At 45.4% G+C, this 288358-nt stretch overlaps 3 protein-coding genes, 3 long non-coding RNA genes and 1 pseudogene across 13 annotated transcripts; 5 read left to right on the top strand and 2 right to left on the bottom strand.

Annotated features, from left to right (window-relative positions):
* Positions 1-24419: 24419 nt before the first annotated feature.
* LOC123587025 lies at positions 24420-36124 on the bottom strand. The gene is made up of 3 exons (XR_006707099.1): positions 35931-36124; positions 29723-29808; positions 24420-24452 (listed from the first exon to the last, which is right to left on the bottom strand). It is a non-coding gene; the product is annotated as an uncharacterized LOC123587025 (long non-coding RNA).
* On the top strand, positions 36125-55979 carry BNIP3L (BCL2 interacting protein 3 like). 2 transcript variants are annotated; one of them, XM_045456751.1, is made up of 6 exons: positions 36125-36339; positions 43517-43700; positions 48274-48346; positions 53140-53243; positions 53375-53524; positions 55401-55979. In XM_045456751.1, the coding sequence occupies exons 1-6, from the start codon at positions 36240-36242 to the stop codon at positions 55447-55449; spliced, it is 660 nt and encodes a 219-aa protein (XP_045312707.1). In that variant the 5' UTR covers positions 36125-36239; the 3' UTR covers positions 55450-55979. The 2 variants fall into 2 exon arrangements, with proteins under 2 accessions (XP_045312707.1, XP_045312710.1); XM_045456754.1 differs by lacking the exon at positions 36125-36339 and adding an exon at positions 42448-42546.
* Positions 55980-58695: 2716 nt separating this feature from the next.
* On the top strand, positions 58696-67564 carry LOC123587010. Its single transcript, XR_006707069.1, has 2 exons — positions 58696-59503; positions 61389-67564. It is a non-coding gene; the product is annotated as an uncharacterized LOC123587010 (long non-coding RNA).
* A 25190-nt stretch (positions 67565-92754) lies between these two features.
* Positions 92755-101554, top strand: LOC123587001. Of its 6 annotated transcripts, none has more exons than XR_006707064.1 (6): positions 92755-93931; positions 95405-95535; positions 95832-95992; positions 98192-98573; positions 100677-100730; positions 101313-101554. It is a non-coding gene; the product is annotated as an uncharacterized LOC123587001 (long non-coding RNA). The 6 variants fall into 6 exon arrangements; XR_006707062.1 differs by having other exon boundaries at positions 95405-95992; positions 98192-98287; positions 98391-98573; XR_006707065.1 differs by lacking the exon at positions 95405-95535.
* Positions 101555-108073: 6519 nt separating this feature from the next.
* Positions 108074-128781, top strand: LOC123596340 (annotated as a pseudogene).
* Positions 128782-146471: 17690 nt separating this feature from the next.
* On the bottom strand, positions 146472-152825 carry PNMA2 (PNMA family member 2). Its single transcript, XM_045456701.1, has 4 exons — positions 152690-152825; positions 150879-150914; positions 149827-149959; positions 146472-149531 (listed from the first exon to the last, which is right to left on the bottom strand). The coding sequence occupies exon 4, from the start codon at positions 149101-149103 to the stop codon at positions 148009-148011; it is 1095 nt and encodes a 364-aa protein (XP_045312657.1). The 5' UTR covers positions 149104-149531; positions 149827-149959; positions 150879-150914; positions 152690-152825; the 3' UTR covers positions 146472-148008.
* Positions 152826-153039: 214 nt separating this feature from the next.
* Positions 153040-287803, top strand: DPYSL2 (dihydropyrimidinase like 2). Of its 2 annotated transcripts, none has more exons than XM_045456686.1 (14): positions 153040-153552; positions 218037-218125; positions 219876-220060; positions 256057-256221; positions 259133-259194; positions 259707-259787; positions 260317-260385; positions 264645-264765; positions 273522-273678; positions 274145-274286; positions 277005-277175; positions 281945-282124; positions 282947-283112; positions 284704-287803. In XM_045456686.1, the coding sequence occupies exons 1-14, from the start codon at positions 153199-153201 to the stop codon at positions 284793-284795; spliced, it is 2034 nt and encodes a 677-aa protein (XP_045312642.1). In that variant the 5' UTR covers positions 153040-153198; the 3' UTR covers positions 284796-287803. The 2 variants fall into 2 exon arrangements, with proteins under 2 accessions (XP_045312642.1, XP_045312646.1); XM_045456690.1 differs by lacking the exon at positions 153040-153552 and adding an exon at positions 213382-214617.
* Positions 287804-288358: the final 555 nt, after the last annotated feature.

The following is a 288358-nucleotide window of genomic DNA, read 5'->3' as shown; positions in this document are numbered from 1 at the left end:
TCGCTCCCTCAACTGGTGGCCAAGTGCTGACCTGTCTTGCGGATAAGTTTATGTGGTCATCAGATGAGAATGGCATCCAACACGCACTCTTTCATTCATTCCACTAACGTCTAGTTACTTCCCTTCCTTCTGTAATTCTTTGAGTTTGCACCTCACCTGCGTTAGAATTACTTATAATTGCGTATGATACTAAGTCAACACTCAATATAATAATAAAATACTTTGCAGGGTATATCGTGGCTTCTTTAGTCCTCTTAAAAATTCTCACTTGATCCCAACTACGTTTCTGAAATGGCGAAAGAGTATTACTCTCCCCATTTGGCCCTTGAAATCAGGCTCAGAGGATGTGACTTGCACAAAATCTCACCACTGGTCAGCTTGGGCTCAGACCCAGTTTTTCTTACTCCCGGTCCCCTGTGTTTTTTGTTTTGTCTTGTTTTGTTTGTGTAATGCACACACTGCCTCTTTGATAGGCTCCACACTGTCCCCACAGGGCCCGAAGCGGGGCTTGAGCTCACCCAATGCAGGGCTTGAATTCACCAGCCATGAGATCATGACCTGAGCCGAAGTCAGATGCTTAACCGACTGAGCCACCCAGGCGCCCCGTGCTAAAGATGTTACATAACTTAACTCATCCAATTTTCGTAAAGTAACTTGCCTGGGGCCACACAATTAAACTGGGGCCACTACTTTAAACTGCCAGAAAAGTTGTAGCCAAATCTTTGTCAGAAAGTAAACAAGCTTAAGGTCCTAATTTAGATATCAGCGTTCAGGTGCCAAAGCAGTTCCCAAAATTTTGGATCAAAATGTCCATTTCCTTTCCAATTTATATTAAGTTTGGCCCTTATTTTTTCCCGCGGGCAGAAGTACAAGGTTCTAGAACTGGATGAAATTTCAGAGATCAAGGTAAAACGTTTTCTGCGCGATATAATTGTGGCTCTTACCTTTCTCTTGACAGGAGAAATTTGAGAGAGCATTCCTTGGATGACCACACAAACAGCCAGCACTTTTTTTTTTTTTTTTTGAGCACTTGAAAGGAAACCTTTTTTCCTACAAGAGAAACGTTAAATAATTGAACCTCACAGATTGCCCTTGGCATGAGCCCCAAAATCAAGTGGTAAGTCTGATAACGAGAGATTCTGGAGGAAGTGAACATGGCGGCACAAATGGTAAAAGAGAACTCAACTTGGGTCCAGGTGGGATCTCTGTGAATCTGGGTAAAGAAGAGTGTGGCCCAATCAGAGCCATTTTTGTCGACAGTGCCTTGGAAGCAGAGAAGCTAGACTACGAGTCGAACGCACGAGCCGCTTTATCCACGTTTGTGTTAAAATGCAAGGGGAGCCCAGGAGCTGTGGGTCTGTGCGTTGCGGTCAAGTGGTCTGGATTCAAGTCCATGTCTGTCACTGCCATCTTGTGTGCGGTACTCTGCACGTGTATCAGTTTTCTTCCCTATAAAATAATAGAGACGCCTAACTCATGAGATAATTACATAGAACATCAACTGTATGAAGTCCTTACAAAGTCTGGCGTATATTAAGGGCACAGGGACTTCAGCCGCTATTATAAATGTCTGACCCCCCCCCCCCTTCTACCTGATTTATTATCTTATTCGTTTTGAATAAAGGCACTGGGGGAAATAACATGTAATGTAGTACATACAAACTCTCTAACGTCCAGACCCAGTGTAACTCAATATGTAAATCGCAAATTTCCCCTCAGGAGAACACACTTTACAGACTCCGGCTCAGGCCTTCCTCCAAAGTGGGGCCAGCCAGACCACGTGTTTTGCCCCTCACTAGGATCTCCCCTGCATGTGGCTTATGTCATTAGGATAAACCTGGGAGGGGCGCCTGGGTGGCTCGCTCGGTTAAGCGTCCGACTTCGGCTCGGGTCATGATCTCGCGGTTCATGGGTTCGAGCCCCGCATCGGTCTCTGTGCTGACAGCTCGGAGCCCGGAGCCTGATTCGGATTCTGTGTCTCCCTCTCTCTCTGGCCCTTCCCTCTCGAGCTCTGCCTCTCTCTCTCTCTCTCTCTCTCTCTCTAAAAAATAAATAAACATTAAAAAAAAAAAAAAAAAAGGATAAACCTAGGAAAGGGACATTTACCAAGTCTGTTGGGAGAAAGCCAGGCTTTACCCGGTAATTCAGTTGGCCTTCACTGAAATCTGCTTCTGTCCACCAAGGAAAGCCTGCTGTTGTTTACAGACCCCTAAATGGGAGGTCATTGTCTCCTGCTCCTTTTTCATCCTTCTCAACTCTGCCCTTGGGCCCTCTGTCCCTGTCCGTGGGCCTGCCAAGGTTCTCTTGCCACAAGAATAAAGGGCGTTACACAAGGACATGCCTCCTGCATGTCTCAGTTCAGTGTCTGCTTCTCGAGCTTTCTCCAGACTAACTCCTAGTTGGCTCCCGCTCAGTGAGCCTTGGTCACCAATCCCCAGGCCTCCGCTTTTCTCCATGGCACTGGTTACCCTCTGGAATTGCCATTCCCTTGATCATTCTCTGTCTCGCTGGTGAGACAGGCAGCCACAAAACAGAGGCCTTGTCTGACTTCTTAACTGTCATAACCTGGACCTCAAATGCCTGGTAGTTAACAAACACTCAGAGTATTTATTGAATGGCTGAATGAATACATCGTCGCCTTTTTATTTGTCCTCTATAACCTTGCCCAAGCTACCCCGCGGATGTGAGTTTTAGATCCCTCATTGGTTAAGTGATGCTAATAATGAGGATCAATTGAGGTAAATATACGTAAAGTAGCCAGCATAGGCCATGGCACTAAACAGTAGCTATATTGATGTTGGCATTTCCAGTGATTAAGTGGTGTTTGGTAACATATTTATCGAGGGAAATTTTCACCGGATATAGCTTCTAGGTTGACTTTTATACACTCTCAGCACTTTGAAGAGATTCCAGTGTTTTCTGTGTTCCATAATTTCCAGTGAGAAGTCTGTTATATCCTCCTCTTTGTCTCCCTGTAAGTTAGGTGTCTTTTTTTTGTTTTTTTTTTTTTTGCTGCTCCTTTTAAGATTTTCTCTTTGTCAGTGTTTTGTTGTTGTTGTTGTTGTTGTTGTTGTGTTTTTTGTTTTGTTTGCCATGGGATTGTGATGTGCTTTGGTAGGACTTTCTTCATGTTTTACCTGCTGGGGGTTGTTGAGGATTTTGTAAGCATGAGACCATAGTTTGTGTCACGTTGGGAAATTTTTCTTCAAAGAAATAATTTCTTTAAATTTTTTTTTTTTCAACGTTTATTTATTTTTGGGACAGAGAGAGACAGAGCATGAACGGGGGAGGGGCAGAGAGAGAGGGAGACACAGAATCGGAAACAGGCTCCAGGCTCTGAGCCATCAGCCCAGAGCCTGACGCGGGGCTCGAACTCCCGGACCGCGAGATCGTGACCTGGCTGAAGTCGGACGCTCAACCGACTGCGCCACCCAGGCGCCCTGAGAAATAATTTCTTTAATGGTTTCCTCTGTCCTTCTCTCTGCTCTCCTTCTAGGACTCCAATTATGCACATGTCAGACTTTCTGATAAAATCCCTTAAGTCACTGTTCATTTCCTTTCCCCATCCTTATTCTCTGGATTAAAAAAAAAGGGGGGGATTCTATTGCTTTCTTCAAGTTTATGTCATTTCTTCTGCAATATATGATTGGCCTTAATACCTATCCAATGTATTTGTTATTTAAGATAATTTTATTTTTTCATCCCTAAGGGTCCTATTGGTTTTTCATGTTTCTCCTCAGTATGTTAATGGTTTTCCTTAAAATCTCTGGATATATTTATAGCAATTATTTTGACATCTGTGTCTACTCATTCCATCATCTTTGTCCCTTGTGGATCTGTTTCTATTGATTGATTTTCCTCCTAGTTATGGCTCACATTTTTTCTACTTCTTGGCATAGCTACTAATTGTTTTCATCAGTTTTTGGATGTTTTGAATACTTGTTGGACATTCACATTTTGTTTTCTTCTCTTAAAGAGTGTTGAGATTTATTCTGGCAAGCAGTTATTTGCAGTTCAATTTCGTCTCCTCAAGACTTATCTTTATGAAGGTTCATGAGGTTGGCCATGGAACTTCACTGTCCAATATGATAGTCCCTAGGCACATGTGACTATTTAAGTTTCAATGTAAATTATTTAAATGAATTAAAATTAAGTAAAACTACAAATTCAGTTCCCTAGCCCCACTAGACACATTTCAAGTACTCAACAGCCACATATAGCTAATAGCAACTGTATTGGAAATTGCTGGCCTGGAATATTTTTACTCTAGAGGTAACTTAGATCTACTCTAAGGCATGACCTTTCTAGGGTCTTTACTGAGTGTTCCATGAGAACTCTTCAGTCTGTCTTATCAGAACCTAAATACATCCTATTCCTGAGTAATTTACATTCCTGGAAATTGTTCAGCTTACAGTTTCCCATACATTCTTAGCTTATAGAGTATCACTCTCTGCTTCCATGGCTTGGTATTAGGCAAAGAATAAAAGGGATCAATGCAGGGGCGCCTGGGTGGCGCAGTCGGTTAAGCGTCCGACTTCAGCTCAGGTCACGATCTCGCGGTCCGTGAGTTCGAGCCCCGCGTCGGGCTCTGGGCTGACGGCTCACAGAGCCTGGAGCCTGCTTCCGATTCTGTGTCTCCCTCTCTCTCTGCCCCTCCCCCGTTCATGCTCTGTCTCTCTCTGTCTCAAAAATAAATAAACGTTAAAAAAAAATTTAAAAAAAAAAGGGATCAATGCACAGATTTCTTTTTCATGCGTTGGTCCTTTCTCTCTCAGAACTCTGCCCAGCTCTGCCAGTTATTTTACCTCCCCGGACTCAGCTGTCTCTGTTAACATCACCATCACCTCATCAAGTCTTCTTTGCTCTGCTTTCGATTCTCTTTCCTGTTGTAGTTCTCCCTTCAAGTGGGAAGCCAAGGTAATAACAGGACTTACTTGTTTCCTGTCTCTCATGTTTCAAAGTCCTATACAATTGTGCAATAGGACTTTAAGCAATGTCTGAAAATTATTGTTCTGTATATTTGATCCAGTTTATTAGTTGTGTATTGTCAGAAGATAGGTCTAGTCCCTGCTACTCTGTGATAGCTGGGAGTGGAAGTCCTTGATTCATAAAAATTTTTTAAATTTTATACCCTGTCCTAGTGACTACTCCAAAATATAACAGATTTAATTGATTAACTGAATAAGCCAAATTAATTTGTGTGTCTGCCACTGTTGCACAGAGTGATGAAATTATACAGTTGTGTAATTTTGGCAACTTATTCTTAACTAGTTCTACCCAGGTTCTTACTTTGTCTAGAAGTTTTTTATACACCCCTTCAGTCAGTGATGCAGTTTCTACTTGTGTCTTTCGTAGTTACACAAATTTTGCTGTATAATTCCTTTCTATTTAGATACTTAAATACAAAGTCTTATTCATAAAGAAAATCAAGGGGATGACCACATATTTTAGTGGAAATTCTGAATAACAATAAAATTTGTAATATGTTACCACTAGCATATAAAGGAAAAGATATATAGTAAGAGGGATTAGTTCAAAAGTTTCAAATTCATTCATTTCTTATTTTAATGTATCAGTTTTGATCTCTTCATTTTAAAATAAATCATATTAAGGCATGATGTAGAATAAATTCTTTTTCTATTGCTTCCAAGCACATCACCACAATCTTAGGGGGTTAAAACAACACAAACTTATCATCTCACAGTTGTGCAGGTCAGAAATCCACGTGGCCTTGGCTAATTTCTCTGCTCCAAATCTCACAAGGATGAAATCATCGTGTTGGCTGGCTGGGGTCTTCTCAGGAGGTTCTCGGAAGAATCTTTGAAATACACTGAGATTACTGGGAGAATCCAGGTCCTTGTTTGCTTGTGCAACTTAGGCCTTCCTAAGCTCCTCGAGGACTCTCCCCATATGGATGCCTAGATCTTAGCACCAAAATAGCAAGTTGAATCCTGAAATGTTTGGAATCTCTCTAACTTACTTTTTTGATTCATCCCTTTTTAGAGACATAATTCTCTACTCTTGAGTGCTCATGTGATCCGATTGAGCCCACCCAGCTCAGCTCATCCAGGATAATATCCCTGTTTGTGCATCTAGAGACTTAATTACATTTACAGTGTCCCTTTTGCCATGTAATATAACACAGGCACAGGTTCGAGCGATTAGGACCTGGACATCTTTGGGGCGGGGGAGGGTTCTGCCTGTAATATAAAATATACAGAGGAAAAGAAGTATGATGTTTAGAGAGAAAAAGAGCAAAATGATCAGAAAATGATAGATACTAAAGATAGGCATCACAGAAAAAGGATCATGAAGATGTATAGGAATGCAAAAATATCTAGCACTAACTATGGCAAAAATCACAGTGTCTGAAATCCAGTCAAAGAAGACCAGGAGTGCAATGTTGAAAAAACACAATCCATAATGAGGAGAAAAACCAACCGATGTCAACAAAGAACAGTCACAGGAGATACAAGTGCATTAAAATAATTTTTAAACGTGTATTTAATTCATTTTTTAAGTAATTTTTACACCCAAGGTGGAGCTCAAACTCATGACGCCGAGATCAAGAGTCACACGTTCTTTTCACTGAACCAGCCAGGCACCCATGAATCTGTATTTTATATGTTAAAAAGAGGGGCACCTGGGTGGCTCAGCTGGTTAAGTGTCCAACTTTGGCTCAGGTCATGATCTTTGTGGGTTCGAGCCCCACATCGGGCTCTGTGCTAACAGCTCAGAGCCTGGAGCCTGCTTCTGATTCTGTGTCTCCCTCTCTCTCTGCCCCTCCCCTGCTCATGCTGTGACTCTCTCTCTCTCTCTCTCAAAAATAAACATTAAAAACAATTTTTTTTAATTAAGGGAAGATACAACACAGATTCAAATCATATTTCTAGGGATTAGAAACTACAAGGTCTGAAATGAAAATACACCAGATGAGATTAATGGTAGATTAAATATTGCAAAAGAAAAGTTTAGTGAACTTGAAATAATACCAATAGAAATTATTCTAAAGGAAAGATAAAAAAATAATGAAAAGACACCAGTGAGCTATAAGACAACATTAATATATGGATATTGGACATATATGGACAACCTAATATATGGATAAATAGCATCCACAAGGAAAGGAGAGAGAGCAGGAGACCAAAAAAAGATTTTTTTAGGAAATCATGGCTGAAATTTTTCCAAATTTGATGAAAATTATAAATACAGCATTCCAAAATGTTTAATAAGCCCCACACATATGAAATATAAAGGAAATATAAAGGAAGCTAAATCAAAGTGCCTCATAATCAAATGGCTGAAAATCATTAATAAAGAGAAAATATTAAAGGCAGTGAAAAAAAAAGACAACATTATACAGAGAAATAAAGAAAAGGATGATATCAGATTTCTGATTGGAAATAATGCAAACAAGAAGACACCAGAGCAACATTTAAAAAAAACTGAAATGAAAGGGGGGAAAAACTTGTAAACCTTGAATTCTATACCCAGCAAAAATAGCTTTCAGAAACAATGGAAAACCAACTAAAAACTGTCAGAATCAAAATTTCCAGGACTCTGGATAATAATAAATATTCAGCATTCAAAGGAATACCAAATTAGAAAAAGGCAACCAAAACATGGCAATAAAGCTTTGTGGCATTTCTACTCACCCTGGCCCCATGCATCCCTGGCACGGAAGTGATCTTGTTGGTGGCAGAGCCTGCATTCCCACTGTGAGAGCCTGGTCCTCGGTTTTAGAGAGAGAGAAGCACACAGTATTTTCGAAAAAATATGTTTGTCTGTTTTAACCTGTGTGGGGGTTACCTGAAAGTGCCTTTGTTTCCCCTGACTTGGAAATCATTCAGGGCAGAAAGATGGCTATATAGAGGGAATTAACTTATAATCGTTGCAAGGCAAATGAACTGCTGCTGCCTGGACAAAAGATTACAGCTGCAGCAAGCAACAGATGTGCCAAAAGTGGGAAGAGGGCTTTTTTTTTTTTTAATTGGGGCATTCAAAAGTGACTACATATACTGAGGAACTAAAAAAGCCATGTATATGCCCAAGACAGGATGTGTGCCTAGAAAAGACATGAAGGGACGCCTGGGTGGCTCAGCCGGTTAAGCGTCTGACTCCGGCTCAGGTCACAATCTCACAGCTCGTGAGTTCCAGCCCCACACTGGGCTCTGTGCTGCCAGCTCAGAGCCTGGAGCCTGCTTCAGATTCTGTGTCTCCCTCTCCCTACCTCTCACCACTCGCACTCTGTCTCTCTCTATCTCAGAAACAAACATTTAAAAAAAATTTTTTTTAAATAAAAGAATGAGAATGACTCTCCACTTTTAGAAAAGACTTAGACACTACACTGTCACCCCTGGCTAATCTCTAGGCCCAGCAGAAGCAAGAAATAGAGGCTCCGAGTTGTAAATGGGCTGTCAAAGCACTGAAGGAATGTCCCCCAACACACACTGAGAGTGTTTTTCCCATTTCTTCTTTTTCATTTTTTCTTTTTCATTGGTTCTAGACATTCAAAGAAATCGCTGTCAAAACACCAACTGATCTCAAGCTAAAGGAACAGAGGCTTCAGAAATTTCACATGACAGAGAATATGGACTTAGCAGAAATAGTTTTTAAAGGCCACTAAAAAACTAAACAGCTAGAGTCCACAACTAACAACAAAACAAACCCTAAAATGGGAGGGAAATCTGACTTCCAGAGTTGCCATATCATATTCAAAATGTTCGGTTTTCAACAAAAGTTAGGAAGCATATAAAGAAATGAAAATGTATGGCCCATTCACAGAAGAAATTAACAAAAACTGTCTGAGGAAGCACAGACATCGAATGTATTAGATGAAGATTTTAAATAAACTGTTTTCCATATGCTCAGAGAGCTAAAGAAAACCATAGATGAAGAGCTAAAGGGAACAAGGAGAATATCTCAATGAATAGCGAATATCAATAAAGACACAAATTAGGACCCCCTGGGTGGCTCAGTATCCGACTTGACTTCGGCTCAGGTCAAGATCTCGCAGTTCTTGAGTTCGAGCCCCTTGTCAGGCTATCTGCTGTCAGGGCAAAGCCTGCTTGGGATCCTCTGCCTCCCTCTTTCTCTGCGCCTCTACCATTTACACACGCTCTCCCTCTCTCAGAAATTGATAAACATTAAAATAATAATAATCATAAAGAGGCACAAATTATAAAAAGGAACAAAACAAAAGTCCCGGAACTAGAGAGTACAATACTTGAAATGAAAGAATCATCAGATTTGAGCAGGTGGAAGAAATAATCAGCACACTTGAAAATAGGTCAACTGAAATCCGACCTGAGGAACAGAAAGAAAAAAACAATTTAAAAAAACCCACAGCTTATGGTTTGTGGTCAGTACATAAGAACCTTGGAAGTTATCACTCCATACGTATCATAAAGCCAAAGCTGAACAAATTGAAAAATCAACAATTCTTAAATCCACAAGAGAAGTGACGACACTGAGCAAACCGCTGCCCCCCAAATTGGAGAGAGTGGCAGGCAAATACAGAGAATAATAGTTTTCTGGAGTAGAAACGGATGAGCTAAAACTTTCCCAGGAACCAATGCTGGGGGTAGGAAAACCTGACCATAATTGATGAAATGCTGAAGGCTCAGTGTGGACCAGTCTGAGAGTTTAAACCCCAGGGAAACCAATCACTAGGAGGTCCTCACACATGTGAGTTTTACCTCCTGGATTTCTACCGTGTTCTCACAGTGAATATGGGAGAAAAATCCACTTGTGCCTACCTAGCAAGGGGGTTGGGGCAGGAGGAACCATTTTAGAATATGCCTGACCATTCTGTTCTTAACAAGGTCTGCCTTCTGGAGAAACTATTTAACCAAACCTATATCTGTCTTTTTTTTTTTTTTTTTTTTTTTTTTTTTAAATCAGAGCCTAATTGACCTCAGGGAAGGAAACTACCCGATCCCGGATGACTCTAGTCTTCTACATGGAGGCTAGAGGGAAGGGAGGGGGGGATGGGAACTACTCAAGCCCCTTCTGGACTTACACATGAGAGAAGGAAAATACCCAATTTCAGCCCACTCTAGCCATCCTGTCTCACCTACGGGGAGTGGGGATTGAAAATCACGTGTGAAGCTTACAGTCTAAAAGCACAGCCTCACTGAGACTGAGACCTAATCATGGGACTATAGAATATTTCCCCTTGCCTACACTTTACCAGCACATTACTAAAGGCTTATTTACAGCAAATCCTTTTGCTGAGTGCATCATGCTCAGTTAAAAAAAAAAAAAATTACAGAGGCGCCTGGGTGGCGCAGTCGGTTAAGCATCCGACTTCAGCCAGGTCACGATCTCGCGGTCCGTGAGTTCGAGCCCCGCGTCGGGCTCTGGGCTGATGGCTCGGAGCCTGGAGCCTGTTTCCGATTCTGTGTCTCCCTCTCTCTCTGCCCCTCCCCCGTTCATGCTCTGTCTCTCTCTGTCCCAAAAATAAATAAACGTTGAAAAAAAATTAAAAAAAAAAATTACAAGACATACTAAAAGGCAAAAAACATGGTTTGAAGACTAATGCAAACATCAGAACCAACCTCAGATATGGCAGGGATATTGGAAATTTCAGGCTGGGAATTTAAAACAATTATGATTGATATGCTAAAGGCTCTAATAGATAAAGTAGACAGCACGCAAGCAATATAAGCAGAGAGATGGAAATGCTCATAAAGAACCAAAAAGAAATGCTTGAGACCAAAAACACTGTAACAGGAATGGAGAATGCCTTCAATGGCTTTATTAATAGACTGGACGTAGCTGAGGGAAAAAAACCTCTGAGCTTGAGAAGATCTTAATAGAAACCACCAAAACTGCAAAGCCAACAGACAAAAGACTGAAAAAAGCAGAACACAATATCCAAGAACTGTGGGGACAACTATAAAAAGTGTAAAACATACAGCTTATAACAAGATTATAATAAGGAATAAGAATAAGAAGGAAGAGAAAAAGGAATAAAAGAAATATTTGAAACAATAATGACTGAGAGTTTCTCCAAATTAATACTAAACACCAAACCACTGATACAAGAAGTTCAGAGAATACCAAGTATGATAAATACCAAAGAACTATAGCTGAGTATGGGGAGCCTGTGTGGCTCAGTCAGTTAAGCATTGGACTTCAGCTCAGGTCATGATTTCATGGTTTATGAGTTCAAGCCCTGCGACCGGCTCTGTGCTGACAGCCCGGAGCCCAGAGCCCACTTTGGATTCTGTGTCTCCCTCACTCTCTGCCCCTCCCCCACTCGTGCTCTCTCTCTCTCTCTCTCTCTCTCTCTCTCTCTCTCTCAAATAATAAATAAATAATTAAAAAAAACTGTATCTGGGTACATCATTTTCAAAAAACAGTAAATAAAAGAAAATCCTGAAGAAAGCTGGAGGAGGGGGGAACTTACATATAGAGGAACAAAGATACATCTAAACACAAAACTTCTCCTCAGAAACCATGCAAGCATGAGAGTGACGTGAAATATTTCAAAGATTCAGAGAAAAACCCCAGCAACCTAGAATTCTGTATCCTGTGAAACTATCCTTCAAAAGTGAAAAGGAGGGGCGCCTGGGTGGCTCAGTCGGTTAAGCATCCGACTTCAGCTCAGGTCATGATCTCATGGTCCGTGAGTTCGAGCCCCGCGTCGGGCTCTGGGCTGACAGCTCAGAGCCTGGAGCCCGTTTCAGATTCTGTGTCTCCCTCTCTCTCTGCCCCTCCCCTGTTCATGCTCTGTCTCTCTCTGTCTCAAAAAATAAATAAACATTAAAAAAAAAAGTGAAAAGGAAATAAAAACTTTCTCAAACAAAAATTGAGGGCATTTGTTCCCGGTAGACCTGCCTTGCAAGAAATATGTCTCTTGAGAGAAAAGGAAGATGATGTGAGTCAAAAATTCAGATCTAGGGGCGCCTGGGTGGCGCAGTCGGTTAAGCGTCCGACTTCAGCCAGGTCACGATCTCGCGGTCCATGAGTTCGAGCCCCGCGTCAGGCTCTGGGCTGATGGCTCAGAGCCTGGAGCCTGTTTCCGATTCTGTGTCTCCCTCTCTCTCTGCCCCTCCCCCATTCATGCTCTGTCTCTCTCTGTCCCAAAAATAAATAAAAACGTTGAAAAAAAAATTAAAAAAAAAAATTCAGATCTACTAAAAGACAAAAAGAGCATTGGAGAAGGAATAATTGAAGGTAAAATAAAAAGTTACTGTTTTTACGTTTAATTGATCTAACAGATAAGAGTTTGTTCGAAATAATAATAAAAGCAACGATGTATATATATGCTTCTACATAAAGAAAATGAATTATAACAATGATATTAGGGAAGAGATGAAGGAATTAGCATTATTTTGGTATTGTAAGGTGCTTACACTACCTGGGAAATAGCATAGTAGGCTGAATACCTGAAAGTAGGCTCAAGTTAGTTGTATGTGTACATTGCAAACTCCAGGGCAATCACTGAATAAAGGGGAGAAAAGTATAAGTGATATGCTAAAAAAAGGAGAGAAAATGGAATGACATTAAATGCATAATTAAAATGACATAAAGCAGAGGAGAGCCTAGGTGGCTCAGTCAGTTAAGTGTCTGACTCTTGATTTCGGCTCAGGTCATGGCCTCACAGTTCATGAGTTCAAGCCGCGTGTCAGGCTCTGTGCTGACAGTGCAGAGCCTGCTTGAGATTCTCTCTGTCTCCATCTCCTGCCTCTCTCCTGCTCTCTCTCTCTCAAAATAAATAAATAAACAAAAAAATGTTAACGACATAAGGCAGAAAAAGATTGGAAGAAAAAATAAGAACAAAGACAACAAATAGAAAAAGGGAACAGATATGGTAAATATTTATCCAACTATATTAATAAGCACTTTGATGTGTATTTATTTTTGAGAGAGAGAGACAGAATGCGAGTGGGGGAGACACAGAACCTGAAGCAGGCTCTGGGCTCTGAGCTGTCAGCACAGAGCCCAATGCGGGGCTTGAACTCACGAACCACAAGATCATGACCTGAGTTGAAGTCAGACACTTAACCAACTGAGCCACCCAGGCACCCCTCAATAATCACTTTGAATATAAATGGTCTAAATGTGCCATCTGTCAGAGTGGATTAAAAAACAAGACCCAACTACATGTTGTCTAAAAAAATAAAAACCATGGGGCGCCTGGGTGGCGCAGTCGGTTAAGTGTCCGACTTCAGCCAGGTCACGATCTCGCGGTCCGTGAGTTCGAGCCCCGCGTCGGGCTCTGGGCTGATGGCGCAGAGCCTGGAGCCTGCTTCCAATTCTGTGTCTCCCTCTCTCTCTGCCCCTCCCCCGTTCATGCTCTGTCTCTCTCTGTCTCAAAAATGAATAAAACATTAAAAAAAATTTTATAAAAAAATAAAAACCTTATTTTAGGAGCATGTGGGTGGCTCAGTCAGTTAAGAGACTGACTCTTGATCTCAGTCAGGTCATGATCTCACAGGTTGTGAGTTTGAATCACACATCGGACTTTGCACTGATGGCGTGGAGCCTGCTTGGGATTCTGTCTCTCCTTCTCTCTGCCCCTCACCTGCTTGTGCTCTCTCTCTCTCTCTCAAAATAAATAAATAAACTTTTTTTAAAAAAGGATTTTTAAAACCTTATTTTAAATATAAAAACAAAGATAGATTAGAAATAAAGGGATGGAGAAAAATATACCGTGCTAACTCTAAATCAAAGAAAGTGGGAATAGCCACATTAATTTCGGACAGAGAAGACTTCATAAAAAGGGAGGTTTTAAGAGATAGAGAGGGACATTACACAGTAAGTATTAGAGGAATTGATTCTCTAAGAAGACATAACAATCTTTAACATATATGCACCAAACAACATCAGACAAAAACAGAGCTTCAGGGAGAAACAGATGTATCCATTATTATAGTTGAAGACTTCAACACACCTGTGTCAGAAATGGACAGATCCAGTTGGCAGAAAACCATTGAATACATAGTAGAAATCAACAACACCATTGATCAACTGGCTATAATGGACATCTATAGATTACTTCATCCAACAACAGAATACACATTATTCTCAAATTCCTATGGAACATTCACCAGGATAGGCCACATTCTAGGCCATAAAACATACTTTAACAAATTTCACAGAATAGAAATCATATAATGACTGCTCTTGGACCAGAGTGGAATTAAACTAGAATTTAATAACAAAGATAGCTGAAATATCCTAAAATACTTGAAGGTTAAACAACACACTTCTAAATGACACATGGGTCAAAGAGGAAATCTCGAGAGAAACTTAAAAATATTTGACCTAAATGAAAATGAAAATACAAGTTCTCAAAATCTGTGGTATATAGTGAAAGCAGAGCTTGAAGGGAAATTTATAGTATTGAGTGCACATATTAGAAAAGAAGATTAAAAATAATCTAAGTTTCTACCCTTGGAAACTAGAAAAAGAAGCACAAATTAAACCCAAATTATACCAAAAGAATAATAATAAAAATTAGAAATCAATGAAATTGAAAACAGGAAATTAAGAGAAAATCAATGAAACAAATAGCTGGTTCGTTGAAAAAAATCAATAAAATCAATAAGCCTCTAGCCAGATAATTAAGGAAAACAAGAGAGGACACAAATTACTAATATCAAAAATGAAAGAGAGTACATTAACACAGGGCCCATGGACATCAAATGGACAATATGAACAATTCTCTGCCCACATTTGAGAATCTAGATGAAATGGATGAATTTCTTGAATGATGCAATCTGCCAAAACTCACACAAGAAAAGATAAAGCATCTGAATAGGCCTATGTCTATTAAAGAAATTGAATCTAAAATTAAAAGCCTTCCCTTCAACAAATGGTATTGGGAAAACTGGACAGCAAAATACAGAAGAATGAACCTGGACCACTTTATTACACCATACACAAAAATAAATTCAAAATGGATGAAAGACCTAAATGTGAGACAGGAAACCACCAAAATCCTAGAGAACGCAGGCAGCTACCTCTTTGACCTCAGCTGCAGCAACTTCTTACTAGATATGTAAGTGGAGGCAAGGGAAACAAAAGCAAAAATGAACTATTGGGACTTCATCAGGATAAAAAGCTTCTGCACAGCAAAGGAAACAACAAAACTAAAAGGCAGCCTACAAAATGGGAGACAATATTTGCAAATGACATATCTGATAAAGGGTTAGTATCCAAAATCTATAAAGAACTTATCAAACTCAACACCCCAAAAAACAAATAACCCAGTTAAGAAATAGGCAAAAGACGTGAATAGACATTTTCCCAAAGAAGACATCCAGATGGCTACAAGACACATGAAAAGATGTCTAACATCACTCATCACCAGGGAAACACAAATCAAAATCATGATGAGATAACACCTCATACCTGTCAGAATGGCTGAAATTAACAACACAAGAAACAATAAGTGTTAGCAAGGATGCAGAGAAAGCAGAACACTCTTGCACTGCTGATGGGAAGGCAAACTGGTGCACCATTTTGGAAAACGGTATGGAGGTTCCTCAAAAAGTTAAAAGTAGAACTACCCTATGATCCAGCAATTGCACTGCTAGGTATTTACCCACAGGATACAAAAAATACAGATTTGAAGGGGTACATGTACCCGATGTATATAGCAGCATTATCAACAGTAGCCAAGTTATGGAAAGAGCTCAAATGCCATCAACTGATGAATGGATAAAGAAGAGGTGGTTTGTGTGTGTGTGTGTGTGTGTGTGTGCGCGCGCGCGTACAGACGCGCGCGATGGAATACTACTCATCCATCAAAAGGAATGAAATTTTGCCATTTGCAACAATGTTGACGGAGCTAGAGTGGATTATGCTAAGCGAAATAAGTCAGTCAGAGAAAGACAAAAACCGTATGATTTCACTCATTTGTGGAATTTAAGAAACAAAATAGATGGACATATGGTAAAGGGAAAAAGAGAGAGAGAGGGAAACAAACCATACGAGACTCTTTATTATACAGAACAACCTGAGGGTTGATGGAGGAAGGGAGGTGTTGAGCACTGGCTGTTATAGGTAAGTGATGAATCACTAAATTCTACTCCTGAAAAAAAAAATAAGTAAATAAATAAACTGTAAATAAAAAATAAAACAAAACAAAACAATATTAAATTAAATTAAGCCTTCCAAAGGAGAAAGTCCAGGCCAAGAAGGGTTCACTCGTAAACTATATGAAGCATTTAAAACATATCAATTCTCTAGAATCTCTATAAGAACATAAAAGCAGAGAGAATTGTTCCTAACTCGTTCTATGAGCCAGCATGACTTAAAACCAAACGCCAAATACCAAAACTGGACAAAAACATTAGAAACAATTGCAAACCAATAATTCTTATGAACATAGACACAAGAGTCTTAAAAAAGAAATTAGCAAAGCAAAGCCAACAATGTATAAAAAGGGTTATATACCATAAACCAGTGGGATTTATCCCAGGAATGCAAGGCTGTCCACATTAGAAAATCAATTAATGTAACCCATAAGATCAACAAGCTAAAGAAGAAAAATAACATGCTCATATCAATAAATGTAGGAAAAGCATTTGACCAAATCTAACACCGACGCGTGATAAAAACTCAGTAAACTAAGAAAAGAGGGAAACATCCTCAGCTCCATAAAGAATATCTGCACAAACCCTACAACTAATATCATACTTAATGGTGAGAAATTTGCAGCTTTTCTTCTGAGATCAGGTATAAGGCAATATTGTACTGAAAGTTCTAGCTAATGACATCAGGCAAGAAAAGGAAATAAGAGGTATATAAACTGGGAAGGAAAAAATAAAATTGTCTTTGTTCATAGATGGTATAACCATCTACGCAGATAATCCAAAATAACCACACAAAAAATTCCTGGAACTAAGTTATAGCAAGACTGCAAGATACAAGGTTAATATACAAAAGGCCATCACTGTCTATATACCAGCAGTGAGCAAGAAGAATTTGAAATTTAAAACCACAACACCCTTTCTTAGCACCTCAAAATAATGAAACATTTAGGTATCAATCTAGCAAAATATGTGCAAGATCTATATGAAGAAAACTGCAAAACTCTGATGAAAGAAACTAAACAAGAACAAATTAAATGAAGAGATATTCGATGTTGACGGATGGGAAGACAGTATTGTCAAGAATACAGTGCTTCCCAACTTGATCTATACATTCAATATATAGAATAAATATAATCCTAATCAAAATCCCAGCAAGTTATTTTGTGAATATCGACAAACTCATTTTAGTATTTATATGGAGCCATAAAAACCCCAGAATAGCCAACACAACATTGAGCATGAGACCAAAACTGGAAGACTGTCACCGGCCAACTTCAATATTACTGAAAATCAAAAATAATCAAGACTGTGGAATTGGTGAGAGAATAGATAGATCAATGGAACAGAATAGCAAGCCTAGAAATAGACACATATAAATGTGGTTAACTAACCTTTGACAAGGAACAAAGGCAATCCAATGGAGAAAAGATAGTCCTTCCAACAAATGGTTCCAGAACAACTGGATGTCCACGTGGAAAAAACTGATTCTAGACACAGACTTTATATCCTCCACAAGAGTTAACTCAAAATGGATCATGGACCTAAATCTAAAACACAACATTGTAAAACTAGAAAATGACATGGGAAAAAATATAAATGCCTTGCATTTGGCAACGACTTTTTAGCTACAACACCAAAGGCTCAACCCATGAAAGAATTAACTGCTAAGCTGGACTTCATTTAAAAAAAAAAAAAAAAAAATCCTGTTCTTTGAAGTACATTGTCAAGGAAATGAAAAGACAATCCACAGACTGGGGAAAAGATATTTCAAAAGGCATATCTAATAAAGGGAAGTTTGGCCAAATATAAAAAAGAACTTTTTAAAACTCAAGTAAGAAAATAAGCAATCCGATTTTTTTTTAAAAAAATTTTTAACCTTTATTTTTTTGAGACAGAGAAAGAGCATGAACGGGGAGGGTCAGAGAGAGGGAGACACAGAATCCGAAACAGGCTCCAGGCTCTGAGCTGTCAGCACAGAGCCCGACGCGGGGCTCGAACTCACAGACCATGAGATCATGACCTGAGCCGAAGTCGGACGTTCAACCGACTGAGCCACCCAGGCGCCCCTTTCTTGTTTTTTTTAATTAAAAGAAAAAAATTTTTTTAACCTTGCAATCTGATTTTTTAAAAATTAGCTAAAGACCTTAACAGATACCTCACCAAAAAAGATACACAGATGGCAAAGAAGCATAGGAAAAGATGCGCCATATCATATGTCATCAGGAAAATGCAAATTAAAACAACGAGATACCACCACATACCTATTTGAATGGCCAAAATCTCAAACGCTGACAAATGGTAGCAATGATGTGGAACTCATCAACAGGAAATGTCCATGCAAATGGCCAAAATCTCAAACGCTGACAAATGGTAGCAATGATGTGGAACTCATCAACAGGAAATGTCCATGCAAATGGTACAGCCACTTTGCACGGGAAGTTGGGCAGTTTCTCACAAAACTAAATACTTTTGGCATATGATCTAGCAATTGTACTTCTTGGCGTTTAATCAAAGGAGTTGAAAACTTATGCCCACACAAAATCCACACAGATGTTTATAGCAGCTTTATACATAACTGCCAAAACTTGGAAGCAACTAAGAGGTCCTTTGGTAGGTGAACTGATAAGTAAACTGTAGTGCATCCACACAATGAAATATTATTCAGTGATTTAAAAAAAAAAAAGAGTTTTGGGGCGCCTGGGTGGCGCAGTCGGTTAAGCGTCCGACTTCAGCCAGGTCACGATCTCGCGGTCCGTGAGTTCGAGCCCCGCGTCAGGCTCTGGGCTGATGGCTCGGAGCCTGGAGCCTGTTTCCGATTCTGTGTCTCCCTCTCTCTCTGCCCCTCCCCCGTTCATGCTCTGTCTCTCTCTGTCCCAAAAATAAAATAAACGTTGAAAAAAAAAAATTAAAAAAAAAAGAGTTTTGAAGCCATGAAATGACGTGGAGGAACCCTCCATATTACTAAGTCCATATTACTAAGTGGAAAAAAAAAAAAACAATCTGAAGGGCTACATACTGTTTGATTCCAATTATATGACATTTCAGGAAAGGCAAAACTATAGAAACAGAAAAAAAAATCAGTGGTGATGTCAGGGGTTAGGGGTGAGCAGGCTGAATAAGAAGAACGCAGAGGATTTTTAGGACAGTAAAAATACTCCATGTGATACCATAATGATGGATACATGTCATTTTACATTTGCCAAAACCCATAGAATGTACACAAAGACTCATTCCTGATGTAAGCTATGGGCTTCGGTGCTAATGATGTGTCAGTATAGGTTCCTCAATTGTAGCAAAGGTACCACTCCGGTGGGGAAGGCTGATAATGGGCAAGGCTATGCATCTGTGAGCCCAGGGTTACATGGAAAATCTCTGTCCCTGCTAGATATTGCTGTGAACCCAAATCTGGTATAAAGTCTATTAAAAAAAGGATAAGAAAAATGAACAGGGCGTAAAATACCATCTTGTGCATGATGGGAGTCCTAGAGAATACTTGAAGAAATAATGGCCAAAAACTTTCCAAATTTGATAAAAGGAACAAATGTACCCGCCAAAGAAGTCAATGAACTCCAAAATGACAAAGCCAAAGAAATCTACATTGCAACACCTTATATTCAAATTGTCAAAAGCCAAACACAAAGAGAATATAAATCTAGACAAAAGTTGATTTCTGATCAAAAACCATGGAGACAAGAGGACAGCAGGATAACATTTTTATGGGATGCAGCAAAAGCAGTGCTCAGGGAAAAATTTACTACTGTAAATCTCTACATTAAAAAAGAAGAAAGGGTCCCCTGGGTGGCTCAGTTGGTTAGACGTCTGACTTTGGGTCAGGTCATGATCTCACAGTCTAGGAGTTCAAGCCCCATGTAGGGCTCTGTGCTGACAGCTAAGAGCCTGAAGCCTGCTTCAGATTCTGTGTCTCCCTCTCTCTCTGCCCCTCCCCTGCTCACTCTCTGTCTCAAAAATAAATAAACATTAAAAAAAAATTTTTAAGGGGCGCCTGGGTGGCGCAGTCGGTTAAGCGTCCGACTTCAGCCAGGTCACGATCTCGCGGTCCGTGAGTTCGAGCCCCGCGTCGGGCTCTGGGCTGATGGCTCGGAGCCTGGAGCCTGTTTCCGATTCTGTGTCTCCCTCTCTCTCTGCCCCTCCCCCGTTCATGCTCTGTCTCTCTCTGTCCCAAAAATAAATAAACGTTGAAAAAAAAAATTTATAAAAAAAAAAAAAAAATTTTAAGAAGAAAGACTGCAAGCCCATAGCTTAACTTTATGACTTAAGGAATTGGAAAAAGAAGACCAAACTAAACCAAAAGCTAGCAGAAGAGAAAAATAATAATGATTAGAGAGAAATGTGATAGACAACTAGTAAAATCACAGAGAGAATGAATGAAACCAAAAGTTGGTGCTTTGAAAAGATCAACAGAATTGAGAAACCTTTAGCTAAACTAAGGAGAAAAAAGCAAATAACTAAAATCAGAAATAAAAGTAGGGATATTACTACTGGCTTTACAGAAATAAAAAGAATAGTAAAAGAATACTAAGAACAATTATATGCCAACAGATTATAAGACCTACATGAAAATGGACACATTCCCAGAAAGACACAAATTACCAAAACACACTCAAGAAGAAATAGAAAATCCAGGTAGGCCTATAGCAAGTACAGAGAATCGTAAACCTCTAGACATGAAAAACCCAGGACCAGAAGCCTCACTGGTGAATTCTTTCAAACATTTATTGATTTTTTTTTTTTAATTTTCATTTATTTTTCAGAGAAAGAGTGGTGGGGCGGGGGGGGGGGGGGGAAGAGCGATGGGAACAGAGGATCTGAAGCGGGCTCTGTGCTGACAGCCAAGAGCCTGATGCATGCCTCAAACTCACAAACCGTGAGCTCATGACCTGAGCTGAAGTCGGACGCTTAATCGACTGAGCCACCCAGGTACCCAATCCTCCCAAACATTTAAAGAAAAATTAACAATAATCCTTCTCAAACTCTTCCAAAAAGTAGAAGAAGGAAGACTTCCTACCTCATTCTATAAAGCAAGTATTACCCCAACCCCAAAGGCTGACAAAGACACCACAAAAAAACTATAGACCAGTATCCTTTATGAATGTAGATACAAAAATTCTTAACATTAAGTTCAGTCACAAAACAAGGAGTCCTACTTCCACCAAAGCTATTCAACATTGTACTGGAGGTTCTGACTGGAGCAATTAGGCAAGAAAAAAAGGAAAGGCATTCACTTAGAAAGGAAGGCATACAACTATCTCACTGTCACATGATATGATTTTATACACAGGAAATCTCAGAGAATTAAAGGAAAATTACTAGAGCTAATAAATGAATTCAGTCAAGTTTGCAGGGTACAAGACCAACATACAAAAATCCACTGTCTTATTATATATAAACAATAAATAACCTGAAAAGAAAATTAACAAAATAATTCATTTACAATTGCACACAAAAGAATAAAATAGGTACAAATTTAATCAAGGAGGTGAGAAATCTGTACACTGAAAAATATAAAACATTGCTGAAAGTGATGAAAGGATATTTAAATAAATGAAAAGACAACCCATGTTCATGATTGGAAGACTACTGTTAAAATGCTAATACTACCCAAGGCATTCTATATGTTCACTGCAATTGTATCAAAATCCTAGAAGAAAACATACTAGAAAATCTTTGTTACCTTGAATTGGGAGATATGACATCAAAAGCACAATACATAAAAGAACAAATTGGTTAACTAGATGTTATCAAAACTGAAAACTTCTGTTCCTCAAAAGACAGTGTTGGGGTGCCTGGGTGGTTCAGTCAGTTAAGTGTATGACTTTGGCTCAGGTCATGATCTCATGGTTCTTGGGTTAAAGTCCCGCATCGGACTCTGTGCTGACATCTCACAGCCTGGAGCCTGCTTCGGATTCTGTGTCTCCCTCTCTCTCTGCCCCTCCTCTGCTCTCACTCTGTCTGTCTGTCTCTCTCAAAAATAAATAAACATTTAAAAATTTAAAAAAAGGGGCGCCTGGGTGGCTCAGTCGGTTAAGCGTCCGACGTCAGCTCAGGTCATGATCTCACGGTCCGTGAGTTCCAGCCCCGCGTCAGGCTCTGTGCTGACAGCTCAGAGCCTGGAGCCTGCTTCAGATTCTGTGTCTCCCTCTCTCTGACCCTCCCCTGTTCATGCTCTGTCTCTCTCTGTCTCAAAAATAAATAAAACATTTAAAAAAATTTTTTTAAAAAAATTAAAAAAAGACACTGTTAAGAGAAACACCAGACAAGTGTATGTAATGGGGGCGGGGGGAGGGGAAGCGGGAATCTTTACAAATCATAGGCCTGAAAAAATATTTGTATTGTGAACATATAAAGAACTCTCATAACTCAAAAATAAGAAAACAACTCAATTTTAAAAGTGGGCAAATGATTTGAACAGACACTTCATCAACTAAGATATATGGATAACAAACATATGAAAAGTTGTTCAATGGCTTTATCATTAGAGAAATGCAAATTAAATCCACCATGAAACATTACACCCTTATGAGAATAACTAAAGTTAAATTAAAATTAACACAATACCAGGTGTTAATAAGGTTATTGAGCAAACAGAACTGTCAAATGCTGCTTGCGGAACTATAAAACTACTCTTGAAAATATTTTAGCAGTTCCTCAAGATATTAAACATACTCCTACCATATGATGCATTCATTTACCTCCTAGGTATTTCCCCAAGAGAAAAGGAACTATATGTCCATACAAGGAATTGTACATAAATGTTCATAGTGGCCATATTTGTAATAGCCCCAAATTGGAAACAACCTAAATGTGCCTTCAATGCATGAATGGAGAAACAAATTACATATATCCATTCAAAGGAATGCTATTTAGCAATAAAAAGCAACAAACCATTAATATACACAACTACATAAATGAATCTCAAGATAAGTATTTTGAAAGAAGCCAGCCAAAAAAGTACATCATATATGATTTCATTTATATAAAAACTCTGGACAATGAAAATTATAGTGACAGAAAGCAGATCATTGATCACCTGGGAGTGAAAGGACGGGAAGGGCAGGAGGCACAGATTAAAAGGGGCACTAGAGGGCTGCCTGGGTGGCTCAGTCAGTTTAGTGTCCAACTTCGGCTCAGGTCATGATCTCACGGTCTGTGAGTTCGAGCCCCGCGTGGGGCTCTGTGCTGACAGGTTGGAGCCTGGAGCCTGCTTTGGATTCTGTGTCTCCCTCTCTCTCTGTGCCCTCCCTGCTCACACTCTGTCTCTCAAAAATGAATAAACGTTAAAAAAAATTTTTTTTAATAAAAATAAATTTAAAAAAAAGGGGGGCACTAGGAAAAGCGTTGAGGATGATGGATATATCCACTCTCTTGACTGTGGTGATGGTTTCACAGTGTAAACATAAGTCCAAAGATATCAAATTGTGTACTTACAAACATGTGCTTCGTTGTGTTTCAACTGTTGTGCAAAAAAAAAGTTGTTTCAAGAGAAAAAATTCACGGACAACAGGCCAACCTTTTAGAATATGCATTCTTAGGGGACACTATTCTCAGGGAGAAAACTTCAGCAAGCCAGAGATAACTGCATAAATTGCGGCAATAGGATCTATAATGAGCAATGAAACTGTAACTATAGAATTGAGACTAAAATAAATATGGGAATTATGCTAACATATTTTTGTAGTCTCCTAGAATCCATTCCCTTCCCAGTGTGACTTTGCAGCTGGTTCTCTGACTTGCTTTGGCCAATGGAATGTGCAAGGAATGATAGTTTGGAGTTGCTTCTGCTCATTATTCTTGAATTTCTTCCATCATCATGAGGGGAATATGATCTGGCCAACCCACAGTCCAAGGAAGATTACAGAGCAGGACCAACTTTCACCTTGAAACCAAATCCACCTAAACTGAGTCTATATGAATTATCCTTCAAATACATGACAGAGAATAAATGTTTCTTCCGTAAGCCAGTGAGTTTGGGGTGGTTCATTATGCAATATGATTACAGTAATAGCTATTGGATACGTACAAATATATAGTACGATGTATTAACTCTATATTGAAATGAGTAATTAACATATGTTTGTTGTGGCGGAGAAAAGGGAGAAAAGTAAAAGATAGGGAAGGTATGCAACCTTATTTTTACTCATCAAAATTTATCAGATTAAGTTGACAAATCAAGTGATAGATGTTCAACTATATCTAAAACTACAAAGATAAATATGAAGAGAATATGACTGGGGCTCCTGGGTGGCTCAGTCGGTTAAGCGTCTGGCTTCAGCTCAGGTCAATTTTCACAGTTCGTGAGTTTGAGCCCCGTGTCGGGCTCTGTGCTGACAGCTCAGAGCATGGAGCCTGCTCCGGATTCTGGGTCTCCCTCTTTAGAAGAAACTGAAGAAAGAAGAAATGGGGGACTAAAGAAATTATACAAACGTATAGTTATAAGAGTAACTAACTGAACAAAAATAAAATTCCTAAATTATAAAATGAAATCTATTATAAAACAAAGAGCACTATAGTGAAAGATATTTTGAGATATCAAACAGAAAGCATGATATATAACAATATTAAATCCAAATACATATATATTATTAATGTATATAAATGTGTTAAACAGGGGGCCGGGGTGGCTCAGTCATCTAAGCCACTGGTTTGGGCTCAGATCATGATCTCACAATTCATGGGATTGAGTCCTGCGTTGGGCTCTATGCTGACAGCATGGCACCCACTTAGGATTCTCTCTCTCTCCATCTCTCTCTGCCCCCTACCGCCTCTCTCTCAAAATAAATAAATAAACTTTAAAAAATAAATGTGTTAAACTATTGTAGTAAAAGAAAAAAAAATCTGATTATATCCTAAAGCAAAGACTAGTTTTTGCTGTAATCCTATGACACACCTAATAGAATGTAATTCAGAGAGGTGGAAAATTAAAAGGGTAAGTAAAGGTACACTATGATGTTACAACTAAACAAAAACCACTATCACAACAAAAACCAGGATCGTGATGTCAGTATCAGGATAATTTGAACTGAGGACAAAGTGATGACCACTTCATTATGATAAAGAGACAACCATGAATATCTGTGAATCAAATAATGAAGTATCAACTATAAAAGAAGGAGATAGAAGAAATAAAATCATAGTTAGGGGTGGGAAATGTTAACTGACCTCTTGAAACCCATGACACATAAAGAGGAGGAAAATAGAAAAACTTAAGTGACACTACTATTTTTTTTTAAACATTTATTTATTAGGGGTGCCTGGGTGGCTCAGTCGGTTAAGCGGCTGACTTCGGCTCAGGTCACGGTGTCGCGGTCCGTGAGTTCGAGCCCCGCGTCGGGCTCTGTGCTGATGGCTCAGAGCCTGGAGCCTGTTTCGGATTCTGTGTCTCCCTCTCTCTGACCCTCCCCCGTTCATGATCTGTCTCTCTCTGTCTCAAAAATAAATAAACGTTAAAAAAAATTTTTTTTAACGTTTATTTATTATTGAGAGACAGACAGAGACAAAGCATGAGCAGGGGAGGGGCCGAGAGACAAGGAGACACAGAATCCGAAACAGGCTCCAGGCTCCGAGCTGTCAGCACAGAGCCCGACGCGGGGCTCGAACTCAAACCACGAGATGGTGACCTGAGCTGAAGTTGGACGCTCAACGGATGGAGCCACCCAGGCGCCCCATTAAATGACATTACTATTAAGGTGGTTCCAATAGATCCATTAACCCTGATATTATGAACACAGAAACTATACCTTCTTTTTAAATACTCGTGGAACATTCTCTAAAGGAAACCATATAGTAGATTTCAAAGAAAACCTAAAAAATAATCTCCAAATGAGAAACAATGCAAAAACATACTCTGATCTGGAAAAAGTCTTAAATACCCAAGTTCAGAAAAAAGAATAAAATAAGTATCAAACATAACAAGTTAGGAAAAGATGAAGAGGGCGGCTAATGAGTATAGGATGACAAAAGTCCAAAATTAGATTGTGGTGATGGTTACATGACCCTGTGAACATAATAAAAACACTGAATTGTGAACTTTAAAGGGATTAATTGTAGAGTATGTGAATTATATCTCAATTAAGCTGTTAAAAGAAGGATTTAAGAATAATACAATTGGGTAGGAAGAAATGAGATTTAAAAGTCAATAAAATAGATAAACTATTAGGTAATATAATCAAGAAAAAATTGAGGACATTTAACACAAAATAAGATATAAAGGGAATATCCTATGGCAACAAAGCTAACCTCCCTAAAAACACTGGATGTTTCTTCCCTTAGTGGAATTGTACCAACCCCTTAAAGAAAGGTAATTTCAGTTTTATCTACTTAAGACCATAGAAAAGGAAACTTTCTTTTTTTTTTTTTTGAAAAAGAAACTTTCTAATTAATTTTGTATAAAGTGATTATGCCCAAACTCAGAAAAGACTAAGAAATGTTCAAGACTTTTTTGAAGAAGCACTTTTACAAAATAATAATAATAATAATAATAATAATAATAATAAATAGAATAAGGAGGGATATTATAGTGTGAAACTGAATAAAGAAAACCTAATTCAAAGTGGAGTCACGAAGCAATGAAGGAAGGGTTCTCATGTCTGTGCCACTGGTCATAGCTGACTTTACATACACCAGAAGATTTTCTCCTCACCCAGCAACAACCCAGCCAATGAGAAATCGGCACAACCCTGAACTCTTGCTCTCCTCTGATATATTTTTGTTCAAAGCAACCCCTCCAAACTTTCTCCTTTCCTCTATAAAAGGATGATCTCCTCCCTTGTTCTTTGGACTTGCCTAGGGATCCCCAAGATTTGCTCCTCCTCAATTCTTCAGCTATTCCCAAATAAGGTTGATTTTGTTGGTTCAACTGCTCACCTTCTTCTTTTAATGGTTGACATTTCTTGGTGTTACCAACGGGATCCAAAGGAGATAAACTCTTGAGAACTACCCGCAGGACCCACCTGAGCCCCTTGTGTTCTTCACAAAGTGCAGGGGCGCCTGGGTGGCGCAGTCGGTTAAGCGTCCGGCTTCAGCCAGGTCACGATCTCGCGGTCCGTGAGTTCGAGCCCCGCGTCAGGCTCTGGGCTGATGGCTCAGAGCCTGGAGCCTGTTTCTGATTCTGTGTCTCCCTCTCTCTCTGCCCCTCCCCCGTTCATGCTCTGTCTCTCTCTGTCCCAAAAATGAATAAACGTTGAAAAAAAAAATTTAAAAAAAAAACAAAAAAAAACAAAGTGCAGTCTTCTTCCCTTTGGGTTTGGTTAAGTCTCCTCTTGGATTCAAGCTCTCCCCTTTTGGTCAAGCTTTTGGACTTTATTTGGGACCTCTTTTCATGAAAGTACCACCCTTCCTGCTGATTTTCTTTTTGTTTTCTAAATTTCTGTCTTCCTCCTCTTCTTCTTCTTCTTCTTCTTCTTCTTCTTCTTCTTCTTCTTCTGTTTATTTGTTTATCTTGAGAGGTGAGAGAAGGGGCAGGGAGCGAGGGAGAGAGAATCCCAAGCAGGCTCTGTGCTGTCAGCATGGAGCCTGATGCGGGGATTTGATCTCAAGAACTGTGAGATCATGACCTGAGCTGAAACCGAGAATTGGGTGCATAACCAACTGAGCCACCCAGGTACCTCTGTTTTTGTTGTTGTTCTGGTTGCATTCTGAGCTCTCCAAGTTTACTGTGCATACTTGGTCTCTATTTCTGTTTATTCCCTTCTGTTTCTGTTTCTATTTGTTGAAGTTTCTTAGCAAGTCACCCATCCTATTCAAAAGGGGTGGGAAAACACATAATTCCTGGTGTTGTTAAACAGCTGTTGGAAAACAGGGCCCCTTGTGGTATATTTTAGAGAATCCAAAGGCCAGATAGGCTCCACCTAATCCTTGGACCAGGTTCTTGTGCCTTTCTGAAAAATGGGTAAAGTTTTGGATACTTTGGAATTTTATTTTATTTTATTATTATTATTTTTAATGTTTTATTTATTTTTGAGACAGAAAGAGACAGAGCATGAGCAGGGGAGGGGCAGAGATAGAGGGGAGACACAGAATCAGAAGCACGCTCCAGGCTCTGAGCTGTCAGCACAGAGCCCAATGCAGGGCTTGAACTCACAAACTGTGAGATCAGGACCTGAGCCGAAGTTGGCTGCTCAACCGACTGAGCCACCCAGGCGCCCCGCTTTGGAATTTTAATGGCCATTCTGGGGAAACTTTCTTTTAGATAAATCCACCATTTAAGGTGATATATGAAAAGAGAAGATCCTACATATTTCGGCAACAATGAAATGCATTCCTAGATCGGTAGCAGAAGGTCTAAAAGACAAAATGACTCCAAAAACAGCTCTAACAGGAACCTTGTAGCATACAAATGCAAAATCTTTAGTAAAAAACATTGGCCATCTAAGGAGGTAAACTTAACTTAGGCCATCTGCCAGAAACATAATTTGGATCCAACTATTCTTTTGAGTTTTGTACCTGAGATATAACTAAAAATTTTAAAACAAAAGTTATAAGATTTCCATGTCTGCCTATATATTATGCATGTCTATGTATGTATATTATAGATATGTGATATTTTCCTACCTCTGGATGGTATTGCCAAAATTAATTTGTAAATGACTCCTTTTTATTGGCTTCAAAACAATAAGTACTTATATAAATGAAGTAGACTAACCCAAATGTTTTTTGAGTTCACGTGGTCTGAGATAAACTAAAAGCTGGTTTAAGTTTGTCGGTTTCGTAAAAACAAGCATGTCTTCTACCCTACGACCCAGCAGTAGCACTGCTAGGAATTTACCCAACGGATACGGGAGTGCTGATGTATAGGGCCACATGTACCCCAATGTTTATAGCAGCACTTTCTTTTTTTTTTTTTTAATTTTTTTTTTCAACGTTTATTTATTTTTGGGACAGACAGAGACAGAGCATGAACGGGGGAGGGGCAGAGAGAGAGGGAGACACAGAATCGGAAACAGGCTCCAGGCTCTGAGCCGTCAGCACAGAGCCCGACGTGGGGCTCGAACTCACGGACCGCGAGATCGTGACCTGGCTGAAGTCGGACACTTAACCGACTGCGCCACCCAGGCGCCCCTATAGCAGCACTTTCAACAGTAGCCAAATTATGCAAAGAGCCTAAATGTCCGTCAACTGATGAATGGATAAAGAAGTTGTGGTTTATATATACAATGGAATACCACTTGGCAATGAGAAAGAATGAAATCTGGCCATTTGCAGCAACGTGGATGGACCTGGAGGGTATTATGCTAAGTGAAATAAGTCAGGCAGAGAAAGACAGATACCATATATTTTCAGTCTTATGTGGATCCAGAGAAACTTAACAGAAGACCATGGGGGAGAGGAAGGGGGAAAAAAAAAGTTAGAGATGGAGAGAGCCAAACCATAAGAGACTCTTAAAAACTGAGACTAAACTGAGCGTTGATGGGGGGTGGGAGGGAGGGGAGGGTGGGTGATGGGCATTGAGGAGGACACCTGTTGGGATGAGCACTGGGTGTTGTATGGAAACCAATTTGACAATAAATTTCATATTAAAAAAAACAATTTGATATTTTTCTACCTCTGGATGGTATTGCCAAAATTAACTCTTCAGAGTCATCAACATTAAATATAATGCAAATGAACAACTATAATTCTACTTGGGTTTATTAAGTCAAATAAGTTCATCTTACCTCAATTGCAAAGTTTGTCAGCAGGAAAATTCCCTGGAAATGATGGCTGATCTTGTCTAATGTCTCGTTAAGCTTTTGTGAGTAATCTAAACATAATTTGGGGGAACAAAGGATTTAGATAGATGAAATGGAATAAGAATTTTTTAAGTTGCAATAATTCTGTTTTATGGTATGCGTGCTTAAAAAATACCTTCCCCAAATATTTTTGGTAACTTGAAACTTTTAGAACTTTGCTAAGTTAAATCAAATGATGGAACTTCATTGAGTATCTGGATCATTTTCCAAACAAGATAAAACACTAAAGCATTAATTACTGAACATAGGTTTCTCTACTATTGATTTTCTATTTCAGAGAAACTAAAGGTAAATTTGGGTCTGTAAGTAATGATGTCTCGTGCCACATTGAAAGAGTATACTAGTTAAAAGAGCATATGCTTCCAGAACTGTATTTATAAATGAAATACGTGAAATGTATAAATACGTGAGATGTATTTATAAATTTGTCAGTCCATTATTGCTTACTTCTTAGTCTTCAGAAAGAAATTTTTTGCATGGTTAAGACTGAAATGGATTTATTTAAGTTTAAAAAAAGAGAAAGAATTTTAGTATCAAAAGTATATGGGTACAGAATTAAAATTTGTCTTTTCTATTAAAAGGACAAAGTTTTCTTAGATTATTTTTTTGCTATTAATAAGAAATTATAAACAAAGTTTCTGTACCTTCAATGTAATCTCCCTAGGAAACAAAGAATCTGTGTTTTATCTTTATCAGGTCTTTGATTACCTAGGGAAAGAGTCTTTTCTATTAAAAGGAGCTAAGGCTTTCTGCAACTTGGTAACCTTCTGTGTTTGCCTTTAAAATGTTTTTGTCACTTTGGTCAAATGGATAATTATGTCTTGCTTCATAATTTTCTGTGGTCCTATTTGGTCAAGTGTTAAGGTCTTTTTATATTTTTTTTTTTAATTTTTTTTTTTCAACGTTTATTTATTTTTGGGACAGAGAGAGACAGAGCATGAACGGGGGAGGGGCAGAGAGAGAGGGAGACACAGAATCGGAAACAGGCTCCAGGCTCTGAGCCATCAGCCCAGAGCCTGACGCGGGGCTCGAACTCATGGACCACGAGATCGTGACCTGGCTGAAGTCGGACGCTTAACCGACTGCGCCACCCAGGCGCCCCAAGGTCTTTTTATATTTTTGACAAACTTCCCAAAATTCTGGTTGAAATCTTTTTGACCTTGAACTATCTTGTGTGTTTCCAGAGGGTTCCTAGAACATCTCAAAGGATTTGTTTTCTCTCCCTACAAAAAAGGGAAATGTTAAACTGATTAGGCTTATTTAATATGTTAAATTACATGAGAAGCTTGTCAAATAAGAAGTAATACTAAACCTTATTTACCTTATATTTGTATATGTATATGTAATTTTGTGCTCCAAAGTTTATATGAAATCCTTAAAATTCTGATATGTCCTGACATATTATCAGTCATAATTTAAAAATATACGTCACAGGGGCGCCTGGGTGGCGCAGTCGGTTAAGCGTCCGACTTCAGCCAGGTCATGATCTCGCGGTCCGTGAGTTCGAGCCCCGCATCAGGCTCTGGGCTGATGGCTCAGAGCCTGGAGCCTGTTTCCGATTCTGTGTCTCCCTCTCTCTCTCTCTGCCCCTCCCCCGTTCATGCTCTGTCTCTCTCTGTCCCAAAAATAAATAAACGTTAAAAAAAAATATATATATATATATATATATATATATATATATATGTCACAGAAATAAGCAAGTTTTCTTGTCAATTCCATCGTAATGAACTGTTCGTCAGATCTTCAATAATGGGCACTTTTAAGTCTTTTGTCATTTATACCCAGTTATTGTTTTACTCTGATGCTTTTGCAAATGTATTTCATCTAAGGAGAAATTCATGAAAAGGACTCTGACAAGTACTGTAGAATATAGGTCTCTGAAAGCTTTAGGATCATATAACTAGGTTGAAGAAAACGTTTTCTCTTAAGCGATCTATGACTTACAACAATTATGTGAAATCTTTGTGAACAAAGATGAAATGATTTTTTTTCTTCCTAACTGATCCCTCCAGAATTCAGACACTTGAGTACTTTTTCTCATGGCAATATAGTTATTTGCAGAAGTTCAATAAGAATCTGTTCTCCTTGCGAACAGGCCACGGCTACCTCCGTGGCTAAGATCCTATTAGAAAGGATCATTCCTACTAGGGGAACCCCTCTTCCCCCCACCTTTGAACTTCCTAGTGATCGGGGAACCCACTTTACCAGTCAGGTGCTTCAACAAATTTGCGCTGTTTGGCCAGTTTCACAACACGTTCACGGTGCCTACCACCCTCAATTTTCAAAACTAGTTGAATTACTAATCCATCATTAAGACTCAATTAGCAAAATTTGTAGAAACCCTTCAAATTCCCTGGACAAAAGCACTGTCACTGGTTTTTCTGAATCTCAGATCCGCCCCTTTTGAAACTGGTAAACTCCATTTTTTGAGATAATCACAGGATGCCCAATGCACTTAACTAGTTCCTGCTTTTTTTGATCCACAGCTGACAAAAGGGGATATACTTCAGTTTTGCCAAGGTCCAATAAAATCCTTAAAGAATGATCATACTTAGTAGAACAATCTTTCCACAGTGAGCTCCCAGGAGACAAAGCCATTAGACCTCATAATCTGCAGCCTGGAGATTTCATCTCCTAGGAAAGAAGCCTTCAGAAAGATTCCCTCCAATCAGGCTGCCTGGAAGGGACTTTACCAGGAATTTAAGCAAATGGCAGCTGAGCCAGACAGCTTTCCCAAAATGATAGGACTAGGCCTGTTTACTTTTTCTTGCTATTCTCACCTTACTTTCCTTCTCTCCTCCTTGGAAAGGCAATGCTCTTATCCACACTTCCCAATCTATTTCAAAAGGGGCAAATCTTTCTGACTGTTGGATCTGTCACCAGAAACTCCAATCTATTCACGATGTCAGAGACCCCTTGCTTTTACAAGTAACCGATTTCTCCTTAGTCTCAAATGTCATTCCTGAGTACACGCACAAGCCTTTGGATGTTACCTATGGGGTTAGGCTACTACGGCCAGGTGTTCCCCTACTTTATTTCAACCTTTCCCCAGTAATAACCACATTAGCTCAAATAGACACCTCCACCTTTGCCAATCATACAACCTTTGCTTCCTCCCAACCCGTGTCTTTTCCTTGCTTAAATATGATCTATTCCCCGTATCCAAAGGAAATACAGATGGACTAACTCCTCTTTGCAAGGTTTCTTTAGAATGGGATGGTACCTCACAGAATGTCATCCTAATTCCCCTGACCCCTGGCTTGAAAAGTTCAATCAGGAAATTCCAGCTAATGAATCTATCAACAACCAGGTCTTAGCTGAAGTCCTCTGTGCTCCATCTGGTTTCATTTTTGTCTGCAGTGGATAGCATTTTCATGGGTGTATGAATGTTTAGATAGCTGGTGAACTGGACGCCAACGCTTATTGGGACATTTAACCATCCTTGTTGAGATGCATAACAAACCAAAAGCCTTCCATTGGTTCAGCCATTGAACCACCATGGCTGCCTTGAATGGGAACTTCAAGAGGCATTCACGACTCCATAGGGAAAGCTTTTCTTCTTTGGGTTGCGGTAAATACCAATGAGCACCTGATCAGAAATCTCTCCCTAACATTAGAAGAGCTAGCCAATTCCACACCAAAGCAGTAGCAGGCCAACAATGATCATTTGAATCATTGGCTAATTGCTTCGCCCTTGATTACTTGCTGAACAAGGAGGCATTTGCGCAATGGCAAACACCATCTGTTGCACCTTATAAATGCCTCTAGAGAGGTAGAAACTCAATTACACAAGATCAGGGAACAACTGCACTGGTTACAACAAATTTCACCTGACTTCCCTGGTCCTTTGGTTTGTTCAGTTGGCTACCTTCAAATTTGGGTCATGGTTTAGAACCATTATACAAATTGGATTTGTCATGCTACTTTTAATTCTGTTTTGCATAATTATTTTTAAACTTGTTGTTTGTCAAATCTCCCCAGAGGTGATGCATCAAATGGAATGATGTTAGCTCAACATTTTGAGATGATTTCAAAGCTTAAAATCTAGACAAGATACGACCTTAAGAGGGGAAAATGCCTGACAGCCCCTCCTTCTACCTTCTTTCTTGTTCAAATGTGGTTTCTATGGTTTTTATCACCACCTGCTCTCCCTGCAACATGGGACACGACTCCAAGGAAAAGTCCTTCCTGGCACTAAGTGACACTGATAGACAAAAAATGTTTAATTAAGTAAATAAGTAACCAAATGCTTGAGCAGCAATTGTCTCAAGGAAAGATCTTGGTCAAAAGAGGGAAATGTGAAAATGAATAAAGGAAACCTAATGCAAAATGGAGAAGGGAATCAACGAAGAGGGTGTTCACAGGTACCACTCTTGGCAGCCTACCTTACATACTTCAGCAGGACGAAGCTCCCTTTACATACCCCAGCAGGAAGGAAGATTTTCCTCTTGCTTGGCAACTACTCAGCCAATGAGAAGTTGCCACAACCTCAAACTCTTGCTCTCCTTAATGAACTTTGGCTCAAGACAACCCCTTCCAACCTCTTCCTTTCCTCTTAAAGGACGCTTTCTTCTTTCTTCTTCAGACCTGCCTGTGGTTCACCGTCGTTTGCAACTCCTCTGCTATTCCTGAATAAACTCAATTTTTCTGGCTATTCGCTTACCTTTTTCTTTTAATGACTGACAATAGTCTTGAATGGGAAGGCAGTTTTGTAAATATGTCAACTATCTTCCCAATTAATCTTTTAATTGAATACATTTATGACCAAAATCTTAAAAGAATTTGCAATGCAATTTGACAAATCCTTAAAAAACATTTTTAGTGTGGAATTTGTCAAATATATTGAAAACTGGAATAATAGTTTAATGTATCCATCGCCTAGCTTCAATAACTACTAATACATGGTCGATCCTGGAGAGTCAACTTTTAAGTTCATCTAAAGAGTTATTAAACAGTCATGAAGTTTTAAAAAGACCACAGAGGGGACAAACTTCTCTTATTTTTAGTTAATGGAGCTATTGTAGAGAGGCCTTAAACAGATTCATGTTTTTGAGGAAATTTAGAACATGAGAAAGGTACGGTTTCACAGACCGGGTTGCGCAGTCCGTTGGGCATTCAACTCTTGATTTCTGCTCAGGTTATGATCCCAGGGTCGTGGGATCGAGCCCTGCGTCAGGCTCAGTGCTGAGCATGGAGCCTTCTTAAGATTCTCTCTCTCTGTCTCTCTCTCTTTTCTATCTCCCTCTGCCTCTCTCCCCTGCTCAATCACCCTTCCTTCCTCCCTCTCTCTCTCTCAGATAGTAATAATAAAAAAGGTACAGTTTCAAATCAGTGTGGAAAGGAGGACTTAAAAATTAATAAATATCATTGACTCAATTGACTACTCAGTTGGAAAGAACTGAAGTTAATTCATGTACAACAAATCAAAAATAAATTTCATATAGATTAAGGGTCTCAATATAAAAAAGTAAGGCTATAAGAAAATTAGAAACAATTATAAGGAATGGATTTAAAATCTTGGTGTCAAATATGGCACCCAAACCATATGAAAGTAATAGATTTGATCGCATGAAAATTTTGAACATTTGCAGAGTGACACAAAGTTAAAAGATGACAGACTGAGAGAAATATATGCCACACAGACCAAGGAAAGGCAAAGACATGGATATGTGAAATAGGTGGAGTGTTTAGGAATCTAAAGAAGTTTAGCGCCACCCAAGCAGAAGGAACATGGCTTCCCATGTCCAGTCCCAGAAATAGGTTCAGTGATGGAATCTGGGTGGTTATTTCCTTCCGTATGTCTTCCTGGAATTTTCCACTTTTTACAACGATGGAATAGTACATTTGAAATTTAAATTTTTTAAAAATCTGTAACAACTAAAATTCTGGCGTGCCTTACATTGTTCCCTATTTAGGGTGTTAATATATCGCCAACTTTGTTTTAGGTTTTAAGACAGGGAGGCACCTGGGTTTTTGCTTCCTTTGTGTCACCATGATACCTATTACAGAAGTGAGCCTTTATACTGAAATGTTCGGGGGACTGGCTAAAACAATGTCGATCCTGGAGGTGTGGGTGATTTGGGTGCCAGCACATGAGCACCTCACACTTCCTCATTACACATTTCTCTCTAACCTCTATCTCGGTTCCAGCCGCATCAGTCACTCCACCAGGCCAGTACAAATGACACGCAAGAATTCATTCCAGGGGCGCGAGTCAGCGTGACTCCCGCGTCTCCAGATCCGGAGCTCGCCTAGGAACGCCCCCTCCCCGCCCCTTCGCTTGTTGTGTTGTCATCACGTGGCCCTAGCGGACCCTGACGTCAGGGGCGGGGGAGGGGCTGCGCAGGCGCAGAAAAGGGGGCGGGGGACTCGGCTTGTTGTGTTGCTGCCCGAGAACCAGAGACGGTCCTGCTTCGGCCCCGGGTCTTCCAGCCGCCCGACAATGTCGTCTCATTTAGTAGAACAGCCGCCGCCCCCCCACAACAACAACAACAACTGCGAAGAGGGTGAACAGCCGTTGGCCCCGACAGCCGGCCTCAACAGTGAGTGCTGGGCCGGCGGGCTCGGTGAAGAGGATGGGGGAGGAGGAGCTGCTCTGGTCGCGGCCGCCAGCTCCGCGCGGAGGGCGGGAGGAGAAGGCAGCCCATTGGCCCCGGCTGAGGATGTGCGGGTGACTGACAGCTCCTGTCACCTGTCAGGGCGAGTTGCTCCTGTCTTCCTCTAGCCCTGTCTCCCCTCCCTCCTGGGGTCTTGGGTGGGGAGCTGCTTGGGTTCGCAGTTGGGAAGGGCCGATGGGTGGGAGGAGAAGGGGGGCGAGCCGATCCCACCTGTGGTGGGCCCCCGAGCGGAGCCAATCGGGGCGCGGGGGGCGGGTCTTGGGGCGCGGTGAGGGCGGGGTGGGCGGAGCGGGCGGCGGAGGGGACGTGGGCAGGGATGGGGACGTGCAGCGGGGACGCCGGGGGATGGACGCGGGCGGCGGGCCGAGGGGAGGGGGCGGCCGGCAGACGCGTGGGAGGTCAGGTGTGCGGCGGGGCTCGGGCCTGGCCCGGCGGACTTCCCCTCTCTGGGTCGGCCTTCCCCCAAGGCTTGGAATGTGAGCCCCTTGGTTCCCTTCCTTTGTTACCACAGGCTGGCCAGGAAAATTATTTGGCAATTTAGTGGTTACTTGTATCGCGCGTGTTGGGGAGTGAGGGGTGTGAGGAGGCTATGCTACTTTTTTTTTTTTTTTCCGAGATTTTTTTTTTTTCTTTTAGAGTTGGCCCAAGTGAGTTTTTTGTTTTGTTTTTGAAACGATGGAGTTGTGTGCCCTGAAAACCTCTTGTGACCAGCCTCTTTAAACCACCCAAGATTGCATAAATCTTGGAGTCTGGGGCAATAAATGTTCAGAAACGGGCTTAAAACCACACTGATGCAGTCGGGCGCTTGGAAGTCCATGTGCAGTACTGAGTTAGGACCAACTACAGTTGCTTATCCAGACATTGCGGTGCTCAGACATCTTGTCCTAAGATTGTTCCTAGCTGTCTTTAAAGCTTAGAGTCTTGGAAAGGTTCTTGCCTAACCTTTCTTTCCACAATTGATCTCATAAAAGAGGTAGTTGGGACAGTTAGCATATGGCCTGATGAAATCATTTAAAAATCATTTGGATGCTTAAATGACACTTCAAGGCATTGCCATCTCTTTCATAAGAGGGAGGTGTTCCAACATGGCCTGAAAATTATTTTAGGGAAAAGAATTCCTGTCCCCGCAAGATGGGGATAGAATTTTCGTATTTTAAGATGTTTTCATTGCTTATTGCTCCTGTTCCATCTTTTGATGGATGAATTTCTGAAAGGTTGAGTTTTTAAAACTTACAAGTGTCTTATGTTCTGGACTGTAAGATTATATATTATTTCCCACAGTAAGGATTAATTTATGTGGCTTTAAACGTTATTCGTTTCATGTGTTAATGTGCATTTTAAACACTACTTAACTTGTTTTTAGCATACTCTTAGAAGCATGGGATTTCAGAATAGGAAGACTTTAGAGGTAACTGCCTCTCTTTACTGGTAAAGGAGTAAAAGTGTGTTGTCCAAATTCACAGCAGGCTAGGACTTAGAGCTGAGATTTCTACTTTCAAATGATCTAGTGCTCCTTTCAGGACACGTCAGTGGCCCAGAATGCCCTGGTTAATGTGTGTTTACTATTCTCTCAGTATGTTATCCTGCCTTCTGAGCAGAAGTGACCTGCCTAGCCAGCTAGCTCTTTTTGGTGTACTCTTTCTTCATTGTACTCCCTCTTATCCTGCAGCGCTTACGACTTGGCCAGTTGGTTAGTATGCATGCATGATTTCACAGAAAAAAAGAAATTTTAGTTTTCCTTTGACCAGCTAGCAAAAACAACAAAGGGGGTTGAGTTGTATGTGATGGTTTATCTCTGTGTCTGGAAGACCCTATGCGGTATTTGATGTTTTGGGACAGTCCGTTGCTGCTGCGTTCGTATTAGCTCTTAACAGAAGTAGAACTTTCAGTCTGTGTGTGATATCCAAATGGTGCTTTGGGAAATCTGCTAGATAGCAAGTATTTTATTTGGGGTAGGGTGAGCTTTGAAAAGTTACTGAAAAGCTTTTAGGTAGTGCCATATTTAATGACTCCCCTCTTGCCTTTTATTCTGTTTGTTTTTTCAGTTCATTATACAACAGTGGTTCAAACCAAACAAGAAGCCTTCCTGATTCCTTCAAATGATTTTTGGGCACTGGGCAAAACAACTTATTCAGACATCTAATACCACCCAAATTGTTGATAAGTTGAAGTTCTTTGTTGGGTAAAGTTGCACCACTGTGAAACACAGAAGATGAACTCGTTGTACAGATTATCTGTGGTTTGTGATTTTTATCTTAAGTTCAGGAATCAAAACAGAGTTTTAACAGCAAATTATGGAAATATTTGAAGTAATGAAAGCTTTCTCTGACTTTAGTTTACCATTGTAGGGGAACAGTTCACCTTCCTTACAAATTAATGGACAAATATACAGAATACTGGCAGAGTTAAAATGATGTTTTTCCAGTTTCCAGTCTCAGTTCTAGTCTTAAGAAAACTGTCAAGTTACTTAATATTTGTACAGGACACTTATGTTATATAATAATTCTTGTTGTTTAATGTAGGAAGTACAGCCTTTTTTTTTTTTCTTTTTAAACATCTTCAACCATGATGTACTTGTTTCCCCAGTATGGCCAGAGAGCTTTTGAGTCTATGGCATGTGAAACTTCACTGCTTCATGATACTATTCTTGAATATATTAGTAACTGGTGTGTAAGTACTCCTTCGTGCAAAATGATTTTTTTTTTTTTTTAGAAGAATATCAGTGACTGTTCTTGGTCTGCATTCCAGCATCAAGTGCTTGAAATAAAATAAAGGCTTGGAGGAAAGAACAGAAGACATGATGAAATGTATCTCTGCTGGTTAGGATGACAGTTACACATGGGACCTTGGAAAGTTGGGGGGAAAAATGAGAAATACTCTTCCTCCTTCTCTCCCTTCCTGTGCCCTGCAGCTCTCCCACTCCCCTTCTTGCAAGAGGATTGAACTAGTAATTATAAAACTAGAAAGAGTATATACAGCATACAGTCATGAATATAATCACAATTACTGAACCAGCCTTCAGGATGTACTAGATTAGAAAATATAGAAGCATGAATCTCTTAGCAATTCTGAATCTCTTAGCAGTTCTCAAAGATTTGAGAAAATATCTCATGTATGGTGTATATGTACAGTCTGGCATAAGAACACTTTTCAGTTTGTAAGTAGACTTAATATAACAGAGAGAGCCTGCCAGTTTTTTTTTTTTTTTTTTTTTTTTTTTTTTTTAAAGCTTGATTTTTAGGAAGAGAATTCACTGAGATTTTTTTTCTACTTTGTATTGCTCGGACAGCACAATCCTCATATCTTGTTTCCTTTCCAAGTAGAAAGGGACTTTATGAGGATTGTCAGAGTTAGAACATCAAGAAATTCTGAAGCTGTAAATCAAGAATGAACGAGGTAATGAAAAGCATGTGTAGTCCATCTATTGAGAAAGACAGGTTTACTTTTTTCCCATTTTACTCAAAAAATAAAGCTGATAGGTAGCCTTTTAATATCTGTATGCATAGGTGTTTCTGCAGTACAGTTTATTTCCATAGATGATATATCTGGAGAATTGTTGAGTTAGGGAAAGTCTACCTTTTTAGGTGTCTTAATGCATATTGTCAAATTACACTCTATTGAGGACCTGATTGCAATAACATCATATTAGAAACAATTTTGGTTATCATTAACCATCAACATTGGATAATGGCTAAAGTATGGTATATCTTTATGAGATGCAAAGCAGTTTAAAAGAATGAGGTAAGGTAATATGCATTGATGGTGAAAGATATCTACAAACTGTTAGGTAAAAAACACTTTTTACAGAAAAATATGTATAGTATGATTCAATTTTTTTGTAAAGACAAAAGCAAAAAGCACAACTATCGAAAAAGCTCTGGAAGTTTACATTATGAACTTTTTAAAAGTGGTTTTATTTGGGAGTAGGAATAGGAGATTGGGAAGAAAGGTATTTTTACTTTATGTATGTTTATTTTCAAGAAACACATTTTTGCATTAAGAAATGTTTCTTAAAAGATACAGAGTATAATTACAATAATAGCTAACACATACCATGTACTAGTGATTTTCCTTATTTTTCTCAGTACTTTATTCATGTTGTCTTCGTGCACCCCTCTGAGGTAGATATAATTTTTATCCCCATTTTACAGGTGAGAAAACTAGTAAGGGATTAAGTAACCTGTTTGGGGTGTAACAGCTGTTAAGTGTTAGAACGGGAGTCTGGCTTCAGTCTGTGCTCTCAACCACGGATATTAATATATGCCCCAAATTTTTGTCTGCCTTAAGTGGAAATGCCTTCAGTTATGCTGGGTGTGAAGCCAGTTACAGAAATCACTTTTACCAAGCTTTTCCAGGTGTGTCTTCTCAAGTTCGTAGATTATGATTGCTTACATATTTTTAATGCTGGAAGTAGAACCTAGATATTGGTTTGGAAGTCCTTCAAAAAGGTGAGGTGTGGAAAACCTGATATTGTTACAGCTGGTTTTCTCTTTGATCAGCTACTTGAAGTGAACATTAATTGTATTTTAGGGAAGACTGGCTTCCACAGAGATCCATCGGGAACGCCTGGTTCCTTACTTCTACCAGAGCAGCTCAGGTCTTTTGTTTGTGTTGTTTATACATTAGGCTTCTGTACAAGAAGAACTGATTCTGTTGGTTTAAAGTTAAGTTTGAAATTGTAGAAAACAATAGGAGTAGGAAAAAAACTTATCATATACCTCTTTCTTTTTCTGTCTCTCCAGTTAAAATACTTTGCAGAGCTCTAAATTTAGGGATGCTTTTGGCATGTTTCTTCTACACTCCAGAGGCACTCCAAGGATTTAGTTAAATTACCTTTAGTGTTCAGTCTGTCTTAGCTTTGTTAGTTGAATTTGCTAATCCATTTTGAACTCTACCTAGTCTGTCCATTTTTGTTTCTGTATAGAATGAGGTCGCGAGGACGTCCTGCAACCGTGTTGTTTGGCAGTAGAGTCCCAAAGATTTGGTTTTGGTTATTGGGCTGTGACCCCCACTGGGACTGCCGTGGAGGGAAAGGGAGGAAAGGGTAACTTCATTTTTATTCAGCAAACACGGTTCTAAGTACTGGACAAGGACAAACTCGTTTATCTAGCAGATAGCTGAATATCTCCCACTTACTAGGCACTTCACCCGTGTTCCTCTAGTTAATCCTCAGAGCAGCTCTGAGGTAGGGTCTGTGCTTTTATATCTGTTTTACAAATGAGAATACTGAAGCTGAGAAATACGGGCAGAGAGCAGGCGGTGGAGTCTGATTTCCAGGCAGGTCGCCTTTGAGCTGTTCCTTCATAGAAGGATGATGTGTTCACTTTGGATCTAGAATAGTCCTCACTTCATTAATAGTCCATTTGAGGGTTTGAGCCTGTTTTGGTGATTACTTGTGATTTACTGATGGAAGACTGTTCAGCCACAGAACGCTTAACACTTATGCTGGGAGTTTAGAGAGATGGCCCTACCAGCCTGCTTCATTATATTTTCTAAAACAAAATATGTGGGGCACCTGGGTGGCTCAGTCGGTTAAGTGTCCGTCTTTAAAAAAATTTTTTTTTTTTAATGTTTATTTATTTTGGGGACAGAGAGAGACAGAGCATGAACGGGGGAGGGGCAGAGAGAGAGGGAGACACAGAATCGGAAACAGGCTCCAGGCTCTGAGCCATCAGCCCAGAGCCCGATGCGGGGCTCGAACTCACGGACCGCGAGATCGTGACCTGGCTGAAGTCGGACGCTTAACCGACTGCGCCACCCAGGCGCCCCAAATTTTAAAAATAAATAAATAAAATAAATAAAAAAAAAATATGCAAAGTATGAAGCAAATCCATCACTATCTCTTTTTGTTGTGAAGTTGGCCTGTTGGCTACTGCTGCCAATTCTTATTAAAATTAAGGCATCTTAATGTGTCCGCAAACTCATGGAGCCAGTAAATATTTTCAAGAGCTGTCCAGATTACCGAGGCCACATCCCCTTTCCCGTGGCTCCACCCCCTTTGACTGTTTGCCTGAGAAAACCTCAGTGTCTCCTGTGCAGATGCACAGTAGTTTCTCCCCTAAAACCAACAAGGCTTAATGAAACCCTAGAAAGTAGGAGCTCGTGGGAGAGAAGAAAAGTCAAGTCCACAAGGTACGGTTAGTACATAGAGAAAGGGAATAGAAAGGGGTGAGGTACAGAGGAAAGGAAGAAACTAATCGGTCGCATGGAGACAAGAGCTTTTTCAGAATTCTTAGCGTTACCACCTGATTTAATTAAGAGCTGGATGCGTTCATTTATTTTGCACATGTGTACACAAATTGAAACTTACGATTGGAGTTAAGTTCTCTGGGAGCTTCTCAACGTTTATTTATTTTTGGGACAGAGAGAGACAGAGCATGAACGGGGGAGGGGCAGAGAGAGAGGGAGACACAGAACCGGAAACAGGCTCCAGGCTCTGAGCCATCAGCCCAGAGCCTGACGCGGGGCTCGAACTCCCGGACCGCGAGATCGTGACGTGGCTGAAGTCGGACGCTTAACCAACTGCGCCACCCAGGCGCCCCTCTGGGAGCTTCTCAATTGTTTATACTAATTAAGACAGTTGTTGACTTATTTAGATGACTTTCATGAAGTTTCTAAGCCATGTGTTTATTTTATCTGTGGGGAGGGCACAACTAAACAGCTGAAGTAGACTTTGGGGGAAAATCTGTGTTACATTAAATACATCTATAACTAAAATATTGAAGATAAGTAGGCTGTCTTGTAATAAAGTAGCCATTTATTTTTTGGAAAGCAATCTCAGAGTTTTCAGAGGAGTGCTTATTGTATATAAACTAAGCTTTAACTAGAGAGAAAATTGGCCGAAAAACACATTTTCTAAGATACTAGTGGTTAGAGTTCCAGCTTCTTCTAAATTGGTTGATTGCATGAGCTACTTCAGGAACAAGAACTATACACATTTTTAGACTTCTGTTGCTCCTTATTTATTGTCTTCAGAGTACTTCTACGTTTGCTTTAAGGCAAGACCGAATTCTTATCGGAATTCACCACATTCGCATCTGTGTGCACATGACAGAGTTTGGTTCTGCTGTGGTTAACTTAAGCTATCTGACTCGTCCAACAGGTTCCTGGGTGGAGCTCCCTATGAACAGCAGCAATGGCAATGATAATGGCAATGGGAAAAATGGGGGGCTAGAACACGTACCTTCCTCATCCTCTATCCACAATGGAGACATGGAAAAGATTCTTTTGGACGCACAACACGAATCAGGACAGAGTAGTTCAAGAGCCAGTTCTCACTGTGACAGGTAAGTGAGATCCATGATTTGGTAGAATTCGGAAAACAGGCGGGTTACAAGGTTAATTCCCATTAGAAGAAATAAATTTGCTTTCGTCTTCATTTGACAAAATATGACTCCTGATTTATTGCAGCATGTGAATTTAAATCAGAGAGCCAATTGACAAATAGTTGAGTCCCTAGTGTTTTCGCCTAGATTAAATCAGTTTCTTTACTCAGAGTGTATCATTTTTTTGATATTTATCGGTTTAAAAGTCAAGGGCATAAATGTTTACTTGTAGAATGAATCCAACTTTTTCCCATTTTCCTTTGTGTCCCTGTTTCAGAGATCACATTCTGCCAGTCACCTCTTCTGTGTCTGTCCCCCCTTGTAGCTTGTGAGTCTCCAAAGAGCAGGGGTCATGTTTCATCTCCGTAGTACCCTTGATAGTCATGGTGCTGGTGTGTAGTAACACTCAGTACATGTTTCTGAGTCCTAGGAACTGCAGGTTGATGCAAGTTACGGCAGAATTTGCAGGGTGGAAACACTGACCACCGGCTATCAAGATAGTTAATTTGGGAGGCCTTTCTGTTTCTTCAGAGGAACTTTTATTTTAGACCTCATATTTCTATATTTAACTCGGGAAAAGTAATTCCACTGATTAAGAACTGCTTATGGTGAAAGAGTAAGGGCACGGTGATTGAGTTGAATGAAACCAAGTTGTTTGTTTGCTTTTCAGTGTAAGCGTCATTTTTTTTTCCCCCGGGGACGCGGTATTAAATGACATGGTGATCTACCTAACACCTTCTGGTCTGTGACGGCCATACGTTAGCATTACGGGATACTGGATGATGTGGTTAACTAAGAGTTAACTGATATTATCCATGGAGAAAATGCAAACGCACGAGGAAAAGGCTAAGGAAACACTTAAAAATGGGTACTAAAAATAAAAGTGATTATCTCTAAGGGATGGAATTATGGATATTTTTCTTCTTCTGAACATTTTTGTACTTTGTGTAAAATGTACATATAGCACATTTTATATATCAGAAAAAGTTTAAAAGGAGAAACAGGAGTTCAGTCACGTTTGAAGTTCCTGCCTGTCTTATGATCCACCGATGTCACCAAGGTAGCAGAGGACTGGGTTGCTGGCTCTGGCCCACCGCGCACCCCCGCCTCTGCCTCTGCCCCTGTACTTCCCAGGAGCCTCGTTAGAAGCAGAGCAGATGGCTCTTTGCTGAGCAGCTTGCCACTGATTCCAGTAGCAACAGCATTCGTCTGTCTTTCAGAATGAAGTTTCTATTACGCTGCATTTATATTATGGGACTCGTTATGCGTTTCTGAAGTTTTCTGCTTGTTCTAGGCTTGTTTCTAAGGCTTTTCTGCATTCAAGTACATGACCCTTGATGATTGGCATCAATGTGTCCCTTAACCTGTTCACTTGCTGTGGTCATTGAGCAGAGAAGAAGTCCCTTGCTTGCTTTTCTGGTCAACTTCTTTCACTTGTGGTTGTAGTTATACTTGTGATTGGACGTGAATTTACTTTCTCACGATCATGTTCAAGTTAGGTCTTTAAACATGTGAAGTGAGGCGTGGCGCATGCCTTCCAGCACTTTCCTGTCCCTCAGCTTGTGTGCCTTTACGCGCTGGGTTCCTGGTCATCTTTCAGAGAAGGCCTACAGCTCGAGCTCAGTAATACTCTCCCCTGCTATATAACACATTTTAACATTCAGAAATGTCTTCAAAATTCATTTCATTTGAATTGCCATGCATCCCTATATTTGAAGTCATTGAGAAGTGTTTCTTATAGATGGAGAAGTTCTAGGATTCTTGGATATTAGTCTCAAAGCTAATTTATGAATACAGTGACCCTTGAACAACGTGAGTCTGAACTGCACAGTCATGTGAATGCTTTTCGATACAGTCCAATACTGTAAATGTTTTTTTCTTCCTTATGATTATCTTTAACATGTTTTTCCTCTAGCTTAGTTTATTGTAGAAATACACTAGACAATACATATAACATACAGGATATGTGTCAGTTGACTATGTTATCCGTAAGGCTTCTGGTCAAAAGTAGGTTATTAGCAATTAAGTTTTGGGGGAGTCAAAAGTTATACACAGGTTTTTAACTTTGTGGGGTGGCCTCAGCACCCTGTATTGTTCAAGGACCAACCGAACTTGGAATTTAAAAATTATCCCACAGATACATTTTTGTCACTGTGGCGGTTGTAAGAAGATAACCCCCCTGTGTTTTATATCGCGTTTCACCCTATTGCGGGAGTTCTCAGCCTACACACCAGACATGCCTAGGGAGCTTTTAAAAATACCAGTGCACAGACCCCATCCCTAGAGATTCTCATTCCGTTGTGAGGGGTAGGGTAGAGACAGGATATTTTAAAAGCTCCCCAGCTAATTCTATCATGAGCCAGAATTGAAGCTCTAATGCATTTCACATTGTTAGGAGGAGTAAACCATTGACCAGTGAAACATTGAGTATTTTCCTGAGTGGGATTGGTGCCAACGATAAAGAAGAGTGTAGAAGGAGAGAAGTGCTCCTGTAGGGTTCTTGACTGTGTCATTCTACTGCGTTGACCTGCTTATGGCTACGGAAGGCTCGCCCTTAACTGGATCTCTGGCTGTGAACTCAATGGTGTTGGAGCGTAAGGACAGTAAACTGAGGACAAGAGTGCCTCCTACCTGGTTCCTGTGCTGTAGCCTGAGATTTCTAGTTTAAGACCAAAATTTTCTAAATACACTAAAATGTTTGTGCGGTACAGAATCAGCTTTTCTCTCTTGCCGTCCCTATTTAGGACTCTCTTGTGTCAATGATAATAGTCTGAGGCTCCTAGGCTGAATCAGTCTGACAGATTTCAGGTGAACTTATTTTTGAGTGTGTCTCACCATCATTTCTATATGTTAACATTCTACACGTGCTCTTGGTATGTTGAACAGTTAATATCTAGTTCTTTGAACAAGTCAGGCCTGAGCGTTTTCATCCATACTTCAGTTTAGATTTGGGAGGTGGGGGCGGGGTGTATAGTGGAAAATCTAGTGACCTGTTGTGTTATACTTGATCTTAGCCAAAAGGCCGAGAAGCAACAACCTGCCGTGGTTACGCAAGGAATCGCTGATAAAACTAAGAATAGAACTTAGCATGTTGTGTTCATCTATTGTATCAAGATAGTTTGCAATCACGTGTTTTGTCGAAAAGTTTATCTGTAAATTTTTGTTTTGGGGAATATTATCTTGTACTTTTCATTAAAGTTCCATATTCATATATAAGCTTCAGTAATTCATTCTGAGATATCTCAAAGCAAATATTTCTGAAACAAGTAGAATAGTGGTTCTGAAACTCTTTGGTCTCGGTACTCCTTTACAGCCCTAAAAATTATTAGGATCCCCAAAAGTCTTTTGATTATGTGGGTTATATATTTCAACATTTAACTATATTAGAAATTAAAACAGAAAGTTTCAAAATACACACTCATTCAACAATAATAAACCCTTTACATTTCAATATAAGTAGCTTTTTAAAATGAAAAGAAACTTTTTCATAACCAAAAAAATTAGTAAGAATTAGTAGCATTGTTTTACATTTTTGCAAATCTCTTTAATATCTGGCTTTAATAGAAAACAGCTGGATTCTCATCTGCTTTTGCACTGGGTCTGTTGTTATAAAACACATCATGTAGCCTTTGGAAAGTTTCACGATACATGGAGTAAGAATGACAGACATGACAGAATAAGAATGACAAAGGCAAATAAATCGTAATAGTATCGCGAACACAATTTTAAACTTGAAGACCCTTTGAAAGAGTGCCAGAGGAGGTGTTCGAGAAGATGTGACCGCAGATTGACCCTGAAGCTGGACTTGGGCAACTGGAGGCTCCCCAGCCCCTCTCCTGACCTTGGAATGTGCCTACCTTCCCAGCTCTCAGAAGCTGCCTGAGGAATACAGCTTTGAGACAGAAATGTGGTGTTGAGACTGTTTGAACGGCATATGTGACTAGACCCAGTTAAGGCCTCTGTATGAACTTTTAAGATTTGGCAGGCTGATGGCGATCTGATGTGCTTGACTTACTGTCACCCCAAGACAAGCCTCATCTGTAAGTTCGCTCTCTCTTTAAACCTGTCACCTACCGATGTGGGGTGGCCTGCCTCTTTTGCTCTCCTCGCCCTCCCATTTGGGGGCCGGTTTCAGATTATACCCAGGAAGCTCCTCAGGAGGCTGGGAACCAACTAGGCTCTGAAAACTGCTTTCACATGTTGAGACTTGCTGGTGATGAATTATTTAATGAGGAAAGAGCTTTGAGCAAAAGAATCCCAAACCAGCTTCCTGAATTTGTAGATCATCGTACCTTTATTGGAAAAAGAGTAAAAATAAGGAAATTTATCATTGCAAAGAAATTCATCACCACCACAAAATTCCAGAACATTTTGGAAACAAGAGTGCTTGATTTCAGAAAAGATAATACTTTTTGATTTGTGGCTTTTTCAAAGCCAATTCTACTGTAACTTTCAGTTTTCTAATTTCCAGTGGAGGTTAATTTACTTGGCAAAATGAGAACTAAAATTAATGGCTAAATTCTTTCTCTTCTAGCCCTTCCCCACAAGAAGATGGGCAGATTATGTTTGATGTGGAGATGCACACCAGCAGGGACCATAGCTCTCAGGTGTGTGTGCGTGTGTTCGTTGTTCTGATGTACAGTAAACAATTAGGAAAAATGCGAACCTCTAGATAAGTGTGTTTTGCTAAAATATATTGAAGAATAAGAAGACTTTAAAAAGTACTTGGAAGCTGTTTTAAGTTATTCAGTTTCTGGTTGTATAATTTACTTAAGATGATACAGCCCTTGTACTTCTCTACAGCTGAGAATTTGGGGTCCTATCACCCTAAAAGAATTGGAAAATTCTTTTTTTTTTTTAAGTGTCTATTTATTTTTGAAGGAGAGAGAGAGACAAAGTGTGAGTGGGGGAGGGGCAGAGAGAGAGGGAGACACAAAATCCGAAGCAGGCTCCAGGCTCTGAGCTGTCAGCACAGAGCTCGACACGGGGCTCAAACTCACAGACTGCGAGATCATGACCCGAGCCGAAGTCAGACGCTCAACCGACTGAGCCAGCCAGGTACCCCTAGAATTGGAAAATTCTTATCTATGATGTATCATTCTGTATTCTGGGCTAGTTTCTTGAGTTTATAAATGGAAAACTGAGGAGTTTTATGCAAGGTCACAAAATGAATGAAAAGGAAAGCTGTAGAACCAGGTATGAAAACTTTTTCTGCATCTGAAATCAAAGCAGTGACTTTTGAAGTGAATACAACAGCTAGAGAGAGAATTCATCTAAATTTTGCAGGGTTCATTAAATTAAAGAAGATAAGAATAGTTCACTAGGAATTGATGTTTTAGTAAAATCAACGGATATAGTATTGAAAGCTTACAAGGGTTTATATTATAAAACTTACGATGAGTAAATACTTGTTGTTCGTGATTTAGAATGTTCATAGCCAGCCCTTAACTTTCACCAAAAAGGGTCAGTGCAAATTCGTGAGGACAGGAACCGTTGTCTTGCTCTCCTGTGTTAGGTGCTTGCAGAGTGTTTGCTGGAGGTTTGTTTAAATGGATTCTGACAGAAACTTTGTTTTGTGGGGTTATCACTTTACAATGTCCTAAACCCCTTTGCACTAGAAACATTTTACATGGTATGTTGGATACACCCAGTATTTTCTGTTTCCGAAGGCTGCACAATTTCTCCCTGCTTTGCCTATATTCTATTTGTGCTGTCCTGAAACCTCGCAGATCTGTGGATTGAATACAAATTTATATTATGATGAGCTTTATCTTATAGAGAAGGTTATAGTAGCAAGGCTCTCACGTAGGAAGCTGTTCTGACTGTAGTTGTTGAATTGCTGGCTTACTTATGTCCAGTTTGCCATGTGGATGTGCTATAACTAATGAAGAAGAAAATACATAGTTTCCATGGCAAGGTGGACTAAGGAATCCCAAGACAGAGAAGTGAAATTAATTATTTGTTGTAGTCTTTCCTGAGGAAGATATCCTCAGTGCATATTGTCTTTCGTACGGACAAATTGAAAATCTAGATTAGCCTTTTCCAGAATGTGTTTCGAGAAACAGTTGCACAATGGGAAGCTCCATAAAATAATCCTGAAGGCAAGTTAAGTGGAAATAATACAGCCCCTGTGCTCCCTCCCCCTCCCATCCCAGTATTTACAGCACACAGTAGTAGCTTAAAGGCTCTGGCAACTCCTGCAGTAAAAGAATCTGTTTATTTAAACCAAGTGTTTTCCAAGTTAATTTGATCTTAGACCTCCCTCCCCCTTCACACCTACTCCCCCCCCCCCCCCCCCGAATAAGCTCCCTAACCACCTAATGAAACACTTTGATAGGTGCTCTCCTGGTTCATGGAGTGGCAGTGTACAATTAGCCTTCACTGTTAATTGAATTCAAATGGAATTCTAGAGCTGACTGCATCCATCCTAGAATTCCAAAGGAATTTGTGAAATTTAGGAAAGATAATGAAAATCTTTTGGCTTCTGTGTCGGATTATGGTCGTATTGCTAGTGTGGTTCCTATTCAGAAACAGGTACCTAAAGGAACATTGAAGTAAGACTTTTAATAAGACATCGGTAGGTATGATTTACTTAAGCTTTCAAAAAGCCTTTTTCATTGCTTTTTTAAAATTGAAGAAACGATCATTTAAAAATGAGTAACTTTAGGGCTTGGGAGGACGCATTTTATATTTGTGAATGAGAAGCAAGTTTAGGGTTAGCGTACAGAAGCAGTTACCACAGGACTGTTATGGTACTTGATTTTATTGAACATTTTTATATATGTCTATACGAGGAATGTTTGACATTTTCAGCCTTTTCTAGGAGGAAGGAAAGACACTGATAGATATATTCTTGGTGCTAAATTTATTCCTAAAAAAAGTTTTTCCCACTTTTGATGTTCTCAGTCCAGTGAAAGAGGTGATATTAGCCCTGAGAACAAATAGGGAAAGTGAGACTTCGTCTTCGAGAAGTTACTTATCTAAGATCACAAAGCCAATACACAATAGAGCCAGGATTGAAACCAGGGCTGTCTGGGCCTGCTCCTTCTACTGTAATAAGTCCTTGCAGGGGATTGATTTCAGGAGAGCTCATAAGGTCATGAGAATGAACTAAAACATGCCTGCTAAGTTATGCTGTGAAGAAGCCTAAGGGGTAATGCATTTAAGAAAAGGATCATTCAGACTATACTTTTATGACCATAGTCCTCAAGAGTCTTGTTTTATAGTAGAAAATTGACTGTAGATGGTCTCTTGAAGTCATGATGCAGACTGAAGATGTCCTCCCTTCCCCCTCTTGTAAAACTGTGGTTTATCTGCCCATGGACCCCACTGTATGCAGTTTAATAGTCACATGTAGAGAACTTGAGTGGCCTAGGAAAGGAAAATGTAAGTGATTTGAAGGTAAGGGACTTCCGCATGAGAACAGGCTAAAATGATGAGAATTTTTTTAGATGTGGGTGTAGAGAGAGGATAATTCAGTTTAAAAGCACAAATCGTATTAATTAGATTAAGTACATTTTTACCATATTCCGGAATTCCAAGGATTAGAAGGTAATTTAAAACCTGAAACTGGCAAATTTAACATGAATAAAAGGGAAGCACACGGCGGTAGTAAGCGAGGATAGCGTGAGATTCTTGGTTCTTAAGGTAAGCAGTCTAAACTGATTTGCGCAATTTGTATTTTGTTGTTGTTTATTTGTTTTTTACTAGTAGTCTAAAAACTTTGCTTCACTCAACTGAGAGAAAATGACATCAGCTTCGAAAAAATTAGAGCGTAAAATCTTACCACACTTTCATTCTCTTGGAAAGTAGGAAATACTGATCTGTTCACAAATTTAGATGTAAATCTTCGAGCAGTTTTAAGGAGAGACATGGGAGACCAGAGTCGGAAACTGGAAGCAGAATGTTGTGTGGTGTTGCATATAGCCAGATATTGTGTGTACACAAACTGGTCTCTAAGTAAATTGTAACAGTTTATTGTTTTTGATTTAGGATGTTTTCAGATTTATTTCACAAAGAGCCAACTCATGATTCTGAGTAATCTCAACACCCAGTGGAAAAAGCTTAATCCTAAAGGCTACATTGTGTCATTCAGCGGAATTTGCTAAATCCAGCAGAACTAAATAAGAAGGGTACTACCAGAGTAGCAGAAATCCACAGGGATTTTACTTTCGGTTCGATCGTCTCTAGATGCAGGTAGCCCATTGTATTCTGAAACCACCTTACTGGGGCACCTGTTTCAAAAAGAAGTAGCCTGGCAGAGAGAATCATGTTGATCTATTAAGTTCTGCAATTCACTGCTGTCTGCGAAAAGAATGAAAGCTTTGGTCAAAGAATGAATCCTATTCAAGCAAAGTAACAAATCAAAATAGTTCACTCTGAGACCCTTTGGTTTGAGGTCCTAGCATCCATTCTGTAAAGCTGAGTGAACATTGCTGTTCATTTTTAGGAATATCTCCTAAAAATTCCTGTGGCTGCTTTTGCATGTTCTTGGCCTGAAACTATAGGTTATAGTTAGCAAGAGCAAAGACTTCTTTCTCATTTATCTGATGGAAAAATGTCAAATTCTAAGTCAGTAGCAAATAAATGAGTCCAAGAAACTTTTGGCATAAGTACTTTTGAATAAACCTTGGGAAATGTGTAGTGATTTGTCTAAAAAGTATATAATCTCCTTCCAGGAAGTAAAACCTAATGCTTATGAGTGGGGGCTGTAGAAGACCGTTTGCCCAGGTTGAAATACTGGCCCCGCCTCTTACTGATTGCGGAACCTTAGCCAGTTACTGAATTTATGTCTTCATTTCCTCATCTGTAAAATGGAATGTCAGTAATTCCTGTTTTTGTAGGGTTGTTGCAAGGTAAAGATTAATGCATGTGAAGCGCTTAGAATGATGCTTGTATTTTGATGAATGATTAATAAATATTATTTTTTACTTCTTCATCACATCTCCCACTGATTTCTTCCCTCATCACTTTAATTGGTTTGTATATACATTTGGGTATGTTGTCTTTTAGTTTTAATAATGACAAATTTTAAGTGCGTACAAAAGTGAAGAGAATGTTGCAGTGGGCCTGTGAAGAAACATTGCCCAGATTCAACAGTTATTAATGCTTTCTGCACTGTACCTAGCATGATAGCCCCAAGTGCGCTTTTTTGAGGTTCACATCCTCTGCTTAGATAGAACCGCAGTGAGGCCCGCTCAGGTTCTTTTTAAGATCTTGAATGCTGTGATCTCAGATCATTTTGTCAGCTTGTTTAGAAAGCTGTCACGTTTCTTCCATGAAAATTGCCCAGGCACAACCTTAGGATCTTCATATATTTGCTGCCTAGATTTGTCTTTTGTGGTAGGAAGAATTGGTCTTCCTTTGTTTTTCTTTTTAAAGTTGTAATTCTTCTTTACAGTCAGAAGAAGAGGTTGCAGAAGGAGAGAAAGAAGTTGATGCTTTGAAGAAAAGTGTAGACTGGGTGTCTGACTGGTCCAGTAGACCCGAAAACATTCCACCTAAGTGAGTTCTTGCCGGTGTCTCCTCTGTACACGGGGGAGGTGTGAACTACCAGCGTGCGGTGGACCTACTCATTTCCAAGATGTTCTCAGCAAGTGCATTTCTGACCCCTTCCTCTGCCTTTCTTTCCCCAGGGAGTTCCACTTCAGACACCCCAAACGCTCCGTTTCCTTAAGCATGAGGAAAAGCGGGGCCATGAAGAAAGGGGGTATCTTCTCCGCAGAATTTCTTAAAGTGTTCATTCCGTCTCTCTTCCTCTCTCATGTTTTGGCTTTGGGGCTAGGGTAAGTACTGGTGAACTCCCAGCGTGTTTTCCATTTATTTTACCCTCCGATTTTATTTCCAGATGTAAGAAACACGGTTGAGACCGTTTGTATTGTTTCCCTTTTAATGTTTGAGTGCAGATAGGGTGAGCTTAAAAGAACTGTTGAAGCCGATACGTTATTGGTACATTGGTAAGCATTTTTAATAGCGGAGTTTTGTTTTTCTTATTTGAAAGTAAGTTGTTCATGTTAGTCCTGTAGTGATCATTTTTAAGTGGGCTCTTCTGTGTCTGATTTTTCCTTTTGGGTTTTGTCGTTTATAAATTATTCAAGATTAGCTAAGCTTTAAAGTAAACTAACCTTTAGTGTATAAATTTGGGGCTGAGGTGAACATTTTTTTTTCCCCCAGATGGGAAAATACACCGTTTTATTGAATAGTCTTTGAGTGAAACTGGTAGGTTGGTGGGGGTCTGTATTTTTCTTCCTGTAGCATTTTCATTGACTCTTCTAAAATTGATCCCACGTTTACCTGTAGCTGATTGATTTTTCAGTCTTTTAAATTCTTTTTTTTTTTTTTTTTTTTGATCAAACAGTTGAGGAAATCTATTTTTTTGGAGGATTTTAGGAGTTAAACACTAGCTGTTAGTTTCTTTCTTTTTTTAAGGTCTGTTATTCTCTTCAAGCATGTACAAGGAGTCATTTTCTCTATATAATATGCAAAAGAGATATCCCTTATCTTCCCTTTAAGGAGCTCAGCATATGGGAGAGTATTTACAGTCACAAACATGGAAACATATACGTGACTTTCCCATAGACTCCTTTTGTCTTTCTGGGTGCTTGATCTGTTTTTGTGATGGCAGACAGCGGAATGGAAGGGGTTTGTGCGGAAGGAAGTGTGTGAGTGTCGTATGGGGTTGCTGTGAGGGCAGACTGGGTAGGACTTTAAATTCCCTTTCAGTATAGGGGCATGTGGGTGGCCCAGTCGGTTAAGCTTCCGACATCGGCTTGGGTCATGATTTCGCGGTTTGTGAGTTCGAGTCCCGCATCGGGCTCTGTGCTGACAGCTCAGAGCCTGGAACCCACTTTGGATTCTGTGTCTCCGTTTCTCTCTGCTCCCCTGTTCACGCTCTGCCTCTCTCTCTCTCTTTCAAAAATATAAACATTCAAAAAAAAAATTTTTTTTAATTCCCTTTTAGTATTGACTGCAGAGTAGTTCATTTGCCCTCAGGGAGTTGGTTTTTGTACCTTGTGCGGGCTCTTTCTTTCATGAGTCTTCAGATTCTCTCTCTTGCTGGAATAAGTGTGTTATTATCGATGAATGCAGAAAAAAGGATTTGAGAAAGTTGGTTGGTTTTGTTACACTGGGAGGGGTGGGACTAAATTCTTATTTTCCTTAACTTCCTTTCCACTTATGTTACTTCATGGTAAAATGCTTGCTTGGCATGGGAAAGCAATGTTAGGCCTGATCCTGAAGAGTTAAATGGTTCGTAAGAGCCCACTGTAAGGCACTGGCAGCTTTGTGATTTGGCTCATTACCGTATGTCGTATCTCAAATATCAATAGACCTCTGTCCGCTGTAAGGGAACATCTCAGAGGAAGTTTGTGCTTTGTTCTTTGGGGAATCTGTTCTCTCTGGTTTTACTTTTGTCTGATCGCTGCCCCTGTGCTGTCCAGTCCTGCCTAATGAGTAAACATAATTATATAAAACCAGTTTGGCTGGCTGCTGACTAGTTTTAAGTAAGTCAGCAGTGATTTCAGGGTAGGGAACTGTGCACTGACACCTTTTAGCCTTCTACGAGAATTGAAACATTTAGTTTGTAAGTACAGTTCAGCCTGTGGAAAGCTGGTATACACCTGTTGAAGCCGATGAAACGTGACGCACTCTGTTTCCTTTCAGCATCTATATTGGAAAGCGACTGAGCACACCTTCTGCCAGCACCTACTGAAGGAAAGAAAAGCCCCTGGACAAGCGTGTGACCTGTGAAGTGGTGTATTGTCACAATAGTTTATTTGAACTTGAGACCATTGTAAGCATGACCCAACCTACCACCCTATTTTTACATATCCAAGTTCCAGTAACTCTCAAATCCAGTATTTTATTCAAACTCTGTTGAGGCATTTTACTAACCTCATTCCCTTTTTGGCCTGTAAGACACTTTAGAATTTCCTAACAGAGTTTACTGTTATTTAGAAATTTGCAAGGGCTTCTTTTCCGCAAATGCCACCAGCAGATTATAATTTTGTCAACAATGCTATCGTCTCCTTTTAGTGCTACCAGACTTAGACCTGCATCATTCGTGGTATAAATTTTGCTCTTGCAAGATAACTACCATCTCTCTCTTCAAATGAGATCAGGTTAGCAAATGATATGACAGCTTTGTTGTTTTGTTTTTTTCAAGACAAAGGCAAGCTTCCCTAAGCTTGAATTTATAGTTATTAAAAAAGAAAACAAACAAACAAAAAAAACCAAGACACACAAAAAAAAATATCCTGGGCAATAAAAAATTATTTTAAACAAGCTTTGGAGCCACTTTTTGTCTAAACAGCCTCCTTAATGGCGCCTTTTAATTTGGAGGAGGCCAGCTACATAAACGATGGGTATGACGTAGAATCAGAACTAAAGCACATGAGCGTATTTTAATACTAGGATGTTGTAATGCTGTCTTTTCTATGGTGTAGAATCTCTATTACTCATAAGGAACGTCTCAGGCCTACCTAGAAATAGATGAAATTGCTTTGGGGATTTGTGTGTGTTTGGTATTTTTATGTTTATTAGCTTTAGCTGCATGTGAATTTTTCATGACTTTTAAGTTTTTCTGTTGTTGTTGTTGTTTTTTTCCTAAGAGGAGGCTTTGGAACGAGTTCCAATTTGTGGTACAAATACGGGCTTCTTGTTTTAGGAAGCACCACTTACACTCTGAAGCCTCTAAACTGTGAAGGTAATTGTTTCGGAGTGATTCCAAGCACTCGCACAGCTTTGAAAACCAGACGTGGGTTGTGGGGACAGTTGACAAAGTTCTAAAAAGATGGTGTTTGTTTTCTTTGGATCTTTCCCTCTCACCTGTCCAGCCTTCCCACGGTGGTCCCTGCGATTGGGCAGGCGCTGGCGGTTTTCTCCTCCCGTAGCCATCTTCAGTTGTGAACTCCTGAAGTTCCAGGGCACTCGGCAACAGTGATCGGCTTGTGTGTGTTTGTGCATTTGGGTTTGTTTGTTTCTAAAATGTGAAGCTTTAGGACCAAATTGTTAGGAAGCATCAGGACCCCCAGTTATTGCAAGTAGATTTCTTGGATTTTTGGAACACCTGGCATGACTCTGAAGGATACTATTATATGTTTTATATATAAATTGCTGTTTATGATGTAGACATGACTATTGACTACTTAGAGGACCATTGGTAATCTTAAAACTGGCGATCTCTTCATTAAATCAAGTGCATCAGATTGCCTCGGATAAGAGCAGTGACAATAATAGATTTGCCAGTCTGCAGAAACTATCTAACTCTGTTCTCTTTCACATCAGATTTTGTAAACTGGATGTGTTGTAGTGGAAAATAACCTACAGATTAAACAAAACAATAATAATTTCTGACTATCTTCTTTTCAAGAACATAGCAGGTTATCTTTGAGAAAGATGATATATCCAAAATAGTTTTCTGAATTATTTTATGTTTTCTTTCGAGCGGTTGATGTCTGAATAATTTTGGATATCTTTTTATTATACTTTGTTTCTAGCTTATTCTTAAACCTGGTAACACTTGATTTGCCTTCTATAACCTATTTATTTCAAGTGTTCATATTTGAATTTGTTTGGAAAGTGAATCTGACGGCCCACTGATTTTGAAAAGCCTGCCTAAAACTGGAAAGGCCGATCAAGTTGCAAGAACTAAAGAGTTGGACCGCTGTAATATACAGCTTGTATTACAATCCGTATCATGGGAGGGAAAAGTAAAATTATACAAAAAGTAAGAGCAACTTTTTTATAGGCAACACATTGCCCTCTTTTGAAACTCAGTAGCAATCCTATCAGTAGTGTGGTTGAACTTGGGTATGTTTATGATTTTCTTCAACATCGGACATAAATTTAGTTCTTTTTTCTTAAACTATCTGTGAAATTTTGGACTATGACTTAAAACATGAATACATGATCACAGTAGAACTTATCATAAGATACAGTCATGCAGTATTTATTGACAGCCCTAACATATGGAATACATGTTGATGCTCCCACCCAGATTTATGTCAAACAGAAACAGATTGCGTGATTAGAAAGGAGACTTCAACACGTAACAGTTGACGTTTTAAGAATAATGTTTTAAAAGCTTTACGCCTGTTTACAGTTTGGGGGACGAAAAGGCAGGCTTCATTTTTCTTGATTGATGAAAGCTGGCTAAAAATATTCGTAGATGGAATCACGAGCAAAACTGCACAAACTTGCACATTAAAAAGTGCAACAAGTTACTTTGCAGCAAAAGTATTTACTGTTGTAAAAAGTGAAAACTGAACACTTAGCCAGTGGGATGAATTTTTAAGTGAACCAGTTGTTGAAATTATTGGAATTAACTGAGCCAAAGTGATTATGCATTCTTCATCTATTTAGTTAGCACTTTGTATCATTATATACAGTTTACAATACATGTATAACTTGTAGCTATAAACATTTCGTGCCATTAAAGCTCTCACAAAACTTCTTCTGTCAGCATATCGTTTTATGTCATGTGTGTTGCCTGGGAGTTCAGAGAGGAGGCCTTCTGTGTCCACAGAAGTTTTCCACCACTGAGCTCCTTGAATACTAGGGTGCCGAGTTCACAGGGACGAATGCTCTTCCTGCCCTCCTGAGTTCCCTCCTCTTGGGGGGACCGTCACCACACAGATGAAATTATGTATCAGAGATGTGTATAAGAAGTAGAAGGGGACCAAAGCAATTTAGAACTTTTGTTCTGCCAGAGAGCATCAGGATATTATTCACAGAAGAGGTGATATATTGAAAGATGAGTGAGTGTTCAGTGCAAAAGAGAATCAAGAGCATGCCTATAAAGGAATGGCAGAAACTGACGTGTGAAAATCTATCCTAGGGACACTTGGGTGGCTCAGTCGGTTAAGCGTCCAGCTCTTGGCTTTGGCTCAGGTCATGATCTCACAGTTTCAGGAGTTCAAGCCCCACATCAGACCCTGCATTGACCGTGTGGGGCCTGCTTGGGATTCTCTGTCTCCATCTCTTTCTGCCCCTCCCTTCCTTGCTATCTCTTGCTCAAAATAAATAAAAACAAACTTAAAGAAAATCGATTCTAGAAATAACAGGAAGTTCGTTGTGGCTGGAAAACGGGATGGGTAGAGAGGAAATTCAAAGTATAGTTTAGTGCTGAACCAAACAGATTATATGCTCTTCTGGGAGTTGAACTCATGTGTGTAGTCGATGGGATACCTTGGAAGGGTTAAATGCAGGGAAATGATTGAAGACTGAAGTTTTGGATGGTCATCAAAACGTGAGGAGAGGAGTACCAGAGGCCAGAAGATCAGTTGATTCTCTAGGTAAGGAATAGGGCCTGCCCTGGGTAACCCCCAGGATGGGAAGGGTGGGCCAGGGTGTGTACGAAGATCTGAGAGAAACCTGAAGTCTATGGTGAGAAGATTTAGAGAGGAAGAAGGCATATGTGTCTCCCCTTCCCTACCATTTTTTTGTGTTTTTTTTTTTTTGTTGTTGTTTGTTTTTTGCTCTGAATATCTGTTGGTGCCATTAACTGAGAAAGTGAGGACAGGCGGAGGAATTGGGGGGGGGGGATGGGTAGGGGAGAAAGAGGACTCAGTTTTGAATACATTGAACCTGGTTGGAACTTAACCTAGCACTAGAACTCAGGAGAAAGGTCTGGAATGGAAACGAAATACACTGAGACACACACATATGTGTGTTATGTACTTACCACTTGCAGATTTGACCATGAGGAAAGGAGAAAGCAGTGAAGTCCAACATTTGAAGATTGAGCAGAAGAGAAGCTCAAAAAGGTGACTGATGTAAATAGTAGGGTAGGAGAAGGCCTGCAGAAGGGGAGGAGGGGGCCAATGCTGTCAAGAGTTCATGGTTAAGGAAGTGATGAGAATCTTTTGATTTTGGCAGTTGAGTCACTGCTGGGCCTTCCAAGAGCATTTTCTGTAGGAGCAAAAGAGAGGTCTCAGATGAGATCGCATGGGGTCAGTGAAAGCCTAGCGAGTAAGGAAGTGGTGCTGGCTTTTCTCGGTAAGTCTGGAGATGAAGAAAGGGGAAGATTTCTAAGAGGAGACAAGCTGATAGGATTGTCTCTGCAGGTCAGGTGTAGAGGTGGGAGTAGGTTTGTAGGCTAAGGAAAGAGCACAAAGGGCAATATTAAAGACACGGGGGAGAGAAATACTGGAGCAAGACCCCGAAGGCAGTAAGTGGGATTACATTAAGGACTCAGAGGGGAGATTAACCTTGGAAAGGGGGAGAAGGACTCTTGGAGCCATTGAAAGTTTACAAACCCGAACATCCATGAGAGGAAGTGGAGAGGCAGGTGAGAAAGGGTCAGGAGAGGTCTGTCAGGAGCAAAAGAGTGACAAGTTGGGGAAATCCACGTCTGATGGACTCTGTTCTCTCCATAAAGACAAACGTGGTGTAGATGCTGAGCGGGGGTGGGGCTGTTCTCCATCAGTATCTCCTGATCTGAAAGGAGACCAGAACTGAATCTGGGATTCTTGAACCCCTATAGTTGACCGTGCCATTATTCTCCGGCATAACCAAACGCATCAGTCCCATCGACCCAGACTAGGCCTCCCCCTTTTCAGCCTAGTCGATGCTTTTGAGCTTCAGCGGTCTTAGATTGGACTAAATGATCTCTTGGGACCTTTTAATTCTCTCATTGCTATTAGTAAGTGACAGTTCATTCTAAAAAGCAGGGTTGAGAATGGCCGAATTAGGTGTAGACATGGAATCTTAGAACTGATACTTTATATTTGGTAGTGGAACAAGAATGTGTTTGCTTATTCTAAATATCTCTTTTATGCCTCTTGGTAAATGGACCAAGATAACCACAATTCAGGGGGGAAAACTATGAATTCTAGGTTTAGGTGATGAAGATTCCAAATCACAAGTGTTTAGTCTTCAATAAAGTAGTAAGCCCCATTTGTGACATTTTAACTTCCATGTGTTTTAGCCCTGGAATGATTTATTGTACCTCTGCCTCACAAGGGGTCGAAGTTCAAAGTATTAACCACTTTTTTAGACCAATTATAAAATTTAGTGAAATACTTATTCAGAGTGTAGAGAACAGTTTTTAAAGATTGCCATGTCCTCTGCTTCATTTATTATTTCTTCAGAATGGTAGAAATACAAATACAAAGGTCATGAAATTAGCCCGTGTATGAATTTAAATCAAGGGAAAACAGTTTTCAAAAAGGTTTTATTTCTGCAGCCGAGAAGACAGAGCTTGTCAGAAGTTAATAGATGATAGCCAGTTTTATGAGTAACTGAAAAGAGCATTTGGGTGTGTTTCAGGGGGTTTTGAATAAGTGCTAATGGGTGGTTAAGCTGCTGGTCAATTCTTAGACTTTGAAATGCAAATCTGAAGTTTGCCCAAGTGGAATGGGGTTGGAAACTTAGGGTGAAGGAAGGACTACAAATCATATTGAAATTATTTGGTTAGCACTTAGTAAAAGATATGCCTCTTCTGCAGTTTGTATCATTTTTTGAAATGCTCAGGAAAGGAGAACTGAAAGCTTTATTTCCTCAACCTCTGCGAATCCCCCCCCCCCCCCCCCCCCCCCGCCCCATTGAAGCAATGTCCTGCCTTCTACTTCCCGCTCCCAGGACGAGGACTGAAAAATTGTGGATATATGTAATCAAAGGAAACAAATGATGTTTTCTTTTTTTTTGAAGTGTTCCAAAAGTGAGTCTGCTGCACAGCCAAGGGGTGTCCATCACTGACCCACAAGTATGTGGCAGTGGTGCCCGCAGTTACAATGCAGCCAGGTATGTGCTGGGCTCCAGACCCTTCTGTCTGACTTACCCGTTCCACACGGCCATTTCGAGTTTCCCGTGTCCCGAACTGGTCTTCCCCTCCTTCCTTCCATGCACCCCTCTTCTCGTGTCGTCTGTCTGTGAATAGCACAAGTATCCCTTCAGGTGCCCAAAGCAGACACTTGCCAGCCGCCCACCCTCAACTCGTGCATCCCGTCAGCAGGCCTGTTCATTCCACCTTTGAAACATCTCCCCTCCACCTGCTTCCTCCCACCTTCCGCTGCCTTGATCCCAGCCACCGCCTACCTTTGTTGGGTCACTACGGGAGCTTCCCAGCTGGTCTCTAGGTCTGTACCGCTCTGTACTTTCAGCAGCCACAGTAACTGTTCTAAACTTCGAATCTGATCGTATCACTGTCACTTGAAACCATTAAATGCTTCCCCGTCGTCCTGAGGACAAAGTTCCTAAAGCTGCTGTCAGGCCCTCCCTCATCGGGCCCTGCTCTTCTCCGCCCCCCGCCCCCCTCCCCACGGTTGTCCTCCTCACGGCCTCCCCCACTCATGAACCTGTCTTCACCCTCATCTAGCACACGGCCTCTGTAAGTGCTGTTCGGGCTCTGCCAAGGCTGTCCCTTCCCCCACCCCTCATCGTCCACTTCTCAGGGCTTGGCTCCTGGTTCACTTCCTCTGGGAAACCTTCTTGACAACCATCGCACACACCCCCACACCCAGCTGGCTTAGGTGCCTCTCCTGTAATCGCCCAGAGCATCTGGCATTTGCCCTGAATCCTGAGTCGTTTCCACTTGCCTGTCTTCCACATAGACTGTGAGGTCCCTCTCCCACCCGTCCCAGAACTGACCCACTGCCTGTCATATGATGCCTGCTCACGATATTGAAAATTACGGAATTTTATTTGCAACACACACACACACACACACACACACACACACACACAACCAAACAAACTCGTTTGGGGCTAGTTTTTTTTTTCTTTTTTTTTTTCTTTTAATTTACCTGAAGTGGAATAGCAAGATAGAGCATTTTGAAATAACCCAGGATGTCAGGAAGGATTGCACTCTTAGGTTGTGTAGAATGGCACCAGACTTTTGAAGGTTCATTTTTGAGACAGAAGAGGAAAATGTTTAAGAAGCGCTGAAGGAAAGGGGGCCCCCTGGGTGGCTCAGCTGGTTAAGCGTCTGACTCCGCATTTTGGCTCCCGTCATGATCTCACGGTTGTTGGTTGTGGGATCGAGCCCTGCTTGGGATTCTTTCTCTCTCTCCCTCTGCCCCTCTCTACCCCACCCCCTCAAAAACAAATAGACATTAAAAAAAAGAAACAAAGAAAGAAACACTTAAGGAAAAGAATGGAGTGCTTGGAAACCTGACATCTCTTCAAGTGACACAGATCATACTGATTGGCTCCTTAAGATTCTGGTTAAACCGAGAATCTTCCTTCACCCTAGCTCGGTGTCCCGTGTGTTTTGTACTAGAATTGTCACATACGAAAGCAGCTCTGGGTGGCCATGTGTTTTAATAATGGGATTAGGTGCACTGCAGGTTTTGCATGACATTAAACATGGAACTGACTGATTCATTCTTGCCATGTAACCTTGTTAATGGGGTGGGATTGGATTAAATGGCTTGAAATGAGATGGCTGGACATTAGAGGTGTTTGGACTAAAATTCAGCCTACAGAGAAAGGTGGGGCGAGTTTCCTGCAAGTTATCTCCGCTGCCTGTGAGAAAAACTCCCATCTGTTAAGGATTTTTTGTTTGTTTGTTTCTGCTGAGCATCGGGGTGGCTGTTGGTTAATAGAGTCCCGTAGGTAATTTTATTGCGGAAGGAACCAGGGTTCAGAGGTGTTAAATAATTAGCCCGTATCCCACCATTAATGAATGACCGAGCCAGGATGCCATTTCAAAGAAAAATCACTTTCCAGGGCCCCAGGCTCTCTTTAGATCAAGCATCTGGGATGACTTAGTTTTCTCAAAATAATTCTGAAATCCCAATTTATATCCTGAAAAATCACAGCTTCTAACCAAAACATTAGACTTCTACAAAAATTAATACACTTGAAAGAAACTTGTCAACGGTCGTACCAGCAGATGTGGGAACAGGATGGGATCAGGCACCGGGCAGTGCTGTCCCCACGACACATTTTGTTGACGTTTGGTAGCACCAGCGGCCCTTGTGCAGAGGAGGATTCTGAGCTTCAGGCTCCCCATCTGGGCATCACTAGGTTCAGCATCAGGAGTAAACCCGAAAAAGGAAATTCCTACACAATTTAACCGTTTCTGAAAGCTCATCTCCGTATCACCTGCGCTCTTATAAATGCTATCATGTTCCTGCCAAAGAATCCATGTTTGGGGGGATGTAACTCAGGGTGAGAATAGCACGACAGACCGTCGGTATCACTGGTCTCTCAAACGGTGCTGTGCTTGCTGTATGATTGAATAAACCAGATCGATGTTTGGGGGGAAGGGAGGGGAGGGAGGAGGAGAAGAAGAGGAAGGAAATACGGAAACGCCAAGGGAGTGCTAAGCGCCAGACGGGGGCTTCAGAGCCCTTAACATTCTCTCATTTGAACCTCACAACAATCCATTCGTGGTAGTTGCTCTTTCGGTTTCACAGAAGAGAAAACCTAGGTTCAGTGAATGAACCAGGTCTCTGCCCTGCATTCTTTGTCAAAGAACGGCTCCTGAATCCCTTTGGGTTTTGGTCTATAGCTAGGTGACTTGCCTCCGAGTGAACTGTCCCTCACATAATGCACACTCCCTGGTTACTGGGCCAAGTCTGTTCTTTGGTGGATGTGACCTTTTCCCCCGGGAAAAGAAATCATACGGTATGCCGTGGGTGCCGTCTTTAAGGAACTTTCAATATCAACCGATGCAGTGTTTTCCAAACTGGTTTAATATTTGTTATCTTTGCCATTTAAATGTAAGGAGGATGGGAGTTTTAAAAATTAATCTGTTTCGGGGTCCCTCCGTGGCTCAGTCGGTTAAGCGTCCAACTCTTGGTTTCAGCTCAGGTCATGATCTCATGGTTCGTGAGGTAGAGCCCTGTGTCGTACTCTGTGCCTGTTTGGGAGTATCTCTGTCCCTCTCTCTCTGCTTCTCCTCTCTCTCCCTCTCTCTGTCTTTCTCAAAATAAATTAATTTTGAAAAATATAAAAGCCTCTGAGGACAGGACTTAAAAAAAATTATTCTGTGTAAGAATAAGGGATCCTTAGTCCACAGAGGCACATATGACCCTTCTGTTTCAGGCATTCTTTAAAACCAGTAAACATTCATTGTCTACATGCGACATGCCAGAGACTCTTCTGGAACACCAGATTTATAGCTGTTGTATTAGCTCCGACTGGTAGATTCTGGTATAGTCTCAGTCTGGTGCACATGATGTTGATTACAAGTGACAGAAGCGTTGAGAAGACTGGAGAGCCACCCCCACAGAACTGGTGGTAACCGCTGAGCACAAGGGGCAGTGTTTTTAAGTTCTAGTCCCATGATCTCGTTCGGTAGCCACTGCTGCTGCCATCACAAAAGCCGCTTCTGCCCCATAAGCCACCACACCACTGCTTCCGTCTGAAGGAGAGAAGTGAGTTCCCCTTTCGGTCTACATTATCAGCTCCTGGGCCAAAATCCTCTAAGGATGTGCCCACTGGGGGAGTGTTTGTGTCCAACCCCCAGGAGGGGCTGGGAAACTGAGCGAGTGGTGCGGTGGATGGTCTTTTGCGCGCCTGTCCCCTTCCACCGAGATTCATAAAGCGGTTGATTGTTCCAACATAGAAAGATCAGGTGCAGCGTCCCCACAAGGAAAGACAAAGGTCATCTACAACTGAACAGAACAGACCTCACAGATGTGGAACTTTCCGTCTAGCAGGAAGAGTGAACGGGTAAAGAATTGCACAATTTAAAAAAAAAATTTTTTTTAACATTTATTTTTGAGAGACAGAGCATGAGCGGGGGAGGGGCAGAGAGAGAGAGAAGGAGACACAGAATCTGAAACAGGGTGCGGGCTCTGAGCAAGCTGTCAGCACAGAGCCTGATGTGGGGCTCGAACCCACAAACTGTGAGATCATGACCTGAGCCAAAGTCGGATGCTCAACCGACTGAGCCACCCAGGCGCCCCTGGAATTGCACAAATTATTATGATAAGTGTTGAGAAGTAAAGAACACTTTGAAAACCTGTCACCCAGGGACTTGGACAAATGGGACTTGGAGCAGAGGGGGTAGCCTTAGAACACGCCCTGGATGCCGAGCTGCAGCCACTGGGGGAAATGGCAGAGAAGGACAGTTCTGGGCAGAGGAAGCAACATACGCTATTAAGGTAAAAGAACACGTGTGAGTGACTGGCAGAAGGTCAGTGATGAGACAGGTCAGGCAGAGAGGCGGACAGCAAACAGTAGGCGGGACCTCGGAGGCCAAGCTTCTGACAGTGGCTGTCATTCCAAGAGCTTGGGGAAGAGACGGATTTCAAGCACAGGACCAACAGGCATAGATTTGCATTATTAAAAGACCACCCTTTCAAGCTTAGAGAATGAATCTGAGAAGAACAGGAATGGATGTGGGATGACTGGTTAGGATGAAGAGGTTATCATGGTTTAAAACTAAATTTGTTGTTGTGGAGTGTGGGGAAGAAGTTTAGGAATTTCCTGAGCTTGCACCAATGGGTTAACAAGACTTAGAACAGAAAGTGGCCAAAGGGCGAAAATCGCCCCCAGTGTGCAACGAAGCGTAGATTGGGAAGCCACAGGACCAAAGCCTCCTAGAATAGGTAAACAGGTAAACTGGACCAAAGACCACTGGAGCAGGGTGAAATTGCCCGGAGCTAATTAGCAAAAAAAGTGCCATGTTGATCCTGAGGTAGCATGCTCTGTCTTATCCCCTAGGCAAGTTAAGATAAACGGACACAGCCCCTGGTGCCTGCCGCAAACAGCCATCTGCTCAGTGCCGGATTTTGTGTTGCATTGACCCAAACCCCTAACCCCGAAAATCTTTGAAACCGCTTTTCTCTCACACACGAGTTAATGATCACTGTTTCATTGTCTCTTTCGGCACGTCCATCACGTTTGTAAGTCTTCTGATCCTAATAAATACGAGCAAGGACCCTTACTCAGGGCCCTGGTCTCCTGGACATTAGCCTCTCCCGTATTCAATTCTGCGGCTTCTTTCTCGCTGGACAAGAGAGAATTCCAGACTCAAAGTCTGTGACAGTGGAGATGGGGCAAAAAAAATAGATTTGAGAAATATCCAGGAAGTAAGATCAGTAGGATGATCGGTGAAAAGGTTATTTCGATGCTGCTGCTGGATGATGGCTCCGTGTCCCCAAGGACAACCAGCCCAGTGGTCCCTAAGGATCAAGGGTTCATCAGAGAGCCTAGTACGGGAGTGTCGTCTATCACTGGAACCCCAAGGAAGGAGCTGGACTGCAGATGCAGATTTTGGTCTTAATCAGCACAATGGTAGTCAAAGAAGGCATAGCATGGATGATAGAGTCCAGGGGAGAGAGTGAGGAGAAGAAAGAAGTCTAGGAGGAGTTCCAAGGGCCTGCAGCACCGACAGATTTGGATAGAGGGGAAGCTAAGAGGAGGTTAAAGAGGCAGATTAAGAAACTGGAAGGAAAACCGGGCCATGGGACTGGGGAGAAGAGCGGTTTTATACAGCCGCCACGCCAACTGCTTCAGGATCGGTTTAAAGGAGGGGCTGGACAGCAGTTGCTGGCTTCGTCACTGATGCGAACCACAGACTGGAAGATTGCCGGGGACAGGGCTAGACCAGAGTGCTTTGCCAAGTGAGAAGAGGAAGAAAGAGCCCTTTCTGGAAAATGTGCCACGAAGGACAAGAAAGTGATAGGATGGTAACAGGGGCTAAGGCTTGGGGGAGGATTTTTCTTTTTTTAAGATGGAACAGATTTGAACATATTTAAATACTTACGGAAAGGATCTGGTAGAAAGAGAAGTTGGAGATGAGGACGAGGGATGAAAGGGGGCAGGATTTTGTTCTGTTTTCTTTTTGAAAGAAAGAAAATTTTATGACAAGACAAAGCCCCCTCAAGATTTCTTGCTCATACCTCAGTCTCCAAGACCCATTTTTCTCCTCATTTTGGAGAAAAATGACGAAGGGGAGGTGTGGAGGTGAGGGACCTGATACAGGCAAAGATGAGGGAGAGGGGAGTGCATGTGCCCCAAACAGCTTCATGGACAGGATGCTGTTTATGTCAACTTATGTACATATGCATGTCTATTTTTTAAAAAAGAGAAAAAGAAAGTTTGCCACCAATGGGCTTTGACTTATATATATATTTTTTAATTTTTGTTTTAACATTTTATTTGTTTTTGAGACAGGGAGAGACAGAGCATGAACAGGAGAGGGTCAGAGAGAGGAAGACACAGAATCTGAAACAAGCTCCAGGCTCTGAGCTGTCAGCACAGAGCCCGACGCGGGGCTCGAACTCACGGACCGCGAGATCATGACCTGAGCCGAAGTCAGCTGCTTAACCGACTGAGCCACCCAGGCGCCCCTTGACTTATTATATTGAATGCCTTTACTGCATCTGCTGAGAAAATATTTTTTTCTTTCAATTTTTGTAAATGTTTATTTATTTTGGAGAGAGAGAGAGAGAGAAAGAAAGGCAGAGAGAGAGGGAGGGAGAGAATCCTAAGCAGGCTCCACACTGTCAGCGCAGAGCCCAATTTGGGGCTCAAACCCACAAACCATGAGATCATGGCCTGCGCTGAACCGACTGAGCCACCCAGGGCCCCCATATTTTTTTCTTTCATAGGTTAATGTGGTGACTTACATTAAGTGGTTTAAAGCAAATTCATTCTTGCTTTGCTGCAATAAACACAATTTGGCCATGATTTGGCCATATACGAAGCTGGATTCAGTTGAACTTGAGTGGGGTTCAGGTGTCTGCCTCTCCACAAACTCACTAGCCTCTCCCCCTCCAGGCTCAGGGAATCCACTCTCCCTGGAGTTGGGCCACTTCCCGCTTCCCACCAAAGGCTGGCCTCTGCACCTCACAGACAGTCCGCTGGAATCGCTGAGGGGGGGTCTCTGCCTTTGAAGCACAAAAGTCCTACAGTGGCTTCCAGAGCAACTTGCTTACCTGCCAGATACTCTCATCCTGAAACGTGCACCCATACACGTGTGTACGTGTGCACACGCACATGCACACACACAGTAGCAAAGAGAGCTTTAGGAGTTGCAATTACAAATATTCATCTCATGTCCCTCATGAGAGCCTTCCAAAATTATGGGAAAGGAACTTAGGTATAAATCGATCCTTATAAAGAGAATGGGGGTATCAGCAGGCAGATTTCAGCACAGTTGTGGAAACAGAATGCCAAGGGAACTAGGAATTTGCAGTCTCCTTACACTAACAGCGGTGACTCTATACTCCCACGGACCCAAGCCCCAGCAGTGTCCAGCTGACCCACTCCTGATTCTGGCTCTGCTTCAAGCTGTTTGAGTGCACTTGCTGAGATCCGTTAAGTCCCAAGATGAAGTCTCCTTGTGGTCTGGTCTCCCTATGTCTGCAAGGAGTTTCACGGAACTCAGCTCGGTGTGAGGAGTGTGCATCAGCGATGCGGCGGGTCAAGGAGGACAGGGGAGGGCAGAGAAGGACGCTTCTCCTACACGGTGGGGATTGGCGGGAGATGCACAGGACAAATTAACAGAGCTTCATGTCCTAGACAAAGTGATAATGCTACTGAATAAAGTCCTTTTCAGCTTTTTGAATTAGCATATAATTAATCAGGATGTTTTTACTGCACTATGTGATTTTATTGATATTAATTACATTTGAAAACACAAATTTACATTTTTTAAATTTTTTAATGTTTATTTTGTTTTTTTTCTTAATGTTTTTATTTTTGAGACAGAGAGAGACAGAGCATGAGCAGGGAAGGGGCAGAGAGAGAGGGAGACACAAATTTGGAAGCAGGCTCCAGGTTCTGAGCCATCAGCACAGAGCCCGATGCGGGGCTCGAACTCACAGACTGTGAGATCATGACCTGGGCTGAAGTTGGACGCCCAACTGACTGAGCCACCCAGGTGCCCCTTTTAATGTTTATTTTGAAAGAGATAGAGTGAGCACGGGTGCATGCAAGCAGGGGAGGGGCAGAGAGAGAGAGAGAGAGAGAGAGAGAGAGACAGAGTGAGGATCCGTGCTGTCAGTTTGGAGCCCAGCTCAGGGCTCAAACCCACGAACCGTAAGATCCTGACTTGAGCTGAAATCAAGAGTCAAATGCTTAACCGGCTGAGCCACCCAGGCACCCCTTTAATTAATGGGGCGCCTGGGTGGCGCAGTCGGTTAAGCGTCCGACTTCAGCCAGGTCACGATCTCGCGGTCCGTGAGTTCGAGCCCCGCATCGGGCTCTGGGCTGATGGCTCAGAGCCTGGAGCCTGTTTCCGATTCTGTGTCTCCCTCTCTCTCTGCCCCTCCCCCATTCATGCTCTGTCTCTCTCTCTCCCAAAAATAAATAAACGTTGAAAAAAAAAAAAAAAAATTAATGTTTTAAAAGTAAACTCAGCCCCCAACATGGGGCTCAAACGCACAACCCCGAGATTAAGAGTAGCACGCGGGACTTAGTGAGCCAGCCAGGCACCTCAGCAAACATAAACGTATCTTTTCTCATGAGGGTCAAATTTTCAGTGTCTCAAAGTGATGGGGTTTGATTAGTCCCTTAGAGACCAAAGGAGTGTTGTGCTTTAATTGTAGCAAAACATATAACATAAAATTTACCATCTTAACCACTTTTTCAATTATTTTTTTTTTTAGTATATTTTTTAGCAGTCTCAGGCTGACGGCAAAACTGAGTAGACGGTACAGCACTCCCATATACCCCCTGCCGCCCTATGCATTACTTCCCCCACTATCAGCGTCCCCCTTCAGAGGGGTTCATTTGTTACAACTGATAAACCTGTCCTGCCACTCGTTATCATCCAGTGTTGTACCTTCTGTGGGTTTGGACAAATGTATACAGACGCGTAACCATCATTACAGTATCAGAGAGAGCAGCTTCCTTGCCTTAAAATCCTCTGTGCTCCTCCCACTCACCGCTGCCTCTCCCAACCCCTGGCACCCACCCACCTTTTTACCATCCCCCTAGTTTTGCCTTTTCCGGAATGTGATCTGGTTGGACTCATATAGTATGTAGCCTTTTCGGATGGGTTTCTTTCACTGAGTAATGCGCATTCAAGTTTCCTTCACTTCTTTTCGTGGCTTCCTAATTCATTTTTAAAGTCGCTGAATAATATTCCATTGCCCGAATGTACCACAGTTTCTCTCTTCATCTATACTGAAGGACATCTTGGTTGCTTCCACGTTTTGGCATTTACGAACAAAATCGCAGAGACATCTGTGTGCAGGTTTTTGGGTGGGTGTAAGTTTCCAGCTCCTTTGGATAAACACTGAGCATTGTGACTGCTGGATCATATGGAAATGATATGTTTCATTTGGTGCGAAACTGACAAACTGCCCCCCAGGTGGCTGCGCCATTGTACATTCCCACCAGCAGTGAGTGAGGGTTTCTGAGGCTCCACATCCTTCTCAGCATTTGGGATTGGCAGGGTTGTGGATTTCAGCCATTTTAATAATTGTGTAGAAGTACTTTCTGTTCTTTAAATGTGTATTTCTGGGGCGCCTGGGTGGCGCAGTCGGTTAAGCGTCCGACTTCAGCCAGGTCACGATCTCGCGGTCCGTGAGTTCGAGCCCCGCGTCGGGCTCTGGGCTGATGGCTCAGAGCCTGGAGCCTGTTTCCGATTCTGTGTCTCCCTCTTTCTCTGCCCCTCCCCCGTTCATGCTCTGTCTCTCTCTGTCCCAAAAATGAATAAACGTTGGAAAAAAAAAAATTTTAATGTGTATTTCTCTGACGACATATGATGCGGATCACCTTTGCATATACTTACTTGCCGTCTGTGCATCTTCTTTGCTGAGTGAGGTGTTTGTTAAGGCCTCTGGCCCATTTTTTAAATGGAGTTGTTTTCTTGTGGTTGAGTTTCAAGAGTTCTTTGTGTGTTTTAGATAACCGTCCTTTATCAGATGTGTCTTTTGCAAATTTTTTTTTTTCAGGTCTGTGGCTCGTCTTTTCATTCTGTTGACATTATCTTTCAGGGAGCAGAAAATTTTAATTTTAATGAAGTCCAGCTTATTAATCCTTTCTTGCAAGGATCATGCCCTTGGTGTCATATCTAAAAAGTCATCACCAAACCCAAAGTCATCTAGATATTCTCTTATGTTATCTTCTGTGAGTTTTACAGTTTTGCATTTTAGGTCTGTGATCCATTTTGAGTCCTCTTACCTTTTCTAAGTGTGCGGCTCAGTGGCCTTAACTACATGCACATAGTTGTGCAACAGATCTCCGGAGCTCTGCCATCTTGCAAAACTGAAACTCTACACCCATTGAACAAGGTCTCTCCATCTCCTTGAGTTGGAGAGTTCCTACACCCCCCACCCCCAGTTCCTACAACTGCTATTGTATTTTCTCTATGTGCTGTATCGTCTCTATGAATTTGACTATTCTAGAGACTTCATAATAGTGGAATCATATAGGAATTATCTTTTTGTGACTGGCTTATTTCCCTGAATGTAATGTCCTCAAGGTTCATCCATGTTGTAGCATATGACAGTTTCCCTTTTTTTTTTTTTTTAAGACTGAATAATAGTCCATTTTGTGTGTGTATATACGCCATGCCCTCTTTATCCACACAGCACGTTTTCTTTATCCATTCAAATGGTTATGGACACTTAGCTTGTTACCACCTCTAGGCTATATTGTGATTAGTGCTGAAATGAACATAGGTGTACAAATTTCTTTGAGAACTTGCCGTCAGTTCTTTTGGGTATAGATCCAGAAGTGGGATTGCTGGATCATACAGTAATTCTATTTTGAATTTTTTGAGGAACTTCCATATCATTTTCCATTGCAGCTGTACCAATCTACATTCCCACCAATGGTGCAGACGTATTCCAATTTCTACACACCCTTGCTAATACCTGTTATCTTATGTTTTCCCCCTCCTTTTTGTGGGTTTGTTTTTTGGGGTTTTGTTTTTGTTTTTGCAGTGGCCATCATAATGGGCGTGAGGAGACCAGGATTTATATTTTTAATTTTGACCTGGAAATGATGTATCCCAAGTAAGCTATACATCGCATCATAGTTAAAAGTTGTGTCTGTGTGCATGGGTGAGAGACATAGGCCACTACATAGGTATACACTGTATATTTCTGCTAAATAGCAGTGAGACTAGAATCAGAATGATTTGGGAGAGAAGGATACACTGTGATGTGGTGGCAAAAGCCTAGGGAGCGGAGACGGGAATTCTCTGCTTTGGTCCTGACACTTCGGGTTGGTGAGTGATCATGTAAACTCAGCATCTGTCTCTTCGTAGTGAGGATGGAAAGGAACATGTGTAAGAGAGCAGGCTGACACGGTCGGACACTTCACAACACAGCCAACTAGGGTAAACAAGCAGAAAATACCAAGGAGGCTCGAGTTCTGCACGGAATTGAGTTCTTCCAGAATTGATGTTGCCCTATGAAATACAGATAAAAGTCACTTTCCACAGCAGGCGTGTTGAAGAGATACTGAGCCTGTGGGAAACTTTTTAAGTAAGGCAAATGAAAATGTAACCGTTTTCAGGGAATTGTCCATGAAGGAACCCCATGATGAAGTTAAATGTAATTTGCTAACATGAATGATGAATGTGATGGCTGAGTGCATGTATTGGGAGAATTAGCTCCTTACCTCTGTGTGTGTATGTGCATGTGTGCCTTTCTCTTTTGCCCCCATTCTTATCTTTCCCACCCCTTTCAATAAGGATTTGATAGGCCATATTAAAGACAAGTGTAAAATTAAAAGATAAATTGGAGGAAGGCAAATAAAAAAAATAAAAGAAAACCTTAAAGCAGAGCAAATGTGAATTCTCCAAACTCATGCTTCGGAAAGATATACTTTTTGTTAAAGGAAGCATCAAAAAAAATTGGATCTGAGCATCCTAGTATCCAGTTCAGTGGGAGAAACGTAATCCAATGCAACATTCACATGGTCCAAAAACTTAAACCAACTGCACAGTTCTGATGAGTGATGCCTGAAAGATTTGTTTCCTGGGAGGTATTTAAAGGGGCGCCTGGGTGGCTCAGTCGGTTGGGCGTCCGACTTCGGCTCAGGTCACGATCTCGCGGTCCGTGAGTTCGAGCCCCGCGTCGGGCTCTGGGCTGATGGCTCAGAGCCTGGAGCCTGCTTCTGATTCTGTGTCTCCCTCTCTCTCTGCCCCCCCCCCCCCGTCCCCCATTCATGCTCTGTCTCTCTCTGTCTCAAAAATAAATAAAACGTTAAAAAAAAAAAAAAAAAGGACACAGTGTCCTAGAAATACCTGCATCCTCGACAGTTAACTCTAGAATAAATACAATACTGAATTTTTAAATTCAATGGGGGCAGTGAACCATAGCCTGGCTTGTGTAGAAACTGAATTCTTTGCCTAAGATACTGCCGGTTGTATCTTGCCCTTGTGAGTTCTCATTTCGTTTTTCTGTTGCTTTGTTTTGTTTTTTAGTAATCTTAAGAATTGACTCATGGGGGCGCCTGGGTGGCGCAGTCAGTTAAGCGTCCGACTTCAGCCAGGTCACGATCTCGCGGTCCGTGAGTTCGAGCCCCGCGTCGGGCTCTGGGCTGATAGCTCGGAGCCTGGAGCCTGTTTCCGATTCTGTGTCTCTCTCTCTCTGCCCCTCCCCCGTTCATGCTCTGTCTCTCTCTGTCCCAAAAATAAAAATAAACGTTGAAAAAAAAATTAAAAAAAAAAAAAAAAGAATTGACTCATAAAGAACTAACAAAAAGGGGATTTTATTGACTACCTGGAGCCCAAGGCTTAACCTCAAAAATCCTACTGAAAATACTTGATGACTTATTTTTGGTTACTGAACGAATTTATACTTATGTATGAAACATAGCATAAACGGTGGAGAAAAGGGAACCCTCGTGCCCTGTTGGTGGGAAGTAAATTGATGCAGCCACTGTGGAAGATGGTATGGAGATCCCTCAAATAGTTAAAAATAGAACCACCATATGATGCAGTAATTCCATTCCTGAGTATTTATCCAAAGAAAGTGAACACACTTCGAAAAGATGGATGCACCCCCATGTTAATTGCTGCATTGTTTACAATGGCCAAGATAGGGAAGCAACCTAAGTGTCCATAGATGGATGAACGGACAAAGGAGAGGTGGTATATATGTAATGGAGTATTATTCAACCATTAAGAAGAATGAAATCTTGCCATTTGTGACAGCATGGATGGATCATGAAGGCATCGTGCTGAGGGAAATAAGTGAGACAGACAAAGACAAATACCATATAATCTCATTTATATGTGGAATTAAATAACAACAACAACAAAACGCAAGCTCATAGGTAAAGAGAACAGATTGGTGGTGGTCAGAGTTGTATGGTGGGGCGGGGGTTACATGGGTGAAAAGAATCGTAAGGCACAAACTTCCAATTAAAAAATAAGTAAGTCATGGGGACATAACGTACCTCATGGCGACCACAGTTGTAACACTGCATCGTATATTCAAAAGTTGCTGAGAGTCGGTCGATCTTAAGCATTCTCCTCATAAAAGAAGAGAGTTCTGTAACTATGTGTGGTGACGGCTGTTAACTAGATTTCTTGCGTGATCATTTTGCGATATATACAAATATCAAATCATTACGTTGTACACCTGAACCTAGTAAAATGTGATCTGTCCATTATACTGCCACAACAAACAACAACAGCAAACCATTCACAAAGTCAAAAGAGAAACAACGAGCTGAGAAAAGGTTTCTCAACACGTACGACAAAGAAAAAATTGCCTCTTCTTTCAGGCACCACCCCCCCCCCAATTTGGATGTAAGTGGTTACCGTTTGGGGAAGGGAAGATGCGGGGGGTCCTAACCCTTTATAAAAGATACTGTATTATAATTCTGGGACTTCATAAAATCTTTGTGAAATCTTTCAGAATCAGCCTTATGTAGGGACAGTGCTCCCTTCCATGGTGTTGGCGTCTGTAACATCTCCTGTGTCCTGGCAGGCCACATGAGACCGGTCTTGATTTGTGCTCTTTAGGACCCTAGTGGTTGAGGCTGGGTAAACAGGTCCCAGGTAGCCTTAACACCCTGTTTGGGGAGTTTCATCCCAACTATATTTTGGTTTCCAGTTTTGACCTATGTAGATAATATCTATATACGTGTTGCCTCCTGGGACTTCTCCGTGAGGATGTCTCATAGTACTTTTAATTCAGTGTGTTTAAGATGGAAATTGACCTCTTCCCCTCAGATGCTTCCTCCTTGATCTCCCTTGGAATGTATTACAACCATTCAACTCCTCCAGCCAAAAACTAGATGGCACCCATACTTTGCTCTCTGCCCCTGCTCCCAAGGTCAAATGTATTGTAAGTCTATTGACGCGGACTCTGATATTTTTCCAGTGTCCATCTACTTTCTCTCTCCCTACTCTTCCTCCACTGGTTTGGTCCCTATAATCTTTGGTCGGGTTATGAAGCAGCCTCCTGATGGCCTCCCTGCCTCCAATCATCAGAAGATTTTGCACACAGCGGGCAGGGGGATCTTTCTAAAATGCAAATCTGGGGCGCCTAGGTGGCTCAGTCATTAAGCATCTGATTTTGGCTCAGGTCATGATCTCATGGTTCATGAATTCGAGTCCCACATTGGGTGAGCTTGAGCCCCGCTTCAGGTAAACCAGGAGCCCTGCTTTGGATGAGCCCCATTTCTCTCTCTCTCTCCCCGCCCCCCACCTCTGTCTCTCACAAAAAATAATAATAAAATGCAAATCTGATCATATCACCTGCTCAAATCCATTCAGTGGCTTACAACTGCCATTGGTAAAAAGACCTACTCTTTTTCTTGTTGAGTGGAGGAAGAAACAAATATATGGACAGATATTTATTTATTTAATTTTTTTTTTTTAATTTTTTTTTCAACATTTATTTATTTTTGGGACAGAGACAGAGCATGAATGGGGGAGGTGCAGAGAGAGAGGGAGACACAGAATCGGAAACAGGCTCCAGGCTCCGAGCCATCAGCCCAGAGCCTGACGCGGGGCTCGAACTCACAGACCGCGAGATCGTGACCTGGCTGAAGTCGGACGCTTAACCGACTGCGCCACCCAGGCGCCCCTATGGACAGATATTTAAATAAATTGCATAAATAAAGGCCATTCAGATAATGATAAGTTGCAATCAAAATCAAACACGGTGATGCACTAGAGGTGAATGTAGATGTTGAGGCAGGTGGGATTTGGGGAGGAAAATGACATTCATGTTGACCTTGGTCTCAGAGGGACATCATGATGGGGCTCCTCCCTTCCTTACTCTCCCACCGCTTTGAAGGCACTATGCTTTCTGGCTTCCAAGCCTTCACACAAACTGTTATCTCTGCCTTATTTTCTCCTCTCTCCTCCTCCACTTGACTTAAGACCTACCCTTCAGGTCACTTCTTTAAGGTTGTGCGCTCACCTGCTGGAATGCTGTACTTTGAAAAGTGATGCTGAGCTGCCTTGCCCGTGGTATGTTCCAATACACTCTCCCCAGAAAGGTAGCAAAGGGCTGGTTTCCCCATGTCTGTAGTCCTATGAGTGGCTATTGTCCATTCTTTTTCATTTTGGCCATTTTGAGGAGCACAATGGTAGTATCTCAGTGTCGTCTTAATTTGTGCTTCTTTGATTCCAGTGAGACTGACATTTTTATGGGTTTACTGTCTATTTGGAGTTTTCCTTTTGTGATTTTCCAGTTTGTTTCCTTCATTTATTTTTCTCTTGATATGCTCGTAGCTTTCTCATTTGTCCAACAGCATGCTCGTTGTGTGCCTACTGTATATTATGCAGTTGCTATGGGCTGAAGTATGTTTTCCCAAAATTCATATTGAATTGAACATGGTTAGGGTTGAAGCCCTAACCCCAGCACCTCAGAAAGTGACTGAATGTGGAGATAGACCCTTTATTTATTTAAAAAAAAATTTTTTTTAATGTTTATTTATTTTTGAGACAGGGAGAGACAGCATGAATGGGGGAGGGTCAGAGAGAGAGGGAGACACAGAATCTGAAACAGACTCCAGGCTCTGAGCTGTCAGCACAGAGCCTGACGCGGGGCTCGAACTCACGGACCGCGAGATCATGACCTGAGCCGAAGTCAGACGCTTAACCTACTGAGCCACCCAGGCGCCCCTAGATAGACCCTTTAAAGAGGTGATGAAGATAAAATGAGGTCAGTGGGGTGCTATCCAATATGACTGATGTCCTTATAAGAGGAGGAGGTCAGGACGCAGACACACACAGGGGAGACGATGTGAAGACACAGGAGAGGAAAGACATCTACAAGCAAGGAGAGAGGAAGAAGAAACCAACCTTGCTGACACCTTGATCATGGACTTCCAGCCCCCAGACTGTGAGAAAAATAAATTTCTCTTCTTTACGTCACCCAGTCTGTGCTTTTTCTTTTTTTTTTTTTTTTTTTCCCCCGTGGCAACCCTATCAAACTAATACAGCAGTGTCCTGGGCACTGGGGTGATACATAAATACATTTATTTTATGTTATATCTTATTATATTTTGGTCTTACTGTAAATAAGATGGTGAAGTTCCAACCGGAGTACAGAAGACCAATGTACCGGCTTGAAAATAGGCAGAGACAGTAAATTCTCCCTTCTTCCTGTACTCAGGCCTCCAACAGATTGGACGAAGCACACCCACACTGGGGAGGGCAATCTGCTTTACTCAGTCTACTGAGTCACATGTTAATCTCATCCGGGAGCACCCATGCAGACATACCCAGAATCACATTTAACCAAATATCGGGGCACCCTGTGGCCCAGTCAAGTTGACAAATAAAATTATCAGCATGGCAAGTCTCGTGGATAAACGAAGAAAACATCCTGGTTACAATGACAGTTCAGGACCTGAAACTGAGTTCAAAGTTGACATCAGGAGTTCCTGGACTCATAGAATTTTAGGTCCAGAAAGGACTTCAGAGGGCATCCTACCAAACCTTGTGTTTAAGAGTTCAAGTGAGCAATGACTTATTATGATAATAGTGAGTTAACACGTATCAAACGTCACCATGCGCCAGACAACTGTTCTCAGCTGCATTCAGTAACACGTGAGCCCCTGAGCTGACAGATGTGGACCCTGAGGCATGGCCACATTGCCACCAAGGGGCAGAGCCAGGAATCAAACTCAGGCGTGTTGGTTCCAGAGCCTGTGCTGTTAACAAGCACCATGCTAGAAAATCTGAAGCACGTGCCTGAGAGCAGGGCAGGGGCCCAGGAGAGATTTTCACCAGGTCACCTCAGTTGGAACATGAGTGCCCACAGTGGGGGAGTTTGGCTAGTTTGGGCCTCTGAATTGGACTCTTAACAGATCAGTCTGAGTTCTAAAAGGAAAAGCACCATATTCACTATTGCAGTTTCATTAAAGGGGGCTCCTGCCTCTTGTACTGTGGCCTTGAAGAGAGGTACATTCGAAAGAGGATATAGTTACTGGTGTGAGTCAGGTAAGTCATTGATGGGTGCTGTTCAAGCAAGGGGAACGATCCTGACCTTGCAAACTCTCAGCTGCCCCGTGATGCCTTGGAAAAGAATCAGGCAAAATGGGGTTTCCATCCCAGGAAACTACTCCATTTACTGCCTTCCAAGGGCAAACAGGAAACTGGTCTTTGCTCCCTTCCCCCACAGACTCATTGCAGATTTTTCTTTTTTTCTTTTCTTTTTGAAAAATGTTTATTTTGAGAGAGAGAACACATGCAAATGGAAGAGGGACAGAGAAGAAGGAGAGAGAGAATCCCAGGCAGACCCCGTGCTGTCGACACAGAGCCTGACTTGGGGCTCGATCCCACGAACCATGATGAGATCATGACCTAAGCCAAAATCAAGAGTCAGAAGCTTGACCAAATGAGCCACCCAGGTACCCCTCTTGTTTCCTTTTTAGTTATTTATTTTTATTTTTTTTAATGTTTATTTTATTATTATTATTATTTTTTTTTTTTTGAAAGAGAGAGACAGAGAGCAAGCAGGGGAGGGGCAGAGAGAGAGGCAGACACAGAATCAGAAGCAGGCTCCAGGCTCCGAGCTGTCAGCACAGAGCCCAACGTGGGGCTCAAACTCGTGAACCGCAAGATCATGACCTGAGCCAAAGTCGGCCGCTTAACCGACTGAACCACCCAGGCGCACCTCTTGTTTCTTCTTAAAAAGTGAATCTGGGAGTTGATTTCCCATGCTGTCATACGTGTTTTGCCATGTTTTACTCATCAATGGCATTTTACTTTTATTTATTAAAAACACACGGTCTTGGATCAAGTCCCTAGAAGCAGGACCTGAGACAGCTACTCTTGGGAAAGTGATCTATTGAAAGCGACGCTCGGTAGGAAGGCCCTGTAAGGGACAGAGGGGCAAGGGGGGTGCCCAGCGAGGATCTAGTCTCAAGCAGAGTTGAGGTTTGAAATACACACACAAAAGGAGAAACAGACCCGTAAACTTAGAGAACCAACTGGTGGTTGCCAGAGGGAAAGGGAGGAAGGGGGATGGGCAAAATGGGCGAAGGGGAGGGGGAGATACAGGCTTCCAGTTATGGAACGAATAAGTCACGGGGATGCAAGGACCCGCAGGGAACAGAGTCAATGGTCCTGTGACAGCGTTGCGTGGTGACAGGCGGTGGTGGCTCCACTGTGGCCAGCACAGCACAGCCTTGTGGAATCTCTCAGGGGCACACCTGAAACATGGAACATTGTCAACGCTCCTTCAATTAAAAAAATAAGTAAAGTTTAGGTTCGGCTTGATCCACGAGGGGAAGATTCCAGAACATAAACTGCACTGTAGATAGAGCTGACCCACCTTGAGACAAGGGGGGCGGCCTTGTAAACCACAACCACATCAATCAGTCTGTGGCTGCGGGGCGGCTGTCGTCAGTGCGGGGTGAGGGGGGGAGGTCGCCGAGGTGAGGGGAGCTGCAGGCCGGTGCCCCGCCCCCCGCCCCTCTGCACAGTGGCCTGGCAGGGGTTCTGGGCAGGCAACCGGCCTCTACTTCACAAAAGCAGCTGGATCGCTCAGTGTCGACACCGTTTCCCAACAACTGCCCTCCCCTTCCTCCTCCTGTGCGTTGCACAGCACAGCGACCACAGCAGCACGGAGAAGGACTGGGCAAGATGGCAGGAGTGGCAGCCCATAGCGAACAAACCCCAAGTGCCATCCGTGTTGCTTTTGTCCTGACTCCCCACTCGCCTGGCCTGGTACTCACACACCGATGGGAAGACTCAGAGCGCAAGAACGGGAAGGGAGCCTGGAAAACAGCTCGCCTGCGTGCGGGCGAAATGCCAGCCCTTGTGTGTCCCGTGCTCCAGGGCACGCAGTCAATCAGTGACGACATCGGGACTGGAACTCCGATCTTGTGAGTGGAGGCCAGGGCTCCTTCCCTAGCAGTAGGCGTGTTTCCTCCGCGTGGCGTCTGTCCCCGCCCCGGAGCTGCAGGAGGACCCTGGAGAGAGCACATTAGTGCGGGGGCAACGAGGTGGGGATCCACAAGGGGCAGGCGGACACCTGCCGGTCCTGTAGCGGTGAGGTGCAGCGAAAGGATATTGGTCACATCATGTTGCTTTCAGAGAGGAGAAGGGAGGCCAGAAATTTGTGTTTTCATGTCACTGGCTTGGAACCCACACTGAGTCTTGAAAGCAAACCAACAACTGCTGTTTTGTTTTGTTTTGTTTTGTTTTGTTTTGTTTTTTGTTTTGTTTTCTCACGGGGCGCCCTGGCACTGGACATCTTTAGCGCCTAAAGATGCCGGATACAGCACGGGTTTCATTGCAGCCTCTGCTCAGGGGGGTTGTATTGCATCCCCGCTGCCACGAGCCCAAGGCCCGGGTGCAGCTCGGACGCCCATATGCCCTCAGAGCTACAACTTAGCCCTAATGCTAGCTGTGGTGGCCCCGTCATTCCACTGGGGACGTGGCCCCATGTTCTGTTTGGCGCTTCAGGTCTGGTCTGGAACTGATACCCTGTTGAGCTCTTGAACGCTCCCCGTGGCCAGGACCCTCCTGCCCAACGAAGCAGCTGGGAATTGTGGTTCCATTTTCCACCTGGTTCTTCAATGTGTCTTCCACCTGGGGACTCCCATGGTGGGGCCCCTCCCAACCTTCCCACGTTTGGACTTCCCTGGCAATTGGCCTAAATCAATGCCTGGTGTTTCATCACAGCCCTTGGAATGTTCTGTGTCGTACAGTTTTCCACGCACACCTGAGGCCAGCTCGATGGCTAGTTGTTTCTTGCAGCTCTAACTGGGTCTGGCCTTCTCTTCCATTTTCCCACCATCCCCTGTTTCTGAGATCCCAGCATGCCTTGCAGCTGAGCCTACCGGAGTCATGGGGACTTGACCTTACCTTGTGGCTGGTTTCTTCCTCCCTTCCTTCCTTCGTTCCTTCGTTCGTTCCTTCCTTCCTCCCTCCCTCCCTGCCTTCCTTCCTTCCTTCCTTCCTTTCTTCCTTCTTTCCTTCCTTCCCCTTCCTTCCTTCCTTCCTTCCTTCCTTCCTTCCTTTCTTCCTTCTTTCCTTCCTTCCTCTTCCTTCCTTCCTTCCTTCCTTCCTTCCTTCCTTCCTTCCTTCCTTCCCCTTCCTTCCTTCCTTCCTTTCTTTCTTCCTTCTTTCCTTCCTTCCTCTTCCTTCCTTCCTTCCTTCCTTCCTCCCTTCCTGTTAGCCTTTCTTAAGAACCTGAAAGCTGCCAGACCCTAGACTCTGCTATGATAGGCAGTAGGGAGGTAAGGATGAAAGAAACATGAAGGCTGATAACAAGGAACTCCAAAGAAACCTGGGTTTCTATTCAAAACATCGCTGAGGTCTGAACATGTCTGGACTGGGCAAGATCTGCCAGTGGAAGCTGTGGGAGGGAGGCTTAACCTGGGAGCACCTCAGGTCCACAGGCAACCTCACTGGTGAGTGTGTTAGCTTGAGCGCAATTATCCGAACAGACTGTATCATTGTTTAATAATCAGTATAACCTGTATTCCTCCTTCATGCAGAGTTTCTCCTTAAATTTCTCTCTCTCTCTTTTTAAGTTTAAATAAACTTTTGAGAGACAGACAGTGAGAGAGCACAAGCAAGGGAGGGGCAAAGAGAGGGAGAGAGCGGATCCCAAGCAGGCGCAATATTGTTAGTGTGGAGCCCTACATGGGTCTAGAACTCACGAACCGTGAGATCATGACCCGAGTACAGATCAAGAGTCAGACACTTCACCAACTGAACCATCCAGACGCCCCTTAAATTTCTCTTTGATCGTGGTACTTTCTTAGCACAAAAATCACCATCATTTGGGGCACCTGGGTGGCTCAGTCAGTTAAGTGTTCAACTCTTGGTCTCGGCTCAGATCATGATCTCACGGTTCGTGGGCTCGAGGCCTGCATCAGGCTCAGCAGTGAACATGGAGTCTGCTTGGGTTTTTCTCTCTCTCTGTTTCAAAAATAAAATAAATTAAAAAAAAAAAAAAAGTAAAAATCACCATCAAAATGGTGATCCTTACCTTCAGAATAGTCTAAACTTTTTGGTCTGGCATTCAAGGCCCTTCCCAGACAGACCCACTTACATTTCTAGTTTCATCTCCCAGTACTGACCAGTTAGAACTCCCTTTCGCAACTACTCTGATTGCCTGGCTGATAGCAAGAGTGACATTTCATTCCTTCCTCACTCCTCAGATACCCCTGCTCTGTGCTGTCCAACTTGCCCCTATATTTCAAGGATTAGCCCAGAGATGACAGCCTCCCAGATGCCTTCCCAGTTGACATCTCTCCTTTTGTAATTTTTTAAATGTTTATTTATTTATTTTGAGAGAGAAAGAGACGATGTGCATAAGCAAGGTAGAGGCAGAGAGAGAGAGGGGGAGAGAGAGAGAGAATCCCAAGCAGGCTTCACACCACCAGTGCAGAGCCCAGCTCGGGGCTCGATCCCACGAACCGTGAGACCATGACCTGAACAGAAACCCAGAGTCCGGTGCTTAACTGACTGAGCCCCCCAGCTTCCCCAGACCTCTCCTTCTTTTAAATCAGTGGCTCTCAACCCTGACTGGTTATTAGAACAAGCTAGGGAGCTTTAGAAAATTAGATAAGGTGGGGCGCCTGGGTGGCTTAGTTGGTTGGGCGTCCGACTTCCGCTTGGGTCACGAGCTCACGGTTCGTGGGTTCGAGCCCCACATCGGGCCCTGTGCTGGCAGCTTGGAGCCTGGAGCCTGCTTCGGATTCTGTGTCTCCCCCTCTCTTTACCCCTCCCCCCCCCCCTCGTGCTCGCTCTCTCTAATCAGGCTCTCCAGGGAGAGTGTCTGGGCGTGTGCCTGTTTTCAAAGCTCCCAGATCATTCTAACACGTAGCCAGGATGAGACTGGCTGTTGTGAACAAATATGTATTCCTTCCACCCCCTGCCCCCCTGCCCGGCTACATTGTTATTTAGGACACATTCGAGAGAAACATTAACTCCCTTATTAAGGTGTCCCTTAAAGCACAAGACTCGGCCTTCCTTTCTTTTTCTCCAGTGCAGAGCATAGAGCAGCGTCTTGTACGTGAAAACACACAAGTATCTGCTGGAGGGACTGACTTACAGAGCACATCTGCCCAGACAGAACGTGGACGTGAGCCAGGGAGGTGGGTCAGCTCTCAAAGGATGAGAAACCTGGCCAGTGGCTACGATACAGGGAGGAGCTCCTGTGAACAAAAGCCTCCACTTGCCCTGCATGTCTGGAGCCCCTACTCTGCACAGGCCACGCTGCTGGGTGCCGGCCTGCCTTGGGCAGATACACGTAAGCCTAAGATGAGAACTCGTAGTCCGCCGCAGGAAGGTGGCGACTCGTCCCAACCTGGGGTGTACTGCAACTCAGACAAGGGCCCCATGTCATGGGTGCTTGCAGAAGGAAGTGATAGTCTGATCAGGAAGTCTGGGACTACTTCTCCTAAAATAAGCAACAGTTTAACTAGAAAGACCTAGAAAGTTGAACGGCTTACCAATGTATTGGTGAGAAATGTCCTCAGCTGCAAGCAACAGGATGCTTAACTAACAGTGGTTTAAAAATAATAATATTGGGGCGCCTGGGTGGCGCAGTCGGTTAAGCGTCCGACTTCAGCCAGGTCACGATCTCGCGGTCCGAGAGTTCGAGCCCCGCGTCAGGCTCTGGGCTGATGGCTCGGAGCCTGGAGCCTGTTTCCGATTCTGTGTCTCCCTCTCTCTCTGCCCCTCCCCCGTTCATGCTCTGTCTCTCTCTGTCCCAAAAATAAATAAATGTTGAAAAAAAAAATTATAAAAATAATAATATTATATGTATACACATATGTGTATATATATATGTATATATGTGTGTATATATATATGTGTGTGTGTGTGTATATATATATATACATATATATGTGTGTGTATATATATATATATATATATATATATATATACACACACATATATATGTATATATATGAGACCTACATTATATAGTTATAACAAGTAAGTCCAGAGTTCGGCACTGAAGATGACACATTAGCTCAACAATGTCAGGGCCGAAGTTTCTGGAATTCTCTTCCCCCTTTAGTCATAGTCACAGGTTGGCCACAGCAGCCCAGGCATTGTGTCCACATGCATGGGAGAAAGATGAAAATAAGAGTGACAGCTGTGTTTGCCCCTTTTCTCGGGAAAGCAAAAACTCCCGGAAACCTCCCCGTGGATTTCCCCTTACGTCTCGTTGGCCAGAACCGGGTCACATGACTCTCTGTAGCGGCAAGTCTGGGAAAGAGAGGATTTGCCTTTTCCAGCTTCTAGACAGCATGCCAGGTCGCAGAAGGGGGTTGGAACTGGCTCCTGAGTGAGCCCACGAACAGACAGATCATTTTAGACAGAGCTGCATTTCCCAAAACAGGGAGCAGTTTGAAAGTAGGTGGGACAGTCTAAAAACATGGCAGACAACGCAGAGAGACGTTGAAGTGAGATTCCTTGAATTGTTGAATGACACGCTGGAGGGCTTGGAATTTCTTCTATAGAGCCTAGGTCACCAGTGATGAAATCAATAGGTTTGGGGGGAAAGTGGCAGGATGGTGGAGGAACCAAGAAAGAAAAAGATGACAGACTATAGCAATCCAGGCAAGCAATGATGAGGGTCTACACTAAAATTTCTTTTTTTTAACATTTATTTATTTACTTATTTTGAGAAGAAAGAGACAAAACATGAGCGGAGGAGGAGAGAGAAAGAGGGAGACACAGAATCTGAAATAGGCTCCAGGCTCCGAGCTGTCAGCACAGAGCCCGACGCGGGGCTCGAACGCACGGACCGTGAGATCATGACCTGAGCCGAAGTCGGCCGCTTAACCGACTGAGCCACTCAGGCGCCCCTACACTAAAATTTCTTTTAGCTTAGCTGCTGGGGGAAGAGTTGGCAGGTTGGCCGACCGGCCAGGGATCTGATGAAAACATCTGCCCAAACTTTATCGTTAGGTGAAACGTGGCATACGACGGATTCCACTTCGTGAAAGTCTCTCGCGTGTGTTTCTTGGAAGGAAGAGGTAGGAGCGCTGCTCTGGTGGAAAGTGTCAGACGAGTCTGGCTTGAGGGGAAGACAGGGAATTTGTCTACTGGCAAAATCTGAAGCACAAGGGAATAGATATGCTGTCCTTAATGTTGCTTCATTCTCAGGAAGGATCCCTCCACAGGATGGCTAAGATTACCTTCCATCCACCCTCATTGCATCCAGGTTGACAAAGGTCATCTCAGAACAAGGTCTCCCGCAAGTTCTGTGGTAACCCCACCATGGGAACCACAGGCTACGTGCCTATCCTTTGAGGCGTGGAGGCAACTTGCCCAAATCATAACAATTGAACAGGATCATCACGGAACGTGGCGGACGATTCCCCAAAGTGCAGCCACGCACTATTCATTCTCTGCTGCATCCAAAAGAGGGCATGAGGGCAAGGAGAGAAAGCCCCAGCCGGAAACACCAGCTTCTTCCTGGCAATCTTGATCTTGCAGGCAACTTACACAATCGTTGGGCACTGCATCTGTTGACTTACGGTTCATGTGGTTTTGGTGGACACATACCTGGCGAGCCCTTTATTCTGCTCGGGAACCTGGCATTTCCCCTCGTGTCCCCATCTGCCCACGGGAGATCAGAGCCAGTGAAAAAGGTTGCCCAAATGAGCAAGCCGGGCCCGCCACCCAGAATTTCATGACTCTGGGGCCACGACGCTGAGGACGGCTGGCCATTACGCCCTGCTCCTCGCACTGTGACCTTTGGGACTCCCTGTACGTGTCAGGCTCCCCCCCCCCCCCCACCCTTCATAGGCTCCTCGAGGTGCAGAGAATCCCTGTCTGCTGGTGCTCCAAACAGGCCAACCTCTGCCAGCATAGGCAAGCAAGAAGCTAGAAACATCCTGAGGTCCACACCTGGATCGGGACTCCCTAAATATCCCACCACTGCCACCATCCGCAGTCTCGACACCCAAGCGGGAAAACTGCCACTTTCCTCCAGCTGGCTTCCCTTCGCTGTTGTTCAGCCTCAGATCTGACCAGAGGCTGGCACAGCTAGGAAAACCCCTGGGGACAACGAGTTCAGGTCCTTCCCGGTATAGATGGTGCGAGCTTCATGTTCACCCTCCTCCACCTGCAGGGAGACAGTGGAGGAGGAGGGAGCACATATTTGACCTTGACTAAGCCCTGGGCCTCCTGGACTGGTTGGACCTGCTGCTCGGCTGGATGCCCTTCTTCCCTTTGTCACAGGTGGACGGGTACTCCCCCCACCGCCCCATCCCTCCCCCAGGCCCTGGGCTTGGTACTTGGATTTCTACCCACATATTCCTCTTGAGGACCTCTCGTAGGGTGAAATGAGATGTTAATATTCTCGGTAACAATTTCATTATCAACAATGCATCATAACAGCCACTCCCATGTACACGTCCCATATTGCCGAGAGGAACATCCGTCCAAGTTCACAGACCTAGTGAGTTGTCAGAAGTGAACTCCGAGGGGTGGCCTCAGGCTGTGACAGGCAGCAGGGGAAGCCAGGGTTTTTTGATTCCCCTTCTCTCTTCTGACACCGCACACACAGCTCCTCCAATTCCTGGCCGTCGGCTGTATCCAGTTTTCTTAATTGGAAAACACTCTATTTTTTGTTTGTTCACAAGTATTTTTTTTATTTTCTTAATAATCGACTTTTGCTTTTTCCTTAGTTTCTTCCTTTTGATTTCCTTAAGTTTATGTTTCGTAGCTAAGTGTTCTCAGTGTTCTTTCCTTAACGATCTATCATTTCAGTGTTGACTTTCTCTCTGACCCAAGAGTTAAAGAGAGGGTTCTAACCTTTCCAGGTGGTTAGCCTTTTGCCATTAAGTACTAGCGTTCTGTTTGTTTGTTTTCGTTCGGGATGGTGAGTTGAGGTGTGGGTGGCAGGCTATTTGCCTTTGGGAATGTTTAGGAGAAACTTGTTTATTTGACCCGAATTGACGGACACCAGCTGTGTGAGGGTATTATGTTCAACTGCATAGGAAACAGAGGTAGGTCAGAGTCAAGTCCACGCTACTTGCTTTACCTTCTGTGCTTTTGGTTTTCTTTTCATTGTTGTTTGTTTGTGTTTTTTTTTTTTTAATTTTTTTTTCAACGTTTATTTATTTTTGGGACAGAGAGAGACAGAGCATGAACGGGGGAGGGGCAGAGAGAGAGGGAGACACAGAATCGGAAACAGGCTCCAGGCTCTGAGCCATCAGCCCAGAGCCCAACGCGGGGCTCGAACTCACGGACCGCGAGATCGTGACCTGGCTGAAGTCGGACGCTTAACCGACTGCGCCACCCAGGCGCCCCTCATTGTTGTTTTTTAAACTGCGATATAATTGACATGAAACATTGTATTACTTTTAGGTATAAACACGATGAGTGGATATATGTATATATTACAAAATGATCACCACAATAGTTTAGTTAATACCCATCGCGTACACATTTTCTTCCTTGTGATGAGGACTTTTAAGATCTACTCTCTTCACAATGCTCACATATATAATTACTAGAACATTAATGACTAGTTTTTACTGCATTGCAGCTAGATATTATGGCCTGTATCATTTCTACTTTTGAACGGTATGGAGATTAAAAATTTTTTTTAATGTTTTTATTTATTTTTGAGACAGAGAGAGACAGAGCATGAGCAGGGGAGGAGCAGAGAGAGAGGGAGACACAGAATCCAAAGTGGGCTCTGGGCTCTGAGCTGTCAGCACAGAGCCTGACGCGGGGCTCGAACTCACGGACTGTGAGATCATGACCTGAGCCGAAGTTGGACGCTCAACCAACTGAGCCACCCAGGCACCCCAAACTGTATGGAGATTTTAAAAAGAATATATACTCTCTGTAAAAGTCAACCGAGAGCTCTTAAAACTATAAAACTCTTGAGAAGAAAACGGGAGAAAAGCTTCCTGACATGGGATTTGCCAATGATTTCTTGGAGACGACACCAAAAGCATGGGCAATGAAAGAAAAAAGAAACTGGGCTTGTTCAACATTAAAAACTTCTGTGTTTCAAAGGGTACATACCAACAGAATGAAAGACAACCTACAGAATGGGAGAAAATATTTGTAAAGCATACATCTGATACGGGATTAATATCTGGAATATGTAACAACTCTAGTAACTCAACAACAAAACCCCAACAATCCAACTCAAAAACGGGCGAAGGACTTGAACTGACATTTCTCCACAGAAGCTACACAAATGGCCAATAAGCCCATGAAAAGATGCTCAGCACCACTAACCAGGGAAATGCAAATCAAAACCACGAAGAGACACCACTTCACATCCAATAGGATGGCGATTATAAAAAAATATAGAAAATAACAAGTGTAGATACGGATGTACACAAACTGGAGTCCTTGCGCATTGCTGGTGGGGATACAAAATGGTACAACGGCTGTGGAAAACAGTATGGAATGGTGGTTCCTGAAAAAATTAAATATGGAATGGTCCATATAATCCAGCCGTCCCACCTCTGGGCGTTTACCCAGAACTGAACGCAGGGATTTGAAAATATATTCGTACACCATGTTCATAGCAGTGTTATTCATAGTAGCCCAAAGGAAGAAACAACCCAAGTGTCCATCAAAGAATGAGCAGATAAACAAAATGTGGTATGTACCTAAAATGGAATATTATTTAGCCTTTAAAAGGAAGGAAGCTCTGACATAAGCCACAATATGGATGAGCTTTGGGAACGCTGCGGAAGTGAGATAAGTCAGTTATAAAAGGAAAGATACTGTATGATCCACTTATACGAGGTACCATGAGTAGTCAAATTCAGAGACACAAATTAGGATGGGGGTTGCCTGGGGCCAGGAGGAGGGGGAATGGGGAATTAGTGTTTAATGGACGCAGAGTTTTAGTTTTGGAGGATGAAAAGTTCTGGAGATGGATGGTGCTGATGGTTCCAAAACAGTGTGAACATGCTTAATGTCACTGAACCCTACATTTAAAAACGGCTAAAATGCTAAAGTTTACGTTATATGTATTTTACCACAATCAAAAAGTAAATATAGAGCTCTTGGGGCGCCCGGGGGGGCTCAGTCGGTTGAGCATCCGACTTCAGCTCAGGTCATGATCTCACAGTTCTTGAGTTCAAGCCCCGCCTCGGGCTCTGTGCTGACGGCTCAGAGCCTGGAGCCTGCTTCAGATTCTGTGTCTCCCTTTCTCTCTGCCCCTCCCCGGCTCACACTATAGAGCTCTTAAAGCAAGTTAATTTCTTTTTTAAAGTTTATTTATTTATTTTGAGAGAGACAGACAGAGAGAATCTCAAGCAGGCTCTGCATAGTTAGCTCAGAGCCGGACATGGGGTACCTCTCAAGTTAATTTCTTTATAGTTTTCCACGTCACCTTTTTTTTTTTTTTTTTAACATTTATTTATTTTTGAGAGAGAGAGAGCACGAGCGGGGGAGAGGGAGTCACAGAATACGAGCTGTCGGCACAGAGCCCAAGGCGGGACTCCAACTCATGAGCCATGAGATCATGACCTGAGACGAAGTTGGACGCTTAACCAACTGAGCCACCCAGGCGCCCCCATCTAGGTCACCTTTTGCCTATGAGATATGACCAAGAGAGAGGGAGTTAAAGTTCCTAAAATTAATGTGATATTTACAACTTTTCCTGTTCTTTGGACAGTTTTTACTTCCAGTAAGTTGACATCACGCTATTCAAGACCTCAGGTTTTGTGGCTGTTATTTCTTCCTGTTTTTAAAAAATGTTTTTATTTATTTGTGACAGAGAGAGAGCGTGCGCGTGTGCGAGAGGGGACAGAGGATCTCTGCGCTGACAGCAGAGAGCCCTGTGAGGGGCTCACACCCACTAACCGCGGGGTCATGTCCTGAGCCAAAGTGGAGGCTTAACCAACTGAGCCACGCAGGCGCCCCTCTTCCTTTTTTTAAATAAACGCAAAATAAACCTTGTGTCCATTTAGGCTTTTCACCTTGAATGCTACTTTGTATGCCAGATTTATCCCCCTGTTTTCTTTTTTGGCTTGTATTTCATTCATTCCTTCTTTGGGAACCACTGCCCCTACTGTGTACCAGATACCCTTTCTAGGTGCCGAGGGCATAGTGGGGAACAAACTAGACCAAATCTTTGCCCTTCTGAATTTACGTTCTAGTGCAGGGAAAAACGGAGTAAAAAAAAAAAAAAAAAAAAAAAAGATCAGTATGAAAATACAGTCTAAGTGTGTTTGATCTTTTCTATTTAAAATGTCCTCCACATGCCCAGGCGGACGGGCAGCTGCAACCTAAGGTGGGAACCTCTTAGAAACTTGGGGACCCGTCCTGAGCCCGCTGAATGTGCATTTGGGTTGCGGCAAGACGCCCAGGTGATTCAACATTCAGGTTTGAGAAGCACTGCGTAGACCCTACCGAGGGCTAGGGTTTTAGGGACATTAGGCAGCGAGGGGGTCAGGGAGGCCTCGCCGGGAACGAGTCCTTTGCGGCAGAGGACGTGAGCTCTGCAGACGTCGGCAGGAAGAAGCTGCAGGGAATGCGAGGGCCCGCGGGCACAGCCGAGGCACCCTCGAGGTCTTTATTCTGGGCCCCTTGTTTTGGGTGTGTCCTCGGGCGCGGGTTCTGGCGCTGTAATTGGAGCGGGCTGCCCCCCGCCCCCCTCCCCATCAGCCTGGCCCGGGCGCCCCCCCCCCCTCCCCATCAGCCTGGCCCCGGGATTCACGAAGCACCCAGCTCTGTGCTTCCTCGGGGGCACTCGCGAGTGAAGAGTGATCTGCCACTCCACCCAAAGCTCCCAGGGCTTTCCTTTGCGAATGCAGATTCTCCCCTGCCAGCAATCAGGCTTGTAGCAGAAGAAATCGCATCGTAACCCTTTGAACTTACTCCTTTCCCTTGGCTTCCTCACCCTTAACGTCCCTGCTTAAACTCCGCCTCTCGCCCCAGCATCTCCCCCGTTTTCCCATGCCCTACCATCGAAACGCTTAGAAGAATAGACCAGGCAAGTGGATCTGAAACCGAGATCGGGGCTGATGGAGACAATCACCCGTGCTTCAACGTGTGCTCGGCTTTCCGAACAAGAGGACGGTGCAGCGCGGCCCGGATCTGGTCTGACCCGACCAGGCTCCGCCGCCCAGTCTGGGACCTTGGGCGAATTCCTTTACCTCTCCAAGCTTTAATTTCCTCCCCTGTGAAAGGAGATAATAACACCATCTTCCCCGGGTTGTTCCGCGGCCCAAGTGAGAGCATTCCTAGGAAAGCATTTTGTAAGTCATAAAGTGCTCAAACGCACGTGACCAACTGCAGCCCCCCGGTTACAGCTCCAGGACTCCTGTCGCGCCCCCACCCCGGTTACGGCTCCAGGACTCCTGTCGCGCCCCCACTCCGCCCCGCCCCGCCCTCCGGTTTCTGCAGCGCCGGACTTGCCCTAGCGCACGGTTACTGCACACACTGTCCTGGATTCCGCGTCTGGGGCCACAGGTTTCCCGGGGGAGGACCGGCCGGATGCGGAGGAGAGGACTGATTGGCTGCGGAGGAGGTGGGCCGAGCGGTGACGCGCAGCGCCGGGAGACTGCGCCGCGGGGTGCGCGGGGGACCCGGGCCGGGGCCGGGGCGGGGCGGGAAGGGCGCGGCGGCACCGAGGGCGGGGTGGGAGAAGGGGGGCCGGGCGGCAGGGGGAGGAGCAGGGGAGGAAAGGGGAGGGGGCGGGGGGGAAGAGGAGGAGGGGGAGGAGGGAGGGGGAGGGGGAGGAGGGAGGAGGGTGGGGCAGGGGACAGGGGTGGGGTGGGGAGGGGATGGGGGCAGAGGCCTGGTCTCAGCCGGCGTGGCTGCGTCCCTCTTCCCGTGGAAGACGGTGGCTCTGGAGAACCATTACTGGCCCATCAGGGGACGGGACGGGGCGGCGCGGGAGGGGGCCATCCTGGGCCGTCTAGGGCCCTCGGGGCAAGGCGTACCGGCGCCCGCTCAGCCTTGGCTCTGGCATCGTCGCCGCGCCCGGGAGGTTTCCGGTCACAGCACGTTTCTGGGCTTTTCTCTGCTTCCCAGGCCGTTCTCCAGCCGCCGCCCTTCCCTCCCTTAGCTGCTGGAACCCGCGCCCGAGGGGAGGAACGTCGGGGTCGTGTCCCTGGTGCTTGCTGGAGGGGTGGGGGGCACCCAGCGACCCACACGCCTACTGTGCGCTCTGTGCGGTGCGGGTGAGTGGGATGGAGAGTGGAACACAGGCAACCGGGAGGACCCGGAGAGAGGGGCGGCTATGGGGAGTCGTTGAGGGGGCCTGAGCATGGAGGTGTGAGCTCCAGGGCGGAGGAGGCGTGGGCCCTGGGGGCGATCTAGCCTCTGGCGGTGGAGACGTGGGCGCCCCAGGCAGAGGGAGTGATGAGATGGCGGCAGGGACACGGGCTTGCTGGGGTCAAGGACTGGAGGAGTGGGAGGGCGCCCGGAGGTTCCAGGCTAGTCCACCCTGCGGAGTCCGCCCGGTGCAAGGCGACGCTCCCATGCCGGGCAACGTCACCTGGCCAAGGTGGCCTTTCTGAGCCGTGGGGGTCTTCGTGAGTAGGCGGGACAATAGCTCACTGTTGTAAGGGTTTGTGATCTGTGTGAATGGCACTGTTGTGGTTTTCCCAGCATCCCACTGCTTAACACACTTAGTCTTTTTCCCTTATGGAAGGAGATGGAAGTTGATTTGTGGGGCTTCTCTGGATACTGGGAACACAGATAAGAGCCAAATAGAGTCCGACAGAATGGCTAAGCGGCCTCGGAATAGGTGCCTGACCCAGGTGGCCATCTGCTTCTGGGATGCACAGCCCCCTGCAGCCTCCCTCTACGTTAAGGCCAGGGTCTCAACTTGTTTATTCTTTTTAGAAGATTCTGAAACATCACAACAGTGGGAACTTACTGATACCGACTGCATCAGCACGGACACACGCACAAAGACAGGCATTGGAGGGCATTCTCTCTCTCATAGGTACACAGACCCGCCCAGGTTGTCCCCAGCCAGAATTCCTTGATTGGCAACTCGATGTTGGGTCTGGGGTTCTCGCTTGAATGGTGGAAACCTAACAGGGTCTGGGAGGTGGGACCCCAGAAATGCCCCAGTAGAGCCCTAGGCAAAACTTCTGGTTCCAGCTAGGTCCCTTGTCTGTGATGCAGCACAGAGCAGAGATACGTGCTCCGAGCCACACAGCCTGTGGTTTGGACTGTGTGGGATCTTGGCCCTGATGAGTCACTGAAACGTTGAGAGTACCCTGGTAAATCATTTCCATGACTCAGTTTTTCCACCTATAAATTAGGAGTAAGGATACTGGCCGTATTGCTTCCCTTAAGGGAGGTGCAGTCTTAAATAGCGCCTCCCACGCGAAGGCAGTTGTCGGATGGGACTCCCATCTTTATGGGATGCAGTGGGTGCCGCCTTCCAGTGAGATCAGTGCCCTGGCATGGCTGAGGCAACACGGAGGGGAGCCGGGAGAAGCCTGGCAGGGAGGGTGGTACCTCCCCGAAGAGAAGGGAGGAGGAAGGCTGGAGAGGTGTGGCCGATTTGGGGGGGAGAGGCATTGTGACACTGGGGCTCCCCCAGTGCCCTCTTCCCTGGGGCAGAGCAAGGCTGTGTGAGTGCCCGGATGCTGGCCGGGACAGGTGACGCTTCTCTTTGCAATACACGTGCACCCTGATTTAGGAAGTAGCTTGACTGATGGCACGGTGTGGGGCCGAGCCATGTTCTGGGCACGTAGGTGTATGCCTTCCTTCCTGAGTGCAGCGGTCAGCCAAACCCTCCTGAGCCTGGCCCCTGCCTCCTTTCCTTCTCCAGGTGGGCCCTGCTTTGACAAGAGGCTCAATCTTTCTGTGGTTGTGGTTGTTTATTTATGTATTTTTGCGAGGGGGGGATGGGCAGAGAGAGAAAGATAATCCCCAGCAGACTCCGCACGGTCAGCGCGGAGCCCGATGCAGGGCTTGAACTCACAAACCGTGAGACCACGACTTGAGCCCAAATCAAGAGTCAGACGCTCAATGACTGAGCCACCCAGGCGCCCCGAAAGGCTCGTTCTGGGAGGTCTTCCATAGCGTTTTACAAAATGCCAGGCCGGGCGGGTTTTGCTGATGTCAGCTTTTCACTGCCGCTGAAGCATCCCAGTGAACCCTAGAGACCCCTCTTCGTTCTGGCCTGGCTGTTGTCTTCCTGCCCTTTGTCCTCTCAGCGTGATGCTGCCCCGCTCCTCAGCAAAGCTCATTTATTTGTTTTCACCCCCTGCTATCCGCGCCTAGAATGTTCTCCCCGCTCTCCGCCAGTCCTCCTGCAGGCCTCGTGTGCGCCTCACCATTTTCAGTGCCTCCCCGACAGCTGCAGCCTTGTTCAGAGCGTTCAGAGCCCCTCCACACACATCTGTGAATGGCCTGCCCTTGTTTTATGTCAATGAATTTTAATTTTTCCTCCCCAGTGGAGATGCCACCAGATATGTCTTTGCCGTCCTACGGCACCCGGAGCGAGCCGGACGTGTCTTGGGCTCTCACTAGTCACTTGCGGCTGCCACCAGTAGATTGCACATCTGTCCTCCCCTTCTGCGTCTTTCCAGGGTGACAACTTCCTACCCCCCAAAACCTAGTGACTTCAAGCCGGCCGTTTGTGCGTGAAAGGGCCATCTGCGTGGGGCTCAGAGGGGGGCAGTTTTGCCGCCTGGGGTCACTTGTGAGGTGGCGGTCAGATGGGAGCCTATCGGGGAGGGTCCGTGGTGGCCTCACTCGCGTGGCTCGGTGGGTGCCGGCTCTCAGCTGGAGCCCCTCGGTTCTCCACGGAGCCCTCCACGTTCCCGTGGGCCAGGCCGGCTCTTAGCCGCACGGCTCCTTGGTTCTGAGTGGCCTTTCTTGCCAAGGCCCAGGAGGCACTTCTGCATTCTGCGGACTAAAAACGTCACGGGGCCTCTGGAGGGTCATGGGCACCATCTTTTGATAAGAGTGGCAAAAGTCACACCGCAAAAAAGGCACGCGGGATGGGAGGGATTGTTGTGGCTGTTTCACTAGCCCATCCAGAGAGGTAGGTCCTTTATTTATTTATTTTTAAATGTTTTAATTTTAGAGAGAGAGAGAGAGAGGGAGAGCAGGGGAGGGGCAGAGAGAGAGACGGAGAGAGAGAAAATCCCAACAGGCTCTGGGCTGTCAGCGCAGTGCCTGATGCAGGACTCGAACCCACGGCCTGTGAGATCATGACCTGAGCCAAAATCAAGAGCTGGTGACTGAGCCATCCAGGCGTCCCCAAGGGAGGCATGTCTTTTGGGAATGTCATTGCGCCATAGCCCTAGAGGGCTCACTTCCCTTTACGTGACACCCCCCCCCCCAGCCATACTCCCACCCTCTTAGCTCCCCAGACCCGCCTCCCCTCCAGCATCACGGCCTGGGGACCAGGTGGACCGGATGCGAAGCCTGAGCCAGAGGTTTGTGATTCTGCCAGGATTCTGTGGGGGAGCGCACAGGGGTGGAGAGAGGGAGGCCCCCCAGGAGATGAGGGGAAGAAGAGAGAGCCCAGAGGGGCCACTGACACCCACCTGGAGAGGGTCAGTGCCGACCGACGTGGTCCAGAAAAAAAGTTAGCGACCGTGGGGTGCCATCCTTTGGTCTCTGTGTCAGACTAGTGCTTTTCTTTCTGGCGAGTTTACCTTCCGGCTTTCCATCCACTAGGGGCACAGGTGCAACAGATATCGTCGTAGATGTTAAAAAATTGCACTCTAATAGAAAATCCAGAAGGGCTGTGTGTTTACATGGTGACTTGAGACTTTTCAGGTAGAAAAAAGCCCACGGTCTCTCATCCCGATACTTCCCTGAGAATCAGAGAGCGAAACTGGTAGGTGCCGCTGGGTGATTCCAAGCCCCCTCTGCTAGTGGAAAGGGTGCTTCCGGGCGAGGGCAGCCCCTCAGCGTCACTGCAGGGTCCCCAGCACGTTTAGTCCTTCGCTGCTTCTGCGGCCTTCTGGGCCTGAGCCCCTCCGGCCTCAGCCCTCATGTGGGAAGGGCCAGACCCCTCTAGGGGGCCAGACTCAGCTCAGCTATCCCTGGGGGCAGATCTGGAGCAGCCCAGGAAGCTGCGATGGCGCAGAGGGCTGGGAACTTTGCTTTCCTTGGCACAGTGCCCTCAGTTTCGGTGACTGAGAGGCACGTGAACCCCAGAGGATGAACCGGTTGAAAACATTTGTGCAAAACATGTGTCCACCTCGGCCAGAAGGAACCCGCGCTCCTAGGGCAAACGGCTGGAGCGAAGAGAGGACAAGAGGAGCCTACGATATTCTGTTGTTATGAAGACATGCTCCAAGATCGATGGGGACATTTCTAAAGACACAGAGGCTAGCTTAAGGGGGCTCCCACCCCCAGCCCGCCTCCCCAGGCCAGAATGAACTGTCCTACAGAAGAGTGAACTAACAACTCCGAGTAGACGTGGAGAGCTTGGTTTCTAGACCTGGGTTTGAATCTTGCCTCTAACTAGTTAGGTGACCTTGGATATGGTCATTCATCTTAAAAAAAAAAAAAAAAAAAAAAGTCAATGGGGCGCCCGGGTGGCTCAGTCGGTTGTGTGTCCGACTTCAGCTCAGGTCATGATCTCACGGTTTGTGGGCTCAGGCCCCGTGTTGGGCTCTTTGCTGACAGCTCGGAGCCTGGAGCCTGCTTTGGATTCTACTCCTCCCCCCCCCGCCCCACCTCTCCGCCCCTGCCCTGCTCATGCTCTGTCTCTCTCTCTCTTTCTCTCTCAAAAATAAAATAAAAACATACAAATTTTGTTTTAAGTGTCAAAGACCTACAGAAAAGTTGCAAGTAAAACAAAAAAAATTCCTTTTTTCCCCCTGCTGAGCCCTCAAGAGTAAGTTGCTGGCCTGATGCTACATCGTGCCCCAGTGCCTTAGCATGTATTTCCCACCAATAAGAACCTTCTACTTGTGTAGGACGCAGCCATCAAAATCAGGACGTGGACATTAATACCGCCATACCTGGAGAGCTATCATTCGTTCCAATAACGTTCTTTATAGCAAAGGATCTCACCGAGGGTCACACGTTGCATTTGGCTCGACGTGAACTTGTTCTTCAGCCTTGACCTGCATAACCCTGCTTCACGCTGCTGTGCATTACACGTCAGTTGTTTTGTGGACTGTCCTCAGTTTGGGCTTGTCTAAGGTTTCCTCTTGATTGGATTCGGGCTATGAGTCTTTGGCAGGAACATCACAGAAGTGACTGCGTTGTGTTCACTTAGGCCTGTCGGGCTGTTCCCCGATTTCACTTGGAACCGTCACTGGGATGATTGCTCTTGCCATTTGATGAAGCCCATGTCTGCCAAGCTCTCTCCACTGTAAAGTCACTTTTTTCCATTGCAATTATTGCACGTTTTGTGGGGAGGTCCTTTGAAACCTGTTCTTCATGCACCTTCAGTTCACTTGTCTATTTATTTACAGGGGTGCGGCATCACGGATCTCTGTGCTGTTCTGTGGGTTGTCATCCATGTTTGTCGTGTTTTCTTTTGACACTCACATTGTCCTCCGTCAGGCCTCTTGGAGCTGGCTGCTGCGTCCTTTTGGAACGTCCCCATCAATCTTTGAGCGCTTTCCTGCATGAAGAGTATGCGAATATTCTAGGTGGTTTGTATCTTCTCTCGGCCATTTGTCCCCGTAGCTGCTGGTTCTTTTTAGCAGAGAATGAATTCAGAAACCGAGATTTGGGGGGTAGGTATGCTTGTTACGGGTGGGGCGTTGTGGCCCCCAGGCCCTCTCAGTGGACAGAGCTAAGGATATACATCAAGATATGTTCGTACGTCTACATCTATGCATATACATCATCTATTTCTGTGTCTGCCTGTAGTGTTGCAAACAGTGACCTCATACCAAGACCCCAGTGGCGATCTAGACCCACAGGATCCGTCCTAGTGCCCTCCCTTTACGTTTTTGACTCTTTTGCCCAACAGAGGGACATCTGGCTTGCATGGTCTGTAATATGAGTACTTAACCTCCGCTTCTGGTAACCAGTCTCCCACCACCACTGGATGCCTTCTCCGTAGGGAAGCCGTCCTCACCTGGCTTGGGCTCCAGCACCCCACAGCCCCTTCCGCACCCTGCTCCGGATCTCGTACCCCATGCTGTCCCCCCACAACTTCTGCATGGGCTCCCTCCTCGATCTGCTCTGGTTCTGACATCTCGCGCTGGGGCATCCTGTTCAGGGCCTAATACCCCACACCGAGTCACCCCCTGACCCAAGAAGCCCTTCTACCCTCCTGCAGACAGGCTTTGCATCTGCTCGGGGTGGAGAAGGGGCTCCGGCACCCCAGTCTAGACCCCTTGCCACCCTCTGTGTGGACACCTATCTTTCTAGGCCTCAGCCGGTGGTGTTCGGACTGAGTTATTCAGGAAGGAAAGGGAAGAGACAGAGCCACGTGTTAAATCTTAGGCCTCGGATTGCTCATCAATAAAATGAGCGTAATAATGGTTCCCATGGAATATGGGTGGGGGAGAGAGAACCACATGAGATCACATACGTGAGGTGCTTCCTCGGCCCGATGCCTGGCACAGGGTGGATGCTCACTGTCAATGCCATCATTCTTACCGCACGTTAATGTTCCCGATTTTACTGTATCACTTGGCGGGCACGTGGTAGGGACCTGCTGGAGAGAAGGCAGGAGGAGTGGGTGCAAACGGCACGTGTGCCAAGAGAGGACCCATGCCTCTTTTTTTTGTTTTTGTTTTTAATTAGGCTTCGTGCCCAGTGCAGAGCCCAACACGGGGCTTGAACTCACAACCCCGAGATCAAAACCTGAGTTGACCATTGTTGCACTATCTGCTAACTAACTTCGGTGTAAAGTTTTTAAACATGCTTATTTATTTCTGAGACAGAGAGAGACAGCGCATGAGTGGAGGAGGGGCAGACAGAGAAGGAGACACAGAATCCAAAGCAGGCTCCAGGCTCTGAGCTAATAGCACAGAGCCCGACGCGGGGCTCCACCTCAAAGACCGTGAGATCGTGACCTGAGCCGAGGTCGGACACTCAACCGACTGAGCCACCCAGGCACCCCAACTTGGATGTAAATAAAAAAAAATAAATTAAAAAAAACAAAAAAACACCCGAGTTGAGATCAAGAGTTGGACCCTTAACTGACTAAATCAACCAGGCACCCTGCCCTCCCCACCCCCCTTTGCCTCTTTCTTAATAGAATAAAGACACTCATTATATCAACTAACTTAAAATACAGGAGTAGGGGGAAAAAACTGGGAGGAAACTGGGAGGAAATTTTAATATGTTAAGTGATTATCTTTTTTGGTGGGATTACGTGACTTAACATTGGCGTGTGCGTTGGTCAAAACGCATTCAATAACTATTATTCAAACAGAAAAACCATTCAGAAGGATCCTGGTTAACTTCAGCATAATTTATTTTTATTTTTTTAATTTTTTTTTTCAACGTTTATTTATTTTTGGGACAGAGAGAGACAGAGCATGAACGGGGGAGGGGCAGAGAGAGAGGGAGACACAGAATTGGAAACAGCCTCCAGGCTCTGAGCCATCAGCCCAGAGCCTGACGCGGGGCTCGAACTCACGGACCGCGAGATCGTGACCTGGCTGAAGTCGGACGCTTAACCGACTGCGCCACCCAGGCGCCCCACAGCATAATTTATTGAAAAGTGCTCTCAGCCCGAGTGGTTGGTTGTGGGTTTTTTTTTTTGTTTTTGTTTTTGTTTTTCTTCTGCCTGGTAGGTTCTAGAGATTCAGATCCTGGTGTGCTTCCATTTCCCAGCTAGATGACCATGGGTAAGTTAGTTAACTTCTCTTTGCCTTTGCTTTTTTTGTTTTGCAGAGCAAGGAATCTTACAGTGCCTAATTCAGGGGTATTTATCAGTTAAATGAGATATTGCTTACAGAGCACCTGCCACGGAGTAAGCCCACAAATATGTTAGCTATTGATGTTGTTGTTATTTCATGGGAAGGAATGCAGTGAGTGGTTCCCCCGAGGAGAGAATTCCTTCTGTGAGTAGTCTCAGCTGTGCCTCCCCTTGAGTTCGTGGCTTGTGACTAACCCAGAGACTTCAGGCAGCTGGGCCTCCCGTGGGGCAACAAATGGTGGCGAGGGTGACAAACCCAGTCTGGGGAAGTGTTTGCTTCACTTCCTGGAAGGGATCCAAAGAGATCAGTTCCTTAACAGACTCAGCAGCCTGGTGGTAAGACACCGTGAGTGCCACCTACAGGACAATGATGTAGCTCCGTCTGAGTTGGTGTCCAGTGTGGTGGGAATCACTCATTCATTCACTCCATTCATTCATTCATTTGGCTGTTAGTTCCATATATATATATTTTTTTTTTTTTTGAAGTAGGCTGTTTGTTTGTTTTTTGAAGCAGGCTTCACACCCAGCACTGAGCCCAAGATGAGGCTTGAATTCACAACCCTGAGATCAAGACCAGAGCTGAGACCCAAGAGTCAGATGCTTAACCAACGGAACCACCCAGGTGCCCCATCACATATGTTAATTAAATGCTTGCTATGTGTCAGGCTCTGTTGTAGGCAATGGGATACAGCCATTAAAACGCAGCTGCTTAAAAAAAATTATTGCAAAATTAAAAATGCAATTAATAAGGGACTCAAATATCTGTACACTCATGTTTGTGACCGCATTGTTCACAACAACCCCAAAAGGTGGGAGCCACCCAGGTGTCCGTGATGGACGAATGGATGACAAGAATGTATGTACATTGCAAAAGAATATGATTCCGCCTTAAAAAGGAAGGGAGTTCTGGCATATGCTACAATATGGACAAGCCTGGAAGACATTGTACTAAGTGACATAAGCCAGTCACAAAAGGACAAATACCGCGTGATTCATTTGAGACACCCTAGAGTAGCCACTTCCAGAGACAGAAAGCAGAATGGTGGTTGCCAGAGGCTGAGGGATGGGGGGAGCAGTGGAGGGTTAGTGTTTACTGTGGACCGAGTTTCAATTTGGAATGATGAAGAAAGCTCTGAGGATGGACGGTGGGGATGGCCGCATGACAGAGACGGCGTGCTTAGTGCCGCTGAACTGGACAGGTAAAAATGGTGACAATGCAAGCCTTATGTTGTATATGTTTTACCACGGTTTTTTCAAATGTGACAAAATAACGACAACACCTGTAGATAGTGGAATAAAGCACAGAAATCAAGTTCACGACAGCATTTGCCTAACAGGTTTAGCTTTCACAAGTTGTTTTCTTTTAAAACGTTTTCTTTTGAAACTGGGGTGGCCCAGTTGGTTGAGCGTCTGACTCTCGGTTTTGGCTTAGGTTGGGGCCTCACAGTTTGTGGGATCGAGCCCTGCATCAGGCTCTGTGCTGACAGTGAAGGGTCTGCTTAGGATATTCTCTCTCTGTCTCTCTCTCTCTCTCTCAAGTAAATAAATTAAAATAAATAAAACTAAAAAATAAAACTTTGAGCAAACACTTCGCTGCACAAGATGTATGGATAATAAATAAGCATGTGAAAAGATGCTCAACATCATTAGTCATTAGAAAAATGTAACATAAAACCATAATAAGACACGATTACATACCTAAATGGCTAAAATTAAGGGCGCCTGCATGGCTCAGTCAATTGAGCAGCCGACTTTGACTCAGGTCATGATCTCGCGGTCCATGGGTTTGAGCCCTGCATTGGGATCTGTGCTGATGGCTCAGAGCCTGGAGCCTGCTTCGGATTCCGTGTCTCCCTCTCTCTGCCCTTCCCCTGCTCATGCTCTGTCTCTGTGTCTCAAAAATAAAATAAAAAATTAAAAAATAAAATAAAATTAAAGAGGTTGACCATACCCAGTGTTGATGAGGATGGAACTCTCATACACTCCTGGTGAGAATGTAAAATGGCACAACCACTTTGGAAACCAGTTTGGCACTTTGTTTAAAAAGTTAGATATGGGGCGCCTGGGTGGCTCAGTCGGTTGAGCGTCCGACTTCAGCCCGGGTCACGATCTTGCGGTCCGTGAGTTCGAGCCCCGCGTCAGGCTCTGGGCTGATGGCTCAGAGCCTGGAGCCTGCTTCCGATTCTGTGTCTCCCTCTCTCTCTGCCCCTCCCCCGTTCATGCTCTGTCTCTCTCTGTCTCAAGAATAAACGTTAAAAAAAAAATTAAAAAAAAAAAGTTAGATATATACTGCTATCTGATGCAGCCAGATTTACCTGGGAGAAATGAAAGCATATGTTCATACCAACAGGAAAAAATACAAATGTCCATTAACAATAAAAGGATAAAGGCTCCTGGGTGGCTCACTCGATTAAATGTCCGACTTGCTCAGGTCATGATCTTATGATCCGTGAGTTTGAGCCCCGCATCGGTCTCTGTGCTGATGGCTCAGAGCCTGGAGCCTGCTTCCGATTCTGTGTCTCCCTCTCTGCCCCTTCCCTGCTCACGCTCTGTCTCTCTCTCTCTCTCAAAAATGAATAAACATTAAAAATATATTAAAACAAGGGGCGCCTGGGTGGCTCAGTCAGTTAAGCATCCGACTTTGGCTCAGGTCATGATTTCGTGGTTTGTGAGTTCGAGCCCCGCGTTGGGCTCTGTGCTGACAGCTCAGAGCCTGGAGCCTGCTTCCGATTCTGTGTCTCCCTCTCTCTCTGCCCCTCCCCTGCTCATGCTCTGTCTCTCTGTGTCTCAAAAATAAATAAAACATTAAACAAATTTTAAAAATGTATATTGAAACAATAAATGGATACACAAACTGATAACGCTGACAGTAGAATACTACTCAACAATAAAAGAAAAAGGATGAACGATTGCTACTACATGGATGAATCTCAAAATAATTAGGCTGGGGGGGGGAAAAGGCAGGCAAAAAAGAGTATATACTGTATGATTACATTTATATAAAATTCTAGAAAATGTTAACTAATATATGATGACAGAGAACCAATCAGTGGTTGCCTGCAAATGAGAGAGAAGTCAGGGAGGGCCGGAAGAAGACACACAAGGGGACACAGGGAAATTTGGGGGGAGAGAGACAAATCCTTTTTCTTAATTGTGGTGATTCTTTTATGGGTGTGTACACTTACATATGCACAGCCTATGACATGTCGATTGTACATTAGTAAAGCTGTTAAAGCCAAAATTGAAACAAAGGCAATGCACAGAAACAATCCAGTAAGTAAAGGGCAGGAAAACCATAGGGGTCCCCAGGGACACAAGGTGGGGCTATGCGTGCTGGTGGTGGCGGTCAGGTGGGGCTTCAGAGAAGCTAGCTGAGAATGAATATGTGTTGTCAGGCAAAATGCGGGACAGGGGAGGGTCTTTCCTATGGTGGACGAAATGTGTGGGAAGACTCACAGGCCCCAAAGAGCCGGGGGCTGGAACTCTGTGTGGCTGGAACTCAGGGCACGGGGCGGTAGAGAGAGGGCCAGAGAGAGCAGCCGAGACCAGCTATGGATGTGGATTTTCTCCCGAGGTCAGTGGAGACGGACTACGGGCCACCAGGGGGTTATCGTGTGCACGGTCTAGAAAGACGTTCTGGCTGCAACCTGAGAGGTGAGCTGGAGGGGAGTGGAGGGCAGGCAGGAGTCTGGGAGTGGGGTGAGGACATTTAACTGGGGGGGAGTGGCCCAAGACAAGAACAGTTGGGATATACTACTTCGTGGCACATTTTCAGGACCCTGGAGAGTTAGGACCTTTGATGTCAGCTTTACAGGATAGCAAACGGGGACTTGAAGGACCGAGCCTCCGAGTGGCTGGTGATGCTGTGAGATGCAGAGAGGCCCAAGATTTGGCCCTGATGTTTAGCTGTCTGTGAAGCAGCTGAGAGAACGCAGCAGCTGGGAGAGAGGCCAGTGGGGGAGAACCCCGTTGATCTGGTGGTGAAATCCTGCCCACCAGGCATCTGCCTTACAGTGGTTGCCGCGGAAACATCAGATGTAGACCAAGAAGCATCTAGTCGGCCCCTCTTGTTAAAGATGATGACAAGGACAAGATGGGGAAGTGATTTGCTGACTTTCCTACTGGCAGCAGGGTAAAATACAGAACACGAAATGGACTACTTTAGCCATTTTCAGTGTATGGTTCCGGGACCGTATCTACATTCATAATATTGTGCAGAAGCCATCACCCCGCATCTCCACAAAGTCCTCATCATTCTGAACTGAAACTCTGTACCCACCACAGTAACCCCCTTCCCTCCCCAGACCCTGGTAATTACTATTCTACTTTGTCTCTATGAATTTGATTAGATACATGGGATCATGCATACATACATGGTGGAATCATGCAATATTTGCCTTTTTGTGACTGGCTTATGTCACTCAGCGCGATGTCTTCAAGGCTCATCCGTGTTGCGGCATGTGACAACATTGCCTTCCTTTTTCAAGCCGAACAATACTCCATGGTCTGTACCTACCACATTTTGTGTCTCCATCCATCTGTTGGTGGACATTGGGTTGCTTCTACCTTGTCGTTACCGTAAATAATGCCGCTGTAAACACGGGTATACTGGAAACCTTTGTAGACATGGATTATTGGTATTTAGTGAAGAAGACAGACTTTGGCTGGTGAGTTTCAGGTAAAAGGGAAGGAAAATGGGGGGAGAGAAATATTTTCCCTGGAAGTCAACTATAAGTACTCTTTGTGCCTAAATACTTTTGAACTTATTCTAGGCAATGTTCCCCTTGGCTGTCATCCTGAATATGGTCCGTTAAGCCTGCAAGTGTGTCCAGCTCCAGTTAGAAGAACAGGTGTAGGAGAACGCCTTTCATCAAGGCACAGATTTGCCTTGGGACACTTCTCCCGGGGGATTCTCTGGTCTTCTAGGAAAACCGCCAAAAGGCCAGCTGGCCTGTTCCGCCAGGCTCCGTGATGGCAGGATCATGTCTGTTCTGTTTTATTAGCTAGTGAATCTCCAGCACCTCGAACACTGCCTGGCACTCAAAACTTTGTCAAATGAATGACTGTGTCTTCCGCTGATCAGACCTGCTGTGCGCTTCCTGGGGAAGTCGTATCTCAGGAAAAGAAGAGGTCGCTGGACCAGAGGCAGACTCAGGAGCTTACCCAGGCTCTGATGCTGCCTGATGTGTGATGTGGCCTTGGCTTGTCCTTTGTCCTTCCCGGCTTCTCATCGCTCGGCTGGTGGAAACGACAACCCGCTTGGGCTGACCTCACCAGGTGTCATGAGCAGTGAGGGGCTCATGTGAATAAAAGCGTTGTGCAAATGAATGCCATGATTGTGTCAAATCCTGGCCCCTCTTCTGTCCTGCATTGACAACTAACCTTCACCTGTGGGCACCTCTCACGTCTCGGCACCTCCCCACAAGCAGCACCCACTCCCAGCTTCCTACTTTTCTCATTGTATCTCTATTGTCTCCGTCTTTTGTGCCTGCAAATCGAGTCATGTCTAGCTCCTCCCTCTCTCTGGCACCGCCTTCTCCTGCCCCAAGTCTCGGAGTCTCGAGTCAAGTCTCGACTCTCGAGCCGCTACTTCTTTTCCTTCCTGGCCCTGGTCGGCACTGCCGCCCTCCTCCTCAGGAGTCCCTCCCTCCAGTCTGACCACCGCCAAAGCTTTGACCGTCTTCTGCCTCTTGACTTTTCTGCTGCCGGCAAGAACGTCCAACGTGGAGCTCTGATTTCATCGTGCCTCTGCTCAAAAGCAACTAATGATGCTGAGATGCACAAGGATGCCCCCTATCAGAAGCACAGAGGGGCGCCTGGGTGATTTTGGCTCAGGTCATGATCTCACAGTTCATGAGTTCGAGCCCCGTACCAGGCTCTGTGCTGAGAGCGCAGAGCCTGCTTGGGATTCTCACTCTGCCCATTCTCTCTGCCCCTCCCCTGCTTGCACTCTCTCTCTCTCTCTCTCTCTCCAAATAAATAACCAAAACTTTTTTTTTTAAAGGACACAGAAAATAACCAGTGCTGGCGAGGCTGTGGAGAAATCGGAACCCTCATGCACTTACAAATGTAAAATGCCACTATAGAAAGCAGTATGGTGGTTCCTCAAAAATTGAAAATGGAGTTACCATATGATGCAGCAACCCTGCTTCTGGGTGTGCCCCCAAAAGGACTGAAAGCAGGGACTCAAAGAGATATTTGCACACCCATGTTCATAGCAGCACTATTCCCAATACTCAAGAGGCAGAAGGAACGCAAGTGTTTATCAACAGACGAATAGATCAACAAAAGGTGATGAATACTTATCATGGAATGTGATTCAGCTTTGAGAAGGAAGGATATCCTGTCACATGTTACAACACGGATGAATCTTAAAGACCTTATGCTGGGGCGCCTGGGTGGCTCAGTGGGTTCGGTGTCGGACGTGGGCTCAGATTGTGATCTCACGGTTCATGGGTTCGAGCCCCACATCGGGCTCTGTGCTGACGGCTCAGAGCCTGGAGTCTGCTTCGGATTCTGTGTCTCCCTCTCTCTCTGCCCTCCCCCCCCTCCCACTCATGTTTTCTCTCTCTCTCTCTGTCTCTCAAAAATAAATAAATATTACAGAAGCAATATCATGTTAAGTGAAGTAAGCCAGTCCCCCCCCCCCCTTAAAATAAAAACAAATACTGTAGGATTCCACTTAAATGAGGTGCCTGGAACAGTCAGAGATTTACAGAGACAGGAGGTAGGATGGGAGTTACCTGGCACACGGGGGAGGGAGGAGAGAGGGTTTGTTGTTTACCGGGTTCAGAGTTTCCCATTTGCAAGGTGAGACACTTCTGGAGATCTGCTTCACAGCAACGTGAACATACTTAACACTCCTGAACGGTCCACTTAAAAACGGTTCAGAGGCTCAACTTGACATCTTGTGCTTTTCACCACAACGTTTAAAAATGACTGCAGGGTGAATGGGCTAAATCTGTCTTCTGCACCCTGGCCCTTCCGGGCCGTCCCCACGTCTGTTCTCTCGCTTCCCTGACCTGGGCAGGCCCTAAACGTCCTGGCCTCTCTGTCTCCGTGAGCCCCGCTCCCTCCGGCCGGAACATTGAATTTCGCTCCTCCCCACTCTGGTGAAATCCTGTGCTTCAACCACCCACTTCAAGTGCTCCACTGTGCTATTTCTGCGGTTCGTCCACACTGCGGCCACTGTCCACGCGGCTCTGGGCGTGGAGGGGTTTCCGTTCCTTCCTTTGCGCCCCGCACGAGACTGAATTCCCCAGGGCGGCGAGCATGCACCTGCTGCGGCTCCCAGCGCCATCCCGTCCAGCCAGCCGTAAGGGGCAGCTGGTTTGGGGGGGGGGGTGCGCTCCTGGCTTCCCCATGCGGCCGTTTCTGGACGCTCCTTCCCTGTCTGTCTGGGTCTTGTGTGCTGCCCTCATCCCCTTTCTGGGGCCCGAGCTGGCGGAGGGCGAAGCCTGGGTTCTCTTCTTTGCCCGGCCCAAGGCGCCCCGCGCAGTGCCCGGCTGGGAGGGGCTGCACGAACGTTCGATGGTTACAAAACCGGGCGAGAATCCACCGCCCCTGGATCTGTTGCCTCGCTTCCTGACGGGAGGCTGAAAAGAAATGGACAGGGCTCCTCTTTCTCCCGCCCTCTGTGGATTGTAGGCTCCCGGGTCACAGCCGCTTCAGCATTTCTTTGTGTCGACTCAAGTGCGGCTGCCAAGGCTGCCGAGAAAACAGGACGGAGGAGGTGCCTCGAGCATCTTAGAGGATTGTACTTGTTGCCTCCAGCGCGACCAGCCAGAGGCCTTTTCATTAGACCAGACGTGTTGGCTCCGGGCTGGCCGGGCTTCCTGTCACTGATGGAGTCTGTTTAACATCTCAGCTGGATCTGGCTGAGCTGGAGATCCCGGGGAACAGGGCCGGTCCGCCGTGGCGGATCTGCACATGAGCATCTTGGATGTGGCCTGGCAGCTTCTCTCGGAGTCTGCCTTCTCCTCGGAAGCTCATCGGCGGGGCGTGGGGGTGGGGTTGTTGGTTCTTCCCATCACTGAAGAGAAACCAGATCTCCCATCCACAGAGGAACGGGCTGAGTTAGGTCTGGGTTTTTCTGGAATCGTGCGGACGATCATTGTTTTCTTCACTGGAGTGGAGATTAAGTGCTCCATGCAGCAGTGAAACACCATGTAAGTTTTATATCTTTGTCAAGCCTTTTAAAGGGAAATTCACTAATCTTAAAACTCCTTTGGGCAGCCCCTTGCTCTTATCTTTGTGCTACATGAGCTGCGGGGAAACGGAGAGGCAAGATGTTCCAGCTGGGAACACAATCTTCTGTTTCTGAGCAACATCAGGCACTGACTTTAGGCAGAAGCCACCTGTGTGGGCAGCGTCTGGAAACCTCCCCGAGGTCCTCTGTGGCGGGGAGCGGATCTCCACGTAACCATTTCTTATCTTCCAGTCTGCTGGCACTTGGGCCTTGTTGCTGGTTCCTGATCGTCAGTTCCCACTTTGAACTGAGACTTTCGTATTAATCACGCCTTTTTATTTTCTGACGCTTTGCTATCTGAGGCCTTGCTGATGCTGGAGGGACTGCTCCTCCCAGGGCTGGTCAGTTTCTAGAGCCAGCGCTTTTCATGCGCAGCCCCACCAATCCAGTGAGTCCACACCCCAACCATTTCCTGAATCAGGCCCTCACATTCCCGATCACTAGCTACCTGCCCTAATCACCCCTGGGCCAGGTACCGGACAACTGGGGACAGTTCCTATGACCCAGAGCCCACCCCAAATTTTCAGCCTAGCCACTCCTGAACTTGCCCCTGTGCTTTGCTTTTCCGGCAAAAGCCACAGGAATGGCTCTTACTCATGTTTTCTCCTTGCTTCCTCTGTCTCCGGAGCCACCCTGGTGCTTCTCCATGTGCTCCTGCATAGCCATGCCCTGTCCCCTAGTTTTAGGTGTGTGTGAGTGTGAAAAACCTCTTCCTTCATGACAGTCCCTACACCTGAGCAAAACAACCCCAGGTACAACTCACTACAACTTTCAGCCTCTCTTTGGCTCAGATACCAGTAACTCCTGGTGACACTCAAAATAGGACTTGGTTCCTGGTCCCTGGCCTTGACTCTTTAGCCAAAGATCAGGCTTGTCATCTGACTTTTCACGCTCCCTGCTGTGCTTTGTCTCTAGCCAATGTCAAACTAGACGCAACAAGCAGAGCTGAACTTACACTTGGAAGAGAAGTTTACCTTCACGGTGTAATCGGAGTTGCCCTAGAAAGGCTCCAAGCCCCCAGAGAAACTCACTCTGATGCCTAAAGTTTTCCCATCACCAAATCGTCCCTTTTCCTTGACTATCATCCTCTGTGTTCTCTCTCTCTCTCTCTCTCTCTCCGTCTCTCTGTTTTGAAATATGCGTTCTCAATTGCTTTCCCCTTATAATAAAAGAATAGAGATTGGATAAAAGTGACATGTGAAGCCATGCCTTCTCTTTTTTTTTTATTTTTTTTTTATTTTTTTATTTTTTTTTAAATTTTTTTTTTTCAACGTTTTTTATTTATTTTTTTGGGACAGAGAGAGACAGAGCATGAACGGGGGAGGGGCAGAGAGAGAGGGAGACACAGAATCGGAAACAGGCTCCAGGCTCTGAGCCATCAGCCCAGAGCCCGACGCAGGGCTCGAACTCCCGGACCGCGAGATCGTGACCTGGCTGAAGTCGGACGCTTAACGACTGCGCCACCCAGGCGCCCCCATGCCTTCTCTTATCCAAAATCCAATGAAATCACAAAAAACCATGTTTTTAAGAGGGAGGGCCTCCAGGCCCACATACATGAGTTCCCCTCTACGTGCACTGAGAGCATCTAGAAGAATGATGCATTTCTCATTAGCACTAGATTTTGATAGGAAAAAAAAAAAATGAGTTTTAGGTTAAAGGATATCGTCAAAACATAGAACTGTCACGTAGAATTTCCAAACCGTAGAAGAAAAATACAATCTAATAAGAGCCAGAGACAAATCCAGGAATATACACTTTAAAGGAAAACTTCTTAAAATCAAATATCTTTAGGACAGTTGAAAACAGAACATGAAGAAAGGTGTTTTAAGCAAATGTTAATGAAAAGAATGTATCAGACAGGAATAGAATTCGAAGTGAAAATTATTATGAGAGAAGTTTTATTTTGTATTTATAAAAGTTATAATTCATCAAGGAGTTATACTAGTTATCAATCCTTATGCACCCAAACATCTAACTTTAAAACATAGTCAGCATAAACTGACAGAAATATAAAAAGAAATAAATGAATTAATAATCATAGTGGTCATAATCATTGATAGTTTTCAACCATAGATTGAAAACACTCCTCTTTCATATATTGGCAAATAAAGTAAGCAAAAATTAAGTGAGGATACAGAGGGTTTGAATAAACGAACACATTTTACAAATAACTATATGTAGAATTTTATATGCAATGAAGACAGCCTACGTTATTTTTACACACTTAAGGTAACGGAATAAAAATTAGCTACCAGGTCACAAAGAAAATCTCAATTCCAAAAATGCCGGATGGCCACAACAATAAAAATGATTGTTAAAGAAAACAAAACATGAATACATTAATATGCTAATTTAAGAAAGAATCGAAACCTGTGGGTAGTGACTATCTCCTGGGAAGAGTTGGAGGTTGGTCTGGAAACTTTTACATACAGCCTCATGAAGGAAGTATTTGCTTGAGGTTTTTTTTTTTTTTTTTTTTTTTTTTTTTTTTATTAAGTGTGTAAAGTATTTTGAAGAGTCTAAAGTGATAATTATATAAAATAACAAATAAGGGCCACTGGTTGGCTCAGTCGGAGAAGAGTGCGACTCTTGATCTCAGGGATGTGAGTTCAAGCCCCACTTTAGGTATAGAGAGTACTTAAATAAATAAAACTTAAAAAATAAGTAACAAGTGAATAAGATATATAAGGAGGAAAATATCGCTATTGTTCAAAACCTGTGGATGAAGACAAAGCAGTAACCAGAGGGAATGTGTAGCCTCAAGTGCACGTATTGGAGAATAATAACCATAGAGCATAAGGGCACTAAACTGAAGGGTTCAACCAAAAAAGGCTTTTTTAAGCCTCTTCAAAACTAAAAGAAAGGCTAATCCAAATAAAAGTTTCAAATGTTGAAGTCATAAGACTGTTATTTGCAGTTACTATAATTATCTACTGTAAACATCCTAGAGAATCAGCCAAAACACCCAGTAATCCAATACAGAAGAATTGAATAATGTGATGTTTTTGCTCCTTATTTGGATAAAATCTAGAATTTCCACTGGTGGGTGCCTGGGTGGCTCAGTCAAATGTCAGACTCTTGATTTCAGCTCAGGTCATGATCTCACAGTAAGTGAGTTTGAGTCCTGCATCCGGCTCTGTGCTGAGGATGTGGAGCCTGTTTGGAATTCTCTCGCCCTCCCTCTCTGCCCCTCCCTGCTGATACACTATCTCTCTTTCAAAATAAATAAATGAACTTAAAAAAAAAAAAGGATTTCCTCTGTTTGTAGGGAGGTGGGAAATAGGCACTCACACACAGTACTGGGGGGCATGTAAATTGGCCCATCTTTGAGGGCAATTCAGCAGAATCCATCAGCGTTTTAAAAGCACTTATCCTTAGACAATTGCCCTTGTAGCAATCCTAGAATGATATCATCACGTGTTCCCCCAGGAAACTTGTACAAGGAGTTCACTGCAGCGTTGTTTGAAATGGGGAGATTTAAGAGCAGTCTTGATGTTTCTCAACAGAAACAAAAATCATCATGTACATATCCTATGGAATATCATGCAGAATTAGAGCGATATAAACGCACTTACAGAAAATCTCCAAGACGTATCGTGAATTAAAAACATACACAAATAGAGGAAGAGGAGGAGAAAAAAACCATACACAAGCAAAAAAAAAAAAAAAAAAAAAAAAAAAAAAAATAGCTGTTTTGTCAGATACAGCCGTTAGCAGACCCTAAAGCAATTGCCACATTGCCTCCTTGATACTCACTCCCCTCGTGGTTGGAATGCTTGCCTTTCAGTCTTCTGCTGCGTCCAGAGGTGGCCATGTGCCATATTTGGCAAATGAAACATATGTGGAATTCTGTTGGTAGGTTTCTGGAAAATCTTTGCTTTTCTGATCAAAAGGTCAGATACAGCAGCCCTTTCCTCTTCTTCTAGCCTGAATACAGACAGGTGGACGGCTGGAGGGGGCGAGTCCTCTTGCAGCCACAGGTCACAAATGTGGGCGAAAGTTCCAGAGAATCATCAAGACAGTGGCGCCGTCTAAGGTCACTGAGCCACTGAGCTACCTCGAGGACCTACTTGTGCCCAGAATTCCTGGATTGTGAGTCAAATAAAATCCCCATTTGTTTAAATTGCTTTTTGTAAACCTCTCTAGATGAATACGTTTCTAACTGATAGACCCACGTGTTGGCGTTTGTACCTCCAGAGAAGACACACAGAGAATATCCGGAAGGCTTCTCACCAATTTGTTGACGGTTACCCCTCTGGAATGGAGTGGGATTGACTTTTTCCCCTAAATCGTTTTGCCGTGTTTCAAATATTTTCAATAAAGAAGTATTTAGGTATGAATCATGTATTTATGTACGGATCATGTAACAGTTTTTAGATACATAGGAATGAAACCTGCCCACGTTGAGGTTTTAAGATTACAGCCACATACAAAAGAAAAAAGATGTCATGGTTTCATCACACAGAGATAAACGCGGTCTATTTGCCCTCTCTTCTCTAACAGATTGTATGTTTTAGAAGTTTTAGGTTTGCAGAAAAATGAAGCAGACGGTGCAGAAAGTTCCTATATACTACCCCCTGTCCCCCAGTTTGCTCTGTTATTAACATCTTGCAGTAGCGTGGTATATCCCTGGCCGGGAATGGACAAGTATTGATACATTATTATTAACTAAAGCCCATAATTTACATCAGGTTTCACTCTGTGTTGTACAAAGGATGCTGTAGGTTTGGGCAAGTGTATAACGACATGTATCGTGCATCATACAGATGAGTTTCACTGCCCTAACATTGCCTGTGCTTCACATATCCATCCCCCCTCCCCCTTCCCCCTCCACCCAAACCCTGGCCGCCCCTGATCTTTTTACCATCTCCGTAGTTTTGCCTTTTCTGGAATGCCATATAGTTGGAATCCTGCGGTATGTAGCCTTTTCAGATTGTCTTCTTTGACTTCAGTAATAGGCGTTGAAGATTCCTTCAGGTCTTTTCGTTCGTTTGAGCACCGAATAATACTCCGGTGTCTGGGTGCACGGTTTATTTCTCTCTCCCCTTACCAGGGGACATCTTGGCAGTCTCCAATTCTGAGTAGAGCTGCTCTAAATACCCGTGCGCAGGTGTTTGTGTGGACATGTGTTTTCAACGCATCTGGGTATAAATACCGAGAAGCGTGATTGCTGGATGGTATGGTTAGAGTGGGTGTGATTTTGTAAGGAACTGCCAAACTGTCTTCCAAAGTGGCTATACCATCGTGCATTCCCACCAGCGATGGATGACAGTTCCTGTGGCCCTGTCAACATTTGGTATTGTCGCATTCCTGGATGTCGGCCATTCTAAAAGGTTTGCAGCGACAGTTCCTTGTAGCTCTAACTTGCAGTGGCCTGATGACATACGATGTTGGGCACCTGCTCATATGCTTACTTGCCATCTGTTATTCCCCTTTCATAAAAATATGTAACCGGGTGACAGCTGGGGCTTCTGGTCCCTTGCAGTCAGATGAGATTTATTAACCCCCTTATTCTAAGTTCTTTGAAAGTGCTAATCCTTCTTTGGAAGAAACGTAGACTAGATTAGACAAGGACAGAATGATAGAAGTGGAGGCATTTCCAACGCTCAGCACCCAATCCTGGCCCTCGTCTGGCAGGGGCTGTCCCTGTGCATGTCGCCATCCACTTGGGTAAAAGCCAGAGCCCTCGGGGCCACCCTCATCGCCCCCTCCTTCACCCTCGTACTCGGGTTCTGTCGATTGTACGTCCAGAATATCTCTCAAATCCACTCATCTCCATTGCAGTCATGACCAAAACCAATAACCACATGTTCAGGCTATATATTGTTCTCACCTGAATTATAGTGACCTCTTCACCATGCAGATGTCTTCACGTCACCCTCCTGTATCCAGAACAGGTAAAACCCCTACCATATTTCCTGCTCCACAACCACCACTCCCCACTCCACTCTCATTGGCCTGATTTAGTCCCTCCTCTCCGTGTCCCTCAGACCTCAGGCCCTTTGCACATGCAGTTTCCTCCAGTTAGAATCCTTCTTCCTCGCCTCGGTTCCTGAGAACACCTACACAGGACTCATAACTCAAGCAAGCATCACTTGGCTAGTGAGCTGACTCCCTGAGGGGACAAAACTCCCTCTTCAGGCTCAGGCTTCCTCTCTTGTGAACCTCTGTCATGGCTGCAATTTTGTAAAGCTTGTGTGCTTGGGGCAGTACGCGTTTCACCGTTAGACTGTGAACTCCACGGGATTAAGGATTTTGCCTGCTTTTGCTCACTGTTTCATCCCCAGGATTTAACACACTGCCATACTCATAGCAGGCACTCGGTAAACACTTGTTGAATGAATGAGTGACTAAATGAATCACTTCCCTCTAGAATTCTAGATACAGGACTAAGTCTCTTGCCTGCCCTCTTCTAAGGCTGGCATAATAATGCAGATAGAACACCACCCCAAAGCTTGATGGACTCTAAAACAGATAAATCCTTGGGGCTCCTGGGTGGCTCAGTCGGTTGGGCGTCCGACCTCGGCTCAGGTCATGATCTCGCGGTCCGTGGGTTCGAGCCCCGCGTCGGGCTCTGTGCTGACAGCTCAGAGCCTGGAGCCTGTTTCCGATTCTGTGTCTCCCTCTTCCTCTGACCCTCCCCCGTTCATGCTCTGTCTCTCTCTGTCTCAAAAATAAAATTAAAAAAAAAAATTATAAAACAGATAAATCCTAATAAACTCCACAATGGAGAATGGCTTTTGACTTCCTGTGAAAGGATCCAGTATAACCAAACACTGTGTCTGTCTCCCAGCATATAGCTGTGCCTGCAATCCAACTCGTATTTTACATCTTCACGATTTCCTTAGAGCTTGAGTGAATCTCTCGGTACTCCAGATGCCAACATTTGGACACATTTGTAAGATTGGAATTTCTGCCCCTGCCTTATGACCAGCAGGAGGGAAGTTCCTGGGTTTCGCTCTGTCTGCCTCCTCATGCATATGGATGATGTGTGGACGTATGATGGGCACAGATGGGGACCTCATTCCTTCCAGGAACTTTGCAGCTTGTCTCGTCCAGGACAGGGCGTGTGTTAGGAGGAAGTCTGGACCGGAATTTCCCGCTGAGTCATCTGCGCAAAGATTTAGGAACAGATCCGCTAAGGCAGGGGTAGGGGTGGGGCTTTGAAGAACAAAGCATACTTTGGGTGTGTGCTCATTTCGTGCTCCTTCTCTGTGAATTCCCCCCGGGGAAGGGGAAGGTCTGACCCTAGGCACTGTCTGTGGCCACAAGTGAATGGACCGTAGCGGGGCATCTGATTGAATGTGGGTAAATGAGGGGCGCCTGGGTGGCTCAGTCGGTTGGGCGTCCGACTTAAGCTCAGGTCACGATCTCGCGGTCCGGGAGTTCGAGCCCCGCGTCGGGCTCTGGGCTGATGGCTCAGAGCCTGGAGCCTGCTTCCGATTCTGTGTCTCCCTCTCTCTGTGCCCCTCCCCCGTTCGTGCTCTGTCTCTCTCTGTCTCAAAAATAAATAAACGGTTATGGGGCGCCTGGGTGGCGCAGTCAGTTAAGCGTCCGACTTCAGCCAGGTCACGATCTCGCGATCCGTGAGTTCGAGCCCCGAGTCAGGCTCTGGGCTGATGGCTCAGAGCCTGGAGCCTGCTTCCGATTCTGTGTCTCCCTCTCTCTCTGCCCCTCCCCCGTTCATGCTCTGTCTCTCTCTGTCCCAAAAATAAATAAAAATGTTGGAAAAAAAATGCTTAAAAAAAAATAAACGGTTAAAAGAAAATTTTTTTTTTTCAAGGTTTATTTATTTTTGGGACAGAGAGAGACAGAGCATGAACGGGGGAGGGGCAGAGAGAGAGGGAGACACAGAATCGGAAGCAGGCTCCAGGCTCTGAGCCATCAGCGCAGAGCCCGACGCGGGGCTCGAACTCACGGACCGCGAGATCGTGACCTGGTTGAAGTAGGACGCTTAACCGACTGCGCCACCCAGGCGCCCCAGAAAATTTTTTTTTTAATTAAAAAAAAAAAAAATGAATGTGGGTAAATGAGATGATCTTCATGGAATTGAGGGCCGGCACAGAGAGACTTCCAGTTCCCACGGAACAGACAAGTCGGAAGGCCGTGTGGAGTCAGGGCTGGCATGACTGTTTCTTCCACGTGCACAGAGAGGCGGGGCAAGTGGACAAGCAGAGAGAAACAGGTGTGCTGCAGCACAATAAGGCGAGGGACCATTTGGTCCAAGTTCCTTGTTCCGAGCCTTTAGGAGGTCTGGCTGTGTTTCCTATCTCAATATTCCACAAGATACCCCTGCATCCTTCAGTAGATTCTAATTTGCCCTTGAGCATTTCCCTGGCAGATGCCTGTTCCGTAGAAACAGATACAGAGAAGGATGGGAAGGAGGGGCATGCTGAGACACATTGCAAAGGAAGAAATGCCAGAGTGGAAGTCAGTTTGCAGGTGGAAAGGGGAGAGGACACGAACCCTGGCTGAATGCTGATCATGCCCCCATTCGCGTGCTGGGAACCTCCTGTATATGAACTCGTTTTTGAATTTCAAGAAGCTTAGGCAGCAGATCATATTATCCTCATGTGACGGACAAGAAAACAGAGGCTCAGAGAAGTCACGCGGTGTCCCGAGGTCACACAACCAGCAGGCGGCATGGAACCAGATGTGGAGCTGGCGTTAGAAACAAAGATGTCAACGCCAGTCGCTCTTGCCTAAAAGACCGATGGCTGCGTGGCCATTGTCTCCCTGTCCGGGAAAGCAGCAGCATGTCTTTTCTTGCCCTGGTTACGCCTGACCGTCATCCGTCCACACTGCAGAATGCATCAGACACTGCCCTGTGCAGGATTCCTGCTCCGCCCCTCAGCCCCGTCTGTTTCCTCCTCTGACATGACAGAGTGCAATTAACATTCTAGCCTTCCTAAGCAGATGTCTGTCTGACCCGTCACTCAGTCCAGGGAAGGTCTGTGCTCAGTGTCATGCAGGGGCTGGCATTTCCCACTGGGGCGTTGGGGAAAGGGGGGCGAGACGAGGGAGGAGGAAGGGGTACGTTCTGGTTGTGGAGCAGCAATCTTTTTGCTTTTCCCTCCTCATGGCTTGTCCGCAGTTCTCCCCACCTCAGGCACTACATTCTCTCAGGAGCCAGAGCCGATCATGCTAGAAGTTGCCCTTCTGTGTCTGCACAGCACCAGCATGGTTTCCATGGGAACAACTCAGAAGGAGGATGCTCGCATTCTGGGCTCTTTGTGGCCTTGGATAAACAATGGATTGGATGCTTCTGAGGAGCCCAGAGCCTTCTCTCTCTGTCTTCTCTAACACTGTTTACAGCCCCTCCCATCACACATACGAAAAGCAAGTGAAATGAAAACGTAAGTCAATTCAGCCTGAAGTGTGTAGAAAAAAACCCCCAAACCTGTGTTTATTTTTGTAAACCCAGTATATGTGGGTTTTTAAAACCCCTACCATCAAACCCACATAAGAGTACAAAGATTCCTAGGAGAGAATTGTAACGAGGGCCACCAACATTTCTCCAAGGGTTTTGGGGGGAAACGGGCTTCTTTTTGACACTTCGTCTGCCTAGTCCCTGCCTGATCTAGCAATCTCTGTGGTGCCATTCATCAGCTAAGGACTCGTTTATTCATTCATTCCATCATCATTTATGGAGGACCCACCCAGGATGGGCTACCGCACCACAACGAACGCTTAAGGAACTCATGGCTTAATCAGAAAGACCTATAGTGGGAAAATATAAATTACAGGTGAATCGAGACATGAGGCAAGACGAATTCAAGCAACTCCAGTCCCACATGTGATAACTCAACCATCAAGGTGTTTGGTCAGTGGTCTGTCCTTTGCTTCCTGCCCTGATGACTCTTGAGTACTTTGGTCTCATAGAGGAGAATGGCCTTTCTTTCTCTAGACCTCCTCGTGAGGATTGGAACCTGCCAGGTTGCCAGTCCCTGCGTTTAACTAACTTCTCGGAATATTTAGCATTGTGGGGAAAGAGCCTGGGCTCTGAGTCAAGGATCGGGTTCGAATCTCATCCCTGTCGGAGTCTTGGTTTCCTCATCTGTAAAATGGGACTCTCATAAAGATTTCCATGAGGGTAAATGAAATAATATCTGTAAAGTTACTGGCACAGGGTTTGGCATATGGAAAGAGTTAAGTATCAGTCCCTTCCTTTCTTTATTATTTTGTTAAATATTTATTTATTTGTTTGTTTTTGAGAGAGAGAGACAGAGCATGAGCAGGGGAGGGGCAGAGAGAGAGGGAGACACAGAATCCGAAGCAGGCTCCAGGCCCCGAGCTGTCAGCAGAGCCCGACGCGGGGCTTGAACTCACGAACTGCGAGATCGTGACCTGACCCCTGAAGTCGAACACTCAACCGATCGAGCCACCCAGGCGCCCCTAGTCCCTTCCTTTCTACCTAGACCGCCCCACCTCCCCAACCTCTACTTATCGCCAACTGTTTGCCTGGCCTGCCTCCCGGATCGGTTGTTACCTGAGATCCAGGAAAGACTGCACTTTCCTTCCACTGGCCCCCAGAGCAGAGTGGTATCCCCGAGCCCCTGGCCGTTCCCACGGGTAGACTGCTTTCTGCATCTTAGAACTCACCCGCCATCTTGTCTCTGTTCCTCTCTGCTCTGTTTTGTGGTGAGAAGGTGGGCACGCAGGAGGTTCCTGTGGGGAAACCTGATGAAACAACACCGTGCGATGAAGTGTGTTGAGAAGACAGATCCGCCCAGCCCAAGTAAGTTGATGTGCTCCTCCCTTGTGAATTTAATTGTGTTGATAATTTAGGTTTCTGCAATTCCCTAGATAAGCTCAGTGTCCCTCTTTCCTCTGGATCGGGTCTCCGTCTGTTGGAAGGCCTTCAACTCAACATGTACCACGTCACTAATTTTGAGAGAAAGCAAAAGCCGCGTTGAAGTCACTTCTGGTCACCGAGAGGGCTTGGTGTCGGGATCGGGGCTGCTGTCTGACGCGGCAACCCAGGCGGCCTCCGGCCAGCTGTGATTTGGGCCACACCCCCAAATGTCTCCCACCAGCTGTCGTAGTGTCTGACGTCTCAAAATGAGGCGACAGCTCTTCTGCTGCCCTTGTTAAACTGTCTCAACTCCTGGCAAATGCATCGATGAGGCTGGCATGGGGCGGCCAGTAGGGCCAACCTGGGGCCTCTGGGAACACGTGGCAGCTGAGACAGGTTTGCCGACTTGTTCTTCTCTGTGGTGCTGTTCTTTTTTTTTTTTTTTTTTGAATTTTTTTTTAACGTTTATTTATTTTGAGGGAGAGAGAGAGAGAGAGAGAGAGAGACAGAATGCAATCAGGGGAGGGGCAGAGCGAGAGGGGGAATCTGAAGCAGGCTCCAGGCTCTGAGCTGTCGGCTGCCGAGCCTGACCCGGGGCTCGAACTCCTGAACCGCGAGGTCGTGACCTGAGCCAAAGTCGGACGCTTAACCGACTGAGCCACCCAGGCGCCCCTCTGTGGTGCTGTTCTATGCTGTTGGCCAGCTGGGAGCCAGGGCCTAAGGAAGCGCTGGACTCCACAAGAGAGGAGGAAGATGGTGATACGCGACAGACTCATTTCCGAGGTGAGGAAACCCTTTAGAGACTGTGTTCCTGTTTGACCATTCGGGACAGAGGCCAGGGGAGGGGACCTGAACTCTGTGAGATGGTTTATGAGTGTCTTGCGGCCAGGAAGCCAAGTGTGAGAAAAAAGAAAGTTCACGTGGGAGCCCTGAACCAGGATGGAGGGGACCAAGTCACGTGCTACGCCAAGGGCCCAACATCTAGGTGAGCCTGAGGTGGGAAGGCTTAGCAAAGCCGAAAGCCAAGGACAAATCTCCTGCTGTATCACTAGCCTTCAGGAACTTGAGCACAGGATGGCCAATAGGGCCGATGAGGTTTCGGGGTGGTGGTGGGGTTTGTGGGGTTGGGAGCTGACGGGCAAGAAAGAATTCTTGAAGACGTTTTTGGGGCAAAAAGGTGGTTTTATTAAAGCACAGGGACAGGACCCGTGGGCAGGAAGAGCTGCCCCCGGACCATAAGGAGAGACTAGGTATTTACTATGGAGTGGGGGGAGCTAAAGTCAAAAGGAAATTCCCGAAGAGATTTCCATATGCTGAAGACTCCAGGATACTGGAGGCCTAGCTATTGTCAGCTAAGGTTGTTTTTCCTTCTAGCAAAACATTAGCATTAACACAGTAAGGAGTTCCTGCAGAAAATCTGCCTGCCTCAAGTGTTTGTCAGTGGGCTGCAGGTTAGAAGGAAATTTAATTTTGTCTGCCATTTCCTTCTGCCTTTGCTCCCCACATCACTATGGAGGGGGGATGTTGGTGCTCCAGGAAAGGGAGTCTATAGGTTTCTGGAGATTGGGCTATTGATGAGATTGCCTTTGTCTTGTAATTTACTAAGATACTTGTAAACTGATGGAGACTCTATCAACTTAACCATTTGTTTTCTGTCCTTTCCTTTGTCTTTGGGCAGCCGGGAGTGCCTGGGGAATGTCACACATATCCCACCCAGGGGTGGGGGGTCCTCTTAGCCTGTACTTTGCCCTCAGCTTGCCCCACGCTCCCTCATCAAGGCCATTGTTGTAGCTTAAACAAGACATGTATTGTCTCCCAGTTCTGGAGGCTGGAAGGCAGAGAGCAAGGGGTCTGCAGGGTTGGCGCCTTCTGAGGGCCATGAGGAAGAATCTGCTCCCTGCCTCTCCCCCCGCTTCTGGTGGTTCCCTACAATCCTTCATGGCATGTGGCTTCCAGACGCGTCTTTCCAATCTCTGCCTCTGTCTCTGCCCCTACGTCTGTCTGTGCTTCTCTTCTTATGAGGATCCCAGTCATACTGGATGAAGGGCCCACCATGCTCCAAAGATGACCTCTTAGTAACTATTTAATTAACTATTTTTTTCTGCAATGGTCCTATTTCCAAATTAGGTCACTCCCTGAGGTACTGGGGGCTAGGACTTCAACACATGAGTTTTGGGGAGGACTCAACTCAACCAACCATAACATTATGCCCAGAATTCGTGATCCCCAAAGACCACCAGGGAGCCAGGTCCGATGCAAAAGCAAAGAGCCTTTATTCGAGCTAGCTCGAGCTCAATCTCCTACCTGCACCGACGCAGCGGTGAGATACCGGGGAGGGAGAGCGAGTTTCAAAAGGACAAAGGTTTTATTGGGGCCTAGGGGCAGTTGGTGAGGTAATGGCTGTGGCCTCAGCCGATTGGCTGGGGAAGGGTCGGAGTCCTGTTACGCAGGTCACCGGGCGTGTTTTGATCGGGAAATTTGAACGGGTGAGCGGGAGGTTACTCAAGGGGAGGAGGCGTGGTCAAGGTGAAGGACACAGAACAAGATGGAGTCGGCCGGCGTAGGCCCGCCCTTTCACAACCACCTTTACTCATCCTTGTTCTTTGGGGGTTCTAAATGAAGCAAGCATATACCCAGCAGTCAGGAGGAAGTGCAGGTGGGGATTCAGGTTCAGTGAGTTGGGGATGCCAGCAGCTGAGGAAAGCCACGTGAACATCTCTGATCATTCAAATATGCCCTTTTTCAAAGGCTCAAAGGGACTGGCCTTGAACATTTGAATTATTAGACTCCTTTTTTTTTTAATTTTTTTAAATGTTTATTTATTTTTGACAGACAGAGAGAGAGAGAGACAGACAGAGCATGAGCGGGGGAGGGGCAGAGCGAGAGGGAGACACAGAATCCGAAGCAGGCTTCAGGCTCCAAGCTGTCAGCACAGAGCCTGACGCCGGGCTCGAACTCACAAACTGTGAGATCATGACCCGAGCCGAAGTTGGACGCTTAACCAACTTAGCCACCCAGGCGCCCTTGAATTATTAGACTTCTTTATAATGAATATCAGCCCTGTATGAGACTAATAATGTTGCACTTTAGGGGCACCTGTCTGGCTCAGGCGGTAGAGCACGTGACTCTTGATCTCCAGGTCGCGAGTTTGAGCCCCACATCGGGTTTAGAATTTACTTAATAAAAAATAAAAATAAAAATAAATAATGCTGTGCTTCAGCCCTTCTCTTTGGGACTTGCCTCACCTCCAGTGGCTTTCCAGATGCAAAGTTTCCTGCCACCTCATGAGAGAAAGTCACTTCCTGTAATCCCCTAGTTCAGACTTATTAAGGTTCTTAGTGAGTGGCGACAGAAGCCATCTCTGGATAGTTTAAGAAGAAAGAGACAGACGGAAGCATTTCCTCCACTGGCCCTGAAACTGTGTCTGTGTCCTTGTGTGCCGGGTTCTGAGGTGTCCCTGAGCCCCAAAAGGTGAGCCGTCGCAGGCTGCAGATTGAGACAACCAGAATTTCCAGGCTCAGTGGAGGACATGCCTACTGTCCAGTGTCGAGAGGCCTCGTGGGGTGCCTGAGTCCAGGGGCAAGGCGAAGGTGGGTCCTTTGGTGCTCCCCAGTGTGGTTCCCCTTCCCCAGGGAGACCCACCCTGAGCTCCCCAAAGCGACAGACTGTCTCGGCATCTCTGATAGAGCCTGGCCCCAGGGCTGAGTGCAGAATAAAAGCCCTGGGAACACTTTCTGATCCCTCTAAGGTGGCTTCTGGCTGCTTCCTCTCCCCACCTCCAGCTCCTCCCCAGCCTTGCCCCTTAAGCACCGCAGGCTGAAGGCTCCATGAGAGCAGGCCTACCTTAAGCCCCTTGGCTCTCTTTCAGGGTGAATTTCTGACAGCCAAGCGCTTTCTTCCCCACCCCCCTCTCCAATCTTTCATTGTTCTTGTTGCAAATGCCGGAGAAAAGCAGGCCGGGCCCTACTCTCCAACACCTCCCTCGCAGAAAAGCATTTGACAACCGGTTCCCATGGCAACAGCTTTCTTTGAAATAATTTCTTGTGCGGCGTGCCAGACCCCCGCCTCTCTCTGTTCTGGAGAGTAATGGCCAGCATTGAAAATGAGATCGGAGGAGACAAGGAGAGAGCATCGGGACCAGCGGAGCCCGAGGGCCGACAAGAGGGCTCTCCAGGGCCCGGGAGGGCGCGTCTGGGCGTGTGTCCTCGGGGCCATGCTGGTGCCCAGCAAGGGGTTAACAGATGAGGTCTCAGGAAAGCTGACAGTGGCATCAACAGGCGCTATTTAGAGCAGCATGGGAGCGGCAGAGCTCTCTAATTTTGGAAAAGGGCCATGTTCGCACTTTTCCGAGCAGCAGCGTCTGCCCTGGAAGCTGCTGGCTCCCCCCCCCCTTTTTTTTTTTTTTTTTTTTTGGTTTCTTTGTCAGTCTTGGCACATGGGTAGTGCTTTCCGCTCAGGGGAGAGCCGCCCCTGGCCTCTGCCCCTCGCCCTTGTCCCCACTGAGCTAAGCAGTGGGAGACGCGAGACTTGGCTTCTGTTACAGGTGGATGTGCCCCTCACCCCCAATCTTACGTGGAAGCCCTAACTCCCAGGACCTCAGAATGGGACTTTGGGAGATAGGGCCTTTAAGGAAGTGGTAAAGTTAAAACGAGGCTATTAGGGTGGGTCCTAATCCAATCTGATGATGTGCTTTTAAGAAAAGAAAGTTTGGTGGCGCCTGGGTGGCTCAGGCAGCTGATCGTCTGACTTTTAGTTTCAGCTCAGGTCATGATCTCACAGTCTGTGAGTTCGAGCCCGGGACTGGGCTCTGCGCTGACAGTGCAGAGTCGGCTTGGGATTCTCTCTCTCTGTCCTCCCCCCCCGACCCCACCTCAAAATTAATAAATAAACTTAAAAAAAAAAAAAAGAGTAGGAAATTTGAACACAGAGAAGAGACACCAGAGATGTGCAAGCACAGAGCAAGGGTTGAACGAGGACACGGTAAGGCAGCCATCAGCAAGCCAAGGAGAGAGGCTGCAGGAGAAACCAGCTTGCCGGCACCTTGATCTTGGCCTTCCAGCCTCCAGAACCAGAAGCTAATAATGTGTGTTGTTAAAGACGCCTGGTGGGTGGTACTTTGTTACGGTGGCCGGTGGCCGAAGCAAACTAATGGGCTGCTGGGGCTCCGAAGCGATCCCCTCTGGGCTGCTGGGGCTCCATTGGTCAGGCTCGGGAAAGTCAGCCTAAAATCATTCTGCTCTGCCGTCCCCTTGACAGAGGGATGGGGCGCGCCAGGTGCCCCAGCAAACTCACTGCCCTCCCTGTGTGACCTGATACACTTGAGTCTGAAGGTCTTTTCTCTCCCTGACTGCAGCGTCCTGCGAAGTTGCTGTTGGAGGCCCAGCCATCCACCGCTCAGAGCGACAGGAGGCAAAGGCAGGTCTGAGCGATTCAGCCTCCGGAGGCCGGGGCCACATCAGTGCTTGTGTCCTTGCTTCTTCCCCTCACCCACCTTCAGCATATATTTAATGTATGAGACCCCATAATGGGATTCCTTGACGTTCTTTCCCTATGTATCCCGGCCACTGGGACTGTGCTTAGCATGGAGACACTGCGTAAGTGTTTCTGAATACATGACTGGATCTTATTCTGGCCAAGAGAAAGGACGTTCTTGCTCTTTTGTTCCTAATGTGTTTTGCTTGGTTTTTGTTCTGTTTTAGAGAAGACGAGCGAGTGGCTTGCCTGAGGGCCAGAGAGAGGCAAAACCAGCACTACACCCAAGGTCTCCCGGATCTCCGCTCAGGAATTTTTCTGCTCTGCCATCCAGTAAACTTAACACACAGCTAACTGTGTGGTACGCCCGCGGGAGAAAGGACAACACCTATATTTTCAGTCAAGCATTTTGTCTCAGGGGCAGCAGCCAAGTGTGAATGTATTTGTTATGTTTCAATGGGCAGGGTATTATTTCGTGTACTTACCAGTAGTTACCTCTTCCAGCTCTCCATTCCCTTCATTCTAACTTTCAATGGCTCCCTAGGTCCATAGTTCCGAGCAAAGAGATTGCACACAGGAAGCACTCAATACAATTTAAAAAATGAGTTAATGGATAGGGGCTCAGTCGTTAAGCATCTGACTTGGGCTCAAGTCGTGATTTCACGGTTCGTGAGTTCGAACCCCACTTCAGGTGAGCCCCACTTCTCTCTCTCCCTCTCTTTCTCTGCCTCTTGCTCACTTGCACTCCTCCTTTAAAATAAAATAAAGTAGGGGCGCCTGGGTGGCGCAGTCGGTTAAGCGTCCGACGTCAGCCAGGTCACGATCTCGCGGTCCGTGAGTTCGAGCCCCGCGTCGGGCTCTGGGCTGATGGCTCAGAGCCTGGAGCCTGTTTCCAATTCTGTGTCTCCCTCTCTCTCTGCCCCTCCCCCGTTCATGCTCTGTCTCTCTCTGTCCCAAAAATAAATAAACGTTGAAAAAAAAAATTTAAAATAAAGTAAAATAAAATAAAATATAAAATAAGATAAAGTAAAATAAAATGAATTAATGGATAAATGAAAGCAGGAACAATTCTCTTTTTAAAACATTTTTTAACATTTGTTCATTTTTGAGAGACAGAGAGACAGAGCACAAGTGGGGGAGGGCAGAGAAAGAGGAGACACAGAATCTGCAGCAGGCTCCAGGCTCTGAGCTGTCAGCACAGAGCCCAATGCAGGCCTTGAACCCATGAGATCATGAGCTGAGCTGAATTCAGATGCTTAACCGACTAAGCCACCCAGGTGCCCCGAAAGCAGAAATAATTCTTAATTCTTCCCCTTGGCATCACATGTTCTCCATAACCTATGTTCTCCATAACCTGGTCCCTAATTTCCAGTCTTCACAGACATGACCCTTTGCTCAAGCTGGCCCCGTTTCCTCTCTGGTTCCAGAAAAATGCATCCATCGCAACTCTGCTCTGGTTGCCCCCCCAGACTCGGGTCATCCTTCTCTCCCTTATTTGTCCATCCTGACGTTGCTCACATCTTCCAGCTTAACTGCAGCTTCCCCCCCGCCCCCCCGGGCTGCCTCCCCTTCTGGCCTGCTGCACGAATAAGAATAATGGGATTTGGGGTCTGGGAGGCGTGGATGGAGGAAAAAGAACTTGCAGAGCATCCTGAAATAGGAGTACAGGTCCTTGAATTACGTCTTCTTTAGGAAGAAAATCTGGAGAGACAGAAGCAGAGGTATGGCCAAAAAGGTAGACTTACATTTTTGTCCATGATGCAATGCCTGCTATGACAGCAGACTTACTTTCTTGCTGTAAACACCAATCAGCTGGATAAAATGTATGACAAAGTGTTTTCAGACATTAGATACTAGGCGGTGCAGGATCATGGTCCCTGATAGGAGACAAATGAGATGAGCCCTAGGATTGCCCTGGGTTTCTACACGGAGACACTTTCTTGGTCATGGGTGCAAGGAAAGGGTACTCAAGCAGAGATAGTCATCTCTTGAGTTGAAGGAAGGCCAGAATATTGGAATTTTCCAGGCAGAGTATCAGAAAGAAGGGAGTTCGTGTCCCAGATAGTGTCCCTCGAGTCTTTAATTAAATACTTAGTCATATGCTTCTATAGGAAAACACTCCCCATCATCAGGCCAAGAAAACTACAAATCCTAAAACCGAACAATTTCCAGAGCTCACACTGGGCTTGGAATTGCTTGAGTTATGACTAACTGAAAGAGAGAAACCTCTTTGAGCACCTGGATGGTTCACCGGACTCCAGGAGGATCACGCATTACCTAGTAGGTCTAAATTACTCCTAGTTGACTTCTTTTAATAAAGTTTAAAAACAAGCCTCGAAAGATTAATAGCTGTTTACCTCTCTGCCAAAAGTAACTTCAACACCCTTTAAAGGAAGAGAACAAAATTTCGGACATTCGACAACCTAATATTCACAATGACTAGGGTATTGTCAGGATTAAGTAGTCAGAGTTCAACCAGAGAAGAATGAATAGGGGACTATCATCTCTCTATTATCTGTCTATCTATCCACATATCAACCTATCTATCCATCCTTCTTCCATCTATCCATCTGTCTATCTATCATCTATCTAGTTGACCCTTGAACAATATGGGTTTGAACTGCATGGGTCCACTTCTACCCAGATTTTTTTTTAGAAGTACAGTACATGATTATAAATGTAGTTTCTCTTCCTTATGATTTCCTTAATAACGCTTTCTTTTCTTTAGCTTACTTTATTGTAAGAATATTGTATATAACATATACAAAATACGTGTTCATCGGCTGTTTGTATTATCGGTAAGGCTTCCAGTCAACAGTGGGCTATTAGTAGTTAAGTTTTGGGGGAGTCAAAAGTTTTATACAGACTTTTGACCCACAGGGAGTTGACGCCTCTAACACCCGTGTTGTTCAAGGCTCAGTGTATAAGAAATATATATGTGTGCTTTTCAGCTGGAACCGCCATCTTCCAATAATTTGCCAAAATGACCAACATAAAGGGAAAGAGGAAAGGTACTTGCTCTCTGGACCTTTTAGAAAACATGGAATTGTTCTTTCTGCCACATACATGCAAATCTACAAAAAGATGATATTGTAGACATCGACCGAATGGGCGCTGTTCAAAAAGGAATGTTCCACAAATGTTACCACGGCAAAACTGGAAGGATCTACAGTGTTACCCAGCATGCTGTTGACATTGTTGAAAGCAAACAAATTAAGGGCAAGATTCTTGCCAAGAGAATTCACGTACGTATTGAGCATATTAAGCACTCATAGAGCCGAGATTGCTTCCTGAAGTATGTGAAGGAAAATTCTCCGAAAAAGAAGGCTGCCAAAGAGAAAGATACTTGGGTTCAAATGAGGGGCCAGCCTGCTCCACCCAGAGAAGCACACTTTGTGAGAACCAAAGGAAAGGAGCCTGAGTTGCTGGAACCCATTCCCTACGAATTCATGGCATGATCAATGTGAAAAAAACAAACAAACCGAAAAAAAAAAAAAAAAAAACAACCCTCAAGACTGTAATAGAAAGAAAAGGAAAAAGAAAAACAAGAAATGGGTGTGTGTATGGATTTATTAGGAGAGGACTTACACAATTATGGGAGTTGGTTCAACAAACTTGAAGTCTGTAGTGCAGTCAAGAAGGAGAGATTATGGCAGGCTGAAAGCAAGAGGAGGAAGAAAACAGCGGAGCACTTTCAGACCCAGTTGTTGTTTGGACTCTCTGAGTTCAGGGAGTTCTGAGCCCTCTTTTTTTTTTTTTTTTTTAATTTTTTACAGAGCGCGAGCAGGGGAGGAACAGAAACAGGAGACACAGAATCCGAAGCAGGCTCCAGGCTCTGAGATGTCAGCACAGAGCTTGACATGGGGCTCGAACCCACGAACTGAGAGATCATGACCCGGGCGGAAGTCGGACACTTAACCTACTGAGCCACCCAGGCGCCACCCCCCTTTTTTTTTAATGTTTATTTATTTTTGAAGGAGAGAGAGACAGAGCTTGAGCAAGGAAGGGGCAGAGAGGGAGGGAGACATAGAATCCGAAATGGGCTCTAGGCTCTGAGCTGTCAGCACAAAGCTTTATGCTGGGCTCGAACTCACGAACTTTGAAGTCATGACCTGAGCCGAAGTCGGACGCTTAACCAACTGACCCACCCAAGCGCCCCAATCTGGGTCCTCTTTTAAAGGCTTCCAAATGATAAAGTCAGGCCCATTTATCTCCATTTTATTAACTTAAAGACAACTGAATATGGACTTGAATCGCATCTGCAAAATTCCTTCAAAACAGCACCTAGATGTGTGTTTGATTGAATAATTTGGAGAAGGTGTGTGTATGTCTTACATAATCGTTGCTACTTCCCTTTTATTCTCCATCTTCCAGGAGAGAATATGCCTTGTACCTTAACCTAATTGGAAACATACGAGAAAAATAATTCTGGAGACTATAGGTCAGCTTAGCCAGCTTGACATATCACAAAGCCATCTTCAGCATCCATTAAAAAAAAAAAATACTAGACATTCAATGAATCAGGAAAAGGGGACCCATAACCAGGAGAGAAATATAAATAGATCTAGATATTACAGAAATTATGGAATTAATAGAAAAGGACTTTTTTTTTTTAAATTTTTTTTTTTCAGCGTTTATTTATTTTTGGGACAGAGAGAGACAGAGCATGAACGGGGGAGGGGCAGAGAGAGAGGGAGACACAGAATCGGAAACAGGCTCCAGGCTCTGAGCCATCAGCCCAGAGCCTGACGCGGGGCTCGAACTCACGGACCGCGAGATCGTGACCTGGCTGAAGTCGGACGCTTAACCGACTGCGCCACCCAGGCGCCCCAATAGAAAAGGACTTTTAAAACTCCATAATAACCATACTTAAGATTTTTAAGGAGTACTTGGCTGGCTCAGTTGGTAGAGCATGTGATTCTTGATCTCAGGGGTCAGGAGTTCAAGCCCCACACTGGGAGCAGAGATTATTTAAAAAGTAAATAAATAAAACCACATTATTAGAAAAAATAATTTAAAGGAAAAACTGAAGTTAATGAGACAAAAAGAAGCCATTAAAGGAACCAAATGGGACATCTAGAGCAGAAAATTAAATATCCAACATGAAAACTTTACCACATGGGCCTAAATATAGATTGGAGACTGCAGAAGAAAAAAATAAAAAACTTGCAGACATAGTAGTAGAAACTTTCAAAGTTGAAGCACGGAGAGGAAAATAATTCTGAAAAAAGGAACAGAGTCTCAGTCACTGTTAGGACAATATCCAGCAGCCTAACACAGGCAGCCGGAGTTCTGAAAAGACAGTAGAATCAGAAAAATAATTTGAAAAAACAGTCAAAAAATTTCCAAACTTCAAAGAAGCTCAACAAACACCAAGCAGAATAAATGCCACATTAAAGCACATCATAATCTAAATGATGAAAACCAGGAAGAAAAAGAAAATCTTAAAGAAACCAGAGGGAAAAAATGCATTAGATACAGGAGAACAAAAATGAGATCTATCACAGTATTTTTGTCAATAAAACTGCAAACCAGAAGATAAAGGAATGACTTTAGTGGGCTACAATAAAACAGACAAACAAACAAAAAAACCCTTGAATTCTATATTGAGTCAAAATATTCTAAAAAAGAATAGATAAAATCAAGACATTTTCATATAAACAAGCTAAGATAATTCATTGCCAATAGGCTAGCACTAAAGAAATCGTTTCCTCAGGCTGAAAGAAAATGATATTACATGGAAACTCAGCTATACGCACAAAAAAAATGAAGAGTGCTAAAAATATTAAATGAGTGAGTAAATCTAAGATGTTTGTCCTAGTTTTTAAATCTGCTTAAAAGAAAATTGAACCCAGAAGACTTTTGTTTTCAACCATGATGGAATAATAGGGATTGGAGTTACATTTTTTTTTTTTTTTTGGTTAGAAACAACCAGAAGCAAAAAAAAAAAAAAAAAAAAAGAAAAAAAAGAAATAACACTTCATAGGATATTGACACTCAGGCATCAAAGGCTAGTGTTCCCTGAAAATCAGGAAACAAATGAAATGATGCCCATAGATGTTGTCACTTAATTGCCTGAGGAAAATTTGATTGTAGGACAGGGAGAGGGAACCCAAGTAAAGCTTGGTGAGCTCCTGAGTTACATATATGGAGGTGGGAACACAAGGAGAATTCATAGAATTCATAAGCCAGAGTATTGGAGATAAGAGACCTTTCACACAGTGAGAATTCCAGAGATCTGCAGAAGGTTCCCCTAAAAGATCCAGCTAAGTATTGATTAGCTCATCTGTGTGAAGAAACTAATGCTGAGAAAAGAATCACTTAAAAGAATTAGTCAGAACAGTCCTTGGTATTCATACCAGGCCCAGGAAGCGTGCCTGTTCCCACAAGCCGGAATAGAAAGTCTCTTAATTCATGGGGCCTTAAGTAGAGTACTTTGAGATTTGCCTCAGTACTGGAATAAAATTAGACTCAGATTAAATTCTATTCCAGTGTTGCCTAACAACGCTTAAAAGCAAAAGTCAAAAGGATAAAGCTATTACCAAGTAACTTGCCCATATCCCAGAACAAAGCTCAAGAATATTTATAAGATTTAAAAAAAAATTATCCAGCCGGCAAAATTCATAATGTCTGGCAAAACTTACCAGACATGCACAGAAACAGAAGTATGTGAGTCATAATGAAAAGAAAATAAATTGAAAGTGACCCAGAAATGACTGAGAAGATAGAATTAGTAGAAGAGATCATTAAAACAATTATTAGGGGGCGCCTGGGTGGCTCAGTGGGTTAAGCGTCTGACTTCAGCTCAGGTCATGATCTCGCGGTCCGTGAGTTCAAGCCCCGCGTCGGGCTCTGTGCTGACAGCTCAGAGCCTGCAGCCTGTTTCAAATTCTGTGTCTCCCTCTCTCTCTGACCCTCCCCCGTTCATGCTGTCTCTCCCTGTCTCAAAAATAAGTAAATGTTAAAAAAAAATTAAAAAAAAACCAATTATTAGGACTGTATTCCATATGTTTAAGAAGCTAGAAGAAAGATTAAGCATGATAAGTAGACCTACACAAAAAAGGCCCAAATTAAAATTGTACAGTTGGAAAACTAGAAATAAACTGAAATACACAATATACTGAAAGAGATCAGAAAAGATTAGCAATTGCAGAAGAAAAGATTAAGAACTAGAAGACATAGCAAGAAGAAACCAAAAACAAAAAGTCCAAAAAAATAAAAAAGACAGAGCCACAGTGAGTTGGGGCACAATTTTATGTGGCCTAAAATACATGAGATTGGAGTTACCAAAGGGAGGAGGAAACCAACAAAATAGCTGAAGAAATAATGGTCAAAGTCTTTCCAAATGTGATGAAGGCTATATACTCATAGCTAGATCAAGGACATTTAATGAACTCCAAGTAGAAGAAATATGAAGAAATGACACCAAGGCACATAATAATAAAATTGCTTAATACAAGAGATAAAGATGAAAATCTTAAAAGTAGCCATAGATAAAGGACACATTATATATAAAATAACAAAGATAAGCATGCCAACAGCTTTCCCATTGGAAACCAAAAGCTAGAATTTAGAAGAGCAACATCTTTAAAGTGCTGGAAAAAAAAAAAAAAAACTCAGCCTAGAATTCGTCACTCAGCATAAATATCTTTCAAAAAAGAATGTGAAATAAAGACTCTTTTAGATATTCAGACATACAAAAGCTGAAAGAACTCATCCAGTCAACTGGCACAGTGAGAAATGTTAAAGGAAGTCCTTCAAGCAGAAGTAAAATGATACAAGATGAAAACTTGGATCTATACCAAGGAATGAAGAACACTGGTTGTGGCAACTACATAAAGACATATGTTACATGTTTTAATTGTTTAAATTGCTTTAACAATAAGTTAATGTTTAAACCAAAAATAATAATGTATTTTGGGCTTATAACATGTGTAGTAGTAAAATGTATGACAATAGCACAAAGCCAAGGGAGGGGGGAATGGCAGTGCACTAATGTAAGATATTTATACTGTATGTGAAATGATACAACATCACTTGAAGTTAGGCTGTGGTAAAAATAACCACTAAAAGAATGCAACGAATAGTTATATTTAATAAGCCAACAAAAGAAATAAAATGAATCGTTAAAAAATACTCAATCCAAAAGAGGACAGAAAAAGAGGGAAAAAAGAACAGAAAACATATGGTCAAATAAACATCATACAGCAATACTAAGAATCACACTAAATGTCAATGGTTTAAACAGCTAATTAAAAGGCTGAGATTGTTAGCTTAAGATCAAACTACCTGCTATCTACAAGTAACATACATTAAATTAAAAAGATGTAATAGACCATAAGTGAAAGGATAGGAAAAATAATACTATGCTAACACGAATCAAAGAAGGCTGGAGACAAAGCAGATTTCACAGCAAAGAATACTGCCTGAAATAAAGACAGTAATTTCAAAATGATAAAGGGGTCAAGTAATCAAGAAGACAACATTCCTATGTTTTTATGAACCTACTAACAGAGCCAGAAAATACACGGAGCAAAATTGATAGAACCACAAAGAGAAATAAACAGATTCACAACTCCAGTCAAAGATTGAAAACTTTTTCAAAAAATTCATTTAAAAAGTAGATTTAAATTCAGTAAGGCTAGAGAAGACTTGAACAATATAGACTTACCTGACTTAATTGACATTTAGAGAACACTCAGTGAGTGCTGAATTCACATTATTTTTAGGTACATATGAAACATTTATACATTATGGGACGTATAACTAATCTCAACAAAGCTGAAAAGATTCTACCATCATTTTTATTTATTTTATTTTTTAAGTAATCTCTATGGCCAACACAGGGCGCAAATTCATGACCCTGAGATCAAGAGTCAAGTGCTCTACTGATGAGGCCAGCCAAGTACCCCTGAAAAGATTCTAAATAACCATAAAGGAATTCAATTATAAACCCAAACCAGAAAATATCTCAAAAGATACATAAATATTTGTAAATGAAATAACACACTTCTAAATAGGCCATGGGTCCAAGCAAAAGTCAAAAAGGAAACTAGAAAATTGTTTTGAATTGAATGACATTCAAAATACGACATATCAAAATTTGTGAGTGAGCAGAAAAGAAAGAAAAGAAGTTAGTAAAATCAGAGCGGAAATAAGTGGAAAAGGAAGTGGAAAAACATTAGAGAAAATAAATATGACTAAAAGCTGGTTTTTTGAGAGCAGCAATAAAATTGATAAATCTCTTGCTAGATTGGTCAGGAACAGGGAAGGCACGATCAATGAGAGAGAAGAAAAAGAGGTGATTTCACAGATACTAAAAGGACAATAAAGAGTATTATGAAAAATTTGTGACAGTAAATTGACAACTTCTATAAAACCCCAAAATTCCACAAGAAGACAGAGATAACCTATGTAGCCTTACATATACTAAAGGAATTGAATTTGTAGTTAAAACCTTTCTTACATGTTTTCATAAAGAAAACTCCAGTCCCAGAAGGATTAACTGGTGAATTCTAACTTAAGGAAGAAATAATGCCAAATCCAACCAACTTCTTCCAGAAAACTCAAAAGGAGGGAATAGTTGTCAATTCCTGCTATAAGGTCAGCATTGCTGTTTCAAAACCAGACAAAGAAATTACAAAAGGCAAAACTAATGACCAGTATTCCTCATACACATAGGTGAGGAAATTCTTAAAATTTAGCTTGAAAATCCAATCCGAAAATGTGTAAGATTTATAAAAAGTCCAGTGTGCCACAACCAAATGAGATTTATTCCGGGAATGCAAGGTTGGTTTAAAGCTTGCAAATCACTTAAAGCAACTCCCCCCATAAATAAACTAAAAAAGAATACCATACGCTTATCTCAATAGATACAAATGACAAAATCCAACATTCCTTAGTGTTACAAACTTCCTCAAAGTGATAGTGTATGGAGCTAGTTTTCTGTTGATGTGTAGCAAATTAGCACAAACTCAGAAACTTAAAATGCCACCATTTATTACCCAACACTCTGTAGATCAGAAGTCAGAGGGGCGCCTGGGTGGGTCTGTCAGTTAAGCATCCACCTTTGCCTCAGGTCCTGATCTCGCGTTCGTGAGTTCGAGCCCCACATTGGGCACACTGCTGTCCGCACAGAGCCCACTTCAGACCTTCTGTCCTCTCTCTCTGCCCCTCTCTTTCCCTCTCACTCTCTCTCTCTCTCTCAAAAATAAACATTAAAAAACAAAAAAAGAAGTCAGAGCGGGCTGGCATAGATTCTCTGCTCAGAATCTCACATTCACAGTATTGGCTGGGCAGGGGTCTCATCTGGAGGCCCTGAGGAAGAATCTACTCACTTTCAAGCTCATTCAGGTTGTTGGCAGAACCCAGTTTTAAGTTTTAGGTTATAGGTATGAGATTTATGTTTCTGGTAGCCTGGGTCTGCCATCAACTTCCCAGGGCCCACATTTCTTCTCAATGGCCCCTTCCAACTTCAAAGCAGCAATCACGTGTCAAGTTCTCCCTCATACTTTGGATCTGTCTGACTTCCCTTTCTATCAACCACAGAAAGGTATCTGACTTTTTAAAAAGATTTTTTTTTTTTTTTAGAGCAACTTTAGGTTCACAGCAAAATTGAAGGGAGGATACAGAGATTTCCCATATATCCCCTGCCCCACACATGCACAGCGTCTCCCGTTTTCAACATCTCCTACCAGAGTATCTCCTATCAACAGCCCCTACCATTATCTACATTCCCTACATTTGTTACAATTGATGAATCTGTATTGGCACATCATTAGTCCATTGTTTACCTTATACTCACTCTTGGTGTTGTACATTCCATGGGTGTGAACAAATGTGTAATGATATGTACCCATCATTATAATATCATACAGAATATTTTCACTGCCCCCAAAAAGTCCTCTGTTCTCTGCTGATTTATCCCTCCCCTTCACCCTAACCCCAGGCAAATACTGTTGTCTTTTTTTAAATGGTTTCCATAGTTATGTATCTAAGAATGTCACATTGTTGGAATCATACAATAAGTAGCCTTTCCAAATTGGCTTCTTTCACTTAGTAATATGCATTCAAAACTTACTCCATGTCTTGTTCAAGGTTTGGAGAGCTTGTTTCTTTTTAGCACTGAATAATATTCCATTGTCTGGATGTACTACGGTTTATTTACACCTTCACCTACGGAAGGATATCTTGGTAGTTTCTAAGTTTGAGCAATTATGGATAAAGCTGTTATAAACATCTGTGGGCAGGTTTTTGTGTGGACGTAAGTTGTCAACTCCTTTGGGTAAATACCAAAGAGTGCAATTGCTGGATCATATGTTAAGAGTATGTTTAGTTTTGTAAGAAACTGCTGAACTGTCTTCCAAGGAGACTGCACCATTTTGCATTGCCCTCAACAATAAATGTGAGTTTCTGTTGCTCCATATCCTTCTGAGCATTTGTTATTATTAGTGTTCCTAATAATAGGATTTAGGCCATTCTAATGGATGTGTAATGGAATCTCGTCATTTTAATTTTCATTTCCCTGATGACATGATGTGCAACATTTTTTTACATGCTTGTCATCTGTATATCTTCTATGATGAAGTGTCTGTTAAGGTCTTTGACTCATGGACGTCTCTAATTTTAAGGGCTCCTGTGATTATTAGATAAGCCCACAGATAATCTCCCTCTTAAGGTCAACTGTGCCATATAACATAACAACACACAACAACACGTAACAACACATAACAAACATAGCAACACGTAACAACACATAACAACACATAACAACACATAACAACACATAACAACACATAACAACACAACACAACACAACACAACACATAACATAACATAACATAACATAACATAACATAACATAACTGTGGGAGGGATATCTTATCCTATTCACAGGTTCCAGGGCATGGGAGTAAATGAAGACTATCCAAATGAGAACAAACAAAAGCTACTTCTTTAGCACTTGCAAGGGAGGCAGACACTATCATTTGCATTTAGCAAACACTCAAAGTCAGGCTGGGGAGGTGGAAGGCTTTGTAGTGGAAAAAGAGAAGGCTTAGGGTATGTCCTGGTTGGACAAAATGTAGGAAAACTGGAAGTGGGCTAAATAGAAGCAGGACATGTTAGGGGAGCACATTTGGCTTTCTGTTATTGTTCTTTTTTTTTTTTTAAGTTTATTTATTTATTTTGAGAGAAAGAGAGTGGGTGAGGGGCAGAGAGTGAGAATCCCAGCACCTTGCCCTATGTGGAGTTTGAACTCACAAACTGTGAAGTCATGACCTGAGCGGAGACCAAGAGTCAGATGCTTAACCAACTGAGCCACCCAGGTGCCCCTCTCTTATTGTTCTTAAGCTGGAAGTGGGAAATAATTAGGAAAGCTGGCAGTTATTGGCCAAGGGCTGACTGTTTGGGGCTAGTTGCTGCAGAAGCTGTGGGTCAGAGTTCTACTTTTATACATGGTCTGACCATTGTCAGTTTGTATATTTAATTTTTCAAAGGATTAGGAGGACTATCTATCTTTGGGGAGCCATTTTTAGACATTCTAGCTACTGTCGGTATCTATGAAAAACCAACAACTAATATCAAGCTTAAAGGTAAAAGATTGAACACTTTCCCCTTAATATCAGGAATAAGACAAGAATGTTTGTTCTCTCCATCACTATTCAGTAGGATACTGTAGGTTCTAGCCTGTGCCATAAGGCAAGAAAAAGAAATAAGTGAAATCCAGATTGGAAAGAAGGAAGTGAAACAATCTTTAATCTAAGATGACATGATCTTTTCTGTAAAAAAATCCCATGAAATCTTTAAGAAAGCTACTACAGCTGATAAGTGAGTTCAGCAAGGTTGCAGGACACAGATCAATATATAAAAATTAATTGTGTTTCTATATACTAGCAACAAACAAATTAAAAGACAATATGAATTACAATAGCATTAAAAACTGAAATACTTAGGAATATATTTGACAAACTCTACATAAGACATCTCAAGACTACAAAACATTGCTATAAAAATTAAATATGACCTAGTAAATGAAGAGCTTTACCATATTAATTGATCAGAAGTTTAACTATTATGATTTCAATTATCGCCAAGTTGATGTATAGATTAAAGGCAATCCAAACAGAATTTCAGACGGCTTTTTTGCTAGAGATTGAAAAGCTTGTTTTAAAATTCACATGGAAATGCAAAGGACCATGAATAGCTAAAACAACTTTGAAAAAGAAGAACAAAGTTGGAAACTTTACACTACTCGATTTCAAGACATTGTATTGCTGTTGTTTTTTAAATTTTTTAGTGTTTATTTATTTTTGAGTGAGACAGAGACAGAGTGTGAGTGAGGGAGAGGCAGAGAGAGAAGGAGACACAGAATCTGAAGCAAACTCCAGACTCTGAGCTGTCAGCACAGAGCCTGACATGGGGCTCGAACCCATGAACCGTGAGATCAGGACCTGAGCTGAAGTAGGACGCTTAACCCACTGAGCCACCCAGGTGCCCTGCATATATTGTTGCAGGAAAAAGGACAGTGGGTTTTGGTGCCAAGATAGACAAAAAGATCAATAGGATACAATAGAATCCAGAATCAGGCACCTATATATATGGTCAACTGATTTTTGACAATGGTTTAAAGGCAATTTAGTAGAGAAATTATAGTCTTTTTAACAAATGGTGCTGGAACAATTGGATATCCATATGCAAAAGAGATAAAAAAAGAAGCAAAAATTGGAAGAACTAAATGAGAGAAACAGACAAATCTACAATTATAATTGGAAATTGTAATACTCCTCTCTCAGTAATTCATAAAACATGTAGACAGAAAATGAGTAAGGAAATAGAAAAATTGTCAACATTTTCAGCCAACTTGACTTAATTAAAACTGTGAAAATTAATAAAAAGAAAACTCATTTAGAATGGCACCAGGAGGCTAACAGGGGGAGCTCTCATGCCCAGCACTTATTTACTTATGCCCAGTAAATAGAAGAGGAGGAGACAGATGTTGTAAGTCAATAGTACTATTTTAGCAGCAGAAGAAAGATTTCTTCCTACCCTGGCAACAGCCCAGCCAATTAGAGAGAGTCACAGCTCAGCCAATGAAAAATGGCTATACTTTGAACTCCCAGTTTACTCCAAAGGACTTTTAGTTTATAACAGTCCCTCCCAACTCCCCTTTACCTCTATAAAAGAGCATTTCTTTCCTTTGTTCTCTGGGACTTGCTTTAGGTTTAGCCGTAGCTTGCTTGTTCTGGATTGTAATTCTCAGCTATTCTTGAATAAACCCATGTTTGTTGGTAAAAATAACTGGAAGTTTTATTTTGAAGGTTAGAAAAACTTATAATGTTCAATAGTGGAGCCCACATTGTTTTCATGGGCACATTGTACATTCACAATAGACCATATGTTAGATCATGAGAATTAAATTAGAGATTAACTTAGAAATCAGTAATGGAAAGATGATTGAAAAACCCCAAATATTGGAAATCGGACAACACATTGTTAAATAATTCACAAGTCAAAGAAGAAATCACAAGAGAAATTAGGAAATATTTTGAAATGACTACTAATGAAAACATATAAAAATGTGTGGAATGCACAGTTTATAAAGGGGAACTTATAGCTTTCAATGCTTCTATTCCACCTTAAGAAGCTAGAAAAAGAAATTAAGCGCAAAGTAAGGAGACAGAAAATAATTAAGGTAAAAGCAGAAATCAATGAGATAGAAAATTAGCAAATAGAGAAATCAATAAAACCAAAAGTTGTGTTGTTAAAATGATCAGTAACACTGACAAGTCTCTAGAGTGATCAAGGGGAAAAGAGTAGATGCAAAATATCAGGAATGAAAGTGGGGAATACTAGGGCTCTTACAATCTTGAAAACGATACGAAGGGAATATTATGAACAATACATTTATTATGACAATAAATTTGATCACTTAGGTGAAATGCACAAATCTTAAAATTACCAGAATCAGCTCAATAAAAAATAGAAAATTAGAATGATTTGAATTCATCATTAAAACCTTTCCTTAGAGAGTCACCTGTGTGGCTCAGTCAGTTGGGCATCTAACTCTTGATTTCAGCTCAAGTCATGATCCCAGGGTCATGGTATGGAGCCCCACATCAGGCTCTGTGCTGAGCATGGAGTCTGCTTAAGATTCTCTCTCTCCCTCTGCCCATCTGCCCCACTCTCTCTCTCTCAAATAAAACAAACAAACAAAAAACAAACAAACAAAAAACTTTCCTTAGGGGTGCCTGACTGACTCAGTTGGTAGAGCGCATGACTTAATCTCAGGGTCATGAGTTCAAGCCCCACGTTGGGTATGGAGCCTACTTTTTTAAAAAAAAAAAATCTTTTTAAATCTTTATTTATTTTTGAGAGAGAGACAGAGTGTGAGCAGGGGAGGAGCAGAGAGAGAGGGAGACACAGAATCTGAGGCAGGCTCCAGGCTCTGAGCTGTCAGCACAGAGCCCGATGCGGGGCTCGAATCCACGAACTGTGAGATCATGACCTGAGCCAAAGTCGGACGCTCAACCGACTGAGCCACCTAGGCGCCCCTGGGTTCGGATGATTTTAGAGGCAAATTTTTACTAAACCTGATGCAACAAAAAAATCTTTATCCAGTGGTTTAAAGCTGTTATTGCCATGTCTTCTGGTCTGTATATTTTCTCATGAGAAATCAGCAGAATTCCTATGGTTATCCTTTTGTATGTAGTATCTTAGTTTCCCTGGCTGCTCTCAAGATTTTCTTGGTTTATAGCAATTTATTTTTGGTTACAGCAGTTTGACTATGATGTATCTATGCATGATTTTCTTACACTTACTCTGTCTGGGTTGTCTGTTCTCTTATGTTTTTTTCTACTCCTTAAATTTTAATTTCTGTTGCCCTCTCCTTTGTTTCTGACATAGACTGGAAGTGTCAGGAGTAGGGGTGGGTGGGTAGGAGGCATACATGACCTCTTCTCCACTTCTTCTTATTCCTCAATGTACATCATCAGTTCCAATCCTTGGGCTGATGACGGTGTTTGTCTACTTCATAAGCAGAAACCCAGTTCAGGCCAACCTGTCCACTTCTGGCACACCATAGACTTCCTGGTAACAGAGCAGGTTTATGTGCCCAGCCCAATGTGCCCAAAGCTTCACTACACCTTGGATGGATTCCTAAGCTGAGCCAAAAATATTCTGGTTACCGATGGAAAGCATTTCATAGCCATGCCATTGTGCGTTCTGAAGCATCAAAGACCTTTTGAATGGGCCCTGGTGAAGGAGGAATATCTCCCAGGCAGTTTAGCTACTGACAAAATCTAGCAGTCCCTGTGGGGAAGTGGGGATTCCATGGCTCTGCCCATTAGGTGATCTATAAAAGCCCACTCAAGGGCCTGAATATGGCCTGTGGGACCTCTAATGCCTGGTCCTCACCCCACATTGCCACTGGTAGGTCATAAACCCAGGCCAGTAACAAGACTTGGGAGTCCAAAGGATTACTACCTTAGTTTCAGGCCCTGTAATTTGAATCAGTAGTTGGCAATTCTGGATTGGTAGATGTTTTCCCCAAGATGGCAGCACGCCTAGTCATGGACATTTACTGTTGTCTATTTAGGACCTTTAAAATGTCTACTAGCTACTGATGATGTTTGTGGGTGACAGTGGGGTTTGTGGGGGGCCAGCGCCAACGACCAGGACAGAATTCTTGAAGACATCTTTGGTGCAAAAGGTGAATTCTTGAAGACGTCTTTGGTGCAAAAGGTGATTTTATTAAAGCACAGGGACAGGACCCGGGGGCAAGGAGAGCTGCCTGGGGACCCTGAGGAGAGACTGGTTTTATACTATGGAGTCGGGGAAGATAAAGTCAAGGGGAAGTTTCCAATGAGATTTTCATATGCTAAAGAAGACTCCAGGATAGTGGAGGCCTAGTTATGGTCAGGCTATGGTTGTTTCTCCCCCTAGCAAATTATTAGCATTAAGATAGTAGGGAGTTGCTGGAGAAACATCTTGCTCTGCCTGCCTCAAGTATTTGTCAATGGGCTGCAGGTTATAAGGAAATTTAATTTTATCTGCCGTTTCCTTCTGCCTTTGTTTCCCACATTAGCTACTATTTGGGATAGCAGGGTTCCCAAGCTCAACAAGTGTCAACAGAGGCTTGCCATCCCTTGTATGGGATTTCACCAGGGAATGCAATGTGATGGCTTTAGCAGAACTCAGTGTTCTTTATTCCCCCACCTGGTTTCCACTACTTTGCTTTTGTTAACTTATAGTATAGAGTTTACTTTTGTAGAAGCAAATCCTGCCATTTGTGAGCCTGGAGGACATTATGCTAAATGAAATCAGCCAGATATAGAAAGACAAATACTTCATTATCTCACTTACATACGGAGTCTACGAAAGTAGAACTCATGAAAGCAGAGAGTAGAATGGCTGTTACTAGGGCCTGGGCGGTGAGAGAATGGGAACATGTTGGTCAAAGGGTACAAACTTGCACTTATAAAGGATGCATAAGTTCTGGAGATCTCATGTGCAGCGTGATGACTATATATCTCATGTGCAACATTATGACACTATACTGTGTACCTGACATTTGCTAAGAGAATAGATCTTAAGTGTTCTCACGTGCTTGCTCAAGCACACACATGGTAATCACGTGAGGTGATGACTGTGTTAATTAGTTTGATTGTGGAGATCATTTCACAATTTATAGATACATCAAAACATCACATTTCACTCCTTAAATATACACAATTTGTACTTGAAAATTATACCACAATAAAGCTGGAAAAAAGTTTATTTTTAAAAATTTGTTAATGTTTATTCATTTTTGAGAGACAGACTGTGAGTGGAGGAGGGACAGAGAGAAAGGGAGGCCCAGAATCTGAAGCAGGCTGAGCTGTCAGCACAGAGCCCAATGTGGGGCTCGAACTTGTGAACGGCGACATCATGACCTGAGCTGAAGTTGGACGCTCAACTGACTGAGCCACCCAGGCATCCTAGAAGTTTGCTTTTGTGATGAGTGCTTATTATTTCAAGAGAGCTCTGTTAGTAACTGAGTTGGGAAAACTGTTGTACCAAGAATCCAGGGAAGGCCTTCAGTGAGACTGCCTTTAGGCTGTGCAGAGCAGGGACAGGTCTGGGACAAGATGGGATGGAAGTGAGCCTTCCCCGCATTCTCTGGGGAGTTTCTCCTAGGCTCTTAGCCTCAGCACCACCACGTCATCTGGGTTGTGCCTCCCTTTGGTAACCTTTCCCTTCAAGAGTGGGTGGGGGTGGGGCAGATGGGGACAAAGTCTCAGCTGCTGCTTAAAGCACCCCAGACAATTAACGGGCAGCTCCAGCTGGTGTCTTGAAAAATGGATTGAAATCCTACACCATTTTTTCTTACGATTGAATTGATTTTGGCATCCACTTCTGGAGTTACTCTAGTTTTTAAGAAAATGTTCATCCACAATGTCAAGGACCACTTGGGCACAGCAGGTTGTGTAATGCAGGTCAGGACCAGGGACAGCTCCAGAGCCTGCTACAGTGGGGAGGCTAGCTTCTGAGAAGCCCATCTATGGACACCATCTTGCACCCCGAGAGGAGTTCTCAATGAGTATAAGTCTTCTCTGAGCAAGCTCAAGGAGCCCTTGGCCCACCCTGAAAGAAAAGGGATGAGGGAGATGTCTTCTGCTCTGATCATGAATCTTTAGACCGTGCAAAGATTATGCTGGTGGTCAACAAAGCACGAATTCTGAGTGCATTTGACAATACTGTCTCAGACACTCTTCCTTCACCTCTATGCTTCATTTCAGCCTCCACTCTTTCAAACTCTGGCTTCCAACCATCTTTGCTTTTCCAGGCTCGACTTGTAGGACTCCCTTAGATAATGGCTTATAGTCATTATCTTTTCCTTCCTACTTTTTGTGACTATAGATAACATCTGGCCAGGTGCCATCCTCAATAGGCTCCTCGCAGTGTTGCTTTGCCAACACTCTGTCCAGGCTTGTCAGGACTGCCCCACGGGGAGGTGTGGAGCAGAGGGGGTCAGCTTAGGCCAGGAAAGCGTTTGCAGGTGAGGAGGTGATGATGGTGAACTAAATGCCACCAGCAATCTCCAATCTTTCTTGAGATGGGAGACTGAGCAGCTTCCACTCAAGAGACTTGAGGACAGCAGGCTACCAGGAAGACCAGAATCCAATTAACGAATATGGTGCTGAGGTATTTTGCAAGGACTCCGATGATACAGGCTAGTTCATCTAGGACATCATGGAGGATCAAGAAGGCATGGTGGAGGACCTTAAAGATCAGCACTGGGAGCATGGACAGGAAGGGCACTGATAATCATCTGGGGTAGCATCTGGGTAGACAGTGGATGACAACAGCATGAAAGACTTGGCAGGACTGGCTGGTATAGATGGGGATGTCAGACAATACTAAGGCCTTGAGGAAGCCAATGGCCTTGGTGAAAAGTTACCTTCAGCAGGGGACTATGTAATCTTGGAGGCTTCAGTCTCCAGGGGTCAGAACTGGAGACAGACATAGTAAGTATAAGGCAAGACCAATTCTTTAAGAGGTTTTTGCTCCGGTGACGGGGAGAGGGTGTCAGACATCCCTCAGGACATTCATCGTGTAATAGGCTGATCTGCACTGCGTACAGCCCAAGGAGGAATCCTCCCCCATTGCACTGTAGAAACGAGGAAAAAAAACAATTCCAAGAAAGTCAATGGCAAGGGGAATTTTCCTCCTACACATCTACAAGCTGGAAACTGGCTTCATCCCAGAGACGCAACATTTCCCCACTAGGTCGTTTTGTTCTTCTGTGGAGTTACTTGCCTGAGCAAATGAGTTGGAGGTCTCCGAGGGGACTGGCCTCCATCTGTTGTTTCTATGTATTTTAAAAGGGAAATTGATGATGGGTAGACTGGGCTCTCTCTCATCCCTGGAGACAAAGCTGAAGTATTCTTATCCCAGCACTCTGCTCTCAGGTTTTCCTATCTAGAAGGGTTCAAGACCTTTTGGCTTTGGTTTGATTTTCTTTTTTTTTTTTTTTTTAATTTTTTTTTTCAACGTTTATTTATTTCTGGGACAGAGAGAGACAGAGCATGAACGGGGAAGGGGCAGAGAGAGAGGGAGACACAGAATCGGAAACAGGCTCCAGGCTCTGAGCCATCAGCCCAGAGCCTGACGCGGGGCTCGAACTCACGGGCCGCGAGATCGTGACCTGGCTGAAGTCGGACGCTCAACCGACTGCGCCACCCAGGCGCCCCTGGTTTGATTTTCTAACCTTACCTATCATATTTTTTTTTTAACTAATGAAACTCCTTCTTCAAGTCATAGCTAACACAGAATCATAATACATGAAACAAAAAAACCTCAGAATTTTATTGGCATGTATTTATTTTATAACTTCACATTTATAACATTTTACTTTGTATATTGTCAATAATTGAGAACAATGAGGCGATTTTTATGACTACAAGAAACCATGAAATCAGGGTGTACTGGATGACAAATGTTATCACTTTGGTGAGCAGTATCAAAAAAAATTATAACTTAAGACGAAATGATCACCAATGGTAACTTTAAAAAAAAATGCTTTTCTTACAATCTCAGGATATTCTTCAGTTAAAGTTAGCCACAAATCAGAAAGAATAATTTATTGTTTCAAAATCAAATCACTAACAATAGTCTTTAACAATGGCTGGAATACTTATCACAAAGATAACAGACAACAAGCACTCAAACATAGCTAAAATGGTTCCTAATGCAATGTCGGCACAACTGACTGACAGATTCCGTACTTACTTGTTACGGCACAACTCTTAGAATAAAGAGAGCATGCATTGAACAGACAGGAAGTATCATGAAAATCATGGGTCTTAACACATTAAAGGCTTTCTGGGTTCCAGAAATCATGCTAAGTGATTCAGAGGCATTATGTCCTCTGAAAAAATTCTATTATTTTCCCATTTTCCTGATGAGGAAACTGATGTTCAGAGAAGGTGAGCAATTGTTCGTTGTATACAAAAAGCTATCGTGACGCTAGAGATCAACTAGCATTTTTTTTTTTTAACGTTTATTTATTTTTGAGACAGACAGAGACAGAGCATGAATGGGGGAGGGGCAGAGAGAGAGGGAGACACAGAATCCGAAACAGGCTCCAGGCTCTGAGCTGTCAGCACAGAGCCCGACGCGGGGCTCGAACTCACGGACCGCGAGATCGTGACCTGAGCCGAAGTCGGACGCCCAACCGACTGAGCCACCCAGGCGCCCCGAGATCAACTAGCATTTAACGGAATGGTGCTCATTTATGCTCTACTGGGGCACACTACATCACGGGACATGCATGGACGTGACTTAAACACCTGTGAGGTGCCATCACTTCCTTAATCTATGAACGCTTAAGAGAAGTCCAGCTATGTGCTCAGATGTCACAAGGGGACCTTACTTCCATGGTCTGCACAAAATGAGTCCATCTGGAAACAGAAGTGAGCCTGTGGCTGGGTGCCAGTGTGTGAACATTTGGGTATCAACACACTCGAGTCTACCTGTTTTCTAGTAGAGCTCGGGAGAGTTTAAAGTATATGTTAAAGGTGGACAGGCTGGAAAATCTCTGCAGAACTGTAGAGCACAATTTGAAAGCCACCACCACAGCGGACAGAGGGTTAGCAAGAGGCAGAGAGTTCCGGACTTGTGGCTCGGCTCTGCCACTGCTTAGCGTTTCGATCCCGAGAACCCCACTCGACTCATCTGAGCTTCATTTTCTTTCTCTTTCAGAAAGAGCAAAATTATACCGTGTTGGGGTTCCCGGGCACATTAAATGAGATGTGTGTAAACCAGCTGGCACATAATAGACCCTCAATGAATACAGGCTCCTTTCCTCTCCTCTTTCCCTTTGGTCGCCCCTAAAAATCTTTTCTAACCAGAATGGTCTGTTCGCTGAATCCAAACGCGGCCTGCACACCCTCCCTCGCAGGCAGCCTTCCTGTAGCGTCTGCCCTTTCTTGAAAGTGCTTCTCTCACACCGTAGCTCTCTCTCTTGAAGGCAGGGATTGAGCTGAGTCGTCTGTGTCTCAAGGGCCTAACACAGTGCCTGGAACCGGCCATCCGACACGCGGCAGAGAAGTGGAGGAGTGCTTCCCGAGCGAAGAAAGAAAGACACATAGCAGTGGGGGTGGCCGTATTCATTTGGTAGTGGCACTTCCACAGGTGTCGTGACTGACACCCGGGATTATCGAGCGTCTCACATGCCGAGGCCACGTCCTCGGTGAGCCGGTGAGCTCGCTCCGAGAGCACGGCCCAGGCTTGCGGGGTTACGATTCTCACCTCCGTGAAGAGTGCCTCACACCGCTGGCTACTCAGAGGGGATGTGCTGATTTGAGGAAGGAACATAGCCGAGGAGTCAAAGGGGTTAGAGGTTGAACAGATTCCAAAAGGTGTTCTTTTCCTGCATCACTTCTTTCTTCTGTGGTATGGGTGCACGACTTTGGTCTATTTGGGAAACGGGAAATGTCGCGGGTTCCTTCAGGCTTCCTATTCCTTACTTGGAACTTCGTCCTTTATTAATAATCTACGTAGGGCCCAAGAAACTCTCTGGTATTTTTTCTTAGAAAGAAGAATCAAGACCTGGCGCCGAGGCCTCGGACAAAAATAGCCACGTGGTCTCAGCGGGGTACAGCAAACCTCCCCGGGGCGCACTGGCTGTGGGGTCCCGCCCTGAGATGGTTTTTAGTCCTCTGCCTCGTTATCCCAGGGGCCATAGCCACCCCCTTCATCTGGCTCTTCAATATTCTCGTTTTCAAAAGAGGCCTCTTCCTCCTCTTCCTCCCGGATTACCTTCATTAACTCGAGGAAGCTGGGAGGCGGCCCTTGATCTTTCAGTTCTCTCAGCCTGCACCAAAGGACTTCGCTGAGGCTGGCCCCGGCCATGACCTGCTCCAGGCGGACCTGATCTGCGATATTCCTGGGGATGGCGCGTTTCTCCACGGCTCGCCGGAGCAGGGTTTCTAACCGCAACACGTAGGCCGAGACCTTCTCCCCCTCCTCCTGATACGTCTTCAGGTATTTCACCTGGGAGGTCCTGCGGCTCTCCAGGCTTCCAAACACTTGCTTAAACGCCTCCAAACACTCTTCCACGCTTATGGCTGCATTGTCTGCCTGCACTATATGCATGAGGTCCAGGGCAGGGCCACGCAGGCTTTCCATCAACCACCTTTTCTTTTCTGCCTCTGCTACCGGCCACTCTTTGACGATCTCAGTGGCCTGTTCCAACCAGATTTCAAAGGGCTCTTCCTCTGGGGCGGGCACGGCGCTCCCCGAGAATACTCTCAGTTTCCGGTATCTCATGGGTAGCAGGGGCTGAGGGGCATGAGCTATCGCCTGTCCCAACACGTGAGCCAGTAACTCTGGGGACACGCAGGGCACCGTGGCTGGAGACAACCCCTCGTGCCCGAGGGCTCGGAACATACCGGAGACTGTCTGCCCCTCTTTTTCCAGAAAGAGGTTCAGTCGTTCCAGAAATTCAGTGTCCTGGTTAGGGGTCTTAAAGATCACTTTCCAGACACCCCCCTTTCCCTGAACCTCACTGGGGATCACCGAGACATCAGTATCCTCCATAAGCTCTAGTAAGACAGCATTGGCATTGTCCTGCTTCCTGAATATTTTGCCAAGCAGCCTATACCTGCCCAGAGACTTTAAAGTCTCCTGGAGAACCCCTTGAATCTCAGCCTCATCACAGTCCACTGGTATCCCCAGAACCATCAGCGATTTCTGATCATCCACGCTCATTATCCTGCACCAGTCCTCTAACAGTGCCAGCGCCATCGTCCGAGTATTTGCTCCAACTCTGTGGGTACCGATTAGTTTGTGGTGTGGACAGGCACTGCCTATCAGGGCTCAGAATATCCTGGCTCAGCTCCTGAACTTGCACCCCACCAGGGAATGGGTCCCAGGCCACTCCAACAGCGGCCCCAAAGTCTTCTGGACCAATCACCCTTACTTGCCCAGGGGCAAGAACTCAGCTAGGACAGCATCACTGCCTGTGGCTCTGCAGTCCGGTGGCCGCTGATGCTCTCCCCGACGCTGGCAGCCACACGGTGGCACTGACCCTTCTCCGACTGCAAGAGCTGCTTTTGTGACTCCCCCAGTTTCTGCTGCCTCTCCTCACCTCTCCTTTTGCTAGCTAGCGGGGCAAGGCCTCCACTCTGGCACCCAGAACTCCCGGAGAGAAGTGTCACAGCAGGCTTGGACTCCTAGTGAAACAACGGTCAGTTTTACCACACAGCCCTCTCTTTCCCAGGAAGCACTGCGCTTTGGTTCAGGACAGAAGTGGGGGGAGACTAGGGGTTCCGTCTCACGTTGGATTTGCACGTGTCCCACTCTGTCAGACCTTTCCTTTGCTTCAAGTTCTCTTGGGGACCCTCCCACGTCTGGCTCCCCCACCTTCCGCTCATCAGTCATGCCAATTAACGTCTGAGCCCCGGTTATGGATGGACAGGACTCAAGATTTTCCCCATGTGAAAAATGAAATCAGATGTGAACAGATACCTGTTCAGGCGCTCCAACTGTCCTGTGAGAGTCACCAGCTTATTTATTCAGCTTCCAGAAAAGGAAGATGTCACCCAGCTCCACGCAATGGATGTGTTTGGGTCTTTCTTAGCTCCAGCCAAGCCAAGCTCCCCTGTTACACATAAATAATAATAGTATTTATTTATGTCTTGATAATATCCAGTGATGAGGGCCGTTAAAATGATTTAAAAACATGACACTCCTTTACAATTTAATTAAATCTACCAAACCATATTGAGTTGGTGCATTCCTTTGATTTAACATCCAATTATTTAAAATCAAGCTAGAAATCACTCAAACATTAAAAGCCAATTTAATACAGGTGTAACAATATAACATATACTACACTTTAACATAACATAATAATATAGGTATAACAATTTAGGTCCAGCAATCTAAAACAAAACAAAACAAAACAAAATCTCAGGACCAAATAAGTTAAGCTTGGAATTATGAATCCATTCTCTTTCGTTAGGTCTGGGCAGGACTCGCAAATGCACAACGAGGTGTTTCTTTTGCTGTGAATGTTACAAATGCTTCCTAGCATTTACGCCTGAATGAGTCATTTGAGTACAAGGTAAGAGAGGAAGCACATCTGTGGAGAGTGGTGGGCACCGGGTGACATAAAAACCAAAGAGTTCCTGCTCTCTCCCAGTTACTGCCGTGGAGTGTGTGTTAATGGGCTACGAATATGCTTCTGTCGGCCTGAAGAATCCCCCTCATTCCAAATGGGGTCCATATGACACAGATGCCAGCCTACAGCTTTAATGTCAACTGCTCCTGCTGCAGGCACGTTTTCTAAGACCTTCTGGAAGGTGCCAAAGGGGCAGGAGCACAAACCCTGGATTCCGCTCTCAGCCAGCAGCCCCAGGGATCGGAGCCCAGGGGTTTCTCCATGCCACCCCTTCCCTTCTAAGATATGGGGGTAACCTTCCTCCTGTTTTAATGCTGAGAAGAAACATGAGATGTAAAAAAGCAGGAAGACACATCCCAAGGTCTACATAATAGAGGTCATGCTGAGGTTAGGCTACCTTTGGGTGGCTTCTTCTTCCAAAGGCAATCTTTACCTGCAATGGAAATAATCGGACATGAGAAAAATGTAAAACTCTTGCATTTTCTCAAGTAAAGATGGGATAAGTTGGAAAAGGAATCAGCTTTTCTGCTGTAATTCTTGGCTCATTTAGATAGTGACCTTGGTCAAAGCGCCCCAATCTCTCTAAGTCTGGTTCTTGCTCCAGAAATCGGTCACGAGTCATGGGTCTGCCCTGGGTAGGCAATGATGTCATTCTTGTGGAAGCAGTTCATTCAAATGCGAAGCACATCTGATGCAAAGTCCAAAGGCCCGCCTCTGGTTCCCTCAGCCCCCCCGCCCCCAGACATTCCTCTCCTCCCTCAGTCTCCAGTTCTCAGCTGGGGCCGCCTTCCCACCTGCCATGATGGGCTCATCTTCAAACTGTGATTGATTGCCCTCCAAATTTAACTCCATTCACCGAAGTATCCCTCACGATTTGGGGGGAGGGTATCCGTACTGAATCCTGCCAGGGACAAGGGCTGATGATGAGGATAGAGCCTTGGTCACCCTGCTCTGAGCGATAGTCTTGTGGTAGAAACAGCTTCTCCTAGCCCAAACCCACCCTAGTTACTGAGCATGCCCAGATTTCCGTCTCCAGCCGCCAAGGGTTGGGCATCATTTCTGCAGGATTTTGCCACTGTGGAAAGAGGGGGCGGGGCTGTAATCGACCAGGGGCAGGGATTGGTACGTGGAAGGGACGTGGGGACAGAAATAAGCAATAAAAGACTCTCAGAGACCGTGTTACCGGCACAAATCAAAATGCCCCTTATCTGCCCACCAACCCAGTAGCTGTGGATGGTTTAGCCTCACATTCATACCAAGTCCCACACACCTTTTCCCGGCGGGGCGTCTCACAACTCAAGCCATGACCACAGACAGGACCCCATCTCCTACTCCACCACTGAATTCGCGCGCGCGCAATTTACGTCCCAGCACTTGGCGTCTGGCAACCCGGGAAACCCCGCGGCTGTGGCGCAGTGCGCAACGAGGGCGGGGGATCTAGGTGGGGCGCGCAGGGCGCCCAGAAGGGCTGGGGACTCGGGGGAGTGGGATTCAATCTTGGCTTCCCCCCCCCCACTCCTTTTTTTTTTTTTTTTTTTTTTTTTTTTTGGCGGGGAAGGCGAGGCAGACAATACCAAATCAAGACTCTTCTGGACCTTCTTAGTCTTGGCGCAGTGGCGCAGTTAAGAGACGTGACACCTCCGGGCAATATAGCAGGTCTCTACCCTTTCTTACTTCAAGTCGCCGTTAGGTGCCCGAATTTGCAGAATGCACTTTTTGCTACAGTCCCAGACCACACACCTAAGTCTTTATTCCCCGCTCTCCTTTGCTACGCCCCTCTGCATTTCTCCCCGCCCGCTAGCGCCCCCCCCCCCCCCACTGTGGGCGCAGCGAGAACCTTCTCGTTTCAATCTCTGCCCACAGCAGCCCACCACAAGGCCCGTGGGTGAACAAGGTTTGGTGCCCCCTGCCTCGTAAGGCCTCCACCTCTCCAAACGGTCTGCGCCATCCCTTCCCCATCGTCAGTGCTGTCCCTTTCCCTCCTCCTGGGTGTCCAGGCGTCAGCCGGTTGGACCCTGTTGCCCCATCCATTAGCTCACACCCTCGCTGAGGGGTGGGGGTCCTCCCTCGGGTGGGCCCTCGCACCTGGCCCATCTCTGCAATGCGGTGGGGGAGAGGGTCCTGGGCCAGGCAGGTGGGGGCGACGGGCGTGGAGTCCAGAGGCCGCGCCCCCGGCCTTCGCCCCTGCGTGCCCTGCCCCATACTTACCCTGGCGCAGAGATCGGTCAGCCGACCCTCCGCTCCGCATCCATTAGCGGGTGGTCTGGCCGCTTCACTTCCGGAGCGCGGGTCTCTAGGCTGCGGGGCCTTCCCCTCACTACCCGGAGCTCGGCTCCCCTCCCCTCCCCTCCCCTGCGCCGCGCCCCGCCCCCGCCCCGCCCGCGCCTCCCTCCTCCCGCCGCTGCCGGGAACTGGCAGGCTCTCCGCTCCCGCTGCCGCAGCGGCCGCCCTCCCAGACCCAAGTTTGCTGGTCGCAGGAGCCGGAGCGGCGGCGGGGGGCGTGGGCAGGGAGGGGAGAAAGCGGGGTCAGAGGGAGGGACCGGGAGGGGTGGGTCGCTCGCTCGCTCGCCAGCCCTCCTTCCTTTCTGTACACCTTGCGGCAGGCAGAGAGCGGCAGGCGCGGCAGCAGCCAGGGGGTTTGTGCACAGAGAGAGGCCGACTTAGGGACCGGCAGACGGACGGACGGACAGAGCGGACCCTCCCCGAGCTCCCGCGCCATGGCCGAGAGGAAGCAATCCGGGAAGGCGGCAGAGGACGAAGAAGTCCCTGCCTTTTTTAAAAACCTGGGCTCAGGCAGCCCTAAGCCCCGGCAGAAATTCTGTGGCATGTTCTGCCCGGTGGAAGGGTCCTCCGAGAACAAGACCATCGATTTCGACTCGTTGTCCGTGGGCCGGGGCTCGGGGCAGGTGGTGGCTCAGCAGCGGGACGTCGCCCACTTGGGCCCGGACCCGCAGCCGCCGTACTCCCGGCAGGGCCGGCGCGCCGGCGGGGAGCCATCTGTTGAATCGAGCCGGAAGGTGGAGATCCGGCGGGCCTCGGGCAAGGAAGCCCTGCAGAACATCTACGACCAGGTTGGTATGGGGGGTGGGGGGTGTTTGAGACTCAGGACCAGACGCGGGGATCGCCCCTCCTTCGCCCCCTTTCCAGCTCGGTGGAGAACCGGGGATCCCAGCGTGCCCACCGTCCTGCCTCGCAGGAATATTGCATCCTTCAATCTGTACATGCACCCCGCCCTACTTGCCCCTTCTCGGTGCAGGGTGCCCAGAGGCTCGGGCTCGGCCGTGGGCGGCTGTGCGCCCACAAAGGCTGCCCGCGCCTCCCTGGGCCTGGGAGGTGGGGGGCGGGGGTAAAATGTGAACCGATCCCGGGTTGGGGGGCGCATGGTAGTGGAGGGAGGGAGGCATGAACCGATTCCATTCTTCTTAAATCCTTCCGGGCGGCTTCCGATTGCAGTTGTGGCTGGGTGCCCCACCCTTTTTTGATGCATCTCGGAGCGTGCAGTGGAGGGTTCGCGTGCAGGCCCGAAAGCTCCCCGGGGTTCGGGAGGGGCGGGGGCTTCGACAGCCTCTCTCCGCCTCGCCCTGCTCGCTCTCGCACCGTCTCTTCTCCGGCGCCCTCGGGGCTCCAGTCCTGAGCTCGGAGGCCAGGACCATGGTCAGCGCCTCCGCGCTCCGCCTGGGAGGATCTCACCGCCCTGACTCCTGCTCGCCGCGTGAAAAGGGGGAGGTTGTGGAGTCACCCAAGGAAACCGAGACGCTCGTAAATAGCCCATGTGGAGAACAAAGTTCCGCTAAGTATCTCAGCAAGGGCTTCCCAGAGCGCATCCCCCACCCCCGCCGCTATTTGGGAGGTGCTTTGGGGATGGAGACTTAGTGGATTATGTTCAAAGGGTGAAAAGAAAAGAAAAGGGAAAAAATCCCTCAACAGTTTGAATAGGTTGCCAAAGATGGATTAGACCCCCTATACGTGTTAATGGAGAAACAAAGAAGACCAATTTGGCAAAATATAGAAAATATTCGTTATCTCTGGCAATTAAGAACAGTGTGCATTTTAAGTACTGTAGCCTCCTCGCACCACATTTTTTCTTTATCAGGGTGACCTTCACACTTGTGCATTTTCCCCCCACATCCTTAATTTCTCAAGCGATAAATTCCAGTGTGAAATGTTTCAACACTTGTTTGCTGTTTCTCTCCCATGCCCACTGGTGAAGATGAGAAATCAGTCAGTGATTGATTATTGAATACCTATTGTGTGCCTTGCCTTTTGGGGCAGGGAGAATGTTAGCTATAAAAAGTTCAAGGTGATTTCTTCTTAAGGGGCTTTCAGAGTCATTGGGAGTGGTCTATGCATAGTCACTGAGCAATTCCACAAGCATTTACTTGATATTCAGGTAGTGTGCTGACGGTGAACGCATGGAGAACAATTAAGAGTTGGAGATAATGGCCAGAACACGTTTCCTGACCTAGCACAGAATTTTGCAGCTTTTGACATTTATTGTACCAGTTCTAAGAAAGATAAGCCATTTACTGTCATTTTCAAAAGGTGGGGCAATTAATTACTTGAGTCCTCCTCCCTCGGCTCTGTCCTCTGATATCCATATTTCACTATGAGTCAACCTGAAGCACTTAATCCAAATAACTCACTTGAATCCCAGTGATCAGACAACTGAAGCAAAAGTTTCGAATAATGTAAGTTATGCTGAAAGGTGAGTGAGTGTGAAATTCTTTTCCATGTGAATACATTGGATGAGAGCCAAACCATGATCATAATGCATAAAACATGGTTGTGTGAGTATTCTTATCTTCAACAAGTTGTGCTGGTAATTCTAATGTTCTAAAGGGAGCAGAAAAATGCCTTGAGATAAGGGAGGGATTATTTAAAAAAAATGGCTGATTAGGGGGCAGAGGTTGAGAATGGCCATCCTTATAATGATGGCAGTGAATTAAAACTCATGTTTGAAAGGCAAAGTTTCACCGGGTTGAATAACACATCTCTTTTCTTGTCCATTTAGAACCCTAGATGTTTGATTATGAGCTTCTTGTTTGAACACTCCCTGATTTTATGTTGATTTTATTTGTTTTTAAGAGAGAGAGAGAGAGAGAGAGAGCACAAGCGTCTGTGTGTGTGTGTGTGTGTGTGTGTGTGTGTGTGTAGCACAGAGAGAGGGAGACACAGAATCTGAAGCAGGCTCTAGGCTCTGAGCTGTCAGCACAGAGCCCGAAGTAGGGCTCGAACTTGTCAACGGCGAGATCATGACCTGAGCCAAAGTTGGACACTTAACCGACTGAGCCACCCGAGTGCCCCAAACACTTCCTGACTTTAGTAAAAATTCAAAATTGTAAACCTAGTGTGCATGGAAGAGGAGATTCGAAGAGGACATACCCAATCAAGACCCCAGCCACTTTTGGCCTCTGCAAACCCACATTTGCTTTAGTTGCCCAGTTATTAGCAACAGAGGGTGATTCTGGCTTGGTTTTTGTTTTTTTTTTTGGTTTTTTTTTTTTTTTTTTTTTTTTTTTTGTGCAGCTTCCCCTGAATTTTCACTCAGTCTTTCCTTATCACATAAGGGATTATTTTCACTCATGATTAAGAACACTTACCAGGATCAGTACTAACAGTGGTTGAATATTTCATGTCTATATAAGAGAGAAAAGGTGTGTGTGTGTGTGTGTGTGTGTGTGTGTGTGTGTGTGATAATGGTGATTTTAAAAGCACTGTTGGGCCCACGATTTTGATTGACTCGAATAGTCATCACTTAATGTTCAGCTAATGAGCAACGTGACTGCCAGCATCTCAGTGCATTCCTGTCTGAAGCCATGGCACACAGAGAGGAGGAGAGTGAGTGGACCCTGGGGCGCCTGACTTGCATCCACCCTCCTCCCCTAAATCTGCATTTATAAGGTATTGTTAATGTATGGTTGGTTAGGAGTGGCTTTGCCCACCTGTCACACTAGGGGGACTGTTGTTCCCCTAGCAAGGTTTTGGGAAATGAGGGAACAGACGGCCCTCGCCCAGATGCCATGTGGCTTGTGGGAGATGAGTGTCTGTGTTTGCATTTAGAGGTGTTAGCAGGTAAGCCCCAGAAAAAAATGGGTGTGGCTTTGGTTGGGATGTTAGGTCTTGGTGAAGGGTAGGAGCCTGTGTAGTGAATATGAGTGAGGAAAGCTACCTCTTTACTCTCTTTTCCTTTGTGTCCTTGGGGAGGTCCATGTTGGGCTCCAATGAGGTTAAATTGATTAGCACCTATGAAGGACTCTGAGCCTCTTGGAAGAGAGAGAAGGGCAGTATTGGTCTAATTCCTCCTCGCCAGTGCCCAGGGGTCCCTCAGTCTCCTCCCTTCCTCTTAAGAATCCCCTCTATTCCACCTCAGACACAGTTTAACCAAGGCTGCTGGATGGTGAGCCTCCCTTCCAAAGGAGCTCCCAGGCCCTTCTTTCTGCGGCAAACCCATGTGGACTAGAGTGGCTGGGGAATGATTCTCCATTTCTCCAGGGCAGATGCCAGTGAGTGAACTATGTAAGAGTGCTGCTGAACTTGACAAAATTCCCATCTATGAAATGTTTCTGATATTCCCTTTCATTGGGTGTCCCTCTGTCTCCTCTCCCCAGGTTGATTAGCTTCAAGCCCTGGGTGCCCTCTGCTGCCCTCTTATTGTTTTTTTGCTTTTATTTTTTATTTATTTATTTTTTTTGCTGCCCTCTTATTGTTCAATGCCGTTGTTCCCCCATTCTGATGGTGACGCCCATTCTAGATCTTTCTTCCTCCAACCAACGGGTTCTGAAATCACTCTTCTCCTTTGCCCTCTCTTCTCTCATTCGAAAATCCCTTCCTCGTGTTTATCTTAGAAATCCCAACGATGAACGCTTCCATATGTTATGTGAATGACTGATACATAAGTTGTCCTCAGAGATACTTGTTTGGTAATAGACTAGCCTGTTCAATGAAATGAACATATAGGTAGCCAAATATATGGTAGAGATTTGGCTGGAAGCCAAGAACAAGGGCATTCATTGATACTTTAGAGGTCACATTGTGTCAAAAGAGCAACACAAATATGAATATTTGTTCAGGATTCCAAAAGCCCAAGACCCATCTGGCATTAAAGGGAGAGGAGTGCTTGGGGAGGAGAAGGATATGGTGATAATTCACACTTATTGGTTGCCCTTGAGTTGCCAAGTGATTATTGAACTAATCATGTAACTAGTTAAACTAAAAAAATAATTGTGGGTGTGCTTGGGTGGCTTAGTTGATGAAGTGTCTGATTCTTGATCTCAGCTCAGGTCTTGATCCCAGGGTCATGAGTTCAAGCCCTGCATTGGGCTACATGTGGGGGTGGAGCCTACTTAAAATAAAATAAAATAAAATAAAATAAAGTCAAATAGTGGTGAAATACACATAACAAAATTTATCTTAATCATTTTTAAATAGACAATTCAATAGTATAAATACACTCATGTTTTGTGCAACCAGTCTACAGAACTTTTCATCTTGCAAAACCGAAACTCTGCACCCATTAAACAATAACTCCCCATTCCCTCTGCCCCCAGCCCCTGACAACCTCCATTTTACTTTCTGTGTCTGTAAATTAGGCGACTCTAGATACCTCGTGTAAGTGGAATCATACAGTTTTGTCTTCTTGTGGCTGGCTTCTTTCACTTAGCTTAATGTCCTCAAGGTTAAATCAAGTTATAGCACGTGCCAGGATGTCTTTCTTTTTTTAAGGCTGAGTAATATTCCTATAGTTAAATTTTAATAAGTCATTGATGACTGAAAAGTTGTTGCTCAATTAATAGATCTGCAGTGAACTAATTGTGGAAGGAAGCAAGAAAGGTTATATCGAAGATGATGTATTCGATATTCCCTTTCATTGTGTGTCCAGTGTGGGGTCCACGACCTGAATAAAAGAAAACTCCCACCAGCTAAACAGCCTCTACCATATGTCTCCCTTGTAGCTCAAGGGTGGAGAGGGAAATTGCTGCCATTGAACCTCCAGTGACAACATCTGGTTGAATGTCGCATGGTTCACAAACTCGCGGGCCATGGAAATCAGGAATGGGCTGGGCATTTTCCTATCCTTGGTAAAGATGGGCCAGTTATTCTTGTGGGTCCTTTGGTGCTAGTGTTCCTCTCTTCTTCCTTGAGAAGAAGGGAGCGTCAGAACTGATCATGGAGAGGGGGGCGCCTGGGTGGCTCAGTCGGTTGAGCCTCTGACTTCAGTTCCGGTTATGATCTCGAGGTTGGTGAGTTCGAGCCCCGTGTTGGGCTCTGTGCTGACAGCTCGGAGCCTGGAGCCTGCTTCGGATTCTGTGTCTCCCTCTCTCTCTCTGCCCCTCCCCCGCTCGCGCTCTGTCTCTCTCTGACTCTCAAAATAAATAAACATTTAAAAATTTAAAAGAATTGACCGTGGATTTGAATGTATACTGCCAGTGAATGTCAGAGCTTGAGAGAGACTTAGTGCAATCGCCTCGTTCTAGCAGTGGAGAAAGCGATGCCCAGAGAAATTGTGCTTCACCCCACGGAATTCAGGTGGTGTTTTCAGGGTTAGGATGGAGACCTGTCGCTGCCCAGTCCCACCGCAGTCCTGTACCAGCAAAACCTTGTCATTTCGGTAGCGTTGCGTAATTCCAGAATGTACATTTACTTTCTAGATCTTATATTTTAGAATGTGTAGAATGCGTATTATTTTAACACTTGCCTCAACACGTTCTGATATGAGCCTTTTCCTTTTCTGTAAATAAAGGCACTGAGATTTAGTGATGTTTACTGACCAATCCCAAGGGCTTGACCCAGGACCTGAACCAAGGTTTCCTGACTCAGTCCCATACTTCTCGCAACACACCATTCTGTGGTTTCACTCCACTGCCAGAGAGAGTGAGCTTAAAGGTGCATTTAAATTTTGCAGGCAAAATATTTCATATCCCTTTACACTTAATATGTTCTCTGGGGTAGGCCCTGTGCCAAATGTTTGATGTGTGCAATCTTATTAATCCTAAGGTAACTAAGGAGGCACTACAGTTACCCTTATTTTGCAAGAGAAATGCCTGAAGGTGAAAGAAACTTGCAAAGCAACTAGCTAACTAACCAAGCCAAGGCAGGGTTTGAACCAGGTCTATGTGACTAAATAGTCTTTGTTTTTGTCGTTGTTGTTTTAGTGTTTATTTATTTATTTATTTATTGAGAGAGGGAGGGAGGGGCAGAGAGAGAGAGAGAGGGAGAGAGAGAATCCCAAGCAGGCCCCACACTGTCAGCGAGAAGCCCGACGCGGGGCTTGAACTCCCGAACCGTGAGATCATGACCTGAGCAGAAACCAAGAGTCAGATGCTTAACCGACTGAGCCATCCGCGCGCCCCATGAATTGCTTTCTCTATAATTATTCTTTTTTTTTTTTTTTTTATTTTTTTTCCAACGTTTATTTATTTTTGGGACAGAGAGAGACAGAGCATGAACAGGGGAGGGGCAGAGAGAGAGGGAGACACAGAATCGGAAACAGGCTCCAGGCTCTGAGCCATCAGCCCAGAGCCTGACGCGGGGCTCGAACTCACGGACCGCGAGATCGTGACCTGGCTGAAGTCGGACGCTTAACCGACTGCGCCACCCAGGCGCCCCTAATTATTCTTTAACTTATTTTATCTCCAAAGAATTATTACAAAACAGTTCTCAGTGCTTAGCTTTTTGCTTGTTTTCTGTGTTTCAGTGTCAGGCCCTTTATAAAAAGGACTGTTGATCTGGCTTCATGAATGTGTCCCAAACTGCTGCTGTCCCGTCCATCATTTTTTTTTTTTTTTTTTAACACAAGAAATGTCTTCAAATATCATGGGGACACAGGCCAACTCTGACAGTGAAAATTACATGCTTTGCTAAGATTAGAGCAATGTGATGATTTTTCCACTTGATGTGAATCATGAACCACAAGCAAATAATGAGGGGACCATCAACAGAAGCATTGGCAGGTGGGCTGATGGGTACTTGAGTTCGGTGGGCTGCAGCCTGTGGCACAGGCTGGTGGCATAGGCCACAAGCTGCACAGAAATGCAGTGCCTTGAAAGGGAACCAACCGCCTGGCCTTGAAGGTGGCTTGGGGTTTTTTTTGAGACATACATAGACAGCTTGCCTGGTCTCTGAGTTCCAGGCGGCTCTCTGGTGGAAAGACCTTGGAACTAGGAGCCAGGAAGCCCAGCTTGCGGTCCTGTCCCTGTTGCCGCTTGCCTAGTCACTAACCTGAGCTGTCATCAGGCGGGGCCTTAATCTCCAAGGCTCCCCTCTCATTTCCACTGTAGGCTCTGAAAGCTACGCTGTCCCTGGCTGTTTGTTCTTCCTTCTGCTCTTTCTTTCTTCCTTTCTTTCTTCCTCCCTCCCTCCTTCCCTCCCTCCTCCTTCTCTCTCTCTCCGTCCCTCCCAACCTTCCTTGCTTCCTTCTTTCCTGTTTTTTTCAAGATTGAGGTAAAATTCATATAACATAAAATTCTCATTTAAACCATTTTAGTCTACAATTCAATGACTTCTAGTACATTCACGATACTGTGCAACCGTCTGATTCCAGAACATTTTCTCGGTCCAAAAGGAAACCCCATATCCATTAAGCAGTCACTTGTCATTACCCTCTCACCCCAGCCTAGAGCGACCACAAATCTACATTCGGTCTCCATGCAACTGCCGGTTCTGGACATTTTGCATAAATGGAATCTTACAACATGTGGCCTTTTGGTGTCTGGCTTTTTTCACTTAGTGTCACATTCTCCAGGTTCATCTAGCCCGTGGTGTGTCAGTCCCTCGTTCCTTTTCGTCACTGAACAATCAGTATTCCGTTGTTTGGGTGGGTATCGCATTTGTCCATTCACCAGTTTAGAGACATTTGGGTGGTTTCCACTTTCTGGCTTTTGAATAATTTTTTTTTTTTTAAAGGAAGCTCTGTGCCCGACATGGGACTTGAACTCACGACCCCGAGATCAAGAGTCGCATGCTCCACTGACTGAGCCACCGGGCGCCCTTCCACTTTTTGGCTTTTACGTATAATACCGCTCTTGCCATTCTTCCACAAGTTTTTGTTTGCACGTATGTTTTGAGTTCTTTTAGGTCTATACCTCCGAGTGGAATTACGAGATCGTGTGGTAATTTTATGTTCCGCTTTCTGAGGGGCTGCCAAACTGCCTTCCACAATTTTACTACCACTTTACATTCCCAGCAACAACGTGCCAGGGTTCCAATTTTGTTCCGCACATCCTCCACAACACTGGTTATTTCCCTCCGCCCTTGTTTAAAATTCTAGCCATCCTGGTGGGTGTGAGGGGGTATCTCATTGTGGTTCTGATTTGCATTTCCCTCTAATGACTAACAACTTGAGCAGCTTTTCATGTGCTTGTTCATTTGCATACCTTCTTTGGAAAAATGTCTGTTCAAATTCTTTGGCACTTTTATTTATTTATTTATTTTTTTTTTAATTTTTTTTTTTCAACGTTTATTTATTTTTGGGATAGAGAGAGACAGAGCATGAACGGGGGAGGGGCAGAGAGAGAGGGAGACACAGAATCGGAAACAGGCTCCAGGCTCTGAGCCATCCGCCCAGAGCCCGACGCGGGGCTCGAACTCACGGACCGCGAGATCGTGACCTGGCTGAAGTCAGACGCTTAACCGACTGCGCCACCCAGGCGCCCCTCTTTGGCACTTTTAAAAGATTGAGTTGTTTGTCTTTTTGTTGTAGGAGTTCCTTTTTTTTTTTTTTTTTTTTTTAAATATATTCTCTTTAAGTAATCTCTACCCCCAACGTAGGGCTTGAACTCGCAACCCCAAGATCAAGGGTCACACGCTGTACCAACGGAGCCAGCCAGGCGCTGCTAGGAGTTCTTTATATATTCTGGATATTTGCCCCTTATCAGATACATAATTTGCAAACATTTCCTCCCATTCTGTGGGTGGTTTTGTTACTTTCTTCATATGTGTCCTTTGAGGCACAGAAATTTTTGATTTTAATGAAGTCCAATTTGTCTGTCTTTTCTTTTGTTGCTTATGCTTTTGGTGTTTTATTATTCCCCACTGTTCTCAAAACTGCTGGATCAACTAAAGTCCAGCAAAGAAGTTCCAGGGCCTCATTTCTTAAAATGATAATTGCATAACTGAATCCTGTTGCTTTATGAGAGCTTTGAAAAATTCATTTAGAATAGATTTGCGATAGGTCAATATTGTTAAGTGTTTTGTGTGCTGCCTACGTCTGACCTTTCTATTTCATGATCCTGTTCATATAAGGAAATTTCTTTTCTGTGTGTGTATTCACAATGTATTTGGTATTTTGGGTGTGTGTGTGTGTGTGTATGTATATGTATATATATATAATGAATACATATGTATATTTATGCATACACATATATGTATATACACACAACATACATACACACATACATATATGCATATATAAACACACATGGATATGTATACACATACATACATATATACACACATACAAATATACACACATACATTCATATATATACACACATACAAACATATACACACATACAAACACACCACATAATACATATATATACACATGTACATACACATATACACACATACACGCACACATAAATATATGCACATACAAATACATGCATATACACGCAACATACATAAACACACATGCATGCACACAGATACATATGTATACCCGCACATGTATACACATACATACACACATGTATATACACATATACACATACACACAACACACATACATACAGGTATATGCACACATATACATATATACACAGAACACATACATATATACACACATACATACACACATACACATGTATATACATACACACATGTATACACACATGCACAATATATATGCATACATACACACAACACACATGCACAGACATTCATGTACATATATGTGAACACATGCATATATGCACAAACATGTATACACATACATATGTGTATACACCCACACACAGACACGTACATATATACACGTACACACATGTATATACACACATACACATACATGTATATATGTATACACATACATGTATATACATGCCTACACATGTGTATACACAGGTACACATACACACATGCATATATACACATGCACACACACATACACACATGTATACACAACACACACATACATGCACATATATGTATATACAGCATGCACATACACATGCATGTACATATATGAAGTTATAAGCTTGTTTTCCAAACCACTGATTTGGAAGCAGCAGGGATGTGTTGAGGAGGGCAGTGACTAATAAGCTGAATTTAGGAAAAAATAAATTTGAGAAATGAATTGGATTCACTGTTTATTTTGTTTAATTTGTTTTTTTTTTTTTAGAAATGACATGACAAGGTGCTATGTTTATTGTGGATGACAGGGATAAGCAAATTTTTTTAAAAAATAAAGAAATCCTTGATAATCTAATTATTTAGAAAGAACTATTGATAATATTTTGCTATAATTTTTTTCCAGTCTTTAAACTCCCACCAAAAATGAATGGAAAATACTGTTTTTCAGCATTCCTGACATCACTGGGTATTATTTTTATACACATTTCCCAAATTTATAGGTGACAAGTGGTATCCTGCTTTTTTGCCAATTTTCCTATTAAAAGTATTCATATTTTAAACACTGAAATTAAATAAATTCTATAAAAATTCTACATTAGAATGTATCCACTTTAAGGCCAACTTGTTACAAATTTTTTCCCCCGGTTTGCATGTGATTTTTCATGGCCTTTATATTTTGACATCCAAATTTAAATTTTGAAGTTAAATCAGTTCATCTTTTCTGATGTGTTCCTGCCTTTCGAGGTTATTAGTAATTCTCTTCTAAAACCTTTTTGGATTCTGTGCTTATTTATATTTAAATCTTGCCATTAATTTTTGTCTACAACTTGAAATAAGGTACTACTTAATTTTCCAAATAGTTAGCCTGTTATCCTAATGGCGTTAGTGAATAATTGATGTTTCTCTATTTGTTATATACTCAACCTTTTATGTGTGTGTGGATATGGGTTTTGGCTTCCTGGGATTTCATTGATCTGCCTTACTAATGTAGTGGTTCAATACTGCTTTAGTTACTGTTGCTTTTAATTGAATATTTTTACTTTTAAAAAAAAAATTTGCCACCATTCAACTGCATTTTCCATTCAAGATATTTTCAATTACGGAAACCTAATACGATTTTTTACCGGAGTTATATGAAAGTTATATAGCCAATGGTAAGAAATATTCAATTTTAGGATAGTAAGCCTTTCTACCAAAGTTGATAGTGTGATCTTGCCATTTTTTTCAGGTATTTTGTTCTGTTTTCTTTGAAACTTTTCGTTACATTTATTCCCAGATGCTTTGTTGCTATTGTGAATATAACTGCAATTATATTGTATAGTTTACATTCTGAGTGACTCTTGAGTTTTACATCGATTGATAACAGAGTGCCTTATTCAACTTGCTCTTGGTTCTAATACTTTTCAATTGATTCTTTTGGAACAGTTGTATTATCTAATATTACTTTCAAGTCTTTTTTCCACTGCCTTTACTTACTGTTTCTCTTTTGTGTCTGACTACATTGGTTAGAGCTTCTAGAACAATGTTGGATGATGGTGGCAATATTAGAGTTCCTGTTTGATTTCTGATTTTATTTATTTTTAAAATATTTATTTATTTTGAGAGAGAGGGTGAACAGGTTGGGTTGGGGGGGGGCGGGGAGGGCAAAGAGAGAGGGAGACAGGAGACAAGGAATCCCAAGCAGGCCGCTCGTGGTCAGCACAGAGCCAGATGCGGGCCTCAAACTCAGAAACCACGAGATCATGACCTGAACCAGAATCAAGATTCAGACATTCAACCAGCCGAGCCACCCAGCAGCCCCTGATTTCTGATTTTAATGAGAAGGCTTCTAGACCTTCACTATTGTTTGAGAGAGATACTTTCTGTCCTGTTAAATAATCATTGAATTCCTACTTGAGCGTACTGGTAATGACCTTCAGTCAGCGACTGCCAGGAACATACCTGTTGGGTTTATTACTTGCTGTAGCCGGGGAGAGCCGGCAGGCATCTCTGTAAGACAGGTATTTGGAAGAGATGTGGGTTTCAGGGGGTGATTTGGGGGAGGGTCCAAGGAAGTGAGGATTCCCTCTGGGCTGGGGCTGCCAAAAAGGAGGGCGATTCTATGATTTGTTATCTCAGTAAATCTTGCCTATACAAGGACAGATTGATTAGACAGAGGCCGAGCCGTGATTGGTAAAGAAGCAGGCACTCACAGTAGTTAGAATAGGGGAATTTGGGCGCTTTCTGACGTAGACAACGTTTATATTTTATCAGGCGTGATTACGGAGGGGTCCTGTTTTTGTCGTGATCCGTCATGGTCACTGAGTGGCCTTGTCTGATGTTAATGCTCTGTGAAGTTCACGTTCAACAGGAGAACACTCAGGCCTCACTGTGAGTGCCAGGCCCAGCTCTCGGCTGCTATGTTCTGTTTCTCCATATACTGTCAAAACCAGGGTTTAATGTGATAGATCGTATCCCGTAGTGCTTCCTGTCTGTTTCTGTTTCAGCAATATTTTCCTACCTTGTGTGGAAGATGCCAAATAGTTTCTTGAATGTTCCCTTCATGATCAACCTTGTATCTCTTGTTCTGTAATAATTTTTGGTAAGCTTGCTGTGTTCTTTTTTTTTTTTTTCTTTTGTATTTACCTCCAATTACAGTGAGATGCCGTCAGAAGCCATGCTTTCGGCAGAGGGGGTGCGTTGAACTGTCTTTGGCCCCTGACTGTGCACCAGTTGAATCTTCTGTATTAGGCTTATAGTTTGAGAATTGATTCAAGCACCAGCTGCTTTTCCAATTCCCATTTTCTGGTGCTGCGGTGGCAGACTGTGGCTTTCACACCCCAGTTAAATTTCAAAAAATAAATTTGGGGAACAGCCTAAGGGTTGCCAAATTTTTATGTTGCCAAAATAGGGACACTAAAACAAACCAAACAAAAACACTACTGTCCAGTATCATCTCACAACATGAAGAACAATTTGGCACCAAAACTACTGAAGGGCAAAGAACTCTAGAATTGCAAAGTATGCATAAATTGAACTTTACAAAAAGCTAAATGTATCCTCCCTATTTTTTTTTTCACTTTGACCTAGGCTTGTGAACACTTTGCCCCAGGCAGCCTGGCATCAGCAACCAGCCCAGCACTGGTTGACATGGCGTCTCTCTTACTCCTCCTTGCCTGCCCTTTCCTGAGCAGTCTCTTTCCAAAAGTTGATATCTCTGTTGGATAAAGAGATACGGCCTCTCGCAGGCTAGCGTAGGCAATTGTTTCAAAATGCACCTGGGGTTTGCTTTAATCAGGTGAAGTAAGACCCACAGATGTGGAAATAACTGTCATGAAGAAAGGATTTTGTAAATTTTTGTTTCCTTTTGAGAGGGGTGGGGAGAGGGAGAAAACATGAGAAGGGAGGGGCAGAGAGAGAGAGAGAGAGAAAGAGGGAGAGAGGATCAGAGGCGGACTCCGTGCTGACAGCAGAGAGCCCCATGCGGGGCTTGAACTCATGAATCGTGAGATCATGACTTGAGCTGAAGTCCGACACTTAACCAGCTGAGCCACCCAGGTGCCCCATGAAGGAAGAAATTTTTATCCTCACAGATCCCTAGAACAGGCAACAGAGCATGTACACGGGGCTACAAGGGGAATCACCAGGGTTAGTCAAGAGGCAGTGGGACGAGGGGAAGACATGGGTAAGAGCCATTATTGTGGTTTCTGCGAAGGAACAAGTAAGGCAAGGAAAACAGGCTTAGTTCGGATCATTTTAGTGGGCTGCGGGGCACAGAGCCTGTCCCTTGTTGTCTGATACTTAGCTCTGGGGTGATTAGGGCAGGTGAATAGTGACTTCGAGTTTAAGAGCTTCAAAAAAGAGGTAGGCGGGGGTATGGGCTCTGGATCGATGGGTTTGCATATGAAAGTTGCCCTCCCAGGAGAATCTAAGAAGGTAGGAATTGTCTAGTCCTGCAAGGGAAAGTGTTTCCAGGGTCAGTAAAGACCCAGGTGTCCAAGCACCAGAAATACAGAACATGAAAGACATGATTTAATATAACAATACTAGCTGGCTATAGTAGACCTAAGATTATTACGAGATTCTGGCTTCAGGCACTTGGCTCCATAGTTTTAGGTGTCTGTTGCTCATAGGTTTACAGAATTATTGGGCACTTTTGTATTTTTATGATCTTCATTAGTAGTTTAGTTGGAATGTTCTTTTTTTTTTTTTTTTTAATTTTTTTTTTTCAACGTTTATTTATTTTTGGGACAGAGAGAGACAGAGCATGAACGGGGGAGGGGCAGAGAGAGAGGGAGACACAGAATCGGAAACAGGCTCCAGGCTCTGAGCCATCAGCCCAGAGCCTGATGCAGGGCTCGAACTCACGGACCGCAAGATCGTGACCTGGCTGAAGTCGGACGCTTAACCGACTGCGCCACCCAGGCGCCCCATGTTCTTTTTTTTTTTTTTTTTTAATTTGAGAGAGAGAGTGCGTCAACAGGGGAAGGGCAGAGGGAGAACGAGAAACACAGAGAGAGAGAGAGAGAGAGAGAGAGAGAGAGAGAGAGAGAATCTTAAGCAAGCACCACACTCCGCGTGAAGCCCGACACAGGACTTGATCGCACGACCTTGGGGTCATGACCTGAGCCAAGATCAAGTCGGACGCTCAACAAACTGAGCCATGCAGGCACCCCTAGTTGGGATGTTCTATCTGTGATTTCTGGCCTAATGCCTTTTTAAGTCTGGAGACCCATAATGTGACTTTCAGAAAGTTGATGCGTGTTCAGTTATAGTCACAATGACTAAGAGCCATGGAACCAAAACTTGCTCATTGCACTGCTGGGGCTTTTTATTTATTTATATGAATGAACTACATTTCTTACAGGACATATGATTATGCCAAAGCTGGTAGTGAAGATCCCTAGAAACAAATCCACTGTAAGAAACTCTTGCCTACAGTTCTGCTCCCCAAATCTCCTCCAACTGCGGTGAGAGAATTAGCAGAGACAGGATTTCCAGGCAGGGTCAGCTTTCCCTCCTGACAGTCAGTTCCTCCAGTGACAGTGAGCATTATCACATCCATCTTAGAGTAACCACGGCACCCCAGCAAAAGGATATCCTTGTAATGTTGTTCTTGAAATAACCTTGAACTGGTCTGTGGCATTTAGGGTCACATCCTAATTTAGGTGTGGACTCTGAAATTATCTTGCAGGATTCGGAAATTAAGCCCTGAATGGAATTACCCAGATTTGAAATCAGATAAAGCAATGCAGAGATAGTCTACACATGTCTCAGAGCCAACAGGACTGTGGGGGTGCTTTTAGAACCCTTGAATACCTTGGCCAACAGGCACATGAAAAGATGCTCAACGTCGCTCCTCATCAGGGAAATACAAATCAGAACCACACTCAGATATCACCTCACGCCAGTCAGAGTGGCCAAAATGAACAAATCAGGAGACCATAGATACTGGCGAGGATGTGGAGAAATGGGAACCCTCTTGCACTGGTGGTGGGAATGCAAACTGGTGCAGCCACTCTGGAAAACAGTGTGGAGGTTCCTCAAAAAATTAAAAATAGACCTGCCTTATGACCCAGCAGTAGCACTGCTAGGAATTTACCCAAGGGATACAGGAGTACTGATGCATAAGGGCACTTGTCCCCCAATGTTTATAGCAGCACTCTCGACAATAGCCAAATTATGGAAAGAGCCTAAATGTCCATCCACTGATGAATGGATAAAGAAATTGTGGTTTATATACACAATGGAGTACTATGTGGCAATGAGAAAGAATGAAATATGGCCCTTTATAGCAACGTGGATGGAACTGGAGAGTGTGATGCTAAGTGAAATAAGCCATACAGAGAAAGACAGATACCATATGGTTTCACTCTTATGTGGATCCTGAGAAACTTAACAGAAACCCATGGGGGAGGGGAAGGGAAAAAAAAAAAGAGGTTAGAGTGGGAGAGAGCCAAAGCATAAGAGACTCTTAAAAACTGAGAACAAACTGAGGGTTGATGGGGGGTGGGAGGGAGGGGAGGATGGGTGATGGGTATTGAGGAGGGCAGTTTTGGGGATGAGCACTGGGTGTTATATGGAAACCAATTTGACGATAAATTTCATAAAAAAAAAAAAAAAAGAATACTTGAATACTTAACGTTATCACCACCTGGTTCTCTTCCCTTCCTTCTGGCCATTTAGTCAGGCAAGAAGATGTAATTCTGTGAAGAAACCACTCCAGTGCTGCCTTTCACACTCCATTTTAAGATTTCCTTGAATGTCCGCTGGAGAACATAGTGTGCAAAAGATTAGGATGAATTTACCATGTTATAAAGAACCTTTTGATGATATCAGGTGATGGCTTGAGCAAGTTAGCTGTTTCTCTTAGCCTGCTTTCTCATTTGAAAAGTGAGCATCGACACAGTGACCTCCTTGGGGCGCCTGGGTGGCTCAGTCAGTTAAGCGTCCAGTTTCAGCTTAGGTCATGACCTCACGGTTTCGTGGGTTCTAGCCCCGCGTCAGGCTCTGCGTGGACAGAGGAGGGCCTGCTTGGGATTTTCTCTCTGCCTGTCTCTGTCGCTCAAAATCTATAACTAAACTTAAACAAAAAATAGATTCTCTTTCTCTCTCTCCCTCTGCCTCTCTCCCCTGCTCATGCTTTCTCTCTCTTTCAAATAAAAAAAAAAAAAAATTAAAGACTGCAACAACGAAACTCCTACAATCCTCTCTTGCCCTCACAATCCTCCCCAGCTCCTGTTAATTTTTTACTCCTTTTCTTAGCAAACTTTTCTAGAGTCTTCTCTATATTTGCTGTCTCCATTTCTTCATCTCCCAATCGCTGTTTAGGAAAATGAACTTTCTGCACATCATACAGAAATATACCATTACGAACAGGTATCACTAAAGCCCGCCTTGACCACTGTCCCCATCCTGTCTCTCTCCTGACCAGAGATCGCCAAGATCTGTGTGTTCCTTTTTATCCTTCCTGCCCAGTTTTTCCGCATGCTTACATGTGTATACGTCCTTGCAAAAATGTGTAGTATTATTTGCGTGTCTGTGTGTTTTACCTAAATGATACCGTTCTGTATCAGCAATTTGTTCCTTTTCTCTCTTTGTGTTTCAGAGGTCTGTTAATATATGAAAATTATATCAGTTCACGCAAATTTACATTCCTTCAGCTTCTGACTCTATTAGTAATTGCTAATGTTTATGATGTGCTGACCATGTCCCATGTTTTACATGTGGTTATTTATTTAGATCTTTCAAATGACCCCGGGAAGTGGGTTTTATTGTCTCCATTTTCGTGAAGAAACTGAGGCAGAAAGAGACTAAGTATCTTGCTTAATTAAGGGTATGTGCTTAGTAAATGATGAAGTCAGGGTATAAAGTCGGGCACCAGGCTCCAGAGTCTGTGTTGTTAATCGTGACCTTGTTCTACGGTATGAATAGACCATGTCTGATTTAGCCGTTTTTTGTTGTTGTTGCTGTTTACAGGTTTTTTTAATTTTTAATTTTTTTTTTAAATTTATTTTTGAGAGAGAGACAGAGAGAGTGGGAGAGGGGCAGATAGAGAAAGGGAGACACAGGATCCAAAGCAGGCTCCAGGCTCTGAGCTGTCAGCACAGACCCTGACGCCGGGCTCGGATTCATGAGTCGTGAGATCATGACCTGAGCCCAAGTCAGACACTCAATGGACTGAGCCACCTAGGCACCCTACAGTTTTTATTAATAATAAGCAACATTTCAATAAGCACCTTGCACTTGCTTGCTTCTGCAGGAGCGTATGTTTATGGTAAACTTCTGGGTCATGGGTGAGCCCATGTAGCATTATTATGGATATTGTCAAATCATCTTTGAAAGGGAACATCCATTTTATTTACTTTTTTGTTTGTTTTAGAGACAGAGACAGAAAGAGAGTGCATGCGAGTGGGGGAGGAGGCAGAAGGAATGAGAGAGAATCTCAAGCAGGCTCCACACTCAGCATGGAGCCCAATGAAGGGCTTGATCTCACAACCCTGGGATCATGATCCCTGGAACCAAAATCAAGAGTCAGATGCTCAACCAACTGAGACACCCAGGTGCCCAAGGGACCATCCATTTTATGTTCCTATCAGCCATATAGGAGCATACTAGCTTCCTCACCATTTTACTAAGTTGATAGCAAATTTTAAACATTTTGCAATCACGCAGGTTAAAAATGATACCTTACGATCTTCACTTTGAGTGAAGATTGCCTTTGGGTGTTAGTGGGTGGGGCGTCTTTTCACGTGGTTATGCGTTATTTACAGTGTTTCTTTTACAAGCTTCCTGTTTATAATCTTTAATTGGTTTTCTGTGGGAATATAGTAAAACTTTGGACTGCGAGCACTTGTTTTGTGAGTGTTCTGCAAGACGAGCAAGCATTTCTAATACATTTTAACTTGATAAAGGAGCAATGTCTTGCAATACAAGAAGTAGGCGATGACGAATGTCACATGATCACAACTGAGCCAATGGTTCTTCTCTCTCCCTCTCACTGCAGGATTGTGGGTGATTGTTCCCAGGCTTGGATGCTCAGTTTCAGGCCGGGGTGTTTGGCAGAACTTCTGTGGGCCAGAAGGTGCCCACAACTGGCACTAGGGTATTTTTTGTCACTTCAAAGTGCCTATGGACAGTCCTTTGCTTTTCCACACAAGAGTAAGCTTAGGAATGCTTTGCTTCATTCTAGGTCAGGCTGCCTGCAGATAGAGACCCTTTCCTCTCCTGCCTTATTGCCAGTTATGTTAAATACAGTATGACAAGAGTTTATTAATACTGTACTGTGGTCAACATCCTTGTGAGCGTATACGATGACCCTCATGTAGAAAAATTCCTTTGAGCCAATGGATAGCAGTGGTTCCATTAGTCATAGTGAAAGTTGTCCTGCAAAATAACCCTCCTCTCTCTTATCTCCCTCACACCAGCCACGAAGGGTTTCAAAGGTAAGCACAGGTTAATTTGTTTATTTTTCTTTATACTTTGTATTTTCTTTTTTATTTTATATTATAGTGTTGTAATCATTTTTATGCAAATATTTTTGGGCTGTCGAATGAATCTTCTGAGTTTCCATTATTTCTTATGGGGAAATTCGCTTTGATATACACATGCTTTGGATTACAAGCATGTTTCTGGAACGAATTACGCTCGAAAACCAAGGTTTTACCGTATTTGTCTTTTTCTTTTCAGTTTGTAAGAGTTTACATATTTTGGATATCACAGATTACTTTACAGATCACTTCCATATGGCTTCTATCTCTACTGAAACTTGTCAAGGTCATAGTATCTTTATAGAGTGGATTCAAGAGATCCTTCTCTGGCATTATCTTACTTTGTAGCTCAGTAGTTCATGACCATGGCAGTTGTAGTGGGTTTGAGCATATCAGGGCTGGTAAAGAAAAAAATGGCCACTAGATGGCGGTAGCATGCAACAGTGTTTATTTGGGTGCGTCCTTTGACAAGTTGCCTGAGAAGCAAGTCCCTCATAGCACCTAGAAAGGGAAGAGGGCAAGGGAAGTCTTGGGGGAGAGGGACATAATATATGGCGGGGTTGGGGTGTCCATGTCTAGGTGATGTTCCTCAGCAGCACGGTGGGGCGGCTCTGGGTCAGAAGGCTTCAAAGGGCAGCAGCAGCTTGGGGATTTTTTTTCATAGCGGTAAGGTTTGGTTTAGCTGTGGGTAGCAGATATTGGGTGCAGTTTTGTGGGATTTGCAAAGCAGGCAGGTTCCAAATGGCTACAAATATGCTGATTTGGGCTATAGTGAGAGCGATTAGATCTGTAAAAATTTGAGTTTGGTGCTGGTGGGCTTTGAGCTGGCAGTCTCAGTGTCCTCTAAAGAACAAACAACGTAGGGACCAATATATAGGGGACATCTGTAACCCATTCACTTCTTTCTTTCTTTCAAACATTCTTCTTTCAAACACTCTTCTTTCAAACATTCTTCTTCTAATTTATATTATCCTAGTCACCTCTCTCAAGTCCTCTTTGCTGATTCACACCTTCTATCTGTCCTCTAACTCAGTGATTCTCAAATCTTTTGGATTCAGGATGCTTTTAAATCCTGAAAAATTGGGGACCCCCAAAGAGGCTTTGTTTTTGTAGGTCATTTTTCTATTTACTGTCTTAGAAATTAGGACTGGGGAATTAAAATAGATTTATTCATTTACTTAAAGGTGATAATAGGGTCGCCTGGGTGGCTCAGTCAGTTGGTTGAGCACCGGACTCTTGATCTCAGCTCAGGTCTTGATCTCAGGGTTGTGAGTTCAAGCACCACAGGGGGCTCCTCACTAGGCATGAAGCCTATTTAAAAAAAATAACCATAATAAACCTATTGCAAGCTAACATAAATAACATCTTTTACATGAAAAGTAACTAAAGAACATTCTGATATATTGATTTCATCTTTATATGTAGACGATATACTGTAGGTCATATAAATCATCTTTATATGATTACATCTTTAAATGTAGACGATATACTATAGGTCTAGATTTGAGTCTTCTAATAATTTTTTAAAGTCAACAAACCTTTTTAAATACATAAAATATTATAAACAAATTTTATTTTGCATTTAAAAAAAATTTTTTTTTTCAACGTTTATTTATTTTTGGGACAGGAGAGACAGAGCATGAACGGGGGAGGTGCAGAGAGAGAGGGAGACACAGAATCGGAAACAGGCTCCAGGCTCCGAGCCATCAGCCCAGAGCCTGACGCGGGGCTCGAACTCACGGACCGCGAGATCATGACCTGACTGAAGTCGGACGCTTAACCGACTGCGCCACCCAGGCGCCCCATTTTGCATTTTTTAAATCTTTATTTATTTTTGAGAGAGACACAGCATGTGAGCAGGGGAAGAGCAGAGAGAGGGAGACACAGAATCCGAAGCAAGCTCCAGGCTCTGAGCTGTCAGCACAGAGCCTGACGTGGGGCTCGAACTCATAAACTGTGAGATCGGGACCTGAGCCGAAGTCAGACGCTCAACCAACTGAGCCACCCAGGTGCCCCTAAACAAATTTCATTTTAAAATGAAATATCATTCTAAAGTAATAACAGCCTGAGGTTAAATTTTAAAAATTTAGAAAATACTTCAAAACTTTAAGAAACAGTATTGTGAAGCAAGGAAACAAAGTAGACTTAGTTCTAGTTATGTTTCCACATGGGCTCAAGAAAACTCTGGGATTTCAAAATAACTGTTGAATGACAATGAGACTACGGAGATCATAGCAGGTGTAACTGATGACCGTTGATAAGAAGAGACTATAAATCCCAAGGAAAGAATTAATCTCTGAAAACACAAAATTTGTCACTTAAACCTACTGCTTTAGAAAATTCTAGAAAGCATACAGATGCATAGGAACATATTCTAGTAACTATTGGAGCCATGATGTTATCACAGATCATACAGCCTTTGGAGAAGCCTGCTGTGTACTCATGGAAGAATGGAATTGAAAAAGAAAAAATTACATCTCGGTATTATAATCATAATCATTTTGACCTTTCCAGACCTTCCTGCAGGAACCCAGTGCTGGAGTGAGTGCCTTAGGACTCAGACTAGAGCTTAAACCCTAGATGTTCTCCAACCCCGCGGCTTTAAATACATGTGCTGATGACTTTAAATTTGTGTCTCCAACTTTGACTTGTCCACTTGCCTACTCAACATTTTCACCCATATATATACTAGACATCTCAGAATTAACATGTCCCAGGTAGAACTTTTGACTTCGCCTAAATGTGCTCATCTCCACGTCATCCTCAACGCATTGTACCACCTGCATGATTGTGCAAGTCAGAAATCACAGTACATAGCCAATATGTTTCCTTGTCCCTCATCCCTTATATCATTCCATGGGGAAGTCCACAGGGTTTAGCTTCACAGCACAGTTCAGATCTGTGGGTGGCTCCTCCCCACCCATCTCTACACTTACCCACAAGCTATCATCTTGTTTCACCTGGGCCACAGTAGCAGCCTCCTAATTATCATTGTTGACTAAGTTTTGTGCTACTATAATTCAGCTTCAGCCATTGCAGCTACAGTGATTCCTTAAAAATTCAAATTAGATTATGTCATTCTTCTACCTAAACTCTCTCTGGTTTTAGTGTTAGTTTCCCAAAGACTCTTCATGATTTGACACTTGCCTCTTCTACTCCAACCGCATGCGGACCACTCAGCTCCTTCTTTATTATGCTCTAGTTTCTTAAGACTCTTTTCTCTTCCTTGAACATGGCAATCTCTTTCTCATCTCCCAGTGTTTGTGTTATTTCTTCCCTCTACTTGAATTGTTCTTTCCTCAGTTCTTTGCATGAATTACTCTTTCTTATGCTTCAGGGATCAATTTGAATGTCACCTTTACAGCAAGATCTTCCTACAGAGAACGGTACAGGAAGGCCCCCCTTTATGTAAGCAGTGAGGTCCAGTAGAAATATGATGGGATCGGTAGTATTATACTTTCTAGTAGCCCCACTGAAAAAGTAAAAAGAAATATGTGAAGTTAATTTTAATAAGATATTTCACTTAACCCAAATATATCCTATTGTCATTTCAATAGGCAATTGGTATAAAATCATTAACGGCATCTTTTACATACTTTGGCTCATACTAAGTTTTTTTTTTTTTTTTTTTTTTTTTGTTTTTAGCTTTATTGAGATATAATTGACATGAAATCTATTGAGATAAATGTCAGGCACACAGCATGATGGCTTGATATATGTGTATACTGTGAATTATTATCACAGTAGGGCTGGTTAACATCTCCATTACCTCATATAAATATCATTTCTTTTGGGGGGTCAAGAACATTTAAGATTCCCTTTCTTAGCAACTTTCAAGTGGCTGCTACAGTATTGCTAACTATGTCACCATTTAGTACAGTAGATCACCAGAACCTGTTCATCTTATAATAAGAAATCTGTACCCCTCGAACAATCTGTCTCCTACTTTCTGCCCCCTCCCCACTCTCTCCCCTCCCCTTGACAACCACCACCCTACTCTCTGTTTCTATGAGTTTGGCTTTTTAAGTCAAGATCTAAGTGATATCGTACAGTATTTCTCTTTCCCTGATTTATTTCATTGGCATCATTATGCCATCAGTGTCCATTCGTGTGGTCACAAACAGCAAGACTTCCTTCTTTCTCATGGCTGAATAATACTCGTGTGTGTGTGTGTGTGTGTGTGTGTGTGTGTGTGTGTGTATCACATCTTCTTTACCCATTCGTCCACGGAAAGGCACTTAGATTGTTTCCATATCTTGACCAAATGCTGCAATGAACATGGGGGTACAGATACCTCTTCCAGTTAGTGATTTCATCTTCTTTGGGTATATACACAGAAGTGGAATTGTTGGATCATAGTTTTAATTTTTTCAGGAACCTCCATAGTATTTTGCACGGGAGCCGTACTAATTTACATTTCCAACGGCGTGCAAGGGTTCCCTTTTCTCCACGTCTTTGCCAGGCATGTTATCTCCGGTCTTTTGGATAACAGCCATTCTAATAGGTGTGAGGTGATATTTTGTGGTTTTGATTTGCATTTTCCTGATGGTTAGTGATGTTGAGCACCTTTTCATGTACCCGTTGGCCATTTGTACAAAATGTCTAGTCAGTTCCTTTGCCCAGTTTTAAATCAGATATTTGTGTTTTTGATATTGAAGTCTATGAGTTCCTTATATATTTAGGATATTAACCTCTTATCAGGTAGATGGCTTGCAAATATTTTCTCCCATTCTGTAAGTGGCCTTCTTATTTTATTGTTTCTTTTACTGTATAGAGGACATTTTAGTTTGATGCAGTCCCAATTGAGTTTCTCTCTGTTGCTTGTGCTGTTGGTGTCATACTCAAAATATCATTGCCAAGACCAATACCGGGGAACTTTGCCCTTCTTTTCTTTTAGAAATTTTATAGTTTCCAGTCTTATATTTAAATTTGTCATCTATTTTGAGTTATTTTTTGAGTAGTGTAAGATAAGTGTCCAATTCCACTTTTCTGCATGTGATTATCTACGTTTTCTAGCATCATTTATTGTAGAAATTATCCTTAACCCATTAAGTATTCTTGGCTTCCTTGTCAAATATTAGTTAATCATATATGCAAGAGTTTCTAGGCTCTGGATTCTATCCCACTGGTCTATGTGTCTTTTTTAGCCAATACCGTACTGTTTCGATTATTATAGCTTTCTAATATAATTTGAAGTCAGGAAATGTGATGCCTCCAGCTTTATTCTTTCTCAGGTTTGCTTTGGCTATGTGGACTCTTCTGCTGTTCAATACAAATTTTAGGATTGTTTATTTCTATTGCTGTGAAGATGAATCTGTAGATGACTTTGGGTAGTTGGACATTTAACAGTATTAAGTCTCCTGATCCATGAACATAGGATATTTTTCTATTTATTTGTATCTTCTTCAATTTCTTTCATCAAGGTCTTACAGTTTTTAGTGTACCTCCTTAGCCTAAGGAGGCTCCTTGGCTATTATGAATCGGATTGTTTTCTTTATTTCTTTTTCAAATAATTCATTTTTGGTATATAGAAATACAACTTATTTCTGTAGGTTCATTTTGTGTCTTGCAACTTTACTGAATTCCTTGATTAGTTCTAACGGTTTTTGGGTGGGGTCTTTAGGATTTTCCATACAAAAGATCATATATCTGCAGACAGAGGCAATTTTGCTTTTTCTTTTCCAATTTAGATGATTTTTATCAGCTTTTCTTGCTTTATTGCTCTGGGTAAGACTACTAGTACTAAGAGATATTGAGTACTATGTTAGCCATGGACTTATAAGATATGGCCTTTATTATGTCGAAGTATGTTCTTGTTATTGAGAGTTTTGTAATGAAAGTATGTTAATTTTTTGTCAATTTTTTTCCACATTTGAGATGATCATATAATTTTTAATGCTTCATTTTGTTAACATGATGTATCACATTGATTGATAGGTGGATGTTGCCTCATACTTGTATCCCTGGAATAAATCCCACTTGAATATGGTGTAAGATCCTTTTAATGTGCTTTTGAATTTGGTTTGCTAGTATTTTGTTGAGAACTTTTGCATCTATTTTCATCACAATGATTGGCCTCTAGCTTTCTTTTTCTTATTATGTCCTCAACTGGCTTTGGTATCAGGGTAATGGCGGCTTTGTAAAACACGTTTGGAAGTGTTCCCTCCTCTTCAATTTTTTGAAAATATTTAAGAAGGATTGGTGTTAATTCTTTTTTAAATATTTGACAGACTTCACCAGGAAAACCATCTGGTCCTGGGCTTTTCTTTGTTGGGAGGATTTTGATGACTGATTCAATCTCCTTACTCATTATCAGTCTGTTCAGATTTTCTATTTCTTCATGATTCAGTCTTGGTAAATTCTTTGTTTCTAGGAACTTATCCATTTCTTCTAGGTTGTCTAGTTTATTGGAGTATAACTGTTCATAATAGTCTCTTTTTACTTTTTGTGTTTATGTGATATTAGTTATAATGTCTCCTTTTTCATTTATGATTATATTTGTTTGAATCCTCTCTCATTTTTTTCTAAGTTCATGTAGCTAAAGTTTTGTCCATTTCTTTATCTATTTTTAAAAAACCCAGCTCTTAATTTTTTTTAACGTTTATTCATTTTTGAGAGACAGAGACAGAGTGCGAGTGGGAGAGGGGCAGATAGAGAAAGGGAGACACAGAATCCGAAGCAGGCTCCAGGCTCGAGCTGTCAGCACAGAACTTGATGCAGGGCTCAGACCCATGAACCACAAGATCATAACCTGAGCCTAAGTCAGACGCTTAACCAACTGAGCCAGGCACCCGGCTCTTAATTTTGTTTTTCTATTGTTTTTCTGGCCTCTATTTCATTTATTTCCATTCTGATCTTTGCTATTTACTTACTTCTGTTAACTTTGGTCTTAATTTATTCTCCTTTTTTCTAGTTTCTTAAGGTATAAAGTTAGGTTGTTTATTAATTAATTTATTTATTAATTATTAACTTATTATTTATTTATTTTTTTAAAAATTTTTTTTTTCAACGTTTATTTATTTTTGGGACAGAGAGAGACAGAGCATGAACGGGGGAGGGGCAGAGAGAGAGGGAGACACAGAATCGGAAACAGGCTCCAGGCTCTGAGCCATCAGCCCAGAGCCCGACGCGGGGCTCGATCTCACGGACCGCGAGATCGTGACCTGGCTGAAGTCGGACGCTTAACCGACTGCGCCGCCCAGGCGCCCCTTATTTATTTTTTAATGTAGGTTTATTGTTATAAACTCTCCTCTTAGAACTGCTTTTGCTATATCCCCTAAGTTTTGGTATGTTGTATTTTCATTTCCATTTGCTTACAGATATTTTTAAATTTCCGTTTTAATTTCTTCTGTAGGCCATTGTTGTTCAGGAGTATGTTGTTTCATTTCATGTATTTTTGAATTTTACAGTTTTCCCTGGTTATTGATTTCTAGTTTCATAACATTGTGGTTGGAAAAGGTACCTGGTATGATTTCAGTCTTAAATTTGCTAAGACTTGTTTTGTGATCTATCACATGAACTATTTAGGATGATGTTTCACGTATTCTTCTGCTGTTGGATGGCATGTTCTGTATGTTTGTTAGGTCCATTTGGTTTAAAGCATAGTGTAAATTCAACATTTCCTGATTGATTTTGTGTGGGTGATTTACCCACTGTTGAAAGTGAGGTATTGAAATCTCTAGTATTATTGTATTGTCTGGTTCTCACTTCAGATTTGTTAGTATTTGCTTAATACATTTAGGTGGTCTGACGCTGGGTGTGTATATATCATCTTGATGAATTGAACCTTTTATCATCTTATAATGACCTTCTTTGTTTTTTGTTACTGTTTTTGGCTTAAAGTCTCTTATGTCTGATATAAATATAGCTACCCCTGCTGTCTTTTGGTTTCCACTTGCATGAGATATCTTTTGTTATCCCTTCACTTTGAGCCTATGTGTGTCCTTAAAGCAGAAGTGAGTCTCTTGTGGGCAGCATATAGTTGGGTCTTTTTTTTTTTTTTTTTTAATTCCTTTAGCTATTCTGTACCTTTTGATTGGAGACTCTGATCCATTTACATTTAGAGTAATGCCATCTTACTGTTTTGTGACTGTTTTGTAGTTCCTTTGTTTCTGTCTTCCTCTCTTTCTGACTTGCTTTGTGAAATGATATTCTGAAGTTGTACACTTTGATTCCCTTCTCTTTATGTTTTGTGTATTTACTTTTTTTTCTGTGTGGTTACGATGAGGTTTATCAAGCATCTTATAGCTATAACAGTTTATTTTATGCTGATAACAAGTTAACTTTGATAGCATATAAAAACCTTTATCTTTTTACTTCCCTCCTTTTTCATGTTTGGTATCAGAGTTTGTCTCTTTTTATATTGTGTATTCATTAACAAATTATTACATCTATATTTATTTTTAATATTTTTGATCTCTACCCTTTATACTCGAATTAAATAGTTAACATGCCACTATATTACAGGATCAGACTTTTCTGAATTTGACAATATGCTTATCTTTACCAGTGAGTTTTCTATTTTCATGTAACTAATTAGTGTCCTTTCATTTCAGCTTGAGGAGCTTCTTTCAGCATTTCCTATTAGGCAGGTGTCGTGGTGATGAACTTGTGTAGTTTTTGTTTGTCTGAAAAAGTCTGTATCCCCCCTTCATTTCTGAAGGACAGCTTTTCCAGATAGATTATTCTTTAAAAATTTTTTTTTAACATTTATTTATTTTTGAGACAGAGAGAGACAGAGCATGAACAGGGGAGGGGCAGAGAGAGAGGGAGACACAGAATCTGAAACAGGCTCCAGGCTCTGAGCTGTCAGCACAGAGCCCGACGCGGGGCTCGAACTCATGGACCGTGAGATCGTGACCTGAGCCGAAGTCTGACGCTTAACCGACCGAGCCACCCAGGCGCCCCCCAGATAGATTATTCTTGATTTACCTACCACCACCAATTCTTTGAATATGTCTTCTGATTCTCTCTTGGCCTTTAAGACTTCTACTGAGAAACCTGCTGAATGCCTTATGATGTAATCTTGTAAATTCCAAGTTTCTTTTCTCTTGCTTCTTTTCAGCTTCTCTCTTTGGTTTTGATTTTTGATAGTTTTATTATAATGTGTCTTAGAGAAGATCTCTTTAAGTTGAATTTGTTTGGTGGCCAATGAACTTTATGAACTTGGATATCCACGTCTGTCCCCAGATTTGGGACATTTTCAGCCACTTTTTTCTTCTTTTTTTCTAATCGAGATATAATTGCCATATAACATTAGTTTCAGGTGTATGACATAATGATTCGATATATGTATATATTGCAAAGTGATTATCACAGTCTAATTAACATACACCACCATACATACTTACAAATATTTTTTTCCTTGTGATAAGAACTTGTAAGATTTACTTTCTTAGCAACTTTAAAATATACAATTCAGTATAAACTATAGTCACCAAGCTGTACATTACAACGTCAGGATATGTCACTGGAAGTTTGTACCTTTGATTTTGACTCATTTTGCCCACTCCCTATCCCCTGCCTCTGTATGTATGAGGGTTGTCTGTTTGTTTGTTTTAGATTCCACATATAAATAAAGGCATATGGTATTTGTCTTTCTCTGTCTGACTTATTTCATTTAGCATAGTGTCCTCAAGATACTTCCATGGTATTGTAAATGACAGGATTTCCTTCTTTTCATGGCTGAATAATATGTCATATATATATATATGACATATATATAACATATATATGTCATATATATACATGATATATATATATACATGATACACACACACACACACATACATATATATCACATTTTCTTTGTTCATTCATCCATTGATGGACACTTAGTTTGTTTCCATATCTTGGCTATTGTAAATAATGCTGTGGTGAACATGGGGGTCATATATCTTTTTGAGTTAGTGCTTCCATTTCTTTTAGATAAATACCCAAATTGGAATTGCTGGATAATCTGGTAGTTTTATTTTTAGTATTTTGAGGAACATCCATACTATTTTGAACAATGGCCACTCCAGTTTACATCCCCACCAAATGGTATCAGCTATTATTTCTTTAAATAAACTTTCTGGCCTCTTCTCATTCTCTTCTATTTCTGGGATTCCAATCGTTTGCAGATTTCTTTTTATGGTTTCCCATAGATCACATAGGCTTTCTTCCCTTTTTCTTCATTCTCTTCTAACTGAATATTTTCAACGGTCCTGTCTTCTAATTCACAGATTTTTGTCTTCTCTTTTATCTTCTCTGTTGTTGATGTTCTGTACTGAATTTTTCATTTCAGTCATTGTAATCTTCAATGCCAGAATTTTGTTGATTCTTTTATATGATTTCTATCTCTTTGTTAAACTTCTTGTTTCGTTCATGTATTATTTTCCTGCTTCTGTTGAATTGTTTTTCTGTGTTTTCTTGTAGGTAGCTCATTGGGCTTCCTTAAAACAGCTATTGTTTTTTAAACAGCTATTTTGAATTCTTTATCGGGTACAGTGCAGATCTCCATGTCTTTGGGGTCAGGGTACTAGGAATTATTGTGAGCTCCTCGTGGGTCACGTTTCCTTGATTTTTTTATGTTTTTCTGAAGTCTAGGGCTGCTGCCTTCACATTTGAAGTAGCAGTCATCTCCCCCACTCATTACTAGCTGACTTTGGAAGAGAAGTGCTCTTTGTCAGCTCTGCTAGGGATCCTGAGACTTCTCAGATCTTCTATGGATATACCTGCTCCATTTTTCTTGCTTCCTCTTATGGCAGAATCCTTAAGCTTGCGTGCCTTCTTTCAATCATGCAGTGCAGGAGTCAGGTTCCGATAGCCTCCCTTTTGCTTTCCCGAGGGTGGAGCTAAAGCTCAAATTTGGGGTCCTCTCCCGGCCCCATAAATTTGGGCCAGCCATCTGCGTGTGCTATTTGTTTGCCAAAGCTTTCTCTTGCCACTCCTGTCACTGTCAGCAGCATGCACAGGGAGCCAGTCACAGGGTCGGATGGGTATGGGTAAGCTGCTCACAGCACTGAGGGTACCTGTGAACCAGCTGGGAGGGTACACAAGTGAGGCATCCCCAGTGACTTCTGGGTGGCTTCTTGAGAGATGCAGTTAATACTACTGTGTTGCCCTCTGAGTGTCTTCTCTGCTGCTCTCCCAGCCTCTGCATGCCCCCCGGGCATGCAGCTCAGGACTTAGGGCTCTGGATGAGAAAGAAAGGGCTTCTCTGGCAGCATTCCACACAGCTGGGGAAGCTGGGTGCTCACTCACGTGTTCTAAGTTTTCTCCGTGGGAGAAATCACGGTCCAAGAGGGACTCATGGCAATGAGCTGTGCTGTCCTGGGGGAGGTGTGATGTGGGTAAAGTCCAACTGTTTCTCTTACCACGATAATGCATCCAGTGCATGGGGTTGTTTTTTTCTCCAGTGGCATGCTGGGCCTTCTCTGCTGGAAACCTGAACTTCCACAAAGGCTCTCTTATCCGTGAGTGATTGTCTAAGACTGTGTTCTCCAGGGGGCTCCCAGCCCATGGCTGCGAGGGACTGGAGTTGGTTGATGGGCCAGTGGAGAGTCCACAGCTGGGACTGAGGTCTGTGTGCCTGTTACCCAACACACAGGAGGGCAAGGCTACTTCTGGATCCCTCCACACATGGTGCTGGAACGCATAGCTCCCACAAAGGCACTTCTGTCTGTAGAAAGATGCCAAATTGTTGTGGAGGGTACACAAGTGAAGGATGTGTTATTTGGTTGTCTTGTTGCTCTCTCTTCATACCAAGTCTTTAAAATCTGGTATGGGGGCGCCTGGGTGGCGCAGTCGGTTAAGCGTCCGACTTCAGCCAGGTCACGATCTCGCGGTCCGGGAGTTCGAGCCCCGCATCAGGCTCTGGGCTGATGGCTCAGAGCCTGGAGCCTATTTCCGATTCTGTGTCTCCCTCTCTCTCTGCCCCTCCCCCATTCATGCTCTGTCTCTCTCTGTCCCAAAAATAAATAAACGTTGAAAAAAAAAATTAAAAAAAAAAAAATCTGGTATGTATCTGATTTATACTTACAGCTACTTACACATCTCAGTTCAGACTAGCCACATTTCTAGTGGTCAGGAGCTGCACTGGCCAGTGGAAGGTATACTGGATAGCATAACCTTTATTTAAAAAAATGTTTTAATTTATTTTTTATTTTCTATTTTTTTTTAATTTTATTTATTTGGTTTTAAATTTACATCCAAGTGAGTTAGCATATAGTGCAATAATGATTTCAGGAGTAGATTCCAGTGATTCACCCGCTATGCATAACACCCGGTGCTCATCCCAACAAGTGTTGGGGATTAGCCCCTTACCCACTTAGCCTATCCCCCTCCCACAACCCTTCCAGCAACCTGCAGTTTGTTCTCTGTATTTAAGCGTCTCTTATGTTTTGTCCCCCTCCTCGTTTTTATATCATTTTTTGCTTCCTTTCCCTTATGTTCATCTGTTTTGTGTCTTAAATTCCTCATATGAGTGAAGTCATATGAGGTTTGTCTTTCTCTGACCGACTAATTTCACTCAGCATAATACCCTCTAGTTCCATCCACATAGTTGCAAATGGCAAGATTTCATTCTTTTAGGTTGCTGAGTAATACTCCATTGTGTATATATATATATATATATATATATATATATATATACCACATCTCCTTTATCCATGCAACTGTTGATGTTGATGAGCATTTGGGTTCTTTCCATACTTTGGTTATTGTTGATGGCACTGCTTATAAACATCGGGGTGCATGTGCCCCTTTGAAACAGCACTCCTGGATGCCTTGGGTAAATACCTAGTAGTGCAATTGTTGGGTCATCGGGTAGTTCTATTTCTAATTTTTTGAAGAACCTCAATGTTGTTTTCCAGAGTGACTGCACCACCTTGCATTCCCACCAACAACGCAAAAGAGATTCTCTTTCTCCACATCCTCACCAACATCTGTTGTTGCCTGAGTTGTTAATTTTAGCCATTCTGACTGGTGCCAGAACCACTGAAACCACTCATTGTGGCTTTAATTTGTATTTCCCTGATGATGAGTGATGTTGAGCCTTTTTTCATGTGTCTGTTAGCCATCTGGATGTCTTCTTTGGAAGAGTGTCTATTCATGTCTTTTGTCCATTTCTTCACCGGATTATCTGTTTTTTGGGTGTTGAGATTGATAAGTTCTTTATAGATTTTGGATATTAACCCTTTATCAGATATGTTATTTACAAATATCTTCTCCCATTCCATTGGTTGCTTTTTGGTTTTGCTGATTGTTTCTTTTGCTGTGCAGAAGCCTTTTATCTTGATGAGGTCCCAATAGTTCATTTTTTGGACAGCATTACCTTTAAGTGATATTTCCTCTCTCTGCCCCAGAGATATTCTGTCATATCTCTGTTTAGTTCCTTAATAGCCACTGGAATAAAGGTATGCAGAGGAGTTAGAATATGGACTTCAGAACCAGACCATCTGAGTTCAAATCCTGTTTCCGCCATTTTCCTACTGCATGATCTAGAGAGAGAGAAGATACCCAACAGTCCTGTGTTTTGGTTCTTTTATCTATTAACCTAATAATAGTCCCTTTCTTAGAATGTTGTGCATATATTAAGTTCTTAAAAACAGTGCCTGGTATAAAGAAAGTCTACATAAATGTTAGCTGATATTATTTACTTGCCTAATGTTGGTCTTCCTCCCCTAGATTATAAACTTCTTGACAGCCAAAGCCATGTGTCCTTGAACTTTTGAATCCCCTGTGCCTGGGATAGAGATGTACTCAATACATTTTTATTGGGTGAATTGAATGGGTAGATGGACAGAGATATAGTAGGGACAAGGCTTTCTGCATAGAGGATATGGTTTTTGAGGTTGGTGTTGTACGAGTAGGACTTTTCATCATGAAGAGAAAGGGGCCAGATCAGGCAGAACAAAGAGAAAAAGTAATATCATGGAATTGAGGGAATGTGTTGTGAGGAATACTCTGCTGGCTAAAAAGTGAAAGTTGAAAGGGGACAGAGAAGGAAAGGGAACCATTAGGAAATGAAGCTGCAAAAGGATGTTGAGGCCACCTTGTGGAAGCTGAGGATGTCATGCTAAAATCTTTGTCTTATATAGTTTGGGGAAGGGATGCTAATGGTGGTATTTCAGTTTTTTTCCCCCCTATATTTTAAGTGGTGTGGTTGTAGTTTATTTTTTCTTATATTGGCTTTCTACCAAGTTTTGCTGTTACAATGTTATGCTTTATCAAAAAGAAAAACGAAAGGACCCAAATAAATAAAATCGCAAATGAGAGAGGAGAAATAACCCACACCACAGAAATACAAACAATTATAAGAGAATTATATGAAAAACTATATGCCAAAATATTGGGCAATCTGGAAAAAAATGGATAAATTTGTAGAAACATATAAATGACCAAAACTGAAACAAGAAGAAATAGGAAACATGAACAGACTGATAATCAGAAAAAAAAAAATCAATAATCAAAAAACTCCCAACAAACAAAAGTCAAGGAGCAGATGGCTTCACAGGTGAATTCTACCAAACACTTAAAGAAGAGTTAATACCTATTCTTCTCAAACTATTCCAAAAAAAATAGAAAGGGAAGGAAAATTTCCAAATTTATTCTGTCTGGCCCGCATTACCCTATACCCAAACCAGATAAAGGCATCATAAAAAAGAGAACTACAGGCCAATCTTTCTGATAAATACAGATGCAAAACTCCTCAACAAAATGCTAGCAAACTGAATCCAACCACAGATTTAAAAAATCATTCATTGCGATCAAGTGGGATTTATTACTGGGCTGCAAGTGTGGTTCGATACTTACAAATCAATCAACGTGATACATCACATTAATAAAAGACAGAATGAGAACCATGGGATCATTTCAATAGATGCAGAAAAAACACTTGACAATGTAAACAACCATTCATGATAAAAACCCTCAACAAAGTAGTTTTAGTGGGACTATACCTCAATATAATAAAGGCCATCTATGAAAAACCTAGTATCAGCTAAAATCATCCTAAATGGGGAAATACTGAGAGCTTTTCCTCTATGTTCAGGAACAAGACCAGGATGTCCACTGTCACCACTTTTGTTCAACAGAGTACTGGAAGTCCTAGCCTCAGCAGTCAGACAACAAAAAGAAATAAAAGCATCCAAATTGGCAAGGAAGAAATCAAACTTTCACTATTTGCAGGTGACATGATACTATATATAGAAAACCTGAAAGACTGCACCCAAGAACTGCCAGAACTGAAATGAATTCAGTAGAATCTGAGGATACAAATCAACGTACAGAAATCTGTTGCATTTCTACACACCAATAATGAAGCAGCAGAAAGAGAAATTAAGAAATCAATCCCATTTACAATTGCACCAAGAATAGTAAGATACCCAGGGATAAACCTAACCAAAGAGATGAAAGGCTTATACTGTGAAAACTGTAAAACACCGAGGAAGGATATTGAAGAGGACACAAAGAAATGGAAAAACATTCCACGCTCATGGATTAGAAGAATGAATGTTGTTGAAATGTCTATACTACCCAAAGCAATCTCCACATGTAATGCAAGCCTTATCAAAATACCAACAGCATTTTTCACAGGGCTAGAACAAACCCATAAAATGTGTATAGAACCATAAAAGACCCCAAATAGCCAAAGCAGTCTTGAAAAAGAAGAGCAAAGCTGAAGGCATCACAATGTTGGACTTCAAGTTATATTACAAAGCTGTAGTGGTCAAAACAATATGGTACCAGCATGAAATAGACACAAAGATCAATGGAACCAGAATAGAAGACCCAGAAATGAACCCACAATTATATGGTCAATTAAACTTTGACAAAGCAGGAAAGACTATCCAATGGGAAAAAGACAGTCTCTTCAACAAATAGTGTTGGGAAAACTAGAAGCTGCATGGAAATGAATGAAACTGGACCACTTTCTTACACCATACACAAAAGTAAATTGAAAATGGATGAAAGACCTATGAGACCTGAAACCATAAAAACCCTAGAAGAGCACACAGGCAAATAACTTCTTTGGCATCGGCTATAGCAACTTCATTCTAGATTTGTCTCCTGAGGTATGGGAAAGGAAAGCAAAAATAAACTATTGGGACTACATCCAAATAAAAAGTTTCTGCACAGTGAAGGAAACGATGAAGATTAGTGACACTAATTGCCAAAAGGCAACCAACGAAAGGGGAGAAGATACTTGCAAATGACATATCCGATAAAGGCTTAGTATCCAAAATATAAACTTATAAAACTTAACATCCAAAAACCAAATTAAAAATTTTATTTTTAATGAAATAAAATTTATTTTTAACTTATTTAAAAATTTAATTTTAATTCATTTAAAAAATGTACAGAAGATATGAATAGACATTTTTACAAAAAAGACATACAGACGGCCAAAAAACACATAAAAAGATGCTCAACATCACTTATCAAGGCGATGCAAATTAAAACTACAATGAGGGGCACCTGGCTGACGAAGTCAGTGGGGCATGTGGCTCTTAATCTCAGGGTCGTAAGTTCAAGCCCCACATTTGGTGTAAAGGTTACTTAAAAATAAAATCTTTAAGGGATGCCTGGGTGGCTCAGTCAGTTGAGCACCGGACTTCAGCTCGGATCATGATCTCGTGGCTTGTGAGTTTGAGCCCTGCGTCGGGTTCTGCACTGACAGCTCAGAGCCTGGAGCCTGCTTCAAATTCTGTGTCCATCTCTCTCTCTGTCCCTCTCCTGCTCATGCTCTCTCTCTCTGTCAAATATAAAGAAACATTAAAAAAAAAATCTTTTTAAAAATCTACAATGAGATATCACCTCATCAGAATAGCTAAATCTGGTGCATCTACTCTGGAAAACAGTATGCAGGGGCCTCAAAAAGTTAAGAATAGAACTACCCTAGGATCCAGCTATCGCACTACTAGGTATTTACAAAAATTCTAATTCAGAGGGATACATGCACCCTGATGTTTAATAGCAGAATTATCCACAATAGCCAAATTAGGGAAACAGCCCAAGTGTCCATTGAGTGATGAATGGACAGAGAAGATTACTCAGCCATTAAGAATGGAATATTTAGGGGCGCCTGGGTGGCGCAGTCGGTTAGGCGTCCGACTTCAGCCAGGTCACGATCTCGCGGTCCGTGAGTTTGAGCCCCGCGTCAGGCTCTGGGCTGATGGCTCAGAGCCTGGAGCCTGTTTCCGATTCTGTGTCTCCCTCTCTCTCTGCCCCTCCCCCGTTCATGCTCTGTCTCTCTCTGTCCCAAAAATAAATAAACGTTGAAAAAAAAATTAAAAAAAAAAGAATGGAGTATTTATCAGCCGTAAGAAAGAATGAATTCTTGCCACTTGTGATGACATGGGTGGAGCTAGAAAATATAATGCTAAGTGAAATAAGTTGGTTGGAGAAAGACAAGTACCCTATGATTTCGCTCATATGTGGAATGTAAGAAACAACAACAACAAAGAGCAAAGGGGAAACAAGAGAGAGAGAGAGGCAAACCAAGAAACAGACTCTTAACTATTGAGAACAAACTAACTGATGGTTACCAGGGGGGAAGTAGGTGGGCAGATGGGTGAAATGGGTGATGGGAATTGGGGACTGCACTTGTCTTGATAAGCACCAGGTATTGTATGGAAGTGTTGAATCACTACATTGTGCACGTGAAACTCTTATTACACTGTATGTTAATTAATTGGAATTTAAATAAAAACTTAAAATACTTTCCTGGGCTTGTAGAAATAAGAAACTTTTCCTCCTACTGCTCTGGAATGGTTTACATTTTTTAAAATGTTTTTACTTGCTTTTGAGAGAGAGAGAGAGACCGAGCATGAGCAGGGGAGGGGTGGAGAGAGAGACACACAGAGCCCAAAGTAGGCTCCAGGCTCTGAGCTGTCAGCACAGCCCGACGCGCGGCTCGAACTCGTGAATCGCGAGATCATGACCTGAGCGGAAGTGGGATGCTTAACCGACTGAGCCACCCAGGCACCCTCGGGATGGTTTCAATAACATTAGGTTTACCTGTTCTTTGAAGGTCTGACGGAACTCTCCTGGAGGGTTCTCAGCAGGAATGGCATCCTTCGACGTCTGTTGTGAAAAGATTGTTCTAGCACGAGGGTGAAGAATTTGTTAGATGTGGGAGAGCCTGGGGGCAAAATGACCAAACGAGATTTTTTAATCTCTGGCAGCAGCCGGTGGAGTAGGACAAATAGCAGACAAGTGTGGTCTCATGGGACATGGAGCACTGATCCTGGAACCATCCAGAGCTGGAGATGAGTCAGTTGTGTCATTTTGGGCCTCAGTGTCACTAATCTGCGTATATGCAAAACAGAAACAGTTCTCTTTTAACTGTCTCAACCCTTATTCCGTAGCATCGTTCAGATTAACCCAGAAGACTGGTGGAAGTATATAGTGCCTGGTATCACCAGGTACTTAATAAATGGCTCTTGTATTTTATTTAATCTCTGAAAGTCAAGATAGGGAGGGGAGAGAAGGAAATTTCAGACGGTGCAAAATTCAGAAGGTCAGCAGTGTCAATGGCAGACTACAGTGAAATAGGATGAAACCTGAAAGGACACCACAGGTTGGCTGTTAGCCTCTGGATCTTAGAACAAACAGGGGAGGGTGGTGCGGGGTGGGTCGCAGCCGCTGTGTGCTGTGAGGTGGGGGAGATTGGGAGGTGAGATGGTGGGACCGGGTGGGGGGCTCTCATCTTGATGTCCTTAGAGAAGACAAGTAGTTCGCTGGGGAGGCAGGCATGGGGAGGGCCCTTGTGTGTTTGTAAGTTCATTTGTTTTTGGTACAATGGGGAACCCTGATCACATTTGGGTAGTGAGAGGAAAGCCTCAGTGGTTTCCTAAGAAGGATGGATTGGCTTCAAGTGCAAGGATGGATGTGGTTGCTTGTGGATGATCAGGGCTCTCTCTACAGTCGGAAAGAGGCTGTGTGACCAGGGATGGAGGTGACGATGTCTGATGTGCTCGGTTTTTAAGTGAAAGAGGAAGGGAGAATATCTTCAAGGGCAAGTGAGCCCAGGGTGCATGTCAGGAGAAGAGTGAGTTTTGGTAAAGACACTTTTTATTGAGATAGAATTCACACACCATAGAGTTTCACCTCTTTAAAGTGTATGATTCAGTGATTTCAGTTTCTTCGCAAGTTATACAGCCATCACATGAGCTACTTTCAAGGCATTTTCATCACCTCAAAAGGAAAGCACTTACACACTTACTCTCTATTTCCTCCACCCCCAGCTCCTGGGAACCACCAATTTGTTTTCTGTCTCCACTGATTTGCCTATTCTGGACACTTCATATAAATGAAGTCATATAATAAGAAGCCTTCTGTGGCTTGCTTCTCTCTTTTGGTTTTGTAGATTGCATGTTTTTGTCCCCCCACAAATTTATATGTTGAATCCTTAGCCGCCATTAGGATTGTAGTAGGGGGTAATGCCTTTAAGAGGTAATTAGGTCACGAGGGTGGAGCCCCCATGATGGGATTAGTGCCCTTATAATAAGATAAAGAGAGCTATCCACTCTCTCTCTCTTTTTCTCTCTACCACGTGAGGATATGTTGAGTAGATGGCTGTCTACTTTCATCAGAGGACTTTCATCAGAACTTGACCATGCTGCTACCCTGATTTTGGAATTCTAGTCTCTAGAACTGTAAGAAATAAATGTACTTAAGTCCATGGCATACTGTTATAGCAGCCCCGACTGAGACACTGTGTATAATGTTTTCAAGATTCGTCCATGTTGTAATATGTGTTGGCACTTTATCCTTTTCTTTTTTTTTTTTTTTTAATTTTTTTTTCAACGTTTATTTATTTTTGGGACAGAGAGAGACACAGCATGAATGGGGGAGGGGCAGAGAGAGAGGGAGACACAGAATCGGAAACAGGCTCCAGGCTCTGAGCCATCAGCCCAGAGCCCGACGCGGGGCTCGAACTCACAGACCACGAGATCGTGACCTGGCTGAAGTCGGACGCTTAACCAACTGCGCCACCCAGGCGCCCCTACACTTTATCCTTTTCTTGGCTGAATGATATTTCATTGTATGGATATACCGCTTTTTCTTTATCCATTCATCAGCTGACAGATACTTGCATTATTTCTACTTTTTGGCTATTCTGAATAATGCTACTGTGAATACCTATGTGTAAGTTTTTGTGTGGACATATGTTTTCAATTTTCTAAGGTATATATTCAGGAGTGGAATTTAACTATATGTTTAACTTTGTAAGGAACTGCCAAACTGTTTTCCACAGTATGGAAACTGTATGAGGGTTCCAATTTCTCTACATCCTCACCAACACTTGTTACTGTCTTTTTGATTATAGATATCCTAGTGGGTATGAAGGGGCATCTTATTGTGGTTTGACTACATTTCCTTAATGACTCGTAATGTCGAACATTTCTTCATGTGCTTGTTGGCCATTTGGATAGCTTCTTTTGAGAAATGTCTTTTCAGGTCCTTTGCCATTTTAAAACTTGAGTTGTTTGTTTTTTTGTTGTTGAGTTGTAGGAGTTCTTTATATATTCTGGGTACTAGTCCCTTATAAGATACAGGATTTGCAAATATTTTCTCCTGTTGTATGGTTGTCTTTTCACTTTCTTGACAGTATGCTTTGGAATTGAAAATCTTAAGACTAATAACAATGACAGCAGCAACAATACTGCTGATTAGTATTATTATTAACAACTGTATTCTAATCCTTACTGGGTGTCAGACTCCATGCTAAGCCATTTATGTCGACTATCTTATTTAATCTTTACAAAGATTTCTGAGGGAAAAGTGTGAGCTCTGGAGTCAGCTATCTGGCTTCATGTTGGCAGTTACTACTGCTTACCAACTGTATGACCTTGACCAATCTGCTGCTTCTTTCCATGCAGAGTTGCTAGTTTCCATAAGTAAAAATATAGGATACCCAGTTAAATTTGGATTTCAGATAAACGTCAAATAATTTATTACTTTGTTTAGTGTAAGTATGTCCCAAATATTTCATGGGACATAGTTACACTAAAAATATCTTTCATTGTCTTATCTGAAATCCAAATTTAACTGGGCATCCTGTGTTTTATCTGGTAATGGTATTTCTGTGACTGTCTCCTTGTTGCTTAAATGAAGGTAAGAGCACCGTCTATCTTTTGGTGTCTTAATTTGTTTGGGCTGCTATCAGAAATATAGACTGGGAAGCTTAAGCAGCAAACATTTATTTCTCAGTTTGAGAAGCTGGAAGTCTGAGATCAGGGTGTCGGCTTGGACAGGTTTTCATGAGAGCCCTCTTCCAAATTGTAGGCAGCTAGCTTCTCCATGTATCCTCACATGGTGGGAAGAGAGAGAGAGAGAGAGAGTGCCAGCTCTCTGGCCTCCTCTGATAAGGGCATTAACTAACCCGATTCAATTAGGATTCCACCTTCATGACCTAATCCCCTCCCAAAAGGCCCAACCTCCAGATATCATCACACTCGGGCTTAAGATTTCAAAATATGAATTTTGAGGGGACATAAATATTCTATCCATGACATTAGATTTGTTTCAGGAGATTAAATGTGTAAGACATATACAGTTTTTAGAGCGTGAGTTGGCACATACTAAAAACCAAACTATTACCTCTGATACTGCATGGACTTTTCCTGCTCTAGTCTGAAGACTGAATTCATTTCATAGGAGCTAAGTATGGCAGTTGTCGTAGAAAACAACAGCAACAAAGAGAAACATGACGTGTTTCAGGCCTGTTCATGCACAATTGAATACTGAGAATTTGGATTTTTTTCAGCGTAGGGGTCATGTAGAACAATATTCCGAATTGGAATGTAGTAGTTGTTTACTTAGGTAGGCTGGTCAAGATGAGATTGTTAATTTGTTGACATTGACTTGAAACGTGCCAGGACACGGCCACCATCCACATTGCCACTTCAACCAGAACAGAGACTTGACGTTAACACGCAGTGCTATTCTTATGAGTTCGGATAGGTTTCTTTCATCTGAACGGTAAGTTCTCTGTTGGAACCATGCTTCAAAAAGGTGAATTATTAGGTGGGCAAGACGTGAATCGTGGATTCACGAAGGGCAGTGAATTGTGTTTGGACAAAGAAGAATCTGGAAAGAAAAGTCTAAAAGAGGCAAAACAGAAACAAGAGAAGCATTTGCACGTCATAGAGAAATGGTAAAGATTCTGGATGCACATTTATTGACAGGAAAGGCAACGGAGGAATGACTTAGACTACCCAGAGGACTCCGGTAACGCATGAGAAAATGCGTATTGAACCGGATGTCCCTTCAGAGCTGACGGGCATGCAAAGGAAGATTACGTAGGTAGTAAGAACATACGTAGTTTATAGAAGATTTTAAAAATTCATTTTTGGTCAGTGGCATAAATAGATTTGTTTACAGCTACCTTTATGTTCATGGGCTGTGGGAACTAAAACTAATTCTTACAGAGGTGATTGGGCAATAGTTTCCTAACGACTGCTTAAATATTTGGATAATTAGGGCAAAATCGAGTGTTCCGGGAGAAGCCGGGGGTGGGGAGGGGCGGGGGTTGGATTTTCCCCCTTTTGATTTAGCGGAGCCTGATTGGGGCCGGTTGCCCCAGCTCTGTCGAGTCAAGGCAAGTGCAGCTGTAGGAGGATTCAGCATGGGGTCCCTAACTCCAAGTGTTTTGTTCGTTTTTATTATAGCTGCACCCAGTCTTTACTGTCATTTGTACAGTATCTCATAAAAACCAACTTCTCCTTTTTTTCCAACATCTGCTTTTAAGCCTATTTTTAAACTATATTTTGAAGTAATTTAAAATTTTAAGAAACGGTGCAAAAATAGTACAGAATATCTGTATAATTTTATCCAGTTTCTCTAAATTGTTCACATTTTACATCTGCGTTATTCTTCCTTTCTCTGTCTTTAAATGCGCGCGCGCACACACACACACACACACAACTATGTATGTTTTTTTTCTGAATTACTTGAAAGTTAAAAATATAATGCCCATTACTCCTTAATACTTTATAAACATACTTTAATAAAAGGCAAGGACACTCTCCTCCATAACCAAATATAACTATCAAAATTGGAAAATTAACATTGATATAGCACTACCATCTAATCTTCAGATGCTATTATTAAAATTTTGCCAATTATCTAATCATGTCCTTTTTTGGGTGTAACATCTAAGTTAAGATTTATACTTAGTTTTTATCCCTTTAATATCCTTCAGTCTGGAACAGTTATGAGATTATATAAAGGTGTGGATATAAGAAGGAGGGGGCTACTGGGGGGGGGGGCATCCTAGAAGTCTGCCTACCATAAAGAATATGGCTTCTTATGTCAATATGTAGCATTTTGTAATTTTCAGGGTTTTTTTCCCTATTATAGTGCCCTGTGAAATTGGCACTTGACAAATACAAGCCTGGGGTTCAGAAAGGTGTTGCTGCCCAAGGTCAACATGTTAATCTCTGACACAGGCAGGACTAGAACCAGTCTGGATCTCCTTCCACTAGGCAGCACGGGTCCAGCTGCCCTCTGCCTTCCCTGGGCATCCCATGATAGCCTAGGATCTCCTCTCTCTTTGTCTGGCCTGAGTCTCTTGTACCCCATTCTCCACACTGCAGATATTTTCAAAACACACATTTGCTCATTCCTTCAATGCCCTTTTTTAGTTTGTAATCTTACCTTCTCACTTCATTAGTGCGATCATCTAAGTGTCTATTTCCTTTTGTAGTCTGTAAGTTCCTGGATAATATGGACCTTGTCTGTCTTTACATGCCCAGGGCCTAGCGGAATGCTTGGTACATTATTTGTTGAGTAGGCTGGGGGAGGAAGATAATTGCAGTGTCCCTCATGAAAAGCAGAGGTCAGGGTAGACAGATAGCTCTCATCTGATACAAAGTCTTTGTTCTTGGGAGTATGAGTTATTCGTTGCTTAGATGTGGGGTTGCAGGTATCTAAGTGATCTGTCTTGAGCTCCAAGGTCAGATTTGATCTCTTACAGTTACTGGGTAGGACCGGTACCTGCTGACCATGCTCCGTGCAGTCCTAAGGCTCCATCCTGATGGCTGAGCTTGCCTGGAGAGGGGGTGGTTTGAGGATTCCGTGAAGTCCAGGTCCTGGGACATGGTGAGCTTTGCAATAGTTGCCTGCTACATGGCCTCAAAGGACCAGAGTCTCAAAAGACCATGGGTTTTCTCCAGTTTTGAACATTGGCCACCTGAGAAGTGGACACACAAGCTCTGTGGCACATGAGTTGTGAAGACAAAATGTCAATATAGACTTACCCTCTGAACACCTGACACCAAGTTTTGCTAAAAGTCAGGGAAAGGGACTTACAGTGATGTTGTCCCGATTATTCTTCATTATAGTCATCTAAACATCTATTAGTTGGGGCTAATGGGTGGTTGAGATCACCATGGTCAGTTTTTAAGAAAGAAAATATCTTGTTTTATTTTAGTTGTACAGACATGCATGTGCCAGGTCATGATGTTAAAATGTATTGTTTTACTAATAATCTTGGTCAAATGTTTGCAAAACACTACAGTTTTCTGCTAGATGAATATATGGGCCACAGCCCGTTTGGGAGACAGGCAGTAATGTGGCCTCAGCAGAGGTTAATACAAGAGCAATTTAGATTTGACTTTGAAATGCTCTCTCCCACTTGCATGCACACCCTTGCTCTCTCTCTCTCTCTCTCTCAAAAAAAATAATATATATACGTAAGTAAATGGGATTATATTATAGAAAGTGTTTTGTAACTTACTGTGTCCACTTAATATGTTGCACATGTTAAAAAAAATTAATAATTGCCTGGTTGGATGTATCATGAATTGAAACAATTCTCCATTGTTGCTACTTTTTTAGTTTCTAATAGTAGTGTGAGGAAATCTGTCAACATGCCTGTTTGCCAATCATTTCCTTTGGATATGTTTCTAGGAAAGGAACCGATTTGTATCAAGGGATACTCACATGAAATATTTTACTTGTATTTCCCTCCATAAAGATGGTCCCAGTGTACTCTCCTGTGAAGGAAATGAAAGGACTCATTTCTTCAGATTTTGGTCAAAACTGAATGTTACCAATCTGTTTAGGTTCATTTACTTGATGGCTAAATTATGAAATCTTATTTTTTTTTAACGTCTATTTATTTCTGAGAGGGGGAGAGAGAGAGCAGAGAGAGAGAGAGACAGAGAGACAGAGAGAGAGAGAGGGTCCCAAGCAGTTTCCACACTGAGAGCCTACAATGTGGGGCTCGAACCACGGACCAGGAAATCATGACCTGAGCTGAAACCAAGAGTCGAATGCTTAACCCATTCAGCCACCCAGGCACCCCTGACATCTTATTTTTTAAGAAAAATCGTCCTTTTCTGAATAATAGTAAAGTTAAACATTTTCCTTTGTGTTCCTTTTTGTTTCTTCTTTTATGAATGCTTCTTTTATGAATATGAATTTAGTTTCGTGTTTAAATATACTGGAATGTTCATCTTTCTCTTACTGATTTGTAAAGAATTAAAGAAGGATCTTAATTCTTTACGGTCACAGGTTCCAAATGCTTATTTCATAGTTTGTCACCTGCCTTTTACTTTTATGTAGGATATTGAGACATTTCTGTGAATCTTCTCCTTTATGGTTTCTAGCTTTGGTGTCAGGCTTCACAAATTTCCCTCTACCCGCCTCTAGTTTTTTTATGCTGTGGCTCCTGTAAGTCGAGAAAGTTCCAAAAGGAGGTCAGAGACGTGGGGAGGAGAGCCCTGGGAGTGCAGCGGTCCAGGACAGTGCAGTAATCACTCGGTGATGGGTTGAAACATCCCACGGGGTGATTCTTCTCCTCCTGCCTCACATTCTGCCTCCTACTGGGAGTCCATAAGAGGCACTCTGTCAATAGCATAATAGAGTTGGCTCAGCTAAAGACCAGGTGTCCTTATGCATCACAGAGCAGACCCCACCATGCTTGATGGTCTTGGCAGGTAATCCTGACTGACCTCTGGCATGGGTTTTAGAACTTCCACAAAACCGGGTGTGTTTCCGTTCGCCAGGCCAGGCCTCATTTGGATTCCTTACAAACGAGCAATAAACAATCTCAGGCCACTTAAAAACAGAGCCCCTTCAAAGGCTTTGCCCACTTTATTCACTATTTAAAACAACGCTTAGATTTTATTCACAGTGATTGCAGCCCTCTGCTGGTGAGATGAACTTCGGGCCGAAAATCTGAGAAGTTCTGCGTGTCCGTTTACTTGATTTTGAAGATGGACGTTAGTGAGTGTGTCCACGGCTCACAACCAGTCTCTGTAGGGTGGACTCAGTGAGAACTGGTCAGGGAAGGCGTAGGGGGACCTCCCCTCCCTGGAGCAGACACCCGAGAATGTCTTGGTGACACCCGATAATGTCGCTCAGGGCAGGTTCCTCTCTGCTCTTTAATAGAAGCATGAACAAAGTAAGCAGCCATACTTTCTGGGTGCGGAGAGATCCTGTATAATTTACCTTTTTGGTAAAGGTGCCTGTGGGCCTCTGTGTGATCCACATAAATATAATTGGCAGGAGTTACAATTTGCTGATCCTCCTTGTTTCCCACCAGAAAGGGGGCCTCCAGGTCGAAAGAGGAATTTGAACTTGAACTGGAGTCTCCCAGAGAAGGGGAGAGAGCAGTCGTCTTTGTATACTAATGGCACCTCATGCTATCCCATTGCTGTGACGTCTGTGATCTCACGGCTGCCTGCCCACGACAAGCGGAAAGGTTCATCCGGGCCTTCATCACTCAGTGTTTCTGATGTGATGCGCCAGTGGGCCCAGGGGGGTAGTCTGTTGGCCTCTTGGCAGCCGTAGTCGGCCATTCCCACTTTCCTGAAAGACTCTCCTCCCTCGGTGCCCATCACACCGCACGCCCTCCTGCCCATCTATCCGGCCGCTCCTTTGGAGTCTCCCCAGGCAGATCTTTTCCCAATCGCATTGGAAATATCGGAGCTGGGCGCTCTTTCTGTGCATGGTCACTTTCTCCCCGGCTGGTCTCGGAGTGTCCTCTGCCTTTAATTACCGTCCTAGTTCGTTCAGGCCGCTCTAATAGGAGATACCACGGACTGGGTGGCTTATCAATAACAGACATTTATTTCTCATAGTTCTGGCGGCCGGGAAATCCAAGATCAAGGCACCCGCAGATCGGTGTGCGGCGAGAGCCTGCTTCCTGGTTCATGGACAGCTCTTTTCACTGTGTCCTCACGTGGTAGAAGGGAAAGGTGCCCTCTGGGGCCTCTTTTATAAGGGCGCTAATCCTGTTCGTGAGGACGCCGCCCCTTGATGTAATCAACGCCCCAAGGCCCCCACCTTCTAACACCACCACACTGGGGATTAGGATTCAGTATACAAACATCGGGAGGACACAGTTTATGGCAATTACCACCCATGAGCCAAGGACTCGTAAATAAATGACCTAAGCCCTGGCATCTCACCTGGGCACTTTATTGTTTCCACTTTGGTATCTAAAAGACATCTCAAATCACCATGCTTCAAATGGAGATCCCCCCCCACACACACACACACAGCACTCCCATGCAAATGTTGACAAGCCCCACATTCTGAGGCCCCCACATCACCCTGCTCCTGGCCTGGCCTTATATCGACCGGCCTTATAGTCACCTAGAGGCAGGCCTCAGATCTAAGATTCACACTTGAGATTTTTCCTACACCTACCTACATGCAATCCAGCCACGATTCCTGTTGCCAGTGGCAGTGAGAAGGGATGTAGACTCTGATCAGACTGCAGACGCTTGATTCCTGGCTTGGCCACTTACAAGTTTTGTGTCCTGGAGAAAGTCCCGTAATCTCTCTCTGTTTTCCCCCACTTCACAGCGTTTTTTTTTTTTTTTTGGTGGGGATTACACGTACGTATTAAGGAAGATTAACCCGACTTGACACACGTAAAGTACTTTACACATGTAAAGAGCAGTGCCTGCCACAGTAATTACTGAAGACGTGGTCACGGTTAATATTACCTTACCTGACTTACCCGCCCGCTTTTCTCACCGTTACCTGCCTCCACTTACTCTCAGCCACGAGCAGCTTCGCCTTCCTATAGACGGCGTCCCAACAGTCCTCTTAGCTTACTGCAGCCGGAACGATCTATAGAAAGTAGGAATTAGATCTTGGTGCTCCCTGATTAAAACCCTCGAATGCTTTCCTTTTAAGTGTAGCATAAAATCTCAATTAATTTACGTGGCCTAGGAAGTCCTTCACGTGTAGCCCCTCCCTATTGCTTTCATTTCAGTTGTACGAGGCAGATACTGCCGCTGCATGGCAAACTACCCCAAAATGTGGTGGAAAAAGCCAACAATGGTTTTATTACGTGCATGGATTCCGTGGGCTGGGAATTTGGACCCAGGAGAGGAGGGATGGATCGTCTCTACGCCACCATGTCTGGGGACTCATCCGGGAAAACTTGAATGGCTTGGAGTGACTTGCACAACCGGGGATGGAATCATCTGGCACGTTGGCAATGATGGCGGGGAAGTGGAGCTCGGCTGGGACTGTCCGTTGGAATTCCCACACTGACCTCTCCATGGCTGTGCTTCTTTGCATCATGGCTGCCTCAAGGTAGTTGGGTTCCTTATGTGGTGGCTCGGAACTCAGAACACGGTATGTTATGACCTGTTACTTGGAAAGCAAAGAGCATCTCTTCTCACGTACTCCTTTTGGTCAAAGCAATCACAGTCCCACCCAGATCAAAGGAGAGGACCCACGGACCCCACCCACAATAGGAGGATATTGAAGACTTGTGGCAACGTCTTCATACTGCCACACTTCTTTTGGTCTCTCTCTCGTGCTCACGGGTTTCCAGTCACGCCTGATTCCGTCCTGTTCTGAAAACAGACCACCTAATCCTAGCCTCAGAGTTAGCCCACTCTTTGGTGCTCTCCGGTGTGAACTCTCTTCTCCCAGGTGACTGCACAGTTGGCTCCTTTTCAGAGTTGGCCTAAGTCATCACTTTCAATTCGCAGAATGATTTTGAAACTTTGCTGCCAGTGATGAAGCCCTGATACCTCCTTCTAGATATGAAGTCTTAAACTCAGTTCCCAGTCAACGTGTTTTGACTTCGCCCTGTGGGGTCCAAGTCTTGACCTCTGCTGCCTGAGGCCAAGTCCAGGATTTTCCTTCCAGAGGCAAAAAGACCTGATTTTTCGCTCTTGGGTCTAAATCCCCGCTGAAATGTCAACTGGCCAGAAAGACCTTCCCAGACCACCATATCTAAATTGTCTCCATCTTTCTATCCTCTGTTTATGTCATTGATAGCGCTTAGCACAATCCGTAGTTATCTTGTGTGTATTTCTTTACCTGTGTATAGTGTGTAACTTCCATGAGGCAGGTTGTAAGTTTCTTTGTTTCCGTTACCCTATCCCCTGGCGTATAGGAAGCACTTAAAATATCCTCGTTGGATGAATGAATGAATGAAGTTTGGGAGGGCTCAGAAATGAAGATTTAAAAGTCAGAACCATTTAAGTGGTTAACCATTAACCCATGGCAGAGAAAGAAGCTCAGATAGAAGATAATGTCAAAGATAATCAATATTTATGATAGGGTAAGAATGAACATTGAGATAGAATGGGGCATAAAGGTATGAGGGGGGCCAGAAGAAAGGCATCAAAGAAGCAAGGGAGGGGACCCCGAAGGAAAACAGAGGTGATAATGTTAAATATCACAGGGAGGCCAATTAAGATGAAGATTACCAAATGTTCCTTAGGTTTGCCAAGGAGGGGGCTGTTTCCCAGAATTCTTTCTGGGAAAGAAAATTGCAGCTAGGGGAAGAGCCAGATTGCCGTGGCTAAGAGGCAAGTGGGAGCTGAAGTTGAGGAGGTGGAGACCTTGACACTTGACGCTGAGGGAAGGGCAGTGCCAGGGCAATAGCTTCGAACACAGGGCCAAGGTGGGTGGGAAAGGCTGCGGGGTGTTTCGAAGTTGAAGGGAGCGAGTGGCAGAAAGGATGAGGTTCAGGAGGAAGAGGGTGGGACACAGCGAGGATTAAGAAAGAACCCTTGAACAGGCTGTCCTCTTCCGATGAGATTGTTAGCAAGGAGAGAAGATGGGCATGCATACAAGATTCTCTGCTGGGAGTACTCATTCCATTTGTAGTTCCTTGTTTAGCATCTGCCTGGCCAGCCAGACTGTGAGGTCCATGACAGCTGGAGATGGTTAAGGTCATGACAGCTGCTGAGGCACACAGCTGAGGGTGTGACTAAATCGAGGGCTTTTCTGAGATGATGTGTCCCAATCTGTAAGGCAGTGTGAGCTTTCCCCAGCATCTCTCTACAGTGTTGGTGCAGGAATAGAGTTTTAGGGTTGCTCCAGGATCGGGGGATTGCGTGGTAAGAGGGATAATGGAAGGATTGCTGCTGTGGAGAGTTGGTCATGTGATGGACTGTGGAATCCAGCGGGCGTGGAGAAGGTGACTCAGCCAGCCTTGACGATGCTCTGTGGGGATGAGTCTTCATGAAGTCCTGAGAAGCAATGGCTAAAGATAAGGGCAGGCCAAGCCTTCTGGGGTCAAGAAGTTGAGGGAACTGGGGTGTGTGTGTGTGTGTGTGTGTGTGTTTCATAAATTTTAAATCCAAACAGGATTATGATACGAGTTAAGATAGAAAGAATATTGCTGCCATAACAAATAGACCCCAATACATATAATGGCTCAAGCACAAGAGGAATTTATTTCTGTATCATATGATAGTTCAAGGTGTGTGTCTCTGATCAGGTGGCGGGGAGGGGCACAGGATCTCTGCTCCACGCAGTTCATTGGAGACTCGGGCTGCTGATGGCTCGACCGCCAACATGTAGCTCTCAAGGTTGTCTAGGGAGCGTCATCTCAGTCAGCCAGAAGGAGAAAGGAGCTCGGGGGAGCACAGAGAGAGTTGTGTCTCTAGAAGAGACCATCGTAGTTCCCCCCTCCATTCAGTTGGCTAGAACCCTGCCACATCTAATTGCTAAGGAGGCTGGGAAATGTGGTGCACTTGTGTGTCCTAGAGGAAGAGGAGAACGTGGGTTTTGTGAATAGCTGTAGCCTTTGGCACGCTGCAATGTCACAGAGAGAAAGACTGATCCAGTCGCTTCCACCCTAAATAAATTGGAGAAGGGGCCCAGAAACTAGGACGTGACAGGCACTGGAGTGGGGGTGGGGGGGTGCTTTTGGAAGGTAACGGAAGTGTGATGGTCTGGAAGTGACTTTGTCCCGTGGACAGATGGAGTGCGTAGGAGTCAGATTTTTCCGGTTTCAGTGCTGGCTATGTTACTTCTGGCTATCTGATTTTGGCCCAGTTATTCAATTTCATTATTTAACTCCCAGCCTTAGTCTCTTCATCTGTAAAATGGGACGGATCCCACTGATTTCGCAGGAGAAGTGGATAATGGATGTAACAATTTGTAGTGAATATTTTTCTGCTGCTGCTTATTTAAGGCTCTTCAAAGTCACAGACGGAGTGAAACCTCATCCAAAAAGTTGGGTGACGTTGGCCAGAGCAGACCTTACATCAAGGCTACCTGGGGACCAGTGGAGCATGGAGATCAGACAAGCAGAGCCCAGACCCCTTCTCCAGGGGCAGTGGTTACCCTGCTCCAGCCACCTGGCCATCTGCAGACAGACACTAGAGTTGCCTAGAACTTTCTGATTTCCAAAAGAAGGTGAACGTGTGGCTTTTTTCATGAGAAGTCTCCTCATTTGAAAATGTTGGTCAAATTAAAAATCCACCGAAACCACTGTATGGTGAAATAAAATAGGTCTCTGGGCGGATCTGGCCCATGGGCGACCATTTTGCCCTTTGCATACTCTCCATCACCAAAGGCCAGCTAGAAGCTCTGACCTCTGGATCTGTGCTGCCCCATGCAATAGCCATAACCATAAGGAGCTGGTCGAATTAAAATTAATTTAAATGAAATAAATTAAAAATTGAGGCTCCCCCCCCCCCCCGCCATCGCACTAACTATGTTTCTAATGCTCTGCAACCATAGGTGGGGGTGGGGGGGGGGTAGTGGCTGCTGGGTTGAACAGAGCAGATATAGAACATTCCCCTCATGGAAGAAAGTTCTTTTACAAGCACAGCTCCCTGGATAGAAGGGGCCTGAAAGGTAGTATCTTGTTACAAGGGGCTTCCTTTCTTAGACGTGATGAATTAGGTGTTGTCCCATAGCCAGGATGGGGGGTCAGAGGAAAGACTCGCAGAGTTTCATATTGTCTCGCACACAAGAGTAAGACCCGTCTCTGGGCTGTAACTTTGGCGAGTCATGGAGATTCCTCCACTTCCGCCTGGCTCAATCCATGGCACTCCGGATGTAAAAGTTGAGACACATACCTCGTCTGACGAGAAGGTGTTACATCCTAACCCCTTTCAGGCAGAACGCTGAGGTTCCTCTGGTGGGAAGGGGCCGTGATCTGTCCTAGGTCCTGCTATGGCAGAATGGATATGGAAGGAAGGAAACTGTCATGCAGAGATTGGGACCGGTGCTTTAGTCGGGCAGGCAAAGTCCGCCAAACAGTTCAGCACTCTTTTGTCCTATTTCAGGCAAATGGGGAGCAGTGGCCGTGGTTGGTGAAGGGTGAGGAGGACTCCAAGGTACAATGGCCAGAGGTCCATCAGTTAAGTAGAGCCCTGGGATGGGGTCCAAGAGGAGGTCACTCTGAAAATCACTAGCTGGTAGGCAGGCAAGAGCCTTACTGTGGGAGGTCTGCCATATAAATTACCGAATCCCTTCTTCGAGAAAGATGCCTGTTACTCACCCCTGACTCTGGCGCCTAGCATCACTTGCATCCCGTTTGGACTTGTCTAGAAACGGAAGACTGTGGTTGACAACGTGATGGGGCATTCATAGGGTCAGGGGGGCAGGTACGGACGTTAACAATGGCTTTGAAGCAAACCTCTCGGAAACTTGACAGGGAGGGGAAAGGAGGAAAAAAATGGGGAGACCAGGAGGAGAAAGGAAGCCCCTTATGTCTGACCAAAGATCTTTTTTGTCCTTTCGTTACCTCCAGGACATTTGAGGTAAGAGAATAATAACAGCGCAAAGCAAACTAAGGCCTGGAGGGTGCTTTTAAGCTGATGCAAGGGCCAGCAAAGAATTTTGTTCATTTCTTCTCCTGCACCCTCTGTCTTGGCGGCTTCAGCAGTAAGAACATGAAGTGATGAGAGCCACGGCATGTAACGTTCTAAATGACACCATCTCTTTGGGGGACGTGTTGGCTGGTTGGTGTGGGCAGACACGATGGCCACAGGAGAGCTACCCAAGCTTTGCACGTGCAGCAGGCCTGGAGGAAGCTGTCAGGAGGCCCCTGCCGCCTTCGGGAAAGGAGGAGTCAGGCATTTGGACAGGTGGCTGTCCTAGGAAGGTGATGCAGAGATTGGGTGGGAGCGGGGTCCGCTGGCCTGCTCATGGCTGTCACTCTGAGCAGCCATGCAAGCGGGGGAAACTTCCAGGTTGTGTCAGCAAGAACTGCCACTGAGCAGTTAACCTAGGTGGGCTGCCTAGGTGGGCTGAAGGACAAGCAAGCTGCGTTTTGGCCAACTGGCTGCGGCCATCCATGGGCGGAGAAGCTGGCTTAAGCCAGGAGGGGCCGTGGGTCCCGATCCCGCATGCTGTGTTTTTTTATTAGGATGTTGCGGCCTTACATTCTGCGGCATCCTTGCTAGTTGAAATGACAATGGCCTTGACGTAGTCTTCCCCGCTTCTTCTCCACCATCTGACTTAGAGGTTGTCATGTGAATGCCCAGACCTGGCCTCCGCGGACTCAAGAAGGATCTGTGTGGGGCTCTGTTCATCTATTCACCCTTTACCCATCCATCCATCCATCCATCCATCCATCATCCACCTATTCATTCATCCACCCATCTACTTATGCATCCATTCTTTCAGAATCTGTTGTGTGCCCACTGTATGCAAGGCCCTAGGGTGCGCGCTGAAGAAGGGAAGTATAGTCTTCTGCCATCGAGATGCTTATCATCTAGGAGAAGGGGACAGTGTATAAAGAAATTGCACGGGCAACTGTTTCAGGCACCCTGCTAGTCTTTATAGGGCCCCGTGGTGCACAACAGAAGGAGTGATCTGCTCTCCCTGGGGTCTCAGGAGTGCTGCATAGAGGAGGCGATGGCGTGAGGGGTCAGAGAGGGGGTGGGGGTGCTGGGACGGGTGGAGATATGAGTCTAGACACAGGCTACCGTCAGCCTGACCCATCCGGGGAGCATGGGGTGTGGAACAGGGACGCAGAGAGCGCTCAGGAAGGCAAGAGAGGTAGGCAGGAGCCACGCTATGCAAAAAGCCTGGACGTTGTGCTAACGATTTTGGACTTGGTGACACAGGTATTGTGGAGCCATGAAGGCATTTTAAACAGAAGAGTAACAGGGCCAGATTTGCACTCTAGGACAAGTACGGATTCAGGACAGCATGGGACCCAGAGGCGGTGGAACACTTAATTCAGCCAAAGAAAGAGGGTGACACCCCAAAGAAGGCAGTGGCCCTTCCCCTCCCAAGACCCCCAGGATTACTAGCTTCCCGTGTTAGCCAGTCACCTTCAAGTGGCCACTTTACTAATTTAACTTTATTCCTCAGTTCCCGGGGCACTCGGATTCCACCCCTGGATTGATTGCAGGCCTCCACGAAGTCAGCACTGCCTGGAGGTGCGCGGTCTGGTTTGAAGGCCCGCATATGTACCGCCCCAGTTGGCTCTTTCCCCTCTCAGTGACTTCCTTATCTGCTTGTGGCCCAGGGGGTCCCCTTCTGTGTCTTGAGGGAGGTTGGACCCACTCAGAAGTTGGATGGTGCTTGGCCTCTGGTGGGCACCATCGTGGGGGGCACAGAGCCCCCAGCCCAGACCTGTGGCAGGGGGGCACAGCTTCTCTGGAGCCTGGGAGGGCAGGGGCTGTGTGTGAGGGGCTTGCGAGCTTGCCTCCTGATTACCCTTTGGTCTTCTGGGGCTGGCACACTGCGGATATTAAACTCAAACTTGAAAACAAACCGTGGGTGGGCAGGGGACAGGGGAGTGAGGAAGGGGGGCAGGAAGACACCTCTAATTAGGGAAAATTTAGCGATTCTTTAGATCTTTACAATATCCAAATGGACTGCTTCCAAGAATTCACAGACTAAGTCAATAAATCGCCCCCAAAGAGGTCTCTAGGGGACCCATTTGAATGAATGGGCGAGAGGCATGGAGTGCTTTTGAATAAGTGAGTGGTTCTCAGTATTTGAACGCGGCTGGATTCTTTTAAGAGACTTAAACTCCTGAACTATTATTTGTAGTCCCTGGGCACACAGTTCACACGTTTTCTCAGACCCTTGCGGAACGGACGCATCTTCTGGATGAAGGAGGGCCCAGACGGACAAGGAGCTGCTTTTATTTCCTGAGTGTGTTGGAGCCCGAGCCCAAAGCGTGGGTTCAGAAAAGAAAACCCACCTGCAGGGACCTGTGGTGAGTTGTGTTGGTGAAGGCCAAGCCTGGTGCATCTGAAGGACCGGTCCCAGCGGGAGAGAAACCTGCCCACACTGTCATGAGTGGCTGCCACTCGGGCCAAATGACCCAGTCCAGCGAGGCGGATTCTTGCCGTCTGGCATTTTGAACACTTGGGTAACCGAGGACTTGAGTGGTGGCAGGTGCATGTCGGGGAGGCAGAGGTGGAAAGAGAGGCCTGGGTCACCTGGGCTGGCAAAGTGGGGCAGAGCTCTACGAGGAAATCTGCCCGGGGGCCCGTTGGAGGGGCCCTGCTCATTCGGCTCGTGTTCGTGGAGTGTCGTGAGCTCTCAGCTAGGTGGCGCGGAGGACAAGGTGGCCGAGGGAGTTTGCAGTTGCGAGATAGAGGCTAAAAATGCAGAAGGGAACAAATACACAAAATACTTGCAACTGAGATCTTTGCTGTTGAGGAGCGGCTGAGATAGGGAATTCAGTGGAGGTGGGGGGCAGGCTTCAGACAGGGTGGTCAGGGAGAGTCTTCCTGAAGAGGACGGTGAAGGGGGAGAAGGAGCCGTTTCTGCAGTGAATGGGAGAAGAGGACAGTAGCAGCAGCAGGCCACTGAGAGGAGGCTAGGAAACGGAAGGAAACCAGGGTGCCCCCGGGGAGGAGGGGGAGGAGACGGGGAGGGCAGGTTGAGGCTGGGAAGGAAGGCGGTCTTGACAGACAGTTTGCATTTTATTTATGCAAGCAGCCAATCAGGGTCTTCCTCTTTTAGCTCAGAGGTAGCATTTTGCATTTTATTTATGCAAGCAGCCAATCAGGGTCTTCCTCTTTTAGCTCAGAGGTAGCATTTTAAGGGTTCCCCAGTCACTTACAGGTTGGCGGCAATCTATTCTGGTTATGATGAAAGGAGAGCTGGTCACTGACAGAAACCGAGTCCTGCTGGGAGATGGGGAAAGAGAGACAGAGAATTAATTTTGGGACAAGGGGGGGGGGGGTGTCTAAGGAATGCAGGAGGTCCTTGGAGCCTCGAGGGGCAGCCAGGGCAGCGGGGGACTGTGAAAGGGGTAAAGAAAGAGACAGCAGACCAGCTACAGCTGCCTCTTTCACAACGTGGGTCCTGGTTTCTGCTACGAAAGTACTTTATCATTTAAAGAACTAGCCCCTTGGGCTGTGGGGTCACACAGACCTGGATTAGAAGAACCCTGTTCTCACTCTTGCGTGTACCGGGGCCTGGGACAAGAGGTTTCTTTGAGTTTTTTTTTTCTCCTGTCTATACGATAAGGATATGAAGACTTCCCTAGTAAGATTTTGGGGGAGGATTAAATAAGCACTCAGTGCTTTACAGAGATGGTGGTAGGTGCCCACCAAATGTTAATTGCCTCCTACTGACTACATAACCAGCGTTTTACTAGAAGGCGATCAAGTGGAAAGATAGTGGGACCATTTACCACTCTTTCATAAGGCGTCCCCACAGGGTAAAGAGCGGGGCCATCCATGTACTTTGGGGAGTCGGAAAAGTCCCCGGTCGGCCTGAGACCTGAGGGTTAGTTCATCTTCTCCCAGCTTCCTTTTCTGTAAAAAAGCAGGATGTGGTGGGCAACTGGCCGGAGGTGAATGAGTTAAAAAACATCCCTCGGCCTTATCTCTGGAGATTCTAATCAGGAGGTCTGAGCTGGGGCCCCAGGTGGTTGTGAAGCAGAGGCAAAGTCATTCCAGGAACCCTGAGACAAGGCCTTTTTCTAGTCCTGAGTCACCCGCCAGATGAGGACAGAGGGGACCAAGAATGCATTCTACTCATTTACCACCAGAGGGCGGGCCTGAGGCGTGATGGCCAATGCAGATCATGCTGTCTGTCTCCAGCTCCCCGCACAAAGAACCCAGGGGAAATCTGCAGTGGCACAGAGGATGATGTGCAAGGCAGGTAATGAAGGAGTCATAAGAGGAGCAAGCCAAAAGCTACTAGATTCTGAAGTTCATGCATTCCTCTGGGTCGTGCTGTCTGACAGCATTGGCACCGATGGGCCTCTTGTCTTCACCCAGTAAGGGCTTCATCAAGACGCTTTCCCAGCCCCAACTGAGTTGACCAATACTCTTTCCGGTGCTAGAAAAAGCAGCATCTGGCTCAGAGGGCCAGTCACATCCACCCTCATGGGTCACCACTCCGTAACCCTGGGTAAAGGATGCACCCGCCGGAAAGGCTTGGATCTGTTGGCCCTTGGCTATTCCTCTGCAGAGGGCCCCTTCAGGGTCATGCACACAAAGGAAACAGTTGTTACGGCCCGATTCCATCTGCAGAGAAGAAGGCATCACTTCCAGCTCAAGTGTCCTAGTCAATGCCCTTAGTTTTTGGCAAGGAAGAATTCCAGGACCTTCTCTTTACCACTGCGTTAATTTTAACCTCCGCTGCAGACTGCACTTGAGGCTGTAGCCCTTGGTGTCAGTACTGCAGCAATGTGGGGACCTTGGGGTTTTCTCTTCTTTGCCGCGTCTAGGCTCCACTCTTCCCGTCAAAATTTATGCTTTGGAGTTTCCCTACTCTGTGACATCCTGAACGTTCCACTTCCGCAGAGGCCCGGGGGCTGGGGTGGGGGTGGGGGGAGCATAGAAGCAGAAATGGCTACTTGCAGCTTCCCAAAGGGGGAAGATGAAACCAAGAGACGTGGTGGGCCTGGTCCGAGACAGGACACGTACTGTGCAGGGCGCTGAGGAACTGAAAGCAGCCGAGTCACCCTGCAGCGCCCTAGTGACGGGACTTCATCTCCCCACCCCCAGTTCCCGGCAGGTTGTAGGACTCAAACATCTTAAAAATCCTGACTGAATGTCATCACTCGTACATCTAAAGTCCCCACCCTGTCGGACCCCGTATGGGGGAAGACGTGGGTAAGATTTTTGAAAGAGTTCTGAGTCTCTGTGAACTCAAACTTTCAATGGAAGGAAAATCCTGCTCCCCTCAGCATGGTATATTGGAGGATGTATTGTGTAGGTGGTGGGATATGATAAAGGGTGTTATGCAGGCACGTGCAAAGAATAACGGAAGAATGGAGAAAAGAATGATCTAAACTGCAAGAATGATCTTGCAGTTTCTGGGACTTGGAGGAGAAAGGAAGACCCAGCAAGGCGACAGTGCTCAGAGAAAGGCTGAGTTGGGGATTTTGTTGACATTAAAACTCACCGTGGCAGTGACATGGAAGTACCTTTTTTTCTTACACGATAGCATTTAGTTAGATGTCAAACACTGAGGGCCCCCTGCCACGGATCAGGCAGGGTACCGGTCACTGGAGAAAAAGAAATGCAAGGCTCTTAGCTTCTAGGAGTCATGCTCTGATAGAAGAAACCGACAAGTAATTACAATACAGAAGGGTGTATGTTTCAGGAGAGGCGAAAACAGGAGGTTGTGCTTAATGTGTTAGGGGGCGGGAGGGAAGCAGATTTCACTGAGGCGGGGATCTTCAAGCTCCCTTTTAGAGGAAGGGTTGAGGGAAAAGGGAGAGAGGTGAAGGGAGGAACACAGAGCAGGGCATGGATTTGAGAAGGCACACGGCCTCGAGGGGCAGTGTGTGCGCGCGTTGGTGCACATCTGCGTGTACCCCCTGAGCATGGGGAGGAGACGTGGGTGTCAGGGATGGGAGGTAAAGCTGCAGAGGAGGCGGTGGTCAGAGACTGGTATAGAACCTGGTAGAACGCTTGCGTTTCATGTTTGAAATGCATTTGATTTTTTAAAAGTTTAGAAAAACCACATCCGAGAACAGGCTAACATATTTGGTTTGGGGATAATGATTTGTAACTTTACAGGAATTTTGAGTGTTTATTTAAAGACAATGGGAGAAAATAGTCTATGTTAACAAGTCTATCGGTGCAGAGTGGGTGGAAAATTCTTCCCCACCCCCTTTTATTTTTCTGCATTGCATCGAGCGGTAAGAATGGTACGAAATGCAGATTGCAGACAGTTCTTTTCCTTGGTCAATGAAAACTATTTGGTATCTTCTTTGTGCCAAATACTCTTAGGCTCTAGTCAGAACAGACAAATCAACTTAAACCTTAAATCTTTGAATATGTGTAAGTGGAAATGTCAATTACCGTGGATCCATATTGATGGCTACTGAAATAAGGCTAATACAAATAAGACTGACATAAAAGCTATTAGGAGCTTTTATTACAAAGCAAAATATTCGATGGCAAATCAGAAAATAACAAGATATAGTTCAATCTGTCAAGATCAAAAGGTTCGGGAGCAGGAAAATATAACAAGAATGTTAACAATTTAATTAGAAGTCATTTTGTTTTAAATTAATTTGAATCTCATTATTTGCTTGCTTGTCAAGTGGTATTTTTTCATGATTTAATAGGACACTTGCCCCCACCCCTGTTGGAACCTACAGTTGGCTCTCACTGGTAGGAGGGCACATTTTAGCTTTCTCAGACTTGTAACTTTAACCCTTACAGGATGACACCAAAAGCTGCTGACGTCAAGTCACTTTGCTCTTAGCTCACTTTGCTCTTAGCACATCACGTAGTTGCGGGGGGGGGGGGGGCGAGGAGGAGTGCTTCTACTTTATTTTCAAAATGCACAGCTAATTGGAACTTGAGTGAATTAATCAACCATGAGGCTTGCTGCATGCCCTAAAGCTCCTTTCTGGGATCTTAGAATTTATCAGAATAGAAGCGAAAGAGTACAATCTTACATCTTTCGGACAGATAACCATCCAAAGTGGCCAGATGCAGAAAGACATTGGAACGTGGGCCCACAGTAGCCCCAGGATTATTTTGTCTTTATCTGGCTAATCTTTGCTGAGCAGGTATGAGCCAATTAAACGGATTCTTTTTTTTTTCACGGCTGCCCGATAGCCTAGATTATGGAAGGATTCCTCTATTGTTTGATCTCAAGTCGAGAAAACCAAAGCCATGGGCCTGCCCAGATGTTTTAGTCATTGTACCTGCTTGGGCAACATCTCCGAAGAGATGATCCCTGGTAGACCCCTTGGGATCAACTGGACCAGTTGCCACTGCATGATTTGGACCAGCAAAGCTAAGGGATTCCAGGCCTGTTCAATGGCTAGCGCCAAGAGAGCCGTTCAAATTATAACTAGCATCTGCCTGGGAAATCAAGAGTCGCCTATTAACTCTGATTCCGGACGTTTTCGTATGACTCAGTTTCCCTTTCTTTGGGGGTATAAGATCTTTTCATTCCTCTTCCTGCTTCTCCACAGTTCATCACCTCTTTCGGTCCCATTGTGTGATGTGGAGGCCCCTCTGCAGCACTGTAAATCCTCGGGCACGGTAATCTCAAGTTTTTCTTCAACAGATCTGCAGGCACCGGTGAAATGCGCGGGTCTAAACCTCCAAACGGGCGTGAGCGGGCCTGACTCCTAAAGAGAGCAGGGCCGCAGACCGGGCTTCCCCCCGACGCCCCGCGGGCCGTAAAAGGCTTTCAGGGCGTGGTCTCCTGTCTCTCTCTCCCAGCTCCAGCAGCCGACCACAGCCTTCCCGCGCGGCCGCCCTTGCCTGCTCAGGGTCCTCAGGGCTTTGGCCTCTACTGCCCGCTGCCAGGCCACGGAAGCCTGCGACCCGGCGTCCGCCCTCAGGCTAGCTCTCCTCCCGCAGAGGGCCGCGCCTCGCCTCGACCGGCGCCCCCCGCGCCCCCAGAGAGCCCGGCCGCGCGCCCGACGCCCCCGCGCCGCCCGGCTCGCAGGCCCGCGTCCAGCAGCCCCTCTCTCGGGGGCCGGACGGCGGACGGGCGTGGTCGGCGCGGCGCCGCGACGAGCCATCCCCGCCCCGTTCCCCTTCCATCCGCTCGCTGCCATTTGAATTCCCCGTCGACTCCTGGGTGGGGGCCGAGCGAGCCTTCGCGAAGGGCGAGGGCGGCGGGAGGAGGGCTCGGGAGCCCCTCCCGGGCGGCGCGGCGCCGGCCGGCGGTGCAGTCGCGCGCTCGCCGCCAGCAAAGCCATTGGCTCGGCGCAGTCACCCCACGCGGGGCTGCAGCGGCGGCCTCCGCGGATTGGCGCGCGGGCGGGCATCCAGCGGGGCGCGCGCGAGCGGGTGCGTGCCGCTCGGGCTGCAGCGAAGCCCACCGTCTCGGGGCCGGGCTCCCCCGGCCCGTAAAGACCACCCCTCCATTGTCCTTGAGTTGCTGATGCTGCATTTGGGGCGGCAGCCAGCTACAGTCCCCGACGCCCTGGCCCAAAGAAAGGGCGCGAAAGGCGCGCTCCCCGCTCGGGCGCACGCACCGACCGCCGCCCTCGGCGGCACACTGCAGCATTTCGCGCTCTCGCGCCGCTCCCCTCCCCGCCCGCGCTCATTTGCATATCCCACGATTGTGGCCAATCAGGGCTCGTCTCTCTCGAAGCGGATGGCTTTTGCCTGAGAGGAAAGGGAGTGGCTGGCGGCGCATGCGCCGCGGTGGCCGACTTGAACCGAGGCTTTTATTGCTGTAGTTTATTTCCACCCCTTCCCTCCTGTTCTCTCTCTCTCTTTCTTTTTTTTCCGCCCTAGCTGGGGCTGTGTTGGAGCAGAGGAAGAAAGAGACAGGATTGCATTTATCCCTTACGTTCTTGAAATCTGCTATCAGCAAGACCAGCTAAGCGGTTGCATCTTTTTCAATCCTGCAAAAAATACCATCTCTTTCCTGGCAATTTTTGCTTTAAAGGTGTCCTCTTGAAATTATTTTTTTCCCAGGAGAGAGATGTCTTATCAGGGGAAGAAAAATATTCCACGCATCACGGTGAGTTTGGTACTTGGGAAATCTGCGGTCGGCCAGCAACCTTTTGTAGCAAGGAACATCCAAGGAAATTTTTTTTTTTTTTTTTAAAGGAGCGGGAGAAAGAGGGACCCAACTTTTCTTTTTTCCTTTTTTTTTTTTCCTGTTGCTGAAGAAGGCGATTGTAGTGGGAGACGCAGCCGTCTAGAATTGTAAGCTACATAATTTGTAAGGCATAAAAATAGGAGCGTAAGTGCATTAAGGACGTCTTAGGTAGCGCGCCAGATCCGCTGTATCCTTTTATTGTCAGTTCGAGATGCTGCAGTGCTGGCCTGCGGGGTGTAAGCAAATGGATGCCAGATTGAATATGCATGGTTGAAGCTCGGATATTGTTCTCCGGGCTGCGTGCTGCGAGGCTGGACTCCAGGAGCTGGCTGAGGGAGATGGAGAAATGGATTCTCCCTGTGTCTCCCGCCCCCACCATAAAGGCTTTCTGGAGCCTTCCTCCGGCTCCTTAGAAAAAGGAGCGGGTTTCAGCCCGGAGGCGTAATGACAGCAGAGGGATGCTGGAAAGGGCCGGGAGTGCCGGGATGATGTGGAAACTGGAAGGAAAAATAGGGACGCGGTGCTGAACAGAAGAGGGTGGGGGGCCAGGCGTGGGCTTTTTGTCGATCACGGACTGGTTTTTGGTGGCCCTCTCGGCTTCCTCGCCCTCCGGTGTGGGGCTGGAACCCTGGCAGGGCTCAGGGTTCGCTTTCTTGTGACTTTCTGCCCCTCCTGCAGCCAAGGAGGCGCCTGTGTTGGCGCATACAAAGCGGGCTGGGAGGGTGGGCGTTGGGGACAGCGCGGAGCGGGGCTCGCGGAGGTAATGGCGCTGCGCGACGCGCGGAGCAGATGGCCCGGCCTGGCCTCGGCCAGACAATGATCGCTGCGGCCGGAGGTGTTGGCGCAGTTTGGGGCCTGGAGTTGTTAGTTTGTAAATCCCGAGAAAAAACATCTAAGCGATGAATTTGCGATGCTTCGGCAATGAACACAGGTTCTTGCTTTCACAGCTCTCCTGCCCTCCCCACCCTCTCCCCATCTTTTCCTGGAAAAATCTCACCAGTCCTAGTTCTCTACATCCCCGAATGAAATCCCGGGGAGAGAGGGAAGGCGAGGGAAATTCATTGTTACATAATGATGTGCAATTGCAATTGGCCAGCTGATTGCTGGGTAGAACCCAGGGCTGAGGCAGAGACCGAAAGAATCCTTGTAAACTCAAGATGTGATTAGGGCTGGATTTGAGGGCGCGCTTTCGCTCTGGTTTCCTTCTTAGCTACGGACACCCCGGCTTCCTCTGGATGCACGAGGGCACACCCATCCGCAGGAGAGAGACGTGGAAACAAATGCACAGGGGAGGGGGCGTGTGCTCAGGAGGATTTTATAGGATGAACCAGGCTGTGCTAAAGAGAGGGTGGGTACTAGCTTTTTCTTGAAGGCCAAAGACCCAAGATCCCAAAGGGCCGGGCTCGGGGAGGAGGGAGTGGGTGGAGAGGACCCAACGTTACATGTTCCCAGCTCTGGAGGAAGGAGTCTGGGGAGAGGGGGTGGGGAGCAGGTTTGCCACAAGCCTCAAATAATTTGTTGTCTTCGTGAATGAAAAAGACAGTTTGGTTTTGACAGTGTGGGGAGAAAAATTTAGAAAGCAAACAATCAAGACCTTTTTTTTTTTTTCCCCCAAAGAGCGCCCCCTCTACCCTTAAAAAAATCTGGTTACATTATCTTAGGACCTATAGTATGGTTTCCCTCCTTCCATCATCACGGCCAGCATCTTATGTAAGAAGCCTTCTGGAAGGGACTCGAGTGGACGGGGCGGTGATGTCTCATTTTTTTCTTAGCATGATGTTGGCTCGGGGATTCGCAGTGATGGCCGGGACAGGTACCGCAGTGACTAAGGGCTTCTCCCCTGCCTTCCAGGCGACGTTTATCCTGTCACAGCTGGGTAATGGGGGAAAAGGGGGAGATCATCGCGGGCAGAGAAAAGTCCACTGGATCAGGCGACCTGGGGCAAGTGGCTTAACCTCTCAGCCTCAGTTTCTTTATGTGTCATGGGAATAAGAATCTGGCCCCACCCACCTCTTAAATTTGTTTTGAGGCTTTGGTGACTTTAGGTACCTGACAGGAATTTTGTAAAGGTCTTACACAAGTGCAGGAATTGTTGACTGTTTATTCCCATTTGACTTCCCAAAGTCTGTAGTAGGATGATGCACCCTACAGTGTATAAAATTAAAATGATCTCACTGTTTTTCATTATGTTAGAGAAAAAATAAATACTTTCTATACCCGGCTGTGTGTGCATTTATGTGTAACAGTATCTTTTTTCCCCTAGGTGTCTAGCAGCTTATATGTTTATTCTCATTTTTATTTATTCCTCCCCCCCATATATTTTTTAAAGATTTGCTATAATTTTCTGGTTTTGGTGGGTGCTAAATATAAATAGCACTTACTAAGAATATTGGTTTGTAACTGAATTTTAAGGTAACCGTTATCAAAATGAATGTCATCCTCTGACGTATTTTGCATATTAAAACGGTGGCCTGTGTGGTTCAACTTGTTCCCCACCTGGGGGTACAGCAGGTGCATGTCCACTGAACACAGGACATTAATATCCCATTCCATCCACAGCATTTGGGATAGAGAGGAGTCACAGTGTAGCAGTTCTGTTGCATTCCTGGCCCTCACACGCTGCTTGTCATATATAATTTTTTGCAACCTTTAAAATACAAGCGCGTCAACAATGTAGGTTTTGGAACTTGCCATCTCATCTTATCGCAAAATTTTACATTTTTCGTAACAGCCTAGTAGTTAAAGTGGTGTATATTTGAAGTGTTCACTCCCCCTTTGTTACAATCGATGTGATTCACCCCAAAGATAAAAAGCAAATATAAAGAACGTATTGTAATGAAACTTTGCAGTGGTTGAGCGAAGTGTGTTTGTGTAGAGTATCCCATGACAACAGACTTGGTTAATTTTTCCCTACACAAACTATGCCAAGAATTGACTTCCTTACATGTGGGTGTATTTTATTTTTAATGAAATTTAGCCTAAAGCCATTTAAAAAATATTGTCTTCTTTATCTGAAACGTTTACACTGTTCTTTAAAGAGAGTTTGGTAGGCATTCTTTCATTTTCTCTCTATTTCAGTGGAGAGAGATAGTTTTTGTTTTGTTTTGTTTTGTTTTGTCTTTAAACCTAGAATAAGCTTTGAACTTTTGCCAGTATGTTCTGACTCATCAAGTGATGAATAGGTTGTCACATCAGGTTCACCTTTGTCACTGAACCTTTTCAGAGTTGGCTCATTTTGAGCATCTCTTTTGAATGCCTAAAAATGTGTCCTTAGCTCATTGTCTTGGCACTGATGTTCCTCATAGGTCATGCCTGACCTTATTACTTCTTCGTTTCAGAGTGATCGTCTTCTGATCAAAGGAGGTAAAATTGTTAATGATGACCAGTCGTTCTATGCAGACATATACATGGAAGATGGGTTGATCAAGTAAGTGTCACTCATTATAGAGACGAATCTGTCTACCTGCCAGTATTCCTAGACATGACCTACAGTTCACACACATGACATCAAACTTGAGTGACTTCACACACTGCCTCACTTAGGATATGTTTAAGCTTATTTTGATTGGTGGCAACTAGTGAATTTGAAAACTCAGATTTGGGGAATTCAGAGGCACAATTAAATGCACACCCATTTCCTTATGTGTTATGTAATTGACTATTTTAACTGAGGTGACACAATATCTTCTTGTTGCCAGTTTAAATGCTTGGTTTATGATCTATTGAGTGTATTAAAGGTTTTCCTAGAATATAGTTGTTTGGGTAGATTGCCCAATTTAAGGCATAAACTTGGCATCCAGCCTCTTCTATCTAGATGACACATCTGCTGTCTTAATTAAGCATCCAAGTTGCTGAGGCCAAAGGACACCAAATGAATTACCAAGTAACAGACAAAGTACTGCCTCATCCCCAGGGAATTTTAGGTTTCATTCTTTAAGTGGCAACAAACGCAAATAAGAGTGCCCTTGTGTTTATTGTGTATTGTGTTACAAAAGAGAAACAACAGAGGGTTAAGTGAGCTGAGTACACACCAGTATCTTCCTGCCCTCCTGACTGGGAGCACTCACAGGGCCCTGGGAGAAATAGCACATCTGTTTAAAGACAAACACTGTAGCAAATGACATCTTTTAAATAAGCAGCATTCATCAAGGCTAGCAGCAAACCAGTCTGGAGGAGTGGAAAACTGGAGTGGATGGGTCTGTTGCCTGGAAACTCACGCCCTGATTTATGAACCTAAACTAGGTTTTAACATTTCCACATTTAATGTTTTCTCCATGTGTGTTTGTGACATTCTCTGCTCGAGGCTCTCAAATACCATGACTTTCATGTTCCGTCCCCCCCCCCCCCCCCCCAATTAGAAGCCAGCCTGATACTGGCCTAGAAGTGAGCATGCCTGTATACTATTTTTAGTCCACATTAATTTGTTTTAGAACTTTTATCAACTCCTTGATTACTTTTTCCTTCTGAAAAAAGCTGCTAGAAAGATGTAGCAAAAGTGTTTTTTGAAAATTGGAAATGAATCCATGACCCTCAACGGAATATTAATTTTTCCGTCCTTAGTATCTGAGTTGCTGAGCACATGCTTCCAGAATTTTAAATAGTTGTAATCACAACGTTCACTTCTCTTTTTTCTTTTTCTTTTCCTTTTTCCTTTTCTTTCTCTTTCTTTTTCTTTTTCCTTTTCTTCTTTCTTTCTTTTTCTTTTTCCCTTTCTTTTTCTTTTTCCTTTTCTTTCTCTCTCTTTCTTTTTCTTGGCTTTGTTCTACCACTGTCTTTCTACTGCTGTTTTCTCAGTGTGGAAAATAAATGTAAAGTGCAACCAAGTCTGGAGAAAATTGCTATACAATTGAATTAGTTACGGAGAAAGTGTTGTGGCATTTTAGGTAAATGTCTTGGGGGCCTTGTAATCATTTGATCTTAAGGGTTTTCTGGCAACTAAACCTCTTCCATCAGCATGTCCTGGTGCTTTATTTAAATTTTGTTTTGTAGTATGCTCTGTTTGCCTCTTAGTTGGGGTAGGGACTGGGGAGTGCACATATTAGGAATATTAATAATAATCCAAAAAGTCTACAGAACCTAGGGAAGGATAGTTTATGGCTTTGTGAAATGTCTGTCAGAGCCCATTTGACTCAGGAGTGGTTCATTTATAACTGTTATCACCTGTCCTGTTTACTTAGGCAAATAGGGGAAAACCTGATTGTGCCAGGAGGGGTGAAGACCATCGAAGCCCATTCTAGGATGGTGATCCCCGGAGGGATTGATGTCCATACCCGCTTCCAGATGCCTGACCAAGGAATGACCTCTGCTGATGACTTCTTTCAAGGCACCAAGGCCGCCCTGGCTGGGGGAACCACCATGATCAGTAAGATAGCTTAAAAATAATCATCTCAGAGCTTGGGCACCATTATCATTTGAAAATGCTTCTGTGTTGTTTCGATTCTTTCCTTCTAATAGTTGCTGGACTGAGCAGTGGACTGCTTTACCACATAAGGGGGAGGGGGCGGGCCAGCCATTTGTCTTGGTTTCCTTGTCCTCGTTTTCCGTCCAACTCTGACGTGTCCATTTGAACTTGAGAATACGGTGCTAGAGAACTGGGGTAGGATAAAAGGAACGGCCTCTTGCTTTCTCGGCTTGAACTTTTGTCTTCCTTGCTCTGAAAATGTGATTTGATGGTGGTTTTGCTTTAAACACATTGCATTTGGGGTCATCGTCAGAGCTGTCCATTTTGAGCCTGTGCTCATAAGTATTTGATTTTGGCTTTTAAACAGTTCCTGAGGCTGCATCTTCTTGGAGTGACGGCGGGGTGCTGCAAATGAAGTGTTGAAGCAGGAACCTGTATTCGTTCCACTGCTAAGAAAATAAAGTGGGGGGAATATTTCCTGGCCTGGGCTTGACGTAAATGGAATTGGGCAGCCCTCCTTCGAGAGCGACCCACAGATATTGTTAATTGTCATTTATGTAGGAAAATTGCTGCCACCCAACAGCAGATGTCCTTCGTGCATTGCTCCAAGGAATTTGTGCTTTTTGTTCGGCAAAATCTGAAGTATATTTCCTGGAGTCATAGCATGAGTGTTCAAAGTTAGCTTGTATAAGGTCGGCTTCCAATGTGCCTAATGATGCCCCTGTGACAGATGCTATTTTGGTTTTGAAGAGGGGGGTAAGCTTCACCATGGCCCATCAGACACATATGTAAAAAAAAAAAAAAAAACAAACCAAAAACCGTTTATCCAAGAGCGAAAGGAAATATATAATCCATCTTCAAAACTTACAGTTCAGTTCAGAAGAGGGTCAAAGTAGAAAGAACTTAGCTATTTTATGCTTTAGAAAAACCTATGTTACTGCTTATTTTTCAGAATGACGGTCTTTTTTCCTTGTAACTTCATAGTCCGTCTCTCAGCTTCCTTTCTTCTATTCTGCCACATGGGCGAACATTGCCCTGCTGTCCCCTCCTAGTCTGAGCGCCCCTACGTTTTAAATTGCACTTTCTTGGTCTTCTCTCTCGGTCCTGGTCTTCAGAGTGTCTGACGGATCAGCGACCACTGTCTTCTGGTTCAGCTTTCTAATCATAGAGCCTGCAGGTTGAAGCCTTATTACTTCGCTCTTGCTGTGTACCTCACCTTCTAACCTAGTGGGAGCCATTCTCAAGGGCGTGGGGGGGAGGGGATCCTCCACCCACAGCTCAGTGCCCTGACCTACTGGAAGAGGCTGCCATTTTGTCAGTCGTGTCTGCTAGGACTCAGCTGGCACCAGTGGGCCTGGCTGCCCCTTCTCCAGGGCCAGCTGCAGAGCCACATGGGAGCTTCGAGAAGCACCGACTGCTTGGGTGACAGCCTGCAAGGCCAAGTCAAGGCTATAATCTGCCTCTGTTTGAGTTCATATGAGGTCCTTCTGGGCCCCTACGTTGCTCACCGGGTATTAATAAGCCACAAATAATCTTTCCCGAGTGAGTGGTCAGTGCTGTCTCTCCGTGGAGGGATTGCTGGGCGGGAGCCCCCTGTGGTGAAAATGCCGCCAACCAGGAGTCTGCCGTTGTGGTCTCCCTCTGGCACTGACTCGTTGTGCGACTGTGGGCAGGTCCCCTCACTTCGCGGGCCTGCTCATCTGCACGATGAAGGATCTGCACGAGCTGACCCTGCATGTTCCTTTCAGCCCCCACATTTGGTGACTCACCGAGCTCAGAGACCGTTTGCCTGTGATCAAGTGCACTTCGCTCAGCAGATGCATAAAACCCTGTCTTCTCTCAGACTTACTTGAAAGACCCCACCATTCTGTTTTCTTGTCTCCTACCTCCCTGAATGTGCCTTTCACTCCTTGCACTTGACCCATTCTTTGGCCCCCCCCCATTCTGTGTCTTGTCCCTTCTCTGCTTTCACGCCGCACCCCCCCCCCACCCCCCACCTGCCTTCACCACGAGGGCATATGCCTTCCTGCCGATGCCCTGACTTTCTCTTTGACCTTCTTCCTCAGCAGCAGTGGGCTTCCTTCCCTTCCTTCCAAGTGGGCTCCTGAGCAGGGACAAGGGACAGATCCACAAGGCCTGCACCTGGTCCGGGGGCCGGGAACAGTCAGCAGATGGCCTTATGGCAGATAAGGGTGAAGGAGAAGTCAGACTGCCTGCCCTACACATCTGGGCAGAATGTGATCGTATTTCAGTGTAGGATTTGTGATGCAGTAGTAAGGCTAAGAGGCTAAAAAGCAGAGGGATTTAATGAGCAAACCCCAAGGAAGAAAAGTAATCAGAGGTGGCAGGGATGTGGTCAGAATTGTCACACCCCAAACTCCACTACTTTTAAAGCCCTGAGAAGAATATTAACTGCCCTTGCAAATAACCACCCGTGGTTACTGACCTCTGTAGAATTCCCACTGGCCTGCCCTTCCCTCGGGAAGCAAGTGGGAATGATACAGATGAGGAAATCGGGATTTCTTCTGCTTGCTGGTCAACACATTTCAGCATTGCTTCAGAAAAGCACGCTTTACAGACACAGAGTTTTGCAAAGACGGAGAGCTAGCTTAATGTGACTTGGTTGGTACCTACGGCCTGCTCCTTCAAGGAAATTGTAGCTTCCTCAAGGAGTTTCGAGGCCAAAAAAAAAAAAAAAAAAAAAAATGCTTAGGGCCCTGGAGGAGATTCAAGTGAAACTTGCAGAAGCAAGCCCTTGAAGTAACCGGTGCACCACTGCCCACACCCCTTCCTGCCATCTCTCTGAGTTTCTACAAGCCTGTCACCTGCACATGCCCTTTGCAGTGCCCTTCCCAGGTCTGTCTGAAATGGCACGGCCCAAGGTGGAAAATGTAGCCGAGTAGTCCAAGTTTAAAAAGGGAGGTGACACGTCAGCAGCAGAAAATAATATTATTGCCATCCAACAGAGCCTCCCATTGAGAATGGCACAACGAGAGCTTTGTAAGGGGCCCCCAGTGCAGGGCAGACAGAACGCCCTTTGCCCTTTCCATCCAGTGGTGGGTGGGCGGAGCCTCCAGACAGGCCCTGCACGCGGCATCGAGACCAGCCGAGGGGTCACGGAGGTGGCAGAGTTGCTTCCTGGGGAAAATGCTACTGGGTTCCCGAGAGCGTTACGATCATCAGAGTTAAGACTCCAGCATCTTAACCAGAGAGAAGCAGATGGGAATGGTTACCTCCGTTTTATAGAGGGAAAGTCCGGGGCCAGAGAGAAGGGCATTACTTGCTGATGCTTATCCTGTGTGTTGGTGTTCGTGGCCGGTGTGGAAAACACATCTGCGGGGCTGGCTTCCCCACCTGCCAGCTGTGTGACTTAAAGCCTCAGTGGCCTCATCTGCAAAATGGGGAAAGTTGTTACACAGATTGACCTGGAGACATGAGAACAGTGCCTGGCCCATAGTAAACACTCAGATGGGGTTAAGTTACTTTTTTTCCATCTGTATTAGGTGCCAGCAGCCTCTCATCTCTGTAGAGACCCCTTCCCGATCGCTACTTTTGTAAGAGAGCCAGAGAGAAGAGACTGCAGCTGCAGGAGGGCACAGGGGTTCCCTAAGCACGGCCGACAGGTTGTGGACCCTGGTGTCACCTGCATGCATTTCAGACATTCAGCTTCCTGGTCCCCAACCAATATAGCTAAGCAGAGAGCGTGCTGGTGGGACCTGTGAACCTGTATTTGAATCCGGATTGTCACATGCACTTGAGCTGTTCGAAAGCATGGATCTCAGGGGTCCAGGCCAGATCTCTGGACTCCAGATGTCTAAGGACCAGGACCCACAGTGCAGGGAAAAGAGCGTGACTGTCATTTCTGTTAACCTGAACTTCAGGCTTTCCCTGGAGGGGTGGAGCCCCAGTGCAACACCCTGCACCGCAGAGATCAGGATGGGACTTGAGCATGGAGAAGGTGCAGGCCTGGAAGAGGCCTCTCTCTGAGCTCTGCACTTGTCACCTTCTAGATGCGGCTCCTTGGATGTGCCTCAGGCACCTCCATCCAGCTGTCTCCAGGCATCCTTACCCTCGCCTCTCATTGTCCTGCCTCTCTTCTGGCACCCAACCCCAGCGAGGGCCGCAGTCACAGTTATTCTGGCCTGAACTCACAAAGTCACCCTGTGCTGTGTTGAGTGAATTTTGTCTGTCCCTTATCTCTTGCATCCATTCCATTACTGCCACTAATGCATACCTTTGTTGTCTGTACTGGATTTGTGCCCCCCGCCTTCGGAGGAGTCTCACTGCCTCCGGGATCCTGTCTGCAACGGGAACATCTCCTTGCACCACGGGCACTTTCTCTGACACGGCGACGATCATGCCCTCTCCCTCCCTTGTAGCCCTCAGGGGCTCCCTTTTGCCCAGAGGATGCAGCTCAAGCAGCAGAACGCTCCATGCCGTGACCCAGTCCTGCTGCCCCAGTCTGGACCCAGATGTTGTCACCTTAGCCAGGGGATGCCCTTACCTTCTTCTCTTTGCCTCCGGGAATCTTTATTACTCTTCGAGGCCCAGCTAGGTGTCACCTCTGTCCCGGAGCCCCTGCTCAGCCCCCTTCCCTGTAATCTGTTGCTGCTTCTTTATGCCTTGGCAAACATGGGGTTTTTATCCCAGGGCCCTTATGACATCCCTCATGTGTTATAATGTGATCAAGGCTCCTGCCTCTTTCATTTTGGTATTCCCCACCTGAGGGGTGCTTCATTAATGCTTCCGGTTGAATGAATGAATGAATGAATGAGTGAATGAGTGAATGAATGGGGATGCTAACAGCACTTGGTTTGCTGCTTCATCTGAGCCTGGTGCCAGAGGACTGGGAATCCTGGGGCCGGGTTAACATGTCTGACGTCCACTGTGGGCATCTCTTCAGCGGCGCCCCTGTGCCTGCTGCCCTAGCCCCACAGTCAGCCATTACGGCAGTTGGGGGAGGGAGGCAGGAGAGGAGAGATCGGGGTCCATGCGATCAGGGACGGCCCCCCTTCCCCCTCCACCTGGATTGTTCTTTCAGGAGGAGGAGGGGTCGCATCTCATGTGGTCCTGCTGTGAGAGGGCTTGGCCGCGGCGCACAGGGTCAGGTCTGTTTGAGGAGTAGCCCTGAGCACTGTGGCAGACTCAGCGATCACTCCCCGACACCCCCTGGGCACGTCCCAGCGTTTTCTGGAGAGTCTTGCCTGTGGAGGCAGGAGGCCTGACATGAAGGCGAAGTGGCTTCCCACGGCCCTGCTGGCCGGGCTTTCTTCAGGAGACGTGGCTCTGAGTGTCACTGTGGTACATCCACTGCTTGTCATTTTTTCATCCATGTGGCATTTGGGTTTGCTCCCTGCTTCTGATGAGTACACATGTGTGAACACACACACACTATAATATGAATTGTCTGTAATTGATACTTTGATTATTCCCTTTGCATCATTCATTTGACTCGGGTTAGAAAGTGTTTACAAAAAAGGCCGACCACATCAGACTAAAGTTTCAAAGTCCAGGACCGAAGTCGTGGCCACAGAATCGGCCCGTGGCCTGGCGATTAGAAAGCCACGTTAGCCGATGGGCTGTCAGCGCAGGCTCTTCCTGTCCGCTGTTTGCGTCTCCCCAGGCCCACGTGGGCGAGGTCACACATTTCGCCTAAGGACACGAGTGCCTCAGCAAGCGGACCCCATGGGACTGGGCTTGCCCAGGTGGGGGGCACGCGGATCGCAGCCACGAGTGGCCGGATTGGAAGAATCCGTCTACTCCCTGCAGTATTTTGGGCCGATCACCTAATACCTGCTGCCGAGCAGAATGGGGGGAGGGAGTGGAACAGACGAAGCATCCTGAGAAGTAGCACAGCTCTTCCTGAAGGCCCGCACACACACTTTACTAAATGCCTTACTTGTGGAGGAGGCCGTTGGGTCGGGCTCCACCAGCCAGCCTCATAGCCCTGTGGCGTTTCGGGTGAGGCCCCTCCAGAAGCAGGGACGTTCCTGTTTGGGGGCCTAGGCCCTATGCCATGGACATTGTGGCAGGTATCTTAATCTACTCGGGGGTTCTTGCTGGCCTCTGGCTCTCGGAGCTGGCAGTTAAAATTTGGAAATCACCCCCCGGCCACCTAGGGGGTGGGCCTTCGTCTTTTAAGAAGGCGTCCGATTCCTCCCTGATGCAGTTCTGGCCCTGCCCGTGGGTGCTGTACGCAAGAGTTCAGGGCGTCTCAGTACCCAGATGCTCCCAGAGCCTACTCTCTGCCTTCCCCTAGAGCGGGATGTTTCGATTGTTGGGAACTTCCGGTCGGTCCTGTTGCCCACGATGACAGCTAGAGCCAGGCGTGGTAGGGGGGGCAGTGGGAATGTTGGGCCCCAGCAAGGTCTTCCCGGTCTTCGGATGTGAGGGACGGGCTTCAGTGGTCAGCATCCCGCAGTCTCTGGGTTCCGTGTGGCTAAATAAGAGCCTGCAGGACACATACAAGCCCAAGGACGCGCTCGCTCTGTGTTCTGGCTCAGGAAGCTGGGCGGAAACTTCCGGAGGGCACAGCTCGTGCCCTATCCCTTTGTTTACGGCCCCTGGCATATGTGGAAGCTGCCCGATAAAGAGCTGAACGAGTCTGGACCAAAATCTGCACCACATCCCTCCTTCTACCTTGATGGCTTAACATTGTTGTCCTGGGACCACTCTTCTCATGTGAAATCCTACATGGACGGCCCTCCCTCCTCCCTCCCCCGACCACCTGGCAGATAAGGCTGATGAGGGCAGAGCTGCTCTGGCTGGAACAGTGGGCTGGGGGAGAGCCCAGGTCCATGCTCCCCTTTCTCACTGTGCTCCCCACCTTGAGAGCCCCTCTGCCTCTGGGGAGTTCTAGTAGGGCTTGGGGGAGTCCAGCTGGGAAAGCACCCCATTCCATCCCTGCCTTCCCCACTGCTTCCACGCTAAGTCGTCGGCGGGGGGGGGGGGGGGGGAAGACGTTTAGTAAGAAGAGACGTACCCACTTAGTCATTTAAGAAAACTAACCGTGGGGCGCCTGGGTGGCGCAGTCGGTTAGGCGTCTGACTTCAGCCAGGTCACGATCTCGCGGTCCGTGAGTTCGAGCCCCGCGTCGGGCTCTGTGCTGGCAGCTCAGAGCCTGGAGCCTGCTTCCGATTCTGTGTCTCCCTCTCTCTGACCCTCCCCCGTTCATGCTCTATCTCTCTCTGTCCCAAAAATAAATAAACGTTGAAAAAAAAAAAAAATTTAAAAAAGAAAACTAACCGCACTGTAAGTTTTGGGTGGTTTTGGGTAACGTGCCTCCTTCTGTTCAAGATGGGGACTGGGACGAAGTACCTGTGTCCCTTCCCCTGTTTGGGTTTGCACTGGCTTGCTTTGCTTTTCACTAGAGCCCGTAATGGGTAAACACTCTTCTGTCCCCTGTTTGAAAAATTAGTGATACACAGTGTTTTATGGGGAAAAATGACCGTCTTAGGGTGGCCAAGGTGTCCATTTTTTGTGGGGGTGGCTCGGTCAGTTAAGCATCTGACTTTGGCGCGGGACCCCGATCTCTCTCTCTTCTCTCTGTCCAAGGTGTCCACATTTTCCTACCTGCCATTCATAGTTCTGGCCCCAGATCACTGCTGGGCTTCTTTTTCCCTTTTTCCTCTTTGAGAAGCCGTCCCTATTTCTCCTTGGAAAAATGATTATGTCTTTCCTTGGGTTTTGAGAGCTCTGCCTCTGACTTTCTGCTCTTGTTGGGTGAAGCCATTTACCCAAATGCCTTGCTTTTAGTCCCTCTTAACTGCCATGGTAATGATAAAGGGGAATCACAGTGAGTAGAAATTAGAGTTCTTTCTGGTTAACCCACTTGGGAGGCAGCTTTCTTTGAATGTGACTAAATGTTCCCCTAATGATAGAGCGGATGCGGTGGGGGGCTGGGTCTCTGTGGCTGAGGCTGCCTACACAGGGAAGGGAATTTTGTTTCTCTGAGCCAGGGCGGTAGTTCCACACCTCGACTGCACCCTAGAATCCCCTGGGGGAGTTTTCACAGGCTACAGAGACCAGAGCTTCTGACTTAATTGCTCTCGGTGGCCTGGGCATTAGTAGTTTTTAAAGCTTCCGGGTGATGGCCAAGGTTAAGAGCTATGGATCTGGGTGCCCGCTCCAACAGTTGGTTTCGGCTGAAACCGAATGAATGTCTGCCAGAGTTTTCTAAAAGCTAGAGGTGCCCTCTGCACTCTATTCTCTTCTGTATCCTGCCCTCTTTTTTTTTTTTTTAAGTTTATTTATTTATTTTGAGAGTGAGGGAGAGAGCATGCATGAAAGTGGAGGAGGGCAGAAAGAGAGGGAGAGAGAACCCCAGGCAGGCTCCACACTGCAGATGTGGGCCTCGATCTCAAACCTCGAGATCATGACCTGAGCTGAAATCAAGAGTCAGATGCTCAATCGACTGAGCCACCCAGGCATCCCTGTATCCTGTCTTCTTTGTGAAGGGAGGGGGAGGAGGATTGCAGTGTCATGCCCTGGGGTGGGTGGATTCTGGTGGGTGCCCTCCAGAAGCTTATGAAACTGGGTGGTGCTCAGCTGGTGTCACCAAGAAGGGCCTCCTCCTTCAGTTGTTGTCCTTGGTGTCCTGGAAGGATTGTACTTGGCTAATGCCCTAACAGGGCACTGGTTAGGACTCGGAGGATGTGGGGCGGGAAGTGATGGGCAGGAATGAGGCCAAGGGGTGAATGGGGGGGAGTACCAAAGGCAGAGTGGAGCTGGGATGTTGACTGCTGTCCCCAGCCCTGTGGGCCACCTGCTGTGCTGGTTTCCCTGAGAAAACCCTACTGTCTTTAGGTCGAATCAATAGTGTTTATGACCTAATCTCCCTCTAATGATAGGTCAGAACTGGAATCCTTCCTTGTGGGGAGACTGTGAGGGAAAAATCAAAAGAGCCTGATAATAACATAGAATCATAGACTCTTAAGGCAACCATTCGGATTTTCTGTCCCGGCCTCTGTCTTCCAGCTGGGGGAAATTTACAGGGCTTTGCTTCAGAGGGCAACACAACAGGGCAGGGGTGGGACAGCTCCAAGGAGCCCAAGATCTCGGTTTAGTTTCCCTTTCTAGCCCTTGTTGTTGCATGTGATCATGGGATACCTTAGTTCTAGATGGCAGTTTCCACGTCTATAATGTGGGGACAATGCAGCCCTGTTTGGGGGGTTATGTGCAAAGTAAGTGAGATTGTTTGTGCCATAGTATTTGGAAATGGTTATCGGGACACTTTCGGCACATGTGTGAATCAATGGGTCTATCTATCTACGTGTTATCTGTCAGTCTGATCTCCATACCTGTCTGTCTTTCTGTCTCTTGTTTATCTCCTCTCTCATCTCTATATGCGATTTGTCATCATCTGTCTAGTGTGTATATCCAGCTATCTAGTCTCCTGTCGAGCATCTAGGTACATCTATTATCTGTAATCCATCCTGCAATCTGATGTTTACCTACCTGTCCATCGGTTGGTCTGTCTGTTGATGAGCTGTTCATCTCTCCTCCAAGAGTGCAGTCACATCCCCGCTGATTCCAGGTGGGCTATCTCCCTTCGCTGCCACTCGGTGAGTTCAAGGCTTGTTTTTATCTTCGAGCCTCTGAAGTGGAGTGTGTTCTGAACAGAAGAGGAAAAACAACTGTATATATATGTTTATATATAAGGAGCCCTCTAAAATGGCTTCTTGCACAAAAATGTGAAATTTTACTTTTCATTTCCCACCTCTCCAAATAGTTGCTGGAGGATTTGGGGCTTACATTTCTTGACAACACGCTCCGCCCCACAGATGTAAAACGATGTCACAAGGAAACAGCCCGTCAAGTCAATAGCTCTTGCTAGATTTGAATTTTTTTTTTTTTTTTTAATTTTTTTTTCAACGTTTATTTATTTTTGGGACAGAGAGAGACAGAGCATGAACGGGGGAGGGGCAGAGAGAGAGGGAGACATAGAATCGGAAACAGGCTCCAGGCTCTGAGCCATCAGCCCAGAGCCTGACGCGGGGCTCGAACTCACGGACCGCGAGATCATGACCTGGCTGAAGTCGGAGGCTTAACCGACTGCGCCACCCAGGCGCCCCACTAGATTTGAATTTTCAGCCAAAACAGGACTTCAGACGAGGCCAGCTTTGTAATCGGTTGTTCCCGTGCTGGTGAACACCCGGGCCCCTCTGTTTCTCGAGGGGGATTCATTACAGTCTCTGCAAGGAGGTTCGCATTCCTTGCTGAACCTGCTCAAATCTCTCCCTTCGCACAGCTCACCGAGCTCCCCTTGCACAGCCTGGGGTCATTCTTCTGGCAGCCTTGGTGACAAATTCCTCCCCAGTGGGTGTTTCACCTAAGGAGGGATTTAGTCATATGGGACGCAATACTCAAAGAGCGTGGTGAGAGAGGCCGGGCAGAATGCTGAGCTCTCTCCTCTCTGCAGGCACGGTGAGTGACCCATTTGTGACATCAAATGAAGGGACCGTGTCAGACCCCTCAGAGATGAAAGCGCTGGTCCCTGATCCCTTTATTGGCCCGTCGTGGCAGAGACAGGTAGCTGCTGTTTCTTGGACCTGTACAACTCCTGCTTCTTCCTTTCAGCTGGGAGTCTTTCTTACTTATTTATTTCTTGCCCTGGTTCATTAGCTGCAAAATCACGGGGGACAAAAAGCCAAATAAATCCGTAGTGGAGGCAAGAAGAGAGTTCAGTTGGAAAGCTATGCCCTAGGGGGTGGACAGATATTTGGGGGACATGCTGTGCCCAGTGTCAGGGGTGGGGCCCAGGGCTTGGGATCAGGCATTGGGCTGATAGCTATCCCCAAGAAACAGAAAGATTTTGGTGTTCAAGCTTTATTTTGTTCTCTATTGTTGGATAGATTTAAAAGCATTTGATTTAAAAGCATTTTTTGTGGGGGCGCCTGGGTGGCTCAGTCATTTAAGTGTCCGACCTTGGCTCAGGTCATGATCTGGCGGTCCGTGAGTTCGAGCCCCACGTCAGGCTCTGTGCTGACAGCTCGGAGCCTGGAACCTGCTTCAGATTCTGTGTCTCCCTCTCTCTCTGCCCCTAACCCACGCGCATTCTGTCTCTGTCTCTCTCGAGAATAAACACTGAAAAAAAATTTAAAAGCATTTTTTCCTGTAATATAAAGGGGGGAAGTGATCAGATAGTGTGACCATCTCTCAGTAAGCAGGAGGCCATGTCCGGGGAGGAGGGGGGGGGAGACACTCACCAAGAGGGTGGCAGGGGAGTATCTGACCATCCAACAGAAGCACTGGATTGATGACCTAGATTTCCCCCTGTGTCCCAGGGTGACTGGAAAGCAATCGAGAGGAGTAACCGATGCCATGCGTTCACGCGCGGAACTTTCCTGCTTCTGGGAGGCCCAGGAGCTCTTTTCCATGCTGGACCAGATTGTGCTGAGTCCTGTCACGCAAGCTGCTTCAAAGATCTTCTTGCCCTTGCCTGGGCCTCTTCTTTCCTCATTTCTCTGACTCGCTTTGGCATGGCCCTCCACGAGGCTCAGCGGGCTGTGTTCTTTGCAAGTCCGATTGGGAAACACCTCAGGCAGATGGCAGTGTTTGAGGAGCAGCAGAGACAGGGAGGAAAGTCAGACGGTTGTGCAGGGCTGGGATTGCTGCTCTGCACATTGTTGTTTTCTGCACGGAGATAATCCGAGGAGACGCATGAGGTGTAACGGAAAGAATTTGAGGCCCCGGCTTCTTGACGACACATCTTCACGGAGCTAGGAATCAGGAGACCTTCGTTCTGCTGTTTGCTGCTTGTTTATTCGCTCGGGCAGGGTGTCCCTTATTTCTGTCTTGGTGTCGTCAGTTGCCGGAGGGGCCCGGGTCGGACTTTCCTGCCTAATCGGGTTGCAGTGAGGAATCGGTGACGCGGCACAAGTGGCACCCAATGTGGGCAGGTTGTGTGTGAGGGCGAGTGGGCCCCACGGCCCAGTTTTGCTCCTGGCAGTGAAAACTTTTTTTTCCTTTGACAATGTATTCATGTTTGAGAGGCAGAGAGAGATAGAGCGTGAGTGGGGGAGGGACAGAGAAAGAGGGAGACACAGAATCCGAAGCAGGCTCTGGGATCTGGGCTGTCGGCACAGAGCCCGACGCGGGGCTCGAACCCACGGACCGCGGGATCGCGACCTGACCTGAAGTCGGACGCTCAACCGATTGAGCCACCCAGGCGCCCTGACGGTTAAAACGTTTCATTTTGACACCTGGAGACTGAGGTATTTGAAGGGGGGTACGTTTGCTTTGTAGTGATTGACTTCAGCAACCACCTTACTTTTCATCATACACCCGTCTGTCTTCGTTCATGGAGATTCAGTCAAAATGGTCAGTGTAGCTCCAAAATGGTGTTTCTTTGGACATGATGATGACACATCCTCCCCACCCCCTGAATGTCTTTTCTAGCTGAAAACGTTTAGCTCTGTTATTGGAGACTTCTCCCCTGGCCCCAGGAGAACATAGTTTCCATCTTAGTTTGGAAAAGGAGAATTTGCTTTGCTGAATTTTGCTGCGTTTTAAGACACCTGATCGTTTCCTCTCCTATATTCTAGAAACAGACCCACGTGTTTATTGGAAAACGGTACTTTTCAATCACGGTTGGCTCAAAGGGCAGGTTAACATTTTAACATTAAAATCGTAGTTGCTGGGGGATGAATGGTAGTCCAACACCTGATTGCAAGCTCCAGGTGAGGGCTGTGTCTGAGACTTAGCAATTGTTTTTTTTTTTAATGGTTTATTATTATTATTATTATTTATTTTTGAGAGAGAGAGGCAGTGTGAGCAAGGAAGGGACAGAGAGAGAGGGAGACACAGAATCCAAAGCAGTCCAGAGACTCTCAGCTGTCAGCACAGAGCCCAATACGGGGCTTGAACTCATGAACTGCAAGATCATGACCTGAGCTGAAGTTGGACGCCTCATTGACTGAGCCACCCAGGCGCCCCTTAGAGATTGTTTATTGCTATCTCTTCGTGTTGCAGCAGGGAAACCAAAGCCCAGGAGGGGGTGTGTCCTTGTGGGCGGGACTGAGATGATTCCTGTGACCTCTGTCCCATGGTGCATGTTTATATCGGTATCCGTGTGTCTTGTGTGCATTTTAGTTCACTACCAACAGTGAGTGCAGGTGGAAGTTCACCCAGTCTTCTGACGAAGAGAATCTTTTCTACCGTGCAAAGCTCATCTCTAGGAAAAAGCTTACTTTCCAGAGACTAACTGAAGAAGGTGTTATTCCTGTTTGCAGTGAAGTGTAGGTTTTCATTAAATGGCAAGGCCTCCTAGTGAAAGACAGACTGGAAAAGCTGATAAATAAAAAAGAAATAGATTCTCTGTCTGTAGGGAGATGGAAAGTTTTTATTCAACTGTATTTCTGCTGCCTTTGGCTTGAGCGAATAGGCATATGACTTTTCTGTCTTCGTTCTGAGAGTCAGATGATCCAGAAACCACGTTCTGCACAACATTTCTGTTTCTATGACATAAATCCCTTATTTCCATTGTCTCCTTGCCAATTAAAGGTGGCCTCTAGCAACCGATGGGTTTTCCATCCAGGATTGTGCCAGAAAACATTATTTTCTTGATTGGGTTCCCTCCTCATGGATTGGTTTGACCCTGGCTTTTTCCGCATTCTCTTTGTCTCGAAGGCAATTTGCAAAAAAAAAGAACTGCCTATCCGTTCTGCTTCCCCCTAGGAGAAAAGATGCTAGGTAATAGTCTCATTAGTTCAAGCTTGCTTTATTCATTAACTAACTAATCCATTCGTTATTTATGTGTGTATGCGCATGTTGGCTTACACAAACTATACTGACTCGTTAAAAATAAAAAAGAAAACAACAAATAATTTACATGCCATAAAACTTAGTCTCTTAAGGTGTACAGTTCAGTGGTTTTCAGTGTACTCATAGAATTGTGGAGCCATCACTCCCGCCTGAAGTTAGAACATTCTCACCTCCCCGAAAGGAACCACATAGCAGTTAGCAGCTATGCCCCACCCCCAGCTCATTCCAAATACTCAGCTACTCTCTGTCTCTGTGGATTCGGACATTTCGGATAAATGGGATCGTGTAATACGTGGCCTCTTGTGTCTGGCTTCTTTCGTTTGGCCTGATGTTTTCAGGGCTCATGCGTGTTGTGGCATGGATCAGTGCTCCATTCTCTTTTATGGCCGAATAATAATAGCGTATTGTATGGATATACTACATTTTGCTTATCCATTGACCAGTTGAAGGCATTTGGGTTGTTTCTACTCTGCGGCTATTGCGAAATGAATAATGTTCTTTGGTGGACACGTTTTTGTGTGCACATATGTTTTCATTTGCCTTGGGTGTGTATCCAGCAGATGGGTTGCTGGGGTTTATGCTAATTCTATCTTTCACTTTCAGGGGACCTGCCAAACTTCTACAGCGGCACCATTTTCCTTTCCCACCAGCAGTGTAGGAAGGCTCCAGTTTCTCCATATCCTTGCCAGTGCTCGTTACTGTCCGTTGTTCTGGTCACAGCCACCGGGGTGGGGAGTGAGGTCGTAGGTCATCGTGATTTGACTTTAGGCTTTATTTTAAAGCCGGTCCGCTTGCTCACTGACCCTTAGTCACGCTTATCTTGATCTGTGATGTGAGAACTTGGTTTTGAGTGTGTTTTCCTAGCCTTGCAGAGGGGCACCTGATGTGACCAGTGTAGGAATGCTCATCGAGATGAGACAGGTAACGGAAATCACGTATACAACAGAAAAGCAGCCCTCCCACCCAACGGCCTCTGAAATTCTCTCTTTGGGGTTCACTGGCCTGGCTGGCTGCAGTGACTGCCTCTGGCCCCTCCACATTGGCTCTTATCTCACCCTTTGGCCCAGAGTGAGTCCTGTTTTGCTGCCTTTTTGACCATCCTTCATTCTGCTTTATGGTGGGGTGGGCAGGTAAACTACCCCGTGCCAGGGAGGGAACCTGGCAGAGGCTCCTAAGCCCGCCAGGCCCGGGGAAACCTGGGAATCTCCCAGGCCAGTCCATTCCTGCCTCGGATGGGCATCCCCCCTCTCCATAGGCTAGATTAAGAAGATAGTTTACCTTCTGCATATACAGTTACAGAGCCCTTTACGCACAGCTGCTCTCCCCTGGGACCCTCCTTTTCACAATCTGTAAGACAGGGTGGGAAATGCCCGCGCCCCCAGCCCCTCCCCGGCATTTCCCACGAGAAAGCTGCAGAGTAGAGAGGTTAAGTGACTTGCCCAAGGCCACCCAACTAATACAAGGCGGGATGCAGGCTCGTCCTGGTGGGATGTTGCCTGCCTCTGTCATCGGGCGAGGGGACATCAGGCGTGTAAACGTGGTTTCAGTGCGCGCGCTGGATTTGGGGCGGCTCCCTCATCGCTCTCTGGATGTTTCTGACGTAGTATCAATGAGCACCTGCTCCATCTGAGAACTGATGGTATTGTGCTCGACTGCGGAGGCCGCAATTGATGTGGGCTGGCGGAGAGTGATAACGAGAAGGATGTGGTCACTTTCTCAGTGCCGTCGCAGCTATTGCTTTGTTTAAACAAAGTTAATGAGCGCCGTGGTTTCCACTGCTAAGAAAACCCTGTTCATTCATCCGTTCAGCTGATGTTCATTCTGCTGCGCGGTAGGTACTGGTCTCAGCATTCAGACTGCAGACAGGGTTCCCATTCTCCAAGAACTCGCAGGCCATCGGGGAGACCAACAAATAAAAGCTTAACAATATAATGTGGTAGCCCCTACACTAAGGTTCAGGGGGCAGCTGAGAAGAAGACATCTTTAAAATCTGCCTGAGAGGGTCAGGGGGAGACTTCCGCCGAGGCTTGAAGGCAGGCCAGGATTTTGCCCTGGAGTCCGATTGTGGGGTGGGCAGCAGGAGGAGGTGTCCAGCCAAAAGCGAGGCATGCATGACTGGATCGAGGCACGTGGGAGCTGGTTAGTAAGAGTCTGGCACCCTTTAGAATTTACAAGTAAACCAGTATTGCTGGGTATTAAAAAAAAGTTCCAGCAGGAAGGACATGGGGGGAGTCTAGAAGGAAGGGGAGTGGGGAGGGGAGGCTGGTGGGGAGGGGTGTCGTGTGAGAGGATCCTGTTGGGGCAGGAGTGCTGCCACTGATCTCTGAGGCCGCAGGGGAGCCCCTGCCCCCTGTTTTTTCCAGACTCCGTTCCCTTCCAGTTTGCCTCAAAACCCAACCAAGTCCTGTCCCAGGCAATGCTGAGGGACTGCGGGTGGTGGAGAGTCAGTTCCTCGAGGGCAGGACCGGGGCCCTGATGGGAAACCCTTGTTGTGCGAGGGTAGGTCTTCAGGAGTTGCTGCCTTAGGGGCAGGGCATGGCCTAAGGGAGGTGTGATGCAGGGATGAACTCTGGGTTTGGCCACCTGGTGTTTGAGTTCTGCCTTCACTGCATACCAGCTGAGCAAGTACTTTTTGCGTCCCTGAGCCACAGTTTTCTTTCTCTTCCTTTCTTCCTTCTTTTTTAATTTATTCTTTTACATTTCCCTAAGACATACGTAGCTTAAGGTTTACCATTTTGACCATTTAAAAAAACCTTTTTTTTTTTTTTAACGTTTATTTATTTTTGAGAGAGCGAGACAGCGTGAGCAGGGGAGAGGCAGAAAAAGAAGGAGACACAGAATCTGAAGCAGGTTCCAGGCTCTGAGCTGTCAGCACAGAGCCCGACGCGGGGCTCGAACTCACGAACCGTGAGATCATGACCTGAGCTGAAGCCGGACGTTCAGCCGACTAAGCCACCCAGGCGCCCCCATTTTGACCATTTTTAACAAATTTTATTTCACATAGAGTGAGAGAGGGAGAGAGAGGGGGGTGAGTGAGGGGCAGAGGGGGAAAGAGAGAATCCTAAGCAGGATCCACGCTCAGCAGGGCTCGATCCCACGATCCTGGGATAGTGACCTGAGCCGAAACCAAGAGTTGGACACTCAACCGACGGAGCCACTCAGGCGCTCCCATTTTGACCATTTTTAAGTGTGCAGCCCAGAGACTCTATACCTGGTAAACACTAACTCCCTGGTCCTCTTCCCCACAGCCCCTGACAACCACTGTGCTACTTTCTGACTCTATGAACTTGACTATGAATTGTTGATCGTACATGTTTGCCTTTTTGTGACTGGCTTATTGAAGTCAGCATAATGTCTTCAAGGTCCATCCATGTTGCTGGATATGTCAGAGTTTCCTTCCTCTTAATGGTTGAATGATACTCCATTGTATGGATATTCCATATTTTGAAATCCACTCATCTGTTGATGGTCACTTGGATTGTCACCGCCTCTTGGCTATTGTGAGCAGTCTTCTCTGAACTAGTATCTGTTCCAGTCCTTGCTTTTAATCCTTTGGGATATACACCCAGAAGTGGAATTGCTGAATCATATGGTAATTTTTAGCCACAGTTTTCTGATGTTTCAAGGTTTCGGTACGGCCTATATTTGATAGATTATATAAACTACCGAGCATGTGTTTGGCACATGATAAATGTTAATTCCATCCTTTCTGAAAGGCCCCTTCCACCCTCCTGAAAAATTTACCCTTTAAAACAAAAGCACTTTTAACTATTTTGATGAAAAATACCTCTTCAAAGTCACCTGGCTAGCTCAGGTCGGTAGAGCATGTGAATCTTGATCTTGGGGTGATGAGTTTGAGCCCCGCGTTGGGCATAGAGTTTACTTAAGAAGTAATAGTAAAGTAGGAGAAAATAAAAGAAAATATTCTTTGTTGTTCTCGTGTATTAAAAAAAAACAACAACAAAAAACCTCTTCAGGGATAGTGCCTGTTTCCTTCTAAGTGAAGGGAATGGAACATAATTTAAACTCTTAATGCCTCAAGGTTAGTTCCCCCCCCCCCCCCCCAAGGTTATTGTTTTGAATCTGTGTTAGAGCATTGTGCTGCTTGCAAAAGTGTTGGGCTTTTAAAAACTCCCACAAATGGTGTCTAGCTGTTGGGAGTATTTGTCTCCATTTCATCATTTCCCTGCCTCCTCCCTTCCTGGCCTTCCTTACTTCCCTTACTTCTTACTGTTACTAGAATACCTGACTGTGGTTGCTAGCCTCCCTCCTTTAAGTTCACGTTTCAAGAATGCCTTCTGCTTGAGGACCAGGGGACGGAGATCCTCGCTAATGTATGGGGGTAGGAAGAGGCAGGCACTGAGTGAGATTCTGTAACACTCTTCCCTGAGAGCAGTTTGTTTTAACTGAATGGAGGTCTTTGGGGGCAATTGTATGGAGTTTGAGTGAGGAGTCAGATGGCCAGATGTGGATAGTGCGGTGTCATGGTGTCTTGGAAATTATGCCAGGGAGGAGGTGAAAGCCAGAGGAGTACTCTGCCAGGTCTGAAGGGCAAGTGGACAGCTTCCATCTGGATGGTCTTGGAAGGCTTCTTGGGGGTGGGGGGTGAGAAATGGGCCTAGTTGGGGATAGAGGTGAATGAATGTGTGAGAGAACACATCTCTCTTCTCTGGAGAGAGTCAGAGGAAGCCCAGACCTAGGAAATCAGCTGCTGGCTGCTCCTTGGGCTCCGTGGCCACTGTGCTTTGACACTGCTTCACTGCAGGACCCAGGAAAAGTCTGACATCTGACCATCTCCATTCTAATCCCCTCCCTGTCCAGTCTTGCATTTACCGTAGGAGATATTGGCATTGTCTTCATTCGGTCTGTTTTAGAATCCAGTATCTTTTGTGTTTCTCAAAGGCATTTTTGTCCGGTTGGGGAAAGTGTGTAGAAACTGCTCTCTTCTCTTTGCTTTGAAGTTTCATTTGCCTCAGGTCTCTGGGCCATGGAACTTGGGCAGGAGCACTAGTGCCTGCCCAGCACATACTTCAGTGTTTCCCTCCCTGCTGAGTAAGAGGCCAGAATTCCAGTTACTGTCTCTATTATATAATGTTGTTCTGGAAGTCCTAGCCAATGTAATAAGACAAGAAAAATAAGCAGTCAAAATATTGGAAAGGAAAAATAAAATGATTGTAATTTGTTAGGTGGTCTTAAATATTCAAAGGAATTAACTGAAGAAAATATTGGGTCTAAGAAGAAAGCTTATTAACATGACCAGTTTAAAATTATGTATTCAAGGGGTACTTAGGTGGCTTAGTTGGTTAAGCATCCGACTCTTGGTTTTGGCTCAGGGCATGATCTCACAGTTTGTTGGGTTTGTGGGATTGAGCCCCGCACCGAGCTCTGTGCTGACTGTGTGGAGCCTGCTTAGGATTCTCTGTTTGTCTCTTCCTCCTGCTCGTGCCTGGGCGCACACACGTGCGTCCTGTCTCTCTCAAAATAAATTAATAAAGTGAAAAAATAAAAATATGTATTCAAAAGTAACAGCTTTCTCATATGCCAGACATAACCAACTGGAAAATATAATTCAAGAATCCCGTTCGCAATAGCGGTACAAAATATAAAATAACAGGATTACAAGAATACATTCTTATATATGGGACTTGAGAAAAGACTTAAAAAAAAAATGCTATGTTGATGCATAGAAAGACCTAATTCTGTAAAGGAACATATTCTTTAGAGATTAATCTATAAATCCAGGGTGATTCCAACCAAAACCTCAAAGAGTATTTTGGCTTTTTGACACTTGACTGAATGATTCTGAAGTTTGGGTTAAAGAATCAACAAACCCTAAAAGCCAAGAACATATTTTAAAAGCACATAATGAAGAAGGGCAGGAAGCCATACTTAATGGGATATTTAAAAAGCTATACACATGTCATAATTAAAGTGATATGGCACTATTCTAGAAGAGACATCAATGTCAGTAAGGTAAAGTAGACAATCTATAGGTATTTGTGTGAAAAAAGGAACATTTCAAGCTCATGGTGAAATGATGGCACAGTCATAGTATTATGCTGGCATAGTTAACCACTTGAAAAATAGAGAAAAGTAAACTCCTTATTCACATCCTCTATCCAAATACCTTTCAGATGGTTTAAGTTAAATTTAAGCAACAAAGTCAAGAGAGAACCAGAAGAAAATATAGATGAAGAGTCCCATGCTTTAGATAGAGGTAGAATCAGAAAAGACAGAGACACGTGACAACATAGAAATGAAAGACATCATCAGAGTAAAATAATCAAAAGAAACACCAGAAGTAGGAAATTAGATTTGAAAAATACGAGAAAGGTTGATGCATTTAAAGTGTGGAATCTGGGGCGCCTGGGTGGCGCAGTCGGTTAAGCGTCCGACTTCAGCCAGGTCACGATCTCGCGGTCCGTGAGTTCGAGCCCCGCGTCGGGCTCTGGGCTGATGGCTCAGAGCCTGGAGCCTGTTTCCGATTCTGTGTCTCCCTCTCTCTCTGCCCCTCCCCCGTTCATGCTCTGTCTCTCTCTGTCCCAAAAATAAATAAACGTTGAAAAAAAAAAAAAAATTAAAAAAAAAAAAAATAAAGTGTGGAATCTTAAGGGTGCCTGAGTGGCTCAGTTGGTTAAGCGTCTGACTCTTGATCTCAGCTCAGATCTTGATCTCAGGCATTGGGCTCCAAACGGGTCATGGAGCCTACTTAAAAAAAAAAAAAAAAAAAAGAGAAGTAAAATAGAATATGAAAAGTAAACATTTCAATAAAAAGATGAACACTAATAGAAAAAATAAAGGGTATGAACATGGTATGCACAAACGAAGAAATAATTCTACCATAAAACTTAAGGGAAAATATTCAACTTGAATGAGTAATACAGAATACCAATTAAAATAACATTGAGCTAATTTTTGTCTACTGAATTTTCAAATAGTGAAAGGAAGTAATACCTTGTTAACTAGGTTGTGGTGAAATGGCACTCCTAAGTGCCTGCTAGGTGCTTCCACTGATCTGGCCTTTCTGGAGGGGAGTGAGACTGTATCTAACGAGGGCCTTGCAAATTTATAAGCAAGAGATATTCATACCCTTTGAGTCTGAATTATCAATATGCATTGTTTTGCTCTACGGGTGTTCACTGTAACATTATGTTTGATGAGAAAAGATTAAAAACAACCTAAATGAGCGAAATACATAGTTGGCTAAGTAAATGATAGCCATCTCAAGGAAAAGGTAGTTATGTAGTCATGAAAAACTATTGTGGAAAATATCTACGAAAACGAACATGTTCACAACATATCAATGGAAGAAAAGTAGACCGTGATCCCTATATCCCAATTTGATACTTTCTAAAAAGAGCTTCTTTTTTAAAAGAGCTTTATTAAAATATAACTTATATACTGTAGAGTTAGGATACTACTTTTGTGAAGAATACATAAATGGGTGTGTACGTGGGTAGGAAAAAAGATTGGGTAGACATACATCAGACATGTATTTTCTTTGGATGATGGAACAACAGAAAATTTTGGGTTTTTCCTAAATTCTTTCTTGTTTTCCAGGTTTTTGGCATTTAAGTACTTTTGCACTTAAAGGAATTTTATAAAAAGAAAAGTTTCCTTGGAACGCTCCTTTGCATCTGGGTTATTCTCTCTCACCCCTGTCGTTCTTGGGGAGGAAGAGAACATAATGTGAGGAAGTGTTTGGATTTTATGTACTGTGGCGCAGGCTGGCGTTTGTGAACTTTCAACTACCCACACGGTGATAGGGTTTAACGACAGGCTCCCTGAACAGCTGGGTCCCTTATCGGGCTTAAACCTCATTGTCCAGATACATTGGCTGTTATTCAGAGTCTTATTAATCAACTAGGGGAAAAAGACCCATTGAACCGTTAGCTCTCCGCCCGAGATGGGGAGCACATGATGATACAATGACCATGGTTCAGACTCCAGAGATGTTATGCTGTGTTTTTGAATTCAGTCCAGGTTCCTAGGAGGAAAACACCCGTCAATTATGTTGGCTCTAGATAGGTCCCAGTCAACATATGACATCACCAACTCTTCCTTCCCTGCCCAACTTTCTTTGGAGGGGATGCAAGGAAGACAGTTGTGCAAAACTGGAATAAACAGAATAGACACCAGGCTCCCCATGCTTTTGCTTCTAGGTTGAGCTGCCATCCAATAGCCGATATGTTCTTTTTCAGGCACAGTGAGACTCTTGTCGCAGCAGCTTTGTACAAGGTGGATTAGTTGTTCGTCAGCTAATTAGAGTCCCGAGCACAGGTCACTTCTTATCTGAACTAGGTCCTCTTGTTGTCTTTATTATATTATTTGGCGTGTGCCCATAAATGATGTCCTGAAATACAGTAGTTGTGAGCATGACATCTTTTATTTTGGGCCACATTTCCTCAGAAAGGTGATTGTAATCAGATCATGGGGTTTGTTTGATTATCTACTTGAATAGGAATGTAAATATGACCCTGTTTCTTTAATTTGCTTCTTGTTTTTTCCGTTGTTGTCCTTGACCTTGGGTCTTTGGCTGTAGCATTTGACATAGTTCTACCCATTATGTATGCGAGTACACGGGTTTCTGTTGGGCCATAATAAGGAAGCTGCAGGTCCTTGAGTTTATAGTTGGATTCCCTTCCCAACAGGGGACCAGCAGGAAGGAAAACGGAGACAAACCCACTCTGCACGTGAAAGCCTTGCAGTGGGGCTTTTATGTTTTTGCGATGTTCCACACAGCCCTGTAATCTCTTATTTTTGGCAAGCCAGCACTGAATCTGTGGTCCGGTAGCCCCAGGCAACCAAAAGCTGAGACAAACAGAGGAAGTGTCATTACTCACATGTTTCCCCAGCCACCTCATCTGGGTCCGTCGCAGCCAGCTGCCGCCCCTCTTTCGAGGTGGAGCTCCTCGGAGCAGAGTCCAACCAGGACCCACACGGACACCCTTGAGGTTGTCGTTCCCTGGCCCCTAGGGTCCCTGTTGCTCCTTACTTTCCTGCATTCTTTTTGTAATTTGTTCATAGTCTGGGTTTGACTTTATGGTAGACTTTGTGGTGAAAACAGGGACGTCTCCATTTCCTTAAAGCAGCCTGAAGGCCCCGGGAGGTGGAGGGAACTCCCCTCCAGCCCCTCTGTCCCTGTCACACGCGCACCGGCGTGCAGATGCACATGCACGCACATGCCTATGCACACTCACACATGCATGCGCACGCACACCCTCTTGGGTCATCCGGCTGGTGTCTGGAAAACGGGGCTGATGGAAGGAGTCTGCTCAGGAAATCTGCAGACCTTCGGGCTGCCTTGGCTACCAGCCCTTACAAAGCTCACCTGCTAGGTCCTCTCCTCCCCAGAAGTTGACATGGGAGAACCAGATCCTAGATCCCAGCCTGTGGTGTCCGTATCCCTGGGGGATTTTGAATATATAAATTGTTTCAATTTTTTAAAAAGCCTGCTGGGAGATTTAACTGAAGTGATGTTTCCAGGATAGGCTCAGGTTTCTTTGCTTGTGATGGGAATTAGGGGAACGCTCATAATGGTGATTAGTTTGTGATTTCTGTTCTGATTGGGTAGAGGTTCCCTGGGAGGTGAAAAGTCTATATTTATGTTGGTTGAAAGAGGGTCTCTGATTCCTCCTGTGCTGGCATTTACTGTCTTGCATTTTACAACCAGTGCCTACTTGCTGTGTAAACAGGACAGATTTGTTTTGCTTATCTTGGTCTTATTTAGTTTTATGCAAAAGACTTAAAGTTCTGGGCTGTTCTTTCTTGTGATCCCGGGAGCCTCGGGCCTCCTCTCAATAACGCCTTTATCCTGTCTGTTCTCATAACCTGTTACTCCTCAGTGGGTTTTCTACCTGAGCCGACCCCACCGAGCCCTTCCCCTGGCCCCTGGCCCCTGGCCCCTGGCCCACACGGGGCACTGAAGAATGCCCTTGGATTCTGTGCCCCTAGGGTGCCCCCAAGCCCTGACCCCCTTTTGTGATACCTCTAAGTAAAATTGAACATTGAAGGAAGACTGACTTCGTGCCAGGAATTGGGTCAAGCAGCCTTTTATCCTCAAGACAATCCTATTTTGCTTTTAATTTAACAAATGCTTATGTAAGACCTACTGTGCCAAGCTCTGTTATAAGCCCCTTTCCAAATACCATTTCGTAACAGCCTTGTGAGCGGGTGCTGTTATTATCTCCTTCCGAGTAAGAAAACGGAGGCCCAGAGAAGAGAAAGGTTGCTAAGGTTATATAGTCAGTGGATGGTAGAGTTGGGGTGCCAGCTCAGAGTTCACGCTTCTACCCCTATTCTAGGAAGTAGTCACTGTTGCTGTTCTTATTTTGCGGATGGGGAAACGGAGGCACTGGGGAGGGGCGGTTAAATAGCTTGCCTGAGGTCCTAGGACTAGTCAGTGGCGGGGCCGGAGATTCAACCCCAGACAAGTGAGCTCTGTACCTCAGCAGTGCACTGCCTGTGGGTTTCCATCACACCGTGTTTCCAGCACATTCGGCCTGGACGCTTAACAGCATCAGAGACCACTCGCACCCAACACTGCATTTCCTGGTTCCCTAACATTTCCTTCATGAGCGAGAGCCCCGCTTTTCAGATGCTGGTGCCGAGGGCCAGTTGTCTGAGCGGGGCATTTGAGAGCCTGTGAGCCTCAGGGCCTGTGGAACCGTGTAGGGAGGAGTCACTCCCCTGGGCTTCACCGTGCTCTGAGGAATTCCAGGATCAAAACGCTAGCCTGAAGCCAACCCTGTGGTTCTCCCGCTGGTGCAGGGATAGGGGGTGCCATACCCTTGGCCTTTCTTCAGACTCAGAATGCCTGTCTAATTACAAGAAACAGAACCCTCTCCCACTCTTAGCCAATGATTTCAACATCTCTTGGAGACATCCTCCATGGATCTGAAGTTTGAAGCTTTGCATTCTAATGAATTTGGCTGGGATTTTCACCTTTGGCTCTCCCTGCCTTCTCCCTGGGCCACGATTTCATCATCGTGCTTTGGGGATGGAGCTTCCTGTTCAGGGTCTGTCTTTCGGCAAACATACGTGGAGACAAAGCATGACTTCTCTCTGTGCCCCTGGGGTCTGGGGGCCTGGGCTGTCTCCAGCTCTGCCTCCCATCTCCTGTCTCCATCTCAGATGCTTAGCAAGACAGCCTTAGTGGGAGTCATCTTAGGCTCTCATGACAAAGCTGGAAGGAGGGTTGGGGGGCACCAGAGCTAAGATGGTGGACGTGGCCATTTAATCATGTTCTTGTTAAATTGTCAGTAACTTCTTTGTACAGCTGGTTGTTCTGGTCTCTCGTGTATTACTCAGTTCCCTATTTGGGTCTTGGAAGGTGGCCATTTATCTGAAACAGAGAGACGGCTTAGTATAGTGAAAAGAGCTTTGTTTCTCATCCCCCTTACATAGTAAGCAAATAAAATGAAAATACCAGCATTGGCTGGGGGGACATCTCGATGGGTTGCTGGTGGCAGCGTGAACTGGTGACACTTTTGGAGTGCAACCTGGTCATCTGTATGAAGAACCATCGTTCATCCCAGCTCTAGGACCCTCTCCAGTGAAAAGCACTTAGAAGAGGCAGAAAGGTATTTGCGAGAATGTGTTCACGAGAACATTATGTAATAGAGGAAGACTGGAGGCAGTCTGTAGGTTCAACACGGGGGAATGGTTAAGAAAGTTATAGCAGATTTCCCTCCTCCCCTACCAAGTAGTGCTTATAAAAATTGAACCGTGAAGACTGTAAGACAGCGTGGTATTAACGGTATTAAGAAAAAAGTGAGTGTGCCCTGTGATTATCCCCATATAAAATATATGCACAAGACAGGTCTAGAAGATGATACAGAAAGAGATTCATGGTCACTGTTAGGATGGTGGGATTATAGGTAGTATTTTCTCCTTTTATATATACAAAAAAGGAAAGGAAACAGTAAGCTTTTGGATTCAGACCTAGGATTAATTCTGGTACTGCTACACCTCCTGTATCTTTTTGCAACTCTTGACGCTTCCCTGGGACTCAGATTCCTCATTGGTAAGAAGACAGAACAATTTCCTAAGCGTCCTGGATCTGAACCTAATTTGAGCCAATAAGATCTCCTCATGTCGAATCTGCCGGACTTGCCTATATCAACAAGACAGGCTCGTGGGCATTTGGAAGCATCCTCGTGCACCAGCAATCCAAGTTCTTTGTGCATTCCTGGTGGCCAAGCAGTGTTTCTACAGATTTGTTCTCACCATTCAGGGTTTGATGGAACCTTCTCTGTAGGTACTATGCAGCTTAGGGCCATCCTTTCTTTCCTTTTTTTTTTTTTTTAAGTTTATTTATTTATTTTGAGATGGAGAGAGAGAGAAAGAGCAAGTAGGGTAGGGGCAGAGAGAGAGAGAGAGAGAGGGGGAGAGAAAATTCCAAGCAGGCTCCATACCACCAGAGCAGAGCCCGATGTGGGGCTCGAACTCATGAACCGTGAGATCATGACCTGAGCCGAAATCAAGAGTCGACGCTTAACCGACTGAGATACCCAGGTGCCCCAGGGGCATCCTTTCTGAGTGAATTGAGAGCATACTACCAAATATGACTGCAGAGGCTGATTTTGAAGTAAAGCCTGTTTGGTGGGACTGTTCTCTCCCTCCCCAAGGCCACTGGTCTACTCTGATGGGCCTTTCCGGGGAAGGTTGACCCCATACTGCCTACCGATGGGCTCTCAGGCTCTCCCAGTCACTCCCTGTCTGCTCTTTCTAAGTCAGGGAGACAATTTCTGCTCATTGTGTAATTTGCCACTCTTTTTTTTTTTTTTTTTTTAATGTTTTATTTATTTTTAAGACAAAGAGAGACAGCATGAGTGGGGGAGGGGCAGAAAGAGAGGGAGAGACAGAATCCAAAGCAGGCTTCAGGCTCCGAGCTGTCAGCACAGAGCCCAATGCTGGGCTCGAACTCACAAACTGTGAGATCATGACCCGAGCCGAGGTTGGACGCTTAACCAACTGAGCCACCCAGGCGCCCCATGTGGTTTGCCACTCTTAAAGGTTTTACAGATTATAAATGACCCTTCGTCCCCACACACAGATTTCATTAGCCTGGCCTTTGATCTCGCATACCGTGTGCGTGCTGGGCCATTTGCAGGCTACCCCAAGCCTCACAGAAAGGGGTTTTATGAGGTGCTGACATTTTGACAAGCTTTTTATCTGACATCCCAAATTGACTGTCACCGGCTCACATTGGCCATTTCCTTCTGTGTCCACTAGGTTTAGGTCATTAGCTGCGCACTTAAGTGAACCTGCCTGTGTTTTCGATACTAAAAAAAAGCCTAGGTTTGAAGAGTTGAGGTGAGTGGTGTTCGTAGAAACACCAAGAAGGTGGTGGTTAGTCAAGGCTGTAAAGGCTGTAAAACAAAGTGGGTTTGGACCCCAGCTCTGTGAGTTTGTGTCTGCATGACTGCAGGCAAGGCTCCTGGCCACAGCCCCCCATCTGTGACGCCAGCATCGTGAACGTGTCTGCCTCTCTACTGTAAGCATCAAGTGAGATAAGGCTTGTGGTAGCACCTTGTAAATCGCTGGGAAGCTGTGCCCATGTGAGGTTGTATTACTGCTATCAAATGATGCAAACGGTGATACGAAGTTATACCATGGTTCCATTGTCCCATTCCCTTGGAAGAATACTTCCAGAGGGGTGGATATATTTCTCTAACATGGGGAGCTCTGGTTATGCCTGCATTAAAGGGGGAAAGTGGAAGAAAGCTGAGGATGTCTTCCCAGGACCGTCTTCAGGCACAACGCTGGGTGTGGAAGCTGGGCCTTCTGTGCCTCGCTCCCCGCCTCTCCTTTCCCACCCTCAGACTCCAGCTCAGACTCCTGGGCTCCCAGGGTGATCTGCCGGCAGCCTGGAAGGAATGGCTGTCTCATTCTGGTGGGCATAGGCCACAGGAAGGGAAATCTGTGGGCAGGAGGCGTGGACTGCAGGTGTGGGAAGCTCCTGGTACCCACCCGCTGCTTCCTTCCTGTGGCAGAAGGAACCCTGACAGGTGCTGTAGCTTGTAGACCACAGGCTGCTGCTCCCAGTTGCTTATCCCGGGATTTGCCTGAGAGTGAACAGAGTCCCAGTCCCCACATCCATCTCCCGCCGAATATTGAGCCCCAGGACGACTGCAGGAAGCGGAGGAAGGAGGAGGAAGGAGATGGGGGTGGGGTGTGGGTGGGGGAGGAAAGAGAGGACACGGCTGGGGGGAATGAGAGAGGAAAAGAGACAAGAGCGAGAAATCAGAGGCCCTGTGCAGGCCAGCTGGAGAAGGGTCTGCTGTTCAGATGCCCGGCTCAGGACCTTTTGAATAAATGTCAGAAATGTGAGTGGAATTTAATGAAGTAGGACAGAGCTCCCGGGGACACCAGCATTGAAAATGCTGGGGCAAAAGAGGAACCAGGGGACGACTATTCAGAGAAGCAGCAGCAGACACGCGGAGCGCTGTCCGGAAGCTGGGGCGGGCACGGGGCAGCAGGCCGCTGCGGACAGTCATGCCCCAAGGTCGTGGAGGGCAGTGGTGGTCCCCAGGGGATGAGAGGAATTGAGAGCTCGCTCGGGGGGGGGTATTGGCTCAGTGGAGCCGTCCAGAAGCGAATGGGAGGTGACAGCGTGGGGCATCAACAGCATTCCGCTCTTTCCAGAGCTTGGTGGGAAGGCAAGGGTGGGAATGTGTCGTAGGCAGGAGGATCGAGCAAGGTCATTTCCTCCGTGCACCCTGCAATGTATTTTTTCTTCCAAACTAGACTTTAACCATTTTAAGGGTATGGTCTGTATCCTCTATCTCTGTTCCCTCTGAAGCTGGCCGATCATCAGATCACGTAAGAGGTTGTTTGCTTGTTTTATAAATATTTTTTACTGGATCTTGCTTCGGCCCTTATTCCCTCCGGCCTCTGGCTTAATGATTCTAGCAGTGATCGCTGGATGCCGAACAATTAATCATGGCTGAGCTTGGTTTATGTGAATATATTTGCTTTGTTCTAAAAGCAAGATTTCACGAAAGAGAGTTTGACCAAGAGAGAAATAAGGGAATTCTTCAGGTGCCTCCAGGTTCAGGCAGTGAGGGGCATGAGTTTATATTCCTGCACATGTCAGGCTGATGATGCAGTTTTCTGTTAATTGAATTACTGAACTACATGCTGTAGTTATAAAATATTAAAGGGCTAAGACTGCATTTTACTTCTCAGAGATCCACACCTCCCTGTCCACTCTTGAGCAGAGGCAGTTAAGAGTAGGGGCTCTGGAGTCAAACGTCCTGGGGTCACCTCTGCCAGCCAACAGTTGTACCGGCTAAGACCACGTTATTGACCACCTTCCAGAGTTCTTCCCAGGGCCTTGCTTGGCCGAAGCACAGATGGTCTGAATGTTGCAGAGCTTCTGTATACATCTCTGCGATTTAAGTAACATGAACAAGTCACGTAACCCCACTATTCTCTGCTTCTCCAACTGAAAACTGGGGCCACCACTGGCTCCGACCTTAAGGGGGCTGATGTAAGGATTCAACGAGGTAAACCATGAAAGATGGATGAAATCGTACCAGACATAGGAAGTGTCTGATAAGTGTTAATTATTTTTACTATTACTCCCATGTTTTTAAGTTTATTTATTTATTTATTTTGAGAGAGAGGGAGTGCACGAGAGAGCATGAGCGGGGAAGGGGGCAGAGAGAGAGGGAGAGAGAATCCCAAGCAGGCTCCTTGCTGTCAGTGTAGAGCCCGATGTAGGGCTTGAACTGACGAACCATGGTCATGACCTGAGCTGAAATTAAGAGTCAGACGCTTAACCAACTGAGCCACCCAGGCACTCCTACTAATACTCCCATTCTGAAGTATGTGGATTATACTTACGTTAAAGGTAGTCACTTTGGCGGGTCCCCTTGCCCGGCATTCAGGAAGGCTGGGATTTAAAAACCAGCCATAGCGAGTCTTTCTGGCAGACGACAGGAGAGCTGTGTGTGCCTAGGACTTTTCCAGGGAATGCTGGGGATTCTCAGATTGCATGGCTGGACCCCTCAGAGGAAGAGGTTTCTCAGCGCTCCAGTACTGAGTTGGCCAAGGCCTTTCTTACCAGAGGAGTGTATGATGTTGCGTCTCTCCTGTGCCTATTGAGAGTCTTTTGTATGCCGGACCTCCTGCTGGATGCTTTGGGGGAGGCAGGGAAGAGGAAGTGAATGACGGTGCTCATATTGGAAGAGCACTTTGTTGTTTTACAAACCCCATCTTACTGAGCACTCCAGCTGTGTTATCGTCACCAGCTTGTAGATAAGAAAATCAGGCACAGACCTTCTAGGTAGTTCAGCTCGTAGGAGAATGCTTCTTTGCACTGTTGGAGAAGCAGTGTATTTGTGCAGGCAAGTAGGGAGCCCTGTCCGCATGTGCCTTAGAGGCACGGAAATACTTCACAAATACTTCACAAGGGGTTTACTTGTGGTAGTTTTCCTTATAGAGGAGCATGTAACTGTCTTCCTGCTGGTGTTTATTGGGCGCAGCTCTGTAGCAGGCATTCGTCCCGGGAGTTCCCATGGCAGCTCGCTTACACCTCCCTGGAACCCTGGGCGTTACGTACTAGTATGGGCTCCATAGAGGAGGGATCTGAAGCCCAGAGAAGAGGAGTGTCGTGAAGAAAGCCACACTGATGAGTAAGGGGCAGAGTGGGCCAGGCACTCGGGCGTCTGACCCTGTTCTTTCCTCCACTACCTCTCCTCTGGGCACCCCTTACGCTCCCAGGGACAGGTGCTTTCTCTTCCCTTTCTGCTTTTTTTTTCCCCCCAAGAATAAAACCGTGTTCTCCTAGCTGGCACGCCCGGGGGCTCCCAAAGGCTCTCATCTCTCCACCAACAAAAGGCATTCTCTGCTGAATAGGTCGCCCGGCATTTTGCTGAGTAGATGCCAGCTCGATGCCACAGAGATGAGCCAGCAGTGGTTTGTGTCGTCGTCTCCCTGATGGCTTGCTTTTAATTCAAGTCCCCTGATTCATCTGGGATGAGAAAGGGAGAGGCAGACGCACATACAGCTAAGTGCAGGGACTAGAGAATGAGTCAGGATGATTCTGGAATGCGAGGCAGGAGATGGGCAATTCTGATAGAGTAAATACCGCTGGCGTGCGGGGTGCCGTGTGTACTGACCAAGCGGGGTGTCTAGAGGTGGGCCTCCGTGCGACTGTGGGTGAGGCTTCAGAGAGGCTGGAGCCAGAGGGGGCCCCAGCAGGGGTCCCTCTCTTCTCTCCTCTCCACCTGCTTACCCCCTGCGGACTTTTGGGGGTGGTTCTGCTCAGCCACTTTAATTCCCTGAACAGGGCCAGCGGTGGTATCTCTGTGTGTTTTTGATAATGCTGCCCCCCTGGAGCTGATCAGAAGCCCCAGCTGCTGTCCTTTGGAAAACTTGGGGTCTTGGATTGTGTCAGTGTGGACTTCCTGGTTGTCATGTTGTGTTGAAGTTAAGCAAGATGTTACCCCTGGAGGACACTGGGCGGAGGCTCTGAGGATCTCTTACAACTCCAGGTGAATCTACAATTACCTCAAAGTAAGAAGCTAAACATAAAATAGGGTCTTTTAAACACTGCAAACTCCAGAGGAGTTCTGTATTTGAATCTCAAGGTCCAGCTCCTTTACCGTGTTGTATACCACCTTGCCAATATCCAGTAAACATAAAAATGGGATACCAGGGTGCCTGGGTGGCTTAGTTAGTTGACTGACTGCCTCTTACTTTCAGCTCAGGTCGTAATCCCTGGTCCCAGGATTGTGGGATCGAGCCCCATGTCAGGCTCCACACTTAGCGTGGAGCCTGCTTAAGGTTCTCTCCTGCCCCCCTCCCCTTTCTCCCTCTGCTCCTCTCCCTTGCTCATGCTCTCTCTTTCTCAAAAAAAAAAAAAAAAAAAAAAAAAAAAAAAAAAAAAAAAATTAAATTAAAAACAGTAAAGATACCAAAACCACCCAAGGCAAAAAGGAATGAAGTATTGATACATGCTCCCCCAGGAATGAACCTTGGAGACCTGCTAAGTGAAAGAAGCCAGACCCAAAAGACCACATGCTGTAGGATTCCATTGACACGAAATGTCCGAAAAGGGCCAATCTACAGAGACACAAAGCAGATTAGTGGTTGCCTGGGGCTGGGAATGGGGAAGGGCGGCAGATGGGAACGGGGTTTTCCAATTGGAGGCTGGTCGCAGCTCTGTGACTAGCCCAAACACCGTTGAGTTGCACGGCTTACATGGGTGAATTGCACAGTATGTGAATCACGTTGCAGTAAAGCTGCTAAAAACATGTCGGGTCTTAGGCTTTTTTTTTTTTTTTTTTTTTTTAATGTTTTATTCATTTTTGAGACAGAGAGAGACAGAGCATGAACGGGGGAGGGGCAGAGAGAGAGGGAGACACAGAATTGGAAGCAGGCTCCAGGCTCTGAGCCATCAGCCCAGAGCCCGACGCGGGGCTCGAACTCACGGACCGCGAGATCGTGACCTGGCTGAAGTCGGACGCTTAACTGACTGCGCCACCCAGGCGCCCCTGGGTCTTAGGCTTTAAGTGAAGTAAAAAGCGTCCTTTGGAAACGGCTGGTGTCTTGCAGATGCGAGCACTTCTGGCTGCTGGTTGTAAGTTCTGAGTTCAGGCCACTGCCCCGGGGCATGTTCTTGGCTCTCTCATAAACCAGATTCATGGGCCTCCCACGGAAACCACAGGGTGTTTCTGAGTGTTCGTCCCAGGGGGGTGAAAACTCAGTGCGTGCCAGGCATTTTTCCAGGTGCTTTCATCCATGCTTCCTTCACCCTCCTGCAGCCCTGCACGGCGTGTACTTTCGTGCCCGTGTTTTGTATATGCAGAAATCGAGCTCCCGTGGAGTATACACAGCAGGGCAGAGGTGCCACCAGAACCGGGACGGAGCCCAGAGCTCTTGGATCCCAGGGTCCTTCTCTTTTCACCTCCTGGTGGAGGGCTGGGTTGATGAGCTCTCCCTCACGTCTTACACAAGGGGAAAAAGTCAGCTGCGAGGCAAAAGCCAGCAGGCTCTTGCAGGGACAGCTTAGGGAAATCACCGGGGACAAGGCCTGAGAGTTCCAGGCAAATCCTTTGCAGGCTTGTGTCTTCCAGTGGGTCATCTCTGCTCCCTCCGGAAGTGAGGATGACATTCTGCCCTGTGCCCTGGGGCAGCTCTTCCTAGGAGAGAGCTCCTAGGGAAAGGACCGTGGGAAAACGTGAGGAGGCTTTCCATGGACACGTTTCTGAGTGTCATTCGTTTTTAGAGGAAACATGTTTATTTCCCTGGAGCTCTCAGCTTTGTCTGTATCCTGAGTTTTCAAGAGTTCGTAACCCTAGGAGCTGTTTTTTGGACATGGAGGGAGGCTACGGTATTTTTCCAGCCAGGGAACCTGATGTTTTTTTGTAAGTGGCAATGCTGTTGTGTAGTAAAACGGGGTAAAGATGGGCATGAGTGAGTTCAGGTGCTTGGAGAAGAAAATGGGAAAAGATTTGCACTCAGTGATCCAAGGCAGACCCAGCAGCTCCAAGAGAGATGATTAAAAACCAGATTCTCAGGGCGCCTGGGTGGCTCAGTCGGTTAAGCGTCTGACTTAGGCTCAGGGCATGCAGGATCTCATGGTTCGTGAGTTCGAGCCCCACATCAGGCTCCTCGCTTCCAGTGCAGAGCCTGCTTGGGATTCTCTCTCTCTTCCTCTCTCTCTGCCCCTTCCCAACTCTCTCTCTCTCAAAATAAATAAGCTTTAAGAAAATGCAAATTCTCAGGTTCCAGCCCAGACCTACAGAATCTGAAACTCTGGGGATGTCCAGGAACCTGTGTTTTAATAAGCTCTCAAGAGAGTTCTTAAACACACTCCAGTTTGAGTAGCTTAGCACCAGACCTCCTTACATATGCTTGAGGCTGAGCCGGAAAACTGGTCACGTTCCCAGGAGACCACCTCCTTTGGCGCTTGACCTGATCTTGCAGGGAGGCATGCGAGCTGGAAGGGAACATGTATTCATTTATTGAAAATGTTTGTTGAGCACTTCCTTGATCCAGGCGCTCAGTCCCTCCTCCGAGGGAGTTTACATCCTCGTGGGGGAGTCAGATAGCAAACGAGGGGGGATGGATGCAGAAATACTGCAGATGGGGATGCCACGCTGGGATGGTGACATTCAGCCAGTGAGGGGGAGGCAGGGATGCCCAAGCAAAGAGCCAAGAGAATGGGTGTCCAGAGAGAGAAGACGGCTGGTGGAAAGTTCTGGAGGTCGGGCGGAGTTGGGCAGCTCAAGTAATGGCAGGGGGCCGATGGGGATGAGCCAGGGGGAGGGGCAAGAGAGTGTTGGAGAGATGAGACTGGATCCACTGGACTCTTCACAGGGGAGTTTAAATTTGGCTCTAAGGTGCTGGACAGCCACCGAAGGATTAACCGGCAGAGTGGTAGGATCTGGGGAAAGATTTGACAAGATCCATCTCTCCGGCTGCCTATGCAGGCTGTTGCGGTGGGGCAAGCGACGAAGCCAGGGGCGTGACTAGGGAGATTCTGTCCAAACTGTATTTGCAACAAAGTTCTATTTTCCTCCTCCTTGTCTTCTGCCTCCTCCTGCCCCTCCTCCTCTTCCTCCTCCTCCTTTTTTGCGGGGCGCGGGGTGGGGCACAGTTGAAGAAAACTGGAATTGTTTTGCCAGGGTTTCTGTTAGCATTTTACAGACGGAACTGACTTGCATCCCAAGTGTGACATCCTCATTGCTTTCGTTAGATAACACTATACGTATTACAGTACCAGCTAGGCGCTTAATTACATATACGGCTACTGATGGAAAAAAAGGACGTTTCATCAAAAGACAATTCAGCTCAGATGTGCACATTTTTGAGACGTACAAAACCAAGCTCGGTTGATGACGGTTGAGCAGCGTCTGCAAGATTTGATCCATTTCAGAAATTTGAGCTCACTGGCATTGCCTGGGCTGGCATTTTCTTAGCCGAGAACTACTTACCTGGGTGTAGGAAACCTAATATTTTATTTAGAAGAATGACTCATTGCTTTAGGGGTCAAGAGTCCTGGGTTTTGTCTTTTTTTGTTGCGTAAGTTTGATTTGATCTTGGACAAGTCATTGCAGTGCATATTTTAGTGTGTCTGTGCAGAAGATGGGTAATAATTGTTCTGGTCACCCTCTTTTCATCAGGGTAACTGGGCGAGAGCTCTCTGAGACTTAGAGATATTACTACCTGTGCAAAGGCCCTGTGGCAGAAGGGAGCAGGAACTGAAAGGTAGCTCACGCGGTTGGAGGAGAGCAGAGTGCAAAGGGAAGTTGATCCAGAGTGATGTTGTTAGAGGGGGCAAGGGCCAGGCTGGGCAGAATCTTGTAGACCTTGTTGGGGACTTTAATCTTTATCTTAAGGGGAGACCACTGGAAGATTTAAATAGGGGAATGACAAAAGATTGATAGATAGGCTGTCTCCTTTAATCCTCACAACAAACGTGTGCAGCAGTTAATATCCCCATTTTAAACCAGCACAGAAATTTAGGGTAGTGGCGATTGAGTAGCTTCCCCAAGAGCGCACTGCTGGCAGGTAGGCAGGTAGTGGAGCCAGGAGACAAACTCAGTTCACCTGGAGTCCAGAGCCCCCCTTCTTCAATCTCAGCCTAACTCAATAACTATATAACAATAACCACTGTTTTAAAAGACGCTTTGAACTCTTAAGACGAAAAGATCTCCCTTACATTACAAAGTGGTATTATGCTGCAGAAATATGAGCGCCGACGAGAGATCGGATACGCTGGGGAAGCTTTGAAAGCCTCAGCCTGCGTGGCGAGGGTCCAGCATCTTCGAGTTCCTTGCCGTCTGGTGGGGGGCGCCTCACAGCCAGCTATCGCCACACGGAAAGGTTTGGCAGCTCCGGCCGGCCATCTGACACTGCCATTGTCCGTAAGGACTCATTGTCCGTGAGATGTCCCGAGGTACCTGCTTTCAGGGGCTCTGAGCCAGGCAATCAGATCCGGGCAGTTCATGCGTGGTTTCGTGGGAGTAATCGTGCCATGCCAAGGTTTCTGCTTTCTGCTTTCTCCCTCTCGGGGAGTCCGTTGGTTTCAGTGGATTCTTAGAAGCTGGTTGTAGAGATCACCATCTCGGTTGTGGACCCAAGAAGCCTTATTCAAGGTTGAGACGGGAAAACTGCTGCTGACCTGTGGCCCTCGAGCCTTCTGTTGATGACGACAAATGTTTGTTCTTTTCTAGTTGACCATGTCGTGCCCGAGCCCGGGACAAGCCTGCTGGCAGCCTTCGACCAGTGGAGGGAGTGGGCTGACAGCAAGTCCTGCTGTGACTACTCTCTGCACGTGGACATCACGGAGTGGCATAAGGGCATCCAGGAGGAGATAGAGGCCCTGGTGAAGGACCACGGTAGGTTATGCTGACCGGCACCTCCGGGGATATTTCCATTTCGGTACACGAGCTGGCACAGCTCTCTGAAGGAGAGCTCTGTGAATAGCGCTTGCAGACCCCCTGTGCCTCTCCTCCATGCCTGCAAGGAGAGACGGTGGGGCCGCAGCTGGTGCCCACTGGAGGCAGCCAAACCCAGCACGGCAACGGAAGCTTTCGTTGACGGGAGAACCGGACGGAGCCTCCCCAGGGGGACCGGTTCCTGTGTGACAACTGCACACAGCTTACTGGTTTGAGGGAACTGCGCCCAGCCAGGTTGGAGAGTTGAGGCCATGGGACTGATTTGCCTTCAGAGGATAAGAACGCCGGTCCCAGTGAGGATTCTGGACCGTCATGGGCGGGGGGGAGGAGGTGCCCAGGATGCCGAGTGGGGGACTCTTCCTGCAAACCCACGAGGACCAGGATAGACTTGAGGGTGAGGAGGCTCTGGGACAACCTGAAAGGTCTTTTTTATCCCAGGGGACTATTTCAGGGAGTAGGATTCCAGGGGTTGGGCCCTGGAGGATTCCCAGGCAGGCTACCTCAGGGTGCCTTTGGGACCCTTCCGTCCACAGGGACCTTGGGAGTTCAGGTGCTAATGCCAAGTCACTTCATCTTCTGGGGTCTTCTTGAGCTTGGCTATAGACTAGACTCCTAGGGTGTCCTCTTGGCTTCATGGGATCTTAACGGTCAGGGGAGCGCCTGTTGCTTTCGGGTTCTGAGACTTCTAAGCCCAGGAGTACCGCTGTGGGTAATATAGCAGGAAGGAAGTCTCTAGGTGTGGATACGGTAGGTATCCGTGAATACGGCCGAAAACGCCCAGGATGACTCTGGAGTCTTGGGTTTAGTGTGTCTTCCTCGCATTAGCCATATGACCTTGGGGAATTACTTAAATTTCATGAGTCTCCGTTAAAAAAAAAAATCACATGAGGGTATTGGACTAGATATCCTAAGATTCTTTCTGGCACAAAGGTTCCACCTAAAAGAAAAGAAGTAACCCTTGACCTTTCTCGCTTTTGAGAATACAGAGTCTTAAAGGGTTTAACTTTCCATACTTAAACTGAATCGAATCCAAATCAGGCGAGAGTGTCACCATAGCAACTGTTGCCTGGCCAGAGAGAAGGGTTGGGATGTCCCGAGCCACTGAGCCCGGGCAGCGTCCAGCACCTCCAGGTGGCTTGAATTAAACTCCAAGACTAGAAGGTTGTCAGTACAGTTGTTTACCATTGTGATGGATGTCAGGCAGGGATGTTTGGTCTGGTGCCTCGGGAGGCAAGGACTCTGAAATGCCAGGGTGAGAATTGCAACATCAGCTTATTGGACGCTTCTTACTTAAGAACGTTTCTTTTTCTTTTTTTTTTTTTTTTTTAATGTTTATTTATTTTTGAGACAGAGAGAATCAGAGCATGAATAGGGGAGGGTCAGAGCGAGAGGGAGACACAGAATCCGAAGCAGGCTCCAGGCTCTGAGCTGTCAGCACAGAGCCTGATGCGGGGCTTGAACTCACAGACTGTGAGATCATGACCTGAGCCGAAGTCGGATGCCCAACCAACTGAGCAACCCAGGCGCCCCAAGAACGTTTCTTAAAAATCAGCTTGGATGGAAGTCTGTTTACCAGAGGAAAGATCTAGATCTTGTAGATCTTCACAGAATATTCGAATTTGTTTTCTTCTCAAAGTCACAACAGCTGGGGGCAACTTTTGTTTTTATTTTTTCACTTTGTATTTATTTTTATTTTATTAAAAAAAATTTTTTTTAACATTTATTTATTATTGAGAGAGAGGGAGACACAGCATGAGCAGGGGAGGGACAGAGAGAGGGGGAGACACAGAATCTGAAGCGGGCTCCAGGCTCTGAGCTGTCAGCACAGAGCCTGACGTGGGGCTCGAACTCACGAACTGTGAGATCATGCCCTGAGCCAAGATCAAGAGTCGGATACTTAACTGAATGAGCCACCCGGGTGCCCCCATCTTAATCATTTTTAAATATACATTCAATGACATTAAGTACATTCACATTGTTGTGCAACCATTTCACCACCCATCCCCAGAACTTGTCATCTTTCCACACTGAAGCTCTGTACCCATTAAACACCAACCCCCCAGTCCCTCCTACCCCCAACCCCTGGCAATCCCCATTCTCCTTTTTTAATTAAAAAAATATTTTTTTTTAATGTTTATTTTTGAGAGAGAGAGAGAAACAGAGCTCAAGCAGGGGAGGGGCAGAGAGAGGAAGACACAGAATCTGAAGCAGGCTCCAGGCTCCGAGCTGTCAGCACAGAGCCTGACGTGGGGCTCGAACCCATGGACTGCAAGATCTTGACCTAAGCGGAAGTCAGACACTCATCTGACTAAGCCACCCAGGCACCCCCCCCCCCCCCCGCCATTCTACTTCCTGTCTCCGTAAATTTGACTTGTAAATGGAATCTTACATATCTGTCCTATAGTGACTGGCTAGTTCCCTTAGTGTAATGTCCTCAGGGTTCATCCATGTGACAGGATATTCTTCCAGCTTTGGGCTGAGTGACATTCTGCTGTATGACTGTACGACATTCCGTGTATCCATTCGTCGGTCAGCGGACACTTCTGCCCTTTGGCTAATGTGAATAACGTTGCTGTGCATTTGAATACACGTAGAGGTACAGGCAACTTCTAAGTTCGGTATAGTTTTAAACTTAGAGAAAAACTGTCAGGATGCTAAAAGCTTTTGCACCCTCTTTTACCAATTCTTTATATTTCTGTCTCCACCTCTGTCTCTGTCTCTCCCGTCCTTCTTCTCTCTCTCTCTCTCTATACATATATGCATAGTATTATACCTTTCTTAGTCGCTTCCAGATTATTTGGTTTATTTATTAAAGTCCTGTGTCCACCTCTCTATTTTGTCTGTCCACTAGGGGTCAATTCCTTCCTGGTGTACATGGCTTTCAAAGATCGCTTCCAGCTAACTGATTCCCAGGTAAGGAAAGTTGCCTTTTCTGAACAGGCATTTGGTACATTTGGGCCAATGTCATTGTCTTGGAAGCTGCCTCCGGTGTATGTATGTCCCTTGGCTTCATGGGACATGGCTGGTGGATGAACTCCCTGATGTAACTTTACCTTTAGGGAGGGTCTGAAGCCAGTGCCCTGGCCCCCAGGGCTCTGGAGTCAGCCTCAGACCTGCCTCTGTGGGACAGCGTAGCCCAGAGATGTACTTAGAGCCACCTGAGCAAACCTGGCGGAGATCTGGGTGTCATCCGTGACCCTCCCCTACTCCGCGTCCCTTAGGTTATGCTGCCCCTGTTGATTACCGAGCGGGCCTGCTCGGCCACGTGTGGCCGGAAGCCTTGCCCTGGGGGCCTGTCCACAGAGCCAGCCTTAACAGTAGCGGCCGCCGGTGCCGTTTCTGACCCCTGTGGCCGGCAGGGGAGTGGCTGTACCTGTGAGCAGGTAGATGGACGTCCCTGTCTCTGATCCCCTCCCCTCCTCCAGATCTATGAAGTATTGAGCGTGATCCGGGATATCGGTGCGATCGCCCAAGTCCACGCAGAAAACGGCGACATCATCGCGGAGGTATGAGGCCCTCTTCCTCATCGTTTCTTCATGACGTGCAGGGTGAGAGGTGGGCTCGGGAGCGGGAAACCACTTCTGTGGCTCAGCTGCAAGGAGGAGAAACAGGGTGACCTGGTGTGACCGCCCTGGGCACGGTGCTAAGAGCCTCACCAGCAGCGTGGATGTCGGGGACGTGTGCCTCTCTGCATTCCGCGGGACGCTCGGCCTGTTCCCTTTGCACAGAGAAGTCAGTTCTCTCGTGCCGTAGGGCAGCCGCCTGTGGGTGGGCGACATGGGCTTCCACGTACAGACATTTTACACTGTGGCCCAGGGCCGGGCACGCGTGGGCTCTCAGCATCCCCGGGGAGAGCTGAACACCTGCTCAGGCAGGACTGGGGACAGGGTACTGAACCCTTCTCTTCACGAGGCCCTGGCATAAGAGCCGAGTGATCATCTCGCCCGAGTAGCTTTTTGGGTAAAAGGTCTCTAGCGATCAGAGCATCTCAAGTGCAGCTCTCCCTGACGGCCTGGCTTGCTTTAAACCTTGCAGGAGCAGCAGAGGATCCTGGATCTGGGCATCACGGGCCCCGAGGGACACGTGCTGAGCCGGCCTGAGGAGGTGAACATCTATGGAAAGCAGAAGAAACAGGCAGAAGAAAGAGAAGGGGGAGGCACTGGGAATGTCCCGCACACTGAGGATTGACACTTCCTTGTTCTGCATTTTTACCGCGTGTGCACACACACAACGCACACAGACTGACAGAGACAGAGACACAGACTCTGAGACAGACACACAGACCGAGGCGTCGCCATAGACGCACAGAGACTCATAGGGACAGACACACAGGGACAGAGCCGCAGACACACATGCACCGGGGCACCTTCAACACCATCTGTGGCCCTGAGGACACTTTCCTCTCCTCAGTGGAGGGACGGAACCTATTACATCTTTAGTGTCGTCTGGTCCCTCTCCAGGCCATGGGGTATAGCTCCTTCCACGACCATCCAGCCTTCCCACGCACGCTAAAGAGCCGAAGGGATGAGCTGGGGCCAGCACACGGGGGAGGGAGGTTGAAGGTGACCTCTTTTGGCCCCTGTGTTAGCTGCATGCTGCCTCTGGGGCTGGTGGACAGTGACTCTGGGAGGAGCTCACAGGAGAGAGAGGGCGACAGTCTCTGGCTGATGCCCAGAGGACCTGAGGTTGGTTTTGTACACAAGTGTGTACCTATAACACACACACAGACACACACACACAGACACACACACACGCACGCACACATGGGAGCCCGAGCTCACCATAAAGCCCGTGGGCCCCTGTAACCGGGTGGTGATACCTGGGGCTGGGCTTACCGGGAAAGTGTGCTCTCCCCTCCATCCCCTGGGGCGGTTGGGGGCCGCTCCCGCCCTGCTGTGGCTGTGCAGGTAGGCGACAGTGTGCGGCACACTGAGATGAGAAAAGCAGGCGCCGCTTCCCTTGTTACACGAGGCTACTTCTGAGAGCCCTGCTTCCTGCTGAACTTGGAAGAGCCTTCCTGGGGGCTTGCTTTCCTTCCTCCTCCTCTCTGTTCGGCATCCCCGCATCCCCGCAGACTTGAAAACAGGAAGCAAGCCTGGGGTTTACTGAGCAGGCAAAAGGTATCACGGGAGAGCTGTTCTGGTTGCGATTTTGACCACAGGAATCAAACCCGTTTTTCCATGGTTACACGCCGGAGACTTCTCTCCAGCAGCTGTTGCATGGAGAATCTCAGAGTCCCCTGCAGCGGAGCGTGGAGCCTTCCCTGGGGGCTGGCAGGTCTGGAGTGCTCCCATTCGAGGAGCTCTTGGCTTCAGGGGAGGGTCCTCTTGCCTCACGAACCGCTGTTTGGGGGGCTTTCTCTTCTCTCTGCTTTCCAAGGTCATCTGCTTCTCAGCTGATTCAGAGGCACCTGCTCTTGGTCAGCCTCAGTGTTGGGGGCTTCCCCTGAGAAAGTGCACCATTATGACAGCCCCGTGAGCCACCGGCACGAGCTGGCCCCTTCTCCCTCAGCTCCTGGTGATGCTTTTTCAGTTTGGCACCAGGGATCTGTCGCGTTAAAACCTCTGTGGGCGACAAAGAGAAGAAAACAGGGAACCGTTCTGAAGGAACTTGAGCTTGACCGTGTAGGTAGGGAGATACCACCCTGTACGTATGAAGCAGTGGTTAATAACATGCAAACGTGTAATTCCTTCTCGGTTTCGTGATCTGTCGCCGCATCATGGTGGTCACCGTGGATTGAGCTGCACAAATCACGTTCCTGCTGCTCTCTGTTCTTCTCTCAAGCCCACCACGTGAGATTGCCAGCAGGGTCTCCCCCCGCTCCCCCCTGCCTTTCCTGCTGAGAAGACTGAGAGGGAAACTGTAGGGAATGTGGCAATCTAGAAACCACCTGTCCATCAATGGTGCCCGACATGTATGATGACTGGGCCCTGTTGGGACCGCGAGATGAATGAGAAGGGGACTATAGATGAGCTGGAGAGGAAGAGAGAGATGGAAAGTAACCAGGCAGGGTAGAATGTGACCGGGGCTCCGGGCCGAAAGGCTGGCATCTGGGAAGGAAGTTGGGGACACGCAGGTGAGGGTGATGGTGACCAAGAGGCTTCCCCAGAGAAGAGAGCTTTCTGGCTAGGCTTTCTGGAACTGCCACTGGGGCAGGCCGACAGTTGGGGGACTGAGCCACAGAGGGGTGTTGTGTGCAGACGCTGTTGTGTATTCTGATTCTGCTGTGTGTACCGACACTGTGGTCAGTGAGTGCCAACGCTGTTGTATGTCCCTAGATAAGTGGCTTTCCTCTCTGGATCTTGGGGTGTCCAGTCTTAAGAATCATCAAGTCTCGGTGACCCCCCCCCCCAAATCCTTCAGAGCTCTATAATGAGACAATTTTCTTAAAATTTTAAGCTGTAATACTATTTTCCTAATATTTTAGGTCAATATTATTTAAATCAGTTCCCTGCATGTAAGGGGCCTACACAGGTACACACAGAAGGGTAAACGTGGATCCTTCCATGGTTCCGAGCGGAACACAGAGAGATGGGGTCTAAGTGGCCTTCTCTTTCAATGAGGTGGCCCTGTAGTGAGGTGTCAGCCATCCCCCGGCATCTGCGGGAGCAGGGGTGGGACCAGAGCTCACCTCACGGTGGATGAGCCAATCCAGAGTGGGCCCTGGGAAGCCTGTCCCGCAGGGGTAGGCCCCCAGTAGAACTGGCACTTTTGCTCCATTTATTCCCTAATTAGTCCAATTTCACATTCCAGTTCACCCAGGACAGTCACAGGCCATGCCCGCTGCCCCCATGCACTCATTAATAGTGCCTCTGTTCACTTTCAGAAGGATTTGTGTTCAGCCAATAAATTGAGTAGTCATTGGCACTCCTGGGAAGCCATGAAGATTCTAGAAGCGTCCTTTCTGCACTTCACATTGTAGACTTCTGAGGTGACGGCAGAGATTCAGGCCATCCCTCCTCTGTGCCTCCCCGGGCCAGAGGCGCTTCTGTTGAAACTGGAGTCAAGGAGAGGGAGGGCCAATGGCTCAGCTATTCCAGGAATTAAAAACATTTGGACGATTAATGAGCTTTTTCAAGAGCCATTTGGTTTGCCTTTGAATTTTGAGACCTCTCTCTTCACATGGTTGATGCCCGAAAGGGCAAACGTGAATGAAGTTGTCGTCATTTATTAAATTAGATTACCAGTTAATGCAATTATAGAACCTTAGCTCTTGGCCACGCTCCTGTAGAAACTTGGTTAGCTAAGATAATTCAGTTAGGAGCTCAGCTATTTCTTGCAAAAAATAGCAGCTCGTTACAGAACGGCCTCACTTTCACCATTAACATAAAGGAATCCATTTGTTCAGTAAACATGTTGGGGCAGCGGCTGTGTACCAGGCCCTGTGTTGGGAACTAAGGTAGTCCCGCTGGAGCTACACTGGGGGTGGGGCACAGAGGATACAAAACTCGGAGTCAGACCCAGCCCTCTGTCTCAAGGAGTTGAAGCCACAGCTTTCTTCCAGGATCTGAGAGGGAGCAAGAGGCTTTTTGAGATCCATCGTTCTACAGTTTCACGTGGTCCTTCAGTTGCCCATTCTAAACACACACTATGTCTGTGAGGCATACCTTGATCTCAGTAGTCTGACCTGGTAAGGTATTTAGCAATAATCACTCGGGGTCTTTGAAATATTATTCATCGAAGCATCAGGTTTAAAGACTCATCTATTAGAGCAGCTCTCCCATCTCGTGCAGAAGGCCGTACCAGTCTGTGTGCGGCCTTGGATGTGTTACTAGGGGCTGAGGACCGTTGCTTGACGTTCCCAGTCAAGCCTGCTCCGTTCCCAGAGCCCTGTGAGGTCGCGCTGTTCCTTGGGTTCATCTGTGGGTGTCGGACAGAAGCCCAGCACAAAAAATCTCACCACTGACTGTCTCGACTCAAGACCACACAGCTGGAGCGAATGTACTGACTTGGGAGCAGTTTCCCTGCCTGGTGGTTTTCTCATGTGCGCAAAGCATAAAAATCACCCGGTGCTGTTAGGACTAACCACATTTCTGGGTCCCATCCCCAGAGGGTCTGGGAACGGCCTGAAGATCCGCGTTTCTTACCAGCTCCGGGCTGACGCTGATGTCGTAGGTCGGCTGGGCACTCTTCAAGCCACTCAAAGGGTCTAGGAAGGAAATGCCCCCATCGTTTCCACCCAACAGTGTCGAGTGACACTGGGAGAGTCACCTCCCCCTCTTGGGGTGCCACTCAGGGTAGAACCCGGAGGACACCGTGGCCTCTTGTTCTTCTCGGCCTCTCTCGGTGGGTTGAGGGTGAAGACGGCCCGTGGAGTGGGCACCGAGTGGGCACAGTTCTTACGTTCACGTGCTCTTCTGCAGGTCGAGGCCGAAGCCGTGAATCGCTCGATTACCATCGCCAACCAGACCAACTGCCCTCTGTACGTCACCAAGGTGATGAGCAAGAGCGCGGCCGAAGTCATCGCCCAGGCCCGGAAAAAGGGTGAGCGTTACCTCCACGGCTGTGTGACCACGGGCAGGTCAGGAAGGGAGGAGGGCTCCGTTTCCAGACCTTCATGCCAAGTGGGCTGCTTTTATCGCGTTCCAGCATTAACCTAATTACAGCTGAGCAAGGCAGGGAGCTCCGGTTTCTCTCTCTGTTCCACCGCTGCCGCCTTGTCAGTATCTATTTAAAGCCGTGCGCTGCAAAGAGTGGGTGGGGCAGGTGCGTTTCCCTCCCGCCCCTGCTTCTATAGCAAAGTTGGACTTAATTTGATGCAGTCTAAATAAACTAGGCACATACACAGATGGCGTCAGGCTCCATCTGCCACAGAACCCTTCTGGGGAACGTTCTATTGCAAAATGAGTCCCCGCTCCGTGGCCGGTAGTGATTTCTGTGGGGGTAAGTAAGAGAGTCTTGTGGGGGCGTAGGGCAGGGGATCTTGCCCCCGGCCTCCTCGTGTCTGGTTCTCCGGGTGCTTGAGGCACTCCTTATAAATTATATTGATAGGTCCTGGGCTGAGGCTGGTGCTCTGTTAGTACTAGGGAGTCCATTGAGAAGGTTCTTGGAAACTAATTTATTAAGTATGGCTTCTACTGCTGCTTCCAAAGGCTGTTCGTCGAGCACCTTATACATTATGAATGCAGCGGAATCTTGTAATCTGCTGTCGACTGAGTTTGCATAGTCACATCACGTGTCCTGTGCTTGGGAGTGTGGCTCCAGGGACCGGCTGGTCGCGGGTAGCTGACTTGGTGAGGGTGCATCCTGGCCTGATCTTTTCTCCCTTAATTTCTGTCTAGCTTTCTCCTGGTGTCTCTCTCTCTGTCTCTTTATATCCCTTTATCTCTTTCTGTATCTTAAGGGAACCGTTGGACCTCTGTGCTTCTGTTTGTAGTTCTCTGTGGGATGTGATCCACAGGCATAGGGAGCACCGTCGGAGTTTTTCACTGGTGGGTGACTTGGTACAAGACCTAGAACAAATTGCTCAATGACCGGTGAGTCAGCCTGTCCCCAGAGATGATGACTTCCAGATGGACCCAGCAGTTTCTGCCCTGGTTCCTTGGAGCTCTCCCCGGGCCTCTGTCCTTAGGCTGCTCAGCACAGGGTCGCTGGGTTCCTATCTTTTTGGAGACCTGCCCTCTGCTGGCGGCTGCCGGAATTGCTTTTTTGAAATAAACATTCCCCTAAATAACGTCATGCACTCCGAATCCGCTTTGAGTTGTTTTTCCAGGAGACACTGGATGATTCCTGTCAGTAACCCTCCCTCACCTGGGTCCTTTGTCACCCAGGCACGTGTTTGCATCCATCTCAACACCCAACATTAGTCACAGAACCATTCCTTGCGTGGAGCCTGGGGACGGTTGGCACAGTGTCTGGAAAGTGGAAGGAAATTAGGCAGCAGCTTCTTTTATTTATTTTAGTAACCGTCCTGGACCCAGATGATGATAACAAACAAGGAGTTAAGCAAACATTTTAAACATGATTTTAATGTAATTAAACATTCCATTTAACAGCATGTAAAAACTGAGGACTTGCTTTCTGATTCAGACTTTTGCTTGTCCCTGCTGGAGAGGGAGGAGTCCGTCTCTCCCCAGACCCTGGCCCGGACAGGTGGTGCTAGCCCTGCTCTGGGGCGCACAGTGCTGGCCTGTGAGCCAGCCCTGCTGGCACTTCTGAAGCGTCTCGAGAACTTCCTGTGCCTCAGTTTCTTCATTTCAAGATGTGGTGCTGATGTGTGTTACTGTAGAGTCCAGTCCTGCTCCAGTAACCTGTGACTCGGTGCCCGATGATGTCCCTTTATCGTCTTTAGGACTTTGACCCTGTGTGTGTATTGGGCAGTGAGGACTAAGAAGGAACTACCTCAGTCTCTTTGTTCTAGAACTTTCCGTGTGTCAGTCCAACTGTGCCTGCATCATGGTTCCTGGGGTGGGCTTTTGCATTCAGACAGTCACCCTTTGGTCTCTGAAACCCTTTGCTTGAGATGGGCCTGAGCTGCCAGAAAGGAATTTCTGGTGCATTTGGGTGCTAATGAGCAAGAATGTGAGCTTCTCGCTTGCTTGTGGGCTCTTAAGGCTCTTTCCATCTTGTTGGAACTTCATAACAACTCTGGGAGGCCGCCCGGGCAGGAATTTTTTTGCACTGGGTTTTACTTTGCAGCTGAGTAAACCGGAGCTCACAGCTAACGGGCGGTGGAATCGGGCCTTGACTGTCAGGTGCCTAACTTCGGGCCTGAACATCCATGTGAATATCTGAATTACCCTTCATGCTTTGAAGATTATTTTAGTATGAGAAATGCTGGTATCTGTTGGGGTTCTTACTGAACCTGCTGGAAACGAGCTTGACACCAAGGAGCGTTGTGCATAATACAGAAGCAAGGATTCCCAAACAACCGAGAAGGAAAACAGGATACGGTTGTGTTACGTCTTTGCGCTCTGGGATCAGTGTCCCGTCCTGGATCAAATCCCAGCTCGCTGAGCGCCAGCCTGTGATGCCGGGCAGCTCCCTTACCGTCGCTGGGTCTCAGTTTCCATCTGCAGTAGCGACCCGTCTTGTAAGTGGAGATGGTGCCTGACTGAGATAACGTGCGTGCAGACATGTAATGATCGTACCCGCTGTTCTCATGACTGAGGACTGAAGGGCCGGTTCGAAGATGCCTGCCGACCTTAGATAGGGGTTCTCTGCTAAGGAGTCTTTTCTATCTCAGGTGGGTCCTCGTGGTCCCTGGTGGCAAGTGTGAGGCCCTGTCAACTTTTTGCCGCCCCATTTCTTCATCTGTCAGATGGAGAGGTTCTTCGTTCACTCAGCAAAATTTTGTTGTGGTTGTTGTTTGTTTATTTTTGAGAGAGAGAGAGTGCAAGTGAGGGAGGGGCAGAGAGAGGGGGAGACACAGAATCTGAAGCGGGCTCCCGGCTCTGAGCCTGGTGCGGGGCTCAAACTCGTGAACCACGAGATCGTGACCTGAGCGGAAGTCGGACACTTAACCGACTGAGCCACCCAGGTGCCCCTAAACTTTTTTTTTTTTTTTAATATTTATTTATTTTTGAGAGAGAGAGAGGGAGAATGTGAGTGGGGTAGGGGCAAGGGGCGGGGAGGGGGGGCCAGAGGATCCAAAGCGGGCTCTGTGCTGATAGCAGTGAGCCGAATGTGGGGCTAGAGCTCAGAATCCATGAGATCATGAATTGAGCCAAAGTTGGACGCTTAACTGACTGAGCCACCCGGGCGCCCCTTCAGCAAACTTTTATTATGTGATATTTTAGGCCGTGGTGCTGGATGGTCCCAGCCCCCAGCTTCTTCACTTGTAGGGGTGGGACACATGGACAAAAAGTCACAATGGAAAACGGTCAATGTTATAAAAGAGGGGCAAGCCAAGTATGGTTCGAGCTCAGAGGAAGGAAAGGGGAAGTATTTATGGATGTGCACCCCTCCTTGTCTCATTGGTCAGGCTGCATGAGAGGACCCATCATTGCTCCACAAATGAGAGCCGTTGAAAGATCATGATTTTATGTCTTTTTATTAATGTCCACACACTTCCCCACCTAGAAACTTGCTGGTCCTAAATCTAAGACAAGGCATACAGGGTAAGTGATAAAGTGAGATGAATATAAATGAGACTGTTTTCCACGCGCACTTGACCTAGCACGACCGCACGCAGTCTTCCCGGAGAGCCAAATTTTCGCACGCTGCTCCCTCCGTTCTGTGCCACTCAGCAGGGCCGTGTATCATTAGTCCCATTCCGCAGATAAGGAAATGAAGACACGGCCAAGAAAAGACTGTTTTGGACAATTTTTACTCTTCAAAAGCACTTAGACATTGATTGATTTAATAGGGCTCATTTCGTGGAAGAGAAATTAAAATGCAGAAAGTAAATATCTTGCCCCAGATCATCCAGCCCGTAGTTCCAGACTCCTGGCCACCTGTCTCCCCGCTGAGGGTCTAGTGTGGGGATTTCTCTCGAATGGGCTCCCTCAGACTGCACTTTGTCCACGAGGGAACTCTAGTGTGGTTGCTGGTGCCTTCTGTGTGTGAATGGTAGCATGCAGGTCATGCCTGGTAGCCTCCTCTGATAGACCTCCTTCTCCATCGTCCTCCCCCCACCCCCGTAACCCAGATGCGGAAATGTTTAGAACATTTGGTGACCGCCGAGGGATGTTAAACCCTGGGAACCCACACTTGAGCCAATATTTCCTATGCCCTGTGGGCCAATAGGAGTGACTCCAGCATCATGAAAAACTTGGGTTCATCGAGCCTGCGAGGACCACCCCAACTTGGGGATTGACGCCTTAGTATTAAGCTAATGTGCCACCTCAGCACCTTGAAGCCAAAGAGTGGCATATGGGTTGGCTTGTGAATGTCATAAAACCTCACTAAAATCTGTGTTAGGGCCCTTCAGAGAAACAGAAGATTGTTGTATATATTTACAAGAGAGAGGGAGGGAGAGGGGTGGGGAGGAAGAGGGAGGGAGAGAGAGAGAGAGAAAGAAAAAAAAAAGAGATTGATCTTAAGGAATTGGCTCTTGTGAATGTGGTTGCTGTTAAGGTTGAAGTCTGCAGGGTGGGGAGGGGCAGGGAAGAGATGAGACTCAGGGAAGAGTGGCTATTGCAGCCTGGGTCCGAAGGCTGTTTCGAGGCAGAATTCCTTCCCAGTCAATGCCCTTGGTAGGTTGGGAATTCAGTGTGTGTTATAATACAGCAGGATGACTCCGTGGGTTTGGTTTCCAGCCGGCTAAACTCTTAAGACTCCTGCCGGCCGCCTGGGTGGCTCAGTCAGTTGAGCGTCTGAGTCAGTTGAGCGTCTGACGTCGGCTCAGGTCATGATCTCACAGTTCGTGGGTTCGAGCCCCGCATCAGGTTCTGTGCTGACAGCTCGGAGCCTGGATCCTGCTTCGGATTCTGTGTCTCTCTCTCTCTCTCTCTGCCCCTCCCCCCCCCCCTCTCAAAAATAAATAAACATTAAAAAAAAATTAAAAAAAAAAAAAAGACTCCTAGAGAGGTCTCTTTCAGGGCAGACCTAGAAACTCTCGGGTCATTTATATAGCACTTGGGCTGGGAGTTTGAATCCCTGGCCTCAACTTTTTCTTTCTCCACTTTATTTGGACCCACCAGGCAATCGTGTTCTACTCAGTTTGCCAACAATATTCTAAGGAATCAAATCTGTGGTCAACCCAGACTTAGCCTCTTATGATAAGTATAAGGCGTATGCAGTGGTGATAATTTTGTGCGTCTGTTTAACAGAGGCATTAGTGCCTTTAAGTCAAATCAGATTAGAGAGGCAATTCTAGAAACCCCAGAATCAATTCAGAAAACTTTTGATTCTGTTCCTCTGGAACCACCCTTGGTACCAAAATCTGACAGGGTTATCCATGGACGAGCCCTAGGCTGTTGAGTTCTGGCTTAGGTTCTCTGAGACGAGAGAGAGAGAGAGAGAGAGAGAGAGAGAGAGAGAGAGAGAGTGAGAGTGAGTCACTGTCCCAGTTGGTTTTATAATGTGCTTTTGTGGCTGTGTTTTGAAATACATCTACATGGTTTTCCATGGTTTCTGCTCTGGATTTGTCCTCTTGCTTCTAGTTAATGGGAAATGACTTAACTGTCAGAGCCAGGAGCTGTCAAACATTTCTAAACCCCAGCCTTGCATTTATTCTTCATGAATGCACTCAGGCCCCAGGCTCGTTGTGAATAAACACCACCCCCAAGGCCTTGCAGTTCCCTGCCATCCTAGAGAGCCTGCCAAAGGCTGGCTCGGGGTCACATCCTGCAGTTCAGACTCTCCCTGGAGAAGAAAGTCATGAAGGTCTAACTGCCGCCAAGAAAGGGTCAGCAGTATATTTAGAGGAGTGTGGAAAGGCCCTTTAAGCCTATTTCGTGGCTTATTATTATCATTGGTTATTATTTCTGGCACGCAGTTTAGTGGTGTCTGTGGCCTGATGGAGGACCAGAAGCTCATCCATGGCTCCCTCGGGAACAGTGTTTATAAAATGGGAGCGGTACCCTGGGGAGGTACTGGGGGGCCATCAGTCCTGAATGGCAGAGCCCCCACCTGTGGACCTACCTCTCCCTGGAGGAGGAGGCCTTCTACAGGCTGGTTTAACCCCTGCCCTGCCTTTGGGGGCTAAAGAAAAATCAATGGAAAGCCAGCAAGGACCTCTGATGCCCTTGAAATTTGAACAGGACAAAGCTGAGATGAGCTACAAGACGCCTCCCTCCTTCTCCCTTATCCCCATCTTAGCCTGGCGCTGGCCGAGGAGTCCTGGCTCTGCCTTGGCCTAAGGAGACAGGTTCGGGTCGCAGTGGCCTTGCAGCGCCGCTCCAGTTCCGGGTTTTTCAGAGGCTGCAGGCTGGGTTCATTCCTTTGCAGGGAGGTGCATGTTCCCAGGCGCAGAGAGAACGGGACCCACCCCAGTCTGAGTTTTGTAGAGTGGGATGAAGGTCACAGTCAAGGGCACTCACACTTGGTGGGATCCAGGAGGTGTTCCAGGAACCAGCTCCTCCTCGTGCTAAAGCTTCCAAAGGGAGGACTGAAGAGCAGGTCCAGGGAGAGGGTGAGCCATAGCAACTCACGAGAGAATCAGGAAAACGTCCGCGCTTAACCACTGATTTTCAAAGACGGTCTAAGCAGGCTTTTTCTCTGAGCACTTCTGCTCTCTGGAACCTACTCGTGACCCAAGCTGGTAACCTTTAGGGTTACAGATCCTTTGTTTTCCTAATGACTTGCTGAGCCCTCCCCTCCTGGCTGGGTCAGAAGAGACATAATCCCGCTCAGGCAGTTTGGGGGTGGGGGGTGGGGGGTGGGGCTGATGTGCAAACCAAAAGCCAGGAGCCTCAGGTCCTGTGAGAGCCCAGGGCCCAGCACTGGTCTGCTCAGCCGCTTGTATTTCATAAGTGGCCCTGGCAGCAGTGAAGGCCTGCTCGTTGTGCAGTGTTTTTCCACTTCGGGATGAGTGGGGGCAGTTTGTGCAGCCGCCCAGCCGGCTTTGTGTGAGTCGGGAACTCCAGAGCCCTTCCAGGTGATTCTGAGCATTGGCCCTTTTCTGCCTGGGGGCTTCCTGCTGTGTGAGCCTTCCCCCGGGTTCTGGAGCCCTGGATTGGTTTCTCCCGCTTGGGCATGGTTAACTTGATTTCCTCAAATGAGCTGCCTGCCAGTGGCCTCGAACACTGCCTGGCTGGAGAGTGGCTCTTTTGTGAAATTCCTGAGGCTAGAGAGGGCAGCCGGGAGGAGCCGGCTCTAGGGCAGCAGAGAAGGTGTTATGGTATGTCATCAAGAGATAAGTCCTTGGAAGAGGCTGGGGAGAGGCAGGGAGGCACATTCCTGACTGGGAAGTGTTTGGCCTTAGGGAAGAGGGAATCCTTGGCTGACTGCTGTGGGGGGTGGGGTTAGCCCTCCTATGATGGGAGGAGGCAAGGAGAGGCACATTCCTGGTGGCCCTAAGGCTGGCTGAGGTGAAATCCCAGCCCTGATGGCTTCAACCAAGAAAGCATTGCGCCCTTTCATCAGTTTGACACACATTTATTGAGTGCCTACTGTGCGCAGACTGACTCCTTTTCTTCAGGAATTCTGCAAGCGGAGAATCAAAAAATTCAAAACTGGATGATTATTGGAAGGGAGGACCAGGTGTGTCGTAGATGACGTCGAGGAAGCGACGAGAGCTTTAACATGAAGCTGGATAATGAGGGGCCTTAGATGCTTCTGGGAGGAGTTTGTCTCGTTCTCGAAAGCAGAAGGGCTCCTTCGGGGTTTATGGAAGAGGATGGCTTGGGAAGATTATGCGTAGGGAAGATCACTCTGGAAGGGTCCTGGAGAATGAGCGGAGAGGCAGGGAAGAACGATGGGAAAGCGAAAGTGAACCTGGGAACGTGGGGAAAGCAAAAGTACAACTCTGATCGGGAGGCTCTGTTGGAATGAGCCAGGGAGAAAGGAAGAAGGCCTGATGGAAGGGAAGGAACGTGAGGTGGAAAGGGAAGGGTGCATTTACAGTGTTGAAGCACGGGCATTCAGTGGGTTGATGACTCCCGACTTTGTGGCTTGCACCTGAATGGACAGAGAAGAGGACGTGATTTGAGTGAGCATCAGGGAATCGACATTCTTGGACAATGTATGAAGTTGGACCAAGCTTCCGGACACACTGACGTCTGAGTAGCATCACTGTGCAGAGTCCTTTGTTTCTCAGTCTCACCGAGTTGGAGTTGGTGCTGCATCTGGTGGCTCTCCAGGACAGCTGCCTTCAGGCAGTGACTCAGGGATCCAGGCTGTCTCTTGGACCCATCTGGAGGGCTGAATACATGTTCTCAAACGCCTCAGGCCCACTGATACCATGTCTAACTTCCTCTCTCAGTCCAGGAGCCAGAGCTGGACCGTGCAAAGAGGGTTGGGCAATGTTGGGAAGCGGAGAAAGTATTTGATGAGCTGTGAGGTCAAGTTTGAGGTGCCGTGGGTCACCCCAAAGTAAGAGTGTAGACAGCCCTCGGGACCGGGTGCTTGGACGCAGTCTGAGCTGGGGACTGTTAGGAGACGTGGGAATCGGCAGTGTAGGAGGTAAGAGAGTGTGTTGAGGTAGAAGAGCGGGGCCCAGGGGTAGAATCATAGGGAGCGCACGTTAGATTGGTGGCTTTGGCAGGTGGACGTATTGGGCCATCCAGGTCTTTGCCTTTGAGAGGGTGAGCAAGGGATGGCGAGCCATTGGCCTGCTGCCAGGCGTTGGTGGTTCCCCATAGGGTGGTTTCCTTCCCTTGTTGTATCCTACTGAGCTTTGTCTTCCTGTTGGACAGGAACCGTGGTGTATGGTGAGCCCATCACCGCCAGCTTGGGGACTGATGGCTCCCACTACTGGAGCAAGAACTGGGCCAAGGCCGCCGCTTTTGTCACCTCCCCACCCCTGAGCCCTGACCCGACCACTCCGGACTTCCTGAACTCCTTGCTGTCCTGGTGAGTCTTGGTGACATGTTCACACTCCCCCTTCTCAGCCTCTCCTTGGACCAGGCTGACCTGTCAGGGTCCAGCATGGCGGGCAAAAGCAGGCTTGCAAACAGAGAGACCTCTGTTCTCCAGATTCAGATGGCTAAGCAGGAACAGGGGATTATCGCTCTGACGTCGTCCTGCCAGGAAATTCTAGATAGAATCCTGGGCCGTCTTGAAAGCCGACCGGAGGGAATGAACGAGGGATCAAAAGGGTCCCACTGTGGTGCGGCGTGGCCAGAAGCTGAGACACCTCACAAAAGAGATGTAGTGTGAAGCTTTGGTACCATGTCACTTCTTCCCGAGTCTTCTATCTCGTGAGGGGAGGACAGGCTCTTTCGAAATCCGTCAGTGGCCCCGCAAATGAGAAAAACACGTCCAAGGATGTTTTGGGGTATGCGATTCGTTACAAGCCAGCCGTGTGTTTTCCTTCCAGCGGAGATCTTCAGGTCACTGGCAGTGCCCACTGCACATTCAACACTGCCCAGAAGGCTGTGGGAAAGGACAACTTCACCCTGATCCCCGAAGGCACCAATGGCACCGAGGAGCGGATGTCCGTCATCTGGGATAAGGCTGTGGTAAGGAGCGGGAGCCTCCCTCGTGGATTAGTGTCCGCTTCCCCCGGCCGCCTCCTCTGAGGGTCCTGGGTCTCCTGGAAGCCTTGACATGGCAGTTGAGAAAATTCTAGAAGCTGGTGCTGGTGTGACAGGAGTTTTTAGGTTTGGGAATCCACGACCACTCCTTGTGGCCCTTTCCTCCTAAATAATACATATATATTTCTTACCGTTATCGTCTGTGAGTCAGTGGAAAATGAAAAAGAAAACCCAGAGACTCTTTAAAATTTGACTTTGGGGCGCCTGGGTGGCTCAGTCAGTGGAGCAACCAATTTCAGCTCAGGTCATGATCTCGCAGTTCACAAGTTTGAGCCCCACATCGGGCTCTGTGCTGACAGCTCAGAACCTGGAGCCTGCTTCGGATTCTGTCTCCCTCTCTCTCTCAAAAATAAACAAACATTAAAAAAATTAAAAAAAAGAAATAATAATAAAATAGGACTTTTTTGATCAGTCAGGAAAAAACTTCCTTAGCAACCCGGTGACCGTCTCAGTCAGTCTTCTACTCTGGGAAATGGACATAATTTCCTTAAAACTGTCTATTAGGGCTCTCTAGGGTTAGCATTTCTGCCCACTCCAGGCTTCCGGCAGGCCTGCTTTGAACATACACCGACCTCTCAGGGGTCTTTGGGCTTTTTCATTTTCAGTGTTTGAAAGCACAACAACAGAACAGGTTTTTCTGTTTCTTAATGATTTGTTTCGAGTATGGACACCATATATCCTTACTCCAAAAAGAATAAGGAAATAGATAAAAATCCCTTTCAGATAACTGCAATTAAGATTTTGGCAAATGTCTTTCCAGTTTCTGCCAGTGCGAGAGTACCCGTGTGTATCCGATATGTATGTGTGTGAGAGTGTAGGTAACACGGGCATCCTATATACTGTTTTGTGGCTTGTTTTAAAACAGTATGTTATGAAAACGTCCTCGCATCCTTAAATATACTTAAAAAAACTTGGTCATTAGTAGCAAAAGATTCCATCTTAATGCTGGACGGTAATTCATTTGTAATTCTTTGAACATTTATATAAGTTTATCCATTTTTGAGAGAGAGAGAGCAGGGGAGGGGCAAAGAGGGAGAGAGAGAGAATCCCAAACAGGCTCCATGCTGTCAGCACAGAGACTGATGCACGGCTCAGTCGCCCAAACCGTGAGATCATGACCTGAGCCGAAATCAAGAGTCGGATGCTTAACTGACTGAGTCACCAGGTGCCCCTATGCTGTTTTTGATTTTTTTTTTTTTTACTGGGATGAACATCTTGTAAGCACCTTCTTAGATAGATCTTTAATGGTGCTTGTAGGAGAAATTTCTAGAAGTGCTATTTCCTGGGCCAAAGGTTGTGTATATCTTTAAGGCTTTTGCTATGTGTCGTCAAAGTTCTTTCCACAAAGATTACACCAACTTGTATGCTGCCAGCCGTGTGTGCCATTTTCTTCTACCAGGTCCCAACTGGTATTGTCATCAAAAAATAGAACTTTGCCCATCTGAGGGGTGAATTTGTTTTACATTTAATCTCTTCAGTGACTGATTAAAGTGAAGTTTTTTTTCATGTGCTTCTTGGCCATTTGTATTTTCCTCTCTCTTAATACCTGCTCATTTCCTTGGCTCGTTTTTCTCCTAGCTTTAGAGTGGCTTCCCTAACTCAGAGACAGGCAGTCATTTCCTCTGATCTGCGTTGAAAGGGAAGAGAAACTTAAGGGGTAGGGATGAGAAACTGCAGGGCAGGGCGTGAGGAAACTGATTAGCACCTACAGCATGACACGGGTGCGGTGCCCCGACCGGGCGCTGGGACCTCTGGGTTGGCTAGACTGCAAGCCTGAGCCTGGACTTGTAGTTTTGAAAAGGACAGTCATTGAGGCCAAATGTTGTGTCCTTTTTTTTTTTTTTTTAAATGTTTGTTTATTTTTAGAGAGAGAGAGAGAGAGAGAGATTGAGAATCCCAAGTAGACTCCACGCTGTCGGCACAGAGCCTGACGTGGGGCTCGAACTCACGAGCTGTGGGATTATGACCTGAGCTGAGATTGATCAAGAGTTTGATTCTTAACTGACTGAGCCACCCAGGCTCCCGAAGTGATCCTTCCTGAAGAGGCATTGTAGCCCCTTTAGAATTTTTTTTTTTTAACTTTTCAGTATCAAATAATTATAGATTCAGAGGCAGTTAACAAAGACAGAACAGAGAGATGGGTCCTGTGTGCTCTTCCTCCATTTTTACCAACAAGTGATTATGGCACCTTATCAAAGCCCACACATTGACAGCGACACAGTGTGTATGTGTGTGTGTGTGTGTGTGTGTGTGTGTGTGTGTGTGGTTCTGTCATGTTGTCATATGTAGGTTCATGTAACCACCACCCAAAACCAAGACCCAGACTTCCCCCATCACCACAAACACCCCCTATGTGTTGCCCTGTGATAGCCACCCTGGCCCCTGGAGGAATCTTCACCTCGTCCCTCGTCTGTCTTCCATCTCTGTAACTTTTTGTTTTCAGAATGGGATACAAATAAAATCATATGGCTTGTGGCCTTTTGAGGTTGGTTCTTTTAGCACAATGCCCTTTATGCTCGTCTAAGTTGTGGTGTATATCCAAAGCGTGTTCTTTTTTTTTTTTTTTCCTGCGAAGTCACATTGCTCCTTTCAACTTTGTAACCTGCATTTGGTGTGTGTGCGTGTATGTGCTGTGCTTCTCAGGTCACGGGGAAGATGGACGAGAACCAGTTTGTGGCCGTGACCAGCACCAATGCAGCCAAAGTCTTCAACCTGTACCCCCGGAAAGGCCGCATTGCTGTGGGATCCGATGCTGACCTGGTCATCTGGGACCCCGACAGCGTTAAAACCATCTCTGCCAAGACCCACAACAGTGTAAGTCCTGTTATACTGCATGGACCCAATCTGAATGAATTCTAGTCACAGAAAGAGACTGAGGGAGGGAGAGTCCCCGGAAAGAACTTGATATGATAGGAATGAACTGCAAGATATATTACACATTTCCTGGGGTATAGTATAACTTGCAATTTGTTGAGAATAGCCATCTCCTTATCTTTGGTGAGATCAGTAAGACTGTTACTCTTATCACCATTTTGCAGTCCCATGGACTCTTTATAGATGGAGGTCTTTGTCTGTAGACCTCCAAAGCCTCTAAAGTCATGCCAGGACATCAGAAGCTTCTGGAAGTCAGGCACCATCCCATGGGTGCAGTGGTTGGATGCAACACCTCTCGTGGCAGTGCTTACCACGAGGGACCTACGTCAAACATTCAGATGTCCACCCTGAGATACACAGTTTGATTCTTTTAAGCCACTGCTTTTTCAGTGTTGTTGGACAGAAACCTAAGTGACAGGTGCTCTTGTCCTAAAGGAATTCATTCACTTTGACTTCTTCCCAAATAGAAGAACTATCTCCAGCAGTACTCTGATCATGATTTTAGGATCTGTAGTTTAGGGTATCTCTTGCTTCTTGGTCTACACCGCAGAGCTTGAGGATGCCCTGTGTTATTAATTAGACATTAGGTAAGGGACTTCATGTCATGTCTCAGACTCCTCAGTGGACCTGAAGGGGTTTAGACAAAGTCTCTGACTGTCCTGTGATTTTGCGAGATCAGTGGCATTAGAGCTGTGAGATACCTTCGGTTCTTCATAGAAAAAACTGTGTGTGTGTGTGTGTGTGTGTGTGTGTATTAAATATCGAAAGAAAATACACAAAGGGAAAAGAAATGGGCATAGGACACGAGTGTTTTATGTCAGAAACTCTTAGGAATTCATTAAGAAATCTTGATGAATGACAAGGATATTCTCCATAAAAATCAAAATGAAAGCTGGGCACATAGGGAATCTGATTCTAGACGGTCCACCCCACATAGCCTGGGCCAGTAAATACTGACACCTCCCCCAGGTGCTGTGGCAGATCTGGGGTGGGCTTCAGGGGTCTCTCTAGGACAGCTCTGGGCCTTTTGCTGTATCCCAAGCCTCTCCTGTTTGGACAGAGGTGCTTGGGCTGCGGGGCTCACCTACCTCTAGCTTCTGTGGACACCTGTAGGTGCCTGGATGGTGGATGTCTTTTGGGAAGGTTGCTCGGCTCTCAATGTGTAGAGTTGACTTTTTTCCTCCTTCCCCATTGGCTGGCTTAGCTTCCCAGCATAGCCTTATAGCCACACCTACTTGTAACTTAGATCACAATGTCTTGGGGGTCCAGAATGGCCTCTGCAGGCAGAGCTTCTGCGGTCCTGCCCAGTGAACCTAGCTATTCTTACTCATGAACGTCACAGTCCCATTTACTTCTCATCCGGCCTTCTCAATGTAGGGGTGGCACCATTACCCCAATTGGGAAGATAAGTAAATGGAGGGTTTGAGAGCGTAAGTGACCAGTCTGACGTTACATAGCTATTTTGTGGTAGAGCCAGAATTAGAAGCCAAAATTGTCCAGGGTTCTTCCCTACCAGACTGCATGTACAGCCTCTTGGTCACGCTTCGATGGAGGAAATGCGTCTCCTCCTTGGCAGTCCCTTCTGCAGAGGTGATAGAGGGTGAACTGGACTCGTTATTTAAGCTGCAGATGACCTAGTTAGGGAGTTTGCACTTGGAGCCCTTCACCTGGCAGAAGAGGGGATGTGAAAAATCGAGAAGACAGATTTCTGCCATTCACACATTCGCTTTTCCAGAGCAACAGCACTGGCCTGCCTTTACCTCCAGGCAACCCCACGTAAGAAAAGCGCCTCTTTTCTGTCCTCACCTGATTCAGGGTCGATACTAAGCACATCTGTGCAGCCTTAATCACCCAGGAAAATACAAATGAGAGGCTTTCCCTATGTAATACAGTGTTTCATACCACTGGGCTAATTAGCTTTAATTTGGAGCACTTAGCTAACTATCATTGAGAGCCCTGTTGCTAAGCCTCTGCTTGGATTTTTCAGGCATCCAGCCAGATGAGTTATTTTAGGGAGCCAGGGTGGATGTGGGTTAAAAATGTCTCTACCTGGTGAACAGCGAAGCCTCCCTGCCTCGTGGTTTGACAGAGGGTAGTTTCTGTATCCCCTAAGCTGTGATCTGAACCATTGGGCTTGTTCATTTTAAGTCACTTAGAGTCATGGGGCTGGTTCTTCCCATCTTGCGAAAATGAGAGATGGCCGAAAGCCCTTCTAGGCATTTGTGATCAGTCATTTACAGGCAGTTTAACTCAGTGTATGCGTCTCATGATGGCTTTGAAACTGAAGAGCTTGCCGTCTTATTGGGAAAGGACAAAAAAAAAAACAAAAAAAAAAAACAGGCCGTGGAGGAGTGAACATTTCCTAAATGCTTGGTCTGTGCCAAGTAACGTGCTAGATGCTTTTGTTCATTTTATTTCACTGAATCTTGGTGCCAGTGCTGCGAGGCAGGTTTTGTCCCTGGTCGACAAGGAGCTGAATCTCAGGAGTGTAAGGGGCTTGTCCAGAGTCACACAGCTGGTGTGTGGCAGAACTGGGATCCGAACCCAGGGCGGATGGATGGCCCCATGTCCAGAGCTGTCCCCAGTCTTCCGGTAAGGTACAAGAGGAGCTTGTTAGAGTGTAGACACTTAGCTGCGGAGTGACCTGGAAGAGGTAGGGCTTAATGCCCTCAGATGGTGACGCACACCCCGTCAGAGGTCAGTTCAGAGACGATAGGATTCTGACAACATGATCTACGCACATAGGTTCCTTGTGTGCGGTCACCGTCACGAAAGCCCTGGGAGAGGCAGATGAAGAAACGAGTTCTGAGGCAGGATTCAAGCGACCCTGCTCAGAGTTCCCACACACAGGGCCTGGACTGCACCCAGTCTGAGATGCCTCCGATTTGGAGGGATTCCCTGAGTTTACGTACCGCTGTGAGAGAAAACACGCCAAGACGAGGCGTGTAACACGAGGCCCCTCTGCGGATACACTGTGCTACCGAGGGCTGGCCTGTGCGTTGCCTAGGTTGGGCGAGAGCTGGATCCGCCGTGGAGAAAGGGGGGAGCAGAGAATCTGGCGTGCCTCAACTTTGGCAGGCAAAAGTGTCTGCTGAGAAGATGAGCTGAAGGCTGGTGCTCCGGCAAGCTGGTGGTCCGAGTTCCTGTCGCCGGCGTGGTGTAGGAAAATGTCAGGCTGAGCGCTGAATGTAAAATGGCCCCAGTGGGGTGATCCCCCAGGCCAGGGGGGAAAGCAAGGATCCTGCTGGAAGAGCCCAGTTCCATCGAGGCCGACAGGTTGCACAGCTCTGTTGCTGATACGGATTTCAGGGATGGAAGGCAGTCTTAGGCTTGGGGCTCACACTTTGGTCCCGGAATGCATGTGTGGAGCCCCCCTCCCCATCCCCCAGGTGCCTCTGCCTTATTTCTTGGGTAGCTTCCACGGGATTCCTTCCACGGGAGTCTCAGAGCAGTGCTGACAGCCCTTCATTGCAGGGTTTTGTTTTTTTTTTAATATATATATTTTTAAATAAGTATTTATTGATTTTGAGAGAGAGAGAGAGAGAGAGAGAGAGGCAGAGAGAGAATCCCAAGCAGGCTCCACGCTGTCAGCACAGAGTCGGACATGGGGCTCGAATCCATGAAATGTGAGATCATGACCTGAGCCAAAACCAAGAGAGGGACACTTAAGCCACCGAGCCACCCAGGCGCCCCCTTCCTTGCAGTTTTCAGTCAATACCCCTGCATTTTGACACTGAACGTGAGCTGTTAGGCCAGCCGGGTGCTTCCCCACACTGCCTAGCCACTGTGCCAAACAGAAATGTTCTCCTGAACTGCAGGGTCCTGTGACCACTCTCTGTTCACAGACTGACTCCTTTAGTGCTGATAACCTGGTCCGACTTCTCTAGAAGGCCGGGCTGCTTTTTGAGGTGAGAGCTGCCTGTTGATTCTCCAGCCACGGCCATTTGTACTGATGCACGGGGCAGGCAGGAAGAAGCGTGGGGCACTGTGGATAAGTAGCAGTGGGTGAGCCGAAGCCACGGGATGGGACTGTTGACACGTAAGAGTTGTGCCTCCCCTTTTCCGTTGCCTTGTTCTGCAGCAACAAACTCACATGCACGTCAAGTTCCTGCGTATTTTCCAGGAGGACACACGGAGAGGTCACTGCAAAACTTGAAGCTAGAAGGATCGCTGCAAGTTAGCTAGAAGTTAGCTAGACTTCCAACATGTTATTGAAGGCATGGCCCCAGTTGCCACGGTCTTTTCGTTCAGGGACCGCAGTGTAACCACATCCCTGACAGATTGGAAAACCGGGAAAGCCGGCTCATGGATGCTCATCTCAAAATGAAATTTGCGAGTTGGTCAGAGAAAGCCTTTGGGTTTTAACCTGATTGGGGCTTGAGTCCGTGAGGACAGAGCCGCTGCTAATGCAAGGAATCATTTTCTTTACGTTTGTGTAGCATTTGCAAACCTTCACGCTTTTCCATACAGTTTTTCTGTTCCAGCTGTTTTCCCCCAAAGTTTTGAGAAGTAGGGAAAGATTATTCCATATTCTAGACAGGGAAATCAAGACAGGTTGAGTGCCTGCTGGGGTGGCCAGTCGGGACAGGACTTCACCTCTGGGCCTTTCTTTCATCTGCGTGATACGGAGCAGGGGGCGCCCCCAGACTGGTTGAACCTCACCAGGACGACAGGCAGTCTGCTGAAGTTTATGCGCTCTCTCTCCCTAGTCTCTTGAGTACAACATCTTTGAAGGCATGGAGTGCCGTGGCTCTCCACTGGTGGTCATCAGCCAGGGGAAGATCGTCCTGGAGGATGGCACCCTTCATGTCACCGAAGGCTCTGGGCGCTACATCCCCCGGAAGCCCTTCCCTGATTTTGTTTACAAGCGTATCAAGGCGAGGAGCAGAGTGAGTAGCTCTGATCTTACGAATTGTTTTTATTACGGGTTAAGTTCGATTCCAAAAGTGCTTACACTTCGAGTTAGAATATCAAGATGGGTGCGGGGCAGGGGATAGTTCAGGGATAAAGGGAAGCGTGATGTTTTTATTTCTGGAGTTCGGAATACCAGCGGATGAGTCAGGAATGTCTATGCCAGCCAGAATCAAGTATGCTGTGGTATGTGCTGTGATGAGTAGTGAGGTTCAGAGGAGGCAGCCACTGCTGCGGAGTCATGGGGGAAAGTGTCATGGGGAGAGGGCATTTTGAGTTGGGTTTGGAAGGTTAAGTAGGAGTTTGACAAGTCAAAGAAGGGAGACAAGGGAATTGGAATGTCATGAGCATGGAAAATGTACAGTGTATTCAGGGCATCGTACAACGCCGGTGCTTGGGGACGGTGAGGCGGGGAATGGATGGAGCTGCGAGGGAATTCAAGGGAGGGTGAGATTGAAAAGGAAGTTGGGGGCCAGATCTTAACTAAGAGAGCACATCCTCTTTACAGCATGCTTAGGGGTTCTGCCTTGGGTGTGAGTTAAGGTTCCTGGGGAAAAAATGGTAAGAAACGTTAGTCGGTTTTTGTGGAGTAACCAGCTACGCACGGTCCCCCTTGGGGGAGCCGTGGGTGCTGGCTCCTCGCTGACCTCTGTCCCTGCCATACGTGCCCGTCAGGGGAGCCCTCCGTCCGCACATCTCACAGGCCCGTCCCGACTGCTGTTCCTTCCCTCTTAGGAGAGGTGCGGGGGAGATGTCCTCTGTGAATGTGGCCCGAGTTAACGGGCCCTTGTGTTTTGCAGCTGGCAGAGCTGAGAGGGGTTCCCCGCGGCCTGTACGACGGACCTGTGTGCGAGGTGTCCGTGACGCCCAAGACAGTCACCCCAGCCTCCTCGGCCAAGACGTCTCCTGCCAAGCAGCAGGCCCCTCCTGTCCGGAACCTGCACCAGTCTGGATTCAGCTTGTCTGGTACGGTTATGGTGTGTCGGGGCCCTGTTCTGCAGGGCCACGTTAGTGGAGCAAGCGAGTCTAGAATCCAGAATGACGTGGGTGAGAAACACTAATATCCCCGGAGGTGTAACTTACATGAAATGGCCAGATGCGTTTCAGAATCTTCACATGAGTTTCTGTCACCTGTGTCCTGATGCATACACTCCGTGTACGTACAACCCAGTGTATTAAGAGGACATTTCTCCAGAGTCTCGTGTCCATCCCGACAGAGGGTGTTGTGGTATTTTGGAACTCCCTTCGCCCCCACGTGTACAGTGTATTCTCGTAGTTCAGCTGGTACCATTCTGGAGTTTGAATCGCTTCACTTTGTAGCCAGATGCAGCCGTGCCTCGGGCCCCTTATCTGGAGAATGGGCGTAAGAGTAGTAGCTGCCTCATGGGGCTGGGGATTAAATGAGTTAATATACATAGTCGTTAATATAACAGTCATTAGTTGTTTGGGGAAAGGGAATGATGTCAGGGAAGGTAAGAGGAAGAGGTCCAGATGTTCAGGAAGTTTCCTACTTGAAACTTCCAGCCCCTCCCTTTGGCCCACGGCTAGAAACCTTCCACCTTTCAAGCTCCCTGAGCCCCAGATAAGTATTCAGATCTCTATGCTATGGCATGCTAAAGAAACAGTTAATTCGGTAGATTTTTTTTTCTTGTTGGGTAGTACTGGTTTTCAGAGAGTCACTGTGTATGCCATTAAATGGTTTACCAGTTTTCAAAAGTTTAAAAAATAACCAATCTTACTAGTTTTCTCAGAAAGCGAAACGGGCATAATAACATTTCTTTTTTTACATTTATTTATTTTTGAGACAGAGAGAGACAGAGCATGAACGGGGGAGGGTCAGAGAGAGAGGGAGACACAGAATCCGAAGCAGGCTCCAGGCTCTGAGCTGTCAGCACAGAGCCCGACGCGGGGCTCGAACCCACAGACCGCGAGATCATGACCTGAGCCGAAGTCAGACGCTTAACCGACTGAGCCACCCAGGCGCCCCAATGATGTTTCTATTTTATCTCACCAGGCCATTCCCATCTCAGGAAGCACATTACAGCAGAGGTACATACAGAGTTAGGGGAATAAAAAGCCAGGGAGGGGGCGCCTGGGTGGCGCAGTCGGTTAAGCGTCCGACTTCAGCCAGGTCACGATCTCGCGGTCCGTGAGTTCGAGCCCCGCGTCGGGCTCTGGGCTGATGGCTCAGAGCCTGGAGCCTGTTTCCGATTCTGTGTCTCCCTCTCTCTCTGCCCCTCCCCCGTTCATGCTCTGTCTCTCTGTGTCCCAAAAATAAATAAACGTTGGAAAAAAAAAAAATTAAAAAAAAAAAAGCCAGGGAGAAGGCTCTCGAAACCTTCAGAAAAGCCACGCTTAATTTGCCTAATGAGATTAGGGGCAGGATGTAGTCTCAGTCAATCAACAGCTGAAACAGTGTTCTTTTATATGTAGTTTACTGCAAGTAGGGGCCGGGCCCTTTTTCTCCTGGGCTGTGCTGTTCGGTCATGAAGCAGGAACCGTTGGTGGGACTGTTTCTGACCCTGACCTCGGCCCCTTGTCCCTGTCTCCTCTCCAGGTGCTCAGATTGACGACAACATTCCCCGCCGCACCACCCAGCGCATTGTGGCTCCCCCTGGTGGCCGTGCCAACATCACCAGCCTGGGCTAGAGGTCCGGCCGCAACTTCCTTGGGGATGGGGATGGGACACCTGAGGACATTCTGAGACTTCTTCCTTCCTTTTTTTTTTTTTTTTTTTTTTTTTTTTTTTAAGAGCCTGTGATAGTTACTGTGGGGCAGCCAGTTCATGGGGCTCCCTCTCGGGCCCTGCACTCCGTCCCTCACCCGGAGTCACTGATTTTGCTCACCCACTTCCCCGTACATCTACGAATATCACACCCAAGTCTGCCCACCAACCCCATACACGGAACCGCATCCAACACTCAGACATGTGACACAAAGCGAATCACAACGAGGGCGTTTTTCATCTCCAAGCTCTGTTGTACTTGTTCTCATCTTCCTTTTCGTTGGGGGGGGAGGGGGGGGGGGGGGAGGGAGGGAAGATAAAGTGAATTGCCCAGAGCTGCCTTTTTTTCTTTTTAAATTTTTAAAGTTTTCTTTGTGGGGCTGGGGGACAGGGTGGGTGGGGGAGGGGGGAGAGCGTTGTTGTCTTTTTTTTTTTTTTTTAATACTAAATTGGGGAGCCTAATTCAATATTAATACAAGGGGTTTGAACTGGACATCCTAATGATGCAATTATGTAACCATCGAGCTCTTCGGGGTGGTTGGCACACTCCGCATATCCCCCCTGAGAGGCTCCAAAATGTTGACATTGCATTCCATAGTCTTCTGGGTCAACTGTTGATAAAGGCAGGTTTTCTTTTTGGCCTAGCTTTTGCTGCAGATTACATTTTTTTGAGGATTCTCTTCTTCCTTAGCGTCTTTTCTGCTCTCTTTCCCTCGCTGTCTCTCTCTCGTGCTCCCCCTCTGTAGCTTTTTTGCTCATGACTATTTTTGCGTCTCTTTCTTTGTGTTTCCTCCAGCCCTTGTCTCTGAGACCATGTTTTTCTCTCCATCCCCCGTCGTCTTTTCAAATGACCAGATCTACTGTTTTGCGGTGGTCATCAGAACCTGCCTAGAAGGGTTTTGTCATTGCAGCCATAGTAATATGCTGTCCTAGTCCATAAACGACTGGTGCTACCCACCCGCCACCGCCAGGATATGCGTTTGAGTTCGGGATGCTTCTAGGTGCAGCGAAGGGCTGAGCTAACCCACATTCTCCCCTGGGGGCTCAGAATAGAACCTCAAACAGTAACGAGAGGTTGAAGAAACCTGAGGCTTTAGGACGTAAGTTTTTCCTCCATGCGATGCTAACTAGCTAAAGAAAGACACGGCCAAATCTGTAAATCGAGCCCCATGACCCAAGTGAGCAGATCACCCCCAAGCCAGCCACCGGCTCAGATGTGTTGAGCCGCTGGGGGTCTGACCCTGGGACCTGCTGTTTCCCAGCGAAGTATCTTTGGGGATTCCAGAGAACACTGGGGCTTCTCACTCTGGGGCAAAAAATATTATTTTTTCCTGTTCAGTTCTTCTGGAAGATACCATGCAATACAGTAGTCCCCCCGCTTCTACACAGGGGATACATTCCAAGACCCCCAGTGGATACCTGAAATCGCGAATAGTACTGAGCTTTATATATATATTATGTTTCTCCCCCCCATACATGCTTGTGAGAAAGTTTAATTTATAAATTAGGCACAGTAAGAGGTTAACAACAATAACTAATAATAGAATCATTGTAACACTATACTCTAATAAAAGTTATGTGACTGTGGTCTCTGTTTCGGAAAATACCTTATTACGCTGTACTCACCCTTCTTGTGATAATGTGAGGAGATGAAGGGACGTGAAGGACGTAGGCCGTGTGACGGAGCGTCAGGCTGCTACTGACCTTTGGACGGGACATCAGAGGGAGGATCACCTGCTTCTGGCCTTCGGTTGAGCCCGAATTCCTGACACCTTGAAAAGCAAGCCCACAGATAAGGGGGAGCTACTGTACAGGGAAGCCTACTAAACTCGGATAACCCTGGGGAGATTTGACTTCAAGTGCACCTTCCTTTGCAAGGGGAAGAATCTGTTGAATGAGAGGCTAGCATCCCCGTCAGAGCCCTTGTGGGGAGAAAACCTTACAAGTCAAACGTGCCCCTCCCCGCCCCCTGCAGCGTGCGCAGGTGACCTCGTGTCCGCGTCCCTGCCTTTTCTCAGCGACCCTTCCTTCAAGCTGCCTTCGCGCCCATCCCTGTCTTTGCTGTTTTGTGTTGCGTTTCCTTCCCGATCGCGTTTACAGGTTCTCTTAAGCGACACTCAACGTTTGCAGGCTTTGATCAAACCAAATCTGCTTTTGTAAAGCATAACACAAAAAAGGTCGGTCGTTCCCTCATTACGCTGGTGTCCCCACGCGTTTTGCCTTGGGGGGTTCTGCTGGGGGGGGGTATAGTTTCTCGTCGTCGTTGTTTATTTGTTATTTTAAAAGGAAACTGCACTTTGAAAGAATAATTGGTTAACTTAATATATTTGCTTTTTTTTTTTTTTTAATCTCACCTGCACTTAGAGGAAATTTGAACAAGTCGGATTTTTTTTTTTTTTTTTTTTGGTTTCCATTCTAAGAAACACTTGCAGCTCTTTCAGTATTCACTTGGGTCTTCCTGTTTTTCCTGTACCAGGTCATGGCGATTTTGGTTATTTTGATTGTTTTCTCGAAGCCGCTTAAAACCTGAAGATGTCTGCAGGCTGTGGAAGCATGTTTATCTGTTGGCTTGCTTTGTGTGTCTGTTAAATGAATGTCATATGTAAATGCGAAAATAAATGGACAGTGTCTCCGAACTGAATAACTGCAGTGACTTGATGCTCTAAAACAGTGTAGGACTTAATACATAGATGGTTTTTAATCCTTGAAATTGTGATTGTGACCCATGAGTGGAGGAACTTTCAGTGCTGAAGCCGATAATGTGTGTAGCCAGGAGAGTACCTTTTTTTTTTTTTTTTTTTTTTTGTAACCACTGTCTTAATGGCAAAATAATTATGGTTAAAAAAAAAAAAAGTCTCGTGTTTATTATTCCTTAAGAACTCTGTGTTATATTACCATGGAACGCCTAATAAAGCAAAATGTGGTTGTTTCAGGGGTGTGTCTGTGTTGAGATGTTCAAGGAGGCAGCTGCTCGGCCCCGCCCTCCAGCAGCCTTCCCTTCCGGAGGCCTTCAGGGGCGTCTTTGGCCTTACTTCGGTGACCCTACCAGTTTAGTTGGCTAGACTCTGCCCTAGAGAGGGCACGAGATCCTCCCGAATGAAGTGGCAAACGCAAGTTGGGAAGTCGGAATCTGGGGAGGACCCTAGAGGTGGGTGTGGTGCCCATGGGCTCTCTTGCCCATGTAGTTGGTTCACCCTGGAAAATCCTCAAGCTGCAAGGAGGCATGGAAGAGACTAGGGTGCGTTGCCTTTGCATCCAAAGTTCAGTCGAAGAGCTTGCAGGAAAGCAGGATGCAAAGTACACGTTCGTCCACCGCAAAGCAGGTGCCAAGAATTGACCGGGGGTGGGGGTTGGGGGGGTGGGGAGGGGCTTGGGGAGGGGAGAGCGGGCGGCCTGGCTGCTTTCTTCCTACAGTTATCTTGTAACTGGCACTGGTATATTGGTTCTGAAGACACTGAATGAAGAGGGTGTGTGCTCGGGGCTCCCC

This window comes from Leopardus geoffroyi, chromosome B1 (genome assembly GCF_018350155.1).
Source record: "Leopardus geoffroyi isolate Oge1 chromosome B1, O.geoffroyi_Oge1_pat1.0, whole genome shotgun sequence".
In the NCBI taxonomy this organism is placed as follows: domain Eukaryota; kingdom Metazoa; phylum Chordata; class Mammalia; order Carnivora; family Felidae; genus Leopardus; species Leopardus geoffroyi.
The sequence above is the reverse complement of the archived record's forward strand: the minus strand, read 5'-3'. Positions and strand labels throughout refer to the sequence as shown.

Excerpts from the sequence above, each read along its gene's own strand:
- PNMA2 (XM_045456701.1), bottom strand. The coding sequence starts at position 149,103 with ATGGCGCTGGCACTGTTAGAGGACTGGTGCAGGATAATGAGCGTGGAT.
- DPYSL2 (XM_045456686.1), top strand. The coding sequence starts at position 153,199 with ATGGCCGAGAGGAAGCAATCCGGGAAGGCGGCAGAGGACGAAGAAGTC. Across the intron at positions 218,126-219,875 it reads ATGGAAGATGGGTTGATCAA|GCAAATAGGGGAAAACCTGA; the intron begins GTAAGTGTCACT and ends CTGTTTACTTAG. Across the intron at positions 259,788-260,316 it reads ACGGCGACATCATCGCGGAG|GAGCAGCAGAGGATCCTGGA; the intron begins GTATGAGGCCCT and ends TAAACCTTGCAG.
- BNIP3L (XM_045456751.1), top strand. The coding sequence starts at position 36,240 with ATGTCGTCTCATTTAGTAGAACAGCCGCCGCCCCCCCACAACAACAAC. Across the intron at positions 43,701-48,273 it reads GCCAGTTCTCACTGTGACAG|CCCTTCCCCACAAGAAGATG; the intron begins GTAAGTGAGATC and ends TTTCTCTTCTAG. Across the intron at positions 48,347-53,139 it reads GCAGGGACCATAGCTCTCAG|TCAGAAGAAGAGGTTGCAGA; the intron begins GTGTGTGTGCGT and ends TCTTCTTTACAG.